This window comes from Typopeltis vanoorti, chromosome 15, assembly GCF_054136105.1.
Source record: "Typopeltis vanoorti isolate ZY-2024b chromosome 15, IOZ_Tvanoo_1.0, whole genome shotgun sequence".
Lineage (NCBI taxonomy): Eukaryota > Metazoa > Arthropoda > Arachnida > Uropygi > Thelyphonidae > Typopeltis > Typopeltis vanoorti.
In genome coordinates, this window is record NC_143563.1 from 5,023,462 (window position 1) to 5,271,023 (window position 247,562).

Consider the following 247,562-nt stretch of genomic DNA (forward strand, 5'->3'; position numbering starts at 1 on the left):
AAAAAAATGGCAGTATGGGATTTTCCCTCATCAACTGCTCTTGTCACTTTATTATAAAACAAAATCGTATTACTAAAGCAAGAGCACCCCTTAACAAATCCATGTTGATTCTCTCAGATAACATTACCCTCATATACCTAATGCTGTATATAGTCTCTCGCTAATTTGTCCAAGACCTTAACAACTACTGATGACACACAAACTTGCCTATAATTAGACACTTCCATTCTGCTATTGTCCTTATGGAGCGGCATTATCTTACCTTCCTTCCATTCCCTGGGTACCTTCCCTGCAGCCAGACTTTTATTGAAAAGCCAGGTCAATGGAGCTATCAGTTCTTTAGCACATTCTCTCAAAACCCATTATGAAATATCATCCAGTCCTATAGCTTTACTGGTATCCAGAGTACTCAGTATTTGCAACACAATCTCCTCTTGCACCTCTAAACCCTGAACCTATCCCTCTAGCAGTATTCCAGGATGAAATACTCCAGTAAAGTGCTCATTGAACAACTCCACTATGTCCTATGCATCAGTCACTCTATTCCCATTTTTATCCCACAATGTCATTTTTCCACAATCATTTCTCTGCCTACTGCCCACATAGCTTAAAAAATTCCCTAAGATTTTCTTTGTATCCTAGTGCCAATCTCCTCTCATATTCCAGTTTTGCCTTCCTCACCATTCTGGTCACTCTCTTGGCCTGCCTCTTATATTCTTCTTGTATCTGTCCTCCACCCTTCTTCTTATATTTCTTCCATAATCTCTTTTTCAACTGCAGTTCCTGTTTGATATCGATCGTCATCCTCTTTACACCAAATTATGTCCGCTTCTTCACCCGCGGAATACAGCTTACTATTGCTGCTAACAAATATTCTTTAACAATTTCCCAAGCACTAATGATATCCTGGCCTTGTAATTCTGGCCTCCATGGAACTGCTCCTAGTTGTTACCTAAGACTATTATAATCACCCGCATTCTAATTCCATATACGTTCCCCTTTTCTTTGATACACATGATCACTCTCTCCAACTGGTGTGAGAGATGTTATCTCACTTATTATCAGCTCTTCTGATGCTATGACCAAATTCAAAACTCTTGAACCTCTTTTTCCCTCTATTACATGCTGCCGAAGACATTTGACCAAATCTGTGCACAATAATCCATATGATGCATGATCAAGGCCTTATACAATGGCATCGTAACCTCTCTATTTCTACATGTCAGGGTCCCCCACATCATTGCCATTATCCAATGTGATGTCTTCATATCTTCTGGAATGTGGCCCCTGATTTTCAGGTTTTTGTTCACCATCAATCCTAGATCTCTCATCTCCTCTACTTCCTTTAAAGTTTCCCATCAAGTGTGTACTTTGCAACATTGAATTGACAGTTCCACATACCTTCCCATTCATGCAATCTCTTCAAGTCGTCCTGTAAGGCCATAACATCTGCTTGACTCAGAATTGCTCTCCCCAGTTTTGCATCATCTGCAAACGGCCGCATGTCACTAACTAGTTAAACCCATTACCAATATCATTAACATACAAAATTGAACAATAATAGTCCCAAAACTGACTCCTCCAGTTCACCACTTGTGACCTTACTCTTTCAGGATACTGCATCCCCATATACAACTTTCTGATACGTATTCTATCTGACAGCCAGTGACTGATCCAACTCAGAAGTCTGTTATCCAATTCAATCATTTCAATTTATTTAATAGCTTGTTGTGTGGCAGTCTATCAAAAGCTTTTGCAAAAAAAAATCCAAGTACACTACTGTATATGCATGTTCCCTGTCCAAGGTATTTTGTCACCTTGGACAGGGAATTGTTATAGTACATATGTAAGTCAGTAAAATATGATCTGCCTTTAACAAACCAATGCTGATAACCACAGAAATGGGTTGCTGTTATTAACCCATTTCTGTATCCTACTTCTCTCCAGTACCTTCACTACAACTCCAGATTTACAGATTGGCCGGTAATTTGAAACTACGGCCTTATCACTATCTTTATGGAGTGGAAAAATTTTACTCTTGTTCCAAGGAAGTGAAAGTGTGCTGTTGTAAGACTCTTATTAAAATAATCATGGAAACTGGTAAGAGCATGGAATAAATTGCCTAAGTGGGTGATGAGAGAGAGAGAGAGAGTGCAGATGGGTTTAAGAAATAGTATGATAGATTTCCCATGCTAAGTATTATTACTCCATTGAAGTTCAGAATAACATTAAAATAATCTTCATATCAGTGATATTATACATAGTTTAATAGGGAGATGTTCAGTTATTTGTTGGTGTTATGTGGGAGTTGATAATTGCAATGTCAGTTCATTGTAGCTAAAATAAGGTTCTCCACTTTCTTTAGAATTTAGGAATGTAGGGCTGCATACTGTATTGAGTAATGGTTCTGTTGGAAAAAATGGAGGAAGTAACTAAGATATTTCAAACGTAATGAAGATAACCCAATGCTTTGCTGATATTGTAAGGAGGATAGAGATGAAGCAGTATCAAGATCCTGGAAAGCTGGTTATAGAGGGAGAGAGAGAGGTTGAAACAATGTAACTCACAGTGTAGTAAATAGACAGAAAAGATAAATATGAGTCTTTTAAGCTAGTGAGTGAGTTTTACTGTATTAATACAGAGGGGATTATACATGAAGTGGAGGAACAGGAGAATGAAATATTGCTATCCCTCAAAGATTTTGTATGACTGTGTTCCAGGGAATGAGAAGAAAATTTTTATCAGGAAATGTATGGCCAGTGTGTTGTAAATGCAAAAAAGTGTACATCAGTTTTAGGTATAATGTGATAGTGTGATAGATAGGCTGCTGGCTGTCTGAAATACTGATAAGCATTTCAGCCAGCCACCAAGAGTTTGTTGACTTCATACAAATATGTTAATAATAATACCAAAATGTCCTGTATATCCAGATAGTTCTTATTTACCATTGTTGTTGCAGTTTTTAGATTGAAAATATTTCATAATATTTCATAAAATAAAATGTTTAGTTATGATTTTACAGGAAAATTCAGCAAACACTTTTTATGAAATACAATCCTGGTAATTTAGGACTTATCCCAACTACACATTTCTCAGCGCCTGTACATGAAATCAAGAAAGAGTTTAGAGAAGAAGCAGTACAGACTAAAAATGTAAGTGATAAAAATATACATGTGATTTTTAAAATAAAAAACAAAATTAAGAAAATAATTTAAATTTTAAATTCTGGTATATTTTTATGCACACCAGCATTTTCCAAACTTTATGTACTTGAGAAAATTTAAAAAATGGTCCCAAGATAGAGAATTTTTATGGCCTATCATATTATTATTATTATTATCATCATCATTCAGACCTCCATGGAGTCAAAAGACTCATCGTGGGAGGTCCTTTCTAAGAACCACAAGTCTATCAAGACTCATCGAGTGAGGTCCCTCCTGGGAAACCCAAAGTCTATCATACCACTCCTTAAATGCATCAATTGTTCTCGCTCTCACCACTCTATCAGGCAATGCATTCCATGGTTCAACCACCCTCCATGAAAGAAACCACTCCTAACCCTCTTTCTCACAGTTTCCTTTCGTAACTTCCAGCGATGGCCCCTTGTCATGACTCCTTCCTGCTGTTCAACCAAGCAAAAGAACTCCCCAGTGTCAACCCTGTAACCACCTCTCAACAGTTTAAAATTCTCAATCATATCACTTCTCCTTCGATCCACCAAACTCTGCAGTCCACACTTCCTCAACCAATCCTCATAACTAACATTGTACAGTCCTGACACCATCTTTGTTATCTGCCTTTGTACCCTTTCCACAGTTAATTTATCCCCTTCAAATCCTGGGGACCAGATCTGAGAACAATAGTCTAAGTGTGGTCTGATCAGAGTCTTATGCAACAGAATGATAACCCTTTTATCTCTGCAGGTCAGTGTCCTTCTCATTATTGCAGCAATCTTCTGTGTTACCTTCACTACCTTTGTAATATGTCCCCTAAATACAGGAACAAATATTTGTTACATTGATTTATTATTCATCTCTTAGAAGGTGATTAGTGGAGCATTATAGGGAATGTGTCATCCAAATGGCTTTTCATTTTAGAAAATATTCACAGTATTTCTGATCATTATTGGTAGTATTTCGCTTACTTTATTTACTACATGATTGATGGTGTTTGCGTTTTGAGTTTTATTATGTGTATATAGATTAAAAAGCATTTTTTACAAAAATTTATGCATACAAGAAAAAGGCCAGGGACTTTATATGATGCAGTATGTGCTCAATGTACACATCCCAGGTGTGAATCATTTGCAGGAAACAAAGAGTAGGGAAAGAGTGTGTGTCAGAAATGTTTCATGAGCAAGTGCAAGAAATATTGAAACTGGGAGAATGAAGTAATGAATATTAATAATGAAAGCTGTGAAAAAAAAGTGTTGTAGAGACTGTGGTTGAAGGAGTGAATGGTAGTGGATGAAATATGAATGAAAGTATTATTATTATTATTATTATTACGGGCAACTTTAAGGAGTCTATAGACTCATCGAGGGAGGCCCTAACATCATGTCAAGAACAACTATTCGACATTCACACAGTATCTATCATACCTCGCCTTGAACTCATTCACAGTCATGGCACACAACAGACTCTTGCAGCTTATTCCACTCATTCACCATTCTTCAAGTAAAAAAACCTAGCGCTCTAACACCCTTGCTAACCACACTCTTGCCCAGCTTCCATATATGGCCCATAGTCCTCCCACCAATCCTGTTCTCAAAAATATCTTCTGAATTAATCTTATAGAAACCCTTCATTAATTTGAATGTCTCAATCATATCACCCCTTTTTTGCCTATCAACCAATTTCTGCAACCCACAAATCTTCAATCGGTTCTCATAAGGTTCATTCCATAAACCTGAAAAATGGGACAAAAACAGTGCCTGCACTAGTACAGTCAACTTCATAAACCTTTATGTACTTGACATGTGAGAAGTTCTGTGCTTGCCAGGGATCAAACCTGGGACCTTCCCCGTGTTATGCAGATGTGATAACCACTACACCACCACAAGCACACCAAAATGGTTTAAGATACTGTAGATAACAAAAAGGCAGTACATAGAGAAGCAGCATGCTTACACAGAGTCCTATCCAGGACAAAATGTGAGCTCAAATAATTAGAGAAACCCTTGGTGTGTAGCACTCCAGTAAAGAGTATGAATAAAGAAATAAATAGGAATAAGGAGAGGATATACCTGATAAGAATATAATGAAAGAATATGTTTCCCATGTGTGATGATCAAGAATGTTAGTGAAGCTGTTGGTTTTGCAGAAGGAGAAGTAAAAGAGTTGATAGTTTTGGTAGGCATGAACGATCTGAAAAATGCTTTGAGAGAAGATATGAACGATCAGTAACTAGACATTGTATGAAATGTGTGGTTAGATGTAATGATTTAAAAATGTACCATTAATGCAAGATACTTCACATGGCAGATGAAACTGTATCAGTAAATTGAAGGAACTGTCACCTGCTTTGGCTGCTTCACAGAATATTCTGAAAGTCAACTTTTCATCTGGCTATGTTTCCTTGATATATTCGCAGTCTAGTCTGACTCTGAAACAGAATCTAGTTTTTGGATATACCTGATAAGAATAAACTCCTAACAACTGCATCAAGTTCACTTTTGAATATGAATCTGACAACAGTCTTTCTTCCTGGACAAGTTAACAATCCATAACTCTATAGGCAATGTTAAATTTTCCATCTACGGGAAGCCTTCCTTCACTGGCAAGTATCTCCACCCAGCTTCACATCATTATCATGTAAATTTATCTATTTGACTTCCTACCATTCCAACTTTGCATATGCTTTTCTCTATTTAACTATTTAATTTACCATCTTCACTAATAATTGTGCCTAAACATAAAATTTTTCATTTCCAGATTAAAACAAATTATTAGACAACCAATCAGGTTGTCACAAAAAGTCAAGAAAGATTTAAAACTCAACAAGATGAGAAAAATAAGCTGAGTGAGATAAGGAAAGATATCAAAGAATAATAAGAAGAAGAAAAGTCAATTAGAATGTTATAAAAAAAAGTAATCTGACCCAGTGATTTGCTCATTAAATTTGTACCTGACAATGGAATCACTATTTTAAGCTTCCTGGAAATGAAAATTAAGGAATGCAATTGAGATGCAGAAAAAAAATAAAAATAAAAGAGATTGTTGTGTTCATAGGAACAAATGATTTAAGTAGTGATAAATAAGGTTTGAGAATGGATATGAAAGTTTTGTAGGAAGAGGTGAGAAAGAGAGTGAGAGGAATATTGAGAGAGAGAAAATCATCAGGCTTCACAACCTGATGCACAGGCTGTGAAGAAGAAATGGCTGTGAGTTTTTGGATGTGTGGAGAGCTTGTTAGCAGAAGGGACATATAAGAGGGATGTCCACACTTGAACGGATTTGGCATCAGGAGCCTAGAGAAATTATTTATTGGAGTGAAACCTGATTCAGAGAAACTAGATCGTCACAGCAGGAACGATGAAAAAAATTCATCTAAGATATGCAAACATGATAATGATATGAATATCAATATGCATGATTATATTGTCTGAGGTGGAGGAAATACGAGATCTTGGGGTGACAGTAGATAACGATTTGAAATTTAGGGGACACATTGTCAAAATTGTGAAGACAACACAAGAACTTCTGGAAATGATGTGGAGGACATGGACTTTTGGAAGTAAGGAGATTCTAAGGCTTTGATTAGGGCACACATGGACTACTGTGTCCAGATTTGGTCACCTGGTTTTCAAAAGGATGAAGAGATGTCGGAATGGATCCAGAGGTGACTAAGGCAGTTTCTGACCTATGGAATATCAAATATGAGGAAAGATTGAGAAGATGCAATTTATTATTATTATTATTACATAACCCCTCTAGGGAGTCCAAATACTTATCGAGGGAGGGCACCTGCTCTATTTACAGAGTCTAGTGGATAGGAGGAAGAAGGGAGATATGATAGAGACCTACAAGTTAATAAGAGGTTGTTATAGAATCAATGTTGGAGAGGTTGCAGAAAAAAGTGGGAGATCAGGGGAGAACCAGAGATCATCTCTGGAAATTGCATAAAGAGGGTGTGAGTAGGGGAGTGAGAAGTAGGTTTTTTGCATGCAGAGTTGCGAATGATTGGGATGCCTTGCCTGAGAGTGTCATCACTCCAATCCAGTGCACTAGTCAAATATCCAACCCCATCTGCTCTAGTTTTACTATTAGCTTACCATGTAGTAATCCATTAAATGCCTTTGCAAAATATCAGAATACTACCGTGTATCCATCTCCTTCATTCAATGAAGCCATCATTTTATTATAATAAGTAAGTGAATTACTAAACATGACCTCCCTTTAGCAAATCCATGCTGTCCATCCCCATAGTACCACTGTATCAACCCAATACTGGATTCTGGTTCTCACCAGCCTCTTCAACACTTTAACCACAACAACTGACTCACAGATAAGCATATATGTCTTGATGCTTGAGTTCTGTCACCTCCCTTATGAAGTGGTACAATCTTGCCTTCATTACACTCCTTTGGAACTAGATGTTCTGCTATTTTTTATTTTATTTTTATTTTTATTTTACAAATGCATTTGACAGGGTCCCACATGATAAGCTGATATTTGAGTTGCAGTACATGGGTTTGGATGTCAGGTTGAAATGGATTCAGAATTGGCTATCTGATAGATATCAGAGAGTTGTGTATTATGGTGTGGCATTAAGGAAGCAGAAGGTTCTTGAATTCTTGAAGTTTGGGATACATCGATTGGAGGCTGCATACTCTGCTGGAGGAACTGCACTAGAAGAAGTGGTGGAGGCAAGTGATCTGGGGATGATGATTGTTAGAAACCTGAAATTCAGGGAACATATTGCAAAAGTGGTTAAGGTAACCCAGAGGATTGTTGCAATACTGAGATAATTCTACCCTTCAGAGATAAAAGAGTTATCATCCCATTGTATAAAACCTAGATCAGACCATACCTAAAGTAATTGTGCTCGAAGTTGTAATCCAGGATTTGAAGGGATATATTAACCATGGATAGAGTGTGAGTGCAGAGGCAGATTACAAAGATGTATCAGGACTCTACAATGTTAGTTATGAAGATAGGCTGAGGGAATGTGGACTGCAGAGTTTAGTAGAGAGCAGAAGGAGAGGTGATATGATTGAGACTTTTAAACTGTTGAGAGGTCGTTACAGGGTTGACACTGGGGAGTTCTTTCATTTGGTGAAACAGCGGAAGAAATGCGGACAAGGGACCATCCCTGCAAGTTACAAATTAGTGAGCTAAAGTGTAAGGAGTAGTTTCTTTGCATGGAGGGTAGTTGAATCATGGAATGCATTGGCAGATAGAGTGGGAAAAGAGAGAGAGCAGATGAACAGTGATTGGGTTCAGGAAGTGGTATGGCAGACTTTTCTAGGATGGGCCTCCCACAATAAATCTTGACTCCAGAAGAGAACATGACTGGAGAGGACACTTGCTCAGTTTCTTTTTTAGGAGATGTCATGTCTGTGTTCCTCAAGCCGTAGTGAAATAGATTTATCTGTCTGACCAAAATAAGGTCTACCACAGTTGCACACAACTTTATAAACACCTGGAAAATGTAGCTGATTATGCTTTGGTTTTGGGTGGCTCAGAAAGGAACAAAGCTTTAGTAGAGTGGTATAGTTGGTTTTTATGTTGAATTTCTTCAAAATTCTACATTTTCCAGGTGTTTATAAAGTTGTGTGTGACTGTGGTAGACCTTATTTCGGTCAGACAGATAAATCTTGAGGAACACAGAAGTGACATCACCTACAAAAGAACCCGAGTGAGCGCCCTGTCCAGTCATGTTCTCTTCTCCGCCAACTCTAATCTTGAAGAGTGTCAACACTAAATCGATTGGGATCACACGACCAATTTGTATATATGCAATGATGAGTTTGAAAGACGAATTGTAGAATCTAAAGAAATAGTCCTGGATCCTTCACACATGAACAGCAATCTAAGTTACAATTTGCCTGATTCCCATAGCACAGTAATCCAATACTGGCACTCTAAAATCAGCTATCACTCAACATCAACTTACGCTAATAATGCCACGTGGTCTCTAATTCAAATATGACTGTTACTATTCTTCTAACTCTTTTGTGTTAAACCGAAAAGCCCATTTTTTTACCGTATTAGTTTTTGTAAGTTTTTAGTTATTTCTTACTCAACTGAAGAAGTCAGAACTCCGATGACACTAGTTGTAATTCATTAAAGTTTTTTATTATACTCCTCGGGTTCTAGTCAGTATAATTATTAATTCTAAATGTATACATCCCGAGTCAACTCTAGTAACAACATATATATATATATACATACTGTATATATATGTAAAAAAGATTACTGTATATATATATATATATATATATATATATATACATACAGTAATGATGAAGAGCATAATACCAATGATAGAAAATCAACACAACTTATGTCTGAGGCAGGGAAGTCTGCAGTAGTTAGGTGCAATTTTCAGTACTTAAGGGTAGACACATAAGTTCATAAGTGGCTGTTATAAGATTACGGTTGAATAAGTTTTTCATAAAATGGTGGGAAACAGGGGGGGGGACAACAGGTTATAGAGGTTATTCCTGGAGCTGTATAAGAAGGTGATCGGAGTGAGCAGCAGGTTTTTTCGCATTGAGAGTTCTTAATGATTGTAATGCATTGCCTGAGAATGTGGTGTCTACAAAAAAAATTTAATCTATTGAAGACATGTATGACAAAGGGACCTCAATGTGCCTTTGACTCCATGGAGGTGAAATAATAATAATAATTCTGGAAAGAGGAGATAGTGTATGGGAACAAATAGAGCATGTCTGTTTAATTTCTGAGGGATAACTATCTTAAGCAGCACATGATAGAAGCAACTAGAGGCTTTAATGTTTTGGATTTGGTGATAACTTCACAAGATGTTGGTGTTGACACTGCTGCCAGTTGGTGAGAGTAATCATGAGGTACTTGTTTGGGAAGTGATGAAACAAGAAAAGGTCACTGCCAAAAATGGATACATGTGGAAGTATAAAGCAGGTGATTATAGGAAGCTCTGTAGTCAGTTAGCATCAGTAAATTGGGTAGATGAGCTGAGCAGAAAAGATGTTGAAAATGCATAGAATGCATTTTCAACTCATAAGGCAGTATCTAGCAAAAGCAATATGACTGCATAATGAGGGTTAAGCAAGTAAATAGAGTAGGAGTGAAATGGATAAACAGCAAAATCAATCAAGCTGTGCTGGAAAAGAAAATGTTATGTAGGAAATACAAGACAGTTGATGGTGATCAGATCCATGAAGAGTATAAGGTGCAGGCTAGGAAGGTGACGAGCATGGTAAAGAAAGAAAAGGTGCAGTATGAGAGGAGATTGGCTGGTCAGGCCAAGGTTAACTTGAGGGAATTTTTCTGCTACATGGCAAGCAAGAAGAAGAAGAATTATGGCAGACTAACATTGGTGAATAGTCATGGAAGCAGACTAACAACTGCAAAAGACATAGTGGAATTATTGAATGAGCACTTTATCAGCATATACCATACTGGTATAAATTATCCGGTACAATATATAGAAGAGAGGCAAGTATTAGGAGAATTGGAAGTGAAAGAAGTGTATCAGATGTTGGTTGGGTTAGATTGAATATGGCTGTAGGAATGGATGACATATCACCACGTATGCTTAAGGAATGTGCACCACAGTTGGCTATGCCCTTGATCTGTTTATTTAATGAAAGTCTTGCAGTGGGTAGGGTTCCACTCCACAAGCATGGTTCTAAAACAGAAGTCTCCAACTATAGGCCAGTCTGCATAACTGCAGTTGTGGCCAAGGTGTTGGAGAGATTGATAAGGAATAGAATACAGAATTGGGTTGATGGACATGGCATTCTTTATGAAGGTCAGCATGGATTTGTAAAGGATAGGTCCTGTTTCAGTAATTTACTTGCATTTTATGATAAGGTGATAGATTACCACATGATAAGTTGGTATACCAGCTGCAGAGGATACAAATAGACAGTATATTTGTTAGAAGGATCAGAGATTGGCTCTGAAGGATACCAGCATGTTGTGTATTATGGAGCAGTGTCTCAAAAAAGAAGGGTAACCAGTAGTGTGCCCCAGGGTTCTGTTGTTGGGTCCCTGCTATTTAACTTGTTTGTAAATGATATATCATATGGACTGACTGTGATCTTCAGTTATTTGCTGATGATGCAAAGTTGGGAAGAATTATAAGTAGCATTGCTGATGCTGAATCCCTTCAGGAAGATTTAAATACACTTTTTACTTGGACAAAAGAATGGGGTTGAAGTTTTAATAGCAATAAGTGCAAGGCGTTGCATTTTGGAGTGCAGAAATATAAGGCTGTGTACTATATTGGTGGTGCTGTACCACAGGAAGTGGATGAGAGTAGAGATTTGGGAGTGATGGGTGACAGCAGACTGAAGTTTAGAGGGCATATTGCTAGTGTTGCAAAGGTTGCACATCATAGTGCTGCTATGATAAGAAGTACTGTAACATGCAAGGATAAGGAAGTGGTTGTGCCACTGTATAAGGCACTGGTCAGACCACACTTGGACTATTGTGCTCAGATCTGGTCACCTGGTTTTCAATGTGATGTGGAGACATTGGAGAGGGTCCAGAGACGAGTGACAAAAACAATATCAGGAGTTTGGAATGCTGTCTATGGAGAGAGAAAAAACAAAGTTAGTTGTCTGTCATTCTGCTTATATCCCTAGTTTGATATACAGCAATGAAACATGGGCACTGACAAATCAACATCCGAGACAAATACAACAGTGTAAGTGCACTATTTAATGTGACTAACAAATGAAACTAAAAAAAAAAAAAGATAAGAAGAAATAATAAGAAATAAGATACCAGACAAAAAATTGATATGCTTGACTCAGATGGTCCTGCACACCTCATATAAGATAATTATTATTATTATTATTATTTGCCACCTCCAGGGAGTCCAAGGACTCATCAAGGGAGAGCACTTACTCCACAACTCTCTGTCTCCACCACTCAATCCACCAACTGACCACAACCACACCAATACCATCTACCGCCGACCACCACCACTGGTATTTAGACAGACAATGACAAACATCCATGCCTGTGCCAGGATTCGAACCTGCAGCCTTTTGGCTGGAGAGTGGATACGCTAACCACTTGGCCAGCCAGGCTAGCAACATGAACAGAAGACCACATAAACCTAGTAAACAAGTTGGATAGGCACTATTTCCAGAAGTTGGCCACTAATAAAATGATAGATTAGCATGAAGAAAAATCCAAAAAGAAGGGGAATGGAGTTCAAACAGGCTAAGAAAATTACACAGGATATAACAGTTTGGTAAGCTTTCTGCAAAATTTCTTCATCTCTAGGTAGAAGAGGATCTCACTAAGTAAGTAACTAGTGAAAATAAAAAGTGTATGTGATAATAATGTAATGCACAAGGTCTTTGATAGACATTAGCAAGACATGAACTAAATATTTGACTTCATATACTAGCAATTTTACATAAATGATTTGTTTTTCTCCCTTAGGAAAAAAATCCTCTTGATTTTGGAGAAACCAGAACAGCTTTGTTTGACAAAACAATTGCTACTGTTTTAAGAGACTGTGAAGTATTGAGCAAATTGAAAAATGCTACATTAAATGAATCTAAATAATATTTAAATGTACAGCAATGGATACTTTGTCAGATAATTACTGTAAAAGTGATACATACCTGGATACATAAAATTCATCTATATTAGATTTTCTCAATATTAAAAGGAATGTAGTTTTATGAATAAATAAAAAATTTATTGTTAAATAATATGAATATTACAACAATGTTTAATTCACTTGTTGCATTTGAATAGAGTTAAGAAATTATTTAACTCTCCTAAGCTGAACATTATATTTCCTGTATTCAGCTAATAAAACAACTTTGAAAAGTTGTTGTTGTTTTTTTAAATAAATGTTACTTGTAATAAATTCAAAAACAAATTGCTGTGTTTGTTCAGAAGTGTCAGAAAAAGAGAAGGAATGAAACTTTGCATTGATTCAGTTGATTGACTGAAAATTGGATACAGGCAGTGATGCAAGGAGAAAGTAGAGGTTTTGAGATATTATAGAGTGAGATGTGCAGGATGAAATATTTAATCATGTGTTGCTTGCATATGTAAAGAGCATTAACATGGAAATGTGTAATCAAATTATGATAATATAGATCTGGATGAAGAGATGACATTCTAGAAATAAAGAAAATTAATTTCTTGAGGTTTTTGAGAGACTACTGTAGGATAAATTAAAGATGCCAAGAAATTATATTCTTGTTTAATCTTTTATCCAAGTATAAGCAAAACAAGTTGCACATAAAGTATCCTGGCTAATGACTTCTTTCACCTTTTCACTACTTGTATATGGAAAATATATGATTTCTGCATTACTTCAGACTTGGTATCTTCAGGTCTGGCTTCCACTGATAAGACCTCAGTAAAGGTAGAAACTAGTCTGGGTAGTGGCCCTTCCAATAATGCATACATTATACACACCCAAAAGATGTGTGTTTTGCATTATGGAATACTAAGGCACTTTTGGGGATCCTTTAACTTCTAGAGAGCACATCCCCTAGGTGGTGCATAGGGGAGACCACCAGATATGGTTGGATGGTCCAAATATATTGAATGAGGACTTGTGATCCAACAGGACCATAAGGGGCAATCATCTCAATTGTAAGGGAAGTGGCACTTCCATGGTCCCCTAGCTAGATCAATCTCTACTTTGAGGAAGATCCACTCACTTTAATCTTTCCTATAAGGCCTTGCTAGTCACCTCTTCTTATTTTATGACCATTATGCTATTAGAGTAATCGAGGGCTATAGGATCTTTGCATTTTTGTCCTATATCTTTGTCTCCTCTAAAATCTACTCTTTCGCTCCTATGTGTTGAAATTTGGAAGAAGGCAAGTTCAGAAACTTGAGTTAGCAGTCCTACACTGGACTATCCATTGGCAAGCTAGTAACATGACAGGGAAAACAGTAATTTGCTTCTAAGTTAACAGAGAAAAGTATATGAAATGAATCTATGGAAAATGACCCTGGAAAGGAAAAGGTAAAACGAAAATGGAAATATCAAAATATAATACATATAGCAAACTGAAAAATAAGAGGAATAGCATATATATATATATATATATATTTTTTTTTTTTTCACATTTGACATTCGTAGATACCGTATGGTCACTGCCGTACCTCACATGGCTTTGTGACAATGATGTCTTCTGCTAGAATAAGTGGTAGGGTCGCAGATTCCCTTTCCACACAAAGTTTGTAGGACAATCACAAACATCCATGCCCATGGCAGGATTCGAACCCGCAGCCTCTTGGATGGAGAGCGGACAAGCTAACCACTCGGCCAACGAGGCTGGCAAAACTATATGACAAAGATGAGATTCGAACCCACGTGGGGAAACTCCAATGGATTAGCAGTCCATTGCCTTAACCACTCGCCCACCTCATCAACACACAACAATATCATATAAAGAAATAAAATTAGATCAAATATTAAATGAAAGAAATTAAAAGGAACCATGAGAACTGAAAATTTTAATGTAATATATAGCAGAGTTGACAGAGACCAAAGAGCACAAGCAGGTCTTATGATTTGGATTCATAATTCCCTTTCAAAACAGTTAAAATATTATAAATTATGGAATGAACGAATAATAGAAGCTAGAATAAAAATAGATAGAGGTTATTTAACAATAATTGGTTTATATGCCCCACAAGAAGGAAGATCTATATCTATATGCCTAAAATATGCTCCTTCTGATTCTCTCCCAAGCTCTTCAAGGAAGACTAAGGGTTTGTCAGATAAGTGGTGATGTGATGACAGTAAAAAGAAAACACGATCGAAATCTGATGCCAAAGTACAAAAAAAAGACTCATGCCGGCTCGGACATCACCCAGTCAAACAAGGTCCATGTCCCCAATTGAGTAATCAGGGTTGGATCGAAAAATCAGTTACTGAAAACAAAGACAAAAAAATCAACCTCAGGCCTGTAAAGGATGGAATGTCCGTACACTCTGGACAGTTGTAAAATTTCAGTTGCTTCAAGAAGAATTGAAGAAATACAGATGTGATATATTGTATTTCAGAAATGAGATGGACATTATCAGGAGAATCAAATGATGGAAGAGTTCTCTGGTCAGAAAATGAAAGTAAGCATGAGGCAAGCATAGGTTTTCTGCTAAGTAACAAGGCCTGTCAGGGGCAATGTTAGGATACAAACCAGTTAGTGAAAGAATAATGGTTGCAAGAATCAGTGCCCAACCATTTAATATCACAACCATTCAAATATATGCACCCACTGCAGAGAGTGCAGATGAAAACATTGAGAGATTTTACAGGGATCTACAACTAGTAATTCATGAGCTGCCGAAGCAGGATATACTTCATCATTGGAGGAGACTGGAATGCAAAGATTGGCAAAAATAACCACAGGATGGGAAAAGGTTATGGAGAATATTTGGATATGGAGAAAGAAATGGACGTGGAGAGATGCTTCTGGAATTTGCCATGGATAACAGCTTGATTTGCAATACCAAATTCCAACAAAAAGTTGTCGTAAATGGACGTGGCGCTCCTTTGATGGCAAACACAGGAATATGATTGACCTGATATTAATAGACCAAAAATGGAGAGCCTCAGTTCAACAGTGCAGATCATTCCAAGGAGCTGATATTGATTTGGACCACAGCTTAGTGATTGCAAATATAAGACTATAAATTAAACAGAAGTACAAAGGAAAGTTCCAGAAAGCTAGAGACATCTCAAAACTAAATGAAGACAGGCTAAGAACAGCATATCAGAACATATCGGAAACTAAGCTTAAGACCCCCAAGTGAAAAACAAAATATAAATACAAGAGCAGAACGACTAACTACAGTGCTAAAAAAAAAGCAGTAGAGGAAGTAATTCCAGAATGAGAAAAGATCAACAAGAAATGGATAACTCAGGAAACCTTAATATTGGTACAAGAGAAAAGAGAACTGAAACTTAAAAGAGATAATTCAGAAGCAGCAGATGAGTTATACCATCAAAAATGCAATGAAGTACAGAAAGCAGCAAGATCTGATAAAGCCAAATGGTTGGAGGACCAGTGCAAAGATATTGAACAGTCCTGTGGAGAACACAAAACTAGAGAGGTCTACAAACTTATAAGAAATGTCAATAGGAAGTGGCAAACAAGATCAGTAGCAGTCAAAGATTAAAATGGTAAAGATTGATGGACAAGACAGAAATCATACACAGATGGACAAGATATTGTAGCAAACTATATAAAAAATCAACTTAATGATACTGCAACAGAAGTAATCAAAGAACTAAAAGCAATCTCTCCACCAGCAGAGATCTTCGAAAATGACATCTTGGAAGAGGAGGTGAATAAGGCTATTAACATCTCAAGAATAATAAGAGTCCTGGAAATGACAACATAATAGGCAAGATGGAGAGAATCAGTTGCAAAAGAAATACATAAGCTATGTAATGAAATATGGAGAATAGGGTATGCTCCTGAAGAAAGGAAAAAATCGGTCTTGGTTGTTCTTCATAAGAAAGGCAGTGCTTTAGAATGCACTAATTACAGAACTATTGCATTAATGAGTCATCTTGGCAAAGTGCTGATGAAAATACTAACAGAACGCCTGAAGGGGCATATGGAGGCACATCTTCTGGATGAGCAAGCCGGATTTCGACAAGATTGAAGTACAGTGCAACAAATACTCGCACTAAGAATAATAGCAGAGAAAGCTCAACGAAAGAACAAAAAGATATATTGCTGTTTTGTGGACTTCCAAAAAGCATTTGATAATATTGACCAAAATATAACATGGGCTGTCTTGGAATCCTATGGTGTGGACAATAAATGGATCTGCCTGCTGAAAGATATAAACAGCCAAGCACAAGCAAAAATCAGAATAGCAGGTGAGACTGGAGATTGGTTTGCCACTAGTCAAGGCACAAGGCAAGGGGACCCAATATTACCAATCATCTTCATCACACATCTGGGAAGAACACTAGATAAGATTAAAGAAGAAGGTGGAGGCATTTCAATAAATGGCATGAGAACAAACTACCTCTGCTCTGCAGATGACATCGTCCTGATTGAAGAAGATGCAGCAAGGCTGGAACAGACATTGCAAACACTATACACAGAAGGGAAAAGATATGGACTAAATGTCAACTTTGAAAAAACTAAAACAATGATATTCGGACAACAGGAGTTACTGAACAGAGTTACGATAGACAGATTTAAACTGGAAAATGTGGAACACTTCACATATCTTGGATGCCGCATGACGCATGACTTGGACCCCAAAAAAGAGATAAAAATTAGAATAGCCAGAGCAACAATATTTTAAAAGCCATGGACAAAATATGGAAGAGCCGAGCTATAAAGATGCAAACTAAACTGTGCAATGTAGAAACCTGTATCTTTAGCAGCATGCTCTATGGATGTGAGGCCTGGGTACTCCTGAGAGAATCTGAAAGGAGGATATTGGCATTTGAGAGGAAGTGCTATAGAAAGATCTTGAGAATAAGCTGGATACAGAAAGTGAACAATGAGGAAATCTATAAACGAATACAACCAAAAGAAAACCTGATCCAGAAAATAATCAAAAGGAAACTACGTCTATTTCGCCATATATGTAGAATGAATGATGAGAGAAAATTAAAAACCTTGCTGTTTGGAATGATTGAAGGAAAGAACAAAAGAGGAAGACCAAACAGAGAACGGGGCGATGACATCGTCAAATGGTGCGGAAACTCTATACACAAATTGAGTCATCTTGCACGAAACAGAATGCAATGGAAGAATCGTATCAAGATGGGAGCAGACACCTATGGGCATTGGACTCATGGTTGTTGATGATGATGATGAAGAAGGAAGAGCAGATGAAAATATAGAATTTTACAATCGATTATAAAATATTATTATTATTAATAACATCTGACCTCCATGGGAGGTACACACTGCTACACACAGTGTTCATCCAACTGTGATTTAAACTGATTCAATATGTCTACATTCACAACACACTCAAGCAATGCATTTTACTCACCAACCACTCTCCATGCAAAGAACCTACTCATCATTCCTCTGCTCACATCCTCCTTATACAGTTTCTAGCAATGGCCTTTTGTTCTAACTCCCCCCCCCCCATTCCAACCTGATAACAATCCCCTCAGTAGCTTATGTCTTAACCATATCCCCCACCCCACCCCTCTTCCTCCTATTCACAAGGCTCTGCAACTTATATTCTTTCAATCTGTCCTCATACTTCACATTCCAAAGACCACTGACCACCTTTGTGAATCCTATCTGGACCATTTCCAACATATCCTCATCACCATGAAAACCCAAAGACCAAATCTGTCCACAATAATCCATGAGTACTAATGAAGGCCTTCTATAATGACATCATAACCTCTCTATTTCTCCATGTCAGGGTCCTTCGCATCATTATCATTATCCTATGTGACATCTTCACACCTTGTGCAATGTGACTCAGAATTTCAGGTCCTTGTCCACCATCATTCCTAGATCTCTCATTTCCTCTACTTCCTTTAAAGTTTCCCCACCAAGTTTATAATTTGCATCCCATCATTGTTTACCAAATCTCAAAACATTACACATTGCAACATTGAACTGATAATCCACTTACTTGCCCATTCATGCAATCAATTCAAATTCTCTTGTAAGGCCATAACATCCCTTGACTCTGTATTCCTCTCCCCAGTTTTGCATCATCTGTAAACAGCTGCATATCACTAGTTAAACCCATCCCAATATTATTAACATACAAATTGAACAACAATGGCCCCCAAAATTATGGCCAATGTGTGTTTTTGTGCTGTGAATATATTTTAAAATCAACAATTTGGAATAAATATTGTTTTCAGAACCTAGCTAACTAGTTCCAAGATGCCCCATTCTGAAAAGTAAGTTAATCTTTTTTGTTTAACATGAACATATCATGTGATATTTATAATTTCAATGGCCAGTGATCGTATATTTGGTAAGCGTAATTCTAATAATGAATAGTTTTTTTTTTTTTTTCATAAGAATTATCATAGTGTACATACATTAGAGTATTACCATGGGATACATTAATGACTTTTCATGTCTAATTGTGTGTGGTTGAGTTAATTATTCAGAAAAGCCTAAACGCTGCTGCCACCAGACTCTACTGTACTCTAAGAATTCCCATAGTCTTTTAACAGGAAAGAAATACCCCACACTGTATTGGAAAATTAGTACTGCCATCTATAGACAACCAAAGACAAAACATGACGACAATGATGGATATGTGTCACCCTGGGAAAATTTCAAGATGTCTTATCTCAAAAACATTGGCCACAATTCCATAGACAAATGCCTATGGAATTGTTGCTAATGCCAAAACAACACGTGATGTTTTGGCATTTTCTGGGGAACATGTCTCTGTGAGACATGTTCCCCAGAAATTTCCAAACACATAATGTCACGATTTCTTATCTCTAAACATAACCCACAATGCTTTATGCGAACCCAACACACCACGTGATGTCCCTGCCAGAAGAGGGGCCCAGCGAAATTCCAAACATTCCAAAATTTATCTTATCACTCTCCATCACCCATAATGCCATACGCAAACCATTTACTTATCTACAACTCATAACAATACACATCCAAGACACTGACGTCGCTTCCCCCATTCAGCCTACCCCTATTTTGTTCATAGTATCCCACCAATCACGACACGAATCCTTATCCACTAATAATATCTTCCTTTTGCATTCAAAACAATAACGTCACTTATTAACAACTAACAGTTATGTCACTTAATATAAAAAATACGTCATTTATCTACATCTAATAATAACAAACATTCACATCACGATTCCTTATCTTATCTTGATCTGGTTAAAAGTGTCCCACCAATCACGACACGAATCCTTATCAACTAATATATCTCCCTTTTCCATTCAAAACAATAACATGACTTATTTACAACTAACAAATGATGTCACTTATTTACATCTGAAAACAACACACACCCATGACACGATTCCTTATCTTATCTAGATCTGGTCAGAGTGCCCCACCAATCACAACATGAATCCTTATCTCTACCATCACCCATAATTCCATATGTAAACCAAATCACATGAATCGAAACCATTGACAGTTATACCCCCAGGGAAATTCCAAACATTCCAAACTCATGACTTCGCACACACACAATGACGTCATCAACTCAACAAACAATCACATCATGATTCCTTATCTTATCTTGATCTGGTTCATAGCACCTACCCTACTACTCATATACATCATAGTAAATAATATTTAAAATATATATATAGTGGTTTATCCTGATGGATATAGTTTGTTATATTTATTTGATTTTATGGAATTGCTTTTCACAATTCTATATTTCTACAAATCATCATGGTTTACATGCAAGTTCTTTTCTGTTTTCCATTTGACAAATTTTTTAAAATCATTTTATATTTAAGACTGAATTATTATTACATTTTTAACACATTTTGTTTTTTCAATACTTATTTTATAATTACATAAAGATAGTTATATAGCAATAATTATTTTCTTAGTTACATTCACTTTTGTACATTTATTCCATTTGCTTTACTATTATTAATAACATAAGTTGTTAAATCATTTTAGCATACTGTTGTGTAATTGCACATTAGGAGTTCCTGAAGTTACCTTACAGAAATCGTATTTGTAAATGATTTGATGATTCTTTTTAGAGATAGTCTCTCCCCCCCCCCCTAGATGATTGAGTTGGTTAATTTGATGTGAAGGAAACTCCTGAGGACTCCATTTCTATAAAATAAAAAAAAATAAATAAATCAGCTAATGCCTTTTATTCCCTTATAGGGAGTAGGCAAGGCCATTATACTTTATCTAGCTTTTGGAGACTGAGTGGGCAATTCAATATCCACTGGTAGCCAATCAGAGATAGCTGGCCCATGTCTGTCACTAATTATAGCAGCCACAGATGAAGAGGCTGGCAAACAAGTGCTGCCATCTCTTGGTACTTAACCCTAACAAGATGGTGTAACAATCCCCACATTACCCCAACCAACAAGCAGCATCATCTCCAATGGAGCAAAGAGCATGTAGGATGCAAACTGGAAGCATGGAAAGCTGTGCTATAGAGCGACAATTCACGATCCATCCTCTACTAAGCAGATGGATGGTTGAGTGTGTGGCAGATTCCCCATAACATCTCTTACCAGAGAGTAACTCCAACTATGAAATTCGGATGTCACGGTGTGGTATGGTAGTGTTTTTCCTTAGTTTGGCCTCCGAGTTGTGTGTGTTGTGAGGTAATAACATTCTGGACAATGCAATGTTACATACTTTGTTGTGTTTCTACAGAAATAATCATGGTCTTTTTCAGCAAGATAATGCACCATGTCAAAAGGCTGCTGCAACCGTATGGTTTGAAGACATGAACGTTACTACCCTTAACGGGATTCCACAGAGCTCTGATCTCAACCCTATTGAACACCTCTGAGATGAACTGGAGCGTCAGATGAAGTCAAGGAACATCATCCCCACAACAGTCCAGGACATCTTTACATGCATACAGGAAATATTGTCCAATATCACTGTATGCTTGTGGAACGTATGTCCAATAGGACTGCTGCAGTCATCAAAGCATAAGAACGTCCTATATCTTATTAAAGTGAGTGCAATGGCCGTGGGTTCCTTCACACTATCAGAAACTGTACATTCCTCACACTGGTGTCCGTTGACTTCTTTCCAAGCTGTGTATGTATGTATGTATGTATATGTATATATATATATATATATATATATAATACTCCTGGGTTTCGACAGTGGTGTTAGCTTTTGCCAGCCTTGTTAGCTGAGTGGTTAACATATTTGATTTGAAGCAATTTGAAGATTGAGTGGTGGAGACAGAGAGCTGTAGAATAAGTGCCCTCCCTTGATTGGTCTTTGGACTCCTTGGAGGTGTCATAATAAGAATAATAATGTATTATTGGTTTAATTATATAGTCTTAGTGGAAGTGGAAGGGGTGTTGGCATCCTCTGCAGTAAGTTCTACAAGAACTGACCTAGGTTTGATTCTAGTCACCGGCTGGAGGAAATTTTTCTAAGCTTTCCTTTGACTGGCTCTAGAGTTAATCAATCGCTTGCATGTGCAAGCCTGTTTTTCCTGCCAAAACCCTGGATTTTTTTTTGTCCCATAAAGACTAGAAAATCGACTGTAGTCCACACATATTAAAAATAATTTATTAAGTTTTAGGATCTCCAGATGGGAGGGGCACTTGTTATCTGTCTCTTAACAGGATGATGCTTAAAATTAATGATAGATTGGACCATCGATCTCTGATTAGCCAACAATATAGATTATACTGTCCCCTCCATCTCATAAGAAAGAGCTATCATGGCTCTGCCTTCTCCATATAAGGTAAAAAGTGTTAGCCGATGTTTTTTATTGTAATTTTTCATTCCATTTGGTTTTGTTAATTTACTTATTTATTGCTTCTTCAATGCAGATATTGAACAGTATTGGAGAAAGAATATGCCCTTGTCTTACAAGGGCGTATTCTTTCTTTAAGTATACTTTAAATATTCTTTAAGTATACTCGCTGGTTTTTATTTCTTCTATTTCTGCTAGTATAGATTAACTGTACACATTCCATCTCTCCAAATTACATGTATTTTTTAAGTATTTCAGACATTTGGTTCCAGTCAATAATATCAAAGGCTATTTGTGGGCCAGGAAAGTCTGACAGAGTATATTTATTCCTTTTCAAATATTATTTTTATAATTGTTCTAAGAGCAACAAAAATCTTTGGAAAAGAATTTGGCAAGGCAGCTAATGACTGCAAAAGGATTTGCAGTCATTAGCTACCTTGATGATTCCATTCTTATAATGGTTCTGTCTTCCTTCTGTGGTTATCTTTCTGCTCTTTACAATTTGTGTAGTGTCAGAAAGAGTTATGGAATATACTATTTTATACGGAATAACTGCTATTTTGAATAATAATTGGCAGTGTTTCATAAATTTTAGGGTTTCATTATTTTTTTTTGAGAACGAAGTGTGTCTGAGTGATTCTTGGTAAATTCTATCAGAATTATTAATCTAAGTTGCCATTTTAAATATCATCCAATGCCAGTTAGGAGGTCAACTACGAGGGCGTCGACTGGTGCTACTGGGCAAAAGTCAAGTAGCATTGGCGACATAGACTTTTCAAAACTGATTCGATGTCCTGAGTGCGATATGTATGCATGGCAGAATGAAAGAGATGTCTTTGTGGGGAGGGAGAGAATGAGCGAAAGACGAGAGAAAATATGGATTTGTCGTAAGTGCGATATGATTGTACCGCGATACACAGAATGCGAAACTGATTCAAAAGATAGACAGTGTACATGAAACGAAATGAAAGATAGAGAGAGACTGACAGAGTGCAGGAATGTGGAAGTGAAAGTTACGAGAAACCGAAATGAAACGAAAGCAAGAGAAACTGAGGGAGTAAATGAATACAAAGATGTGGAGGTGAAAGTTGGTGATAAGGGTGTGAAAGAAAGTATGAATGAGGAAAAGGAATTAAAGCGTGACCGAATGAGAGGTAGCAACAGAGAGAGTGAAGTTGTCGGAATGCAAGATTTAATAAAACAGATATTGAAATGAAAAATGAAATGAAGAATATGTTGAGTGACATCAGGCATCTAGTGGAAATTAATGAAAGTATTAAAGAAATCAGATTGAAAGAACAAAAAGTAAAAGAAGTGACAAATGATTCCAGGACAGCAGTATATCTAGACTCCATAATTAGAGGGCTAATTACTGATAGAGTCCATAAGGTCTTCTATCCGGATGGGAGAATCAGTACGATAATTAAGGTGTTGTACATGAGGAAGAAACGAGCGAGAGAGTTAGTGGTGATTGTAGGGACGAATGATCTAACTGGACATAAGAAGGGTGTGAATTCAAATATCAGGAGACTATTGAGAAGAGTGAAAGATAACAGCGTAGTAGGAAAGGTCGGCAGCATGTTACCCAGGTATGATGATGATGAATTGCGACAGAGAGCAAATTCATGAATGGTGTGTTGGCGGAGCTATGTGAGAAGAAGGGAGTGGAGTTTGTGGATGTATGGCGTGAGTTTGAGGGAAGAATGAAATTATACAGGCATGATGGATTGCATTTAAATGGCTTTGGAGTGAGTGTGCTGGAGAATGTATAGTGTGTGGAAGTACAGTTTGCGATGCGTGCCAGAGATTGGAAGGAAGAGATGGAGAGAAAATCAGGAGAGTGGTAGTCTCCTGATTTTCTTGTCAGCTGTCAATCACACTGATGTGTGATTGACAGCTGACAAGAACAGCGTTCAGTATATGAGTAACGAAAAGTAAAAAAAGACGGTGTTCGGAGAGAAAATTAGAACACAAGCCAGCAGATATTTAGATCCGGGGGAAATTGAGTTTTTTTTTTATGTGACAGTCGGAGGAAAATTAAAATAGTTTATTTAAGTTAAGAGATATTACATCCCATATTGTTTCTTAGCCGAATAAGAAACTCAAAGAGTTTCTTGCCGAATATAGAACCTATATAAAGTTCCTATTGAGGCCTTTGGCTCTTCATATAATTAGAAAATTAATAGTATATTCTGAAAAAGGAATCGTGGAACTATGAAGTTTAAAGTGGAATAAGTATTGATAAATAAAAGGGAAATATTGCTATAGGCGTTTTAAAAGGAATATTGGAGGAAACGCTAATTGGAAGATTTATAGTAGATTCCGAAAAGGGAATCGTAGAACTGTGAATTTTTTTAAAGTGGAAGAGTTAAGTCTGTCAATAAGCATTAGTACATTCTAATGGAATGTACGAGAAAACTCTGATTAGGAAGTTTCATCTGTATTAAGGACGCCGAATCTAACTGTTATTTCTACTAAAAAGAAGGCAGAATTAAGTCAGGAAGAAGTGCTACATAAGTGATGAGAAAGGATCGTATGAAAATGAAGAATAAAGTCATATATCTTCGGAAAAGGGCCTTGACACAGAGAGAGAGAGAAACTGGCTATGAACATTTTGTCATTGTGCAAACAAAGTGTTTAGTCTAGTCTTAAGTGTAAGTTTATTTTTAAAAGGCCTTGGATCCAATTAAATTTGTAGTTATGTAATATTTGTTTGAAGTGTATATATATTATTTTTGTTATATTAAATGTGTTCGTTTTGTATTTTGGTCTTGAGTCAGTGATTATTTGGATTCTGAAAGAAATAGTAAAAAAAAATATGATACTTTATAAGGGACAACATGGTTTTGTGAAGGGTGGGTCTTGCCTAAGTAATTTGCTTACTTTCTATAATAAAGTAACAGTGGAGTTGGATAAAGGAAATCCTTACTCAGTGATACAGCTTGACTTTCCAAAGGCTTTTGACAGGATTCTACATGGAACTCTGTTACATAAACTAGAGCAAATGGGTTTAGATCCAAAGATGGTGATTTGGATTAAAGGATGGCTGGTAGACAGATATCAAAAAGTTTACGGAGGAGCTGAGTCCAGGAAAAGGCAAGTGACTAGCGGTGTACCCCAGGGCTCAGTTCCTGGTCCTCTGTTGTTTAATTTGTACATCAATGATATTGGAAATACCTTGAATGGAAATATTCACTTGTTTGCTGATGATGCAAAATTGGGAAGAGCGATAATCAATTCAAATGATGTGGATATTTTACAGGATGACTTAAATAGGCTGACGGTATGGACTGAGGTAAATGGCTGTCAGTTCAACGTGGCTAAGTGTAAGGTGATGCACTTCGGGAGGATGACATCGCATGCTGTTTACTATATTAACAGAACTGAACTGCAGGAAGTTGATGAGACAAGAGACTTGGGAGTTATTATGGACAGAGAACTTAAGTTTAAAGGGCATATTGCAAAGATTGCCAAAACAACACATCAAATTACCTGGTTGTTGAGGAACACTTAAGTTCTCTGTCCATAATAACTCCCAAGTCTCTTGTAAGAACACTAACAAGCAGGGATAGGGAAGTTATTGTTCCACTCTATAAGGCATTAATAAGGTCGCATTTGGACTATTGTGCACAGATCTGGTTGCCAGGATTTCTTGGTGATGCGGAAGTGGTGGAGAGGATTCAGAGGTGGGTTACAAAGATTGTTGCAGGTCTGTGGGATGTTCCCTATGAGGATAGATTGATGATCTGTGGGCTCCAAAAACTAGCTGATAGACGTAGGAGAGGAGATATGATAGAGGTATTTAAATTGTTAAAGGGATTTTACAGGATTCATACTGATGATATTCTTAAGACCAGTGCAGGATGTGAGAGAACGAGGGGCCACCCCTGGAGATTGTGTAAGAGTGTGGTTAACAAGGGTGTTAGGACTAGATTTTTTACTTGGAGGGTTGTGAATGGGTGGAATGCTTTGCCTGAGGTGGTTGTAAATGCTTCAACTGTGAATGAATTTAAGGAGAGGTATGACAAGTATTGTGTAAATAATGGTTAGTGTGTCAATGTCGGGTCTCCCGCGATGAGTCTTTTGACTCCATGGAGACACCGTTAAAATAATAATAATAAAAGGAGGGCATTGCACCAATCGGCGTGAACCCTTGTGCATATATGGGTACACACGGAATTAAAAAAAAATAATCGTTAGAAAAAGAGATTAAATAAATTAAATAAAAATCCTATATTTAAACAATGGCGCAGCCGGTAGGATTAATAATATGATAATCTCCTCTATTAACAAATTAAACCTAAAATCCATTTACCTTTTTTTGTACTGTGCAAGCCATGAGAAAGCTAGTCAATTACTAGCGAAACCGGTAGGCAACATTATACGAATTAAATATCTATAGTCAGTTTATAAATGTCTTATATTTTTTAACATTTTCCAACCAAAAATATGTATAAGTTAAAGATGAAATTGGTTCATTGATTGAATTTATTCGCCCCCAGATCATTGGAATAAGTGAAATTGGTTCAAATGAAGATGATATCAAAATGGGAATAGAAATGGAAGGGTACAGTATTTTTCGTGAGGATAGAAAGGGCAGGAAGGGAGGGGGAGTGCTGCTGATGATAGCAGGGGAATTAAGTCCACATAAGGTAGACATGAAAGAGGGAAATAGTGGCAATGGTTATGAGGCAGTGTGGTGTAACGTGGAGGTTGAGAGGAAGACATATTTAGTTGGATGTTGCTATAGGCCTGGGAATGTGGAAGGTTGTGATGAAGAAATGTATAAACAACTTGGATTAGTTAACAAATGAAGGGTAATTATTATGGGTGATTTTAATTATGGCGGTATAGATTGGAATGAAGAGATAGCATTTAGGAATAAGGAAAGTGAATTTCTCAAGTTCTTGAGAGATAATTATCTCAGGCAACACGTAAAGGAAGGCACAGGAGAATCAATAGTTATAGATCTGATCATTTCATCAAAAGATGTAATTATTAGAGGGGGTTTTACATTTTCTTCCAGTTGGTGAAAGTGATCATGTAGTAATCACCTGTGTTGTGGCTAGTCATGTGCAGGCGTTTGCAAGGAAAAGATAATATATGGAATTATAAGGCTGGTGATTATGACAAGCTTATGAGACAACTTGGAGCTGTCTCCTAAGTTTGTCATAAACATCAATGTGCAACTTTATTCCGAAGGCCAAAAGATTCAATAAGGTAGGCGTAAAATGGATGAATGTGGAGCTTAAATTATAATCTGGAAAAAGAAGGTACTTTGGAAGAAGTTAAAGATGCATAATGGTAATCAGTCACATGAAGAATATAAAGAACAAGTCATGAAGTGACCCAGTTAGTAAGGAAAACAAAAGTAGAGTATGAGCAGAAATCGGCAAATCAAACTTAGAAAAACCCTAGAGAGTTTTTTAGATGTGTGGCAAGTAGAAGGAAGAATGATCATGGAAAGATGAAGTTAAGGAATGAAGGTCGTAGAATGGTAACTGCTACAGAAGACATTGTTATGGTATTCAGTGATCAATTTATAAGTGTCTTTCATCCTGATCAGGGTGAAATCAGGAGAAACGTAAGTGTAGAGGACATAGGAGAGAGGATAGCTTAACTGTGAGTGAGCAGGAGGTATTTTAGGAAATAAATAACCTTGATGTTAAAAAGCGATAAGATTTGATGAGATATCACCACACATCTTAAGGAATCTTCCAGCTTTGCAATAGCACAGGTCCCAAGAGAGTGGAAGGAGGGTGAAATTGTTCCACTGCATAAAGGCAGTGATAAGGTTGTAGCTTGAATTTATAGGCCAGTCTGTATATCTGGAGTTGTGCTGAAGGTCCTGGAGAGATTGGTGAAAAAAGGATACAGAAATTGGTTGATAACAGCAGTATTCTCTGTGGTTATCAGCATTTGTTTCTTAAGGGGAGATTATGTTTCACTAACTTACTTATGTAAAGAAGGTGACAAATACCTTGGATAGAGGAGATGCATTTAGAGTGGAGTACTTGGATTTTGCAAAGGCTTTTGATAGACTGCCACACAACAAGCTGTTAAATAAATTGAAATAGATGGGATTGGATAACAGACTTATGTGTTTGATCAGTGACTAGCTGTAAGATAGGTATCAGAAAGTTGTATATGGAGGTGCAGTATCCCAAAAGAGAAATGTCACCAGTCATGTGCCACAGGAGTTAGTTTTGGGGCCATTGTTGTTCAATTTGTATGTTAATGATATTGGATCAGGTTTGACTAGTGATATCCAGCTGTTTGCGGATGATACAAAACTGGGAAGAGCAATGCACAGTCAGGCTGATGTTAATGCCTTACAAGAGGACTTGAATAGATTACATGAATGAGTAGGTAAGTAGAACTGTCAGTTCCACTTACTCTAGAAGCCTGTGTCTAGACGCCATTTCGGCATCCAAGTCCATATTTTCCTACCTTTATACCATTACTGTGATCACTTGTAGGTATGTATGGTGACATTATTATTATATTGCTTGGGTTTGCTTCTGGTTTTATCATTATCATTCATTTAGCATATTTTGCTCATTTCAGTACTCTTCTTACCCATTCATTGTTAGGACTATTGAGACTCAATTTTATTTATCACATCACCACAATAAATGAATCTACGTATAATCACCACTCCAAAAGTCTCCTGCTCCACACTCTCACATCTCAGTAATTCCTAGTATGGCTTATTTTAATAATCCATTTCTCTGTTTAGATTTCCTAACTTTTTTGTAAAAGAGTCCTCGCATTTCATGTTCATTAATATTATTGCCCGAAATAGTATGTTCTTTGGTCGATTTTATTGTAAAAGAAGTAACTTACAACGCTAATACAGTGCACTCCAGAATTAATAATAAATATAAAGAAATAAAAACAATAATTTGATAAAGGTTTCACTGATCAGGCCAGTGAAACTTTATCAGATGCACTAATAAAAGGCGAATATACGAACGTTTGGCAGCGCCTATGTCTTTTGAGTATTGCATGCCAATACTCAATATATTGTATTCTAGCGAGCTCTCAGGTCAACTTACGAAACTTTCATATATTCTACAAACATTCGGCTTTGAAATAATGTTGGATCTAGTATCCACTTGTATATGTAATAATTTATTGTAACTGCAGTGTTGCAAATATGCCATTATAATTACATATGAATAAATTTTATTTATAAATACATAATTTTTTATAAATACATATATGTAAAAAACTAACATTTAGTATTTAATGTGAAATGCCTTACAGTATATAACATAATGCATATGCATGTATGAAGTCTCTGTGTATACCCTTGTGGAAAAATAGCATGGGATGTGGAACTATACCAGAGACATTTGGCAGATAAAATTCACATGAGGTTTGCGACATATGAGGTTCATAATGTGAATAAATGCGTCATACAACTCTTCGACGAAACAGAAGACAGAAGTCTATACCTAGTCAGTATATTCCTGAAAACATTGATAACCAAAGATATAACTGCAGTAGAAGAAGCACATAATAAATCATAATACAAATAAACAGTTGTCATTAATATATAGGCTGAACACACGTACCGTTTTCAACGGGACAGTATCGTTTTTTTTTTTTTCTTATTTTCCGGCCGTCCCGTCGTTTTAATAAAAATGTCAATTTTGTCCCGTTTTTAATAGAAACTATAAATATACTTTAATATTGGTCAATCATAAATTATTATTCATAACCTATAATCGTTTGTGGATCAGTGGACCCTCTTAAAATCTATAATTGTGAGGCAGATGGATACATGGAATAAAGAAAACATTCCTGTACAGATTTTTTTCTGAAATGAGCGAAAAACGTCTAGACGTTCAAGACGTTTGTAATATTGCAGAGTTTCTTCTTTGATTTCCAGGAAGTACAGCACCTGTTGAGAGAACATTTTCTGTTATGAACAGTATGTGGTCATAGGAGAAATCTAGATTAAGTGTCGAGACAATGAGGGCTATGTTAGTTGTAAGGCAAAATTGTGTCATGGAGTGTGAGAAGTTTTATAAGCTGCTGAAAAACCAAAATTTGATGCATAAGATCACTTCATCAGAGAAATATTCAGGGTACGATCGTGGTGAAATACAGTCCCCCTCTACGTCAACCTAAATTTTTGTATGGGTTCTGACACTTAAGAATAATGGTAATCTCAATATGTTTATGTAATAAAACTTTTTTATCGACTTACTTTTTCATGAATACAGAATATTACTAACAAAATCCCCGTCCCGTTTTTGCATTCCCAGAGTACCGTTTTTGTCTCAAGGAAATATGGTCAGCCTAATAATATATGTTATATAGTCATTAATATGTAATGTAATTCATGACTATGAGAAGTAATTTCACAAAACTAAATAGTTGTAAGAAATAGTGATAATCTTCAGGCTAAAAGCATCAGTATATATTGTAAATATTATTTAATCTATTGTGATGTATATATTTATTCTTTGTTTAATAAAATAGTCCCTGTAGAAAAATCCCGAGTAAAAATAAAAATCAGATAACGCCTTTTATTCCCTTATAGCTAGTATGCAAGTCACTTTTAGCTCTATTTAACATTTAGAGACTGAGTGGGCAGTTCAATTTCCACTGGTACCCAATCAGAAATAGCTAGCCCAAGGCTAGCACTAATTTAATCGGCGTGCACTAAAGAGATTGGTAACAAGAGCCTCCATCTCGTGGTCCCTAACCACAACACAATATTTTTAATGTTAGAAATAGTAGGTCCTGCAGTCAATTTTGTTGAGTTTACAGGACAAAAAACCTGCATTTCCAGAAGAAAAACCCAGCGTGTCAGAGATCGACGCACTCGGAAATAGGTCGAAAAAGAGGGTTAGAAAATATTTCTCTAGTCAGGGAGTAGATTTGAACTCAAGTCTTCATTCGTGCGGTCAAGCACAGTAGAGTGCAAATGTTACTTACACTGACCTATACAGGCTATCGTAGCAAGAACAACAACAACAATATTATATTTGCATTCATAGTGCAATGTAACAAAGAAAGACCTCCCTTCTTCTTCTTCTTCTGCAGCTTTTCCCACTTAAGTAGGGTCGCTGTTTTTGGTGAGTCTCCTCCACAACCTCCTGTCTTGGGCTGTAGCCACATCCAAGTTCTTCATCCTTAAGTCCTCCACCATCTCCCTCCATCCTTCTTTGGTCATCCACACTTCCTCTTCTCCTGCACATCCATCTGCATGACCTTTCTTCCCACATACTCTTCCTCCCTTCGCATCACATGACCAAACCATCTCAACTCCTTTGCTCCTAAGTTTGTAACTTTCACTGTTCGCCTTACATAGTCATTTCTCAGGTGATCCTTTCTGGTCACACCGCACATCCACCTAAGCATTTTCATCTCTGCTACCTCCATCCTGCTGATGTTATTTTTCCTCAGGGCCACAGCTTCCATAGCATATGTCATAGCAGGTCTCACTACTGTCCTGTAGATTTTGCCTTTAAGATTGATCGGTACCCTCTTATCGCATAGCACTCCAGCGATCTCTCTCCAGTTCCTCCATCCTGATTGTATCCTGCATCCCACTTCCTTCTCAGCCTCGCCATCCTCTTTCATTGTTGAACCTAAGTATCTAAAGTCACTGACCTTCCTGATGACATTTCCTTCCAGTTCTAGATCTCTCTCCTGGCTGCCATCCACTTTGCAACACATATACTCTTACCTCTTACCTCTACACATATAGTCTTACCTCTGCTCAGTGTCATACCTCTCTCTTCCAGTACTTTCCTCTAACTTTCCAGTTTAGCTGCCACTTCTTCTCTCGATTCTGCACACAGCACGATGTCATCTGCATACAACATAGTCCAAGGCGCTTTTTCTCTCATCTCCTCCATCACCACCTCCATCACAATATTAAACAGGAACGGACTTAATGCTAACCCTTGATGCAAGCCAACTGTCACTGGAAAACGTTCTCTCTCCCAGGCAGGTTCGAACACTTGTATTCACATTTCTGTACATCTCGTGCACCAACCTGACATATTTCTCCGGTACCTTCTTCTCCCTCAAACATCGCGAGACTTCTTGCCTTGGCACTCTATCATAAGCTTTCTCCAGATCAATAAAATCCAAGTGTAGCTCCCGCTGCTTCTCTCGAAACTTTCCATCATCTGTCGTAACCCAAAGACAGCATCTGTCATCGATCGACCACGCATGAAGCCAAATTGCTCCTTTGCAATTTCCACCTCCTTCCTCAGTCTTCCATCAAGAACCCTCTCTAGGATCTTGATTGTGTGGGACATCAACTTTATTCCTCTGTAATTCTTAGTCTTGGGCATTCCCTCTACTCTTGTAGATGGGGAAAAGAGTACTTTCCCTCCATTCCTCAGGTATATTTCCCTATTGACAAACTTTTATTAACAGGTCCTACAGCAGGTCAATTCCCTCTTCCCCTAGTGCCTTCCATGCCTCCACTGGGATCCTGTCAGGGCCTACTGATTTTCCATTCTTCATCCTCTTTACAGCTTCCTTCACTTCCACTTTACTAATTTTCTGCACCATCCCCTCATTAGGCTCCCCATCTGCTCTGTGAGTCCTTGCATTTTCTTCATTCAAATGCCCTTCAAAGTATATTCTCCATCTCTTTCTTATATCCACATCCTTCCTTAATACCCTTCCTCCAGAGTCTTTGATCTACCTCACACGTACGATGTCCTTTGATGCCTTATTTCTACATTTTGCCAATCGATAAATCTTTCTCTGTCCTTCCTTTGTTTCTAATTGATCATAAAGGTCTTGATACGCCATGGCCTTCACCTGTGCAACAACTCTTTTGGCTTCTCGCCTTTTCTCTCTGTACTCCTCTCTGTCCTCTTCCACTCTTGACTCGTCCCACTTCTGCTTTGCCTTCCTCTTAGCTGTCACTGCATCTTTTACATTATCATTCCAACACCAACCCTCCTTCTGCTCTCTAATATTTCCGGGAGTTTCACCAAGCACCTCACCTGCACAACTTAGAATTACTTTGGAATTATGTCTCCATCCGTCTTGTACACTTTCTAGTCCATCCGAAATCCTCTCTAACACTTTCTCCCTAAAACGGTTCCTCACACCATCTTCTTTTAAGCGAAAGCACTTAATTTTCTTCCTCTCATGCTTCCAAAGGTTCCTATCTTCGACATTATTTTAAAGTCTGCGCACAGCAGCCGGTGTTGTTGCGCCACCTGATCTGTTGGGATTACCTTACAATTTGTTACTGCCTTAAGATGTCTTTTTCTAGTCAAAATGTAGTCAATCTATGAACTATTTTTGCCACATCTGAATGTTATCAAATGCTCTTCCCTCGTGCAGAAAAAGGAGTTCACAATTGCAGATCAAACGGTACTGCAAAGTCCAAAATCCTCTCTCCTTGGTTCATCATATCCACTCCATGGCCATCATGCACGGATAAATGGCAACGGTTGACGTCAGGAAGGGCATCCGGTCATAAAACGTCACTGCCAGCTCTAGCTATGGTCCCAAAGAAAGACCATTCTACATTAATTTCTTCTTTGCACTTCGACTGCTTCCGTTAGTCAATCTTTTTCACAGTCAACTAGGTTTATGCAGAAGCGTGAACTTTCACGACCTTAGAACTCACACTGTTACAGACAATATACAAGTGGGATTTAGGCCTACGAAATGGTGGCAGTTGTTTGCTGTTCTACATGGGTGTTGTTATATGTGGTATTGTGCAGACGTCTGTTAATTCTCTGATGCTAGATTAGTAGAAGAGACCATTATTTGATGCTTATCGAATTTTTAGGAACAGTTTTAGTCTTTTCATCAACTTTCATAGAGCATGTATTCTTTTCTCTATCATTCTCCCCCCCCCCGCAGTAGACCACGAAAGTAGGTTTTATCCAGACACTAAGCAGTTTACCCATAACTGAACTTTTTTTGAGTCGATCATGCAAGCTCATACGATTTCACATGAGAGTCTCTATAAGGGTTAGAATTATGAGCTGTCTTCCATACTGTTATCACGCGTATGTTATTTATAGATGGGTAATAGAAATATATGCAACTGTGATCCACAATTAAGATGAAAGCTGGAGACTGGATAGCTACCAATTCTCAAAATTTAGGACTAAAGGAGTTTGCTTTCTCCTTTTGGAAAATGAAAAGGCGATAGAGGTTTTGTTGTTGTTGTTGTGATGGTGGTAGTTGTAATAATAATAATTATTATTATTCTTGTTGTTGTTATTTATTTATTTTTATTTTTATTTTTATTTTATTATAGAGCCTACGTAGCTCAGTGGATGTGGCGTTTGCACACCACGGCGCTTGGCGGCACGAAGGAAGACTTGATTTCGAGTCAAGTCGGCGACTAGAGGAAATTTTTCTAAGTCTTTTTTTGACCGGTTCCCGAGTTAGTCGATCTCTGGCACGGGCAAGGGGTTTTTTCCTCCCGGAACCTCGGGTATTTCGTCCCGTAAACTCAAGAAAATCGACCGTAGAACCCACATTATTTCAGACATTAAATATATTGTGTTAGGGTTAGGGACCACGAGATGGTGGCACATTTGAGCCGTCTCTCTTCACTGTGTACCGCTTAATTAGTGTTCAATCTCCACTGGTACCCTATCCCTTATAGGGTACCAGTGGAGATTGAACTGCCCACTTAGTCTCCAAAAGTTAGATAGGGCTAAATGGCCTCACCTACTCCCCGTATAATCAGCGTTAGCTGATTTTTTTTTATTTTTATTATTAGCTCAGTGCAAGTGGCGTTTGCACTGCTCAGCTCCAGACCACCTGAAGAAAGAACATCGTGAAGTCGATTCTAGTCGCCGAATAGAATAACTTTTTCTAAGCCTTTTTTCGACTGGTTAAAGAGTTAGTCGATCGCTGGCAAAGGGTACTTTTCTCCTGGAAATTCGGGTTTTTCGTCCCATAAACTCAAGAAATCGATCGATGAAGCCACACTATTTTAGACATTAAAATATGTGTTAGGATTAGGTAACACGAGATGGCAGCACTTGTTAGCTGCCTTTTCACTGTATGCCACTTAAATTAGTGACTGCCTTGGACCCGCTATCTCTGATTGGCTACCATTGGAGATTGAAGTACCCACTCAGCATACAAAAATTAGACAGGACTAATACTGTGTCGCCTACTACTCCCTATACAGGAATCAATGGCATTAGCTGATTTCTTCTGCTTCTTCTTCTTCTTCTTATTATTATTATTAATGTCTAAAGCTGTAATAGTTTTAGCATCCCAAGTGCATTTGTATCTTTCAGTTTCCTTTAGCTAAATCCATCTTTACCTCCTTGCTTAACCTGTAAACTTAAATATCCTAAATATTAAATATCTTAGATATATTAAGTACTATGTATCATACATTAAGTACTACATATCGTAAATAAAAAAAGCTTTAGTGTTATTTTTAGCTAAATTATAGGCCTGTGTAGCTCAGTAGAGGTGATGCTTGCATCCTTTGCTCTTGGTCGCTCAAAGGTAGGCTTAAGTTAAAATCTAGTTGCCGATTGCAGGAACTTTTTCTAAGCCTTTCTTCGACCGGTTCCCGAGTTAGTCGATCTCTGGCACGGCAAGCTGGTTTTTCCTCCTGGGAACTCGGGTTTTTCATCCCTTAAACGCAAGAAAATCTACCTTAGTACGCACACTATATTTCAGACAGTAACATATCTTGTTAGGGTTAGGTACCAAGAGATGGCAGCACTTGTTTGCCAGCCTCTTCATCTGTGGCAGGAGCCTGTGTAGCTCAGTGGATGTGGAGTTTGCCAACCACGGCGCTTGGCCGCACGAAGGAAGACTTGGTTTCGAGTCTAGTCGGCGACTAGAGGAAATTTTTCTAAGCCTTTTTTCTACCGGTTCCCGAGTTAGTTAGTCGATCTCTGGCATGGGCAAGCAGGTTTTTCCTCCCGAAAACTCGGGTTTTTCGTCCTGTAAACTCAAGAAAATCGACCGTAGAACCCACATTATTTGAGACATTAAATATATTGTGTTAGGGTTAGGGACCACGAGATGGCGGCATATTTGAGTCGTCTCTCTTCACTGAGTACCACTTAATTAGTGATAGCCTTGGGCCATCTATCTCTGATTGGTACCAGTGGAGATTAAGCTGCCCACTCAGTCTCCAAAAGTTAGATAGAGCTAAATGGCCTCGCCTACTCCCCGTATACGGGAATAAAAAGGCGTTATCTGATTTTTTTTTTCATCTGTGGCTGCTATAATTAGGGATAGACATGAGCCAGCTATAACTAATTGGCTACCGTTGGAGATTGAACTGCCCACTCCTTCTCCAAAAGCTAGAGAGGGTATGAAGGCCTCGCCTACTCCCTATAAGGAAATAAAACGCGTTAGCTGATTTATATATATATATATAATAAAATGTTTTTCATAAAATACAGTAACAAATTTAAAATTATAGATAGGTACATAATTTTAAATTCAGATATGCATTGAGTATTTCTCATATTTTATTTTATAGTTAGGCCCAAAAATAATAATAAGAAGAAATACACAGCACCACTATCACTCGATCTGTAACTTTATAAAACTTTTGAGATCTTGAAATCATAAATACAATTAAGAATGCCGTTATTCTTTGATTTGTGCAATGGATTTGTGAATTACCTAATTCCAAAGTTTTTGGTTGCGTAACAGAGAAAACAATTCGCTGTGCACAACGATAAGTGAAAATAGTACTTTGAATTCTCTTCAGTAGTAAAATTGTTAATGCAATGTTTACGTTTTGTTACTATAGCAACAATCCATCCGGCGAGGTTTGACTTGACCTGCCGGTTGGATACGCTATCTAAATTGCTTTTCTCAGTTAAAACCAATAGTTAGCATCAGTTTGGTCAGCAGTGTATTTAGAAAACTACCTTCGGTAAGTGATATGTATATTAACTGGGTAAGGGAATGGAATGGAATGGAGAACATTACAAATCTCATACTGTTTGAGGTGCGCATAACAATAATTGCAGCTCATATTTGGTTTTTTTTATTATGACACCCCCCCGCAGGAAACACAATTATAAAAAGAGTCATTTCGATAATAAAGTACTATATTGGATGCGCGTATTTACATGTACTATTTCACTGCATGAACGCGGTAAAAGTGTGTCTATGACCGCAGAATCAACTGCGAGTGTATTATGTTTCTAATTTGCATATGTTCTGCTGCCAATTTCGCTAAACATTAAGTTGGTAAATAATTATAAAGTTTCCTCATTTGTTAGCTAAAAAAAGTGATAAAAATACTGATTAATTACAAAAAATAATTAAAAAGTGAACCTAGGATATCAGTTTTACAGTAGCAAAAATTATCACCTCCATATCATACCTTCAGCTGAAGCTCTTATAAAGATTGCTTGCATCCTACAGGGAAGTCACACCAATGTTTGTTTAGCCAAAAAGCAAATTTTCACATCCTTGAAGTACTGTGAGTGTTCTTATGGAGACAGTATAAAGTGAGATACAATAATCAGTTAGGTGACGATTTTAAAGCAATGAGCATGCATGAAACGTCATACATTTGCCACTCTGGTGAGAAAGATCCAAGGGAAATTCTGTTGATATTGTAGTTAGTGTGAGAATGATTATGGTAGAATGATATTCGTTATTGGAAACGGCAGTCAACTACTGTGGAGGATACTGATAAGGAATTGCATTCAAAACTTGAGTAAGGATGGAACAATGATTGTAGGGACTATAAATCAGTGAGCAGGGTATATACAGACTCTTAAGTAAACTCAATTAAAAAAAAAAAAGCAGTATATAAACATAGTAAATAGTTTTTTTTTATAGTACTCTGTTTTTAGTAAAATTTTAGTAAAAGTTTATAGTTGAAAGTTTAATTATTATTAGAGTTTAATTATACATAAATTCTGTTATAAGGGCATTTTTGTGTAGTCCATAAATGCATTATACAAAGTTCCAAATGAACCATTGTTTATGCATATTGTTAACTGACAAAGCACTCTTGCAGCTATCTCTTGCAACTTATTCACTCTAAACAAAAAATCCTTGCAATCTTATCAACCACACTCTTACACAAACCACAGGGGTAACCTTTTGTTCTTTCCATATTTGCAACATATTGAAAAATTTTGTTCTATCAGTCTTATAAAATTCTTTCGGTAATAATTTATGTTATTGATCTGTTCCCTCTTCCATTCTTTCAAACTGCCTTTCTTAAATAGTCATTTTCACAAAGTGTTCTCCAACAGCTACAATCATCAGCTCTTCAAGATATATAAGAGGGTGAGTAGTGGTTTCTTTGCATGGAGGGTAGTTGAACCATGGAATGCATTGCCTGATAGAGTGGTGAGAGCGGTCAATGAGTTTAAGGAATGGTATGATAGACTTTGTGTTTCCTATGTTACAGATACCAAGCAATTTTAAACCTGGTTTTACTCCATAAGGGTAAATATTAAGATTAGTGATCAGAGCTCGCTCCACCTTTACCACGAGTTGCCTTGGTCTTGCACTACCTGTAGGATCAGCTAGTCTTGCATAAATTGCAGGCGCAAACTTGACATTTTTGTCTGTTTGCTTACTTGGGAAAAATGGAGTAAAACCAGGTTTAAAATTGCTTGGTATCTGTAACATAACTATACCCAAGTTAAAAATACTTTCTACATTTGTGTTTCCTAGAAGGGACCTTCCCCGATGAGCCTTGATAGACTTTGTGTTTCATAGGAAGGACCTCCCACGATGAGTCTTTTGACTCCATGGAGGCCTGAACATGGAGGCCTGAATAATAATACTATCAATAGTCCTCTGTCCTTTAAATCTTGCTTACATATAGCACACCAATGTGTGAGTGTAGTGAGTTTTTCATATGAGTTTTTCCCCTGTATGCTTAAACATTCAGATCATGCTGTCATGTCTACATGTCGTGTCTCAGCTTCATTTGTCATTATATTTCTAATACATCTGTTGCAAACAAAAAAATAATAAATAAATAAATAAAGTTCTAAAGCATTGCTGCTAATATATTAAACAAAAATGGATACACTACTGATCCTTTATGATACCACCAATTTTTACATTCATTCCTGATGTCTTAACTAGTGTGTCTGTCTCATTGTAAATTAGTATCCCATTGATCCTGCAAATATACTTTTAAATATTATCTGAGTTATGTTGGTCAGAATTATCAACATAACCCTGATAGAAATACTATAGTATTATATGATTGTTATTTTTATTTTTCAGTATCATTTAGATTGCAATGGCTAAAAAGAAGAAAGGAGGGAAAGGAGGAAAAGGAGGGAAGAAAAAGAAGGAGCCAACAGAAGATGATAATAGAATTTCTGAGCTTGAAAGGGAAACATTCAAAATAACAGTTGATGACCTTGAAGGTAAACTTGCAAGGTATGTTCTTAACTTGTTTTCCTGCAACATTTTGTAGCAAATCATTAGCTTTAATGATTTGCTACAAAATGTTCTAGCAAATCTACAAAATATATATACTACAAATATTATATATATATATATATATATATATATATATATATATATATATATATATATATATATATATATATATATATCATCATCATCATCATCATCAAATTCCTGCCATGTACCCTCAAGGGGTGTACAGGATATGACAGTACTACATGAAAAAATTACATCATTACTAACTTCCTATCTACAATTTTCCTCCAAATCAGTCTGTTACTTGTCAAGACTCCAACATTATCAGATCTTATATTTCTATCGTCTAAGGCACTTTGTACCGTATCAATCCACCTATATCTTGGTCTTCCTCTGGGTCGTTTTCCTGCCAACCTGGCAGAGAACACTTGTTTTGCTAATCTTTCCTCTCCCATTCTATTTAAGTGACCATACCATCTGAGATTAGCTCTGCTAACGCATTCCTGGATGCTGACAATGTCAAGTTCTTTCCTAATATCCTCATTTTTAATATGATATTGCCATTGATGCCATCTGTTCACGCCTCTAATCTTTCTCAGGACTCTCATATCTGCGGTCTCTAGTCTTTGGTCAAGTGTTTTACTTCTGACCCAGCTCTCAGATCCATAAGTTAAAATTGGTTTGAACACAGTCTTGTATACAGCTAATTTAGTGTTCCGACTAATTTCTTTCTTATTCCATATGAATTTATTCAATTGACTTCCCACGATACCAGCTTTGCTGATTCTGTTGTCTATTTCTATATTTAGTTTACCATCTTCAGTAAAAATTGTGCCTAAGTAGCTGAAATGTTTTACTTGTTCCACAGGTTCTCCATTCACAACACAGTTGACATTTTCAATGATTCTGCCTATTTTCATTGTCTTTGTCTTTTTATTGCTGACCTTCATACCATATCTATTACAACAGCTATTCAAGTTAGTCAGAGAATCTTGCAGACTTGTAGCGGATTTATTTACAAGTATAACATCATCCGCATAAAGCAAAGAGCTGACATTAACATCTCCAATTTTGATATCATGTTTAATACCACTTTCCTTCATAATGTGATCCATATAGATAATGAATAACAGAGGGGATAATGTACATCCTTGTCTCACACCAGATTTAACATTAAACCATCTTCCTGTACTTCCTTCAATTCTAACTGCTGACTCCCAACTCAAATAAAGACTAAGTATTGCTTGATATAATGCCCCATTGACACCATATAACTGCAGCGTATTGAATAGCTTCTCTCTTGGCACCTTGTCATATGCCTTTTCCAAATCGACAAAACTTAAATACAGATCTTTGTTATATTCCCATGCTTTCTCGACTATTTGTCGTAAAGTGAAGATCTGATCCTGACAGCCTCTATTTGGCCTGAATCCAGCTTGTTCTTCACCAAGCTTTTCTTCCACAATTCTTCTCAACCGTTTCTCAAGTATACTTGCATAGATCTTGCCAGGAACACTCAGTAGGGAAATACCTCTGTAATTCTCACATTCAGTTTTATTTCCCTTTTTATATATGGGTACTATGAGAGCTCTACTCCAATCATCGGGAATTCGTCCCTCTGTCCAGGCTTTCTGAACTATGCAGTGCAGCCACTGTAAGACTCTTATACCACCATACTTCAACATTTCTGGTCGAATATCATCTACTCCTGCTGCCTTTCCACATTTCAAGCCTTTGATGGCTTTTTCTACTTCAAGTATGGATATGTATTCCTGACTGCATGCCTGGTCAGTGTTTTTTATCACTGTGCTGTATTCACTGCTTGTTTCATTTAGCAGTTTTTCAAAGTAATTACTCCATACTTCAAGGATATCTTTTTCTCCTGTTTTCATTTCACCTTTATCATCTCTAATTCCTTTTACAGCACTCTTTCCTCCATTCCTAAGCTTCTTCAACAACCTCCAGAATATTTTGCCACCTTCTTGATATTTATTTTCTATATTCTTGCCAAAGTCCTCCCATGACTTTTGTTTAGCTAGTTTTACACACTGTTTAGCTTTCTTACATTTGTCTCTGTATTCTGTAAGAGTAAAAGCTGACTTATTTGCCAGGAACTTTTGATATGCTTTCTTCTTTTATATTATAGTTATATATATTATAGTTATATATATATAGTTATATAGTTATATATATATATATAACTACAAAATATATATATCATGAAATTTCATTTGCAATTCAGAACTCATAATTAAGTACAAGTGAGAGATAGTGAGAACAGACCTAGCTATTAATTAAGTGTGTCAAGCATTGTTTATCATATTTTTCCCCTTTGGATGTTGTGAGGTATATGATTTGATAAACAGTTAGTCTGTTTTGTTCATTCACACATACTTTTATATGCAGTAAAGGAGTATGTATTATACAAACGGATAGTATAAAATATTTCATGACGGTTTTGAATATTATTTTCAAAAATTATTAAAATTATCAAAACTCTCAAAGTGTTTATGATAATTATTTTCCCATAAAAAGGATTGTTTAATCCCTTTTTTTTATGGGAAAAGGACTCTCAAAATCAGTTCCTCAGATTTCAAAAAGATAGGATAAGGTTTTTTTGGATCTTTAAAATTGCACAGCAAAATGCAGTCAGCAGTTCATTCTACAAATCTAATGATTTGTAGCAAATCATTAGCTTTAATGATTTGCTACAAAATGTTCTAGCAAATCTACAAAATATATATACTACAAATATTATATATATATATAACTACAAAATATATATATCATGAAATTTCATTTGCAATTCAGAACTCATAATTAAGTAGAAGTGAGAGATAGTGAGAACAGACCTAGCTATTGGTTAAGTGTGTCAAGCATTGTTTATCATATTTTTCCCCTTTGGATGTTGTGAGGTATATGATTTGATAAACAGTTAGTCTGTTTTGTTCATTCACACATACTTTTATATGCAGTAAAGGAGTATGTATTATACAAACGGATAGTATAAAATATTTCATGACGGTTTTGAATATTATTTTCAAAAATTATTAAAATTATCAAAACTCTCAAAGTGTTTATGATAATTATTTTCCCATAAAAAGGATTGTTTAATCCCTTTTTTTTATGGGAAAAGGACTCTCAAAATCAGTTCCTCAGATTTCAAAAGGATAGGATAAGGTTTTTTTGGATCTTTAAAATTGCACAGCAAAATGCAGTCAGCAGTTCTGTTTTATATCTGGGTTATGTAATGTATATATGTAAGTAAACCACATATGATGTTTGGATAAAATCTCCCCAAACCAAGTTTTTTCTTCTATCTTATTAAGTGAGTATGATGCCCTTTGATTGGAGAGACTCCTGGGTTTAAATCCTTAGGAACTGAGGAATATTTATAAAGGCTTTTCAACTGAAGGTTGAGTTAGCCAGTTTCATATGGAGATGGCAGGGTTTGAGCTTCTGAAACTTGGGTTTTTTCCACTGGCTAGAGAATACACTTTGACAGATATAGCATGCATTATGTTAGCTGTTAACATGATGTAGATACAGGAATAGAATGTGAAGGGTTTAGTATTTTCAGGGAAGACAGAGAAGATAGGATCGGGGGGAAGAAGGAGTACTGCTGATGATGATGGATGAACTGCAGCCAAAAAGAATAGGAAATAGGCAGGAGGGTGGCTGTTCGTTTAAAGTAGTCTGGTGTGAAATTAAGGCCAGAAAATATATAGTTGGTTGTTGCTATAGGCCAGGGAGTTCCATGGATTATCTGAAAGACATACATCGGCAAATTAGTGCAATGGGTACAGATTGAGTGATTATTATGGGGGACTTCAACTATGGAGATATAGACTGGAAGAAAGAAAGATCACATGATAGGAAGGAATGGAATTTATACACCTACTGAAGGATAATTACTTGAGGTGGCATGGACTATGGGTGTGAGAGTATTGGACTTGGTCATACGATCAGGAGAGCTGCCCAAAACCAATGTGAATACGTTGCCACTGATTGGTGAAAGTAACCATGCAATCTTGACTTGGGAGATTGTACAACATGAGGAATGTTCTGTCAAGAAGGGTATATATGTTGAATTAAAAGGCAGGTAATTATGATAAGCTTAAGAAAAAGCTTAAATCTGTGCAATGGCCTAAAGCACTGCAGGGTAAAGATGTTACTAGTGCATGGGAGATAGTTAAGGGTCATCTACAGGAAGCAATAATAAATTGTTTACCTTAGTCATACAGTTTAATAGAAGCAGAATTTAATAGATTGCAGAAGAAGAAAATGCTGTGGGTGGTATTTAAGGAGAATGGTGACCAGCAAACTCATGAACAGTACAAGGCTCAGGTAAGGAAGGCAAAATCAGATTATAAGAAGAATCTAGCCGAGCAGGCCAAAGGAAATCCCAAAAAGTTCTTTCATTATGTTGTAAGTAAGAGGAAGAATGATATTCAAGATTAACCATAATGAGTGATGATGGTTATGAAGTGACAGAAGCAGATAAAATAATCGAGTTACTAAGTAACCTTCTTAGGATATTAAAGAATCTCAATGTAAATACGACTGTGGGATTAGATGGGATATTAGCTCAGGTTTTGCAAGAATGTGCAAGTGAACTGGCAGTGCCTCTGACTAGGTTCTTTAATTTAAGTGTCAGCTCTGATAGAATTCCAAGGGAGTGGAAAGAGGGCAAATATTTCCCTTGAATAAGGGAGGGTTTAAGACTGCAGTAACAAATCATCGATCAATCAGTATCTCAGTTGTGGTGGTAAAATTATTATTATTTAACACCTCCAGAGAGTCCAAGGACTCATCGAAAGAGGGCACCTGCTCCACAACTCCGTGTGCACCATTCAATCACCAACTGACCGCAACTAACCAATGCCATCTACCGCTGACCACCACTGGTATTTCCACAGACAATCACAAACATCCAACATCCATGCCCTCGGTGGGATTCGAACCCGCAGCCTTTTGGCTGGAGAGCGGATATGCTATCCACTCGGCCAACCAGGCTTTATAAAAACCTGGACAAAGATTGTCAATTTTTCACCACCATATTCTTTTCTGACTTGATAGCAATATAAATAAATTACACAAAAAACTGCTGCAATTCGCCGAAATTATTCGTTAATTTGTTGAAACTGACCGAACCCAAGTAACATTTCTTATAATTTTTTAAGCGAGATATGCAGGCGCAGTCAGTGCAGTTTGTAATCTTGAAAAATACACTTTACATACGTTGAAGGAAACATTTATAGTATTTAATCACTGTGCAATAAACATAGGAAGTAGGCAATAGAAGAAGTAAAGTGAAAAAATTATCTCTGTCCAGAAAACAAAACACAAGCTGTTGAAAACAATTCCATATGATACTTAACAATCTAAGCCAATAACAAGATATTTAACTATGTCAGTAATCTACTGTACTGGAAAAATTGGTTAAAAGAGAATTCAAGAATGGGTGGATAAAAATATGATAATGTATGAAGGGCAGTATGGCTTTGTGAAGGATTGGTCATGCCTTAGTAATTTACTATCTTTTTATTATAAAGTAACAATAGAGTTGGATAAATGAAATGGCTATATGGTGATTCTGTTGGATTTTACAAAGGGCCTTTGACAGAATACCACATGGAACTATGCAAATTAGAGCAAATGGGGATGGATATGACACTGGTTAAGTGGATAAAAGTGTGGTTGCTGGACAGATATTAAGAAGTGTATGGATTGCAGAACAAGGCAAAAACTGGTGTAGGTGTGCCACAAGTTCAGTGCTGGGACCATTGCTGTTTAATTTGTTCATAAATTATATAGGAAATAACTTGAAAGGAAATATTCAGTTGTTTGCTGATTATGCAAAATTAGGTAGAGTAATTAATCAAAGCATATGTAGAACTTGCAGAACAACTTAAATAGGCTGTTAGTATGGGCATAAGTTAATGGATGTCAATTTAATGTCAGAATGTAAAGTTATGGATTTTGGGATTAACAGATTACAAACTGTATATCACGTCGATGGCACTGTACTTCACTAAATAGAGGAAGCTGGAGATTTAGGGGTGGTGGTAGGCAGAGTTAAAGTTTAGAGGACATGTTGCTAATGTAGCTCATAAGATTACTTGGTTATTGAAAAACACATTAACAAGTAGAGATAAGGAAGTTATTTCCCTTTATAAGGTCTTGATACATCCACATCTGGATTACTGTGCTCAAGTCGAGGGCGCTAAAGTCACCAGAGAACGTGGTGGGGAATTTGAGCTGTCCTAAAAAAAAGTGCTTTTTTAATTGGTGAATAGTCTGTTTTTCTACGTTTTTGTAGTAGAAATCTACCTCTGAATTCAAGTGTCCATCAGTGGTTGTTTTAGAAGTTAGTTGTCGGCGCTATATTGTGTATTTTGGTTACTGAGAAGACGACGTCAGAATCGGAAGCATAACAGTGGAAGACAAGATGAAGAAACATAAGTTTTCATTATTAGTTTTATTTCTTTATTTAGTGTTATTTTATTTATACTTAGTACACTTAAATGTTTTGTTTGTAATCATTTGTACTTTTACTTATATAATTATATGCCCTTATACCTATTTATTCTCGTAGAAAGGCTTAGACTTATACATATTTAGCTGCGACACTATTTTGAATAATGGTGGCAACAGCAGTTACGAAAGCAAATGGCGTATCACCAAGTCCTCCCCCATTTAAGGACTTTATTTTGCGAGATATCGCATGGGATTTTGTAGCATGCGGGACTTGTGGAATGTATGCGTCCCGGCGGTTGTATATGTGGCTGGTGAGAGAAGGGGGAATATACATGTGTGCAAAATGCAGGCAATGGGAGGAACTTGGTGAATTAGAAAATACTATAACTGACCTATTTTTAAATAACGAAACCTGTGGTGAATTCATCACTAAACAACACATACTAACCACAGTAATGACTATTTAATTCGTAAATATTTCATCCCAAGTATCTTGGGACATCATCAGTACAGTAGTTCAGACAAAAAAGTTCAAGCAGTTCATTGCTGTGGTTGGTATGTGTGTTTTTTAGTTATAACTGACCTAGTTGAGATTATAACTGACCTCGTTGAGTCAGAGATGGGAGATTCTCTAAGTAGAGAGAGAGATGAGTGGTATGATAGAGGGCAAGAGAAATATGAATAAAATAATGAGAGTGTGGAGTAAGGAAAGGTTGAATGATAGTGAAGTATTTGGAGATGATCTAAATTGGGAGGATGAATGGCAAATGAGAGTGGCTGACTTGCAAAGAGAGATAAATGAGCTTAAAGAGCGGGTGGAATGTTTAGGGAATGAGATGAGAAGGGTGAAAGAAAAGATTAGGTGAATGGAAGAGACAAATGCAAGGCGAATCAGAGTAGAAGTGAGAGAGAGTTATGGCAATGATAGAAGACAGAATAGGAACAGTATAAGAGAGGGAATGAGAGAGAGTTATGGGAATGATAGAAGAGGAGAGAATGGGAACAGTATAAGAGAGGGAATGAGAGAGAGAGAGTTATGGGAATGATAGAAGACAGAATAGGAATAGTATAAGAGGGAATGAGAGAGAGAGAGTTATGGGAATGCTAGAAGAGGAGAGAATGGGAACAGTAGAAGAGAGGGAATGAGAGAGAGTTATGGGAATGTTAGAAGAGGAGAGAATAGGAACAGTAGAAGAGAGGGAATGAGAGAAGAGGAGAGCATGGAAACAGTAGGCGAGAAGGAATGCAAGTGAGCACTGGAACCAGGGATAGAGCAATGTCAGGAAGGCAGGTAAGTAGGGAACACAGAGAGAAAGTGTTAGAGGAGAGAGAGTGAGGGATGCATATGAGAAATCGAGGAACAGGGTGGTGAAGGGTGTAATGTATGGGGACTCAATGATCCGTGGTGTTCAAGATAGGATGTGTGAGGAGTGTTTGCCTGGAGGAACGATAGAAAGTCTGGTTATGGCAATTAAGAGGGGGTGGATGAGATGATTGTGATGGTAGGAACAAATGACTTGACAGGTAATGTAAATTGGGCAGCAAAAGATATGAGATTCTTGCTTGAAGTTGTGCAAAAGAAGACACAGAGAGGAAAGATAGTGTGTGTGTTGCCTAGATATGATAGTGAAGAGCTGAGCAGAAGAGTAGTAATATTGAATAACATAATAGCTAGAATGTGTCAGAAGAGAGGATTGGAATATGTGGATGCTTGGAGGGTGTTTGAGGACAGAGAGGAATTGTACGCAAGAGAAAACATGCATTTGAATGAGGATGGATATAAGCATATGGAGAGATTGCTGTTCTGAACGTGTTGGTGCATCCCATGGTGGATGGTAGCAGGGGTGGCCTCTTGTGGGAATGGGAGAAGGGGGATGACATCAGGTAATGCTGAGCCCAGTAGAGTCTAGAGGGGATAATGCTGGGTATAGAAACAATGGCATTTTTATGCTTTACACCAATGCCAGGAGTATCTGGAATAAAGGAGAGGAATTGATGGCGTTGATAGCATCTGCCTGGCCAAAGATTATTGGGATCATTGAGACGTGGTTGACAGAAGAGGATATAATAACAAGAATAGAAGTAGCAGGGTACAGCATTTTTCTTCAGAATAGGAATGGAAAGTGTGGTGGTATAGTACTGCTTATGGTAAGTGATGACTTATGTCCTCTAACAGTGGAGGCTTTGGAAGGCAGTACCACTAAGGATTTTGAAAGCATATGGTGTGAGGGAGAGGTGGGCAGAACAGGATATTTAGTTGGGTGTTGCTACAGATAAAGGGGCACAGAGGGATAGGGACTAGGAGATGTTTAGACAGTTGACCTTGGCAAGAACTTGCCAAGAATGATTGTTATGGGAGATTTAACTACAGCAGTATAAATTGGGGAGATGCATGCAGTAATAAGAGAATGGAATTTCTAGAATTCTTGAGGGACAAATGTCTTAGGCAATATGTAATAGAGGGAACAAGAGGTTCAAGAGTTTTGGATTTGGTCATAGCATCAGAAGAGTTGATAATAACTGAGATGACATCTCTCCCACCAGTTAGAGAGAGTGACCATGTGGTTTTGACTTGGAAGATGAATAGACATGCAGGAGTATCAAAGATAGGAACGTATGTTGAATTATAAAGCTGGCGATTATAATAGTCTTAGACATCAACTTGGGGTAGTTTCATGGAGGGAGGAATTGGATGGATGGGATATCATTAGTGCTTGGAAAATTGTGAAGGAATATCTGTTAGCAGCAATAGTAAGCTGTATTCACGAGTGAGGAAGATAAGACAATTTGGAGTAAAGTGGATGGTAAACAATATTAAACAGGCATGTGAAAAAGAGGCTATGGAAGAGATATCAGGAGACAAGTGAAGAGCAGATGTTTGAAGAATATAAGATGTATATACAGGCCAGGAGAGTGACTAGTATGGTAAGGAAGGCGAAACTGGAATATGAGAAGAGATTGGCCCTGAGATACAAAGAAAATCCTAGTGAATTTTTTAGCTATGTGTCCAGTAGGAGGAGAAATGACTGTGGAAGATTGACATCATGGGATAAAAAAGGGAATAGAATGACTGATGCAAAGGACATAGTGGAATTGTTCAATGAACACTTTATTGGAGTATTTCATCCTGGAGGAGTAAATTTTAATACTAGAGGGATAGAGCAGGTTTGAGGTTTAGAAGTGCAGGAGGAGCGTGTGTACCAGATGCTGAGTACTCTGGATGTCAGTAAAGCCGTGGGACTGGATGGTATTTCACCACGAGTTTTGAGACAATGTGCTAAAGAACTGACAGCTCCTTTGACCGTGCTTTTCAATGAAAGTCTGGCTATGGGAAAGGTGCCCAGGGAAAGGAAGGAATGTAAGATATTGCCATTGCATAAGGGTGGTAGCAGACTGGAAGTGTCTAATCATACTCCAGTTTGTGTGTCATCAGTAGTTGTTAAGATCTTGGAGAAATCAGTGCGGGACATTATACAACATTTTTCAGATAAGGGTAATGTTATCTGTGAGAGTCAACATGGATTTGTGAAGGGGTGCTCTTGTTTTAGTAATATGCTAGCCTTTTATAATAAAGTTACAATAGTAATAGATAAGGGAAAGGCATATACTGACTTTCTTGGATTTAGCAAAGGCATTTGAGAGGGTGTCACATGATAAGCTGATATTTAAGTTGCAGCACATGGGTCTGGATGTCAGGTTGGTCAACTGGATTCAGGATTGGCTGTCTGATAGGTATCAGAGAGTTGTGTATGGTGGAGCAGTTTCAAAGAAACAGAGGGTTACAAGTTGGAGTCCCACAGGACTCAGTACTGGGACGTATACTGTTTAACCTTTATATCAATAACATTGTCAGTGGATTGCAAGGGGATAGTCAGTTTTTGCAGGTGATGTGAAGCTGGGAAAGGTTATTAGTAATAGTGCAGATGTGGTAGCCCTGCAAGAGGATTTGAATAAGCTAGACAGATGGGCAAATGAATGGTGGTGTCGGTTTAATGCAGCGAAATGTAAGGTTTGAGGTTTGGGACACATCGATGGGACACTGCATACGAGGAGTTATACTGGAGGAAGTAGGGTAGACAAGTGATCTATTGTTGAAGATTGATAGAAACCTGAAATTTAGGAGACATATTGCATAGGTGGCGAAGGTAACACAGAGGATTGCTGCAATAATGAGAAGGATGCTGATCTGCAGAGATAAAAGAGTTATCATTCCGTTGTATAAGACCACACTTTGACTATTGTTCGCAGATTTGGTCCCCAGGATTTGAAGGGGATAAATTAACTGTGGAATGAGTACAAAGGCTGATAACAAAGATGGTTTCAGGACTGTACAATGTTAGTTATGAGGATCGGCTGAGGGAATGTGGACTGCAGAGTTTGGTGGATAGAAGGAGAGGTGATATGTTTCAGACTTTTAAGCTGTTGAGAGGTGGTTACAGGGTTGACACTGGGGAGATCTTTCGCTTGGTTGAACAATGTGAAGGAGTGATGACAAGGGGCCATCTTGGAAGTTATGAAAGGAAACTTTGAGCAAGAGGGTGAGGAGCGGTTTCTTTGCATGGAGGGTGGTTGAACCATGGAATGCATTGCCTGATAGTCTGGTGAGATTGAGAATTGTCAATGAATTTAAGGAGTGGTATGATAGAATTGTGTGTTTCTTAGGAAGGACCTCCCACGATGAGTCTTCTGACTCCATGGAGGCCTGAATAGTAATAAAGTCTGGTCTCCTTAGTTTCTTGGGGATGTGGAAGTGGTGGAGAAGATTTGGAGGCGAGTAACCAAAATGGAGAGTAATCTGTGGAATGTTCCCTATGAGGATAGGGAAATTAGGACTATGGAGATTTCTTTAGCTTGAAGGAACTAGAACAAGATTAAGTAAGGGAGAGTTTTTGGTGAATGATGAAATAATAATTAGTATGGGTGTGATTGGGAGCCAACAGAATGAAAGCATAAGATGTCTAGAAGAAGTAAGATGTCGTGAAAGTGGGGGAGTAGGTAAGAGAATGTTGAGTGGAAAGTAATGAAACTGGGAGAGTCATGCTGAATAGCATAGAAAATGAGGTAGTGAGTGACGCTTGTTTGGATTTGAATGAAGTTATGAGTGGTACAATATATGGTGATTCTATGATTAAGGGTGTGGAGAGTGGTATGCCTGAGGAGTGATTGGCTGGTGGAACAGTAGAGAGAGAGAGAGGCTTTAGCAATAAAGAGAGGGGTATGATGTAGAACAGATGATAGTTATAGTGGTACAAATGACCTGAGTGGCAGTATTAATCGGGTTGCAAAAGATTTAAGAACATTGTTAGATATCATGAAGAAAAAAAGTGTCAAAGGGAGTATTGTGTGTGCTGCCTCGTTTTGACAATTATGAGTTAAGTAGACGAGCGATGATAATGAATGATATGACTGCAAGAATGTGCAAAAAAAAAAAAAAGTCTGGAATTTGTTGATGTCTGGAGTGTGTTTGAAGGCAAAAGAGCTATATGCAAGAGATGAGTTGCATCTGAACATGGAAGGTCATAAGCTATTGAAGAAGTTACTGTTTTCTGAACAAGTTGAAGTAATTGGGCAGGGAAACTAAAATTGAAAAGGTTGAGCGTAAGAGGGAGAAACTTATGCAGTGAATGTATATTTGTTGATCCTTATTCACAGAATAAATTGCAGAGAATAGAGTCGATAAAAAATCGTCATGGAACTACTGAAATTAGTGACATATATATCAGTTTTAAAGCGGGTACAAGAACTAAAGGGAATCTGAAATTTTTGTACTAATGCAAGAAGCATTCGAAATAAGAGAGAAGAATTTTTGGCATTAGTCAGTGCAATCTCACCAAAAGTTGTAGGCATTAGTGAAACTTGGCTGTCAGCAGAAGATGTGGTTACTGGAATTGAATGTGATGGGTACAGTATTTTCAGGGGGGGGGATAGAGAAGATAGAATGGTGGAAGAGTATTGTTAATGATAGCTGATGAGTTGCAGCCAAAGAAAGTATTATATCAAGAGGATAGACATGTGAATGATAGTTCACTTGAGGCAGTCTGGTGTGAAATAGTGACCAACGCAACCAAATACACAGTTGGTTGCTGCTATAGGCCAGGAGGTATTGGGGGTGATATTGAATTCATGCATCAGCAAATGAGTGCACAGTTAGTGATTATTATGGGGGATTTTAATTATGGTGATATCAGTTGGAAAAGAGGAAATATCATGTGGCAAAAAGGAAATGGAATTCATACACCTTCTAAGTGACAATTACTTTAAATAGCACATAACTGAAGGGACTATTGGTGTGAGAGTGTTGGACCTGGTCATTAATTTAGAGGACATATGCATAAGTAAGGTGTCCTCATTACCTCTAATAGGTGAGAGCAATCATGTGGTATTGTCTTGGGAGGTTGCAAAATTTGTGGAGGTTTGGAGTGAGCTTACAGCCATCCCATGGTAAAACATGTTGCAGGGGAAAGATGTTAGCAGTGCATGGGATAAAATCAGCGGGTATCTGAGGAAGGCAATATCAGAATGTATTCCTATGATCAGGAAGACAAACAAGGTAGGCATTAGATGGACGAGTAGTAGTATCAGGCTTGATTTGCAAAAAAAGAAAATGGTATGGAGAATTTACAAGGAGAAAGGCAATCAGTACACCTGTGAATAGTACAAGTCTCAAGCTAGAAAGGTTACCAGCATAGTGAGAAAAGCTAAATCAGATTCTGAGAAGATCTTAGCCAAGGAGATGAAGGGTAATCCCAAAGAATTCTTCCACTATATGGCAAGTAAAAGGAAGAATGACTTCGGAAGGATAACCTTAGTGGGTGTTGATGGTATTGAGGTAACCAATTCAGATGTAATAGTAGTTACTGAGTGATCACTTTTCAGAAGTCTATCAATGAAGTGAGGATATCTCTGTACCTGTAGCGATAACTGATGTGAGAATTGAAGTTAATAAATCAGAGATACTTAGTATATTGCAGAATTTAAATGCAAACACTGCTGTTGGTTTAGATGGAATATCAGCTCTGGTGTTGTGTGAATGTGCAAAGGAATTGTCAATGCCTCTTGCTTGGTTATTTAACTTAAGTTTGAACTCTGGTATAGTCCCTAGGGAGTGGAAGGAAGGCAAAGTAGTTCCTTTGTATAAAGGTGGCTCTAGGACTGTAGTAGTTAATTACAGACCAATCACCATCTCGGGTGTGGTGGTAAAAGTATTGGAAAAGTTGGTTAAAGACAAAATTCAAGAATGGGTGGATCAGAATGTCATACTCTATAAGGGCCAACATGGTTTTGTTAAAGGTCGATTCTGACCTTTAACAAAAGCAATTTATTAGCTTTTTATAATAGAATGACATGTGAGTTGGACAAAGGAAATGGCTACACAGTTGTACTTCTGAATTTTGCTAAGGCTTTTGACAGAATACCCAATGGAATACTGTTGTGCAAATTGGAGCAGATGGGGATGGATACTAAACTGGTGATATGGATAAGAGAATGGCTCAGGGAGAGATACCAGGAAGTGGTGTATGGAGGAGCAGAGTCCTGGATGAAGCAGGTGACCAGTGGTGTGCCTCAGGGCTCTGTGCTTGGGACGTTATTGTTTAATTTGTACATAAATGATATAGGAAATGGCTTGAAGGGAGATATTCAGTTGTTTGCTGATGATGTAAAGTTGGGTAGTGCAATAAAAAATCGAGCTGATGTTGAGAGTTTGCAGGATGATTTAAATAAGCTGGTAAAAGGTAATGGATGTCAGTTAAATGTGGAAAAGTGTAAAGTTATGCATTTTGGGATTAAAAGATTACTAGCTGTGGACTACATTTATGGAACGGTAGTCCAAGAGATTGATGAGGCTAGGGATTTGGGGGTGTTGGTGGATAGGATGATGACGTTCAGAGGACACATTGCTAAGTTGTCCGAGATTGCACATAGGATTACTTGGTTATTGAAGAACACACTAACATCCAGAGATAAAGAGGCTATTATTCCCCTTTATAAGGCATTGATACTTCCACATTTGGATTACTGTGCTCAAGTCTGGTCACCTGGATTGCTTGGAGATGAGGAGGTTGTGGAGAGGGTTCAGAGAAAAGTGACTATGTTGGTGAGTGATGTAAAAAAAAGCTCCCTACATTGATAGATTGAGAGCTTGTGGATTGCAGAGGTTGGATGATAGGCAGAGAAGAGGGGATATGATAGAAACATTTAAATTACTAAAAGGTTTTTAGCCAACCTACTAGCCGAGTGGTTAGCGTATCCGCTCTCTAGCCAAAAGGCTGTAGGTTCGAATCCTGCCGTGGGCATGGATGTTTGTGATTGTCTTTGGAAATACTAGTGGTGATGGTGGTCAGCAGTAGATGGTATTGGTGTAATTGCAGTCAGTTGGTGGATTGAGCAGCGGAGGCAGTCGAGTAGGTGTCTTCCCTGAATGAGTCTTTGGACTCCCTGAAGGTGTCTAATAATAAAATAAAATAAGATTGATGCAGGGGAAATATCTCAGCTGTGTGATAGTGATGGAAGAACAAGAGATCATCCCTGGAAATTAAGAAAAAGTGTGGTTAACAAGGGTGTGAGAACGAGGTTTTTCGCCTGGAGGGTGGTGAATGATTGATATGCATTGCCTGACTCAGTTGTGAGTTCTTCATCTGTAAATTAATTCAAGAAGAGATACGATAGATATTGTTTTGATAGTTTGGGTCTCCTGTGATGAGTCCACGGACTCCATGGAGATATCCATAACAACAATAATAATAAAGATAGGTTGAGGGTGTGTAGATTGCATAAGTTGGTTGACAGGAGAAAAACAGGGGATGTGATAGAAACATTTAAGTTGCTTAAAGGGTTTTATAGGATATTTTAAAGGTTGGAGACATACAGCATATGTCTGGCCTATGAATGAGCCATGGGTTAGATAAACTGGAAATCTGTTAAACAAAATAGTCTTTTCATGTATATTATTTCTGGAAAACTCCCATGTTACTCCTCTTAATAAACTATTATAATTACGGCTATTTTGCCTGTTTCAGTTTAGGAGTGCCCCTGTTTAAATGTCATTGGCTATTTACTCCAATTATTATTATTATTAGGGCATTGTAGATGTAAATTTACCAAAAAGCATATGTAGCATAAGGAAGAGAAATTTATACATACCTTTTTCTGGGTGTTGCGGCTTTCTTCTTTCTTCAATGTCTGAAAACTACTGAGTGTGTGGAGGGGGGGGGGGGTAGGCAATATTTGGGAGAATTAAATTAGAAAAACCCGGGTTTTTTCAGTAATATATATATAAACATATATATTATATTGTTATATAGGGTGGGGAGAGGTGAAAGGGTTGATTTTTTATATAGGGAAGGGGCTCAATAAACAATACCTTTTCCCCTTTCCCCTCCCTATATAAAAAATCAACCCTTTCACCTCTCCCCACCCTATAATAACAATATAATATATATTACTGAAAAAAACCTGGGTTTTTCTAATTTAATTCTCCCAAATATTGCCTATCCCCCCCCTCCACACACTCAGTAGTTTTCGGACATCGCAGAAAGAAGAAAAGCCGCAACACCCAGAAAAAGGTATGTGCAAATTTCTCTTCCTTATGCTACATATGCTTTTTGGTAAATTTACATCTACAATGCCCTAATAATCCATGAGTAAATAGCCAATGACATTTAAACAGGGGCACTCCTAAACTGAAGCAGGCAAAATAGCCGTAATTATAATAGTCTTTTCATTCCATTTCAGCCTTCAGTTGGGACATGATTATCTGGCACCACATTCCCAATTAGGAACATGATATTGTCCATTCTTTGTCAAAGTCTCCTTTCCCTTCTCTAGTAATGCATTCCACTCATCTTGCTTAATATACTAGTACTCACCACATGACTAACCTGCCCTTGTAATAGACATCCCTAATATTACTCGATTAATCATTCTCTGGACCTTCTTGACCATTCCTTCATATTTCTCTCCTACCTCCTAACCCCATGCAATCAAATCTGTACATATTTATTCAGATAATGGGCCATACATAGGTTTTTTTCTCCTTCTGCTCTTTTACTGAATGGATATCCCATTCATTCATAACTTATCAGTATTTTGCACTTCTCAGTTCTGAAATCTTGCGATGCACAATAAACAATACCTCAGAAATATCTATAATCATCTCTATTCGGTCTCATGTTTCCGTTTCGCCTGTTTCAGTCTCGTGCATCTCTTTCTTGGTCTTCTGATTCTTCTTTTTCCACTTATTTTGTATCTGTATAACATTTTTGGTAGTCTGCTGTTGTCCATTCGATTAAATGTTCTAGCCATTTTTGTTTATACTGTCTTATGTAGTAATTAATTGGTTTTATTTTCAGGGATTCCAAGATTTCTTCATTTGTTTTTGTGGTCCCACTTGGTATAGCCAGCTGTTTTTCTGAGGAACTTCATTTCTGCTGTTTGAATTCTTTTTTCATCTTTCCCTTTTTATGGCCCATGTTTTGCGTCTGTATAGTAGAGTTGGTTTTGACAAGATATATAGTCTGATTCTAGTGTGTTTTTGTACTAGGGATGGCTTAAATATATTATTTATTGAACAGAGTACTATGTTTAATTTTAAGAGCATGGTTGATGAATTATTTAAACCTTAGCTCACTGACACTATACTACAGTTTTACAACCTTTAATAGGTAGAATAAACATGAACCATTATAGATCTCACCATTCAAAACACAGGGGAACAGCATAAGAAAGATTGATGCTCCAACTTAATGGCATTTGTGTGTAGATAAAAAGAATGACCTGGGATCAAGGGAAAACAGCTGGATTTGAAGAATGTTCTAAGATGAATAAGGAGAAAAAGAAACAGCTCGAGTTAAGCATGGAGAAGTTGCATCTAATAAGTGGTATCAGTGGAACTTGCTATAGATCCAGGAATGAACTGCTATGTTTGTATACAAATGCTAGAAATGGAAATACAAATGGAAAATGAAATGGTTGCATTAATTGAGTGTGTTCACCCAAGAATTGTTGGAATAAGTGAGACATGGTTGAATGAGGATGACATTCTGACAGGAATAGCAATGGAAGGGTATGATGTGTTTTGTGAAGATAGAAAGGGTAAAAAAAGTACCCCCCCCCAAAGCGGCAGACTTGGCGACAGGTCGGTTGGGAGTGGTACTAACAAGTATTCGCATCTAAGTAACACGCAGACCCTGCATAGGAAGTGGAAATAACGTGTGGTGAAAGAAAGGGTAAAAGAGGAGGAGGAGTGCTATTAATGATAGAATAAGAGTTATATCCATAAAAGATAGAGATGCAAGAGGGAAATAGTTTTGATGCAGTATGGTATGAGATAGAAGTGAATAGAATGAAATACTTAGTCGGATGTTGTTATAGATTTGGTAATGGTAGTGACCATGAAATATATAATCAAATTAGCCAAGCAAATAAGAAAAGAATGACCATTATGGGCAATTTTAATTATGCCAGTATAGACTGGGATGACGAGTTGGTAACTGAAAGTAAAGAAAATGAGTTTCTTGAGCTTTTGAGGGACATCTACCTCAGGCAGTATGTCACAGACAGCATACAAGAATTGAGGTTCTTGGATTTGATCATCCTATCACAGGATTTTATGATAAATGAGGTGTCAAAACTTCCTCCATTTGGTGAGAGTGACTCCATTTGGAATTTAGACATTTAGAATGTCTAAATGTATTCCAAGGGTGAGAAAGTTAAATAAGGTAGATATGAAATGGATGAATGAAGACATTAAGCTTGTGATACAGAGGAAAAAGACATTCAACCAGCATAAGATAAGTGGTAATAATCAAATTTCATGAGGATGACAAAGAACAAGCAAGGAGGGTGACTTGGTTGGTAAGGGTAGTAAAAGTTCTGTATGAGCAGCAGTTGGCTAATGAAGCCAGAGAGAATCCTAGGTAGTTCTTTCAGAATGTAGCCAGCAAAAAATAAAATAAAATAAAAGAATGATTAAGGAAGGATGACATTGATTGGAGAAAATGGTATAAGAACAACTGCTGTGGAAGATATAGTGGAGATACTTAATAAGCAGTTCATAAAGGTCTTTCATTCTTGTGAATTCACCATCATGGAGAGTTTGAGAACAGTCGATGACGAGGAGGAGAGACTGACTGTAAGTAAGCAAGAGGTATGTGAGGAATTGAGCAAACTTGATGTTAATAAGGCTATGGGACTTGATAATATATTATTATTATTATTAAACAAGACCTCATGGAGTCAAAGACTCATCTAGGAGGTCCTTTTATCTCACACACATCTCATCATACCGTGTCTTAAACATATTCAAACTCCTTGCAGACACCACACTCTCAGGCAAGGCATTCCAATCACTCACAACTCTGCACGAAAAAACCTGCCTCTCACTCCCCTACTCACATCCTCTTTATACAGTTTCCAGGGATAACCTCTGGTTCTCCCCTGATCTCCCACTATTCTCTGTAGAACTTCTCCACCATTGATTCTATAGCAACCCCTTACCAACTTGTAGGTCTCTATCATATCTCCCCTCTTCCTTCTCTTCACTAGACTCTGCAAATTACATCTTTTCAATCTTTCCTCATACTCGACATTCCAGAGGTCAGAAACTACCTTCGTCAGTCGCCTTTGAACCCTTTCCAACATCTCTTCATCCTTCTGAAAACCAGGTGACCAAATCTGGGCACAATAGTCCATGTGTGGCCTAATCAAAGCCTTATACAATGGAACAAGAATCTCCCTACTTCTACACATCAGTGTCCTCTGCATCATTCCCAGAAGTCTTCAAAATACATATCACCATGTATTTTGATGGAATATGCCAAGGAGTTTGCATCTGCCTTGACATATATTTTAATATGAGTGTTGCACTGGGTCAAGTTCAAAAAAGAGTGGAAGGAGGGTACGATTGTTTAACTTCATAAGGGAGGTGATAGAACTCAAGTATCAAATTACAGGCCTATCTGTGTGTCAGATGTTGTGAGTAAGGTGTTGGAGTGGCTGGTGAGAACCATGATCCAGAACTGGGTTGACAACAATGCAATTAATCTTCATTTAACTGTAGTTTGACCTTCAGACCTACCATATATGTGGCACGAATAAAGAGAATGAGTGCCTCTTACTTCTGTCCTGTCAAATAAGTTTATTATTATTATACTTTTGCTAATCTGCTGATGCTTGGATGCTTAAATCCACATCTTTCTCTGCACATTTAGTATCTAGCAGCAACCAACTATATTTTTTTCCTGTTGACTCACCACATGAATTCCTTCTGCTTAGCTTTTGTTTGTTGAAACTTTTTACTGTCATCATTCCTGTAATAATATTTGGCCAAGTTGAAGTGACCAATGTCAGTTCAACTTGGCCAAATAGACTCTCCATCCTTATGATGCTTCTGGAATTCATGACATTCAGATTGAAGACCCAAGAAACTTCATTCGTCATTGCTTGATCATTCCTGTTCTCATACTCATTTGCCCTGTCACTGCCTGGACACATGCTTCCCTGTAGACCCCTTTCCAAATGTCTTCAATTATTCTCCTTTTGCCATTCCAACCTTTTAAAGTGAACAGTGTCTCCTCTATACATCCGACTCAAATGTAATCTATCAGTCGTACAAATTTTTACATCAATCACGCCAGACATCTACAAAGTGTACTCCATTCCTCCTGCACAATCTTCACATCGACTCATTTGGGATCATGGCCCTTCTTCAGTTCACTTTTATTCCGCTATGGCTGTAAACTCACACTCTCCACTGCTGTATCCGAACTGCCAGCCAAAAGGCTATGGGTTTGAATCCCTCCATGGGCATGGACGTTTGGGATTGTTTGCGAAAATACTAGTAATGGTGGTGGTAGACGTCAGTGTAGTTGCGGTTTGTTGTAATTTGTGGATTGAGTGGTGGGGACAGAGTTGTAGAGTAGGTGCCCTCCCTCGATGATTCTTTGGACTTCCTGGAGGTGTGACGTAATAATAATAATCTTTATCTTTGCATTTCAAAAGCATAATCTCATTACATTCTCACCAAGGATGATAGTCTTCATGAAAGCACCTTACAGCTTTCTCTTTATTCCCTTGTTTTTTTTATTCTTTCATACATTCTTTCATTGTTTTCTTTGCTGTACCATATGTGACATGTTTCTCCAGTTACTTAAACTCACTTTCTGTCCTGTGGAAGAAGCATGCCATTTCTCTCATCACTGGCTACTTGTTATTTGTGTTACCATCCACACTTCTATCATGCTCTCATCCATATTTCATTTACTATCACCCTCTCCCATGACTATATTCTCTGTGACATCCTCACTTTCACATCTTTCATGAGTAAGATGTATTGCTTCACTCTCCTGCTTTTTACACAACTGACACTTCTGGCACTCATTTCCAAACAATTCTGATGCAGTTTCTCATCACTTTTGCTTTCCATCCACAGACCACTCACTCTTGTGTGAACACACATACACAAATACTTCTTGTACGAAATTCAGCATATTGAAGTCTTTAACACGTTCGTTGCCAAGCTGAAAATCGGAATTTCGTGTGGTGGCCAAATTTAGAAACTTGATAGCGATGTCGACGCGATAACGCGTGATCGGCCAACCGGTGAGAACTCGCATCACACGATATCGCGTGATTGGCAATGAACGTGTTGGTAATGGTATCCTGGCTGCCATTGTTCTAGTTTACATTGGTGGCATACGACTCACCACAGTTATAAAACATTCATGTAAAAAAATTCACAAAGCAAATTCCTAAACTCAATAATGATCAGTTCATTGGTCGCTTACCTGCATGTATACAGTGTGTGCCTAGCTCTATTGACAACTGAAAATAGCCCTTTTCTGAATTCAGCTTTTTCCTATTGGCATTTTGCTGAAGCTGAAATCTGATGTTTGAGGCAGATATTTGAGGCCAGTTTGGTTTTTTTGAGCAGATAGCATTTCCCTCCTCAACCTAAAAGAGTTTGTGTTCATATCCCACTGCATCATGGTTATTTGCAAATAACCATGACATATGCCATTCCCACTTTGCAAGTTTTTGCTTTACAAGTACTACCTATTGTATAATGAAACCTGTGGAGCATTCATGACTAAACATCAGTGCCGTAACAAGCATCTGTGGCAAGTGTCTAACTTGCACCTCCTCAACCCAAAAATGATAAAAATTTTGAAAAATTTAAATGTAACAAGTTAAATTTTACTAAATGCAATATGTTAAATACTTGCTATTAACCCCATCAAAATGAGTTGCCTGTAAATCATCCAATTATGTATATGTATAAATAAATAATCTATTAAATAAGAACAAATTTTTATTCATATTCAAAGACAAATTAATTAAAAAAATACATGACATAGGTATAATATAAAATAATACAATAAAAACATAAATAAGTTCAGCATATTTTATAAAGAATTTTTCTAGCTTTTTCATTTGCAAACAAATCTATTATATTGTCATAATTTAATGTTTTTGCAATATCTTTTTCAATTGATATTATAGACATATTTGTCAATTTCTCTTGTCCAAGAGAAGAATGAAGGTACAATTTTCAATTTGCTAAACGAACATTCACAACCTGTTGTTACAGGCATTGTTATGAAAATCCTTAATGCTATGTCTAGATTTGGATACATGTTTTGTAATGAGAGCTCGTAATTTTTTTGCAAGGTTTGAAAAGCATCCGTATCGCCTAAATTTTCAAAAACTTCCATGGCTTGATATTTGAAACTCTCAATTTCATACAAATTCTGGAGCATCAAAGTTGCTATTATATTTCAATGCCAGGTCAGCTGCGCATCGTTCGAGATCATCTAGCTTCATAATTTTTAAAGTGTGTCCATTTAAAAAACTGAAGTCGTTTGCAACCTCTTGTAAAGCAGTAAATCTATCATTGAGTTGTATGAGTATTAGATCTAAAACTTCACACATTTCTTTTTTAGTAATGCAGTTTCATTCATGGCAAACAAATCATCAGTAGTTTTCTCACCAGGCATATTTTTTATTTTGCACCATCTCTTTTCTGGAATGCAAGTTTCAATATTTATTGTTTCGGCTACACTTTTTGCCGAATTGTAAAGCAAATCGAAAAAATCATTTTGGTACTGTTTGAGCTTTTATCATTTTCGCAGTATCTTCGACTGTGTTTTTTTTTTTTCTTGTAAAAGTAAATTTACTTTATGTTTCCTAATATTGTATCCCAAAATATTAATAGTGCAACAAAATTAAATTTTGTTAATAATTTTAACAACATTCGAGCATTTGTTACAGAGTCTACTGTAACTTGTCTTTATCCATAACACATTTCATTAAGAAGTTGTATTATTAAAGGCATTTGATTTCGTAAGGCTTTTACCTCATTAGCTTTTGGGGACCACCTCGTGTCACTTAAACTTTTAAGATGAACAGATAATTTTTCCTTTAAAAGATCCCATCTACTAGTAGAATTTACAAAAAAGTTAAACAATTGTTGAATTGTTCCAAAACATGATTTCATTTGAACAGATGTTTATGCAGCATGAACGCCTATTAAATTAAGGCTGTGAGCAGTGCATGGAACAAATCTCGCCATATTGTTTAAACGTAATATCCTGGCTTGTACCCCTTTGTATTTACCCGCCATATTCACTCCATTATCCTCTTATATTTCTGTCTTATATGACTGTCCTCTTATATTTCTAATATTTAACCCGTCTGATATTAACTTTTTTTCGATGTCATTCACAAGTGCTTCGCCAGTTTTTGCATGTGTCGCAATAAAATCTATGAAGATTTCTTCAATGCTACATTTATTCGTGTTAGGATCAATGTTAACATAGCACAAAATTTGGGTTATCGAGAAGTGTCAGGTGTGCAATCAAATAAAATAGAAAAATATTTTGCTTTTTTGAATATTTGAAATAATATGCTATCTAATTTTAGAAGCAACTATATTAATTATATCATTTTGTATTATAGGAGAGAAATAATTAACTTGATTTTTCTTATGACTTTCAATATGTTGCACAGTAATAGGATTGTAATGACTAATTAATTCTATCGTGTACAAAAATTTTCCACATTCGGGATGACCAATTTTTTCACAAGTTCCTCTCAAAGCATCATTATTTTTTATGCAGTGCAGAATGGCATCCAAAATAACTTTTAAAATATGCATCCACTTTTCTTTTTCTTTTAAAATTGCTTCTTGTAATTGATCGTCTATAAAACCACCTTTCTTAATTTTTGATTCGAAAGTTTTCCATTCAACGTAATTTTTTTGTATGATATAATGAATTTTCATGATGTGGTAACATAGGATTCAAATGCTGCCAGTCCTGAAACCCCGCAGTGGTCCATCCATTCTGATTTTTTCCAAAAAGAATACATGGAAAACAGAACAGTGCATCTTTTTGCTTACAATATATCAACCAATTTCTGAGTACTTTTTCTCCGTTTGACATGGTTTTTACAAACCATTTTTTATCAAAATGCCGATTTTCTGTATCAGGATAAACACTTATATTATCGCACAACTCGGGTCCATGTTGAACAAATATTTATATGTTACTATTGGTTATGTGCCATGTTGTGGGATTATTAAAATCTATTATTTTTGCATTATCAATATTTTCTAAATTAACGTCCACTATATAATTATCATTATTACATTGCTTCTTAATTTCCTGGTTTTGATATTCAATTGTACTTTTCTCTTCTGTTTCAATTTCACATAAAACATAACTACTTGTAGAAGGTAGATTTAATTTAGTTGTTAAGCTTGAATGAACTAGAGGTGGATCATCTGTTCGTAATTCCTGTTTGTCACTATCATCATTTTTGGAATCGCCACAAATGGTTGTTACGTCAGTATCAGTGGCTGATGCGGGGGAATCGTTGGTATTGGTGGACGAGGATGTAGAAGCTGCTCCAATGGCTGGTGCTGAAATTTTTAGAACTTTTTTGGTGCTGGTTCTGTTGAAAACTTGTTCTCTCTGGTGTCTAACAGATAAGCTTAGGCGTTGATGGTTATTCATGACTTATTTTTCACGGTATTAACAACACCACAAACACTTTTATCAACAAGGATGTTTTATTAATGCTAATATTTCGCTGATTTTCAACTCAGCATCATCAGAGCACAACACACATGTACTGGTGTCTTTCGTTAAAATTCCAAATCTCCTTATATCGTTTGTTGCTTTCTTTGCTTGCTCTTCCTTTTCTCTTTTCCTTTTGAGAAAAGCAGCTCCTGATAACTCTTTCTCTTTCAAATTACTGATCTAAATGACAATAAATTTCGCATTGATAAATTATTCTTTTTCTAATAATTATTAATTTTGAGTTAATTAATTTATTATTTTTAAGGGAGCGGTCCAACCCGGGTGGCACTTCACGTTTAAGAAATCTTGCTATACTGTCTATAGAACAGCAACTGAGTGATGAAATAGACTTCGCCAAGGTCATCATTGATTCTGCTAACAGAAAAGCAAGAAAAATATAACATTTTAGAATGTTGGAATTAAAGTTTTACTTCAAAAATAAGCACAGTGTTTTAATTTATTTCCCTATACGTCATTTTTGACTTTTTGCAGTATTTTTGGTATGTATTGAGAGGGGTGGCAAACTCAGGAACCGCTCTGGGCACAAAAACTCTAGCTACACCACTGGGCCTCAAAAATTTCAATGTATGATCTCTTTGAAAAGGTTTCTGGATTACCTAACCATAGCTTATCTATGGGGGCTAATGTATAATAGGTTTGCAAATTTTCATATGCGGAATGCACATAACATAAAGAAGAGAAAATTCTTCTTATATCCTCAGCCTTTTTCATTGTTTCATCTGCCATCTCTCTCCATTTCAACTTTACACTGTAACATTGAACTGGATCATTCTCATTTGCCATATACCTGATTTACTAATTGAATTAATTCAACTAATTAAAACTAAGCCAATCAAAGATATCTCTTTCTCTCACCATTTAGAATATCTGCATAACATTTTTTCACATTTAAGATTATGATTTTCATTTCTTTCTTTCTCTATATTTAACAATCATTAACTTATTTGTAGACGTCAAGAGCTATGTGATACATATGGAAATTCTAGTGAACATTACAAAGATCTTTATGAAAAGGAAGTTAGTGATAAAGAAGATATTGTTGAATTTCTAAAAAGAGCACTGCAAGAACGTGCCCTCGAGATAGCAGAGTTGCAAGATAAATTGATTGGCTTACAGCATGCTCATGATATTGAAAAGGAGAACTACGAAAAACAGTTAGCTGACTTACAACAAGCTTTACAGGAAACAAAAGACAGTCTTACAGCAGAAAACATGATGTTAAGTAAGTTGCTTTTATCTTTTGTTATTTATTGGAGCAATGCATTCACAGGTATAAGACATTTACATATACCAGCTTGAATTACAAAGTAATTAATTCAAATATGCATTCATTATTTATCATCATCCAGTTCCTGACATGTACATTGAGGGAATGTATAGGATATTATGATAGTACTACATGAAAAGGTTACATCATTACTAACTTCCTATTGACAATGTTCCTCAAAATTAATCTTTTATATATGAAGACTACAATATTATCAGATCATATATTTCTCTCTTCTAAGACATTTTTTTTTGTATCCATCTACTTACATCTTGGTCTTTCTCTGGGTCTTTATCCAGCCATTCTGGCAGAGAACACGTTGCAGTAACCTTTTACTAACCTTTCATCTACCATTCTCTTTAAATGACCATACCACCTGAGATTAGCTCAGCTAACACATTTCTGAATACTAATAAAGTCAAGATATTTCCTAATATCCTAATTTTCAATATGATACTACCATTGATGCCACCTATTCACTTCCCTAGTCTCCAGTCTTTGATCAAGTATTTTATTTCTAACCTACCTCTGAGATCCATAAGTCAAAAATGGTGTGAACTCTGCCTTGTATATAGCTAGTTTAGTGTTTTGACTAATTTCTCTCTTATTCAATATAAATTTATTCAGGTGACTTCCTACCAGTTTTTTCTAATTCTACCATATATTTCCACATTAATTTTCCCACCTTCACTAAAATTACAAATAAATATCTGAGATGTTTTACTTATTCATTAGGTTCTCCATTCAGAATGCAGACCATGTTTTCAATTTTTCTGCCATTTTCATTGCCTTTGTATTTTTAAAGCTGATTTTCATACCAATTTTAACACATTGGTTATTTAATTTAGTCTGGAAATCCTGTAGACTTGTACTGGATTTATTTAGAAGTATCACATTATCTGCATAAAGTAAACAGCTGAGATTAATATCTCCAATTTTGATATCAGATTTAATACCACTTTCCTTCATAATGTGATCGACATAGATGATGAAAAATTATTATTATTAACATCTGACCTCATTGGAGTCAATGACTCATTGTGGGAGGTATGCACTATCACACACAAAGCTTATCCAATCATGTCTTAAACTGATTCAATGTGTTTATATTCACTAGACACTCAGGCAACACATTCCACTCGCCAGCCACTCACCATGCAAAAAAACCTTCTCCTAATTCCTCTGCTCACACCCTCTTTATGCAGTTTCCAGAGATGGCCTCTTGTTCTATCCCGCATTTCCCATACTATGAAAAATTTCTTCCATGTCAATGTGATAACAACCCCTGAGTAACTTATATGTCTCAATCATATCCCTGCTCCCCCAACTTCTCTTCCTATTCAGGAGGTTTTGCAATTTACATTCTTTAAATCTATTTTCATGCTTCACATTCCAAAGACCACTGACTGCCTCTGTGAATCTTTTCTTGACCTTTTTAACATATCCTCATAACCATGAAAATCATGACTAAATCTGTGCACAATAATCCATATGAAGCATTATCAAGGCCTTGTACAACTCTCGCCATCTGGAGGAAAGTGCAAAACTGCACTCACAATTGCATCCTCTGATGAAATGAGCAGATCTAAAACTCTTGATCCTCGTGTGCCCTCCCTTACATTCTGCCTGAGATAGTTGTCTCTGAAGAACTGAAGAAATTCATTTTCCTTATTACTAAATTCTATCTTTTCATTCCTATCTATTCTCCATAATTAAAACCACCAATAATAATAATCACCCTTCCCTTGTTCACTAACCAGAGTTGCTTATAATTTCTTCATCACTACCCCACACATTCCTAGCCTATAGCAGCATCTGACTAAATATCTCTTCCAGTCAACCTCTACCTCACACCATACCGACTTAAAACCATTAATTGACACTATTAACATCTCTCATCTCCACTTTGTATAGACATAATTCACCTTCTATTATCAATAGCACCTTCTGCCTTCCCTTCTTCTCCTTTCTATCCTCATGAAAAACATCATACCCTTCTGGTTCTATTTCCCATCAGGATATCATCCTTATCCCCCATGTTTTACTTGTTCCAACAATTTTTGAAGAAGTTAGAAAAACTCAATCAATGAAACTATTTCATCTCTCTTATTTCACAATAATAAACACAGCACTTCACTTTTAGGTCTATAACCAGTCCTGCTGATGCCGCTTATAGGTTGTGATTTCCCTACACCTAACCATTCCCAGTTGCCTTTTATTACTACTTAGCTTTATTACTACTTAGCTTATCTATCTCTTCAGACTCAACTACATCTGGTACATTCCAGGCCATCCCATTCCCATTTGACCATCTTCATGCACACATTCACTACTTTTTCCAAATCCACTCCATATACCGTGTTTCCCTGTCCATCTTGCATTCTCGTTCTATCATTATCACTCACTTTACTACTATTGTTATTTACAATAACTTCAGTCTCACTCTCAGAATTCTGCTCTCCTGATATCTTGCTTTACCTCTTACTTATTCTTCTCTCTTCCTCATATCACTCATCCTCATCGCAGCAATAGTCTCCTTCTAACTGACCACACCAAATCCATTTAAATGCATCCTGTCACTTTTGTTCATTTCCATCTTTCCTTCAAATGCATCCCACACATTTATAAACTCCACTCCTTCTCTTCATACAGCTCTGGCAACATACCACTTATGATCTCTGCTTTTTGTCTCAACTCATTACTATCATATCTAGTTAATGCACCAACCACCTTCAGAACACACTGCTATCATTCACTCACCTCAACAATCTGCTGATATCCATTCTTACATGCTCTTTATGTCCAAACACTTATTCCAACAACCACCACCATCTCCCTTTCTTGTCTGCTTCCTTTATCTAACACATCAATTATGCTAATTCTCCCTCCTGGAAAACACACCTTAGGGAGTCTCATTTATCACACCTCTAATAATGGAATCTCCATATATCATATTCTTGAGTTATTCGTCACATTTTTTCTGCTTTCCTTTATTCTAATCTTTTGTACTCATCCATTCTTATCCACCAAACTTCTCATCTCACTACGCCTATTTTTCGTTTCGCTTCTCATTCTGATCAACTCATTTTTCAAGTTTTGTATCCTGGCAATTTGATTACCTATCAGTCTATCATTCGCTTCTTTTGTTTCCTCATTCTGACGTTCCTGATAACTCATAGTCCAACAGAATTTCACACTTTTGACATATCCATGCTCTCTTTCTCTCTCTCTCTCCCCCCCTCATCTCCTGTTCAGTCTCTCTATTAGCAACACACTCTTCACATTCTGCCATGTATTTATGTTATATTCATGACAATGTACCATCCCTGAAAAGTCCAGGCTATTAATTACATTTGATTTTTGCACTGCCTGATTTCCCAATATCATTTGTGATGCACCTAATTTAACATCAAAAACATCTTCCTGTACCTTCTTCAATTATAACTACTGAATACAGCTCAAATATAGACTAAGTATTACTATATAATGCCCCATTTATACCATATAACTGTAGCATGTTGAACAGCTTTTCTTTTTGCAACTTATCATATCCCTTTGCCATATCTAGGAAACTTAAATGCAGATCCTTGTTATATTCCAATGACTTCTCCACAATTTATATTAAAGTGAAAATTTGATCCTGGCAACTTCTATTTGGATTGAATCCAGCTTGGTATTCTCCAAGCTTCCTTTCCACAATTTTTTTTGTTGTTCTTAGTTATGCTTGCATAAATCTTACCAGGAACACTCAGTAGAGAAATTCCTCTGTAATTCTAATATCCAGTTTTACTTCTTTTTTTGTAGATGAGCACTATGAGAGCTCTATTCCAATCATCTGGAATTCCATATTCTGACCTTCCATATTCAACCAGAAATGCTCAAATATCTCCATATTTGAGCATTTCTGGTTGAATATCATCTCCAGCTGCCTTTCCACATTTCAGGTTTTTGAAGGCTTTTTTCCTACCTTAAGTATTGATATATATTCCTGATTGCATTTCTTTTGAGTGTTTTTTACCTCTCTTCTGTCACTGCTTATTTCATTTAGCAGTCTTTCAAAGTAATTAATCTAGACATCTAGAATATCTTTATCTTCAGTTTTCATGTCACTTTAATCATCATTGATTCCTTTTACAGTATATTGGATTTACCCCTGTGACGTTCATAAGATATGCTTTCTTCTTTTCCTTTACTGCCTCTTTAACTTCCTGAGTTCATCTTGGAGTTCTGATTTTTCTCTCCATGCTGACAACTGGCTTTGCTACTGAATATCCAAGGTTTGGTTTTCAAAATCTTTCATTTTTTCTTGAGTAATTATTTATTTGAGTCTACAGTTGACCTCATTTCAGTCTACACTTCATCTTGGAAAACTGCTCAATTTTGATTTGTTTTAAAACTTTCCTAGACACTCTTCTCTTTAATAAGAAAATCAATATTATCCTGCCCAGAGCTAAATGGTGATCACTTTCAAAACCTCTGTATATGCTTGTGTCCTGAACCAGTAGGAAAACATTGCTATCAACATTGGAATAGTCAATTTCTTATTTTTTTGCATGGTGGAACATGGTGTTAGTAATAACCAGTATCCTGAACAGGAATTCAGCAGGTGCTTGTATTAGCTTTGCTCTTTTCTCCAAATTTTTGCAAAACATTTCCAGATATTTGGTGATCATTTCATACTCTGCTTTAGATCTCCAACGAGGACCAACTGTTCTTTTTTCATTATCTGGCTGACTTCCCTGATCCTTCAAAAACTTCTTCCACTTTTTCCTTAGTGGGAGTTTCTGTGCGACCTTAGGCACAAATAAATCTCATTGTCCAGTTTCCAATTCTGATATTTGCAACATCATTCTACTTAATATTGCCTATCATTCAAGAAGAATAACTTCACATTTAGTGTTGAATAAATACTATAGCTACTGCCTTCTTTTATCTGAATATGACATCTTATATTTGTTGCTTAGAAAGATCTTAACCTGTTTTCTCTTCGTAGTTTTGATAATACCTATTATGTCTGTCTGTCTGCTACTTCTTCTGCTAATTTAATTTCTTCTCCATTGATGCATCTCAGGTTGATGATGTCAACCTTGACCTCTGCTGATGATGAGTTGGGATATCTTCATCAATTTGTTCCAGTTGCTTGCTTTTTGCTGTTCATCCCAATTCCCTGATGAAAATAGCGAGGGAGGGCTTTGTAAAACTGGGCAGTACCCTGTAGGCATGAAATTTTGTCATATTATACCATCATTTCACTTTATGATTTAACCAATAATAATAATACAATTTGGTCGTCTAAATACCAGATTGCCAGCCCATCCTCATTCGTTCAGTATCCAGGTATTTTCCTAATAGGATATTAGGGCAGGAGCTCTGGTTGGTTCTCCACATTCTTTAAAACACCATGCGGAGGTCTCTTTTTGTTATCCAACTTTGACCTTTAAGCATCCCTTGCATGTTTTAAATTGATTCATATCCAACTCAAACATAACATCTGTTCACTTTCCAATTATAAATGAGGTGTCAAATCTTCCACCAATTGGTGAGAGTGACCATGAGGTGATTACCTGGTTTGTTGCCAGCAGTGTGAGGACCTCTGTAAGAAAAGGATATATGTGGAACTACAAGGGGGGGGGGAGTGATTATGAACAGCTCACGAGACAGCTTGTGGGTGAAGCATGGAATGAGGAGTTAGCTGGAAAAGAGATCAATGCAGCTTGGGGGATTTTCAAAAACTGTCTAGTAGATGCAATGTCTAAATGTATTCCAAGGGTGGGAAGGTTAAATAAGGTAGGTGTGAGATGGATGAATAAAGAGATTAAGCATGTGATACAGAGAAAAAAGGCATTGTGGAGGCAGCATAAGAGAAGTGGAAATAACCAATTCCATGAGGTCTACAAAGACGAGGCAAGGAGGGTGAATTGGTTGGTGTGGATAGCAAAAGAGAAGTATGAACAGCAGTTAGCTAATAAAGCCATAAATCATTCTAAGGAGGTCTTTCGATATCTAGCCAGTAAAAGAAAGAATGATTATGGAAGGATGACATTGATTGGAGAAAATGGTATAAAGACAGCTGTTGAGGAAAGTGTGGTGGAGATAATTAATGAGCAGTTCATAAAGGTCCTTCAATCTTGTGAATGTGACTTCATGGAGAGATTGAGAGCAGTTGATAATGGGGAAGACAGACTGACTGTAAGTGAGCAAGAGGTGTATGGGGAGTTGAGTAAATTAGATGTTAATAAGGCTGTGGGACTTGATAATATATCACCACGTATACTGAAGGAATGTGCCAGGGAGTTGACACCTGCCTTGACATATTTTTTTAATACGAGTCTTGCACTCAGTTAAGTTCCTAAGGAGTGGAAAGAGGACAAGATTGTGCCACTTCATAAAGGAGGTGATCGAACTCAAGCATCAAACTATAGGCCTATCAGTGTGTCAGGTGGTGTGGTTAAGTTTTTGGAGAAGCTTGTGAGAACTACGATCCAGAGTTGAGTTGACTACAATGGTATAATCTTTGATGGACAGCATGGATTTGCTAAAGGGAGTCATGTTTTAGTAATCTACTTGCTTATTATAATAAAGTGACTGCTTCCTTGGACAGAGGAGAAGGATACGCAGTAATATACTTGGATTTCACAAAGGCTTTTGATAGAGTACCTCATGATAAGTAAACGGTCAAACTAGAGCATATGGGGTTAGATATTAGACTAGTGCATTGGTTTGGAGACTGGCTATCTGATAGGTATCAAGAAGTTGTTTATGGGGGAGCGATATCCAGGAAAAGGAAAGTTACAAGTATAGTGCCTCAGGGGTCTGTTTTAGGGTCATTACTGTTTAACTTGTATATTAATGATATTGGTGAAGATTTGGATGGAGATATTCAGTTGTTTGCAGATGATGCAAAGTTGGGACGAATCATGAAGAGTAGTGAAGATGTTGTGGCCTTACAAGAAGACTGGAATAAATTGAGTGATTGGGCACGGAACTGGGGATGTGAGTTAAATGTTGCAAAATGTAAGGTTTTAAAATTTGGAAAACAAAGATGGGATGCAGAATTTTTGCTTGGCTAGGATATATTCTGTTATCCAACTTGGTGAGGATATATTGTTGGAGGTGGAGGAAATAAGAGATCTGGGGATGATAGTGGATAAGGATCTGAAATTTAGGGGACACATAGCCAAAATTGTGAAGACAACACAAAGGCTTCTTGGAATGATGCAGAGGACACTGACGTGTAGAAGTTGGGAGATTCTTGTTCCGTTGTATAAGACTTTGATTAGGCCACACATAACCATTGTGCCCAGATTTGGTCACCTGGTTTTCAGAAGGATGAAAAGATGTTGGAAAGGGTCCAAAGGCAAAGAGTTCGGAAACTTACTGAAGTAGTTTCTGACCTCTGGAATGTCGAGTATGAGGAAAGATTGAGAAGATGTAATTTGCAGAGTTTGGTTGACAGGAGGAAGAGGGGGAGATATGATAGAGACCTACAAGTTGGTAAGGGGTTGTTATAGGATTAATGCTAGAGAAGTTCTACATAAAATAGGGGGAGAACCTGAGGTCATCCCTGGAAACTGTATAAAGAGGCTGTGAGTAGGGGAATGAGACGCAGGTTTTTTTCATGCAGAGTTGTGAATGATTGGAATGCTTTGCCTGAGTGTGTGGTACCTTCAAGGAGTTTGAGTGTGTTTAAGACACAGTATGATGAGCTATGTGTGTGATAAAAGGACTTCCCAGATGAGTCTTTGACTCCATGAGGTCTTGGGGTAATAATAATAATGAAATGGAATATAGAACTGAAAGAGATCAAATAATAAATATGTAAAATGAAATAAAAAAACTGTCACCATTATCAGTGTGATATGCATTTTTATTATCAAAACAATATTAACAAAACAAACAAAAAAAAGAACAGCAACAAAAAAAACAGGCTTTACCAGCATAAAGCTTATTTTTTTCCATTTGAGCACTGTGATTTGCTAGTTAAGAGTGAATATTGCTCCCAGCAAAATCTTGTAAGTGAAATATTTTCCTAATAAGTATTTTCTTATGCAATTATAGGTGGTAAGCTTGCTATGTTAGAAGAATTTAGGTTACAGAAAGAAAATTTGCTGAGGAAAATGGCAGATCTAGAAAAAGAACTAGCTAGTCAGCAGCAAATATACAGAGAACAGGTCCATGATATTGAACAGAAAGCACTTTTAGATAATGAAAAGTATGTATGTATTATTTTTATATGTAATATCTTTAATATTGTATTGTTCTAAAGCTGAAAATTGTTTAGAGAAAGGTTTTCTGGAAAACTTGAACTAAGTGGGCTGAATGTGTTTTACAGTAAACCCTGACTCTAAGCAATTTTCAGCTTTTATTGGCTACTATCCATACTGGTTTGTTCTAATTTATATGTATAGTTACATAACTAAAAAATTTCTTTGTGTGAACATGTTGCTCTCTAGCTTAATTGAATTTAATTTTGATTTTGTAACCTAATAGATAATAACAGGACTCTAGCTTTGATGTAGTATATGGTGTCGGTTGTTCATCACTCCATAACACAGCTTTTCAAGCTTCCACTTTCCACTTTCCAGTTGACCTGGGATGGCCCAATTTGTCAGCAATTTGCTGAACAGATAGGGCTGCAACATGGTATCCTATCATTATGTCTCTTTCAAACTCCATCAGTTCCCTTCTCACAGCCATTTCACCCATACACAGTTGCACTGACTTGGGAGCATCATATTCCTCCTATTTATACCAGCTACATACACGTGACTCGTTACATGACATGATGCACCTTGACCATCGGGGTTTCTGCTGACTTCTTTCAAAGCAGTGCACATTTTCTAATGCTATTAACAGATCTAACACATTCAGATTCATGGTACCCTCAATAACATGATTTTTCATGGAATTATCCTTTAGCAACTATATAATTTCACTTTCATCTTTCCATTGCCTCTTTCTTCCCTCTGGTCTTTATGTTCCTATAGTTGAAGTCTCCCATAATTGTGCTAATCTGCTTATGCCTGGCATATTCCTGTGGATCCCCTGGTCTTCAGCAGCAACAATCAACAATATTTTGTCCAGTTGGCCACTATATCATACCTGATATCCTCAAATGAATTATCTCTCTAGACATGAAATTCTAATTGTATTGTTTAGTTGGTTGGGAGTAGCTATTATCAGCAATATCCCCACCTCCTGTCCTATTCTCTCTATCCTCCCTGAAAATACAATACCCATTATATTCTGACCCTGTAACTATATCATTTTCTGTTAAGCCTGACCAATTATACTGTATTACTGTATATGGATTGAACCTGATGATAACACTTCGGAAGGTTTCCTGATCAGCAAGCACATAATCTTGATACTGCTCTGCTAGGGCATGTGTGAATGGAGCATGAGTTGTAATATATATTCTATCTTTCGATGACATATAAGTTGTCACCTTGGATTATATGTGCTATTCATCATATTTTTTTGATATAATATCATTCATTAAAAGTTGTAAAGCTGTGGAAGAAGGAGACTAAGGGTTATCTGGAAACTCTGTCCAGGAGACTAAACATTATTGTAATTGTAATTTCTTTCAAGCCTTTTCTTTCCTCCACTAAATAGTGTGGTGATCTCACACTAGTTATAGTAACTCTTCAGACAACAGAAAACCATGAAACGATACAAATTTAAAAAAGAAAAAAAATAATAATAAATATCTTCTATATCCATTTTTTAATGCAAATCTTACTTGCAGAAGGTTGTAAACGTATGGTATATTAGTAGTAGTTTTTGTCATGGCAATAGGGATTAGATAATCTAAAATCTAACTGAACGTGGAACTTTTTCAACTAGACATTCAATAACGAAGGGTGATCTCACACTGAAAGGTGGAATTTATCATACCTAAAGATATTCACAAATATCCATGTCCATTTAAATATAAAGAGCTAATAAGCTTCATTTCAGCAATGAAAACATTACTCCATGAACTAATCCATGTCCATATTTGGATTTGAGCTTGTTGGTTGGAAAGTACTATGCTATTCAGTCATCCAACCAGGCTGTCATGTGCTGCTGATATCAAAATAAATGATATACACCACAGTTTGTTTTCAGTCATACAAACCTGATATTCCTATTTCCAATAGAACATTACTTAGCAGCCACCATGCCTAATGCATATCTCAAACTTTGTGGCAAAAAGAACTTCTTACTTAAGCAAGTAGTTCTTTTTGCCACAAAGGGACCACTTAAGTATTCTTGCTCATGGGCATACTATAGAATACAAATTTGTGATTCTTTTCCTATTTCCTTGCCACATTCTTTAAAATCTATGTGCTTCTCATCTCTACTCCACATCCTGCAAATTACTATAAAATTCTCTGACTGTTTTCTTAAGAGCATGCGAGGATCAAGAGTTCTAGATCTCATCATTTCATCGGAGGATGTAATTGTTAGAGGGGTTTCACATTTTCCTCCAGTTGGTGAAAGTGATCATGAAGTAATCACCTGTGTTGTGGCTAATCATATGCAGACCTTTGTGAGGAAAAGATATATGTGAAATTATCAGGCTGGTGATTATGACAAGCTTAGGAGTCAGCTTGGAGCTATAATGTGGAACGAGGAGGTGAGTGGTAAGGAAATAAATGCAGCATGAGAACTGACAAAGAAATACATAATAGCATCAATATATAACTGTATTCCGAAGGCCAAAATGTTGAATAAGGTAGGTGTAAAATGGATGAATGTGGAGCTTAAATACGAAATCTGGAAAAAGAAGGCACTTTGGAGGAAGTACAAGATGAATAATGATAATAATCAGTCACATGAAGAGTAAAAATAACAAGCCAGGAGAATAACTCAGTTAGTAAGGAAAAAAAAAGTAGAGTATGAGCAGAAATTGGCAAATCAGGCTAAGAAAAATCTTAGAGAGTTTTTTTTAGATATGTGGCAAGTAGAAGGAAGAATGATCATGGAAAGATGAAGTTAAGGGATGAAAGTGGTAGAATAGTAACTGCTGCAGAAGACATTGGTGACGTATTCAGTGATCAATTTATAAGGGTATTTCATCTTGATCAGGGTGGAATCATGAGGAACTTAAGTGTAGAGGACATAGGAGGGGATGGCTTAATTAGGAGTGAGCAAGAGTTATTTGAGGAAATAAATAAACTTGATGTCATATAAGACAATAGGATTTGATAACATATCATTATGCATCTTAAAGGAATCCTCCAGAGAATTGGTAGTAGCATTGACATGCTTGTTTAATAAGAGTCTTACAACAGCATAAGTTCCAAGGGAATGGAAGGAGGGTAAAATTGTTCCACTGCATAAAGGTGGTGGTGATAAGGCTGTAGTTTCAAATTTTAGGCCAGTCTGTATATCTGGAGTTGCAGTGAAGGTCATGGAGAGATTAGTGAGAAGTAGGATACAGAAACGGGTTGATAACAGCAGTATTCTGTGTGGTTATCAGCATGGGTTTGTTAAGGGGAGATCATGTTTCACTAACTTACTTATGTACTATAATAAAATGACAAATACCTTGTACAGGGAAGACTTAGATTATGCAAAGGCTTTTGATGGATTGCCACATGATAAGCTCTTAAATAAATCGAAACAGATGGGATTGGATAACAGACTTCTGTGTTTGATCAGTGGCTGGCTGTCAGATAGGTATCAGAAAGAAAGAAAATATGGGGAGTGCAGTATCCCGAAAGAGAAAGGTAACTAGTGGTGTGCTGCAGGGATCAGTTTTGGGACCATTGTTGTTCAATTTGTATGTTAATGATATTGGGTTGGGTTTAACTATTGATATTCAGCTGTTTGCAGATGATGCAAAACTGGGGAGAGCAATGCAGAGTCAAGCAGATCTTATTGCCTTACAAGAGGACTTGAATAGATTGCATGATTGGGCAGGTAAGTGGAATTGTCAGTTCAATGTTGCAAAGCGTAAGATTTTGTGATTTGGTAAGCAATGATGGGATACAAAGTATACTCTTGGTGGGGAAACTCTAATGGAAGTAGAGGAGATGAGAGATCCAGGAGTGATGGTGGACAAGGACCTGAAATTTAGGGGCCACATTGCACAAGTGGTGAGGACATCACATCAGATAATGATAATGATGCGAAGGACATTGACATGCAGAAATAGAGATCTTGCCTCATATGGATTATTGTGCTCAGATTTTTTCGCCGGGTTTTCATGGTGAAGACAATATGTTTGAAAGGGTCCAGAAAAGATTCACAAAAGGAATGTTGGTAGCTTGCTCCACCTTTGCTAATAGTTGCCCGGTGTTGTACTACCTACCCCGGTAAGGTAGTACAACACCATATTCAGTCTTGTAGATATTTTCAGGCACAAACTTTGTTTGCTCACACTTCGATAAAGGATTAAAGTAAATTTATTATAGTTTAACCAAGTGAAAAATAAACTTTCAACATCTTTCTCTAAATCCAGAGTAATTTAATAAAAAAAGGTGGCACACCGTTTGGCAACTCCGATAGGTAAAGATGACTTCGCTATTGCTTCTGCCTGGTATCTCCAACTCTGGGCCTGGCTCCCACTAAAGAGACCTCAATAAAGGTTGAAACTAGTCTGGGTAGTGGCCAATTCCTTAATCCCTTAACATTAGACATATCTGCAAGGAGATGTGTTTTGCATTATGGGAGATACTGGGATAGGAGTGTTGGTAGTTTGCTCCACCTTTGCTACGGGATGCCCAGTGTTGTACTACCTACCCCGGTAAGGTAGTACAACACCATATTCAGTCCTGAAGATATTTTCAGGCGCAAAGTGTGAGCAAACAATTAAATTATATTTAATTGTTTGCTCACACTTGGATAAAGGATTAAACTAAATTATTATATCTACATAGTAGACATTTAGAATTGGAATATAACACTTCTGGTCTACAATTATGCAAAGTGCTGCTGGAACAAATAGCTTACTGCCCATTGATGAAGAGGATTTCTATATCAAACAGTAATTCAGCATTGGAATCCCTCACTGAAAACCCTCGTCTTCCATAACCCTTTACAGGATGAATTGTCAGTCGAGCAAATTTCACCTTTTTGCCTTTTTGCATGGTCATGCAACCTTCATCGCAACCTGAAATCACTTTTCCCAAACCCATGTGAAATGTAAAAGGTTGCTGACCAGGATCTTTGGTGCTCCAGAATTTTCTAGGTGGATTGGTCATGATTCCTGTACAATTTACAGTAATCACATCGCCTGGGTTTGGCCTATTACCACAAACAGGTTTCAGCACTAACTTGCATGACCCAGCCCAGTTGGCTAAGTGGTTAGCATAATCCATTCTCGAGCCAAAAGGCCATGGGTTTGAATCCTGCTGTGAGCATGGATGTTTGTGATTGTCTGTGAAAAGACTCAATCCACTAATATGCAACAAATTTGTGAATTTGTTGCACATTAGTGGATTGAGTGGTGGAGAGAGAGAGAGAGCTTTAGAGTAGGTGCCCTCCCTCGATGAGTCTTTGAACTCCCTGGAGGTGTTGCATAATAATAATATACTTGAGCATTTCTGGTCAAATATCATTTACTCCTGCTACCTTTCACATTTCAGGCCTTTGCGGGCTTACTTCAAGTATGGATATGTATTCCTGACTGCATCCCTGTTGAGTGTTTTTTACCACTGTGCTTGTTTCATTTAGCAATTTTTCAAAGTAATTACTCCATACGTCAAGGATATGTTTTTCTCTAGTTTTCTTATCACCTTTATCATCTCTAATTCCTTTTACAGCACTCTTTCTCCAATTCTGACTTCCTCAACAACCAGAATATCTTGCCACCTTCTTGATATTTATTTTCTGTGTTCTTACCAAGTCTTCTCATGACTTTTATTTAGCTAGTTTTACACAGTGTTTAGCTTTCTTACATTTGTCTCTGTATTCTCTAAGAATACAGAGACAAATGTAAGAAAGCAAGCTGACTTATTTGCCAGGAACTTTCAATATGCTTTCTTCTTTTCCTTCATTGCCTCTTTAACTTCCTCTGTCTACCATTGAGTTCTGATTTTTCTATCGTTGCAAACAACCTCACCACATGCTTTTCTGGCTGAATCAATCAGTGTTTTCTTCAGGGCTTGCTACTGAATCTCCGAGGTTTAGTTCCTATTCTCAAACTCTTTTATTTTTTCTTGAATACTGTTTGTGTATTTTAGTCTACAGTTCACATATGACAGCTTCTCAAATTTTATTCACTTTAAAACTTTCTCACATGTTCTTCTTTTCAATATGAAATTCAATTTTATTCTGCTCAAGACTTGTAGCTGCTGTAGCACAGTTGGAAGAATAGCGGAATATTGTGCCCTTTCATTGGAAAAGACCTGGGTTCCATTCTCGTTGTGACGAGAGGAATCTTTACGTGTGCTTTTTCTATAGAAGGTGAGTTAGCCGATCTCATACGATGGTAGCAGGGTTTTTTCTCCCGGAAACTCGGGTTTTTCATCCAGTGTACAGACAAATTGGCATTCAGAACACATGCAATTTAGAGATAAAAAATACTGTTATTGGTGATGATGGGTGATAGATGATGTTGATGATAGTTGGAGAATTAAGTAGTATTGGAGGGGATGAGATGTATTTAGCGAAGTAGAGTAGTGTGCCTTCCCATGATGAGTCCTTGGTCTCCTTAGAGGTGTCCAGTAATAATAATAATAATCAATGGTGATCACTTCCAATTTCAAATCCTCTATACATCTGGTGTCCTGCACCAGGGATAAAATATCACTATCAACAATAGCATAGTCAATGAGACTTTTCTTATTCCTTGCCTCTTTTCTCTATGTGAATTTGTGCACATTTTTATGTTGGAACATGGTGTTAGTAATAACCAGTCCATGTCCTGAGCAGAAATCCAACAGGCATTTGCCATTATTATTAGCTTTGCTCTTTTCTCCAATTTTCCCAAAATATTTCTGTATGTCTGACAATCATTTGCTACTCTGCTATTTAGATCCCTCAACAAGGTTCTGTCTTTAACCCAAATGCTCAAGTTTGGAGGTATAAAAGTCTTTCAGTGGCTGCACTGCATAGTTCAGAAGGATGAATTTTGGATGATTGGAGTAGAACTCTCATAGTACCCATATATAAAAAGGGAAATAAAACTGAATATGAGAATTACAGAGGTATTTCTTTACTGAGTGTTATTGGTAAGATATATGCAAGTATACTTGAGAAACAATTGAGAAGGATTGTGGAAGAAAAGCTTGGTGAAGAACAAAGTGGATTCAGGCGAAATAGTGGCTGTCAGGATTAGATTTTCACTTTACAACAAATAGCGGAGAAATCATGTAATATAATAATATATTAATATAATATAATTCTCTCTTATATTGTTATTAAGAGAGAATATAACAAAGATCTGTATTTAAGTTTTGTAGATCTGGAAAAGGCACATGAGAAGGTGAAAAGAGAGGAGCTATTCAAAACACTACAGTTATATGGTGTCCATAAGGCATTATATCAAGCAATACTTAGTCATTATTTGAGTTGCAAGTCAGCAGTTAGAATTGAAGGAAGTACAGGAAGATGGTTTAATGTTAAATCTGGTGTCAGACAAGAATGTACATTATCCCCTCTGTTATTCATTATTTATATGAAGGAAAGTGGTATTAAACGTGATATCAAAATTGGATATGTTAATCTCAGTTCTTTGCTTTATGTGGATGATGTTATACTTCCAAATAAATCTGCTAGAAGTCTGCAAGATTTCTGACTAAATTGAATAACTGTGGTAATAGATATGGTATGAAGGTTAGCACGACAAAGATAATGAAAATACGCAGACGCATTGAAAATATCAACTGCATTTTGAATGGAGAACCTATAACATTTCAGCTACTTTGGCATGATTTTTAGTGAAGATGGTAAATTAAATATGGAAATCAACAAAGCTGGTATGGTATTAGGTCAACTGAATAAATTTATATGGAATAAGAGAGAAATTAGTCAAAACACTAAATTAGCTATATACAAGGCAGTGTTGAAACCAGTTTTAACTTATGCATCTGAGAGCTGGGTCAGAAGTAAAACACTTGACCAAAGACTAGAGACCGCAGATATGAGAGTCCTGAGAAAGATTAGAGGCATGAACAGATGGCATGAATGGCAATATCATATTAAACACGAGGATATTAGGAAAGAACTTGACATCGTTAGCATCCATGAATGTGTTAGCAGAGCTAATCTCAGGTGGTGTGGACACTTAAACAGAATGGGAGAGGAAAGATTAGCAAAACAAGTGTTCTCTGCCAGGTTAGCAGGAAAAAGACTCAGAGGAAGACCAAGATTTTGGTGGATTGATATGGTAAAAAGTGCCATAGAAGATAGAAATATAAGATCTGATAATATTGAAGTCTTGACAGGTAACATTGTAGATAGGAAGTTAGTAATGATGTAAATTTTTCATGTAATACTATCATATCCTGTACATCCCTTGAGGGTACATGGCAGGAATTTGTTGATGATAAAAAAGCCGCTTTTATGTTGTATTTGCAGAGCAACGAAGCCACTTGGTCCATGACATTTTCGTAAATCAGCGTTGATTGCATTCTTGAAATCTTGTTTAAATAATGGAGTTGCAGGTGATGTATCAAGAATTTTTCTGATCATGGGTTCAGAACCATTAAGTGTGATGTTCTGTTTCAGATAGTGCAGTTCTTCATTCCTTTTAATTGGTGTACTTGATATATTGTAATGCCCTGTCTCGTAAAATTTTAATTATGTCTATCTTCTGCAATGGATAGTGGTGAGAAGTAGCATTTAAAAATCTTCCACGTTGTGGTCGATTTTCTGTATATGGAGAAGGATAACCTTTTTTCCTCTTCATTTACTTTGACCAGGATATCAAGGAAAGTGTGTTGCTCTAGTTCAATAGAGAATTTTATATTGGTATAGAAGTTGTACAGATAATCTTTGAAAGCAATCAGCTTATCCACCGTTTCCAAGCAAATGACGAATATATTGTCGACGTAACGTAGCCAAACTTTAGGTTTTTAACTCGTTAGTTTCAATGTCTTTCATAAGCAGGTTGGCTAGGACTGGAAAAAGGGGGGGGGAACCCATGGTAAGTCCTTTTTGTTCCCAATATATTAAAACAATTAAAACCTGAGAAGTTATTGTCTGGTTTAAGTGGTTTATTTTTAATAAACTCCTTTCATTACAATGTGTTCTCAATACCAAAAACTGCCTACAGAACTAGGCTGGCTGTTGATATCCTATCTGGATCAGTTTCTTTTTACTTGGCTAACCAATTTGTCTAAACATTTTGCAGTGTTGTCCTCTTCATTCCCAGATTTTAAAAACATCCTGTTAAATAACTTCCCATATTTTTCTCATTTTATCAACCTCAGACAGTTTAAGTCATTACATGTATTATTATGTGTCCTTTCTAGATGAGTCTTTGGACTCCAGGGAGTCCAAAGACTCATCTAGAAAGGACACTCTCTGTCTTCACCACTCAATCCACCAACTACAATGAACCACAACTACACCAATGGCATCTACTGCCCACCAACACCACTAGTATTTTCACAGACAATCACAAACATCCATGCCCACAGCGGGATTCAAACCTGCAGCCTTTTGGCTGGAGAACAGATATGCTAACCACTTGGCCAACCAGGCTGGGTGATTAGTGTATTGTCTTCCAGATATTGCCTTCTCTTTCCTCCATACTGAAAGAGAAGGGGAATACCTGAGGTGGTGTTCTGTCTATATATTGTTGTTATTATTGTTTTCTCGGGCATCTTCTTGGGGTTAAAACTCATTGAGGAAGCCCACACTAACCATTATTCACATAATACTTATCATACCTACTTGAACTCATTCACTAATAAAAAATGCTCACACCCACCACTAGGAACCCATTCCACCCATTCATCACTCTCACACAATTTCCAGTGGTGGAAAAAAAAAAGTGTTTGGTGTCAATCCTATAAACCCCTTTTTAATAATTTAGAGTTGGTGAGATGAATAAGAGGATGGTTGATGGAGAGATATCAGAGAATAGTTTATTCATGAGTATAGTCCAGAAGAAAGCCTGTGACTAGTTGCGATGCTACAGAGCTCTTTTCTTAGGCCACTACTGATTAATTTGTTGATATAGGAAAGAATCTGAAAGTATCTGTTCAGTTGTTTGCCATTGATGCAAAGTTGGGTAAAGCAATAGTTAATAAAGATGATGCTAAAACTTTGCATGATGATTTGGATAGGCTGGCAATCTGGGCAAAGAAGAATGGATGTGGCAAAGTGTAACATAATAGCAAAAGTGGCTAAAGCAGCTCACTAGATTACTTGGTTACCGAAGAATACTTGACGAGCAGAGACAAGCAGGTTATTATTCCTCTTTATCGAGCCTTCATAACTCCCCTTGACTGCTGCATACAGATCTGGGCACCAGAGTTTCACAATGAGGAAGAGGTGGAGAGGCAAGTGACCAAGATGGTAGTAGATCTATGGAATGAACATTATGAGAACAGGTTGAAGATATGTGGGTTACAGAAACTGGTTGGCAGATGGAAAAGGATGATATGATTGAGACATACAAATTACTGAAGGGTTTTTACAAGATTAATTCAGAGGAAATTTTTCAGAATAGTGGTGGGAGAACTAGAGGCCATTCATTGGAAACTGAATAAGAGTGTAGTTAGCATGGGTGTTAGAATTAGGTATTTTGCTTGGAGAATGGTGAATGAGTGGAATAGATTGCCAGTCTGTTGTGGGTGCCATAACTGTGAATGAATTCAAAGCAAAGTATAATAGATGCTATGCAAATGTTAGATAGTGTTTACATAATGTTTAGGGTCTCCCTTGATGAATCTAAAGACTCCATGCAGTAGTCTGTAATAATAACTTATATGTTTCTATTATGTCCCCCCTATTTTGCCTGTTGACTAATCTTTGAAGCCCAAAACCTTCAATCTGTCCTCACTCACTTCTGGATCTTCTATACTACCTCCATGGAATACCTGCAACCAGATCTGCTGGCAGCAGTCCACACTTATTAAAGCCTTATAAAAGGGGAATAATAACATTCCTAACCCTGCTTGTCAGTGTCTTTATCAACAACCAGATAAGCTGATATGCTGTTTTGGTTACATTTGCAATATGAACTTCAAACTTCCAGTCCAAAATCATCTTCAAATCTCTGGTCTCATCAGTTTCTTGCAGTTCACTTACATCAGTGTAGTACACAGCATGTAAGTGCATGACCTTTTACTTGGCCATTCTTTCTTTCTCTCCCTTATCATAATCACTCTCCTTTTCTCAGTCTTAATCCACCTTCCTCTTTGTCATCCATTCACAACTTGTTTCTCATATTTCTTAGTTTCACTTGCTTTCTTATTCATATTTATTTCATTCTCTGTTTGTGCATTTTCTCTCTCACCTAACACCACTCATTACAAATGTTCAGTAACCCTTTCCAGTGCTCCCTCTTTCTTTATCATGCTTGTCTTTCTACATCATGCTTTATTTACTTCAGTTATTTTCATATTATTTTCTTAATTTCTTACATTGTTCAGTCATCATCAGAGAAGAAGATTGCTGAAAACTAAATGATACTTATTATCTTTCACTTGTTTGATTATACTATAATACAATTGATAGATGATAATTATTATACGAGGTTTGTTTGAAAAGTTTGCTAAATTTCTAATAGATGGCGACACAATTCGTTCATTCATATCATCTTTTTCATGACCCCTGGTAAAATTTTAGCCATGTGTGATGCATAGCTCTTGTTTGGCAAACATTTAAAATGACCACGTTCACATATTTCATAAAAATGGAGAAAAACAAGTTTTGTGCAATGATAAAACTTTTATTTGAAGAATTGGGTGGCCATACAGATCAAAGCCCAGTTAGATGCTGTTCATGGGAACTCTACACCAGCATTAAAGACTATTTATTTTTGGATAAATGAGTTTAAGCCTGGTCATAAGTCCATCGAAGCGTGCTCTGGATGCCCGACTGAGGTAAAGGTCACTATGAAGGAAATGATTGCTGAGATTGTAGGCATCTCAACTGAACAGATGTATCCTGCACGAAAAATTGCACATGAAAAAGCTGTGTGTGCACAATGAGTGCTGCAATTGTTGACTGTCGATCAAAAATGCATGTGAAAAGACATTTTAATGCAGTGTTTGGCAATGTTTAATTGCCATTCGCAGGATTTTTTGCATCAGTTTGTGACTGTAGATGAAACTTGGATCCACCACTACACATCTGAGTCCAAGCAGCAATCAAAACAGTGGACAATGCCCAGTGAAAGAGCACCAAAAAAAAGCTAAGACCATTTTGTCAGCTGGGAAGGTGATGGCCACTGTTTTTTGGGATTCCCAAGGAATTATCATGATAGCCTATTCAGAAAAGGATAAGAAAATAGCAGGAGTCTATTATACGTCGTTGTTGGACTATTTAAAAGAAGAACTGAAAAAAAACGGCTAAGATTGGCACACAAAAAAAGTGCTCTTTCACCAAGACAATGCACCGTCCCACACATCAGCCATCGCAATGGCAAAATTGTACAAATTGAGGTTCGAATTCATTCCACATCCATCTCCGGACTTGGCCCTGTGTAACTTCTTCTTATTCCCAAACTTAAAAATTTGGCTCGGTGGGAAAAAATTTTCTTTTTGAACGAGGATGTCATCAAAGCTGTCAATGACTATTTTACACAATTTGACAAATCCTACTTTTTAGATGAGATGAAAAAAATTGGAAACTTGCTGGACTAAATGTGTAGACCTCAATGGAGACTATGTTGAGAAATAAAGGTGATTTTTTCCAAAAATGTGTTTAACTTATTTTTTTACCAAACTTTTCAAACATGTTCTTATCAAACATGCTTATTTATGTAGCAAATTAAATAAAACTATAACTTATTCCAAATAATAAAGAAAAAAATCAGTATAATGTTCTATTGTTTAAAAATCTTATAATCATTAATGATATGTTGAGATTCAGGTATAAATTAATTTGTTGACTTAAAGATGTTTATTGTTGTTATGAAATAAAATTAATTTATATGTGAGATGCTACCCAAAAGTTTGGGGAATTTGACCATAAAAATATTACTTTCCCTAACTCTTAGTTTCCATCCTCACCTTTGAAGTAGTTCCCTCGGGCATGTGTACAGTGATTCCAGAAGTTTTTCCATGATTCCATGCATCCCTGGAAGTCCTCAAGGGCGACTGTGCTGAGCACACTACCACAATTCTGCCTGGATCTCAGTTGTGTCAAAATGACACCCTTTCTGGAAATTCCTTGCTGGAATTTCATATTTGAGAACAGGAAAAAGTTGCATGGAGCAAAGTCAGACAAATGGGGATCAATGGGGAATGATTGTCATGTTTTGTTGAACAATGACTGATGTGTGGGCATATGTGTTGTCCTAGTTCAGAACCCAGTTGTTGTTCTTCCACGTGTCTTGGCATTTGTGCCTAATGCTCTCCTTAGCCACTTGGAATGCTAGTAAGATATGGCTTATTATATTAGAGAAAAATTTAATAATTAGGCCACTTTCATTGTATTTGCCTTAGTCTTAAATATTAGTTTGACTGGGGCAGGGGGGGGGAATTCTTTGTGTACAATGCCTTAGATATCAAAAAAAAATCAACATTGACTTGACATTGCTGCAAACATGACATGCTTTTTTTGGCCACAGTGAATTTGGCAAGTTTCAAACGTTTCTTTAACCATCTGGTGGGAGTGGTCAGCTTGCCTGCTGTTGGCATACTGATTCACAAAAGCGTATGGCTCGCTCTTTATGGTGGTGGAAAGCCAGTTTACTCATGCTATTCAAATTCCTCGAACTTTTTGGTAGCACCTTGTAAATGTCAGTAGTTGCAACTGATCTAAAAGATATTGCATATTCTTTTATAATCAATTACATACTATGTAATTGATTATTGCTAATTATATTCAATTTTTATATAATAAGGCTAAAGAAAGAAATGATAGAGAGGGTAGAGTATGTGGCAGCAGAATTCCGCAAGGCTTCGGATAACCAGCTATCTCACTCAATTAGAGAAACCATTAGCCAGTCTGTGAAAGTTAATCTGCAGCTGAAGAAAACATCTGAGACAACATTACAGTTAACAGAAGCCAATACTAAATTAAAGGATTCTGAATTAAAACTGAAACAGCAACTCCAAATTCGAGAAGCCATTGAAAAAGAATTATCCACTAAAGTACAGAGCCAGAAAAAGGTATGTTAGTAAGAGATGTGTTATTATATTAGCGAAAAACTTAATAATTGGGCCACTTTCATTGTATTTGCTTTAGTCTTAAATATTAGCACATTCAAGACCAATATAGAATAGGTAGAATTAGGACAGATAGCTGATGGATCAGCAATCAAATATTGTAAAATCTTGAATAAAAGAAGTTTTTGTAATAAAATACCTTTTATGCAGATTTTATAAGTATGCTAAGTTCCACTAAAATACTTGTGTATTAATGGAAAAACTTGGTGTTAATTGAAATAGAAATAATGTTTTTTTTTGAAATTGTTGAATATTGTTAATGTCAAAAGTTTTGTATAAGAACAAAGGAAATTGCATATAAGGTAAATTGTGTCTAAGTATACCTCTAGTCAACTAAAATTCCAGACAGATTAAGGGATTAAGTCATGACCTGCGGCCACTGCAAATGTGAAGGTCAACATTACACGGGGGTTTCCCGTCTAAATGCACCGATTGACGAGAGTGACGGGTGCAGAACATCAGGGTACCCAGGGGAGGGACTATGATGTAAGAAAAACGAAGGTCATCAAAACTATATAAATAGGAGTTTGCTGCGTCGAGAGAGAACTTGCTTGGTTTAATCTGTTCCTGGGAGTTTGAGTACATTCTGGAGTGGAGTTTCTGTTCATGGGGCAGGAAGTCACATGGAGTTCTGACTCATGATGGTATCAAGGTCACCGTAAGCCAAGGAGTTTAGAAGAAAGCACGATGCTCATTAACGGCAGCTGAGCTTCACTCGAATCATGGGTGTTGATTCGTTATCCTATTCGGAGACTTATATTCACGGAGCAAAGGCCAGATGAACAATGCAACTAAAGCACATCGTATTAGGAGGAACCAGATGCTGAACTTCCAAACCATAGGAATTAAATTGTCCGCTGATAACAAGAAAGAAATCTTGCAAATTACGAAAAGGATGTTCAAGTACAGTGACAAGGTCTAACGGGAACAAGAAGAGATATTCAGCTATAGAGGACCAGACTTCATGAAAAGGATGAACTTTCCATTATTTAGTCAGAAAGAAGCTTAGATTGTGACGGCATTTTGAATTGATGGAATTGTTTTAAAATTAGAGTTGCAGGACTTTAGGCCTTGAGCTGACAATCGAATTAATTTACTCTATATAAGAGAAAGCCTAGCTGAATTGTATAGTGAATCTACTTGTATTTATTTGTTGTAGTCATTCCTTAAGGCTGAATTTTTATATGTTGACAATCTGATTATATGTAAAGTTAAGAAAGCGGGAGGGGGGGTAAAATTCTAGACAAGTAGTCCTGCCAAGATTGAGATGATTGTGGGAAATGAACGTTTAACTTATATTGGAGTATCTCCCTCCTGTTAGATATAGCTTGCATATTAGATTTAAGTCAAATTAATTTGTGTATTTGTTGCTTAGTGATGAATAAATTGTTTTCTTGTCAAAATAACTTGCCTGAAGTCCAATGCACTACTCATAAAATCGAACCTATCTATCTTGAAGTAGATCTTGCCATGACTGCAGAGTAAAATATATATATAATTTGGTATAAAGATAAGTTGAAAAGGAAGGAGCTGTGCGTTATACTGGGTGTTCTATTCTTCGGAGGGAGATACTCCTCTTATTCTAGAATTTTGGTGGTGCAGCTGACTTTCAAACAAATTTTCCAAAATTTAATTTAGAATAAACACCAGTAAATCAGACAAAGAGATTGGCTCCAGCCCGAAGCAGTTTCTTTGTTCTTCACGTCTTGCACACCTGAGCCTTACTATTTGCAGCCACAAGATAGAGGTAACATAACTGACGATAAGTCAGAAGTATAGTAAAAGTTAAGAAAAGTTTCAAACGAGAAAGCATAGAATTTTACAAAGGCGCAGCCGAACAAGAATTAATTAATAGATTTTAACAATAAAACATAGATTTTAACAATATGCTAATGAGAGTTCATCTCTATAATGACACCTTGACAGTTAATAAGGGCAGCAAGAACTTAAACTCAACCATAGTATGATGCAGATCATGGTTCTTGAAAAGTCTAATTAGAGAAGGTCCTGAGAAACAAGTGTACTATAATGGAGAAATATTTGATGGGGGATCGGCAGATTTTGAGTATCTGGGTTCAATTAATGTGAAGAATTGTTTTTCAGAAGAAGAAGGAGATTAAAAATGGCTAGAACAATAGTCAGAAATTAACTCAATGCATGGATGAGGATTCTTAATGCAGCTGTCTGTTTTTTTTTTTTTTTTTTCATTAGCTATTTATGGATGAGAAACTTGGATAGCTGTCATGGATGTCTGATAGAACAGCTTGGATAGCTCTTATAGATGTCTAATAGGATAGCTCTTATAGATGTCTAATAGGATAGCTCTTGTGGTTGTTGTTTGATAGGAAAAGATAGCTGTTTTTGTAGGAGACTATTGAGGATCTCATACACCGAAAGGCAGAAAAATGGATAGGTCTTAGAAAAGAGCAGTAGAACTTTAAGCTATATTAAGAGCACTGGCAGAAGAAAACTGAAATATTTTGGACACATAGAAAGATCAGAAGATGGGCTTATCAAACTGAACTGAATTCCAGTTTGCATAAATTGTCCTCTTTGTCCATCAGCTATCATTTATACAGTATGGTGCAAAAAAAAAAAAAAGAAGTACTGAATTTCAACACCCATTTACTCCATAACAGGATGTTATGGAGTAAATAAGTGTTGAAATTAGTTAATATATTATTATATTATTAGTTAATAATATAGTAATTAATTAATTATTATATTATATTATAATATAATAATTAGTTAATATATTATTATATTAACTATAATAATATATTATATTATTGTAGTTATTCGGTACTTTTTTTTTGCACCATGCTGTAGTACATATCTCCCCATAGTAAGTGAGTATACAAGTAGCACTTCAACTAAGAAATGCTACTGGTGTACTTATAAAGCATCATTTCATAATGACAATGTTTAGTTTTGACAACATCAAAAGTGACTTTTTTTGAGTGTTTTATAAACTGCTTTGACACTTTTTATGACAGAATTTGAATTGTGAGAAAAACATTTATTCAAATATTTGACTGCAGCAAATCCTTGAATCCCCACTGTTTGGTCCAAACGTTTTTTTACTAAATCAACCTGCCCTTTTCATACGCTCCCTCTATTGCTCTCCAAACTCCAGCAACCACTCTGACCTCTTCAACTTTCTCTCTTTAAAGCTCGACTTTCTGCAGTCTAAATACCAATACTGAGTCATCCTTCTTGGGGACTTCAATGTCTACAACTGATATTAGCTCCCCTTCTCCAGTTTCACTGATCAAGCAGGCAAGGCTGCCGAGGTGTTCATCGTCATCAGTGACTTATTTAAGATCATCAATCTTCCTACCACAATACCAGACCAACCTCCTTCAATTTGCCAACACACTTGACCTCTTCCTAACAAGCTCCCCTTCCAGGTATACTGTGGTTGTCAGTCCTCCTCTTGGAAATTCAAAGCACAACCTCATACAAGTCTCTTTTGCCATAGAATAACCTTCCCCCACTAGTTCACAGTCTCATGTCCTTTGGCACTACAAGGGTGGCACTGGAGACCTCCGTGACTTCTATTCCTCCTCCCCATGGTCTGACTACTGCTTCAGTTCTTCCGATTCAAACACCTGCTCAGACCGAATAACAGAAATTATCCTCACAGGAATGAAGGCTTTCATCCCTTATTTCACTCCCAGTTCTCAGCCAGCAACCAAGCCTTGGTTCTCAAAAAAAGTGTGCCAATGATGTAAAAGAAAAATACTTCTGCGTACCACAATTGGCTAAAGACCAAAACTCCAGCTGTCTTCACTATGCCTATACTGCAGCTCACAACAGTTGCAAAAGAATCATCACCAAGTCAGGCTTTGAAAGGGAATGCTACAAATGTCACTCCTTCTGGTCCCTTGCCAAGGCCATTGGGTGTTCTGCCTACCCAGGTTTCCATCACTCTTGCATCCCAGTGGTACTGTAGTCACCTCACCAAAAGACAATGCCAACTTACTGACATCACTCTTTTCTAATTCCTGCATTGATGAACTTGGCAAAGTTCCCTCCACTTCACAAAGAATGGTTCCCTTCATGTCTCTCATAGTCTTCTGACAAAAAGAAATCTGAAGAATCCTTAATAACCTGAACATAAACAAGGCATCTGATCCTGAGGGTATCCCACCTATTATTTAAAAAAATTGTATCCCCAGAACTAACATCAATTCTGTTAGTTCTGGGGGTACAATTTTATAACCACACAATACTCAATCTATCCTATTCAACTGGTACAAGGCTGGTCTGAAAAGTTCTCTGCCTTGACCATAGATGGCAACACTATCGGCACAATTTTTTTTTCTAAGTTGGTACATCTGTCATAAGCATCTATGTGAAATTGCAAGTCATTTTATCAAGTAGTTTGTTTTATACATCAGTCTGAAGCAAAAGTATCATCTGTATCCCTTGAAATGTATAAAATTGAGTATTGTGTGGTTATAAAATTCTTTGTAAGAGAAGGTTTAATGCCAAAAGAAATTCATTCGAAGTTCATAAAAGTTTATGGGCACTCTTCTCCTTCATTTTTGACAATTAAGAAATAGGCTGCTGAGTTTAAATGTGGCCATACCAGCCTTAAAGATGATCAATGTGAAGGATGTCCAAAAAGTGTAACAACACCAGAAATCATTGATCAAGTGCACGATATGGTATTGGATGACCGCAAGTCAAAGTGCATGAAATTGCTGAGACTATAGGCCTTTCAAAAGAATGGTAGGATATATTTTGCATGAAGAATTGCAAATGAAAAAGCTTTGTGCAAGATGGGTGCCGCTTGCTCACAGCAGATCAAAAATGCACTTGCATGAAAATCTCTGAACAGCGCTTTAACAAGAATAAAACTGATTTTGTGCATCAATTTATTATTATGGATAAGACTTGGATTCACCATTACATATAAAATTCTTTGTAAGAGAAGGTTTAATGCCAAAAGAAATTCATTCGAAGTTCATAAAAGTTCATAAAAGTACCAGAATCCAAACAGCAGTCAAAACAGTGGACAGAAGCCGGGTTGTTCAGCGCCAAAGAAGACAAAGTCGGTTCCATCAGCAGGAAAGGTCACGGCATCAGTGTTTTGGGATGCTAAAGATATTTTGTTTATTAATTATCTTGAAAAGGGTAAAACAATAACTGGGGAATATTATTCCAATCTTTTAACCAGACTAGACAAAAAAATTCGTGAGAAAATACCTGGTTTGGAGAAGGAAAAATCATCTTTCATCAGGACAATGCACCTGCCCACAAAGTTGTTTTGCAATTGGAAAATTAAGGCATCTGCATTATGAATTGTTGGAACATCCACCCTATTCCCCAGATTTGGCCCCTCTGACTTCTATCTCTTCCCAAAACTAAAACTCTTCCTTGCTGACCAGCGTTTTTCTTCAAATCAAGAGTTGATTGCAGCTGTAGAAGGTATTTTGCAGATCTTACTGAGAACCACTACAGGGATGGGATAATGGTGCTGGAGCATTGCTGGAATAAATGTATTAGTCTTAAGGGAGATTATGTTGAAAAATAAAAATAATTTTTAAATTATAAATTTGTTTTTTCATTGTTAGGCCAAGAACTTTTCAGACCATCCTTGTACTACCCTACAACATGGAAATAGGTCCACATCCAGCGCATCCTGAAGAAAGGTGATAAAAGTCAATCAACCTATGAACTACTGCCGAATTACTCTCAATTCTGTTCTCTCAAAAATTATGGAGAAGTTCATCAACAGCCAACTCTTGAACCATCTAGAGACATATCAACTAATCAGTGACTAGCAGTATGAATTCTACCAATTATGATCTACAACTAATATTCTTGCTTTCACCACCCACCTATGGACTCGGACCATGGTGAAATTTGGAGAAACTCATGTGGTTGCCCTCGACATTTCAAAGGCAGTTGATTGAGTGTGGCACAGGGGCCTACTAACCAGACTGCCATTCTGTGGTCTGCCTTCCTCACTCTGCAACTGAATTGCCAACTTTCTCACTGGTCACTCACTTCATGTCATGGTGGACAATTTACTCTCCTCAGATATTCCTACCAATGCAAGAGTTCCCCAGGTACTCCTGCATTGGTAGGAGTACCTGGGGTACTCCATAGCTTTACTGATGACAGTACACTCCATTCCTCCTTTACATTTGACAAACCCTGTAGTGCTGAAGTATTAAAATCCTCAAGATTTCCCACTACCAGGGACCTGAACTCAGATCTCCTAGCTATATCCAAGTGGGGTCACAACCGTATTTCAACTAGCTTCTGCAGCTGCCAAAAAAAAAGTGGTGAACTTTTTTTGCACAAGACACTACTTCACACCTTCACAGATGCTGACTTTATACAAAGTCCAAATCTGTTCGGCCATGGAATATTGTTCCCATATTTGGGATGTGCACTAAAATCCTCTCTAAGATTGCTTGATTCTATTCAGAAAAGAGCAGTCCAGCTAATTAATGGCTCCTACAAAATCATTAAAACAAGAGCCACTACTAACCAACACCCTTTTACAAGTCCATCTTGAAACCCACTGCACCAACTTCACTGCCTCCTCTTTCATTCCATCTACTTCTGTCCTTTGGAACAGTCACCTCCCCACTCTGCCTTTTCCACAGATTTCAACCCTCGGCTGTTCAAGCAAAATATGAACAGACTTCTCCTCTCTTCTATTTCTCTTCCCCACACACAACACTAATGTGCTATAGGTCTTGTAACCTTTCGTGTGTAAATCAGATATATAAAAAAAAATTATTCAAATAGCATAATGGCGTGGCTGATATATGAATTTTGAATCACAGCTGAGCAATATGTAAACTACTTTATAAATAGTAGTAGAGAAGCATGCCTAAGTAGTGTACTCATATGGACATCATGTGTCGGTTGGTTGGAAAGCTACTGGATTAGATCTCATCTGGGAGCATTTTTTAAGACTTTTCAGCTGAAGGCAAGTTAGCCAATCTTGTATGCAAGTGATAATGCGATCTGAATTGTTGGGGAAGAGAGAAGAAAATAAGAGAAGACTTGAAGAGAGAATACTTTTTTTTGACATAACATGAATAAGATTGGAATGAGATGAGCCATGACAAAATGACCCTTGCATTTGTGGCAAAAGCAAATTTGATAGATAAAAGGTCTTATGTATGTCTGATGGAGTGCAGTTATATGGATTTGGACTCAGGTTTCCTCTCCCCTGCAGAATATACTAACTAGCTGGAGACGCTATCAATTGACAGACATCGTATTTAGCCTTTTGACTTTAGTTGCTTTAGGAGTTTCTCAACCTTTCTAAGCCCAAGGACCAGTAAAATGCTTAAAACAATTCTGCAGACCACTAAGTTACAGAGGCATAGTTGGGGGGGGGGGGAATCCACCACTGGCGGCACCTTTTTTGGCATTTATGAAATCTTGCCTTACTGTGTCTATAAAACAGCAACTGAGTGATGAAATAGACTTCGACAATGTGATCGATTTTGTGAACAGAAAAGCAAGAAAAATAACATTTCAGAATGTTGGAATTAAAGTTTTACTTCAAAAATAAACATAGTGTTTTTAATTAGTGGTTGAGACAGTTGTACGTGTCCTCCCGCGATTAGTCTTCGGACTCCGGAATAATAATAATAATAATAATTAAATCCCTATACGTCGTTTTGACTTTTTGTAATTTTTTTTAAAAAACCTATGTAGGAATTGCCAACATTTCGGAAAAACTGTGCCATATTATAACATTATAAATCTAAAAGCATGTTTTGAAAGATATTACAACACAATTAATTAAACTGGAAGTAAATGATTAAATGTGTATCATCATCATTGAATAAAGTTTTAATATTTATTAAACAAATAAATAAAATGATATAATTATGTTACTACATAATTATAATTTCTTAAAAGTTATTCAGAAAATGTTTCAAAATTCCATTTCAGATTTTTGAGGTGGTCACAAACCCTTTCCACAAACTCAGAATGAACAAAAATATTATTCTCCACTAAAAAGGATTCCAATGTTGGAAAAGGTGCAAATTGTCTGTCTTTTACATAATTAATCCATAAAACAAGTTTTTTCTTGAATGCCTTTTGTTGTAGGCATCAAGAACAGTTAAAAATTTTCCCTGAAGGGAGAGATTTATGTTAAAAAACCTAAGACCTCCAGGAAGAACTATCCCTGATATCCACCAACCTTACCATGAATAGATTTTCTCAAAGACTCGTCCACAAAATACTTTTCTCTGAACCCCGACAAAGACAACAAGATGATGTACGTTATATTTCTACCATCATCATTCCATACTTAGGGACAGTTTCCAATAAGATTGCTAGACTCCTTAGACCACATAAAATAAGAGTGGCCTTTAAACCCACAGAAACGATTAGACAATTCTTAAGATCTCCAAAAAATAGCCATCCTTTCTCCAAATATGCTGGAGTTTATAACATACCCTGCTTGTGTGGCTTGAATTACATCGGCCAAACTTCAAGGAGCCTTGAAATTAGGCAAAAAGAACACATAGGTGATGTTAAAAAAAATGAGAAGAAAAATCGGGGTTAGCTTTTCATTTCTCAAGAACGAACCATACCATAGAGTGGGATAGAAGCACAATTCCTTATATGGAAGAGGACTTCCGCTCTCGAATTTTTAAGGAGGCCACAACAGTTGCTCGCTGTATACAAAACCTTAACAGGAACCAAGGACTAATCTTGCCCATAATCTGGAAAGCCCTTATCAGATCCTTCAACTCGCCAGAACTGAATTATAGTGCCAACTATAGAACATTCCTAAATAACAACAAATGATATCATCCACGCTCTATGAATGTATTATACGCACTCTGTTCTTTGTTTAATATAATTGGAATCGGTTGATTATAGTTTGTAACAGTTTTTTACTTTTTAGTGCCTTACATCAGTTATGTACCCTGAAGATGCCAACAGACTTAGTTGGTGAAACTAGTTGGTATAACTTAGTTGTTTATTATATGCACTTGATCAATATAATCCCATTAAAAGTCTTTCCAGGGAGAGATTTAGTTCATTTAATTTCGAAAAAATGTCTGAAAGATAGGATAGTATTGATAATAATGCTTCGTCAACAAGGAGTGATGCAAAATCAGAATTACATTCATTTACAAATAATAAAACTTCGTGCCTTAATTGAAATACCTTGTTAGTACTTTGTCCCTGGAAAGCCAGCAAATTTCAGAATGAAGCAAAAGTTGTGTATATTCACTGCCCATTTCATCGCAGAGTACTGAAAATAATCTGTTATTTAATGATCGAGTTTTAATAAAATTAACTATCTTGACAGTGTTGTATAGCACAGTTTTAAATTCTTATGCCATTCCTTTGGAGGCTAACACTTCCCTGTGTATGAAACAATGCACCCAATTCATATCTGGATAGAAACAACCCCAATTATGCCTGCCTCTAAGAGCGCGAGCTCCATCTAAACAGAAGCCTATACATTTTTCCCACTGAATCCGTTTGTGTATTATGTAATTATTGAGAGTGTGAAATATTTCTTCTCCAATTGTTCAGGATGGCAAAGTTCTACAAAACAGAATATCATCATGAATGTTATTATCATGCTCATATCTTATGTAACATATTAACTGCGCATCATTTGTAACATCAGTAGTCTTGTCTATTTGTAACGCATAATAAGGACTCTTCTTAACTCTTTCGATTAAGTGAGATTCTATGTCACCTGCCATATCATTAATTCTGCGACTGACAGTGTCATTTGAAGGAGGAATCAAATCAACATCTTTTAGTAACTTGTTGCCAAACATAGTTTTTACTACATCTTTTATAGCTGGAAGTAGTAAATTTTCCCCGATAGAATGAGGTTTCCCTGTTTTTGCTATGCGCAAACTTAAGAGATAGGATACTTTCAGTGCTTTGCTATTAATGGAACCCTTGGCTGAAATTATATCTTTCCTATGATTTAATGTTTCTAAGCATTGCTGAAAAAATTCAATTGGCTTATTTTTCATCACAATGTTTAGTTTCTAAATGTCGTCGGAGTTTCACAGGTTTCATGCACTCGTTCGACAACACTTCATAACACAAAACACATTGAGGTTTCTGTTCACTTTCATCTCCACACCAAGTAAACCCAAATTCCAAATATGAACTGTTATATTTCCTACTGTATTTTTTCTTTGAACTACTTGTTCTTCTACTTCAATAGTATCAGATTTACTCACTGTTACAACACGTGTATAGGGTTAGCATTACCTGTTTCATTTGCTCTTCTTTTCAAAGTCCTAGTTCTAAGCCACTTTTCCATTATTAAAAAAACGTTTCTGAAAAATATATAAATACTGGGGATAACTCACAACACACTTTGTTCAAGTATCACTTAGCACTTCTGAAGATATACTGAGCCTTGGTTGAAGGAAACCTTCAATAATAAAATTCAATACACAACAAGCAATTGGTTGAAATGTGGATAACACATGTTCACTTCAAATCTGACGAAACAACAAGGGAAGGCGGAAGCATTAAAACTATATGTTTTTCACTTTACCCCTCTTTTATTATTCATCATTCTGCAGCTACAAATTTAGCAGCAGAATGACAAATAATAAAAGGGGGGTGAAGTGAAAAACAATATAGTTTTATTGCTTCCACCTTTGAACATTCTGACGCTATTTGTTGGTTTTTTTTAAGGTTCCATTTGATTTCAATAATTTTTACTTATTCAATTTTAATTTATTTTGTCTGGATAATTAAAAAAAATAAATTTATTTAATTAATTTAAGTCTGTCTGCATCGTCGCAGACCACAGGTTGAAAAACACTGCTTTATGATAATCCTAAAATAACTGCAACAACAATAGCCAAGAGAATATTCCAGGGATGGTCATTTCATTATAGTTGAATAAAAAATGAGGAGAATCAGAAGAAGTAGAATAATGCAATTTAATGTGTCATACTATTTGTTTCCTTCCTTATTATCAGGGCACATGGAGAAAAGTTGGCTTACATAAAATCTCTGTAAAAAAAAAAAAAAGATTTAATGTTGGTTTTAATTAATATTGTGCACTTTTTGTTAGATTCTTGGTTTCATAATGGATAGAGTAAAGTTCAGAGGACACATTGTAAAAGTTGGAAAAATAGCTCAAAGAATTGGTTGAATGTTGAAGAACACATTGATAAGTAAAGAGAGGGAGGGAGCATATTATCCCTCTTCATAAGGCTATGATTCAATTGCATCTTGACTACTATGCAAATTTTGCTACCTGGGTTTCTTGGGAATAAGGAGGTAGTGGAGAGGATTCAGAAATGAGCACCTAAGCTAGTGACTGTGGAATGCTCCTTACGTTATGTAGACTGCAGGTTTGTGAGTGGTAGAGTTTAGTTGAAAGGTTGAGGTTAGGGAAAACGATAGAAACTTATAAGTTACTCAGGGGATCCTATAAGATTGACAGAAAATAAATTTTTCAATACATGAAGAGTGGGGGTGGAGAGAATGAGGGTCACCCCTGGAAGTTATGTACAAGTGTGGTTAGTAAGGGTGTGCAGATTAGGTTCTTTCATTGGAAAATGCTAAATGAGTGGAATGGCTTGCCAGAGGTAGTTGTGAGTGCCCAACGGTGAATAAATTTAAGGAGAGGTATGATAGGTATTATATAAAAAAAATAGTTAATGTGGGTCTCCTGTGATGAGTCTTTTGATTCTTTGGTGATAACTGTATAATAATAGTTTAATTTATTATATAATTTTAGTTTGGTGCATACAGTGTTTAACTTTGTGTGTATTTTTATAAGTTTATTTTCATATAGTGTTATAGTGTCACTCATTGTTACCAAAACAAACAAAGATAAACAATGCAGTATGTGCAATGTATTTGCTATTGAAAGTGAGTAGTTTTTGGATGATATGTGAAAAAGATGAGTGTCAGAAGTGTGCACATCAAATCAGACAGTGCAATGTGATGAATGTGAAATAGGTGCAAAAATGTGAGCACTGCATAGAAGGAAGAGAGGAATACACAAATAAATGAAAAGAAACAAAGGATAAAGTGTAATTCACAGAAGAAAAGTAACATGAAAGAATGAAAAACGAGGAGAATCACAAGATGGCATTAATGAGTGAAACAGTGCACATACACTGCTTGGAAAGAAGTCAAAGGACACCCCTAATGGACAAGGTGCATCATTCCATGTAACAAATCGTGCGCTTATAGCCAGTATAAGTATAAGTTGGAGAAATATGATGCTCCCAAGTCAGTGCAAATGTGTTCAGGTGAAATGGCTGTGAGAAGGGAACTGACAGAGTTTGAAAGAGTGTTATGATAAGATGCTATGTTGCAGGCCTATTATTGACAAATTGGGCCATCCCAGCTCAGTAATTAGTGATACCATACTGAGATGGAAGTGCAGGGAGTCAAGAGTCAACTGCAAGTGCTACTTATAGTGGACAATGTACCACACTCACCAAATGTGATTGTAGGGTGCAATGTATGCAGAGTTCCAGACATCAACTTGAACACAAATCTGCACAAAAACATTCAGAACCAAGACTCACAAAAATGGGTTTCCATGATAGGACCACAATATGCAATCCTCACATTACCTGAACCAACATGCAGCATCATCTTCAATGGTGAAAGAGCATGTACAGTGGGAGGAGGAAAGCTTGGAAAGGTGTGTTATGTAGCGATGAATCTGCTAGACCCTCTACCAGACAGATGGATAGTGTGATGGATACCCAATGAATGCCTCTTACCAGAGTGTATAACCCCAACTATAAAATTTATAGTTAGCGTTATACACTGTGTTAGTGTGATGGTATGGTCCTGTTTAACCTGGTTTCACCTCAGATCATGAGCATTGAACTCTAAGAGGTATCTGACCATTGTGGACAATGTAATGCTTCCTACTTTGTGTTATTTCTGCAGAACTGATCATTGTCTCTTTCAGGAAGACAATGCACCATGTCATAAGCCAGCTGTAACTGCATTGGTTTGTTTACATGAATGTTACTGCACTTGACTGCCTCCACAGAGCTCTGATCTCAACCTTATTGAACATCTGTGGGATGAACTGGAGCTATGGGTGAGGTCAAGGGACATCTGTCCCACAACAGTCCAGGACCTTATTACAAGTCTACAGGAAAAATGGTCCAAAATTCCCATTGATCGCTATCATATGCTGTTAGGATGTGTACCCCCCCTTAGGATTGCTGCAATCATCACACCAAAAAAAAGACTTCCTACATCTTATTAAGGTGAATGTCTCCTACCAGAGTGCATAACCCTATGCACCTTGCGAACAAACAGCACTATGTCTGTTTCTTCCTCACACTGTGGTATCCATTGACTTCTCTTTCCAAGCATTGTATGTAGAGAGAGAGAGAGAGAAGACTTTCATAGGACGAAATACATCATTTGGAGAAGCGTCTGGAAAGTGGTTTGGCAGGGAAAAGTAAGAAAGGAGAGGTAAGGGAGAAGAGTATTAATGAGTGAAAACGGTAAAGTAAGAAAACTGTTGTATGGTGATTCCTTGATTAGAGATGTGTTTGAAGAGTGAGTGGGGTGACAAAACTGTGCTTTCCTGTGCAAAGATTACAGATATTAGCAATGCAGTGTTAGTTTCCAAAAAAAAAAAAAGAAGAAGAGCAAGAACAAATAATTTAAAAGACAAAAAAAAAGTATGGAATGCAAGAGGATATAAAAGAGTTAGTCCCACCCTCAAAAAGTGTTTGTGTCTGAGAGAGAGAGAGAAGTTTGTGAAACTTCTCTAAAAGCTTATATGCTATTGTATGCTGGTAATACTTCCTACATCTTATTAAGATGGACGGTTGTGGCAGATGCCTGGTTGTTGTAGAATGTTGAATGCAGTTTCCCAGTGCACCCAAAGTGGGGAGGGAGGAATATTGTATACATGTGTACCACTGCCAGAGCAGGAACAAATGTGAGAAGTTTTTGTTATTAGTTAGTTTGAACTGGCCAAAACTTATATACATTATTGACACTTAGTTGACAGAGGAAGATACTGTCACAAGGATATTTTATTTTCAGGGAGGAAAAAGAGAACAGGACTGGAGGGGAAAGGAGTATTATTAACAGAACAACTGCAACCAGCAAAAAGTAGAAGTTGGGAGAGGCAGAGCATTTGAAGCTATTTGATGCTAGATAAAAACAAGTAGAACTAAATATATAGTTAATTGCTGATATAGTCCAAGGATAGAAAATGAAGCTGGTGACATGGATAACAGGGTGGTTGATGGACAGATATTAAAGAGTAGAGCAGAGTTTTTATACTATCAGATCCATAACGTGCTTGAGTGCTAATATATCATAAGCTTACAGTTTTTACATAATAAAAATATTTCAGTTGTTTCAGTACATAATTTGTCTTCACATAATAAAAATATTTCAGTTGTTTCAGTACACAATTTTTAGTGAAGATGATAATTTAACTTGGAAATAGATAATAAAAGACAAACAGATATGTGTTGGAAAATGAGTTGAATAAATTTACCTGGAATGAGTGAGAGAGAGAGAGAGAGAGAGAAAGTATACAATATACTAATAAAAGCACATTTAACTTATGAATTTGAGGATTTGGGTTAGAAATAAAATAGTTCATCAAAGAGTGGAGACCACAAATATAAACATGCTAAAAAAAATTAGCGGATTAAATAGATAGCATTAGTTATACAATCATATTAAAAACAAAGATATTAGAAAAGATCCCGAACATTGTTAGTATCCATGAATATGTCTGAATATAGCTAATCTAAAGTGTTGGGTAACTTATTAAAAACAATACGTAAGTCCACAGTAATAACTTTAATTAATAAATAAGGAAGATATTTCGTACTAAAACTAATAGCACATCTTCAGTGTTACAAACAGATAGGAATGGAATACAAGTAACGAACATTCGGTGCATCACCTATTAAAATACAATGTTGTTGCGAGCTAGGAAATGAAAGAAATTAATAAATAATTAATATTTAAGATAATTAGTTTTTTAATGATTACGTAAAATAAAAGTCTCCCAGATCTTCGAGAGAGAGAGAGAGAGAGAGGCAATCATTTCGATTTAAATTCGATCGGTGTTAAAAAGCTTCACAATTTTCTTTAAAGAGGCGTTCATATTTGAACCTGCATCTATGAGAATCACTTTATCCCACTGGATATTATGGGTAGTGGTAATACTGTGTTGTGCTAGACCAGACTTCTGAGGTTTGTTGTAATCAATATAATATTGATGTTCTTTAATTCTTTTTTCCACAGCCAGTTTGTCCAAAATAAGAAACATCGCATTCACAACGAATTTGGTAAATGCCAGCCAAAGACAGAGATGACAGTTTATCTTTTGTAGAAGGCAATAAGGAAGAAAAAACAACAACAAAAAAAAGAAAGTTGGGTAACTACTTGAATAGGATGGGAGAGGAAAGGTTAGTAAAACAGGTGTGTGATGTCAGGGTTGCAGGAACATGACCCACAGAAAGACCAAGATCTAGATGGATTGATACAATTAATTCTTCTTATTATTATTATTCAGACCTCCATGGAGTCAAAAGACTCATCGCGGGAGGTCCTTCCTAGGAAACACAAAGTCTATCAAGACTCATCGCGAGAGGTCCCTCCTAGGAAACACAAAGTCTATCATACCACTCCTTAAACTCATTGACCATTCTCGCTCACACCACTCTATCAAGCAATGCATTCAACCACCCTCCATGCAAAGAAACCACTCCTCATCCTCTTGCTCACAGTTTCCTTTCATAACTTCCAGGGATGACTCCTTGTCATCACTCCTTCCTGCTGTTCAACCAAGTGAAAGAACTCCCCAGCGTCAACCCTGTAACCACCTCTCAACAGTTTAAAAGTCTTGATCATATCACCTCTCCTTCTTCTATTTACCAAACTCTGCAGCCCACATTCCCTCAGCCGATCCTCATAACTAACATTGTACAGTCCTGAAACCATCTTTGTTATCCACCTCTGTACCCTTTCCACAGTTAATTATCCCTTCAAATCCTGGGGACCAAATCTGAGAACAATAGTCTAAGTGTGGTTTGATCAGGGTCTTATATAACAGAATCATAACTCTTTTATCTCTGCAGGTCAGCATCCTTCTCATTATTGCAACAATCCTCTGTGTTACCTTCACCACCTTTGCAATATATCCCCTAAATTTCAGGTTTCTATCAATCATCAACCCCAGAGCTCTTGTCTCCCCTACTTCCTCCACTATGCAGCGTCCCATCGATGTGTCCCAAACCTCAAGATCTTGCATTTTGCTGCATTAAACTGATCCCCATTCATTTGCCCATCTGACTAGCTTATTCAAATCATCCTGCAGGGCTACCTCATCTGTACTGTTACTAATAACCCTTCCCAGCTTCACATCATCTGCAAACAACTGAATATCCCTCTGTAATACACTGACATTGTCAGTGTATTGCAGAAACTTATCCAAAGGTTAAACAATATAGATCCCGGTACTGAGCCCTGTGAGACCCTACTTGTAACCCTCTGCCTCCTTGAAACTGCTCCACCATACACAACTCTCTGATACCTATCGGACAGCCAATGCTGAATCCAGTTGACCAACCTGACATCCAAACCCATGTGCGCAACTTAAATATCAGCTTATCATGTGGCACCCTGTCAAATGCCTTCGTTAAATCCAAGGAAATGGCAGTATATGCCTTCCCCTCATCTACTGCTCTTGTAACTTTATTATAAAAGGCTAGCATATTACTAAAACAAGAGTTCCCCTTCACAAATCCATGTTGACTCTCACAGATAACATTATCCTCATCTGCCAAATGCTGTATATGGTCCCTCACTAATTTCTCAAGATCTTAATAACTACTGATGACACACAAACTGCTCTATAATTAGACACTTCCAGTCTGCTTCTGCCCTTATGCAATGGCACTATCTTACCTTCCTTCCATTCCCTGGGCACCTTTCCCGTAGTCAGACTTTCATTGAAAAGCCAGGTCAAAGGAGCTGTCAGTTCTTTAACACATTCTCTCAAAATTCGTGGTTAAATACCATGCAGTCCCACAACTTTATTGACATCCAGAGTACTCAGTATTATGAATACACTCTCCTCCTGCACCTCTAAACCTCGAACCTGCCCTATCCCTCTAGTATTAAAATTTACTTCTACAGGATGAAGTACTCCAATAAAGTGTTCATTGAAGAATTCCATTATGTCCTCTGCATCAGTCACTTTATTCCCATTTTTATCCCACAATGTCATTTTTCCATAATCATTTCTCCTCCCACTGGCCACATAGCTAAAAAATTCCCTAGGATTTTCTTTGGACCTTAGGGCCAATCTCCTCTCATATTCCAGTTTCGTCTTCCTTACCATACTAGTCACTCTTCTGTCTTGTGTCTTATACTCTTCATGCATCTTCTCTTAACCGATCTCCTTATATCTCTTCATAGCGTCTTTTTTGCATGCAGTTCCTTTTTAATATTGTTTGTCATCCACTTTACTCCAAATTATGCCATCTTCTTCACTTGTGGAATACAGTTTACTATTGCTGCTAACAAATTGCTAACTATTGTTGCTAATAATGCCTTAAAAGATTGAAATGTAAAGATCTGACAGTATTGGAGACCTGACCAACAATAAATTAATTTTGAAGAAAGTTGTTGTTGGGATTCTAGCAGTAATGTAAACTTATCCAAGTGTAAGCAAACAAAGTTTGATAGTGGCCGTTCCCATTTTCCTGGCATTGTACATGTCGTAAGGATATGTGAAGTGCATTATGGGATACTAAGGCAGTTGATGTGATGACATTAGCCTCTATATACAAGTAGCCCAGTCACGAAGTGACTTCACATGCAAACTTTGTTTGCTTACACTTGGATAAAGAATGAAACCAAGAATATAACTTCCCGGCATCTTTAATTTATAGTATAACCAAATGGAAAAACCTTCAACAAAATGTAAACTTAATTATGTAGACTATGAAACATGAGGCACAAGAAAAGGTTTATTGAAAAGCAATGGATATTTCACACTGAAAAAAAAAAAGGTAAATATTACTGTTGAATGAACAAGCAAAAATACTATCTTAAACTTGTCTTTGGGCGTTTTCATTTTACACTGATGATGTACTGTCTTTTTTGGTATGAAATATCTCTTGTTTGAAACAGATGGGATTAGATAACAGACTAGTGTGTTGGATACTGATTGGCTGTCAGATAGGAATAAGTAGGTTATGGAGGAGTAGTATCCCAAAAGAGGAAAATCACTAATGGAGTGCCACAGGGATCTCTTTTGGGATGATTATTGTTTAACTCGGACATTAATAACATTGAGACTGCTTGAACTGGAGATGTGCAGCTGTTTGTTGATGATGCAAAGTTGGGAAGAGGAGTGACCAGGACCGGCTGGTAGCGTGTGTGTGCGTGAAGTGTGCAATATACCCAGTCGCCACAGAAGAAAAGGCGCCTAAAAGATGTCAAAAAATATGAGATAAGAGTTTAAATGAACAACGAATGGTACATATAATTATGAATGTATATCGTCTTCTGTTCGGGCCCCTTCAGATCTTCCCGGAAACGAACAAATAAATTATGAAATTGTATCCTGGACCCGATTATATCACTGTAATTTTTTATTAAAATTTACGAAAATATACCTAAAATAGTTCTTTATTTTTTGATGTATCATAAATTAACTTATGATTAATTGTTGAGTTCCGTGTAAAACAATTTGTATAAGCAGCACTAATCCATGGGGAACATTATACTGTAAAGCGGTTTTCATTTGTTTTTCATTTCCTGTTCGTTTTATTCACACTTTATTCAAAAAAACTTTTTTGGAAAGGCACCGAACATTAATCGCACACACAAGAAAAAGACTAGGCAGCGGCGCTGGGTATGACTATAAGTAGAGCAAAATGTTGTGGCCTTGCAGGAGTATTTCAATAGACAATGTTGATTTGAGCTGTCAGTTTAATGTTGTAATGTACAAGGTATTTGAATTTGTTAGGCAAGGTTGAGATACAAAGTTTACAATTAATGGTGATGGTCCTTTCTTTTATTGTTACATGGATTCAGCATTCATTTTAGTAATTATGGACTTTACAACCGTGTTATAAATAACTCTTTTAAGATCCCAACATTTTGATCTTCATATTAAGATCATCATCTGGAGCATATACAAATATACAGGACAAGCTAAGTTACATTACATATAGTAAGCTAGAGAAACAATGAATTGATCACAAGTTATTCTACTGGCATGACCTCTAGTGAAAAAAAAAATTATAAACTACATCAAGCTAAATTCTATTTCTGATAACATGAATAAACATTCTTTCTTACAGATAGTTTTCTTTCAGTAACAATGATGTCCTGCTTTTAGCAATACAATTGTTATTTTTGATTTAGGATCCTAGATTTTCTACAGTCCTGTTTATAGTTGTTCTTAGAGAGGAAGATTCTGTGGGTCGAATATATGCCTTCCATATGTTTGGGATTTTTAGACCATCATTATTGTACAGATTGGGGTGGTTAATAATAATCGCCGGCTTCCTTAAATTTGTGTTCATACCATGTTTTGGTGTGATGTAGACAACTAGTGCTTTTCCAGTCAATTCTGTGTAAGGTGTTCGGGGCATGATCCTAAAGGCCAGTTTCACCATAATTATTATATTTGATGTGTTGTTTATGTTCTTTTTGTATGATAGGAATTGTGTGTCCTGTTTCTCCTATATATGGTATGTTACAAGTGTAATAAATATGGTATACTCCAGGGTGGGCCAGTGAAGGGAGTGGGTCTTTGGATGAGTTGAGTAAGCTTTTTAATTTGCAGGAGGTTTAAAGGTAGCTTTGAGGTTGTATTTTTGTAGTATTCTGTTTGTTTTATCTGATGTCCCTTTAATGTAAGGAATGGTTATAGTTTTATTGTAGTCTGATTTGTCTTTGTTTTTTATTGAGGTGTTGTAGAGAATTTTGTTAATAGTGTTTTGGCTGTGCCCATTTTTTTGAAAAGTATTGCTGATAACTTTAAATTCATTTTTCAGTGTCTGTTCACTGGAGCAGATCTTCAGAGCCCTGTTTTTTACAGTATTAATGACACCTAGTTTTTGTGTTGGGTGGTGGTGGTAGGAGTTTATGTATATATATTGGCCAGTATGTGTCGGTTTCCGGTAAACCATGAAGGAAAGATTGCCAGAAGGAAGACTTGTAACAAGTGTATCTAGAGATGGAAGTGTGTTCTGTTTTTCAATCTCAATTGTGAACTGTATGCGTTTGTGTTGTTTGTTTAGGTGGCTAAGGAATGTGTCTAGTGTCTTGCGGCCATGGGACCTGATCGCGAAAGCATTGTCAACTCATGTAAGCCATATTTTGGGTTTTAAAGGACAGGAACTTAGAGCAAGTTGCTCAAAATGTTTCATATAAAAGTTAGTAATGGGGGGGGGGAATAATGGCAAGCCCATGGCTGTGCCTTCTTTTTGTAGGTAGAAAGCGTTTTGCCATACAAAATAGCCTGAATGCAATACATGTGGAAAGAGTGCCGTGATATCTGGAGGGAATTTGTTTTGTAAAAGAAGGATTGTGTCATTGATTCGGACATTCTTAAAGAGGGCAGAAACATCAAACTGACTAATAAATCATCTTTTTCTAATGTAATTTTTCGGATGATGTTTATGAAGTGTGTGTGTTTTTTGATATAGGAGGGGGAATGACCTACCAACTCCTTTAGTGTTGCCGCTAATTTTTTGGCTAAGATAATTCGGGCTATCGATCCCATCAACTATAGACCGGAGTGGTGTGTTTTCTTTATGAATTTTCGGTAGCCTGTAAATTCTTGTGGGAATGAGCATAGTGCGGAAATAGTTTTTTAACCATACCTTCGGGCCATGTGGTAATTGACTTAAGTAGTTTCTCTGTTTTCTTTTTTATTCTATTGGTTCAATTGTAGTTAATGAGTTGGTATGTGTTATTGTCCAAGACTAGCAGATTCATTTTTTCTACATAAGTGGTTCGGTTTAAAATAACGGTGGCACTTCCTTTATTGGCTCTAGTTATTAAGATGTTCGGATTTGACTTTAATGATTTTACTGCTGTTAATTCGTGTTTTGTTAAATTGCTTGTTATTGTTTTGTTATGATTTAAAATGTTGATGGTTTCTAAACGTATTTTGTCACATACTGGCACATACTGGCCAATATATACACATAAACTCCTACAACCACCCAACACAAAAACTAGATGTCATTAATACAGGGCTCTGAAGATCTGCTCCAGTGAACAGGCACTGAAAGACGAATTTAAAGTTATCAGCAGTACTTTTCAAAAAAATGGGTACAGCCAAAACACTATTAACAAAATTCTCTACAAGACCTCTGTTGGATTCTGAATATATAGAGATTTAAGTAATTATTATTTGCTTCAGAATCCAACATGATCTTCCATCACATAAGCTAAACTTGTAATTATTTAATGTAAATAACTTATTTTATAATTTAATATTCATATAACTACTTAATTTTGTCTAATATCTAATTATTTAATCAAAGATATATGTATTAATAGTGATAAGACTGTATTAAATATTATTAAGTTATTTTAATTATTACTATGTTAATATTATAAGAACTTGTAATTGATAATTTAACTGCGCATTATTTGAAATGTAAATATTCTCTATTTATTCCTGTTTGTAAAGTTTAACGTTATGTAATAGCTCAATTTTATTATATTTTGTTTTTGTTGTCATGAAAACATATGTAAGTGAGCGAGCATGTTTTGGAACACCATGTGAGGTTTATTGAAAAGAGTTTATTATTATTATTATTCAGGCCTCCAAGGAGTCAAAAGACTCATCGAGGGAGGTCCTTCCTAAGACATAAAGTCTGTCAAGACTCATCGAGGGGAGGTCCCCCCCCCCCCCCCCGAGAAACACAAAGTTTATCATTATTATTATTATTATTATTATTAAACAAGACCTCATGGAGTCAAAGACTCATCTAGGAGGTCCTTTTATCTCACACACATCTCATCATATCGGGTCTTAAACACATTCAAACTCCTTGCAGACACCACACTCTCAGGCAAGGCATTCCAATCATTCACAACTCTGCACGAAAAAAACCTGCCTCTCACTCCCCTACTCACACCCTCTTTATACAGTTTCCAGGGATGACCTCTGGTTCTCCCCTGATCTCCCACTATTCACTGTAGAACTTCTCCACCATTGATCCTATAACAACCCCTTACCAACTTGTAGGTCTCTATCATATCTCCCCTCTTCCTTCTCTCCACTAGACTCTGCAAATTACATCTTTTCAATCTTTCCTCATACTTGACATTCCAGAGGTCAAAAACAACCTTAGTCAGTCGCCTTTGGACCCTTTCCAACATCTCTTCATCCTTCTGAAAACCAGGTGACCAGATCTTGGCACAATAGTTCATGTGTGGCCTAATCAAAGCCTTATACAATGGAACAAGAATCTCCCTACTTCTACACGTCAGTGTCTTCCTCATCATTCCCAGAAGTCTTTGTGTTGTCTTCACAATTTTGGCGATGTGTCCCCTAAATTTTAGATCCTTATCCACTATCACTCCCAGATCTCTTATTTCCTCTACTTCCAACAATATATTCTCACCAAGCATAAATTCTGCATCCCATCTTTGTTTTCCAAATTTTAAAACCTTACATTTTGCAACATTGAACTCACATCCCCATTTGCTTGCCCAATCACTAAATTTATTCAAGTCTTCTTGCAAGGCCACAACATCTTCACTACTCTTTATGGTTCGTCCCAACTTTGCATCATCTGCAAACAACTGAATATCTCCATCCAAATCTTCGCCAATATCATTAATATACAACTTAAATAGTAATGGCCCTAAAACAGATCCCTGAGGCACTCCACTAGTGACTTTCCTTTTCCTGGATATTGCACCTCCATACACAACTTGTTGATACCTATCAGATAGCCAGTCTCCAATCCAATGCACTAATCTAATATCCAATCCCATCTGCTCTAGTTTGACTGTCAACTTATCATGAGGTACTTTATCAAAAGCTTTTGCGAAATCCAAGTATATTACTGTGTATCCTTCTCCTCTGTCCAAGGAAGCAGTCACTTTATTGTAATAAGTAAGTAGATTACTAAAACACGCCCTCCCTTTAGCAAATCCATGCTGTCCATCAAAGATTATACCATTGTTGTCAACCCAACTCTGGATCCTAGTTCTCACAAGCTTCTCCAACAACTTAACCACAATACCTGACACACAGATAGGCCTATAGTTTGATGCTTGAGTTCGATCACCTCCTTTATGAAGTGGCACAATCTTGCAATCCTTCCACTCTTTAGGGACTTGACCAAGTGCAAGACTCGTATTAAAAAATATGTCAAGGCAGGTGTCAACTCTCTGGCACATTCCTTCAGAATACGCGGTGGATATATTATCAAGTCCCACAGCCTTATTTACATCTAGTTTACTCAACTCCCCAAACACCTCTTGCTCACTTACAGTCAGTCTCTCCTCCCCATCATCAACTGCTCTTAATCTCTCCATGAAGTCACATTCACAAGATTGAAAGATCTTTATGAACTGCTCATTAAGTATCTCCACCACACATTCTGCAACAGCTGTCTTTATACCATTTCCTCCAATCAATGTCATCCTTCCATAATCATTCTTTCTTTTGCTGGCTACATATCGAAAGAACTCCCTAGGATTCTTTTTAGCTTCATTAGCTAACTGCTGTTCATACCTCTCTTTAGCTACTCTCACCAACCAAGTCACTCTCCTTGCCTGGTCTTTGTAGAACTCATGAAATTGGTTACTTCCACTTCTCTTATGCTGCCTCCACAATGCCCTTTTTCTCTGTATTGCATGCTTAATCTCTTTATTCATCCATCTCGCACCTAACTTATTTAACCTTCTCACCCGTGGTATACATTTAGACATTGCATCCACTAAATATTTTTTGAAAATCCCCCCAAGCTGCATTGATCTCTTTTCCAGCTAACTCCTCATTCCATGCTACACCTGCAAGCTGTCTCCTGAGCTCTTCATAATCACCCCCCTTGTAGTTCCACATAAACCCTTTTTTTCACAGGGGTCCTTGCACTGCTGGCAACCACCCAAGTAATCACCTCATGGTCACTTTCACCAATTGGTGGATGATTTGATACCTCATTGATAATTACATCCTCCGATGAGATGACCAAATCCAAGACCCTTAATCCTCGTGTGCCCTCTGTTACATACTGTCTGAGGTAGTTATCCCTCAAAAACTCAGAAACTCATTTTCTTTACTTCCAGTTGCTATCTCTTCATTCCAGTCTATATTGCCATAATTAAAATCACCCATAATGATCACCCTTTTCTTATTTGCTTGGCTGATTTGACTATACATTTCACTATCACCACCATCCACATTACCAGGTCTATAACAACATCCCACCAAGTATTTGATTCTATTCACCTCTGTCTCACACCATACTGCCTCAAAACCACTGGCCCCATTTCCCTCTTGCATCTCTACCTTGTATGGACATAACTCTTTCTCTATCATCAATAGCACTCCCCCTCCCTTTTTACCCCTTCTATCATCACGAAACACATCATACCTTTCCATCTCTATTCCTGTCAGGATGTCATCCTCATCTAACCATGTCTCACTTATTCCGACAATCTCTGGGTGCACAGACGCAATTAGTGCAACCATTTCATCTGCCTTGTTTCTTATACTTCTAGCATTGGTATACAAACACAACAACTCATTTCTGGATCTACAGCTAGTTCCACTGATACCACTCACTCGATGTGATCTCTCCATGCTGGAGTGGGGCCATTTCCCTTTCTGCCTCTTCATTTTAGAACCCTTTGCAATTCCATCTGTTTCCTTTTGATCCCTGATCATCCCATTACTTTCCTGCCTACACATTCTCTCACCTCCTCTTGGAGCATCCACCTTTCTCATGCTGTGTATCCCTGTCCACCCTGAGCCTCCCCGTTTCCCTGCTCCTCTTGCACACCCATTCTCTCATTTTCTATACTCATTCCACTCACTTCCACATTCATTTCCACTCCTTCAATCTCTCCTGTCTTACTCTCCTACTCTTCCACATCGCTCCCCTCTCGATCTGATTCATTCTCTCTATTCACTTCTCTACCTTCCAGCAGCAGTCTCTCCACTCTTTCATACCACTCTTTAAACTCACTGACCGTTCTCGCTCCCACCACTCCATCAGGCAATGCATTCCCTGGCTCAACCACCCTCCACACAAAGAAACCACTCCTTACCCTCTTGCTCGCAGTTTCCTTTCGTAACTTCCAGGGATGGCCTCTTGTCATCACTCCTTCCCGCTGATCAACCAAGCGAAAGAACTCCCAGTGTCAACCCTGTAACCACCTCTCAACAGTTTATAAAGTCTCAATCATATCACCTCTTCTTCTTCTATCCACCAAACCCTGCAGTCCACATTCTCTCAGCCGATCCTCATAACTATCCTTGTACAGTCCTGAAACCATCTTTGTCATCCGTCTTTGTATCCTTTCCACAGTTAATTATCCCCTTCAAATCCTGGGGACCAAATCTGAGAACAATAGTCCAAGTGTGGTCTGATCAGAGACTTATACAACGGAATGATAACCCTCTTATCTCTGCAGGTCAGTGTCCTTCTCATAATTGCAGCAATCCTCTGTGTTACCTTCACCACCTTTGCAATATGTCCCCTAAACTTCAGGTTTCTATCAATCATCAACCCCAGATCTCTTGTCTCCGACTGCTTCCTACAGTATAACTCCTCCCATAGAGAATGCAGCATCCATCGATGTTTCTCAAACCTCAAGACCTTACATTTTGCCGCTTTAAACTGACATCCCCATTCATTTGCCCATCTATCTAGCTTTTTTAAATCCTCTTGCAGGGCTACCACATCTGCACTATTACTAATAATCCTTCCCAGCTTCGCATCATCCGCAAACAACTGAATATCCTCCCCCTGCAATCCACTGGCTATGTCATTGATATAAAGGTTAAACAATATAGGTCCTAGTACTGAGCCCTGTGGGACCCCACTTGTAACCCTCTGCCTCCTGGAAACTGCTCCACCATACACAACTCTCTGATACCTATCAGACAGCCAATCCTGAATCCAGTTGACCAATCTGACATCCAGACCCATGTGCTGCAACTTAAATATCAGCTTATCATGTGGCATCCTGTCAAATGCCTTCGCCAAGTCTAAGAAAATTGCACTATATGCCTTTCCCTCATCTAATAAAGATTTAATTTATAAAGAAATCACGAGAAGAATTTAGGCGGGAAGAATGGATGTAAAAAGGAAAGAACGCTGAAATTATTTATTAGAGATTTATAAGAGAGAGAGTGGCATTAGGTTGGAATCGGAGCATTCGGATATCACAGTACGTTAATAACGAGTCGGCAAGTCACTCAAGCAGCTAAATAAAGTCTATTAGTCAAGAGGTGGTTAGCTAATAAATTGTAGAATAACAATTATAACTATGGAAGACAGCTGAGTGACTACTAAATAGACTAGCAATACTTGAGTTGAGATTTAATTTCAGGGCTGACCTGTCAAGGACACACAGAATTTTGAAATAAAGCATGGAGTTACTAAAGAAAAGTAGAGCTGTAAAGTTGAAGTTTACCGATAGCTGTGTTTAGAATTGTAGTGTCTAAAGAATTAATTGAATGCCGGAAGAGTGAACAACTGCACATATAAAACCTCAAGTTAAGGAATTATTGTGTATTGCCTTAATTCATAAGTGATCAGTAGTACTTCATGCAAGAACGTTTGTTTATGTGTACTGTGACCGATGATTAATTCAGTTGTTGCTTAGAAGATTTATTTTAACGAGTGCCGTTTACTGTTTAAAGTGTTAACAGTTATAAAAAGTGTTTGCACATAAGTAGATGAAGAAAGAAGATTATCGGTAAGAATATTCCAACTATTAATATCCCTATGCAGAGATGTGAGTGTGTTTCATCCTAGAATTTCCTTATGTTAACGATAACAATTGTGAAGATTAACTGAAGTGTAAATTTAAAAGTGTTTGCTTGTAAGGAGGTGTTACTGCGATTTTATTGTAATTGGAACTTAAGGAACTGTGAGAAGGACTGTATTAGAGATAACAGATTTACCATTGTATGAGTTGAATGATTGAATTTATCTAAGGAGTTAAAATGTGTGTGATATCTTAATTACTGAATTGAAGTTAACTGTAAAATTTGTGATTTTAAAATTAAACGTTTGTTTTTGTTAATGAAAAGTTGTACTTTGCCTGAATCTCTTTTACTGCACCATTCATAAAATATTCGAACCAAAGCGAGTGAATTAAGTTAGTTAAATATACTCGGCCAGTATATATTTTAAGAAGAAATAGTTGAAAGTTGATTTTTCTTCAATTCTTGAACTAATTCAGATATAGAGTGGTGCAGTCTTTAATTTTCTTTAAATTTTCTCTATATCTGAATTAGAAACCAACTAACAACTTATTATTTTGTTTAAGAACAGCATAGTGACTAATATGTCGGATCCAAGGTACAAATTGAGCTGAAGTAGGATCCAACACCTCAATAAAAAACAAAGACAAACCAGACTACAATAAAACTATAACCATTCCTTACATTAAAGGGACATCAGATAAAATAAACAGAATACTAGAAAAATACAACCTCAAAGCCACCTTTAAACCTGCAAAATTAGAAAGCTTACTCAACTTATCCAAAGACCTACTCCCTCCGCTGGCCCAACCCGGAGTATACCGTATTTATTGCACTTGTAACATACCACATATAGGAGAAACAGGATGCACAATTCCTATCAGATAAAAAGAACATAAACGACACATCAAATATAATAATTATGGTGAAGCTGGCCTTTCGGATCGTGCCCTGAACACCTTACATAGAATTGACTGGAAAAGCACTAGGTGTCTACATCACACCAAAACATGGTATGAATGCAAATTTAAGGAAGCCTGTGAGATTATTACCAACCGCCCTAATATGAACAATAATGATGGTCTAAAAATCCCAAACTTAAGGAAAGCATATATTCAACTCACGGAACCATCCTCTCTAAGAACAATTATAAACAGGACTGTAGAAAATCCAGGATCCTAAATCATAAATAACAATTGTATTGCTAAAAGCAGGACATCATTGTTACTGAAAGAAAACTATCTCTAAGAAAGAATGTTTATTCATGTTTTCAGAAATAGAATTTAGCTTGATGTAGTTTATAATTTTTTTTTTTTTTTTTTCACTAGAGGTCATGCCAGTAGAATAACTTGTGATGAATTCATTGTTTCTCTGGTTTACTGTATATAATGTAATTTAGCTTGTCCTGTATATTTGTATACAGGACAAGCCATCTTAATATGAAGAGATCAAAACATCGGGATATTAAAAGAGTTATTTATAACATGGTTGTAAAGTCCATAATTTCTAAAATGAAGGGTAGTGATGGTAGACAGAGACTTGAAGTTTAGGGATCACATTGCTAAATTTGCAATAACATCACAATGGATTATGGCAGTAATAAGGAGGACATTGACATGCAGAAGCAAAGAGGTTATGGTTTCCTTGTATAAAGCTTTGATCAGGCTGCATGTGGACTGCTGTGTGCAGATTTAGTCACCTAGTTTTTAAGGAGAAAAGGATGTATTGGAAAAGGTCTAGAGAAGCTTCAAAAAATCAATGTATAAAGTCTTATCTTATTGAAAAACTGATTTTTGTATAAGTTGTATAAGGAAGGCACAAGCACAGGAGTGAGAAACAGGTTCTGTGCATGGAGAGAGAGATTGGTGAGTGAAGTATATCACCTGAAAGTGGTGAGTGCAGAAATTGAGAAATTGTGAATGAGTTTAAGGCACACTTTGATGATTTTTTGCATGAGAGAATATGAATCTTCTACGACAAGTCCTTTGACCCCATGGAAGTCAGATATGTTACTAATAATAATTTGTTTTATTATCTATATGTTTTACAGATAAGCTTAGGTGTTGATGGTTATTCATGTCTTATTTTTTACGGTATTAACACCACACACACTTTTATCACAAAGATGTTTTATTAACGCTTATATTTCACTGATTTTCAAATCGGCATCATCAGAGCACAACACACTTGTTTCAGACATAATTGGTTAGTTTCGATGTCACCTCCTTATTTACCAGTGTACCACTTATAGACACTTTTGATTTAATCAAGTCTAAATTTCCCCCTGATATTTTTGAATTATTTCAGTTTACCATGAATGCAGGTTACTTTACATGGGGAGGAAATTCTACAAACAGATTAATGGTACTGCTATGGGTTCCCCCCCACCTCTCTCCCCATTTTTACATGGAACACTTTGAAAACAAAGTACTTACCACAGCTACATACAAGCCACAAGTGTGGTTACGCTATGTAGATAATGTGTTTGCCATCTGGCCCCATGGACAAGACACTTTGGATGCTTTTGTCACCTACCTAAACAGCCAACACCCCAAAATTCACTTCACAGTAGAAAAAGAATCAAATAACTGTTTACCATTTCTTAACACATTAGTCACCCGCATTTCAGATGGATCACTATCTTTTTCTATTTACAGAAAGCCTACACACACACAGGAAGATACCTACATAAACAATCACATCATCATCCAGTCCAACAGTACGGCATTTTAAAAACATTTGCACACAGAGCCAGAGCCATTTGTTCTGATGATACAGCTCTGACCACTGAACTCCATTACCTGCACCATACGTTCTTAGCCAATGGCTACAATCCCTACAAAATAGATAAAATACTACATACGCCCATTACTCTGCCCTCCCCTAATACACAAGAATACAACATGACCATTTCTATTCCCTATATCAGAGGTACATCGGAAAAAGATAGCCGAAGTATTGTTGAAACATGGCCTTCGCACCACTTTCAAACCTCATGTCAAGCTGCAACTCTGATCCGCTCGCCTAAGGATAAACTTCACCCTTTAGCACACCCAGGAGTATATGAAGTTCCTTGTGACTGTGACTTGGCCTATTATGGGCAAACAGGAAGATCAGTGAACCTCTGCCTGGAAGAACATGAAAGATACATTCGCTACTATTACTATGGCAAGTTGGGACTGACAGATCACGCTTTGGACACTCCTTCACACAGGATTAGATGGAGGAAAACGAATGTGCTATTTAGGAGTTGTTATAGATCTGAAAGATTATTTTTTGAGTCAGCAATGGCTTTGAAGAATTCTCCCAACCTTAACAAATATGGTTGCATTAATTTGCCAAAAATTTGGGGAGACAGTTATCCTAAGAAAAACTCCTGAATAGCTGCTTTTTTTTTTTTTCCCATTAGAGGACTCCAAAAATAGGACTTTAGATCTTTTGTCTTTTGCAATTATATTGTTTCACTCACTCACTCACTGTCGTGTATACAAGTGTGTTGTGCTCTGATGATGCCAAGTTGAAAATCAACGAAATATAAGTGTTAATAAAACATCTTTGTGATAAAAGGGTGTGTGGTGTTGTTAATACCGTGAAAAATAAGTCATGAATATCTATATGTCTTATAATCTTTCACTATGTTATAGATTCTAGTTATGCCATGGTATCCTGTACACATCTGAGGTGCATACTGTATGAAGACTTGATGATGACATTCTATCCCTATAACTTTTTCCTCTGTCAACTAATAAGCCTCACTCATGCTTATAATTTTTTATCTGGTTGAATTCAACAATATCAAAAACTTCTCAGCTCTATTATTAATGCTTCTGGGATTTGCTCACTCCTTCACTTGATGGAGTGAGCAAATACCAGAAGCATATAAGGTCAGAAACTTAACTCCAAATCCCTATAAGTGCAATCTATCTATCAGTCATACATTAGCCCTTTTATTCATTAAATTTACTTTTAGCACAATGCAAGGACTTTTTTTTTCTTGTCATGGCCCATCTCATTTCACTCTTATTTGTGTTGTGTCAAGACCTATAGTCTTTTCTCTTCCAGTCTTCTTTTATTTCCTTCTCCCTTCCCCACCAATTCAGATGCAAAATTGGTGTGCAAGTGTTTGTGGGTGGGTGGGTGGATTCGATGACTATATACTGTATAAATTTGTTCCAATTGGTATGTATTGTATGTTTTATATCTCTACATTAAAATAAAGAAAATAAATCGAGATTACAAATAAAGGAATAGCGGTAAGCATAGTATAGTGCATCCTTGTGCTCATTCATGGTTGTTAAATTTGAAATCATTCATGTCTGCAAAACTACAACTCTTCTGCTTTCTCTTTGCATTCTATACCCTAGTACTGAGCCCTGTGGGTCCCACAGGGCTCAGTACTAGGACATATGTTGTTTAACCTTTTTATCAATGACATTGCCAGCAGATTGCAGGGGAATATTCAGTTGTTTGCAGATGATGCAAAGCTGGGAAGGATTATTAGTAATAGTGCAGATGTGGTAGCTCTGCAAGAGGATTTGAATAAGCTGGATAGAGGGGCAAATGAATGGGGGTTTATCGGTTTAATGCAGCAAAATGTAAGGTCTTGAGGTTTGGGAAACATCGATGGGATGCTGCATACTCTATGGAAGGAGTTATACTGGAGGAAGTAGGAGAAACAAGAGATCTGGGATTGATGATTGATAGAAACCTGAAATTTAGGGGACATATTGCAAAGGTGGTGAAGGTAACACAGAGGATTGCTGCATTTATGAGAAGGACACTGACCTGCAGAGATAAGAGGGTTATCATTCCATTGTATAAGTCTCTGATCAGACCACACTTGGATTGTTGTTCTCAGATTTGGTCCCCAGTATTTGAAGGGGATAAATTAACTGTGGAAAAGAAATTAACTGTGGAAAAGATACAAAGATGGTCTCAGGACTGTACAAGGATAGTTATGAGAATCGGCTGAGGGAATGTGGACTGCAGAGTTTGGCGGATAGAAGAAGGAGAGGTGATATGATTGAGACTTTTAAACTGTTGAGAGGTGGTTACAGGGTTGACACTGGGGAGTTCTTTCGCTTGGTTGAACAGCGGGAAGGAGTGATGACAAGAGGCCATCCCTGGAAGTTACGAAAGGAAACTGTGAGCAAGAGAGTGAAGAGTGGTTTCTTTGCATGGAGGGTGGTTGACCCGTGGAATGCATTGCCTGATAGAGTGGTTGACCCGTGGAATGCATTGCCTGATAGAGTGGTGAGGGCGAGAACGGTCAATGAGTTTAAGGAGTGGTATGATAGACTTTGTGTTTCTTAGGGGGAAACCTCCCCTCGATGAGTCTTGACAGACTTTATGTTCTTAGGAAGGACCTCCCACGATGAGTCATTTGATTCCATGGAGGCCTGAATAATAATAATAATAATATACTACATTGGCTATCATTTTTAATATTTGCACCAGAAAAATGGACTCTGATGCTGAGATAATTTAGATTGTATTATATTTTCATTGAGTGATTTAAATGTTGTTTAAATGGAAATGATGTACATTTCTTTATTATTGAAAATTTTATTAAAAATTTTATTATTACTGTATTAGGTTATTAAGCTGCTGCAAGATAAATGTGAAAAACAGGATAATATGCTTAATTCAATGGACAGTTTACAGATAGCTCATGACAAGTTACTGGAGCGTGTGGCTCAGCAGAAACAAGAGGTAGAATATGACATTACTTTAATGTAAATATGAAATTTACATGTAAGGGGATTCTTTTTTAACATAATGAATACTTTTGTATTTAATATATAAGCTCACATCATTTTAAATGTATATGTGTATGGGTGCATTTGAGGAATTTGGAACGCATACGACAACAACATTTATTGCTAGTGTGCTGCATAAATTTGTTCCATTAATATACTTGTATGTTTCATGTCTTTGAATTCCAAGAAAGAAAGAAATCTGGGTTACAAATAAAGGAATAACAGGAAGTGTAATGTAGTGTATATGCTTCCCTGCACACTTCATACATTAAAGGGCTAATTCCCCTAAATGTGTTAAGGTGCATGGTCTGTCACAGTAAGGTAACGTAGCTTTATATAAACACATAAACCTGGGAATACATACTATTTGCAGACTGTCTGCAAGCTGCATGTATTCTCAGGTTTATTTATCTATTTTGCAGAATGAAATGCCCTGCTACTTATATATGACTAACTAAAACACTGTTAATTAAAAAGACCTTATAAGAGATTCTTTGTATTAGCAGTGAAAATTGAATTCAGGTCTTACTAACCAAAGAGAATTATTAAAAACTAAACTATAAATGCATGCTCTTTTTTTAATTTAAACTAATATTAAAAACTAATCTAAAGTAGCTTTCCTTCCTAAACTCAAAGTTAGGAATATTAGTAGCTGAACCCATTTTCAAATAAGATTGATTTCACATTAAAACATTTTCTTCAAATATAATTATTTTGTATTTAATTCATTGTAAAATCACAATGAACATAATTTGCACATGAAGAGGAAGTGTATTTATTATTATTTTATTGGTTATTATTATGGATTTCCATGCAGTCAAAGACACGCTGCAGGAGATCCACATTAACCATTATTCACACAATGCCTATCATATCTCTCCTTAAACTTATTTGCTGCCAAGACAATCACTTGTTGAAAATTTATTTATCACTAGGTTAGACTATAATAGATTTAGTTTAATCCTTTATCCCAGTGAGAGCAAACAAAGTTTGCGCCTGAAAATATCTTCAGGACTAAATATAGTGTTGTACTATCTTATCCAGTAAGTAGTGCAACACCAAGGCAACTCGTGGCAAAGGTGGAGCAAGCTACCAGGCACTTCTAACCCAGTATCTCCCATAATGCAAAACACATTTCCTATGTGGATATGTATACTGTTATGCATTAAAGGGATTGGCCATCTACCCAGACTAGTTTCGACCTTTATTGAGGTCTCTTCAGTGGGAGCCAGGCCCAGAGCTGGAGATACCAGGCAGAAGCAGTAGCAAGTCATCTGTGCCTATGGGAGTTGCCAAAAGGTTTATCACCTTTTTTAAAAATTACTCTGGATTTAGAGAAAGATGTTGAAAATTTATTTATCACTAGGTTAGACTATAATAGATTTAGTTTAATCCTTTATCCCAGTGAGAGCAAACAAAGTTTGCGCCTGAAAATATCTTCAGGACTAAATATAGTGTTGTACTATCTTATCCAGTAAGTAGTGCAACACCTTCCTAATGATAACCTTTTCTTCACTCTATATAGAAAACCCACTTGCACAGGCAGATATAGTCACAAACTTTCCCACTACCCTCCCCCCCTCTCAACAATATAGCATTATTAAAACTAACCAATATAGCCTATAATCTTTGTTCCAGTGGAACCTCTCTTTCAATCGAACTCGACCACATACACCTTCCTTTCTAGTGGCTACAGTGACTCTACAGAATTAAAAAAATAATCAGTTCCTCCCCCATTCTTCGGCCATCACTTCAGAAGGATTTCAGAAATGTCATCACCATCCTCTATATTCAGGGCACATCAGAAAAACTAGTCAGGTCTTTAAAAAAGTACAACCTCTACACAGCTTTTAAGACCCACCAGAAACTTGCTACCCTTATTCGTTCTACCAAAGATCAGCTGCCTCCTCTCTCTCAGCACCTGGACTATATATAAAGTACCCTGTTCCTGCTAGTTGGCTTACTTTAGACAGACTGGTAAATCAGCAACTATCCGTTTAGAAGAACACAAATTGTGCATCTGCAATCAGAACTATGGTCAATTTGGTCCTGCAGACCATGTATTGAATACACCCACAGGATCTCCTGGAAGAATCCACATATTGACCTATAGAGGGCACACCACCTAGATATGACTTTAGAGTCATCCATGTGTTTCATTTAGTATTGTGTTGTTTTTGTGTGTGTTACAAGTGTTCTTTGTAATCCCCGAAAATGTCTCAGTGACTAAGATGAAATATTGGAAACATTAAAATTAGTTTTTAACCCTTTCCCAGTGCTGTATATATTCCATTAAACCTCCAACATGAAGGCTATGGCTTCAAATTATAAGCCAATCTGTAGATCTGAAGTTATGACAAAGATACTGGAGAGATTGGTGAGAAGTAGGATACAGTAATCCAATTCCTTATGCAGCCTGAACAAAGCCTTGTACAATGAAATCAAAACATCCTTATTTCTACATGTTGGTATTCTCTGCATCATTCCCATAATCTGCTGTGTTTCCCTCACAATTTTTCAAGTCTCAACATTAAACTGACATTCTCCTCACATCACTCATTCAGACAGTCTATTTAGGTTCTCTTGCAAAGCTACATCTGCTCAACTTCTCATAAAGCTCCCTAACTTTGCATCATCTGCAAACAACTGTATATCACCATATATCACCCTTTCCAATGTCATTTACATACGAATTAAACAACAATGGCCCCAAAACAGACTTGGAATATCACTCTCCCATACATAGCCTACTGATACTTATCAGACAGCCAATCTCCAGTTCCAACACACTAATCCACTATCTGCTCAAATTTAATTACTATTTGTCATGTGGCAATCTATCGAAAGCCTTTGCAAAATCTAAATATACTACTATCTGCATCCTCCACCCCCTTGTCCAATATATTCATCGCCTTGTTATAATAAATAAGCAGATTGCTAAAGAATTCTACTGTCAACCCAGTTCTGAATCCTTGTCCTCACTAGCTTCTCCAACATCTTGACCACAACTCCAGACAAGTAGATTGGCCTAAAATTCAAAGACTTAGTCTTATCACCCCCCCTTTAGGAAGCAGAACAATTTTACACTCTTTCCACTCCTTTGGAATTTGGGCAATCTAAGACTCATGTTAAAAATGTAAATTAAAACTGTCGTTAACTTCCTGGAACATTCCTTCAAGACATGCAGTGATCACCATCAAGTCCCATATTCCTTATATACCTTCTGCACATTGGTTCCTCCCCCATTCCCACTACTCTCAATTTCTGCATTATGTTACAATCACAAGGATGGAATACTTTAATGAACTGCTCATTAAATACCTCTACTATATCCTCCTCAGTGTTTTTCATTCTCCCATTATCATTGACCAATAACAACCTCCCATAATCATTCTTCCTTCTACTGGCCACATATCAAAAACACTCCCAAGGTTTTCTTTTAGCATCATTTGATAACGGCTGCTCATACCCTACTTTTGCTACCCTTACTAAGTGAGTCACCTTCCTTGCTTGCTCTTTGTACATCCATTTTACACCTACTTTATTTAATCTCTTGACCTTTGGAATACACCTAGTCATTGCCTCTGCCAGATACTTCCTGAGCAGAGACCAAGGATTAACTTCCTTCCCATGCAATTCCTTATTCCATGATATCGCTGCAAGCCACCTTCTGAGCTCGTCATAATCACCTGCCCTATATTATTATTATTAACTCATTGTGGGAGGTACACACTATCGCACACAATGCCCATCCAATCGTGCCTTAAACTGATTAAATACAAATCACAACATGCTCAGGCAGTATATTCTACTCACTAACCACTCTCCATACAAAAGAACCTGCTCCTCACTCCTATATTTCCACATATAACCTTTTCTCACAAAAGTCCTGATATGGCTGGCAACTACTAAAGTGATCACTTCATGGTCACTTTTACCAACTGAATGAAGATGTGACACTTTATTTACAACAATATCTTCTAATGAGATAATCCAATTTAAGACCCTTGATCTACTTGTGGTCTCTGTTACATACTGCTTAAGGTAGTTATCTCTTAAAAACCCCAGAAAATTCATCCTTTTTGGTTCCTGATCTCACTAAATTGTCACAGCAGCTATTTCTCTCTAGGCAGATTAGCACTGCTATGTTAAAAACATAAATAACATCTAAGAATTAGCAGTAGTATTATTCCAGACTCCCATGGAGTCACAAGACTCATCATGAGAGTCCAAAATATTTTGACCATTAATAGGTCATGATCATTTGGCCTTTTTAATGGCTTTTATTTGTTGTGTTTTTGTGTATGACATATGGTTGTATATTATCAAATGTGAAAACAGTACAAGCTGTAAAAGTTTTTTTTTGAAACTGATGTGTCTCTTTAATATACAGCCACTATGCCAAATATTATTCCTTTGTAATTTAAAAAGGAAAATTTTAAATGCATGTTTTTATATATAATTTTGCACAAATTTTATTTTTGATGCGAGTTATTTCTTCCAGATAATGGAGAATGAAGACAAAATTCAACAACTTATGGAAGAAAAAATGGAAACACAGAAATTGGTAGAGTTAATGCAGAAAAATACAAAAAGACAGAATGATTTGAACTCACAGTTCATGGGTATAATTAAGACATCAGAGGAAGTAATAAAGAAAGAAATATTGGTAATTATTTATTGCTATTATATATTATTATTATAGTCAGACTTCCATGAAGCTATAAGACTGATGGCCTACTGATTGTCATAATCATACCTTATTGAGAAATACTTTATGACATTAATTATTTTTATATAAATAACCAGATTTATTGTAGTAAATGAAAAAACCAAGTTTGCTATTATAATATTTAGTATCTTCATCAAATTTGCTGGTTAACATAAAATGTAAAGAATGTACAATGACGCATTCAAAAATCATTAACAATTATCCTTTCTTTTAGTTAACAATTACCATTAACAATTATAAATAACTTCTTCAATTCATATAATTCAAAAATAAAATTTGATGAAATTAGAATGAAATAATAAATTGATATTTTTAACTATTTAGTTCAACAAAAATAATCAGAAGGTGGTATATTTCTATCAGTCTATCATAAACCCATCTACACAAGTTATCATCATGCCAAATCCGCACTGAATATGCACTTCATACTGAACCTACAAAAAACTTACTGTTATTAATGCTCTCAAGAATAGCATTTGCTTCTTAAAAGATGACAATAAAAAGAAGGATGAGCTTGGACATCTTATACAATCAGTTTATTATTAACACTAGACCTGAACTTCAGATCTTTGTCAGCCACTACTCCAAGGGTTCTTATCTCCTCAAATTCCTCCAAATTTCCCACCAAGTGTATACATTGCATGTGATTGTTGCCTACAAAATTTCAGAACCTTTCACCTTGCAACATTAAAATTGACATTTCCATACTGTTGTTCCATACTGTTGCCCACTCATACAATCCATTCAAGTTCTCCTGTAAGGCCACAACATCTGCTTGATTCCTCATTGCTTTCCCCAGTTTTGTATCATCTGCAAACAATTGCATATTCCAATTAAACCTATCCCAATATCATTAATATGCAAATTAAATAACAATGGTCTCAAAACAGACCACTTTGGCACCCCACTAGTAACATTCCTCTTTTGAGATAGTGTCCTCCATACACAACTTGCTGATACATATCTGACAGCCAGTTACTGATCGAATTCATTAATCTGTTATCTAATCCCATCTGCTTCAGTTTAGTGATCATCTTGTGATGTAGCAATCTATCAAAAAAGCCTTTGCAAAATCTAAGTAGACCACTGTATATCATTACCCTTGTCCAATACATTTGTTACCTGGTTATAGTACATAAGCAAGTTGTTAAAAGAAGACTTCACTTTAACAAACCCATGCTGACAAACACAAAGAATCCCACTGTTATTAACCCACTTTTGTATTCTATCTCTCTCACCAACCTCTCCGGTACCTTAACTACAACTCCAGATATACAGATCAGTCTATAATTTGTTGCCTTAGCCTTATCACCACCTTAGTGAAATGGAATAATTTTTTCCTCCTTCTACTCCTTTGGGACTGGTGCTGTTGCCAGACTCTTGTTGAACAGATAAGCCAAGGCTTATGCTAACTCCTCAGAACATTTCCTTAAGGTCATAAGTCATGAAATACTATTGCCTTATTGACAGCTAGCTTACTTAACTCCTCATGTACCTCTTGCTTCAGCATTAAGTCTTTTCTCATTTCATTCTCTACACTTGAGCTTCTGATTTCACACTGAGTTACTCTCCTGGCCTGCTCTTTATACAAAAATGCAAGTTTATGCAAAAATGCAACTGATTATTACCATTATTCATCTTGTGCTGCCTCCAAATTGCCTTCTTCTTCCAGATTTCAGGCTTAGTCCCCTCATCCATCCATTTTACACCTACTTTATTCAGCCTTTTTATAATCAGAATACATTCACAGATTGATGTTGTTATGTATTTCTTTGTTAGTTTCCAAACAAAGAACCTTTCTCTTGTTCACTATCCCAAGTTGCTTATATGTTTCTCATCATCACCCTACACATTCGCTGGCCTATAACAACATCCAACTAAATATCTCTTGATGCCAAACTCCACATTGCACCAAACTGTGTCAGAACCATTACCAATATTATGCCTACATAGACCTTACATAGGCATAATTTTCCTGCTGTCATAAGCAGCACTCCCCCCCCCCCCCATCCTTTCTGTCCTCATGAAAAACACTGTACCCTTACAATTCTATTCCCATTAGGATATCTTCATTCAACTGTTTCTCTTATTCCTATGATTTTGGAGCAAATAAACTCAATCAGTGAAACAATTGCATCTTGCTTATCATCATTATTATTATTTATTATTACAGGCAACTCCAAGGAGTCCTTAGACCCATCAAGGGAGGCCCTAAACAACATGTCAAGAACTCCTTAGACCCATCAAGGGAGGCCCTAAACAACATGTCAAGAACTATCCAACATTTGCACAGTGTCTATCCTACTTTCCTTTGAACTCATTAGCAGTCATGGCACTTGCAACAGACTCTGGCAATCTATTCCACTCATTCACCACTCTCCAAGCAAAAAAAAAAAATAAATAAAATAAAAAATCTAGTTCTAACACCCATGCTAACTACTACACTCTTACTCAGTTTCCAAGGATGTCCCCCTAGATCTCCCACCACCAGGCCTGTTCTGAAAAATTTCCTTTGAATTAATCATGTAAAAACCCTTCAGTAATTTGTATGTCACAATCATATTTGCCTTTTCCACCTATCAACCAGTTTCTGTAACCCACAAATCTTCAACCTGTCATAAGGTTCATTCCATAGACCTGCTACCATCTTGGTCACACACCTATGGATCCTCTCCTTCTCCTTATCACGAAGAAACCCTGGCACCCAGATCTGTGTGCAGTAATCAAGATGTGTCTTATCAAGGCTCAATAAAGAGGAACAATAATGTGTTTGTCTCTGCTCATTAACATATTCTTTGGTAATCAAGTGATCTGATGAGTTGCTTTAGCCACTCTTGCTATGTGTCCCCTCAACTTTATCTCCCTATCCACTAACACTCCCAAGTCTCTGGCTTCATCAATTTCCTGAAGTACAATGTAGTATACAACTGTAATGAACTACTCTCTGATGGTAATCTTTTCATCCCAAAATACATAACCTTGCCACATTAAACTAACATTCATTCACATTGCCCAATCTGCCAATCTATCCAAATCATCCTGCAATATTTTGACATCATCTGTATTAACTATTGCTCTACCCAACTTGGCATCATCTCAGTTCATTAATGATACAAGAAAGGATCTGAGAGGAACTGAACAGTTCCTCTCAGATCCTTTCTTGTATCATTAATGAACAGATTAAACAGTAGCGGTCCAAGAACAGAATCCTGTGGCACACCACTAGTCACAGGGCTTCTTTTGGACTCTACCCCTGAATGAACTACTCTCTGATATGTCTCCATCAACCATCCTCCTATCCATCTCACCAACCCTATATCCATCCCCATATGCTGCAGTTTACTGATTAGAATTTCATGTGATATCCTGTCAAAGGCCTTTGCAAAGTCCAGCAGTATTACTGTAAACCCAGCTGAGTTGAATAAAGGTAATGGATAATGAGATACTGTATAGGGGGACAGCATGGTTTTATAAAACGTGAGCAGATCACTGAGGCATGACCTACCCTTTACAAAACCATGCTACCCCCCATTGGATAACCTAGAGCTGAGACTAAAAGTAAACAAAAGGGCACTGACAATTCTCTCACTGCTTCATGTAAAACTCTAGCTGGTATACCATCCACTCACACAGCTGTATTCACATTAAGGTCGTGTAATATACTATGCACCTCCATTTCATTTACCTCAGTTTCCATATAATTTTTGTATAATTCCCTTCTTCTTCATGTAGCTTCCTCAGTGAGAGGGTGCAGCACCATTCCAGTTCTCTCTGTTGGTGGTTTTCCTTTTTGTTTCTGCATAGCCATGTGATCTCATCCATGATCTTATATCTTCAAGCCATGTCCTTCGTTTTTTGCCTTTTGATCCGTTTCCCATAATTTTTCCTTCTAAAACTGTTAGTACCCTCTGTCCTGCTGAACCCCTCAGTACATGTCCTGTCATCTTTCTCTGGATCATTTCTCTGGAAATGATCCAGAGAAAGATGAGAGATTTCCAGGGAGATCTCTGTGTTCTTTCTTTTTAGGACATCTTTATTTGTCACATGTTCTGTCCATGAGATTTTCAGAGCTCTCCTATAACAAAGGATGTCCCCCTAGATCTCCCACCACCAGGCCTGTTCTGAAAAATTTCCTTTGAATTAATCATGTAAAAACCCTTCAGTAATTTGTATGTCACAATCATATTTGCCTTTTCCACCTATCAACCAGTTTCTGTAACCCACAAATCTTCAACCTGTCATAAGGTTCATTCCATAGACCTGCTACCATCTTGGTCACACACCTATGGATCCTCTCCTTCTCCTTATCACGAAGAAACCCTGGCACCCAGATCTGTGTGCAGTAATCAAGATGTGTCTTATCAAGGCTCAATAAAGAGGAACAATAATGTGTTTGTCTCTGCTCATTAACATATTCTTTGGTAATCAAGTGATCTGATGAGTTGCTTTAGCCACTCTTGCTATGTGTCCCCTCAACTTTATCTCCCTATCCACTAACACTCCCAAGTCTCTGGCTTCATCAATTTCCTGAAGTACAATGTAGTATACAACTGTAATGAACTACTCTCTGATGGTAATCTTTTCATCCCAAAATACATAACCTTGCCACATTAAACTAACATTCATTCACATTGCCCAATCTGCCAATCTATCCAAATCATCCTGCAATATTTTGACATCATCTGTATTAACTATTGCTCTACCCAACTTGGCATCATCTCAGTTCATTAATGATACAAGAAAGGATCTGAGAGGAACTGAACAGTTCCTCTCAGATCCTTTCTTGTATCATTAATGAACAGATTAAACAGTAGCGGTCCAAGAACAGAATCCTGTGGCACACCACTAGTCACAGGGCTTCTTTTGGACTCTACCCCTGAATGAACTACTCTCTGATATGTCTCCATCAACCATCCTCCTATCCATCTCACCAACCCTATATCCATCCCCATATGCTGCAGTTTACTGATTAGAATTTCATGTGATATCCTGTCAAAGGCCTTTGCAAAGTCCAGCAGTATTACTGTAAACCCAGCTGAGTTGAATAAAGGTAATGGATAATGAGATACTGTATAGGGGGACAGCATGGTTTTATAAAACGTGAGCAGATCACTGAGGCATGACCTACCCTTTACAAAACCATGCTACCCCCCATTGGATAACCTAGAGCTGAGACTAAAAGTAAACAAAAGGGCACTGACAATTCTCTCACTGCTTCATGTAAAACTCTAGCTGGTATACCATCCACTCACACAGCTGTATTCACATTAAGGTCGTGTAATATACTATGCACCTCCATTTCATTTACCTCAGTTTCCATATAATTTTTGTATAATTCCCTTCTTCTTCATGTAGCTTCCTCAGTGAGAGGGTGCAGCACCATTCCAGTTCTCTCTGTTGGTGGTTTTCCTTTTTGTTTCTGCATAGCCATGTGATCTCATCCATGATCTTATATCTTCAAGCCATGTCCTTCGTTTTTTGCCTTTTGATCCGTTTCCCATAATTTTTCCTTCTAAAACTGTTAGTACCCTCTGTCCTGCTGAACCCCTCAGTACATGTCCTGTCATCTTTCTCTGGATCATTTCTCTGGAAATGATCCAGAGAAAGATGAGAGATTTCCAGGGAGATCTCTGTGTTCTTTCTTTTTAGGACATCTTTATTTGTCACATGTTCTGTCCATGAGATTTTCAGAGCTCTCCTATAACATCACATTTCAAAGGCCAGTATCTGTTGTCTTACTCTCTTCTTGAATATCCAGGTCTCACTTCCATATGTGAAAACTGACCACACTAATGTTGTTATCATTCTTTTCTTTTTCTCGATACCCACAGAACTTCTGAGCAGATCTGTATTTTTCAAGAAGGCATCTTTAGCTATAGCTGTTCTTATTTTTATTTCTTTATCTTGCTTTCCATCTGCAGTAATGTAGGTGCCTAAATATTGGTATTCTGTTGTATTTTCAATTTTCATATTGTTTATGAATATATCTGGATCAGATCTTTTTTCTTTTGAGATTTTGATAAATTTGATTTTTTTTTTGCATTTACAGCAATCCCTCAATTAGTGGCCTAATGCGTTCTTTAAAACAGGTGCATCAATCGAAAATGAACTAATCAAATATAATAATCCATTGAGAAAAGTATAATTCATTCCTCAAATTTCTTTTTTGAACCTTAATTTTTTATAAAAGAATTAGGGTATGTCTCAGAGCCTAGTTAAAGGAAACCATGAAAGACAATAAAACATATTCAGAATATAAATTTTATTATTTTACTTCTTAACAAAGAATTGAGCTAACGTAGTTTGGCGGACATTTTGTTTCTTTTTTTCATACAACCGATGAAATGGCCCTATTGCCTCCTCTACTCTTCTGCAAATTTTACTGCTTCTCTCTTCATCAGGGTCAGCCTCTAAGCAATGCTGCTTAAAAACTTCGATTGTATGAAAAATATTTTCAAATTGTTTCTGTTAAATAATAAAGTAACGTAAAAACCACAATGAAATCTTTAATTAGTAAAAGGACAAATATTTCGTACTAAAATTAATAGTACATCTTCAGTGTCTGTAACAGTAATAGGAATGGAATACAGGCAAACGTTTGGTGGATCACCTATTAAAATACAATTGTTACCATGTGCTAGGAAATAATAGAAATAACAAATTTAATCTATTAAGATAAATAGTTTTTTACATAAGATAAAAGTCTCCCAGATCTTTGAGAGAGACATACAGTCATTTTTATTTAAATTCGGTCGGTGTAAGATAGTTTCACTACTTTCTTTGAATGGGCGTTCATATTTGAATCTGCATCTATGGAGGAGAACTGCTTTATCCCACTGGACACTGAGTAGAGTCAATACTGTGCTGGGCCAGACCAGACTTCAGAGGTTTGTTATAATCAATATAATATTGATGTTCTTTTATTCTTTTTTCCAAAGAACGGCCAGTTTGCCCAAAATAAGAGACATTGCATTCACAAGGTATTTGGTAAACGCCAGTCAAAGATAGAGAAGACAGTTTATCCTTTGTAGAAGGTAATAAAGAAGAAATTATGTTGATAGGAATATATGTTGGAATCAGTTGATACTTTTTCAGAATTCTACCTATAGGTTCTGAGATAAATGGAATGTATGGAATAGGAACTCTGCAGACTGTTGAAGAAACTGTAGGTATTGGAACATAAGAGTCAAGTATCTGTTGGATTTGATTGGAGTTGTAATCATTTGATTCCATTAACTTTTTAGTGATGGAAAGTTCTTGTTGTAAGATTATTGGAGAAGAGCAACCTTTATGTGCTCTATGAATTAGAGATTTAAGAATGCCAATTTTTTGAGACATGTGGTGTGCAGACTTTTGGTGAATGTATCTGCCAGTAAAAGTGGGGTTTTGAAAGATGCTTGTAGATAAGGTACCAGAGGACGTTCTAGTAAGGAGGATGTCCAAAAATGGTAAAGTACCAGAGTTTTCTTTTTCCATAGCGAATTGGATGCGTGGGTGAAGGTTATTTATCCGTTGTAGAAAAGTGGAAATTTCATCTTCAGTGTGTGGCCAAACAGCAAAAACATCATCGACGTAAAGGTACCAAAGAGATGGTTGAGGATGAATGGATGAGAACATAGTATCTTCGAATTGTTTCAAATAGTAGTTTGCCAAAGGCGGAGACAGAGGGCTACCCATGGCAGTACCTTCAATTTATTTGTGGATTTTGTTTTTCCAACTGAAATAACCTGAATGGATGACATATTCGAATATCTTTGAGATATCTGAAGGGTAATCTTCATATAATGAATTAACTGTGTCGGTTAATGGGATATTGGTGAACAGAGAAATGATGTCAAAACTGACTAATATTCAGAATCTGTAATTTTTATATCTTTGCTTTGTTCAAGAAAATCTGTCGAGTTTTTTATATAGGATCAGGAATGACCAGTGAGAGCACTTAAGGAACGTGATAATACTTTTGCAATACAATAAGTTGGAGAGTCAATGCAATTTACGATAGGTCGTACAGGACATCTTCTTTATGGATTTTTGGGAGGCCATAAAGATGAGGAGTTCTTCCAAAGTAGGTGCATATTTTATCCATGTAGTTCGGATCCCAACTTATAATCTCATCAAGTAATTTATTTAGCTGTTTAATTTGTGAATTAGTAGGATTACGTGTGATATCTTGGTAGGTCATGGTGTCTTCTAATAGGCTGGATACTCTTGTCTCATAGTCAGTCTTATATCGCACATTCGCAAGGTATTTGGTAAATGCCAGCCAAAGATAGAGAAGACGGTTTATCTTTTGTCGAAGGTAATAAAGAAGAAATTTTGTTGATAAGAATATACGTTGAAATCAGTTGATACTTTTTCAGAATTCTACCTATAGATTCTGAGATACCTGGAAAGTACGGAATAGGAATTCTGCAGACTGTTGAAGAAACTGTAGGTGTTGAAACATAAGAATCAAGTATCTATTGGATTTGATTGGAGTTGTAATCATTTGATTACATTAACTTTTTAATGATAGAAAGTTCTTGTTGTAAGATTATTGTAGAAGAGCAAACTTTATGTGCTCTATGAATTAGACCGACTATGAGACAAAAGTATCCAGCCTATTAGAAGACACCATGCCCTACCAAGAGATCACACGTAATCCTACTAATTCACAAATTAAACAGCTAAATGAATTACTTGATGAGGTTATAAGTTGGGATCCGAACTACGTGGATAAAATATGCACCTACTTTGGAAGAACTCCTCATCTTTATGGACTCCCAAAAATCCATAAAGAAGGCTGTCCTGTACGACCTATCGTAAATTGAATTGACTCTCCAACTTATCATATTGCAAAAGTATTATCACATTCCTTAAGTGCTCTCACTGGTCATTCCTGATCCTATATAAAAAACTCGACAGATTTTCTTGAACAAAGCAAAGATATAAAAATTACAGATTCTGAATATTAGTCAGTTTTGACATCATTTCTCTGTTCACCAATATCCCATTAACCGACACAGTTAATTCATTATATGAAGATTACCCTTCAGATATCTCAAAGATATTCGAATATGTCATCCATTCAGGTTATTTCAGTTGGAAAAACAAAATCCACAAATAAATTGAAGGTACTGCCATGGGTAGCCCTCTGTCTCCGCCTTTGGCAAACTACTATTTGAAACAATTCGAAGATACTATGTTCTCATCCATTCATCCTCAACCATCTCTTTGGTACCTTTACGTCGATGATGTTTTTGCTGTTTGGCCACACACTGAAGATGAAATTTCCACTTTTCTACAACGGATAAATAACCTTCACCCACGCATCCAATTCGCTATGGAAAAAGAAAACTCTGGTACTTTACCATTTTTGGACATCCTCCTTACTAGAACGTCCTCTGGTACCTTATCTACAAGCATCTTTCAAAACCCCACTTTTACTGGCAGATACATTCACCAAAAGTCTGCACACCACATGTCTCAAAAAATTGGCATTCTTAAATCTCTAATTCATAGAGCACATAAAGGTTGCTCTTCTCCAATAATCTTACAACAAGAACTTTCCATCACTAAAAAGTTAATGGAATCAAATGATTACAACTCCAATCAAATCCAACAGATACTTGACTCTTATGTTCCAATACCTACAGTTTCTTCAACAGTCTGCAGAGTTCCTATTCCATACATTCCATTTATCTCAGAACCTATAGGTAGAATTCTGAAAAAGTATCAACTGATTCCAACATATATTCCTATCAACATAATTTCTTCTTTATTACCTTCTACAAAGGATAAACTGTCTTCTCTATCTTTGACTGGCGTTTACCAAATACCTTGTGAATGCAATGTCTCTTATTTTGGGCAAACTGGCCGTTCTTTGGAAAAAAGAATAAAAGAACATCAATATTATATTGATTATAACAAACCTCTGAAGTCTGGTCTGGTGCAGCACAGTATTGACTCTACTCATAGTGTCCAGTGGGATAAAGCAGTTCTCCTCCATAGATGCAGATTCAAATATGAACGCCCATTCAAAGAAAGTAGTGAAACTATCTTACACCGACCGAATTTAAATAAAAATGACTGTATGTCTCTCTCAAAGATCTGGGAGACTTTTATCTTATGTAAAAAACTATTTATCTTAATAGATTAAATTTGTTATTTCTATTATTTCCTAGCACATGGTAACAATTGTATTTTAATAGGTGATCCACCAAACGTTTGCCTGTATTCCATTCCTATTACTATTACAGACACTGAAGATGTTCTATTAATTTTAGTATGAAATATCTGTCCTTTTACTTATTAAAGATTTCACTGTGATTTTTACATGTTACTTTATTATTTAATTACTATGCCACAGGTTCCACTAAAAATGAAATTGTTTCTGTGAAGTCTCTTTTGGCTGACTATCAGTGGTTAAATTTTCTTTATATTCTTTGGAATCTTCCCGCTGTGCATCCAAATTTAGCAGGTCGGAATCACTCAATTCTTCAGAATGAGATTTAATTAATTCTTGGACATTATCATTTTAAAGTTGCCACTTTAAAAACTACAATGATCATAAAAGAGAAGTTAATTTTCTGACATCTAATAATAAACAACGTTCATTATTACATGTCAGTCAAAAACTTTGTCAAATGCTTTTTCAAAGCATTTGACAAAGTTAAAAGAAACATATTATTTAACATATTAAAAGAAAGACAAATACCAAATAATATCCTAAAAGCTATCACAAGTACAGGGTGTTCGGGATAAATTTGACAGTTTCGTAAGGAAAAAGAAAATCTTCTTTGTATCTATTAAATTTAATGAATTGACAAAAAAACATTACAGGCAGAGTTAATTACAATACTATCAACAAGATTTACTCAAAATAACCACCATTAGCATCGATCACAGCTTCAATTCTGCTTCGGAACTTTGAACAAGCTGATGCTACAGTCTCCCTGGGAAGGGCCGCAAAAACTGTTTTAATTTTATCCATTAACTGGGCTTTTGTATTACTGGAAGTGCGATTGGTGTCTTTTTCAACTGCGCCCCATACAAAATAATCCATGGGGTTAAGGTCTGGGGAGTTTGGAGGCCAAACATTTGGACTGGTGAAGTCGTAGAAATTTTCAGACAACCATTTTTGACTTTTCCCAGAGGTGTGGCAAGGGGCCGAATCCTGCTGCCATACATACGGCCTACCATTGGCTACCCTTGTTATCCAGGGCTTGACTACAGTTAGCAACTCCACGAACAAAGCCCGAATTCCAATGCCAGGGTTCTTCAACACCTGTTCCTGCAGATTTGCGAGGAATTCTGCTGTACGAACGCAATCAGATCATCTGCTAGGGATCTTTCTTCTTGCTACATCCTCGTAGTCACCATTGCAAGTCTCTAGTTCATGCCTGATTGTTTTTACTGTATTCAGGGAGCATTGGGCAGCAGTCGTAATATCCTTATTTTGATGGCGGGCACGAATCATCATGATACAAGTTATTCTCTTCCATGATTCAGGTGGGTTCCAGCTATCCATCCTTTCTGACATCTTGTATATGAATGAAGAAGGGTCCAAACTTTTAAATGAAGAGAAGTGTGTGTTAATACATGTAACTTACGGAAAAATATAATTAATTATAAATATGTCAAATTTATCCCGAACACCCTGTATATATGAAAATAATCAAATACAAATAAGATTAAATCACGAGCTATCATATACAAGAGAGATAAACCAAGGGGTCCGACATTGATGTCCCCTCTCAGCAACTCTTTTTAATATCTACTTAAATGAAATAATAATAAAATGGAGTAAAAATTTACACCAAGGAATTAAACTTTCACCTACAGTTAACTTAAACACTCTCCTCTTTGCAGACGACCAAATAATAATTACAAATTCTGAAGATAACTTACAGAAAGCTATTTTAAATCTAAATGAGATATCCAAAGATTATGGTATGATAATATATCAACAGAAAAATCAAAAACTATGGCCTTTAAAGGACAAGATCCAGCAAGAACTAAAATAGTAATAGATAACAAGATCTTAGAACAGGCGAATTCATTTAACTACCTAGGATGTATGATCACATATGAAAATGAAAAAGATATAAACGTAAAAATTGCAAAATATTTAAAAATAACAGGCGTAATTAACTCTATATTTAAACCAAACCTAGTTCAAAAACAAACCAGACTAAAAGTATACGATACATTAGCCTTACCGGTCTTAATGTATGGAAGTGAAATCTGGATAATAAAACAAAAAGGCAAACAAAGATTAACAACAGCAGAAATGAAGTTTATGAGAAAAACTGCAAAGTATACCCTATTTGATCACAAAAGAAACGAAGATATTATGAAAGAATTAAACCAAAAACCAGTAATAGAAAAAATTAAAAAATATAAACATAAATGGATGGAACACGTTCAAAGAATGAAAACAGAAAGATTACCAAAACAAGCCTTAAAGTACAAGCCATTAGGAAAAAGAAAACCAGGACGTCCTCTTAAACGATTCAACGGTTTCTTGTTATAGGCAACTGAGAGGCAGCTACGAACGGGAGATAATCCGATTAACCTTTCTCTTCAGCGTGAGGGTTTATCACACCTTCTAATGGACATGACAGTCAAATTGCACTTCTTATCCAGGTTCTTTAAACAGGTGGGCTGAATCTTATCCAGATTTAGTTGGACGTCTATAGACGTCCCAGCCGGTAGGAAGGTTAATATAACTTTGTAAAATGTTTTAAATCGGTAACTAAATTATTTCAGCCCACCTGTTTAAAGAACCTGGATAAGAAGTGCAATTTGACTGTCATGTCCATTAGAAGGTGTGATAAACCCTCACGCTGAAGAGAAAGGTTAATCGGATTATCTCCCGTTCGTAGCTGCCTCTCAGTTGCCTATAACAAGAAACCGACTGGTGAATGATTTTTTAAAATAGTTTGCCAAAAAACGTATAGATATAAAATTTTTAAAATCTGTAACATTTATTTTGAAGATGTATATAGGCACACTAATCGAATTTTAGAGGCACACTAATTGAATTTGGGTATAAAAAAAAATGACGCAGTAGGTTCAGTCATTTGATTAATTGATTTCGGTTTTCTGCTATTAGAATGGTATCATCAGCATATCTGAGATTGTTGTATTTTATATCATTGATACTAATTGCTATTTTTTGTTTTTCAATCTTTTTCATCACTGTCTCACTATAGATATTAAATAGATTTGGTGAAAGATACAACCTTGTCTAAATCCTCTTTTTATTTTCACTACAGAAGCCTCAGAGTTAAACAGCTGCATTTTCTGTTTGTAAATCATTTTTATAATCTTAAGTACATGATCTTCTATATCTAATTTATCTAATATATTGAACATTTTATTATGTTTTACCCAATCAAAGACCTTCTGAAAATCTATGAAGCATATGTAAATGTTCCTTTTTCTTTCAAGTGTACTTTCTATTAGTATTTTTTAGTTCCAGGATAGCATTAATGGTTCCAATTCCTCTTCTGAAGCCTTTCTGTTGTTCGTCTCTTTCAATTTGCTTGTTAACAATGGTTAAAATAATTTTAGATGCATGGGATATTGGGCTAAAAGTTCTGTAATCCTCACAATTTTGTGCATTATTTTTTTTTGGAATTGGTATGCTGATTGATGTTGTAAAAACTTCAGGTAATTCTATTGTTTTATAGATGTCCTGAATGGATTCCACTAAATAGTTGTTATTATTGCCAGTCAAAGCTTTCAGCAACTCAGCTGGGATATTATCACACCCAGGGGATTTATTATTAGGAAGATTCTTAATTACATGTTCTATCTCCTTTCTTGTCGGTAGAGTGGTATCTGTTGTTACGTTTAACTTAATGTGTCGTGAATCATCTATCACGGTGTTTCTCAAACTTTTTTCGACTACAGGAGACTTCACAAATCCTGAAATTTTCACGGAACACCTTTGGTTATTTTGTAATAACATGTAATGTATAAATTAATAATTAATTGGTAATTTAGCTGATTTTTATTAATAATCAATAATTGATAATTATTAATTATTAATTAATTAAACATCAATTAAACCATCATTAAATTAATTTGTGCTGCCAAATTAATTTTAAAATGACAAATTCCAGAACTTCTCGCAGAACACCTATTCACCTTCCGCGGAACACTGTTCCGGGAAACACCGGTTAAGAACCGCTGATCTATCATGTTACCATTATCATCATCATAGAGATCTGATAAGTACTCCATTCATCTTCCATTTATCTTTTCCTTATCAATGATTATGTTTCCATCTTTGTCCTTGATGTTATTAAATTGTGTACGTTTTGCTTTTCCATTCAGTTCTTTCACTTTCAGGAATGCTTCTCTGGTTTCGTTCCCATTTTGTAATTCTTCTGTCTCAGTGCACTGCCTATTTATCCAGTTTTCTTTTTCCATATTATTTCTGGTACCGTACTCCTGGCATTCGTAAATAAACACAACAGTTCACATTTAGGTCTGTAATCAGTCCTATTCAAGCAACTTGTTATCCTTAATGGTTATTCATAAAAAAAGGAAACTTTTAAGAAATGAGTATTCACCACATTCAACTACAGATATAAGATACTGAAACTCTATCTGCTCAGTGGAATTTCTGCTTGTGTAGTCACTCTATTATTTATATTTTGGACTGCAAGAAATTATAAGATTAGGGAAGATGGACAGAAGCAATAGCAGCATTTCTCATTCTTATGAGAAAAATGAAAACTCGTACTATCTACAAATGGGAGTGGAATAAAACTACAATGCCATTCTTGCAAGAAAATTTCTTATTGTATCATATTAAAGAATCTAATGAACTATTCACTTGTGGAATTTTAAATCAGAATAATGAATTAGTTTTGCATGGTGTTGGAAATTGTGTATGAAATTTTGTAATATTTCAGAGCTCAATTATGCTAACAGTTATGAAAAATTAATACGAGCAAGTCGATGGCTTACATGACATTTGCAGTATAGCATGAGTAGTTTATATATTTATTGGTATTCCCTCAATGGAATCACTGTAGGGGGCAGAAATATTAATAACCTAAGATATGCAGATGACACAGTTCTTCTAGCTGAAAACAAATATGACCTCAAAACTTATGGATGAAACCCTCAAGTATAGCGAACAGTATGGCCTCAGTTTCAACTTTAAAAAGACAAAAATCATGATAATTTCAAGAGAAAAGAAAATACCAAAAATATGCATCAATATAAAAGGAAATAAATTAGAACAGGTGCAAAAATACATATACCTTGGACACTTGATCACAGAGAATGGCAAAACAGGAGATGAAATTAGAAAAAGGATTGAAATTGCAAGGTCAACTTTCAACAGTATGAAAAATCTACTAACATCTAGAGAATTAAATCTGAAAACAAGACTAAGAATCTCCAAATGCTACATATGGTGTACATTATTATATGGAATAGAGACATGGACACTCTCCAATCTAAGTGTGAAAAAACTGGAGACCTTTGAAATGTGGATGCTGTGAAGAATTATGAGAATATCATGGAAAGACAACAAGACATATGAAGAGGTACTAGAGATGGCAGGTATAAACAGGAGCCTGATGAAAGAAATTAAAAAGAGAAAAGTCAGATATTTTGGACATATTCTGAGACATAACTGCCTCAACAAGTTACTTCTCGAAGGAACTGTTGAGGGAAAGATAAAGAGAGGAAGACAAAGACTGGAATGGATGAAAAATATAGAAGATTGGACCTATCTCTCATATGAGGAATGTAGCAGAGAGGCGCAGAATAGGACATGGTGGAGACACATGGTAGTCAATCTCCTGGAGGGAGAAGACACCTGCCAGGACAGGATCTTCTTTGCATTTTATATTAACCAACAAGCCTCTCGTAAAGCTACTATATGCAGTGTCGGCTCACTATAAAAAACTTAACAATTGTAGAAGTAGGCTGTCATAGCAGATAGTTTGACAACCTAATTGTAGAAGTAGGTTGTCATAGCAGATAGTTTGCTGTAGTGTTATTTTCTTTAGCATCATTTGTATGGACATTTGTTAAGATTCTCAGTAGTTTATTATATAGTGCTTTGTTATGTTGGTTTTTGCTATGGTTAGAGTGAGTTGATGGTATTTAGGTAATGAAACTTATATTCTTTTAATTTTTGTTTATTATGACAGTGAACCCAGTTGTTTATATAAAAATATCAAACCTAAAACTCATTCACTATCTCTGCTTCCACCATACCTTATAGCAATGCACTCTAATCATTCCCCCCCCCCTTGTTCCCATTCATGCAGTCGCTGAATAATCTTCTTTGCATTATTAATATTATTCAGTTCCCTCATCAACTCAAATGTTTCTGTCATATCACCTCTTCTCCTCCTATCCACTAAGCTTCCTGGTTATATTCCTTCACCGGCCTGGTTGGCCAAATGGATAGTATATCCGCTCTTTCCAGCCAAAAGGCTGTGGGTTCAAATCCCCTGTGGGCATGGGTGTTTGTGATTGTCTGTGGAAATAATAGTTGTTGTTGACAGTAGATGCCGTTGGTGTAGTTGTGGTCAGTTGGTGATTGAATGGTGGAGATGGAGTTGTAGAGCAAGTGCCCTCACTTGATGAGTCCTTAAACTCCCCAGAGGTGTCAAATAATAATAATAATAATCTAGCCAGTTATATTCCTTTAATCTAGCTAATATTCCACATCACTGATATTCCTTCTTTTTTTTTTTTTTTAATGCAGACACATGAGTACTGTGGTAAAAGTTTTTTTTCACTTGGTTATAAATTAAAATAAAGATGACAAGAAATTATATTCTTGTTTAATCCTTTATATTAAGTTTATTACTTAATTATTTATCCTGACAGTTTGCACGTGAAAGATCTTCATGTTGAAAGTTTATTTTTCACTTGGTTAGACTATAATAAATTTAGCTTAATCCTTTATCCAAGTGTGAGCAAACAAAGTTTGTGCCTGAAAATATCTTCAGGACTGGGGTAAGGTAGTACAACACCGGGAAACTCATAGCAAAGGTGGACCAAGCTAACATCTCTCCTATCTCAGTATCTCCCATAATGCAAAACACATCTCCTTGCGCATATGTATAATGTTATGCATTAAGGGAAGGGCCACTACCCAGATTAGTTTCGACCTTTATTGAGGTCTCTTCAGTGGGAGCAAGGCCCAGAGGTGGAGATACCAGGCAGAAGCAATGGCAGGTCATCTTTACCTATAGGAGTTGCCAAACGGTGTGCCACCTTTTTATTAAATTACTCTGGATTTAGAGAAAGATGTTGAAAGTTTATTTTTCACTTGGTTAGACTATAATAAATTTAGTTTAATCCTTTATCCAAGTGTGAGCAAACAAAGTTTGCACCTGAAAATATCTTCAGGATTGGGATAAGGTAGTACAACACCTTACCTTCCATGTTAAAACACCCAGTCATGCTTTCATGGGGAAAGTCACACTTTCCCCCTGAATATTGTCAAAATTAAACAACATGGAGTGATATGCAGACTTTCTGTTTTCAAGAGTGGGCCTCCCGCAGTAAGACTTGTGACTCTATGGAAACCTGAATCATAATAATGATGATAATAATAATAATAATAGAAGTGTAAACTGACACTGGTAGATGTTACTGGTCTTGTTTGGCTGAGTTGTGAGCATCCATTCTTTAACAGACAGGCTGTAGGTTTGAATCCCATCGTGTACATGGATATTTTGTGAATGTCTTTAAGTCAGATAAATTTTATTACCTGCTCTGCAAGACAGTGTAATAAATTTTATTACCTGCTCTGCAAGACAGTGTAATAAATTTTATTACACTGCCTTGCTTATTGGAAGTCTGAATTGGTTGAAAAGTTCTATGTTTGGTATTTAAAAGCAGGGGTTCCAGATTATTAAACTCTTAGCTCACCTGTGCCACTGATGTACTATAAGCGAACAGTTTTTTTTTTAATCACATTAAAAAAAGCCCTTTTTTCCATCTAATTTTTTAATGCGATCAAAGTTTTCAACCCGACAACTTTAATTGATCTTCATCAATTAAAGTTGATGAAGTTCAATTCTCTGTTTCCAAGATGACCATATCTGTTCACAGTAGATGTCTAGATATCACTATAAAAACCTTATAAAGAAGGATAATAACCTCTCTCTCTTGTTGGTGCTTTGATCTTCTTCACATCCAAGTTATGCTTTGAGCTATTTTATCCATTTTTGTAACATATATTCTGAACTTCATATTTCATGTCTGCTATTACCCTCGAATTTTCAATGATTTATGTGCTGTATATTTCTGTATGCTAATATATCCTTGAATTTGTTTAGAGTGTCACTTTTTCTTAATAAAGCTAGTATTAGACATGTTAATAATCCATATTCTATCATTTATGCAATTTTTCACATAAATCCAGTGACTAAAGAAGTTTAATCTGTAAACATGAAAATTTGCAGTCTTGAAACTCCATAAAGATCTAGAATAATTCTGATATCGTATATATAGTAGATATTTGCAAATAAGCTATCTATTTTTTCCTTTTTCAAAAGATATTTGTTATAAGTTGGACTCATTATAATTATCTGACCTCCATGGAGTCAGATACACATCATGAAAGTAATGTATTAAAAAAAGGGTGGCACACCATTTGGCAACTCCTATAGATGGAGATGGCCTGCTAATGCTTCTGCCTGGTATCTCCACTTGGGCCTGGCTCCCATTGAAGAGACCTTAATAAAGGTCGAAACTAGTCTGGGTTGTGGCCCTTCCCTTAATGCATAACATTAGACATATCCGCAAGGAGATGTGTTTTGCATTATAGGAGATACTGAGATAGGAGTGTTGGTAGCTTGCTCCACCTTTGTAATGAGTTGTCCTAGTGTTGTACCACCCTACCCCATTCCTGAAGATACTTTCAGGCGCAAACCTTGTTTGCTCACACTTGGATAAAGGATTAAACTAAATTTATTATAAAGATGGGATGCAGAAGTCATGCTTGGTGAGGATATATTGTTGGAAGAAATAAGAGATCTGTGGGTGATAGTGGATAAAGATCTGAAATTTAGAGGACACATAGCCAAAATTGTGAAGACAACACAAAGGCTTCTGAGAATGATGCTGAGGACATTGACGTGTAGAAGTATGGAGATTCTTATCATTGTATAAGGCTTTGATTAGGCCACACATGGACTATTGTGCCCAGATTTGGTCACCTCGTTTTCAGAAGGATGAAGAGATGTTGGAAAGGGTCCAAAGGCGATTGACTAAGGTAGTTTCTGACCTCTGGAATGTCGAGTATGAGGAAAGATTGAGAAGATGCAACTTGCAGAGTCTGGTGGACAGGAGAAAGAGGGGGAGATATGATAGAGACCTACAAGTTATTAAGGGGTTGTTATAGGATTAATGCTGGAGAGGTTCTACAGAAAATAGTGGGAGATCGGGGGAGAACCAGAGGTCATCCCTTGAAACTGTATAAAGAGGGAGTGAGAGGCAGGTTTTTTTTTGTGCAGAGTTGTGAATGATTGGAATGCCTTGCCTGAGAGTGTGGTGTCTGCAAGGAGATAGATCTTTTGAATGTGTTCAGGCACGGTATGATGAGCTGTGTGTGTAATAAAGGGACCTCCCAGATGAGTCTTTGACTACATGAGGTCTTGGGGTAATAATAATAAAATCCAAGTACACGACTGTATATGCATCTCCCCTGCTCAAGGTATTTGTCACCTTGTTATAGTACATAAGTAAGTTGCATACTTACAAGTCCTTGTTGGCCGAGTGGTTAGCGTATCCACTTTTCAGCCAAAAGGCTGTGGGTTTGAATCCCACTGTGGGCATGGATGTTTGTGATTGTCAGTGAAAATACTAGTGGTGGTGGACAGTAGATGGAGTTGGTGTAGAATGATGGTAGTTGTGGTGCCATTGTTGGCGGAATGAGTGGTGAAGATGGAGAGTTTTCGAGTAGGTGCCCTCCCTCGATGAGTCTTTGGACTTCTTGGAGGTGTCACTTAATAATAATAAAAAGTTAGTAAAACATGAAGAAAATGTGAATTCATGTGAAATCATTTGCCTCTATATACAAATACTCCAGTAGTGAAGTTACTTACTTGCAAACTCTGTCTGCTTACAATTCAGTAAAGGATGAAACCAAGAATATAATTTTTTGGCATCTTTAATTTATAGTATAACCACATGGAAAAAAAAACTTTTAACACCAGTCTCTCTCTCTCTCTCTCTCTCTCTCTCTCTCTCTCTCTCTCTCTCGTACCTTCTTCAGATATACAGATTGGCCTATAATTTGTGGCTACAGCTTTATCACCACCTTTATGCAGTGGAAAAATTTTACCTTCTTTCCACTCTCTTGAAACCTGTGCTGTTGTAAGACTTATTAAACAGGCAGTTATTTCTTTACTGCTCAACTCCTTATTCCATGCTATTGCTGGAAGTTGTCTCCTAAGCTTGTCATAATCACCAGCCTTGTACTTCTACATATATCCTTTCCCCACAGAAGTCTGCATATGGCTAGCCACAACCCACATGATCACTCTCACCAGACTGGAGAAGAGTGCAAACCTCACTCACAATTACATTGTGATGAAATGATCAGATCTAAAACTCTTGATCCTCACATGCCCTCCTCTACATGCTGCCTGAGATAGTTATCTCTCAAGAACTCAAGAAATCCATTTCCCTTATTCCCGAATACTATCTCTTCTTTCCAATCTATGTCATCATCATCATGCCTATTAAGGATTTATGCCTAGAGGGGCCTGTTCCAACCTTAGAAGTCATCGTTGAATTTTTTTCACTTTCATATGTAATCATACATGGTAGGTAGTTAAATGAATTCACCTGTTCTAAAATCTTGTTATCTATTACTATTTTAGTTGTTACTGGATCTTGTCCTTTAAAGACTATCTTTTTTTTTTATTTTTCTATTGTATATACTAGATATTAAAGATTATAGAATGAAATTATCATTCCATAATCTTTGGCTATCTCATTTAAATTTAAAATACCTTTCTGTAAGTTATCTTCAGAATTTGTAATTATTATTTGGTCATTGGTAAAAAAGAGAGTGTTTAAGTTCACAGTAGGAGAAAGTTTAATACCTTGGTGGAAATTTTTATTCCATTTTATTATTATTTCATTTAGATAAATATTAAAAAGAGTTGCTAAAAGAGGACATCTCTGTCGGACTCCTTGCTTTATATATCTCTCATATATGATAGCTCATGATTTAATCTTATTTGTATTTGATTATTTTTATATATACTTATGATAGCTTTTAGAATATTATTTGGTATTTTTATTTCTTTTAGTATGTTAAATAAAATGCTTCTTTTAACTTTGTCAAATGCTTTTTCAAAGTCAATAAATGTAATATATATTTCTAAATTGTATTCTCTTCTTTTCAATATTATTAATTTTAGGAAGAAGGCCAGGTCTATACATGATCATCCTTTCCTAAATCCATTCTGTACTTCTAAAACAAAGTTTTCAGAATATTTTATTAGTTTGTTATTTAAAATTCTGCTATATATTTTGTTACAGGAATTTAGTTATACTTATACCTCTATAGTTTTTAGGGTCATCTCTACTACCTGTTTTAAAGATAGGGATCACAATTGTGTTTTTCCATTCTACTGGAGGGGGGGGGGTTACTAGTTGATAGATTTTATTTAAAAATAATAGGAGTCTCTCTCTCTCTTTAAACCTTATTCCTGCATATTTATATAATTCTGAATCTAACTTATCTTCTCCAGGTGATTTTCTGTTTCTTGTTTCGTTTAGGCTGATTTATTATTATTATTATTATTATTATTATTATTTAGGTCTCCATGGAGTCAAGAGACTCATCGTGGGAGGTTCTTCCTAGGAAACACAGTGTACCATACCACTCCGTGAACTCATTGACTGTTCTTGCTCTCACCACTCTATCATGCAATGCATTCCACGGTTCAACCATCCTCTACACAAAGAAATCAGTCCTCACACTCTCTTGCTCACAGCTTCCTTTCATAACTTCCAGGGATGGCCCCTTGTCATTGCTTTTTCCCACTGTTCCACCAGGTGAAAGAACACTCCAGTGTCCATGCTATAACTGCCTCTGAACAATTTAAAAGTTTCAATCATATCACCTCTCCTTCTTCTATTCACCAAAGTCTGTGTCCACATTCCTTCAGCCAATTATTATTATTATTGTTATTATTACTTGACACCTCCAGGGAATCCAAAGACTCATCGAGGGAGGGCATCTACTCTACAACTCTATCTCCACCATCCACAATCCACCAACTACAATGAACCACAACCACACCAATGCCATCTACCACCCACCACTACCACTAGTATTCACCCCATGGTGGGATTATCATAACTAACATTGTACAGTCCTGAAACTATCTTTGTTATCCACCTCTCTACCCTTTCCACAGTTAATTTATCCCCTTCAAATCCTGGGGACCAAATTTGAGAACAATAGTCTAAGTGTGGTCTGATCAGGGTCTTATACAACGAAATGATCTTCTGTCTCTGCAGGTCAGTGTCCTTCTCAGTATTGCAGCAATCGTCTGGGTTACTTTCACCACCTTTGCAATATGTCCTCTAAATTTCAGGTTTCCATCAATCATCACCCCCAGATGTCTTGTCTTCCCTGTTTCCTCCAGTACAGCTCCTCCAATTGAGTATGCAGTCTCCCATCGATGTATATTTGGGATATCACATCGATATCTCAAACTTCAAAACTTTACATTTTACTGCATTAAACCAGTACCCCTAATCATTTGCCCATGTGTCTAGTTTATTCAAATCCTCTTGCAAGGCTGCCACATCTGCATTATTACTAATAACCCTTCCCAGCATCACATCATGTGCAAACAACTGAATATCCCCTTGCAATCCATTGACAGTGTCATTGATATAAAAGTTAAACAATACAGGTCCTAGTACTGAGCCCTGTGGAACCCTACTTGTAACTTTCTGCTTCCTTGATATTGCTCCACCATACAAAACTCTCTGATATCTATCAGACAGCCAATTCTGAATCCAGTTGACTAACACAACGTTTAAATCCATATGTGCTATAACTTAAATATCAGCTTATCATGTGGCATCCTGTCAAATGCCTTTGCAAAATCCAAAATAAAGCAGTATATGCCTTTCCCTCATCACCTGCTCTTGTCACTTTATTATAAAGGGCAATCATATTACTAAAGCAAGAGCGTCCCTAACAAATCCATGTTGATTCACACAGATAACATTACCCTCATCTGCCCAACGCTGTATATGGTCCCTCACTAATTTCTCCAAGATTTTAGCAACTACTGATGAAACACTAGCTGGCCTATAGTTAGACACATCCAGTCTGCTACCACCCTTATCTAATGGCATTATATTACCTTCCTTCCATTCCTTGGGATACCTTTCCCATAGCCAGACTTTCATTGAAAAGCCATGTCAATGGAGTTGTCAGTTCTTTTGCACATTCTCTCAAAACCCATAGTAAAATACCATCCAGTCCCATAGCTTTACTGACATCCATGATACTCAGTATTTGGAACACACTCTCCACCCCTCTAAAATTTGAAACTGCCTATCCCTCTAGTATTAAAACTTGCTTCTCCAGGATGAAATACTCCAATAAAGTGTTCATTGAATAACTCCACCATGTCCTCTGCATCAATCACTCTGTTCCCATTTTTATCCCACAGTGTCATTCTTCCACAATCATTTCTCCTCCTACTGGCCAATAGCTAAAAAATTCCCTAGGATTGTCTTTGGATCTTATGCCAATCTCTTCTCATATTCCAGTTTTGCCTTCCTTACGATACTAGTCACTCTCCTGGCCTGAGTCTTATATTCTTCATGCATCTGCTCTCTACCCCTCTCCTTATATCTCTTCCATAATCTCTTTTTCACCTGCAGTTCCTCTTTGATATTGTTTGTCATCCACTTTACACCAATTTGTGTTCTCTTCTTCACTTGTGGAATACAGCTTACTATTGCTGCTAACAAATATTCCTTCACAATTTCCTAAGCACTAATAATATCTTGCCCTTCCAATTCCTCCCTCCATGGAACTGCCCCAAGTTGATATCTAAGACTATTATAATCGCCCACCTTATAATTTCACATGCATTCCCTTTTGTTTGATACTCTTGCATGTCTGTTCATCTTCCAAGTCAAAACCACATGGTCACTCTCTCCAATTAGGGGGAAGAGATGTCATCTCAGTTATTATCAACTCTTCTGATGCTATAACCAAATTCAAAACTCTTGAATCTCTTGTTCCCTCTGTTACATGTTGCCTAAGACATTAGCCCCTCAAGAATTCTAGAAATTCCATTCCCTTATTACTACATGCATTTCCCTCTTCCCAGTTTATGCTGCTGTATTTAAAATCTCTCATAACAATCATTCTTCTTGCACTTGATAAGCTCAACTGCCTAAACATCTCCTGCTCCCAACCCTCTGTACTCCTTGGCTTGTAGCAACACCCCACAAAATATCGTGTCTTACCCATCTCTACTTTATCCCATATGCTTTCAAAACGAATGCTGTCACCACCTTCCAAAGCCTCCACTCTTAGAGGACATAAGTCATCTCTTATCATAAGTAGTACTCCATCACCATGTTTTCCCTTCCTATCCTGCTGAAAAATGCTATACCCTGCTACTTTTATTCCTGTTATTATATCATCTGCCATCAACCATGTCTCCGAGATTTCAATAATCTTTGGCCAGGCTGATGCCACCAGCGACACACCAATTCATCTTCTTTATTCCAGATACTCCTGGCATTAGTATAAAGCATAAAAATGTCATTGCTTCTATACCTATCATTATCTCCTCCAGACTCCACTGGACTCAGTGTTACTTAACATCATCATCCTCCCCCCCCCCCCCCCCCAAGCACCCATTCCTTCAAGAAGCCACCCCTGCTGCCATCCACTCTACAACTTCTAGTTTCCCTGCATTGACACACCGGCTCATTCAGAAAACAGCAATCTCTCCAGATATCTATGTCCTTCCTCATTCAAAATAAGTGGTCTCTCACATACAGTTCCTTCCTGTCTTCAAATGCCCTCCAAGCATCCACATATTCCAGTTCTCTTCTGACACATTCTGGCTATTATGCTATTCATTATTACTGCTCAGTTCATCATTATCATACCTGGGTAATACACACACTGTCTTTCCTCTCTGCAATTTGTTTTGTACAACCTCAAGCATGAATCTTAGATATCTCACCACCTGATTTACACTGCCTCTCAAGTCATTCGTACCCACCATCACAATCATTTCATCCATCCTTTCACCCCACTTAATAATTTTCTAAATTTCTAATTCTTCTTTAGTTATTTCCTTTTCATTTCCATTAAATGTTTGCCAGTTATCTTTTTTAAAATATTTATCTGTCCACAATTCTGTATAGAAATTTAGAAATTCTTCTAATTTCAATTCGGTGTTTAATTTTATGTTTTCTTTAGTATCTGTACTTAAGTGTTTCAAAATCTTATATACATTGGGTCTTATTTTATATAAATCATGTTCTAAATTAGAAACAAATTTGTTCCATGATTCTCTGTCTTTTTCTGACATCTCTTTTAGCTGTGGCTCTTATTCTTTTATATTCTATTTCATCTTCTAATCTTCTACTGCTTAATCATTTATGATAGGATTCTTTTTTCATTTTTATTATTTCTTTGATTGTATGGAGGGTGGTGAATGAGTGGAATGCATTGCCTGACTGAGTTGCGAGTTCTTCTTCTGTAAATCAATTCAAGAAGAGATATGATAGATATTGTTTTGATAGTTTGGTCTCCTGCGATGAGTCTACTGACTCCATAGAGATACCAGTAATAATAATAATCATTCCATATCTTCAGTTTTTTTTTTTTTCTTTTATTGAATTTTTTGGTCTTTCCAAAGCTTTCATTTGCTGCTGTATTTAGTATCATTTTTATATTAAGCCATTCTATTTCTATTTCTTTATTTTGTTTTATTTTATCTAAATATTGGTTAATTCTTTGTTTATATAGCCATTGTATATTTGTGTCATTTAATAATCTAGTTTTATAAACAAATGTTTTAAAGTTTCTTTCTGTTCTTGTTATTTGTAGCCATTTTGGTAGTAATCTTAATTTTATTTTAATGAGGAAGTGGTCACTACTTATTTCATATCCTCTGTGAACTCATCCCCATACATACATTTACAATTACTTCAACATCCACTCTACCTATGCATGTCTCCCTATCCACCTGGGCTTCCTCCCCAGTTTTCCTGTTCTTCTTGCATTCCCATTCTCTCTTCATCTCTCACACTACTGCTGTTTAAACTGCCAAGCATCTCCATCTCTTCATTACCACTCTCCTGATCTTTTGCTTCATGTCTTCTGGTCTCTTGCTTGCATCACACTTTGCACTTCCATCTAGCAACAATTTCTCTAGTGCACTCACTCCAAAGCCATTAAAATACAATCCATCACACCTGTATAATTCCTCATAAATCGGCAACACACTGACTCTTCTTCCCACTATACTGTTATCTTTCACTCTTCTCAATAATCTCATGATATTTGCCCTTCCAGTTCCTGATGTTCACTTAAATCATTTGTCTCCACAACTAATTCTTTTGCTCATTTCCTCTTCATTCCAAAGCAATAATTATCTTGCTAATTCTTCCTCCTAGATAGCAGCCTGTATAGGCTCTCTCATTAGTTAATCCTAAGAATGGAATCTCCATACACTGAGTCTATTTTCATATCACTTGTCACCTCGTTTACCCTTTTTTGTTTCATGACTTATTTTTTAACGGTATTAACAACACCGAACAATTTTATCAAAGAGATATTTTATTAACTGCTTATATTTCACTGAATTTCAACTCAGCATCATCAGAGCACAACACACTTGTACACGCAACAGTGAGTGAGTGAAACAATACAACTGCAATGGACTAAAGATCTAAAGTCCAATTTTTTGGTGTCCTCTAACAGGAAAAAAATAAACAGCTATGTGGGAGTTTTTCTTAGGATAACAGTCTCCCAAATTTTTAGCAAATTAATGCACCCATATTTGTTAAGGTTGGGAGAATTTTTCAAAGCCATTTGCTGACTCAAAAAATAATCTTTCAGATCTGTAACGACTCCTAAAGGAGTCCTTTAGGAGTCGTTACAGATCTGAAAGATTATTTTTTGCACTGCTTTGAAGAATTCTCCCAACCTTAACAAATATGGTTTGCATTAATTTGCCAAAAATTTGGGAGACTATTATCCTAGCTGTTTTTTTTTTCCATTAGAGAACGCTAAAAAATAGGACTTTAGATCGTTTGTCCATTGGAATTGTATGTTTCGCTCACTCACTGTCGTGTGTACAAGTGTGCTGTGTTCTGATGATGATGCTGAGTTGAAATTCAGCAAAATATAAGCAGTTAATAAAACATCTCTTTGATAAAATTGTTTGGTGTTGTTAATACCATTAAAAAAAAATAAGTCATGAATAACCATCAACACCTAAGCTTAACTTTTTTTGTTTCATTCTATTCTTTTGCACACTTTCATTAATTTCCACTGAACATCTAATATTGCTTCACATATTCCTCATTTCATTTTTCATTTTCAATAACTGTTTCATCAAATTTTGCATTCCGACCATTTCACTCTCTGTCACTCCTGTAGTCTCGATACCACTTGTTCTGCTACACCTTACTTCTGTTTCCTCATTCATACTTCCTTTTGCTCCCTTATTCCTAACTTTTGCTTGTACATTCTTGTGTTCTTTCACTCCCTCAATTTTACTAGCATTCATTCCATTTCTTTCATTTATGTCATCTTTCATTTTTCAGTCTATTTCACATTCATTATCTTGTGGTCTAATAATGTATCCACTTTTCTACAAATCCATGCTTTCTCTTGTGTCCCTTTCAGTCTCTTCACAAACACATCTCTTACATTCCACCATGCATGCATACATATTACACCCACGACATTGAACCATTTTCGAAACGTCTATGTCATTAATGCCACTTGATTTTTACTCACTCACCTAGTTGCACTGGTTGACCTCATTACTACCACAATTGTGTTCTGTTTAAAGAAGGCAATTTCATTTAAGAAATTATGCCAAAAATCACACAGACACACTAAGTTATCAAAAATAAACAGTACAACACTAAAATTGAAGCAATATTGCCAATTATTACTCAAAATAGCACATCTTTTCCTGAGCTCTTTGCTAACACTACATGCCCTACAGCCCTATAATGGATGTGAATACACTTGAGGGTTTAACTTGAATGTCTTGAATGCACAATGTTTGGAAATGGTGACCATCTTTCTGCTTAGCCATAGACAGCTCACCTATTTGCTCATTGGCAGTTAATAATATCTTTAACTGGAATATATATTGATTTTAATTGACCAGTGATTTATAAACATACAACACCAACAAGTTTCGGCAACGGACCTGTTTGGCTTCTTCAGGACTTCTAACGGTAAGAGTAAACTTAAAGTGGCTAGTACAGAGAAATTGTTGGAGTAACACTATTCCATAAATTAAAAATTGAAACAGAATATAACATTATATGCATGCTCCATGCATTACATGCATGGAGCATGCATATAATGTTAAGTAATGTTATGAAATTAATCGCTATTGGGTGAGCATGCTCTGTAGTTTTAAGTGAAATGAAATTCTGGTAAACTGAGCAATCTTATTAAGGTTTTCCATATGTCAGCTATTATCATTCCCTGGTTTCTGTTCAGATTTCCTCCAGAATGGAGGACACTACTACGACATCCTTAAAATTTTACAATGTTCTGGAGGAAATCTGAACAGAAACCAGGGAATGATAATAGCTGACATATGGAAAACGAAAACCTCCAGAACATTGTAGAAATTTCAAGGATGTCGTAGTAGTCCTCCATTCTGGAGGAAATCTGAACAGAAACCAGGGAATGATAATAGCTGACATAAGGACAACCTCAATAAGATTGCTCAGTTTACCAGAATTTCATTTTGCTCAAAACTACAGAGCGTGCTCACCCAACAGTGGCTAATACAACATGCTCCATGTGTGTAATGTTATGTTCTGTTTCAATTTTTAATTTATACAGTAGCGTTACTCCAATTTCTCTGTACTAGCCACTTTGAGTTTACTCTTACCATTAGAAGCCAAACAGCTCCGTTGCTGAAACTTGTTGCCGTTGTATGTTTATAAATCACTGGTCAATTAAATTAATATATATTTCAGTTTAAATTATCTAATTGAGTGACCAAATATAGCTTAACAGTTAATAATATCTTTAAAGCATTATGCTATATCTGATAGTGCTTCTGCAATGCAGCTCTCTTATTTACTTCATTTGGAGAGGCCTGGGTTCTAATCCTATTTAAAATGTGAAGAATCTTTATTAGAGCTTTTGAACTGATAGTGAATTAGCTAGTTTGATGCAGCAGGTAATAAACTGGCATTTCCAAGGTAGCAAGGTTTCATCTGAAAAAAATATGCAGACCTGCCAGAGAATAAATACAAGTAACATATTAGATTAATCTCATAGTTTCAATTTCTTCAACTATAATTCCAACAAATCTAACCCACTATCACATCCATGTTAGTTAACAACAAATTACCTTATGTTACAGGTTCTGATATTTTTTTTATATTTCAGACTTGTCTCTGATTATTAATTGAAACAATCATTAATTTAGTCTTCTAGAATCTCTGAAGATGAAGAAGAATATCACCAGGATAGAGCAAAACTTCTTCAGCAGATATTATCTTTGTTGGATGCTGCTGGAAAATTTGAAGATGAGATGATGCTCATACCTGTCTTTGAGGATGAGGGGTAATTAGTTTTAATAATAGGCTTAACCTGATTGTGATAATTTTTGTTTATACAATATCAAAGATTCAATTTTAGAATTCATGAAATTTGATACTTTGCTAGATAAGATAGTGTGCATATTTGTTTACTTATTATTATTATTATCCAAGCCTCCACGGAATCAAAAGACTCATCGTGGGAGGTCATTTTTAGGAAACACAAAGTTTATCATACCACTCCTTGAACCCATTGACCATTCCCACTCTCTCAGGCAATGCATTCCAAGGTTCAACCACCCTCCATGTAAAGAAACCACTCCTCACCCTCTTGCGCACAGCCTCCTTTCATAACTTCCAGGGATGGCCCTTGTCATCGCTCCTTCCTGCCATTCCACCAAGTGAAAGAACTCTCCAGTGTCTACCCTGTAACTGCCTCTTAACAGTTTAAAAGTCTCGATCATATCACCTCTCTTCTTCTATCCACCAAACTCTGCAGTCCACATTCCCTCAGTTGATTCTCGTAACTGACAGCAGAGTAGTAAATGATTACCAAATATGTATAAATGTTTGTGGTAAATTGGAAAAGAGAACAAAGCTAATAATAATGGTAAGTACCTATTGGACTCCAGTTCAGGACACTGGCTAGTCATTACTAATGCAATGTTCCAGCATAAACACTTAAAGAGAAGATGCAAGAATACAAAGACAGGATGAAAAGTAATCCTGTTTTTTAATTAAAAAGAGAGAGAGAGACTACCTCAGATAAGTGGATTAAATTTCAAAGGCAGTAGTGGTATGATAAACTTTGTGTTTCCTAAAAACGACCTCCCACAATGAGTCTTTTGACTCCATGGAGGCCTGGATGATAATAATAAATGTTTGCTTATGAATGTAAACCTACATACCCTACTATATATAGTACATTAGTACTATGGATGGGATAAGGGTTTGATAATTTGGTCCTCCTACTCTGGAGACTAACATGGAATTTGTTCAAGCTACTTCAGCTTTAATAAGCAGGGCTGTTTTCTCATACCAAGTAATGAAATTTGGCTGCAATCTAAAAACAATCGAATATTCGTGTCCACAGTGGGAATTGAACCCACAGTTGGAGAGCAAATATATATCCACTTTGGCAGTAGAGGCCTATAAGAAATATGGACAACTAACTGAAGCTTCTGACCTGTTGTCCAGTTTTCATCTTTTTCTGGATAGTTGCTGAATAAAACAGTAGGCTGGAAATTAGCCAACTTAATCATGATGGAGAAAAATACTGGAAAGATGGAGAAAAGTACTGGAAGAGAGAGGTATGAGACTGAGCAGAAGTAAGACAGAGTATATGTGTTGCGCAGTGGGCGGTGGCCAGGAGACAGACCTGGAGCTGGAAGGAAATGTCATCAGGAAGGTGAGAGACTTTAGATACTTAGGTTCGACAGTGGAAGAAGATGGAGGAGGTGAGAAGGAAGTGGGATGCAGGATACAAGCAGGTTGGAGGAACTGGAGGGAGATGGCTGGAGTGTTATGTGATAAGAGGGTGCCGATCAATCTGAAAGGCAAAATTTATAGGACAGTAGTGAGGCCAGCTATGACATATGCTATAGAAACTGTAGCCCTGAGGAAAAATAACATTAGCAGGATGGAAGTAGCAGAGATGAGAATGCTTAGGTGGATGTGCGGTGTGACCAGAAAGGATCATCTGAGAAATGACTATGTCAGGGGAACAGTGAAAGTTACGAACTTAGGAGCGAAAATACAGGAGGCAAGGTTGAGATGGTTTGGTCATGTGATGAGGAGGGAGGACGAATATGTGGGAAGAAGGGTCATGCAGATGGATGTGCAAGGAAGGCGGAAGCGTGGGCGGCCAAAGAAGAGATGGAGGGAGCTGGTAGAAGAGGACTTGAAGATGAAGAACTTGGATGTGGTGACAGCCCAAGACAGGAAGGTATGGAGGAGACTCATAATAAACAGTGACCCCACTTAAGTGGGAGAAGCTGCAGAAGAAGAAGAAGAAGAAGAAGAATCACTTAAACTATGTATGCATTATGATGGCAACATAGTCATCATGCAGTTGTGGCAAATTCAGCTTCTGGAATAATCTCAAACCTATATAGAATTAAAATACCATGTTCAGTTTCTTTTCACACTGATGAAGAAAGAAATTGTTATTAGTGTGAAAAGTATCAATAAAAAAACAGATAGCAATAGCAGAGCCTTATATACTTATATATATATATATATAAGAAGAGAAAAATAAACAAAAAACAAACAAGTGAAGTAAGTGAAATCCTTCTAAATAATAAATATAAGATGATTTGGTTGGACTCAGGATTGGGATACTGCAATAACTATAATATTAAATGCTAAACGTTTTATGGAAGTACATTTCAGATTGACACATTAGTCTTATAAAAGGTTTTATTAAGGAAGCAGGGGAATTGATTAGGTCTTGTTGTACAGTAGAGTGGAAAATGAATCTAATACTAGACTAATCTAATCTCTTAATAATAATAATAAAGACTAACAGAAATGCTTTGGGTAAATTTGAAGAATGCTCATGCCAATATACTGGTGTCTGCTAAATTTCTTCTCAGGCCATGGACTACTCATGACAGCATGCTCCATCCTAAAAATGTACATAAATTCATTTTGAAAGAATACACACAAAATGGAAAAATTGATTACATTATTGATAATAATGACATCTTCAGACCAAACAAAGATACAAAGGTTTACAGCAGATTTCAAGTAGAAGTGGTGAACAAGATAAAATTGAATATTAAGTTAAAAAGAAAAATGTGCACTAAAGCTGCAAAAAAAAAGTCAAAGCTGATCAGCTCTCTGATGTTATTATCATTTCCTGATATATACCCATTATAAATAGGATATAATAGTGCTACACAATTAAGTTTCAGTAATTACTGTCTTTCTGTCAGCTTACTTCCAAATTAACCTGCTCTTTGCCAAGCTTCCAATATCATTAGTTTTTGCATTTTGGTTTTCTAAGAGTGAATTTTTAATACTCTCTTCTGTTTTTTTATTTTATTTTATTATTTTTTTATGCCTTGGTAACAAACACACCTGTTTTGTTAATCTTTCACCCCCCCCCACCATGCTGTTTAATTGACCATACAATCTCAAATTAGTTCTCACACATTTCTGAATGCCAATAATGCCAACTTCTTTACCAATGTGTTCATTTTTAATATGATTCTGCCAGTGATGTCATCTGCTTATCCATTCCTTAATTTTACTCTGAATTATCACACCTGTGATTGTCTATTAACAGACTGTTTTACATCTTAAGATTGGCTTTTGGGAACAATGTACTTCTCATTTTTAACTGTTATTCTGTTTTATAAAGCATTCAGTTATACTGACATTAGTTATGAGATATGACTATTAATTCTGTAGCTGTAATAAAAGTTTTAATGTAAGTTGTTTTTCCTTTTTGTTATTATTATAAATATCTGACCACCATGCAGTCAGAGATGAATTGTGGGAGGTACACACTATCACATACAAAGCTCATCCGACTGTGCCCTAAACTAATTCAATGTGTCTACATTCACTACACACTCAGGCAACACATTCCACTTGTCATGCAAAGAACCTCTCCTTACTCCTCTGCTCATACCTTACTTATATAGTTTGCAGGGATGGTCTCTTTTTCTACCCCACCTTTTCCATTCTATGAAAATTTCTTCCATGTCAACGTGATAACAACCCTGAATAACTTATGTATCAATCATATCCCCCCCCCACACACACACACACTTCTCCTCCTATTCTTCAAGAGATTTTGTAATTTACATTCTTTAAATCAGTCTTCATACTTCACATTCCAAAGACCACGGACAAACTTTGTGAATCTTTTTGGACCCTTTTTAACATATCCTTGTAACCATTAAAATCCTCACCAAATCTGTGCACCGTAATCCATATGAAGCTTATCAAGGCCATATACAATGGAATCGTAACCTCTTTATTTCTGCACATCATTGTCCTCTGCATCATTGCTATTATCCATTGTTTAGGCTTCACAACTTGTGTAATGTGGCTCCTGAATTTCAGTTCCTTGTCCACTACCACTCCCAGATCTCTCATTTCCTCTGCCTCCTTTTAAGTTTCCCCACCAAGTGTATACTTTGCATCCCATCATTACTTAACAAATTTTAGAACCTTATACTTTGCAACATTGAACTGACGGTTTTCCCATTTACCTTCTTGACTCTGCATTACTCTACAATTTTGCATTATCTGCAAACAGCTGTATATCACCAGTTAAACCTGGCTTAACATCATTAATATGAAAATTCAACAACAATTGACCCAATACAGGTCTCTATGGCACACTACTAGTGACTCTCCTCCTTCAGGACACTTCTCCCACCATATAGAACTTTCTGATACCTATCTGACAATTAGTCATTGATCCAACTCACTATTCTGTTATCCATTCTCATTTTGTTCTTTATTTAACAGCTTATCATGTGGAAGTTTATGAAAATATATGAAACTCATATATGAAAATATGACTTCTGCATTACATAACCTTAGTATCACCTCTGGGTCTGGCTATTATCCACTGATGAGGCCTCAATAAAGGTCTAAACTGATATGGGTAGTGATCCTTCCTAATGCATAGCATTATACATGTCCATAAGGATATGTGCTTTGCATTATGGGATACTAAGGCAAGTGATGTGAAGTCATTAGCTTCTATACACGAGTTGCCCCAGTCCTGAATATACTTCAGGCGCAAACTTGGTTTGCTTAAACTTGGATAAAGGATTAAACCATGAATATAATTTCTTGGTACCTTAGCTTATCATGTGGTAATCTACCAAAAGCCTTTGCAAATTCCAAGTATACCACTGTATATACATCTCTCTTGTCCAATACATTTGTTACCTGTTATAAGACATAAGCACGTTGGTAAAACACAACATCCCTTTAACACACCAATACTGAAAACCACAGAGAATACTGCTGTTATCAACCCATTTCTGTATCCATGTTCTCACCAATCTCTCCACTACCTTAACTACAACTCCAGATATACAGATTAGCCTATAATTTGTAGCCACAGCCTTATCACCACCTTTATGCAATGGAACAATTTTACCTTCTTTCCACTCTCTTGAAACATATGCTATTGTGAGACTTATTAAACAGGCATGCCACTGCCAATTCCCTGGAATATTCCCTTAAGACATGGTGATATCATAAATAGGATTTGATTATTATGGCCAAATAAACCAAATTCATTTCTCAATAAAATTAATTATAATTGGAATGAAAGATTTTGTCCTCCATTCCACTTAACTCAAAATTCCTGCTAATATCAAGTCTTGGTAGTCCATCTGGTCTGTTCCAATGCAGTCAATGAAAAATAATTCAGCACACCACAATTGCCTTGAGACCAAACCCTCATTATTCATACAAAGAGCAGTTTTTTGCAGTTCACAACTACAAAATAAATAAAATAAATCTAATCCAATTTTGAAAAGAACAAACTTGCCATAAACACATCTCATGTTTTAATGGCAATTGTGCCATCTGATACCTAACCAAGATAATAAGACACTACTGCACATTAACCATTCTCACATCCAAATTGCACCACCATAACCTCACCCAAGGACACCTACTGACATCATTCTTTTCTTCCAGTTCCTGCAGTGATGACCATGGTAAAATATTCCACACTCTACCAAGAACTACTCACTCCATGATACTTATAGAAGGAAATCACAAGAATCCGAATAACTTGAACATGATCGAGGCATCTATTTTTTTTCACCAATACAGTTAATAACATTGTTCTATGGTTCATATTTACTGTTTATTATATTTTTTTTCTTCTTAACCCAGAAAAGCCACTATCATATGTGCCAAAACTAGTCAGTTTAACTATCAATATTATCAGAACCTATTAAACGGCAGTGTTAGTTATCATTTCTCACAGTTTTTTTGTTTGAAAAATCTACATACTCATCATGAATAATTAATTATTTCATATTACCCTTCTAGAAAGAAAATATCAAACATTTAATTATTCATTTTTGATATTTGCTGAGCATGAGAATTTGCTATACTCTCAGGATCTAGAGGCAATCATTTTCATTTAAATTAGGATGCTTTAATTTAGCCTCAGAATGCTCCATGAACATATTTTCATATTTAAAACTGCTCCTATGAATTAAGCAAGTTGTAATTCAAGGATTCTGTTCTCTTATCTGTGTTGAATTTTCTACATACACGGGGCCAAAATTTTTATCATGCTTATTAAGTGCATACATTGAGCAATTCATTTTTAAAATACAATTCATTTACTCAAAAAAGATCACGAACTTTGACATCTTCTCTGTTTCTCTCTTTATAAACACCCCTTTAGCTGAAACTACTCATTTGTTATTAAATCACGTGGTGAAGATATTGGAATATGTTATATAGTCAGGTTACCTCAGCTGGAAAAATAAGTTCTATAAACAGATTGAAGGCATGCCTTGGGAGATTCCTCTGTCTCCTCCTTTGATTGGTTACTGGATAAACAGTCTGGAGGATACTTTGTTTTCTATCATTCATCCTAAACTTTGCTTTTAGGTCTGTTATGCAGACAATATATTTGTTATCAGGTCTCATTCTGAAAGTGAACTATTTTCTTATAAGAAATCAACATCTTCATCCATGAATTCACTTCTCTATGGTAAAGAGAATTCTGGGAGAACAGACATCCTACTTACCTATACAGCCTCTGGTACCTTGTCTTCCAATGTTTAGTGTAAACCAGCTTTCACTGACAGATGTATATACCAAAGTTCTGTTCATCATGCCTACCAGAAAATGATTTGGTAAAACTTTAGTTAACAGAGCATTTATTATCTTCATCTTTGTAGCAAAAGCTTCTCTCAGTTAAATCCTTAATGCAATCAGATAGCTATAACCTTTGATATAGGGAACAATTATGGACTGGTGATGCAAATATATAACTTTTTCATCAAGAACAAGATAGGAAATGGCCTGCAATGGAGGATTTACATCCTCATAGGCAAACCACCTTTCCAGCAAGTCTCACTTAATACTGACATAGAGGCATTTGTCATTTATCTCTAAGAGAAAGATCTTGTATTATAGATGCTTCACAATAATTCCATACTTTGGTTGCCACATCTGTTCTCTTAATGAAGAATTTAAATAACCTTGATGCTCTTTAGGGTAGTGTACAAACTGTCATTATAGGCAGAATTGTGCAGTGCACACTTAACAACCCTTCCTAAACACTAGCAGTAGCATCTTCTACATGCCTACATGAAAATTCACTGCTGTTGACCTAACAGTTTGTTCACTATCCCTCTTCACGCTGTTTAAATGGGAGGTAAAGATAACATCTATTGAAGCAATCATTTTCTCTTGACATCCACTCTCTTACGTAGCAACCATGTATTCCATCAAACATATAATGCAAAATACATTGTGCTAAACTGGAATAATGCTCATCCTTGTTGCAGAATTTGAACTGCACCAATCAGCTTCTCTTCTATTAATGAAGCAGTGAATCATACTACAAAGTGTATAATACAAGGCACCACAACTGCAGTCCTATAGAGTCAGTTTACTTTTTCCCCAAACATGGTGGAATTGGGAATGTTCAGCAATAGCAGCCAAGAAAGCATAAACAAAGCTTGGGGCAGGGAGAGGGGGGGGTAACTTCTGCAGATATCCCACCACACAAAATTTAATTGCCTTTCAACCATACTCACACCTAAGCATGATACATATGCCATTGCAGCCAAAGTGACTTATGGATCCAATTCACATCATCTGTGACCAGATCAACAAACACCAAAGAGGTCTGGGACAAAATCCAGAAAATGAAGAGCAGGCCCTACCTTTTCCTTCCATCTTGGAACAGAATGGATGCATAGTTGCTTACCAAAAATCAGTTTTTGATAAAATTCCCAATTCCTAATACATTTTTATATTCCCAATACAAAAATCTATTTGCTTTTCACCTCTCTGATTTTTAACACCAAAGTCCATACCTCCCATGCTACATTCTTCAGCCATCATTTGTACATCTATGACATTTCAGTCCCCTTAGAGTATTACAATGTCTTCGGTTGGTATACCTCCAAAGGCGTTATCTACTTTATTATTATTATTGCACCCTCCATGGAGTCAGCAGACTCATCATGGGAGGTTCATTCAACTGACAACATATTTATCATCCGAATATTAAAATCCTTAACACTCCTTGCATTAACAACAATTCTGGTAATGCATTCCATTCACTGACAATTCTCCATGCAAAAAAATTTACTCATCTCTCGTCACCACATTCCTACATAACTTCCAGGGATGGCCTCTGGTTTTTCCCCTCTCATCATATCACCTCTTTCCCCACCAAACTCTGCAATTCACATTTCTTTAACCTCTCTCTCTCCATAGCCAGCATTCTAAAGTCCTGATATTGTCTTAGTCACTAATCTCTGGACCCTCCCCAATGTTTACAAATCACACTGAAAACCAATCGATACAAAATTAATAATGGAAAAAACTCACGTACAAAGATTATTTAATAGTATAATTTTCACCTGTGTGTCACAGGCATCTTCAGTACATTAAGCTCAAATTAAACAATAACTGACACTTCCAAAAAGCGCCACCTAAGTAGCTGGTGTAAGATAACTAAAAAGGTCAATAACTTTCCTTAAAAAAAATAAATAAATAAATAAAATAAAATAAAAATAAATAAAAATAAAAAATAACTCATTCAGGCCATTATATCCATTCAGAATCTCATCACCATCCCAGTCAAAAGGCAGGAACTATTAAAACACTGGTTCATCGGGCCCACTCCTTTTGTTCTTCAAACGATCTTTTACAGAAAGAACTACAATATATAACTTCTTCCTTTCTATCTAATGGTTATAAGAATTGCTTCATTAAAAGAACTTTGAGTAGTTTTAATATGTCTTCCTCTTCAAACACAGAAGAAATAACGCGCATTACTATCCCTTATGTACAAGGCATCAGTGAATGTATAGCAAAAGGTTTAAAACCACTGAATATTTTTGTTGCCTTTTGACCATTTAGAAAAATCTCCACCTTTCTCACTTCTCCTAAGGACAAGCTTCCACATCTTAATCATCCAGGTGTCTACCAGATTCCGTGCTCTTGTGGATTATCTTATTTCGGACAAATGGGAAGATCTGCCTCTATTCGGCTAGAAGAACACCAATCTTATATTGAATACTTTAAACCTGAAAAGTCAGGACTTGCAGAACATGCCATCTTCACCAGACACAGAGTTCATTTGAGAAAGACAAAAGTTCTTCACAAAAGTCAGTTTCTCATGGAACGCCTTTATAAAGAAACATGTGAAACTCTACTTCATTCTCCTAACTTAAACAGATCCGACGGCTTACGTCTATCCCCTTTATGGGAGATAGTACTTTACAAATCAGCTCATCTTTCCTAACTTTTTATTGTATTGATTATTATTTTATTTTTTTTTATTTCATTTTATTTATTTATTTATTTTTTTTTTTAAGGAAAGTTATTGACCTTTTTAATTATCTTACACCAGCTATTTAGGTGGCGCTTTTTGGAATTGTCAGTTATTGTTTAATTTGAGCTTAATGAAATGAGCTTACTGAAGATGCCTGTGACACACAGGCGAAAATTATACTATTAAATAATCTTTGTACATGAGTTTTTTCCATTATTAATTTTGTATCGATATGTCTACTCACGGTGTACCTCTTTTAAAACTTACACTGAAAACCATACCAAATTTGAGCACAATAATCCAAGTGTGGTCAGACCAGTGCTTTAAACAGTGGCACAACCACATCCTTATCCCTGCATGTTTGAGTACTTCTTATCATAACAGCACTACAATGTGCAGTATTTGTAACACTTGCAATATGCCCTCTTAACTTCAGTCTACTGTCAGTCATCACTCCTAAATCACAAATCTCATGTACTTCCTGTAGTACGGCATCATCACTGTAGTACACGGCCTTATATTTCTGCACTCCAAAATGCAACATCTTGCACTTATCAATATGAAAACTACAACCCCACTCCTTTGTCCAAGTCAAAAGTCTATTCAAGTAGTCCGTGACGGAATTAACATCAGCCTACAACTGTATATCCCACTAATTTCACATGATATATCATTCACAAACTAGTTAAACAGCATGGGCCCCAAGAACAGAACTAGTTACTGTGCTCTTTTGAGACACTGCTCCATCTAACCAATACACTATCTGTTCCCATCCTCTGCAGCTTGTATACCAACTTATCATGTGGTAATCTATTAAACACTTTTGCAAAGTCCAAGAATATCACTCTATATGATTTTCCTTTATCTAACACACTTGTCACCTTATCATAAAATGCAAGTAAATTGCTAAAATAGGACCTACCTTTTACAAATCCATGCTGACCATCATAAAGAATGCAATGTCCATCTACCCAATCCTGTATTCTATTCCTAACCCATTTCTCCAATGTCTTGACCAAAATCATTATACAGTCTGGTCTATAAATTAAGGGCATAAAATTTCTTTATTATTTTACAGACAGTATGCGAAACTCTGAGATCAAAAACTACGATCTAAGAGTTTCATGCTGAAGAACTATCGGCGAATCCAAGTGTAAGTGAACACCTGGCAGACCCGTTTCTACATTTTGCGGGGCCCCTGAAAGTTAGTAACATTTATGGAAATTTTAAATGGATGAATATCTTGTTAATTAATTAAATCACATATGAAAAATATTTATGCACATAAATAAACAAGTATGCTCTTTAGCATCAATTTAAGTAAAGGGAAAAAATTAATTAGAAAATAAATGTTTGTATGTACGTGATATATTATTTTATTATGTAAGTACACGTTATCATATAAATACGCCAGAACAATGATTTATTTAATAATATAAATAATAATATAAAAATATAAAAAAATATCCATTTTTACTATAAAGAATGAAATATATGTATAACAACTTATAAGATTTTAAAAAAATCTTAATATCTTAATTTATTAAATCTTAATAAAATCTTAATTGAAGCCTTTGGCTCTTCATATGTCTAATAATCTATTAATATATTTAATTTTATTTAGCCTAATGCGCTTATCAATAAAATCATTTATAATGCTATCAAAATTCAGATTTTTTTGCAGTTTCATGCCTCTATAGATATTATTGCTAGGGATGACAAATGTTCTTGAGACAGAAGATCGCAAATAGGTTTTTATTACGGTAATTTTAATTTGGAAAATGACCTTTCTGCTGATGTGACCATAACTGGACGTCAATAATATTTTAAATATCGTAGTAATATTTGGATAAATATCCGACAAATTATTTGCAATTATGAATTTTAAAATATTAATGGGTGCATCTTTTGGAACAATATTTCTAAAAATAATTAATTCATTGTAAAATTCAGATTCATCAATATCTGTATTTAATTTTTGATACAGTTGTTTGCAGCAAAATTTTAATTCATTTTCTGTCATTTTTCTTATTAATTTCATATCATAAAGAAATCCAAATGATTTTTTGTGAATTTCATTTCATACATTTCAAATCTTTTTTTGACAGATTGTAGAGCAGTATCTAAAATTACAAAAAAGAAATTTATCCTAAAATTATCTTTATCACCTATGTGTGATTCATCAAGTGTTTCATAATCAATACTTGACAATACTTTTCTTCGACGCACTCTACTTTCTTTAAATTTAATTTCTGTTTCTAATAGATTTGAGAGTTCTTTAGCAATCTCAAAACAGCTATCAAATCCTGATATTCTCTGCTCTTCAAAGTACTGCACTAACTCTTTAATATGCTTAGTTGCTACGTCTATGGAAATTTTTGCGTTTTGTAATACTTTACTTACTAAATTAACTTTTGACAAAAGCTCATACCAAATTACAAGGCTTAGTATAAACTCAAATGAATCTATTTGTTCATATATTGAAACCACTTCTACTTTGATAGTATTATCTGATGCAGTTTTAAATAATTCTTTTAGTGCATTTAAAAATTCTGGAATTTGAAAATGTATACAGCTCTGATGCTATTCTACATTACCATCTTGTATCACATAACGGTTTTGGAGTTAATTGTTTAACAAATTTCTTTAATACGTCCCAACATGAAGTTGAGGCAGCAAATAATGTATATATTTTTTGTATAACATTAAAAAAATTTATTGCTATAATTGATGATTTTGCAACATTCCCTAAAATCAAATTTAAATTATGACAGGTGCAAGGAGTATAAAATGCCTTTTCGTTTTCATTTAAAATCTAAGCACGGACTCCCTTATATACTCCTTTCGTATTCGCTCCGTTATCATACCCTTGCCCTCTACAATCTGACAATTTAAGATTTAATTTATTCAAAAGTGATTTTATATTTTCATATATACCTTTTATCAGTAGTGTCATTAGTTGTTAAAAAGGTCAAAAAGTGTTCACGAATTTCAATATCTGCTTCAAATATATGTAAAAATCTGAAAATTACTGAAATTTGGTCCTGATGACTAACATTAGGAGTACAATTGAGAATTATTGAATAGTACTTTGTCTGTCATATCATATTTACAATATTTTGTTGAATTTTGATTCCCATATCAAATTAATTAATTCATTTTGCACAAAGGGTGATAGATACGAATTTTGTTTCTTACCTATAATTTTTTTTTTCCGAACATTGCATTGAATGATCTTTTAAAAGTGGATCAAATTCTGCAATTAATTCTATGATTCTAAAAAAATTACCATTATGGGCCGTGTACAGAGTATCAAAATTACCTCTAAAAGCTGAATTATGTTTGGATAAATAAAGAATTGCTGCTACTATTTGTATTAAAACATTTCTTAACCATTCTGCTTCAAATTTTATGACATTTTGATTTGCCTGATCAATTGTATTGAGATTTTTTAAATTATGTTCAATTTGTGTCCATGAATACATGCATTTCATGTGCACTGGACTTCGTTCGTGCGACTTGAATCTTTCACTTACATGTCACCAGAAAAGCCACTATTAGATAAAAAATTAGCATCAGAAGAAAATAATTTGCAACAAAAACAAAAAATAGAGTTGGAAGAGTTTTGAATATATAAGCCATCTTCTGTTTTGCTTCTCTCTGTTTGCAATTTTCCTAACATAGTACGCTGTGGAAAAACACCTCTTGTTATCACCTTTTGGAAAATCATTTTCAGTTGGAGGAGACAGTGGACCACGTTGTAGAATTTGCGTTAGTGTTGCGTTGTTTAAAATTTTGGGCCATGTTGCTGGATCATCAATAGTAAATAGTTCACTTTCCTCTGGTGTCTCAGTTTTAGGATCTTCAATACTCATTGTTTGACCAAACACTCATGTTCTCCACTTCCTTTGAGTATTTCAGAACTCTCATTATTAATTAATGTTGAAGCCGAAGAACTGTTTGTAGTTATTTCAGAACTCCCGCTATCAACTAATATATCGGAACAAATATGAGTTCAACTTCATAAATTTAAACAGTGAATTTCTTTGACGTTCCTCAGCCACTTCTTTTTCTTGTTTTCGCTTTCGTTTTTCATGCCGACTTGGGTATTTTCTTCCATAATAATCTCTCTCACAACTAGTTATACTCTAGAATTAAATACGATAGATTTAATTATAAAATAAGTTAATAAATTAAAATAAAATTACTTACTTGATAAATAAAATAGATAATATTAGAAAATAAATAAATGTAATATAGATTGAAAACTGCTATTGAAGAAAAATTCTGATGTCGGATAACCTAAAACCAGTTTACAAAATATATTTTTTAAGATGTTTTGCAAGTAATGTCACATAAAAAAATTGCCATGACAGTACGTGTCATGGCAATTTTCATAAAATTGTTCATAAAATGTTCGTGAAATCATAAACTAAAATCAAGAAACTCCTTAAAATTATTAAAAACACCTGTTTTAAAATGCACTTTTCCCTATTTAACACTATCTTGTATGATATTGTTATATATCTTAGAGTAGTTTCAAATACTACCGCTCTAACGCAACGATCTTATTTCGCTTACTATAACAACAATATCATGTTGGAGGTTTAATGGATTTTTTACAGCACTCAAAAAGAATTAAAATAGAATTTAATACTTCCTATATTTCGTCCTAGTCACTAGGACATCTACGGGGATTACAAAAACAATTAATGTAACATATACACAAATAACAAACAATACGAAGCCCAACCACGTGGGTGACACTAAAGTCCTATCTAGGTAGAGCGCCCTCTAAGGGCAGTAGTAGGTGGCCTGGAATGTAAGGTGGGAACTCAGGTGATGAGTGTTTCCCAAATCTTTAGAAGCTTAATGCAACCGTATTTATTGAGATTTGGTTGGTTTTTGAGAGCTGCTGCTGCTTCTAAGAAAAGTCTCTCTTTCTTGAATTTGCTGTGGTGGAGCATGGTGGTTTTCTTCCATGATACCCTGTGGGTGGTGTTCAAAACATGGTCAGCCAAGCCTGAATGGCCATAGTTGTGTTTGAAGATGTAAGACTTGTGTTCCTCTAGACGGATGAATGCTGATCTGCCTGTCTGTCCAAAGTATGCCAGCTTACAGGAACAGGGTACTTTGTAAACTCCAGGCAGAGAGAGAGGAGGGAGCTGATCTTTCGTAGAACGGATAAGGGTAGCAAGTTTGCGGTGGGGCTTATATGCTGTGTGTAGGTTGTACTGTTTTAGTATCTTGGCTATTTTTTCGGATATGCCACGGATGTAGGGTATGGTGATGGCATTTTTAAATTCTTGTTGACGAGAAGGATGGGGAATGGGGGAGGAGTTGATTATTTTTTTGATACTGTGATCGCTGTAGCCATTGGAGAGGAATGTGCTGTGTATGTGGTTAAGCTCAGTAGTGAGGGCGGTTCCACTGGAACAAAGATTGTGGGCTCTCTTGGTAAGAGTTTTAATAATGCCATATTGTTGAGAGGGGTGGTGGTGGGAGAGTTTGTGAATGCAGCAGCAGCTCTCAAAAACCAACCAAATCTCAATAAATACGGTTGCATTAAGCTTCTGAAGATTTGGGAAACACTCATCACCAGAGTTCCCACCTTACATTCCAGGCCACCTACTATTGCCCTTAGATGGCGCTCTACCTACATAGGACTTTAGTGTCACCCACATGGTTGGGCTTAGTATTGTTTGTTATTTGTGTATATGTTACATTAATTGTTTTTGTAATCCCCGTAGATGTCCTAGTGACTAGGACAAAATATAGGAAGTATTAAATTCTATTTTAATTCTTTTTGAGTGTTGTAAAAAATACATTAAACCTCCAACATGATGTCCTCACAGCACTTAAGCCTCTACACATGCATGACAACAATAGTTGGTTGTAAAATTATATACATATATTTTTCTATATAATAATATTTTTTATATAATAATTACAATATTAATTTATATAATAATTTTATAAAATTAATTGATTTCTTTTTTCAATTTTTTGTGCTTTGCTGAGCCCTGTGCCACCGCACAGTTCGCACACCCATGAATACTTCCCTGACACCTGGTAGTACAACACCAAGGCAACTCGAAGCAAAGGTGGAGCAAGCTCCCTCATTATCCTTGATATTTTCTCATAATGTAAAACACAGTTCCTAGGAGATGTAATACTGCATAGGAGATGTAATAAAATAATAAGGGATTTTTATCCCCTTAATTTAATTAACTTTGCCAGAAAAAATTACTATTTGGCTTTTTATCTTTGTTATAAGTCTGGTCTATAATTGGAAACTGCTGTCCTAGAACCATTCTTGAGGAGTGGTACTATTTTGCCTTCTACATTACCCACTGCAGGACTTTCATTAAATAACTATGTCAAGCATAGCCAATTGTGCTGATTCTTTCACTTCCAGTTCTCCTAATACTTGCCTACCTTTGGTATATTGCACTGCATCATTTACACCAGTATGACACACGCGGATAAAGCGCTTGATAATCTAACACTGTTAATCTGCTGCCATGACTATCCACTTACATACAGTAGACTCTTGACTATCCAGCCTCCGTACTATCCGGAGCCCGGATTTTATCATGAAGAATTATAATAATAATACAGTAATTCTCCTTGATAAAATGAGGAATACGTACTGTAATTTGCTTTGCCATGGCGTTGCAAGCGGGCGTCTGCTACAATCCTCCTACATGCCATGTGCATAACACAAGTTGAGACATGCAAAGTGCAGATTTCCCCACTTTGTCAGTTGTGTATCGGATGTCCACAAGTGCGGAATATGTTTGCCACTGTTCCTGGTTACATTAGTAAATTGTTGTTTGGTGTGCTTCGTTGTTTTTTTATTAAAGATTACGAAATGGGTGATAACGAAAAAAGGTTGCGACTATGAAGGAGAAATTATGTGCTATAAAGCGACTAGACTCTGGGGTAACGGCAAAAACTATTGCTTCGGAGGTAGGAGTCGGGAAAAGTACAGTTGGAGACTGGAAGAAAAATCGAGCAGAAATTGAAAAGTGGTGTGCTGCCAAGCTAGTGGAAGTGGAATGAAAGTAACAAAAACGATGCTGAAAGATAAGCATAAAGAAGTTGGGGAAGCTTTATTTTTGTGGCATAAATACTTAAGAGGAAAAGGCTTGCCTGTTACTGGGCCGATATTGCAGGAAAAAGCATTGCAATTTAAGCAACAAATAGATGTAGAAGGAGAAGATTCAGAATTTAATGCCAGTGATGGATGGTTATATCGGTGAAAAAAAAGATTCAGTATTCGCCAGATTACCATAAGTGGGGAGGCTTTATCTACTGATAAAGAGGCTGTACCTTTGTTCAAAGACTATCTTTTTAACCTTATTGAAAAGGAGGGAATTTCTGGGGAGCAGTTGTACAACTGCGATGAGACCTATTTAAATTATAAGATGCTCCCTACAAAAATGCTTGCATCAAAAAAAGAAGCCACTGCACCAGGATACAAGAAAAGCAAGGAACGAGTCACCATCTTGGCTTGGAGTAATGCAACCGGCAACCACAATCTCAGGCTTACGTTAATAGGAAAATCAAAGAAACAGAGCTTTTAAAACACTGAAAAATCAGGAATTGCTACCCCTGTATTAAACACATAAAAAAAAAGCATGGATGAATTCAGAAATCTTTAAAACCTGGTTCCAAAATGAATTCATACCGACTGTAGAAAAACATTCGAAAGACAACAATTTGCCGAGAAAAGCTGTGCTACTTCTTGACAACGCACCTTCGCATCCTGCCAATGACGAACTCACAGATGAAGACATCAAAACTTTATTTTTACCACCCAATGTGACTGCTGTTTGTCAGCTGATGGACCAGGGCATCCTTGAAATGCTGAAGAAAAAGTATCGTCAGCGTCTTCTCAGTTTGTTGATATCAGTGATTGATAATAATGAGGACTGCGTAACCACTCTGAAAAAGATTGACATGCTAGATGTCATAAGGTGGTTAGCCGAAGCATGGGAAGAGAATCGAAACATATCACTTGTAAAGTCTTGGAAAATTCTTTTGAACCATGAAGGTGGACATTTCAACCTTGAACCCATGTGTGAAACTGAAGTGGAAGATGAAAATGATAAACTTGTTTCGTTGCTCAAAAATGTACCGAGCTGTGACGATGTCAATGCAGAGGACATTACAGAATGGATGTCAAATGACGAAGTTGATGAAATAACTGACAATGATATTGTGGAAATGGTGACACGGGGGAAGAAGAAGAGGAGGAGGAGACATCTTTAGATGACAGGAAAAATCTCATCCCACATTCGGAAGGGTTCAAGACGATTGAGGCAGCGCTGCAGTACATTAGTGCAGCAGGAGGAAGCGACGTCAGCTGATATCATCTGCTTGCATAAGTGGAGGGACATTGCGTTGCGGAAGAGGACTAAAAGAGTGAAGCATCTATCAAGAACTTTTTCAAAAACTAAAAACTGTAAGTTTTCACTCTTTCATCTTAGGCCTACCTTTTCACATTTGTGTGATAAGGTAGGGCTAGAACTCTGGCCTCTCTGGCTTTTGTGTTATCCAGTCTGCCCTTCCACCACATTAGGCTAGATAGTCGAGTATATAGTGGAAAAATTCTCTTGATCAGATGTTTTCCAGAAGCATACATCTGAAAAAAAAATGTAATTAACAGTGGTTTTGCATTAATCCTTAATATCATAACTCTGTTGCTGATAAAAAATTATGCCAAGTACAGCTTTTGCTGTGTTGCTACCAACCATCTTAGCTGCTCCAGTGTCATTAGATTATTACAAACCATAAAAGTAAATGGTATTATTCAGCTTGGTCACATAATGTCCTGACAATGGGTTTCTGCAAGGCCTAAAATGTTTAATCTTTAAAGGATAATTTCTTCCTGTAGTAGATGTAATATTATTTCCTGTGTGCAAGAGGCCACAAAAATTTCAGGTTCTTATTCTTAATATTTGCCTAAAAGACTAATTGTTTCTAGATAGATTTGGTATTGGATTGAGAGATTGATCAGTTTGGTTAATATCATATTTTTCAACAGTTGACTTGAATTGGGAATGTGCATTCCTTTTTCCTCCATGCACAGACATGCCAGGCTGGTGGCTGCCTCTCTCCCAATATTTAGAAGACACCATGCATTTAGGTTCTCACTGGAAATTACTAGAATAAAGTTGATCATTTCAATCCTCCCCATGCGTGTATCCATTATGGAAGCCATTCCGCTCAACTAGGGGCTCTGGCTTCCATTGAAACTGATTGATCTGGTGCCCTCTATTGGGCTAAGGGCACTTTTTAAAGGTGGCCCACAACTTGCAATATCATGTTGTTATAGGTACTTGAAGAATTTTATAGGAATGTTGCCACACAAACACACTCCACCTTATCTTGGTAGCACTGCTGTTGCTTGTCTGTGGCTGCTTATTTAACTGGTGACTCAGCTTTATTCATACTATCCACTGTATCTAATGGATTTTGCCCTGATAAGGATGCACCTGGTAGCATACAGCTCTGCTCCTAAATCATTATTCATTTCTTGTGTCTACATGTTTCTATCAATCCAGTGAACAACACTAATAATTTTATTATTAGTGTTGTTCACTAATAATAAAATTAGAAAGCAGGGGGTGATATGTTTACTTCTTAACTATACAAGATGTGGTGCTCACCCACAACTGGGAGAATATATTTAGACAAGTGATGAACTTATGGGGCATTATTCTTAAATACAAACTCTCCTTAGTTTTTTTTGGTTGTTTGTTTTTTTTATCTAGTAAAATTATTTCAAAATGTTTTTTTTTAGGTCTCAGGAAGATGAATTCATGGAATATAATCCTGGCAATTTAGGATTGATCCAACCTGCACAGTTTTCAGAGCCTCTGAGGCAGAAGAAAAAAAAGTCCAAAGAAGAAATAGTGCAAGATGAAAAGGTTAGTGACAAAATCTGTTTCATTTTTAAATAAAGAAGTAAGAAGAAATCAAAAATCTTCAGGTTGCATGGGGACTACAAACATGCTTTGCAGGTGCAGAAATGTTAAAATTTACAATTTCATATATGAATGAGTCAATTTTGGCTACTTTGGGAGGTTACAGCAGAGGTGTTTTTGAGTAAAATACTTCATATGAGCATGGCTCTGGTAGAAAATAGTTACATCTAGTAACAAATTTAAATCCCTTATTCATTGGGCCTGAATTCAAAATTTATCAAAGTTACAAAGACCTCTATAAGGTCTTTTCAACTGAAGGTGAGTTTCATGGAGGGAGGAACTGGAAGGCCAGTAATTACAATTTCTCACGCACTAAATATCATTACTGCGTGGGAAATTGTGAAAGAATATTTCTTAGCATCAATGGTAAGTTGTATACTACAAGTGAAGAAGAGGACAATTTGGAGTAAAGTGGATGACAAACAATATTAAGCAAGAATTGCATGTGAAAAAGAGGCTATGGAAGAGATATAAGGAGACAGGTGAAGAGAAGATGCATGAAGAATATAAGACACAGGCCAGAAAAATGACTAGTATGGTAAGGAAGGCGAAACTGGAATATGAGAGGAGATTGACCCTAAGATCCAAAGAAAATCCTAGGGAATTTTTTAACTATGTGGCCAGTAGGAGGAGAAATGACTGTGGAAGAATGATATTGTGGGATAAAAATGGGAATAGAGTGACTGATGCAGAGGACATAGTGGAATTGTTCAGTGAACACTTTATTGGAGTATTTCATCCTGGAGGAGTCAATTTTAATACTAGAGGGATAGGGCAGGTTCAAGGTTTAGAGGTACAGGAGAAGAGTGTTTCAAATACTGAGTACTCTGGATGTCAGTAAAGCTGTGGGACTGGATGGTATTTCACCACGAGTTTTGAGAGAATGTGCTAGGGAACTGAACAAGTGCCTTTGACCAGGCTTTTCAATGAAAGTCTGGCTGCAGGAATGGTGCCCATGGAATGGAAGGAAGGAAGGTAAGATAGTGCCATTGCATAAGGGTGGTAGCAAACTGGAAGTATCTAATTATAGGCTAGTTTGCATGTCATCAGTAGTTAAGATCTTGGAGAAAGTAGTGAGGGACCATATACATCATTGGGCAGATGAGGGTGGTGTTATCCGTGAAAGTTAACATGGATTTGTGAAGGGGTGCTCTTGTTTTAGCAATATGCTAGCCTTTTATAATAAAGTTACAAGAGCATTAGATGAGGGAAAGGCATATACTGCCATTTTCTTAGACTGAGTGAAAGTATTTGAAAGAATATCAGCTTATTATGTGCCACATAATAAGCTGATATTCAAGTTTCAGCACAAGGGTCTGGATGTCAGATTGGTCAACTGGATTCAGGATTGGCTGTCAGATAGCCATCAGAGAGTTGTGTATGATGGGACAGTTTCAAGGATGCAGTGGGTTACAAGTGGGGTCCCACAGGGCTCAGTACTGGTACCTATATTATTTAATCTTTATATCAATGACATTGTCAGTGGATTGCTGGGAAGGATTATTAGTAATAGTGCAGATGTGGTAGCCCAGCAAGAGGATTTGAATAATCTAGATAGATGGGCAAATGAATGGGGGTCAGTTTAATGCAGCAAAATGTAAGGTCTTGAGGGTTGGAAAACATGGGTCTGGATGTCAGATTGTTAGCTGTCAGATAGGTATCAGAGAGTTGTGTATGGTGGGACAGTTTCAAGGATGCAGACGATTACAGGTGGGGTCCCACAGGGCTCAGTACTGGGACCTATATTGTTTAACCTTTATATCAATGACATTGTCAGTGGATTGCAAGGGGATATTCAATTGTTTGCAGATGATGCGAAGTTGGGAAGGCTTATTAGTAATAGTGCAGATGTGGTTGCCCTGCAAGAGGATTTGAATAAGCTAGATAGATGGGCAAATGAATGGGGATGTCGGTTTAATGCAGCAAAATGTAAGGTCTTGAGGTTTGGGAAACATCGAAGGGATGCTGCATGCTCTATGGGAGGAGTTATACTGGAGGAAGTAGGGGAGACGATATCTGCGGTTGATGATTGATAGAAACCTGAAATTTAGGAGACATATTGCAAAGTTGGTGAAGGTAATACAGAGGATTGCTGCAATAATGAGAAGGACACTGACCTGCAGAGATAAGAGTTATCATTCCATTGTATAAGGTCTCTGATCAGACCACACTTAGGCTATTGTTCTCAGATTGGTCCCCAGGATTTGAAGGGGATAAATTAACTGTGGAAAGGGTACAAAGGCGGATAACAAAGATGGTTTCAGGACTCTACCATGTTAGTTATGAGGATCAGCTGAGGGAATGTGGGCTGCAGAGTTTGGCAGATAGAAGAAGGAGAGGTAATATGATTGAGACTTTAAAACTGTTGAGAGGTGATTACAGGGTTGACACTGGGGGAATTCTTTCGCTTGGTTGAACAGTGGGGGAAGGAGTGATGACAAGAAGCCATCCCTGGAAGTTGTGAAAGGAAACTGTTTGCAAGAGGGTGAGGAGTGGTTTCTTTGCATGGAGGGTGGTTGAACCATTGAATGCATTGCCTGATGGAGTGGTGAGAGCGAGAACGATCAATGAGTTTAAGGAGCGGTATGATAGACTTTGTGTTTCTCAGGGGGACCTCCCCTTGATGAGTCTTGATAAGCTTTGTGTTTCTTAGGAAGGACCTCCCATGATGAGTCTTTTAACCGACTACATCCAGTCTCACGTTGTTGGCGATGTGGTTAGGCAGGTTGCGAATTCCACGCTCTATTTGGATCATCCAAATAGAGCGTGGAATTCGCAACCTGATAGAGCGTGGAATTCGCAACCTGCCTAACCACATCGCCACCCCCCACCCCCCCCCCCCCCCACCCCCCCCCCCCCCCACCCCCCCCCCCCCCCACCCCCCCCCCCCCCCACCCCCCCCCCCCCCCACCCCCCCCCCCCCCCACCCCCCCCCCCCCCCACCCCCCCCCCCCCCCACCCCCCCCCCCCCCCACCCCCCCCCCCCCCCACCCCCCCCCCCCCCCACCCCCCCCCCCCCCCACCCCCCCCCCCCCCCACCCCCCCCCCCCCCCACCCCCCCCCCCCCCCACCCCCCCCCCCCCCCACCCCCCCCCCCCCCCACCCCCCCCCCCCCCCACCCCCCCCCCCCCCCACCCCCCCCCCCCCCCACCCCCCCCCCCCCCCACCCCCCCCCCCCCCCACCCCCCCCCCCCCCCACCCCCCCCCCCCCCCACCCCCCCCCCCCCCCACCCCCCCCCCCCCCCACCCCCCCCCCCCCCCACCCCCCCCCCCCCCCACCCCCCCCCCCCCCCACCCCCCCCCCCCCCCACCCCCCCCCCCCCATAGTTCCACTGCATAAAGGTGGTTCCAAGACCGCTGTTGTAAATTACCGACCGATTAGCATATCAGGAATCATTGTCAAGGTCTTAGAGAAATTAGTCAAGAAAAGAATACAGGATTGGATAGATGAAAATGGGATATTGTATGGGGGACAACATGGTTTTGTGAAGGGTAGATCATGCCTCAGTAACTTGCTCACGTTTTATAACACAGTGACAGCTGAACTGGATAGGGGTAATGGGTTTACAGTGATACTACTGGACCTTGCCAAGGCCTTTAACAGGATACCACATGGAACCCTGATTAGTAAACTGGAGCAGATGGGGATAGATATAGGGTTGGTAAGATGGATAGGAGGGTGGTTGAAGGAGAGATACCAGAGAGTGGTTTATTCAGGAGTTTTTGAGTCAAAAAGACGTCTTGTGACTAGTGGAGTGCCGCAGGGCTCTGTTCTCGGACCACTGCTTTTCAATTTGTTCATCAATAATATTGGAAAGGATTTGAGAGGAAGTGTTCACTTGTTTGCTGATGATGCAAAGTTGGGTAGAGCAATTGTGAGTGCACAGGATGTCAAAATTTTGCAGGATGATTTGGAGAGTTTGGAGGACTGGGCTAGGAAAAATGGATGTCAGTTTAATGTTGCAAAGTGTAAGGTTATGCACTTTGGGGGTGAAAAGAATAGCAGCAGTATATCGCATAGGTGGAACCGTACTCCAGGAGATTGATGAGGCCAGGGATTTGGGAGTGCTGGTGGATAGGGAGTTGAAGTTTAGGGGGCACATTGCAAAAGTAACTAAAACAGCTCACCAAATCACTTGGCTTATGAAAAATACTTTAACATGCAGAGAGAAGCAAGTTGTTGTTCCTCTGTATCGAGCCTTGATAAGACCCCATCTGGACTTCTGTGCCCAGTTATGGGCACCAGGATTTCTTCGTGATGGGGAGGAAGTGGAGAGGGTCCAGAGACGAGTGACCAAGATGATAGTAGGTCTGTAGAATGAACCTTATGAGAATAGGTTGAGGATTTGTGGGTTGCAGAAATTGGACGATAGGCGAAGGAGGGGTGATATGAGTGAGACATTCAAATTACTGAAGGGTTTTTATAAGATTGATCCAGAAGATATTTTTGAAAATATTACTGGTGGTGGGAGGACTAGGGGCCATGCATGGAAGCTGGGCAAGAGCGTGGTTGACAAGGGTGTTAGAGCTAGGTTTTTTGCTTGGAGAGTGGTGAATGAGTGGAATAACCTCCAGAGTCTGTTGTGGGTGCTGCGACCGTGAATGAGTTCAAGGCAAGATATGATAGATACTGTGTGAATGTTGAATAGTTGTTCTAGACATGACGTTAGGGCCTCCCTCGATGAGTCTGTCGACTCCTTGGAGTTTCCCGGAACAATAATAATAATAAAAAAGATAAATGCACACTTGTATCATATTCCCCAAAAACAAAGAAATTTGTTTTGTTAGCATCAAGTTTGCATAACAATGATGGCATCGATACAGAGAATGGAGCTTTATACAAACCTGAAATTCTGACTACCTATAACCATACAAAAGGAGGAGTAGATGTTGTTGATTAATTGTGTTCAACATACAATTTTGCTAGATCAACAAGATGGCCTGTGGAAGTTTTTTACTCTTGCATCAACATTGCTGGAATTAATTCGCAAGTTATTTACCATGCGAATAATATCGACAAAAAAATTGCGACGTAAATTTCTGCAAGATCTTAGATTCTTTCTACTACAACCACATTTGCAAGAAAGGGTATCAATTCAAAGTTTGCCAAGAAATATAAAACTAAGACTCACAGAAATTTGTGGATCACTAGAGAACAGAATTGAGAACGAAACTGCAGTTGCACATCCAGAAAAAGGAAGATGCTATTATTGTGATAGAAAAAAACTGTGCATATAAATATTATCATAAAGAGATGTTACAAATTTATGTGTCTTGAACATGCTATGATCATATGCAATGAATGTGTAGGACTTAAGTAAAAGAATGTTAATCCAGTTCTACACATTTATTGCACATGTAGCATATGCAGTGCTATTTCTAAGACATTTAATTATTTTTTTTTATTTTGTTTTCTCTTACAAATATGTTGTAATTTGAATAAATAAACTTTTTTCTACAACATGCTTATTTATTATTATTCAAAACACCTTCAATTTTGTTAAAAATGAGTGTGGAATGACAGTCTGTGCACGACCCGTGATGCCAAGAATTTTCACGTGACCTCTGAAGGGTTAACAGTCCTCTGTGACAGACACAGTCAAAGGCCTTAAATTTATATGAAGGATGACCACTTGGGACTCACTAAACTTTTCCATGGTATATGTCCAGATGTGGGTGAGACATAAGTAAGTAGATCACCTGTTGACTGACAGTGACAGAACTGTTGAAAGTTTATTTTTCACTTGGTTAGACTATAATAAATTTAGTTTAATCCTTTATCCAAGTGTGAGCAAACAAAGTTTGCGCCTGAAAGTATCTTCAGGACTGAGGTAAAGTATTACAATACCGGGCAACTCGTTGCAAAGGTGGAGCAAGCTAACATCACTCCTATCTCCCATAATGCAAAACACATTTCCTTGCAGATATGTATAATGTTATGCATTAAGGGAAGGGCCACCACCCAAACTAGTTTCGACCTTTATTGAGGTCTCTTCAGTGGGAGCCAGGCCCAAGTGGAAATGTACTTACTACCTTACTCCAGTCCTGAAGATACTTTCAGGTGCAAACTTTGTTTGCTCACACTTGGATAAATGATTAAACTAAATTTATTATAGTCTAACCAAGTGAAAAATAAACTTTCAACATCTTTCTCTAAATCCAGAGTAATTTAATAAAAAGGTGGCACACCATTTTGCAACTCCTATAGGTAGAGATGACCTTGCTAATGCTTCTGCCTGGTATTTCCACTTGGGCCTGGCTCCCACTGAAGAGACATCAATAAAGGTCGAAACTAGTCTGGCTAGTGGCCCCTCCCTTAATGCATAACGTTATACATATCTGCAAGGAGATGTGTTTTGCATTATGGGAGATACTGAGATAGGTATTTGGATATTGGTGGTCATTTATTAGCTGAGAGTCTTCAAGTTTTTTTGGTATCCAATTTGAGCAAAATTCTCTTGACCTCTTTTTGGTGGAAGGATACACTGGGCGTTGAGTATAGAGTCTGTGGGATGGTTGGGCGGATATTTACCAAAATCAGAGGTACAATAATTGGAGTAGGAGAAGTAAGAAGCCAGGAGATTGGCTCTTTCTGCAGATAATGATGAAACAGGGCCATCAGGATGCAATGGTAATGGGAGCGGTTTTGGGCAGAAGTTGCAACTAATGGATTTGTCTATAGACCACAATGTATGGCTGTCATGCGGGCAGGATAAAAGTTTCCTCCTTTAGCTCTATCAAAGTCATTTTTTTGACATGTGATAGTTTTCATGTACTGCTTTGGTACACCTTTGGAAGAATCAAATCTTAGGGGACTGGAATTTAGAGTGGAATGTGATAATTCCACTGTATGAAATGAAATAATTCTTATTCGCATGGAAACATGCCGATAAGAATTATTTCAGTGATACGTTCAGCACATAAGTTTTGGTGAGACTGCTGGAAGCAATAATCAGTCCAAGGAAATGTGGCAAAGTAGTTGAACAGATCACCCGACTTGGCTTTCTTGTAATGCCATACAGTGCGTGGATTCAAGTGATTGTGTTTATGTTGTTTCCATAATAGAAGAGTTAGCACAAAATTGTGGTCTGAGCATTAACAGTGTACTTTGATGGGTCACTAGTGAGAAAGAGGTCCAAGGTCTTTGGAAAGTGGTTGAGGTTGTCTGATATTTGGGTAAGCCTGTGTACTGTTTGTATAAGGTCATTGATGATGGCAAATGACTCAGCCTCTCTACCTGCTTGAGCTATGTAATTAGAGTAGAAGAGCCAGATAGTGTGATGAACATTAAAGTCTCCAAGAAAAATGACTGCAGTGTAGATAAGTTGAAGAATATTGCCTTTTAAGGAAAGGAAATCAAAACGTTCAGAATGGTTTGTGGCATTAGAGGAGCAGTAGTGACAGCAAATGAATTTGATCGAATGGGATACAGAGATTTTAATTCAGATAAGATCAAATCAGGAAATTCCTGATAGATTGGGAGTTTGGAGTTAAAAGTAATGCTTTGGGGGGTGCTTAAGGGTCAAAGCTGTATAACTGAGAGGAGACCTCTACTTAGCCTTTAAAGGAATGCAGAGAACTGACAAGGGCTTCTGATCTAATGTCCAATCCTCACCTTCTCGTAGTGCACCCTGTTGGGTATCTACCTGGATACTGAACGAACGAGGATGGGCTGGCAATTTGGGATTTAGAAAAACCAAATTGTATTGTTATTGGCTTAAACCAATATACAAATTAATGGTACAACATGACAAAATTTCGTGCCGGCTGGGGCGTCACCTGGTTACACAAGGCTCCTGTTGTTTTTGCAGGGAACTAGGGCAAACAGCAGAAAGTCAGCTACTGAACAAATCTGAAAACACACCCCAACTGAACATCAGCAAAGATCGGTATTATCAACATAAGAAGCCTGAATGGCAAAGAAATGGAGCTAGCTGTGGAATTAGATAAGTACCAGATAAACATAATAGGAGTGACTGAAACAAAAAAGACAAAAACTGGTGAGATCTTTCTGAGCAATAAATACAAGATGTTATATTCAGGCAATGACAATCAAGGAAAAGAAGGAGTAGCCATAGTATTCAACACAAAATTGACCTTTCTGTGGAAGTGGCGCTAGCGTCGCCGTAGCACGTGGCGGTGAATTTGAGCTGTGCAGAAGAAAGTGATTTTTAATCGGTGAATAGTCCGCTTTTTTCCCCGTTTTTCTACGTTTTTGAGTGCTAAATTGTTTCTCTGAATCCGAGTGTACTTCAGTGGTTGTTTTTTGGAAGTTAGTTGCTGTCGCGATATAATATATTTTGGTACCGTCGGAATCGAACGCGTAACGGTGGAAGACAAAACGAAGCTAAGTTACTGTATTTAGTTATATTTCATTTTATTTAATTATATTTAGTACTTAAATGTTCTGATGTTTGTACTTTTTTTTCCTCTTATTTATTAATTGAATAATTATTAAAGATTACGCTACTCGGCATTAAGGAATGATGGTGGATTCAGCAGCAGTCGCAAGTGGCGTAACGCCAAGTCCTCCGCCATTTAAGAACTCAATTATTAGCAATATCATAAGACACTTTATGGCATGCAGTACTTGCGGCATGTATGCGTCTCGGGAATTACATATGTGGCTTGTTAAAGAGAGTGGAGAGCGTATGTGCGCAAAATGCAGGCAGTTGGAGGAAATAAGTACATTAGATATATCGATATCCGACTTCGTTGCTCCAGGAACGGGGAATGAATGTAGGAAGACAAGTAGTGTGATAGGAGAGAATGAGAAAATAATAGTTGATAGTGTGGAAGGTGTGAGTGACTGTGAAAATTTAGGAGATTGTTTTGTTTGGGAGAGTGAATTTAGATTAAGAGTGACTGACCTGCAGAGGGAGATAGATGAGTTGAAAGAGGAGGTGGAATGTCTTGTGAATGAGAGCAGAAGTATGAAAGATAAGATTAGGAGAATGGAAGAGATAAATGCAAGGCGAATCAGAGTAGGAGAGAGAGAGAATTTAGGGAGTATGAGTGAGAGGTATGGGGGTGCTAGAAGAGGGGAGCATGGAAACAGTAGGAGAGATGGAAGTGCTAGAAGAGGAGAGAATGGAAACAGTAGGAGAGATGGAATGAGAGAGGGGTATGGGAATGCTAGAAGTGGAGAAAATGGAAACAGTAGGAGAGAGGGAATGAGAGAGATGTATGGGAGTGCGAGAAGAGGAGAGAACGGAAACAGTAGAAGAGAGAGGTATGGGAATGAAAGAAGAGGAGAGAATGGAAACAATAGGAGCGAGGGAATGGGAAGTGGTGTAATGTATGGCGACTCAATGATCCGTGGTGTTCAAGTCAGGATGTGTGAGGAGTGTTTGCCAGGAGGAACAATAGAAAGGGTGGCTATGGCAATTAAGAGAGGTGAAAGGGTGGATGAGATGATTGTGATGGTAGGAACGAATGACTTGAGTGGTAATGTAAGTCGGGCAGCGAGAGATATGAGATTTTTGCTTGAGACTGTACGGAAGAAGGTAGAGAGAGGAAAAATAGTGTGTGTGTGTTGCCTAGGTATGATAATGATGAGCTGAGCAGAAGAACGGTGATATGGAATGGCATAATAGCGAGAATGTGTGACAAGAGAGGACTGGTATATGTGGATGCTTGGAGTGTGTTTGAGGAAAGAGAGGAATTGTATGCAAGAGACCGTTTATATTTGAATGAGGAAGGACGTAGGCATCTGGAGAGATTGCTGTTCTGAACGAGTCAGTGTGTCCCAGGGAGGATGATAGCAGGGGTGGCCTCTTGTGGGAATGGATACTTGGGAGAAGGGAGACAATGTCAGGTAACACTGAGCCCAGTGGAGTCTCGAAGGGATAATGCTGGGTATAGAAACAATGGCATTTATATGCTTTATACTAATGCCAGGAGTATCCGGAATAAGGGAGAGGAATTGGTGGCGCAGATAGCATCAGCCTGGCCGAAAATTATTGCAATCACTGAGACGTGGTTGACAGAAGGGGATATAACAAAAGGAATAGAAGTCGCTGGGTATAGCATTTTTCGTCAGGATAGGAGGGGATAGCGTGGTGGTGGGGTACTGCTTATGATAAGTGATGACCTATGTCCTCTAAGAGTGGAGAATTTGGAAGGAAGTGAGACAAATGATTTTGAGTGCGTATGGTGTGAGGTAGAGGTAGGCAAGACAGGATATTTAGTGGGGTGTTGCTACACACCCAGGAGCACAGAGGATGGGGACCAGGAGATGTTTAGGCAGCTAAGTTTGGCAAGTGCAAGAAGAATGATTGTTATGGGAGATTTTAACTTCAGTAGTATAAATTGGAGAGAGGAAGATGCATGTAGCAATAGGGGAATGGAATTTCTAGAATTCTTGAGGGACAAATGTCTTATGCAACATGTAACAGAGGGAACAAGAGGTTCAAAAGTTTTGAATTTATTTATAACATCAGAAGAGTTGATAATAACTGAGTTGACGTCTCTCCCAACAGTTGGAGAGAGTGACCATATGGTGTTGACTTGGAAAACGAATAGACACGCAGGAGTATCAAAGAGACGGGAACTTATGTGGAATTATAAGGCAGGTGATTATAATAGTCTTAGACGTCAACTTCGGGAAGTTTCATGGAGGGAGGAATTGAAAGCCCGGGATATCACTAGTGCATGGGAAATTGTGAAAGAATATTTGTTATCAGCAATGGTAAGTTGTATACCACGAGTGAAGAAGAGGACGCAATTTGGAGTAAAGTGGATGACAAACAATATTAAACAGGAATTGCATGCGAAAAAGAGGCTATGGAAGAGATATAAGGAGACAGGTGAAGAGATGTATGAGGAATATAAGACACAGGCCAGAAGAGTGACTAATGTGGTAAGGAAAGCGAAACTGGAATATGAGAGGAGATTGGCCCTATGATCCAAAGAAAATCCTAGGGAATTTTTTAGCTATGTGGCCAGTAGGAGGAGAAATGACTGTGGAAGAATGATATTGTGGGATAAAAATGGGTATAGAGTGACTGATGCAGAGGACATAGTGGAATTGTTCAATGAACACTTTATTGGAGTATTTCATCCTAGAGGAGTCAGTTTTAATGCTAGAGGGATAGGACTGATTCGAGGTCTGGAGGTACAGGAGGAGAGTGTGTTTCAGATATTGAGTACTCTGGATGTCAGTAAAGCTGTGGGACTGGATGGTATTTCACCACGAGTTTTGAGAGAATGTGCTAGGGAATTGACAGCGCCTTTAACGTGGCTTTTCGCTGAAAGTCTGGCTTTGGCAAAGGTACCCAGGGAATAGAAGAAAGGTAAGATAGTGCCATTGCATAAGGGTGGTAACAGACTGGAAGTGTCTAATTATAGGCCAGTCTGTGTGTCATCAGTAGTTGTAAAGATCTTGGAGAAAGTAGTGAGCGACCGTATACAGCATTGGGCAGATGAGGGTAATGTTATCTGTGAGAATCAACATGGATTTGTGAAAGGATGCTCTTGTTTTAGCAATATGCTAGCCTTTTATAATAAAGTTACAAGAACATTAGATGAGGGAAAGGCTTATACTGCAATTTTCTTAGACTTGGCGAAGGCATTTGATAGGGTGCCACGTGATAAGCTGATATTTAAGTTGCAGCACATGGGTCTGAATGTCAGATTGGTCAACTGGATTCAGGATTGGATGTCTGATAGGTATCAGAGAGTTGTGTATGGTGGAGCAGTTTCCAGGAGGCAGAGGGTTACAAGTGGGGTCCCACAGGGCTCAGTACTAGGACCTATATTGTTTAATCTTTATATCAATGACATTGCCAGTGGATTGCAGGGGGATATACAGTTGTTTGCGGATGATGCGAAGCTGGGAAGGATTATTAGTAATAGTGCAGATGTGGTAGCCCTGCAAGAGGATTTAAATAAGCTAGATAGATGGGCAAATGAATGGGGGGTGTCAGAGTAATGCAGCAAAATGTAAGGTCTTGAGGTTTGGGAAACATCGATGGGATGCTTCATACTCTATGGGAGGAGTTATACTGGAGGAAGTAGGGGAGACAAGAGCTCTGGGGTTGATGATTGATAGAAACCTGAAATTTAGGGGATATATTGCAAAGGTGGTGAAGGTAACACAGAGGATTGCTGCTATTATGAGAAGGACACTGACCTGCAGAGATATGAGGATTATCATTCCATTGTATAAGTCTCTGATCAGACCACACTTGGACTATTGTTCTCAGATTTGGTCCCCAGGATTTGAAGGGGATAAATTAACTGTGGAAAGGATACAAAGACGGATGACAAAGATGGTTTCAGACCTGTACAAGTATAGTTATGAGGATCGGCTGAGAGAATGTGGACTACTGAGTTTGGTGGATAGAAGAAGGAGAGGTGATATGATCGAGACTTTTAAACTGTTGAGAGGTGGTTACAGGGTTGACACTGCGGAGTTCTTTCACTTGGTTGAACAGCAGGAAGGAGTGATGACAAGAGGCCATCCCTGGAAGTTACGTAAGGAAACTGTGAGCAAGAGGGTAAGGAGTGGTTTCTTTGTGTGGAGGGTGGTTGAGCCGTGGAATGCATTGCCTGATGGAGTGGTGGGAGCGAGAACGGTCAGTGCGTTTAAAGAATGGTATGATAGACTTTGTGTTTCTCAGGGGGGGGCATCCCCTCGATGAGTCTTGACAGACTTTATGTCTTAGGAAGGACCTCCCTCAAAGAGTCTTTTGACTCCTTGGAGGCCTGAATAATAATAATAATAATAATAATAAAATAAGAGGCTAATCTTCTTGAATGGCAGGCAGTCTAAAGTAGAGCGAAGCAGGAAAATATCGCAATTGGGAACTGGACAATGAGACTTATTTGTGCCTATGGTACCACAGAACGTTCTACTAAGGTAGAAGTCGAGGAATGATTTGATTCTTTAGAAAAAGCAACTGACACAATGAAAAAGGAAAAGTTGGTTCTTGTTAGGGATCTAAATAGCAGAGTAGGAAATGATTGTCAGACATACAAAAATATTTTGGAATAATTTGGAGAAAAGATCAAAGCTGATAATAATGGCAAATACCTGTTGGATTTCTGCTCAGGACATGGACTGGTTATTACTAACACCGTGTTCCAACATAAAAATGTGCACAAATTCACATGGAGAGAAGAGGCAAGGAATAAGAAATATGTTATTGTTGATAGTGATGTTTTTCTCCCTGGTGCAGAACACCGAGTGTACAGAGGATTTGAAATTGGAAGTGATCACTATTTCGTCTTGAGCAGGATAAAATTGAATTTCATATTGAAAAGAATAACATGTAAGAAAGTTTTAAACTGAATAAAAGTTGAGCAGCTCTCAGACGTGAACTGTAGACTAAAATATACAAAGATTTATTGAAGAAAAAATTAAAGCGTTTGAGAACAGGAATCAAACCTTGGAAATTCAGTGGCAAACTCTGAAGAAAACATTGATTGATTCTGCCAGAGAGGCATGTGGTGAGGTTGTCTGCAAGGATAAAAAAAATCAGAACTCACTGGTGGACACAAGAAGTTAAAGATGCAGTGAAGGAAAAGAAGAAAACATATCAAAAGTTCCTGTCAAATAAGTCAGCTTGTGCTCTTAGAGAATATAGAGACAAATGCAAGAATGCTAAACACTGTGTAAAACTAGCTAAACAAAAGTCATGGGAGGACTTCGGCAAGAATATAGAAAATAAATATCAAGAAGGTGGCAAAATATCCAGGAGGTTGTTGAAGAAGCTTAGGAATGGAAGAAAGAGTGCTGTAAAAGGAGTTACAGATGATAAAGGTGACATGAAAATGGGAGAAAAAGATATCCTTGAAGTATGGAGTAATTACTTTGAAAAACTGCTAAATGAAACAAGCAGTGATGACAGCACAGTGATAAAAAACACTGACCAGGCATGCAGTCAGGAATACATATCCATACCCATACTTGAAGTAGAAAAAGCCATCAAAGGATTGAAATGTGGAAAGGCAGCAGGAGTAGATGATATTCGACCATAAATGCTGAAGTATGGTGGTATAAAAGTCTTACAGTGGCTGCACTACATAGTTCAAAAGGCCCTCACAGAGGGATAAATTCCCGATGACTGGAGTAGCGCTCTCATAGTACCCATATATAATAAGAGAAATAAAACTGAATATGAGAATTATAGAGGTATTTCCCTACTGAGTGTTCTTTTTGGCAAGATTTATGCAAGTATTATTATTATTATTATTATTATTATTATTATTATTATTATTATTATTAGATACCTCCAGGGAGTCCAAAGACTCATCGAGGGAGAGTGTGCCAACAGCATCGAACGATTGGCCACCTCTTCCAACTACTAAGTATACTTGAGAAACGGTTGAGAAGAATTGTGGAAGAAAAGCTTGGTGAAGAACAAGCTGGATTCAGGCCAAATAGAGGCTGTCACGATCAGATCTTCACTTTAAGACAAATTGTTGAGAAAGCATGGGAATATAACAAAGATTTGTATTTAAGTTTTGTCAATCTGGAAAAGGCATATGACAGTGTGCCAAGAGAGAAGCTATTCAATACGCTATAGTTATATGGTGTCAATGAGAAATTATATCAAGCAATACTTAGTCTTTAGTTGGATTGTAAGTCAGCAGTTAGAATTGTAGGTAGTACAGGAAGATGGTTTAATGTTAAATCTGGTGTGACACAAGGATGTACATTATCCCCTCTGTTATTTATTATCTATATGGATCACATTATGAAGGAAAGTGGTATTAAACATGATATCAGAATTGGAGATGTTAATGTCAGCTCTTTGCTTTATGTGGACGATGTTATACTTCTAAATAAATCTGCTACAGTTTGCAAGATTCCCTGACTAAATTGAATAACTGTTCTAATAGATATGGTATGATGTTCATAACACAGCTGACGTTTTCAACGTCAGCTGTGTTGTGAACGGAGAACTTGTGAAACAAGTAAAATATTTCAGCTACTTAGGCACGATTTTTAGTGAAGATAGTAAATTAAATATGGAAATAGACAACAGAATCAACAAAGCTGGTATGGTAGGAAGTCAATTGAATAAATTCATATGGAATAAGAAAGAAATTAGTCAGGAGACTAAATTAGCTGTATACAAGACATTGTTCAAACCTGTTTTAACTTATGGATCTGAGAGCTGGGTCAGAAGTAAAACACTTGACCAAAGACTAGAGACCGCAGATATGAGAGTCCTGAGAAAGATTAGAGGCGTGAACAGATGGCATCAATTGCAATATCATATTAAAAACGAGGATATTAGGAAAGAACTTGACATTGTCAGCATCCAGGAATGCGTTAGCAGAGCTAGTCTTAGGTGGTATGGTCACTTAAACAGAATGCGAGAAAGATTAGCAAAACAAGTGTTCTCTGCCAGGTTGGCAGGAAAACGATCTAGAGGAAGACCAAGATATAGGTGGATTGATACAGTACAAAGTGTCTTAGATGCTAGAAATATAAGATCTGATAATGTTGGAGTCTTGACAAGTAACAGACTGATTTGGAGCAAAATTGTAGATAGGAAGTTAGTAATGATGTAAATTTTTCATATAGTACTATCATATCCTGTACACCCCTTGAGGGTACATGTCAGGAATTTGATGATGATGAAGTAATCCTTTGAGCAATAAAAAGAAAAGCCTAATTTTTGGAGGCAGAGGAGACAATATTTGTAATATATATATGCCATGGTAGAGAGATTTGAGGTTAGTATAATCCCAAGAAGATAAATCTCATCATGCATGCACATGGTCTATATTTGAATTGTTAATCAGTAGTTAGAGTTGGTGATATGATGATACCTCTTTCAATTTTAACAAGGATGCACATTATCTCCACTGTTATTCATCATCTATATGGATCACATTATGAATAAAACTGGCATTAGGACTGATGTTAAAATTGGAGATATTTGATTCAACTCTACTTTATGTAGATGATGCTATATTATCAGATAAATCCAGTACAAGTCTGCAGGACTCCCTAATAAAATTGAGTAACTTCTGTAATAAATTTGGCATGAAAATCAGCAATAAAAAAAGACACTGAAAATTAGAAACATCAATTGCATCCTGAATGGAGAACCTATAGAACAAGTAAAACATTTCAGCTAATTAGGCATAAATTTCAGTCAAGATGGCATAATTTGCCATCTTGACTGAAATTTATGCCTAATTAGCCTAATATGGAAATAGACAAACAGAAGAATTAGCAATGCTAGTGGTATAAATATGGATGGATCTGAGTGCTAGGTTAGAAAAAAAGAAAAAACACTTGACCAAATACTTGAGACAATAGATATGACATTTCTGAAAAAGATCGGGAGAGAGAATAGATGACATGTGGAAGAATTATATTAAAAATGAGGATATTAGGAAGGAACTTGATATTGTTAGCATTCAGGAATTTGTGAGTTGAGCTAATCTCTGGTGGTATGGTTACTTAAATAAAATGGGAGAGGAACGGTTAGTAAAACCAGTGTTTTTTTTATTTTATTTTTTGGCCAGGATAGATGGCAAAAAAAACATGAGATGGACTGATACAGCAAGAAATGCCTTGCAAGACGGAAATATAAGATCTGAGAATAGTGGAGTCCTCCTGACTAATAACAGATTAATTTAGAGAAAAATCTTTGATAGGAAATTAGTAATGATGTAACTTTGTCATGTTGTGCTGTATTGCTCCATATCAGAACATTGCATTCTGATAATTGATGGGTCAAATAATTGAAGTACAATTACATGTTCTACCAGAAGTCAATTGACATGCAAAGGTTGGTTAATTGAAGGGTCGTTTTTTTTTGAAGACTGCTAAATGGTAAATTACTGTATGTAGTCTATATTTAAGTCAGCAGTTAGAATTGGAAGTACATGAAGATGGTTTGATGTAAAATCAGATGGGATAAGGATAAGACAAAGGTGTACCATCACCCATCTTGTCTTATTTATCATCTGTATGGCTTATATTATCAATGTAGCTGGCATTAAATCTGATATCAAAATTAAAGATGTTAATCTTTAATTTTGCTGGCCTAGTTGGCTGAGTGGTTAGCATATCCACTCTCCAGCTAAAAGGCTGCAGGTTCAAATCCTGCCATGGACATGGATGTTTGTGATTATCTGTGAAAATACTAGTGGTGTTGGTCAGCGGTAGATGATGATGAAAGTAGTTGCGTTTGGTGAAGACAGAGAGTTGTAGAGTAGGTGCCCTCCCTCGATGAGTCTTTGGACTCTCTAGAGGTGTTATGTAATAATAATAATAATAATCTCAGCTCTTTATTTTATACACACAATATAAATAAATTTATGTCATATATATAAAGTTATATGGAAGAAGGGAGAAATTAGTCAAAATATTAAACTTTTTCATGCCATACTATCATAATATCCTATACACCCCAGAGGATACTTCATTATTATTATTATTATTTGGTAACCTCCATGGAGTCAACAGACTCATTGTATGAAGCCCACTCATCTAGCAACATGTCTGTCGTAATGAACTTTGAAGTTATTTACACTACTTGCGCTCGCAATGCATTCCACTCACATTCTTCCCATCTTAACACCCACTCTTTTTATAATTTCTTCTATATTAATGTGATAAAATTCCTTAACTAGCTTGAAGGTCTCTGTCATATCTCCTCTTTTCCTCCTTATCTGCCAATCTCTGTAATCCACATTCTTTCAACCACTCTTCATAACCAACACTCCATAGTCCTGATATCACTTTAGTTATTCATCTTTGGACCCTCTCTAGTGTTTCCACATCACAATGAAAATTAGCTGACCAAATATGAGCACAATAGTCCATATGTGGTCTGACCAGTGCCTTATATAGAGACTTCACTGCCTTCTTATCCCTACTTGTCAATGTACTTTTTATCATAGCAGCAATATGATGTGCAGTCTTTGAAGCACGTGTGATGTGTCTCTTGTGATACACATGAGAAATTTAACGATGATGATGTTAAATATGGGCTGTATTGCTCCACATAATGTTCCATTTACAGAGCACTATATATTCTATATTTAAGTCAGTAGTTAGAATTGAAGAAAGTACATGAAGATGGTTTTGTATTTTTGAGTGTTCAAACCAATTTTAACTTGTTCATTATGTAGAAGTTATGAAGACAAAACATGTTGGAGGAATTATTTTTCTTAAAACTAAGAAAAAATAACACTTAATGTTTTTGAGTTATATATCAAAGTCATCATTAGGGAATACATATATATATGCAGGCAAATAGACAGACACACACACACACACACACTAAAACATATATATATATATATATATATATATACCAAATCATAAGTTCATTATTATTATTGTTACGTGACACCTCCAGGGAGTCCAAGGACACATCGTGGGAGGGCACACTACTCTAATTCGCTAAATACATCTCATCCTGTCCACTACTACTTAATTATATGACTACGGCACTACTATCATCAGCACCATCTATTGCCCATCATCACCAACAACAGTATTTTTTGTCTGTAAATTGCGTGTGTTCTGAAGGCCGATTTGTCTGTATGCAGGATGAAAAACCTGAGTTTTCAAGAGAAAAAACCCTGCTGCCACCATATGAGATCAGCTAACTCACCTTCAACTGAAAAAGCCCATATAAGGATTCCCCATGACAAGAATCAAACCCAGGTCTTTTCCAATCAAAGGGCACAATGTTCCACTATTCTTCTAATTGCACTACAGTGACTTAATTGCACCACAGTTTAGCAAGCTATAGCAAAACTGTTTTGTTAGCTGTTTACTCTAGCCTACTTCTGATGAGAGAAAAGAAGAATTTAAAATGAATAAATAAAATTAATAATATATATATATATATATATATATATATATATATATATATATATATAAAGTTTTTATAAAAATATATAAATAAAAATAACATACATTGAAAGTGGAACTACATCAGCTATTATCAAAAATCCCCTAGCCCTGCTATTTTTTGATTTTGTTTCTTGTCTATTGATCAGGTTTTTTTATTTTCAGAATTTTTTATATTTTGATTTCATGTTCTTTGTTCTGTACTTGAATGCTAATGTGGGTTGTAGGTGAGTCTTCCAGACTTTTTCAACTGGTCCATCATTCTTGTAGGAAACTGAGTTTGTGAATCAGCATCTCACAGGCTTCTTTGAATTTTCTTTCATACAAAGTTTTAGTTCAGTATAAGGACTGGGAACATTTCCAATCAATTCTACGACATGTTTGAAGTCTTGTTTGGGATTTGTGCACTCTCTTTCCCTTGGGACACTGGATTTTGTAACTCCTGGGTAGGCAAGATGGGGAATGTAATCTTTTGAATTAGCTAAGTAGGCGTTTTAATTCTGTGGGTGGTTTGAATGTCACTTTTATATTGTATTTATATGGTGCTCTATTTTTGCGGTATTCTCCTAATGTAATGGCTATAACATTATTCTAATCTGTTTTTAACTTCGGTAGTTGTAAAGGATCCTGTTAGTTGTTATGTTGTAACCATTCTTTATAAAGGTTTTGCTTATGATTTCATGCTCATTCTGCAGAGTCTGCTTCTCAGACCAAATTGTTAAGGCTCTGTGTTTGAGAGTCCTAATGATCCCTAATTTTTGTGTTGAATGTGTGTGTGTATTGATTTATAAAGTAGAGTATGAAAGAAAGACAGCCTGTTATGGGATGCTGTGTGAACAAATGTCCACAAAAGGAAGACTGTTAATGTTTTCAGTCCCTGTAATGAATTGAAAGCATTCATTTTATTTGGTAAGGTGGAATAAATAGGAATTTATTGAAAGTTTTGCAACCATGAAGTCAAATGGCAAATGTATCTTCACTATATCTGATGAAGTAACTTTTATAAAGTCTTCCATATAAAAGTTAGCTGTTGGGGGAGGGGGTGGGAGTAGTGAGCCCATGGCCATACCTTCCTTTTTTTTTTGTAGGTAGAAATTATTTTGCCACACGAAATAACCAGAGTGAATTTTGTTTACTAAATCTGACTAATAAATCTTCATTGTTAAGTGCGACATCCTTAATTTTGTTTATGAAGCTGTTGTGTATTTTTTTTTATAGGAAGGGAATTGACCTACCAACTCCTTCAGCATTGATTTTAATATCTTACCTAATTAGCATTGTTGATTCCTTCAACTATTGATCACAGTGATGCTTTAGTTTTGTGTAATTTTGGAAGACCATAAATCCTAGGAGCATAGGCATAATAAGTACACACTAACTAGGCAGGCAATTACTTCACTCCAAAACCTAATGTGATTATGTCTAATAATGAACCTCATGCTGCATCGACTGTTGCACAGAATAATCTAAGCTGTGTTCTGGGGTTATGTTCAAGATGTATATTACAATCGGCAATACAGAGCAGTGTTACACTGAATGAAAGTTATGGAAGATGCAGATTAACCTCAGAGATGAACTTTACATAGGTGCATCAAAGATCTGAAGGAGCTGCAGATGAATTCTCATGACTTTGTCTGTAGAGACATGGAGAGGTACAGAATTGACTGAAATGACCAGATGAAATGGAGGTTATTTTAAAAGGACAGGATAACGAGCTACATGTTCTCAGGGGAGAGAGATTCAAACTACTATGTGGTAAATGTGGTATTTCATGCAAAATTCATTCTTAATTACAAATTCATAAATGATAGGATAGTTTTTATTAGCCTTAAGGCTCATCCTACTAATGTATCAATCATCATAGTTTATGCACCCACATGGATAGGCGTAATATGATCGTGTCTTATTTTTAACATTAAAAATAACGTGAAGAGATTTGTTTTTGGACTGATGTGCTCTTCATTCTAGGAGACTTCAGTACAAAAGTGGGTAAAAATATGACAGTAAGACTTGGGTGTGCTAGGTTTTGGTATGAGAGAATATAATACCCATGGTGAAAAACTGTTAGAATTTTCCCATGCTTACAGATTAGTAATAACTAATTCTTGCTTCCAGAAGCACCCCACAATAGACCTATACTTGACATCAAACATTGATAGGACCAGACAGATTGATTACATCCTGGCATTGCAGCAGTGGAAGACAAGCATCTTTTGATGTGCATACTTATCCAGGAGCAAACTCTGGTGCAGACAATCAGTAGTAAGAGCCAAAATAAGACTAAGACTTAAACTTTCCAAGACAGTTCCATTTTACCAGACCAGATGCCAGAGTAATCCCCAGAGGGTTCACAGAAGAAACATCAAACTTAACATTGCTAAGCGTAAGTCATTTGGTCATAGAAAATGGAGCACAGTTATCATATTGGAAGAACTGTAATTCAGGAAATGGTGGAAGCAAGGGATCTTGGTGGAACTAAAGTTCAGGAGTCACATTGCAATAGTTGTAAAGGTTACCCAAAAGGTTGTTGCCTTATTGGGAAGAACTCTGACAAGTAGAGATAAGGAGGTGATAGCTACACTGTATAAGGCACTAATCAGGCCACATTTCAATATCTGAGACATAAGTTGGCAAAAGGACCATATCAGATAGACAGGGGAATTGTTGCACAAGGTAATGGATGAAAGGAGAGTGAGAAGTTATCCCGAAACTATCATGTGACACGTGAATAAGGAAGTGAAAAGGAGATTTTTTCCAATTTTTTCCATGGTAAGAGTTAAATGAATGGAATGTATTGCCAGCATGGGTGGTGAATGCTCCAGTGTCAAATATTTTTAAAGTCAAGGTATATTGGGTGTTATGGTCTGTTATGTTTGGCCTCCTGCAGTGAGTCTTCTGACTCCATGGAAGACTGGAAAATAATAATATTCTTATTATGTGAGTTGATGTTAGTATTATTATTTGTGACACCTCCAAGGAGTCCGAAGATTCAAAGAGGACCCACTACTACACAGAACCTCTACTGACATTTACTACCTCTACTATATCCTATCTAATCTCACGGCTATATTTGCATCGACAATATCTGCAATATCCTAAGTACTTCTAAACCATTGACCTCTATTTTCATAGCAATATCTTCACTTGGATAATAGCCCTTTGCGGAGTGATCACTCAATAACTCAACTATTTTCACTGCTTCTTTCCACCTCACTACCACCAGCACTCTGAAGTTATTCTTCCATTTTTTCTTTCCACAGGAAAAAAAAAAAAAAATTATTATTTGTCACCTCCAGGGAGTCCAAAGACTCGTCGAGGGAGGGCATAAAAAAACCTTTTGGGGATTTCCATTGGCTTGTCTGATTAATTTCTTCTCAATTTAATTTATTATTATTATTATTATTCAAGCCTCCATGGAGTCAAGAGACTCATCCCGAGAGGTCCTTCCTAGGAAACACAAAGTCTATCATACCACTCCTTGAACTCATTGACTGTTCTTGCTCTCGTGCCACTATCGCACAGTGCATGCAATGGTTCCACCACCCTCCATGCAAAGAAACCACTCCTCAACCTCTTGCTCTCAGCTTCCTTTCGTACTGTCCAGGGATGACCCCCTTGTCATTGCTCCTTCCCACTGTTCCACCAAGTGAAAGAACTCCCCAGTGTCCATGCTATAATTGCCTCTCAACAATTTAAAAGTCTCAATCATATCACCTCTCCTTCTTCTATTCACCAAACTCTGCATCCACATTCCTTCAGCCAATCCTCATAACTAACATTGTACAGTCCTGAAACCATCTTTGTTATCCACCTCTCTACCCTTATCACAGTTAATTTATCCTCTTCAAATCCTGGGGACCAAATTTGAGAACAATAGTCTAAGTGTGGTCTGATCAGGGTCTTATACAATGAAATGATAACTCTTCTTTCTCTGCAGATCAGTGTCCTCAGTATTGCAGCAATATGCCCCCTGAATTTCAATTTTCTATCGATCATCACCCTCAGATTTCTTGTCTCCCCTACTTCCAGTACAGGTCCTCCAATCGAGCGTGCAGCCTCTCATCGATGTATACTAAACTTCAAGACTTCATATTTTGCTGCATTAAACTGATACTCCTGTTCATTTGCCTATCTATCTGTCTAGTTTATTCAAATCCTCTTGCAGGGCCACCACATTTGTACTATTACTAATAACTCTTCCCAGCTTCACATCTGAATATCCCCTTGCAATCCATTTCAAGAGTAATAGCCAGAAAAATAAAATATCGCAGAGTTAAATAGAGTCTGGGAAGAATAATAGTAATAATACACTGCTGCTTCTCTATTCAAATTCCAGGAGTATCAGGAATAAAAGGAATGAATTGTAGTTTATAACCTCAGTTTGTCCAAAGAATGTTGTGATCATTGAAATGTGGTTGACAAGAGAATGTCCTGACAGGAATAGAAAGGAAGGAAGATTAAATGTAGTGGTGGAATATTACTTATAATAAGTGATGAGTTGTGTCCATTTGGATTGGATAATTTAGAGGGAAATGGTATTACATGAGTGACATCAAAAATGGATGAAATTACCAAACAGTCAAACTTTTAGCACAAAACAGAAGACCGTTACTAACAGCCCATGCTACCCACCAACCAATCAATAGGTTAAGGAGAGAAGATATTATATGAAATAATGCATAGCCTAGTATCAGATTGCTCACTGTTGCTCCTACTCACTAAAGTGAGTCCTATTTCTACACTATGACTTTACCTTTATTATCCATTTCTATCTTCTGCAGCTTGTACACTAACTTGTGATGTTAATAACATATTAAATGCCTTTGCAAAGTCCAAGATTATCACTATGCATGAACATCCCTTATCCAACATATTTGTCACATTTTCATAAAATACAAACAGATTACTAAAAAAAGACTTATCTTTAACAAACTCATGCTGACCATCATAAAGATAAAGAATCATACAGGACTGAGTGGAAGGGCACATCATATGTGCCCTTCCACTCAGTCCTGTATTCTATTCCTAATCAATCTTTCCAATACCATGTATACAACTGCATATATACAGCCTATCTCTAAATGAAAACTTCTATCCTAGAACTATGCTTGTGGAGTGGATCTCTTTTGTCTTCTTTTCATATGAAATATGAAAAGAAGACAAAAGAATTTTGGAATGTGGTGCCACATTCCAAAATACCTCCTTAGGAACCTTTCCCAATGCAATATTTTCATTAAATAACCAGGTCAAGGGCATAGTTAACACTTTTCCATGTCCTCAAAAACATGGAGATTATTATTATTAATGTCTGACCTCCATGGAGTCATTTCAATGAATCTGCATTCACAGCACACTCAGGCAATGCATTTCAATCACCAACAATTCTCCATTGCAAAGAATCTTCTCCCCCACTCCTTTGTTCACACCCTCCTTATGCAGTTTCCAGGGATAACCTCTTGTTCTACCCCTTTCACATTCTATGAAAAATTTCTTCCATGTTAACCTGGTAACAACCCCTGACCAACTTCTGTCTTCATACTCCACATTCCAAAATACCACCTTTGTGAATCCTCTCTGGATACTTTCTAAACATATCCTTGTCACAATGAAAACCAGATGACCAAATATCTATGCACAATAATCCATATGAGGCCTTATCAGGGTCGTATACAATGAAATCATAACCTCTTTATTTCTGCACGTCAAGGACCAGCATCATTGCCATTTTCCGATGTGATGACTTCACAGACCACTCCCAGATCACTCATCTCTTCTACCTCCTTCAGAGTTTCCAAGTGTATAGTTTGCATTCCATTGTTGCTTACTAAGTTTCAAAAACTTATACCTTCCAACATTGAACTACACTCTCTATCCAAAAAGAAACTGAACTTTTCAAAAATATAATAAACTAGTAGCACCACCTGTTGTATCTTTTTGTTGTCGAAAGCAGCAACCTTCATTAGTGTTGTGTCAATTGTTTATGACATTTGTTTCATTAGAAGCCGAATTATAGTGCCAAGAGTGACAGTGTTTTGATAAACGATCGAAAAATGAGTTTCAGAGAGCTGCGATTGACTTTTGTGTTAAACTTGGTAAAAGTTTTACCATAACACATCAAATGCTTCAAAATGCATACAGTGATGAATGCTTATCCATACTCAAGTTTATGAGTGGTTTAAACGATTTCAAAGTGATCGTGAGACCACTCCCAGAATTTTGCTTTACCTACCATGCTGGTAATTTCTTTTGCCTGTATTTTGTGTCCATGAGCTGATCTCCTTATATATATACACACACACACACACACCCTCCAAAGCATTTTCTTTCTTTTTTGCAACTCCTGCACTGCCTATCTATTGCATTACTTCAGACTGCCACCAGAGCTTGTTATAATCACTAACATTCATACAGTTCCACATAATGCTGCTTGTTAACTGAAAATTCTACAGCAATCTCTAAAGTCAAGATTCATGGTTTTATTTTGAGGCAATGTTGACTACATTGGTTATGAGTAAATTTCTAATTCTATGACCAGATCCAGCCCTGCCAAACATGAGTTCCAACCATGTGGTCTTTCCTCCTTCCAGTCTATGTCCCCATAGTTGAAGCCTCCCATAATATTTACTCAACATGATGTTGCACACTGTGGACAGACTAATGGAATGTAGCAATCCACAAGCCCCCAGTCAGTCATCACAGCAACCTCTCTCTCGTTCACTTAGTCAAGTAAAAGTATGGTCAGAATGCAAATGAAAAAAAAAAAAATTGCTGGTGGGAGTGGAGTGTTTCTTCACTGATTATATACAAGAAGAGAGGTATGGTGGGTGTTACGTGAGTCAGGAGAACCTTGCTCTGTGATGCCTTGGGCTCCATAAAAGTGTCTGATTGCCATCAACAAAACTAATGAGTTCTGTCAGAAAGCATAAGTGTAGTGTTTCAGATTGGAAATGGCAGCAGTCATTTTTTTAAAAATTGAACTGAGCCCACTTACATATATTTGCAACATGCGTGCATGCAATGCTGTGCTGTGGCTAGGAGGCACCCTTGTGCAGAACGTTTTCAGTGCCCCCATAAAATAGTTTCCATGAAACATTTTTGCGAAAAATTTTACTTTTTTAAAAGTACAAAGCAGTTTATACACATACATAAAAATAAATTTTATTTAACAATAGTAGAACAATAAGGAATTTTTAATAATAAAAATTTTAAAAAATATTTATTTCACTAATATATAAATACAACAGTATATGTGTGTGTGTGTGTGTGTGTATATATATATATATATATACACATATATATATAAACAAAAATTACTTTAATTTAATATAAAAAGAAATATTACATAACAAAGATAATTTGGAGATATGCTTTTAACTATATAACAATTAGGACAAATGTAGATTTATTTTACATATTTATCCCTCTTGCTTTAACCGCCACAAAATTTTTAATAATATCTTTAATGTCTAATGGATCCATGATATTATTTTCAATTGATATAATTGATAAATCCGTTAGACGCTCTCCAGACATTGTTGACTGCAAATAATTTTTTATTAGTTTCAGTTTTGAAAAACTTCTTTCACCTGATGCTACGGATATTGGTAATGATAAATAAATACACGTCACAATCGCAGTATTCAGAAACGTGTCGGTTAATTTATTTTCGTATATATAATTAAAAACATCCTGAGGAGCCGACTCTTTTTTAATAAAACATTGCAAAATTTTTAATTCCTCATATAAAGTCTTCTTCTTCCTAACATGGAATTTAGGCCAAGGGGCCTGTTCCTGGCTCATGCCATCTCTTTCTTGGTCTTCCGATTCTTCTTTTTCCACTTATTTTGTATCTATAATATTTTTGGTAGTCTGCTGTTGTCCATTCGATTTAAATGTTGTAGCCATTTTTGTTTATACTGTCTTATGTAGTAATTAATTGGCTTTATTTTCTGGGATTGTAAGATTTCTTCATTTGTTTTGAGGTCCCACTTGGTATATCCAGCTGTTTTTCTGAGGAACTTCATTTCTGCTGTTTGAATTCGTTTTTCATCTTTCCTTTTCATGGTCCATGTTTCGCTTCCGTAATAGTACAGTTGGTTTTGACAAGACATTGTATAGTCTGATTCTGGTGTATTTTTGTACTAGGGATGGCTTAAATATATTATTTATTATGCCATTTATTTTGACAAAGTTTGATATTTTAGTGTCTATGTCTTTTTCTTCTTCGTATGATAGATCACATCTTGTTCTAGTATTTTATTATATATCACTATTTTACTTCTTATTGGGTTTTCTCCTTTGAATGCCATTATTTTTGTTTTTTATTATATTGCTTTGAGATATCATTTAATGATTTTAATGATCTTTGTAAGTCATATGTTTTTTTTTGCTAATACTATTTGATCATCTGCAAATAGTAGTGTATCTATCTTCATTTGCAGGGTCATTTGTATACCAAATGGGTTATGCTGTTTCCAGATTGTCAATATTTCATTTATATATATATATATATATATATATATATATATATATATATATATATATTGAAAAGCAGAGGTGAGCGGGTACGTCCTTGTCGTACTCCTCTTGACATATCTTTCCATTCTGAGATGTGTTCTAATTTAACTGCTATTTTATTTCCTGTATATATTTCTTGAATAGATTGTAAAAGTTGGTTTGGTATGTTTAAATCGGTTAATATTTTAAACAATTTTTGTCTACTAATTTTGTCAAAGGCTTTTTCATAATCCATAAAGGCCACGTGTGTTTCTTTTTGTAATTATCTTCTCTTTTCTATTAATAATTTTAAAGTAAAAATTGGATCTATTCAGGATCGGCCTTTTCGGAAACCATTTTGTTCTTCTAGTAATGTGTCTTCTACAATGCTGCTTAGTTTCTCTTAATATTCCTGCATATATTTTATATCCTGCATTCAGCAGGCTAATTCCCCTATAATTATTTCAATTGTCTTTATTTCCTTTTTTTATAGATTGGGATAACCAGTGCTTTTTTCCAAGAGTTAGGGGTTTTTCCAGACATCCAAACCATATTAAAAAATTTCAGAAGTCTTTCATTAAATTTTTCACCTGCATTTTTGTATAGTTCTATATTTATATTGTCTTCTCCTGGTGTTTTCCTATTTTTCATCTTCTTTATTATATTTTTCAGTTCTAACATTGTGATATTTTCTATTAGGTCATTCTTTGTCTTATAAAATTTTATTTCATTGTTTTCGTCTGTCCAGAGATTTTGGAAATAGGTCACCCATTTTTCTAAATGTATTGTTTGTATTTTTATGTTTTCTTTTATTTCTTTATTCATGAATTTTATTACTTTATAGGTTTTGTGTTGTGGCTTAAATAAATCCTTTTCTAGTTCTGTTACGAAATTGTTTCATCTTTCTCTCTGTTTTTCCTTACTTCTCGTTTTGCAATTGCACTATTTCTTTTATACTCTATTTCTGCTTGTATTGTTTTGGAATTTAGCCATTTCTGGTAACTGTCCTTTTTGGTTTTTATTATATTTTCTATTTCTTTGTTCCAGTCTCGTAGTCCTCTTTTTCTAATCCATTTGTGCTTTATTCCTAAGGTTTCTATTGCTGCTTTTGTGCGAATTTCTTTCAAAATTTTCCATTCCTCTTCTATGTCATTTGATTCATGTGTGGTTTCTGTTTTTAGTTTGTGCATTTTTGATATTGTTGTCTAACTTGAGGATCCTGTAATGAAGAAATTTTGTAGCTTGGCTGGTAGGAATTTTCAATTCTATGTGTTTTTAGCCACTTTGGTTTAAATCGAATTTGTGCTGATACCATATAATGATCAGAGTTTAATTCAAAGCCTCCATATGCTCTTACGTCTAAAATTAACTCCGCTAATTTAAAATTTGTGATAACGTAGTCAATTACTGATTTGTATCCTCTGGCTGACCAAGTATATTTATGTATTTCCTTGTGTTTAAACATTGAATTCATTATTCTCATATTATTATAAATGACAAAATCGGACAATCTACGACCATTTTGATTACATGTATCTTCGCCAAATTTACCTATGTTTGTTTTGTATTTTTTGTTTCCTATTCTGGCATTTAAATCTCCTGTTAGCAGTAAATAGTCAGTTTTGTTTGTTTTATCTATGGCATCCTGTAATTCTTTATAAAATATATTATTGTTTTCTTCTTTTCCCTCTTCTGGTGCATATGCACCAATTATTGTTATGTGGCCTCTTAATGTCTTGAGTCTAATTTCTATTAGTCTTTCATTCAAATAGTTGTAATATACAATATTGTTCTTTAGGGATTTATGTACCATAATCATTATACCTGCTTTTGTTCTTTCTTCTTTTTTTTACCCCACTGTAGATTTGTATATAGTTGTTTGTTTCTTTTGTACCTTTTTGTTTTTTCTTTGTTTCTGTTACTATACATATCTTTATGTTAGCTTGGTTTAGTTGTTTATCAAGTTCTTCTTCTTTGTGTGCAATGCTTCTCACATTCCATGTTGCAATCTTCATTATGTGTTCCTTTTTCCAATTTCGTTTACCGTTTCCTGGGTTGTGGTCTTTTCCCTGACAGTCCGTCCGGCTTTTCTTTGCAGGGCAGGTTACTAACGCTGGGTAAGTCCAGTGGTAGGGCTGCTATCTAACGCCTCTGGACAGGCAGATCTAACAGCATTTACTCTGTTAGGGTGTTAAGGTTATACCGCCCATACTCGGTCGCCAGTGCCTCGTTTCTACTTTTAGAACAGGATGGACCACGGGAAGGTGAGGTTGATATTTGAGTGGGAGAGGCTATGTATTGCGCTTCACCACCCCTTCCACCCCCCTCAAATAAAGTCATACCATCAATATCGCGATTGTCAGAATCTTGATTGTCGCTCAGTTCTAAGTGCAAATATTTGCAATGTTTCATTAAACCTTCGTCGCTCCAATCTTTTAATTTGGTAATGTCTCTTATAACTTTAAAGTCCTCGCTATGTTGTTTTAAGAGTATGAATCTTTCCATGACTGAAGTTATTGTCGTGTCTAAAATCGCGACTAAAAAATTTATTTTAAACTTTTGTTTAGGATCATTCGTTGTCTCATCTGATGCTTCGTAACCAAAGATTTTTGTTTTTGTTATTTTGAGAATGTCTTGAAAAATAGGATCAATATTAAGATCGTTTACTACTTCTTTTGCAGTTCTAATAATATTTTCAAAATATTGGTCTGTTCGGCGAGTATTTAATTCTTGTATAACATAATCAAGATTTTCTGTAATTTTTCCTATATCAAATGTCGGATTCTGCATTATTTTGCTTGCAACATTTATGAGGTTTAAGATTTCGTACCAAACATAAACAGAGCAAATAAATTTAAACGAATAAATCTTTGAAATTAAGTTGTCTTCCTGAACTCTAGAATCGATATTCGATATCTTTAGTTTCATGTTCTGTAATATCAAAAAGAGCTTGATAAATTTCCTTAATATTATTTTTAAGTGGCTTTATTGCTTCTACTCTACTTTCCCACCTAGTAGCAGAAAGTGGTTTTAAATTTAAAACATGAATTTAATATAGCCCAACGCTTCACAGATATTGAAAAATAATTATATAATTCCTGTATTACCCCCAAAAAATTTGCAGTTTCACAGGATATCTTAGCTGCATCATTAACTACCAAATTTAATTAATGAGCAGCACACGGAATAAAAAAAGCCGTTGAATTTATTTCAAGGATATTTGAACTGTTATCATAAGCTTGGATTGAAAATCCAAAAAATGTTCATAAATTTCTGCTATATTTGTATCTTTATTTTGATTAACAAATCTAAGAACAACAGGTAATGGTTCTGTGTGGCTTATATCCGGAGTAGTGTTAAGAATTAATGAATAATATTTCGCCTCTTTAACCATTTCTAATTTTTTTGTTTTTGTTTTATAGCTTCAGAAATTATACGGATGATTTCATTTTGTATTTTATCACCTAAATAATGAGCCATATTCATTTTTTTGGTTGCAATGCAAGTTTTCTGCCATTATCGAATCAAATTTAGCGACAGTTTCTACTAATTAAAAAAAAAAATTGCCTTTATCATTTTCGAAAAGTTTTTGTGAAGAATCTCTAAAAGCTATACACTGTCTTAATAAATATTGTATTGTGTAGATTAACCTTCTATAACAGATTGCCAATATTTTTTCTCAGTTTCGTATAATCTTTGTTGTGTGCAATCAATAGTGCATTTCTTAATCAACGACATTTTAAGTTCGCTGTATTTTGAACAGTTTTTAATGTGCGCGGAACTTGTCTCGTGTATTTTTAGTATTTGACTCAAATATTGCCAATCGTTACAACCGTATTCATTAGTAAGTTGGGAATTTTGACTACCAAATATTTTGCAATGATAACAGAAAACCGAATTTCGTCATTTTGAATAAACTAAATAACTTCGTGAAAGTTTTTTCTCAATTTGCTAAAGTTCGATAATAGTATGAATCGGAAAACTTGCTGCCAGATTCATCTTTGGGAAATTCTTTATTAACTACTTGACGCGGGCAGTCCCCAACGAAACAATCTCTAACTTTAGTAGTTATATGATTTGGCCAAGTATTTGGATCATTAACATCAAAATTTAAGGTAAAATTTGAAGTTTCTGCTTTCGCTGAATCGGAATCCAATATTTCTTCTGCTGCAACTTCTGTAGACAATCCAGTCAGGCCAGTTTCATTTCCGCATGTAATATTTGTTTCTTCATAGTTGTCCTCTCTTTTTTTTTTTTTTTTTTCTGTAGTAGAGCTACACGGAATATTTGCTTCGTCAGAACTTTCTGTTCTTCGTTTTTTATGTGGTCCTGAAGTTAAACATTTATCCAGTGATCCGGCCAATTTATGTTCCAGTTGTTCTCGTTGCAATTGTCTTTTCCTGTTTTGTGCACCAGATACCTTCTTAGGTTCTTTTTTCCGACGTCTAGGGTTAACATACTTGGTTAGACTTTTAAATAAGAAGAGCGGTAAAAGTTGTTCGCCAAAATAAATAATTTCTGAAATTTCCCCTTAAACTTATTTTTTAAGGTGAATGGCCCAAAACTGACTATTTTTTTTATTACAGAATTTGATATTCCAGATGTTCTGAATAATAAATATGCTAACATTTTTTTTTTTTTGAAAATTAACATTTAGAGATATTAGCCACTGAGTAATTTCTCAGTGATATATATTTGATTTTTTTACATTCTGGTAATTGTTTAATAATTAAGAAATTTCTTGAATATTAAAATTATTTATTAAAGAAATTAGTAAAAGGACGCCAACCCTTCCAACCAGAACAAGAAGAAATATATAAATAAATCTCTTATTGAAAATTATTTATTTTCTAGACGTCTACCAAACATAACATAAAAATCTTTCGTTTTCAAAATAAGATAACTAAATTGAAACAGTTTAACTGAGTTTCAAACTTAGCAAAAATATAATAGACGTACTTATTTTACGTGAATAATAATACAAATGCAAAAAAAAAAAAAAAAAAATTACTAAACAATATGTTTTATAAAATAAATATATTTTATAAAACAAAAGGCAACTGCAGTAACACTAACGCACAAAATGAAATGATGCAAAATACATCAAAAAAAGTATCAAGAAAGGGCCAATTGCAGTATGTGTAAACAAACTTAGATCATCTAAAGAGTTTTATTGCTCATAAGTAACCTGTATTTATTAATTAAAGTCGAGCCGCGTCATCCTGATGCCCCGATAAGAACGGCGATATTCTACCTCGCATATATACGTGATTTTTAGCTATGGTCCCTCATCAGCGACCCGTATATATACGGGATAATCGGTTAAGGGGTTACGAAGAAAATAATAGGTAAATTGATAAAAAAAAAAAAATGAAAATTATTCAACTATACAACAAAAATAACAGTCATTTACAATTTATTTTTTTAAGAAAATGTTATAAATGTTTTTCGTGAAAACTAGAGGTTCAATTAAACTCAAAATTTATTTTGTCTGGTAAATTTTACCAACCTTTTTATTTTAAAGTCTCGCTGTCGAGCTTTCTGTCTGTAGATGGCAGTGTAACTAAATCGTACTTACCGGGTGCGAAATTTAAGGATGTAAGTGCCTGTGTAGCTCAGTGGATGTGGCGTTTGCATACCACCGCGCTAGGCCGCACGAAGGAAGTCTTGGTTTCGAGTCTAGTCGGCGACTAGAGGAAATTTTTCTAAGCCTTTTTTCGACCGGTTCCCGAGTTAGTCGATCTCTGGCACGGGCAAGCAGGTTTTTCCTCCCGGAAACTCGGGTTTTTCGTCCTGTAAATTCAAGAAAATCGACCGTAGAACCCACATTATTTCAGACATTAAATATATTGTGTTAGGGTTAGAGACCACGAGATGGCGGCACATTTGAGCCGTCTCTCTTCACTGCGTACCGCTTAATTAGTGATAGCCTTGGGCCATCTGTCTCTGATTGGGTACCAGTGGAGATTGAACTGCCCACTCAGTCTCCAAAAGTTAGATAGGGCTAAATGGCCTCGCCTACTCCCGTATATACGGGAATAAAAAGGCGTTAGCTGATTTTTTTTTTTTTTTAAGTGCGAGTATTAGAGTGCAAAAACAGAGGGTGAAAGAATTAATAATTGTGGCAGGTACGAATGAATTGAAAGGTGATAAATTTTTTATGAGAGAGGACTTGAAAGTATTGTTAAAGGTAGCGAAAGAAAAGAGTGACAGAGTTAGAATGGTTAGTCTGTTGCCGCGGTATGACAGAGAGGAGTTTAGGAGGAGGGCCATAATCGCAAATGACATTATGCGTAGGTTATGCAGACGGTGTGGTGTGGAATGAGTTTGAAGGGCGAAAGGACTTATACAAGATGGATGGCCTGCATTTGAATGGACTTGGTGTGCGGAGACTGGAAAGAGTGTTGCTGAATGAAGTGAAAATGGATGTGCAAAACCAGGGAAACTAAAACTACCAAGGAGGGGGGGGGGGAATGGATACGCAGACATCAGTGAGACAGATGAGTGTAAGAATATATATAATGTACCCGAGCCAGCACTAAGGACAAAAAATGGGAATGGGTCATTTAGAATAACGTATCAATATAGGGGTGGGACTAAGGGATCACTGCATTTCATGTATACTAATGCCAGGAGTATTAGGAACAAGAAGGAAGAATTTTTGGCCTTGATTGGCTCTTCCTGGCCTCAGGTTATTGGCATTAGTGAAACATGGCTGACGGAAGAAGTTATAGTTAGTGGGATAGAATGTGTAGGTTATAGTGTGTTTAGGAGGGACAGAGAGAATAAAATGGGGGGAGGGGTATTATTGATGATAGCTGATGAACTGCAGCCAAGGAGATTTGAAGTTGTATCGCAGGATAGTGAAAGGAGCTCGTTTGAGGCTATTTGGTGTGAGATTGAGACTGGTAGAATAAAATATACAGTTGGGTGCTGCTATAGACCAGGTGATGGAATAGATGGTGGGGATAGTATGCATAGGCAAATTGATGAAATGAGTGGAAGGAGGGTAATTATTATGGGGGATTTCAACTATGGTAACATTGATTGGAAGGAGGAGAGGACACATGTGAGGAAGGAAAAGGATTTTATTCAATTATTAAGGGATAACTATCTGAGACAGCATGTAATTGAAAATACTAGGGGTGTGAGAGTGCTTGACCTGGTAATAGTATCTGAGAATTTGACTGTAATGAATATGACCATGTTGCTACATTCCATACCTTTAGCCACCTGGGAGGTGGCTAAAGGTGTGGAATTTTCGATTAAGACAGGGTATATGTGGAATTACCGTGCTGGCAAGTATGAGGAGATTGCTTATCTCCTCCTACTGATCCAAACTTAGGAGATTGCTTGGATCAGTGCCATGGCATGTACAACTGCAAGGGCTGGACGTCGATAGAGCATGGGAAGTGGTCAAGGAGCATTTACAGGAGGCAATGGCTGATTGTATACCTAGGGGCCGAATAGTAAAACAAGTAGGGGTTAAATGGATGAATAACACCATTAAGCTTCAGCTGCAAAAAAAAAGAAACAACTGTGGAGTGTGGTAAAAAAAGCAAAAGCGGATTATGAAAGGAAACTAGCTTTGCAAGCAAAAGAGAATCCAAAACAGTTCTTTCAATATGATGCAAGCAAGAAAAAACTGTACACAGCAAAATGATTTTAAGGAATGACGATGGTAAGGAGGTCACTAAATCAGTCGATATAGTGGAGTTACTGAGCGCGCACTTTGCAAAAGCATATCATCCAGGTGGTGACATTGAAAAAGTGAAGGAACCATTAGTTTATACGGGAATAGTGATGAATGAAGTGGAGGTGACTAGTTTATTACAGAACCTTAATGTGAACACATCTGTGGGATTGGATGGTATACCGGCACGGGTCTTGCGTGAAGCGGCTAAAGAATTATCAATGCCCTTGACCATGTTGTTTAATCCGAGTCTCAGGTCTGGCTTAGTCCCGAAGGTGTGGAAAGAGGGGAAAATAGTTTCACTGCATAAAGGAGGATCCAAGACAACGGTTGCAAATTACCGACCGATCACCATATCAGGAGTCGTTGTCAAGGTCTTAGAGAAAGTAGTCAAGGGAAAAATACAGGAATGGATTGATGAAAACGAGATACTGTACAGGGGACAGCATGGCTTTGTGAAGGGTAGATCATGCTTCAGTAACTTGCTCAAGTTTTATAACAAGGTGATGGCTGAACTGGATAAGGGAAATGGTTTTACAGTGATACTGCTGGACCTGGCAAAGGCGTTTGACAGGATACCACATGGAATACTAATCCGTAAACTACAACATATGGGAATGAATATAGGGTTGGTGAGATGGATAGGTGGTTGGTTGATGGAGAGATATCAAAGAGTAGTTTATTCAGGAGTAGAGTCCAAAAGACGGCCTGTGACTAGTGGTGTGCCACAGGGTTCTGTTCTTGGACCACTGCTGTTTAATCTGTTCATTAACGATATAGGGAAGGATCTAAGTGGAACAATCCATTTGTTCGCTGATGATGCAAAGTTGGGTAGGGCAATAGTGAATGCAGAAGATGTCAAAGTCATGCAGGATGACTTAGATAGATTGGAGTTCTGGGCTAAGGAGAATGGATGTCAATTTAATGTGACAAAATGTAAGGTTATGCATTTTGGGGTGAAAAGATTAGCAGCAGTATACCACATTAATGGAACTGTACTCCAAGAGATTGATGAGGCCAGGGACTTGGGAGTGTTGGTGGATAAGGAGATGAAGTTTAGGGGGCACACTGGAAAAGTAGCTAAATCAGCTCATCAACTCACTTGGTTGTTGAAAAATACCTTGAAGAGCAGAGACAAGCAAGTTATTGTACCTCTGTACCGAGCCTTGATAAGACCTCATCTCGATTACTGTGCCCAGATTTGGTCACCTCGGTTCCTTCTTGATGGGGAGGAGGTGGAGAGGATCCAGAGGCGAGTGACTAAAATGATAACAGGTCTATGGAATGAACCATATGAGAACAGGTTGAAGATTTGTGGGTTGCAGAAACTAGTTGATAGGCGGAGGAGGGGAGATATGATTGAGGCATTCAAATTGCTAAAGGGATTCTATAGGATTAATTCAGAGGATATTTTTGAGATTAGGACTGGTGGTGGGAGAACTAGGGAACACCTATGGAAGCTGGGCAAGAGTGTGGTTAGCAGGGGTGTTAGAGCTGGGTTCTTTACTTTTAGAGTGATAAATGAGTGGAATAAGCTGCCAGAGTCTGTTGTGGGTGCTATGACGGTGAACGAGTTCAAGACAAGGTATGATAGATACTGTGAGAATGTAATCGCATAGTTGTGTGGACATGATGTTTAGGGCCTCCCTCGATGAGTCTAAGGACTCCTGTAGTCGCCCGAAATAATAATAATAATTTCTGTCGAAAAAAAATCAATTATGTTGCTTTCTTACCTTCCAAATTTGCAGAACAATGTCACTGTTTCAGTCACAATCACACACCCACAAGGGGCAAAGCACAACATAAGAATGCATTCACGGTCTGTCTTAAACAAAAATATAATAAACAATCGAGAATTTATACAATTTTCGCTGAGTCCATGCTTACTCTGAAATAAAATCTGTGGTAATATTGATAACGTTTCAATTCAAACAAATTATAATAAAACTGATGATGTTTTAAGTTAAAAAATATTGTTAGATTATTAGCAATTCATAATAATTTGACTGATTTTGAATTTCATTTTTGTTGCATTAATTATAATTTATAATTGTGTAATTTACATAGTACGATGTAATTCAAGAATAAGAAAATTTATATATATATATATATATATATATATATATATATTATTATTATTATTTCCCGTGATGAAATGCCACCCCCTCATCTTCAAGCGCCCTTGTGCTGGGTACAATCTTCACTACCGCACTACATGACCCTGTGTGCATGCACGCACACAGTAATACATGGTATATTAATTCATTCACGTAGTTTCACATTCATATAGAATGAAATGCGGAACTAAAGTTCTATTAATGTTGCCAAATTAGTTGAAGCTAACGAATTGAAATTAATTAATAATATACATTTGGAAGTTTCTCAGTATAATATTATTTATCAGTAAAATTTAGTACTGTGTTCATTTTAAACTAGCAAGAAATTACATAAAAATGACGGTTTGGATATCCCTTTTAGGAAGAAGATCATTTGGATTTTGCAGTACATAGAACAGAATCATTTAATCAGGCAACAGCTAATGTTTTAAGAGATTGTGAAATGATGAGCAAACTTGAAAACTATATAGTAAAGTGAACCTTTATTGTGCACAAATGTATATTAAACTGTTTGCTTCAAGAGATTTATGATTCAGAAAAACATCTCACATAATATATGCAGTATATGTACTTATGTAAATAAAGTCATGCTTATTCAATTTAGAAAAAAGAATTTCGTTCTGTTAGATTTTGTTATTTAACTCTAAATAAAGTTAAAATTTCTTGATATTTTATTTACTGTGCCTTATTAAAAAAATTCATTATTTTTATTAGAATTGATTTATGAAGTCTGCTATATTAATTTAATTGCTTTGTGTTGTTTCTTTTGTTGGTCATTATTAGAATTGACTTGAACTATGTATATTGCATAATTATTATAATGAACCAATAACATAGTAACAAACTTATACTCTTCTGATTGGCCAAAGAGATCATGTATTCAATATTTAACTTGCAGGCTGTGGATTCATTTCCCACTGTGGGCATAGATATTCGTGAATTGCTTTAGTTAGTAGATGAACTATATTATCCAGCTCAAGATCACCCATCTGCTTAATGGAGTCCTGAAATTCCATGGAAAAGTTCCACGAGCAGTTTTTTCAATTATCTAAGCTTTAGCATACTCACAGTTGAGTGGGGATTGAGTTGGACTGTTTTTGAATTACAGCCAGAGCACTTAAGGCTATGAGGCCAGTGTATTATGTCAGTAAAGTGCATATGTTTTCTGTTCAGTTGGCCTACTCTCTCTCTCTCTTTTTTTTTATGTTGGACTCACATACAAGAGGTTGGGTAGTCAATCTATAGTACTTTTCACAGAACAGTGTGGATCTAGACTGGAAAGTCGAAAAATATTCCAAAGGAAGGCAATGGTAAACCACCTCGGTACCTTGCCAAGAACATTCTATGAACATACCAAAAATGAGAAAGAATGATATGGTGCTGGATGGTAAAACCCCCTCCCCCCGGGCCTAAAGGCATGCAACTGGGGAAGAACAGAGGGCTTCAACAAGTAGAACTAGTTTTTATGATGTGTCAAGGTCAAACCCGGAAGGAAGCTTGGTCACAGATGTTTCTGGTTGGAAAAGGGAGGCTCCCTGTTTCACAAGAAACCACAACATTGAAACTTGAAATGTTAGAAGTGTGAACCAAGGTAAGCTGGAAATAATAAAGATGGAAATGGAGCACAAGAAGCTGGATATATTGGGAATAAGTGAACTTAGAGACAGGAATGGGCCATTTTCAGTCAAGGGACTATATGGTGTATTGCTCAGGAGATGAGACAAGTGGTAAAAATAGAGTATCTTTCTTACTCAGGTAAAGATGGCTAGGTATGTATTAGTTTGTAATCCAGTGAGTGACAATCATTTCTCTTAGTCAGTGAACATCCAATGAATATGACCATCATACAGGTTTATGCACCCACTACAGAGGCATCAGAAGAAGACATTGAAGAATTTTAAGGCAAGTTGCAAGAAGTGATAGATGCAACACCAAAGCGAGATTTATGGCTAGTTATCGGATATTGGAATGCAAAAGTGAGAGGAACAAGGAATAACAGGTCATTTTGGTCTAGGTATTCGTAATAACACTGCAGGGAAGAGACTAGTTGAGTTTAGTGCAGAAAATTGTTTGTTTCTTGAAACACCTGCTTTAAACAGCACAAACAGAGATTGCACACATGGATATCACCTGATGGACAATACAGAAATCAAATTCACTGTATACTTGGACATAGACAATGGAGAAGTGCGATTCAGTCTGTCAAGACTTTTCCAGGTGTAGGCTGTGGAACAGACCATGAATTATTAGTGACTAAAATACATGTGAAATTACAAAAACTGAAAACATCACAAATGTCGATCAGATATGATTTTGGAAACACTCGCTGAATAAATATAATATTAGTATACAGAACAGATTCAACACACTCAATTTGTGTGAAAGAGAACCAGATGAACTATGGGAAGAGATTAAAGATATAATTAAAACAGAAGCAAAGAAGAATATTTCAACAGTTTGTTAGAAGAAGTTTAAATGGCTGTCAGAAGATGCCATCAAAACTGCTCAGGAAAGGAGAAAAATGGGAATTTTTGAGGAAGTACGGCATTTGAATGCAGAGTTTCAACGATAATCCAGAAGAGACAAGGGAAAATACTGTAACCAGAAATGCCAACAAATAGAAGACCAAAACAGGAAAGGAAAAACAGATCTTTTCAAAAAAAATCAGGGAACTGACAGAGAAGTTTAGTGCCAAGGTGATAATTTTGAAAAGTAAACACATAGGATATCTTACAGGAGTACAGACATCAAAGAAAGATGAAAAGAGTATACAGAAGCCCTTTACAGAAAGGACTCCAAAATTACTGAGAAATTTGAACAGCAGGATTATACACAGGAGCCAGTTCCACTGGAGAGTGGGGTGAGGTGGGCCCTGCAACAGCCATCCAGTAAGAAAGCACCAGGAGGGGATGGAATACCTATTGAACTGCTCAAAACCCTGGGAGATGAGGCAGTTAAAATTTAACAGCTCTATGTCAGCAAATTTGGATCATAACTGCATGGCCTAGGAAATGGAAAAAATCAATTTATATACCTTTATTGAAGAAAGGCGATGCAAGAGCGCAAAAATTAGAGAACTATAGCACTGATTTCTCATGCAAGTAAAGTCTTACTTAAGATCATTCAGAAAAGATTGGAACCATTGATGAAGAGAGAAATGCCAGATGAAAAGGCAGAGGAACAAGAGATCAGATCACCAATGTGAGATGGATAATAGAAATAGCACAAGAATATCAAAAGAATGTCTACCTTTGTTTCCTTGACTATAGCAAGGCTTTTGAGTCTGTAGATCATGTGTTAAGAACAATGGTAGTACCAGAGCATTTCATTATCCTTCTGAGGATAATGAAATGCTCTGGTACTCCCATAGATGCATTTGAATTATGGGTTTGGAGACGCTTACTAAGAATACCATGGACTGCAAAGCAAACCAATAAATCAGTGATAGACAGAATAAAGTCAGATTGCTCCCTCGAAGCTATGATCATCAAGCAAAAATTGTCTTATTATATGAGCAAATGACAGTCTGGAGAAGATGATGCTTGCTAAAGTTGATGGAAGTAGGAGACGAGGAAGACGAATAATTAGATAGGTGGATGGAGTTAAAGAAGCAACTGGAATGAGCTTGGAAATTCTGAAAGATATGGTCAGGGACAGATCTGAATGGAGAATGTATGTTCATAGAATCTCCAGGAGTCGAAAATGACTCGATGGAACATAAAAACAACGTGTTCATCTGAAACAGCATCAACAATAATGTGATGAGAAATCTGAGCTTATTCGATGAGTAAAAACCCTCTTACAAGATTTAATTGATTTACTTCTCTTAACAAAGTGTATACCATTGTATCTTATCCAGCAGAGCACCATATTCATTGTGAAGACTTCAAAATTTTCAAAATGAATATTCATATTCATTTTGAAAATTATTTGCGAACAACAATGACCCAAGAAAGATTGGTTGATCTAGCAACTTTAGCGATAGAGGCGGACACCGCTTATAATTTAAATTTAGAGGAGCTTAAAAACAGTTTTATTGCGCGATATCCCCGTAGCGCAAACATTTAATTACGATTATTATTTAATTGTTTTGCATTAATGTTTCTCTTGTAATAAAAACAAAACAACAATTGGAGATTTTCTTATATTTTTGTCTTATAACCCATCAGGGGTGATATTTAATTCTTTGCCTCAGAGCGCGATCTAATCTGATGACGGGTCTTTTCACATCTATCTTATCCTAGCATAAACATATTACATCCTTCTCTTTGTCTCTTCCACTCATGGCGGGTGGAAGAGACAAAGTTGAGGTTGAGTTCCTCAAAGACGAATTCTTGCCATTTCTTTCCTTCTGCTCTCTTTTTACGAAGTTCTGTTATGGAGGTTAAGTGGGTGCTTTCTTTAATGCTGTCAATCCTGTCCTTCAATTCTACAATTTAATAATATGTTTGGTAGCTCTTCTGGGTTCATTCTTGAAACATGTCCAAACCTGCTTAGTTGGCTCTTATTTAGTGCTGTAATTATTATTTCTTTAAAGTTAAGTTCTTCTCTGACTTTTTCATTTGTTTTTCTTTCTGACCAGCTTGTTCTATTGATTTTTCTTAGACATTTCATTTCAAAATCATTAAGTCTATCCATTTCTTTCTTTCTTAAGATCCAGCATTCTGAGCCATAGAATACTGTGGGAATTATCATTGTTTTATGTATCTTTAATTGTTCCATTTTTTTTTTTTTTAGTCTGCCCATTATTCTCTTCTCTTCTTAAGTATTCTGCAATTGAGCAGGTTCTTCTCTTAGTAGCAAAAACTTTCCTTCACTCTCTTTTGTTCTGAGCCTTCTCTTTCAAGGTTGTGTACCTCTCTCCATTCAGCATGTCATCTAGCATGGTTTTTCTTACTCTTCCTCTGGATCTTTTCCCGTCTATTTTTCCTTCGATAGCATCTCTGATGATTCCATTTCCTCTCAGAATATGTCCGATCCAGTTTCCCTTTCTTCTTTTTATCCTCTTTAACAGACTTCTTTTACTCTTTTTAGGAGACCTCTTCATTAGTTATTTTATCTGCCCATTTGATTTTTTCCATCCTTATCCAAATCCACATCTGAAAGCTTTCCAAAATCTTAATTTCTTCTTTCTTTAATGTCCAAGTTTCAGCTGCATAGAGGACGACACTCCATATATAACATTTTATTAGTCTTTTCTTTAGGTTCCGGTCCATTTTACTTCTGAATAAATTCCATTTTCCATTAAAGGCATCTCTTTCCATCACTATTCTATTGTGCCACTGTTCTATGCTTTTATGTCACTCTTACATCTTCCATCACTGCTAATCACCCTTCGTAAATATTTAAATGTCTTTACTTGATTCAATTTTTCCCCATTTATTCTGATATCCATACTTTCCTCTTTCCTTGCTATTTTCATTACCTTTGCTTTTCTTATGTTAATTTTCATTCCATAATCGATACAGGAGTCCAGTAATCTGTTCAACAGATGTTGTAGTCCTGTTTCAATATTTGATAATAATGCCTTGTCATCTGCGTATCTTATTGCAAATATCTGTCTACCTCCAATCTTTATTCCTTCTGAATTCTCCAGTGCTTCTTTTAACATTGCTTCGGAATACATGTTAAACAAAACTGGTGACAGAGAACAGCCTTGTCTTACTCCTCATCCAATGATACCTGGTTCTGTTGTAACATATATGTCTTTCATCATAGCAGTTATTTTCTATACCGCTAGCTCGAACTCCATTTCGCTTTTGATTTATACCTCTTGCTTTTTTGTCCATTTCGCTTTTGATTTATACCTCTTGCTTTTTTGTTCTGTCATAATTTTCCATTTCTTCACATTGTTTTTTAAGCCAATCTTCTCTTCTTTCTGGTTCCCTTCTCAATTTGTCATTCAGAGTTCTGTATTGTATTTTCCCTTCTGGGGTGTCTTTATTTTTCTATTTTCTTTCTTTCTTTCATTAGAGAAATCATCTCATTAGTTATCCAAGGTTTTCTTATCCTTTTAGCTCTTACATATCCAATTTCTTCTTTTGCAATCTTCTTTATTTCCTCTTTAACTTGTTCCTATTTCTTTTCTGGATCTTCAGTTTTGACAAAACTTGTTTCCTCTAATTCTTTCTCCAATCTATTTCCAAATTCCTGGGTATATATTTTAATTTCTCTAAGTTCCATTTTTTCCCTTTTGATAGCTTCTTTTATCTTCTTTAGTTTCACATTTATTTCTATGAATAGTAGGTTGTGGTTCAGAGTAAATATCAGCTCCAGGATGCATACATGCATTTTTTATACTATTCTTGTATCTTTGCTTTATTATAATATAATCAATTTGATACTTTTCCGTATCTCTGGGTTTTTCCATGTGTATAGTCTTCTCTTAGTTATACAAATTAAGTTGTTATGTATATATAAACTCATGTATATATAATCTCATATACCTTATGTATATATAAACGTAAGCCTATGTTAGTTTATCATGCGCAAAATCCAAAATCTAACATTATTGAAGAAATCAGCACAATTGGAAAAGAACTTGATTTAATGAAGTGGATAATGAAGATGTGAGAAACTTGCCCGATTTCCATTCAGAACAGTTAAGCGAGAATGACCTCCTTCAACTAGAAGAACAGCATGCATATGAAGAAGATAAGGTGTGCGAACAAGAAGCTAACTGCAAAAGAACTTGGGCTAGTTCTTTTGAGTATGCTAAGGAAATTTTGTTTGATAGTGATCCTGATATGGAAAGAACCTTCGAAGCCCCGAAATCTTGATAAAGCGATCACCAGCTATCGCAAATTGCATGATAAGACGAAAAAGTCGAGCACAATTCAAATATCTTTACTTAATTGTTTTGTAAAAAGTAGCTCAGTCAAATGTTTAGACATTAAATAAAAATTTAAGCAATTGATTTTTACTAACTTTGATGATTTTATCCTGCAATATAACTCATACTGTAATTTTTCACAAATTTACACTAATCGATGGATGAAATAATTATTTCTATTGTTTGGTGTATTCGTTTAACGCGATTTCGTTTAGCGCGCATTAATTGATGGATTAATTAATCGCGTTAAGCGAGATTTTCCTGAATTTAATTTTTATTTATTTTAATTGTTTTGTTGTTGTGAACTGCAGTATAGGTTCTTTGTATCATGCTGAAGTTTTGGTCTCAACGCATTGTTTTTTCATTGACTGCCTTGGAGAAATTAGACTCGATACTAGCAGGAATTTTGAGTTGGCTGGAATGAAGGACAAAGTTATCATCATTATCAAATTCTTGACATATACCCTAAGGGGTGTACAGGATCTTATGTTAGTACTACATAAAAAGTTACATCATTACCAAAAACAATTCCCCCCCCCAGATTAGCCTGTTATCTATCAACATTCCAATGTTATCAGCCTTTATAAATCTGTCTGCTAAGGCACTTTTTACTGTATCAATCCATCTACATTTTGGTCTTCTTCTGGATCTTTTTTCCTACCATCTTGGCAAAGAGCACTTGTTTAGCTAATCTTTCTTCTCCCATTCTGTTTAAGTGCCATACCACCTGAGATCAGCTCTGCTAACCTAGTCTCTATTTGAGTTGTAACTCTGCAGTTAGAATTGAAGCAGGTACAGGAAGATGGTTTTTCAATTTTCTCAATTTTGATATCAGGCTTAATACCACTTTCCTTCATAATGTGATCCATGTGATGATGGTGATTTAACTATTCAGTCGTTATTCATTCATGTCCGACTTGGTGACTTTGTAGGCAGGTGTTCTCCGTGCTGTCTTGTAAAGCACTGCTTCTTTCGGCTGTTTGATGTTCATGTTGGTATCAGCTTGAATGGTGTTGAGCATTATTTGTTGGTCCCTTCTTCTGGTTCCACTGATCATTCAATGCGCCCTAACTGAATGTTATTCCTATTATCGTTTAAAACTACTGTACTGATGATGTCCTAAGATACTTAGGATGAAATATTTACAAATAAATAATTTTCACTGTGGTTAATACGTGTGTTTCTTTTAATTAGTGATGTCGTTGGTTTTATTAACTGCTGTACTTCTTTATTTGTCACCTCGGCTGTCCATGGTATTTGTAACAATTTCCTCCATCATCACATTTTAAATGCATCAATTTTTTTCTGTCAGCCGTTTTTATCGTCCAGCTCTCAATCCTACATCATTATGGGAAAGACTATAGCTCTGACTGGTCTACTTTTGGTACTTAGAGCAATGTCTTTGCTTTTCCAGATCTTATTCATGTTGACCATTTCTGTACAGCCCAGAGTGATCTTACACTTTATTCCATGGAGGGATCTGCCACCATGATCAATTTTTGAACCAAGAAGAGGAAACAGATTCCTGAACAGATTCAATTTCTTCTTCATTGATTTTAAACTTCACTTCTCCACTAGCTGTTATTGTCATGATCTTTGTTTTCTTTATGTTAAGGTGCAGCCCCATTTCTTCACTTTCTTGAAGAAATGGTCTTCTCTTTCTGCCAATAAGGTTGTCTCATCTGCATACCTCAAGTTATTTATATTCTCCTATCTTAACTCCAATATTGGATGAGTCCTTGTTTAATTTCCTCATGATCACTTCAGCATAGAGGTAGAAAAGAAATGGGGGGGACAAAATACATCTCTACTTACATCCTTGCTGATTTTGAACCAATCTGTGTCACCATAAAGCTTTCGCACTGTTGCTTCCTGATCAATATACAGCGATCTGATAAGTTTGATCAGGTGAGATGGGACACCAAAGTCATGCAGAGCCAAAGTCAAAAGCTTTTCTATAAGCAATGAAGCATATGTACAGGCTTTCTGGTGTTCATGGCTCTTTTCAATAATCTATCTGATGTTGGCAATATGATTTCTAGCGTCTCTCCCTTTCCTGAAACCAGCTTTGACATCAGGTAGCTCCTGATTGATGACCTGCTGTAGCCACTATTGAATGATCTTCAGTAGGATCTTGCTTACATGAGAAATCAGTACTATTATGCGATAATTGGAGCAATCTCTGGCATTACCTTTCTTTGGTAATGGGATGAATATTGATTCTTGCTCAGTCCTTAGGCCAATTGCAAGTGGACCATATCTCCTGGCACAAAGTTGTGATAATGTTGATTGGCTGATTTTAGGAGTTCTGCAGGTATCCTATCAATACCTGAGGCTTTCTTGTTTGGCATTTTTCGCATAGTCCAAGCTACTTCTCCCTCCAAAATGTTTGGTTCTCTGTCCGTAAGGCCATTTTCGTTGTCAGTTGGGTTGGGCTCTTCTGTCTATTCTTTCCACCTGTTCTTGATTTTTTGTGGTTACTCAGTTCATTTCCATTGCAGTCCCTGACTATTCCTTGTTGTGCAGAGAAACTGGATAGCATCATCTTCACTTCAGCAAACAGTTCTGGTATCTCCCATTCTGTTTCCTTCTTCTTCTAGATGTTGGCATGGTTTTTTTATCTGTCTTTCCTTGTCCTTCCTGGCTTCACATTGTAAAGCTGCATTCAGCCTTTTGATTTTATCCTTGTCTCTTCTAGCTTTGACCACCACTCTTTGCTGATCAGCTATTTTGATGTTGTCAGATAGTCATTTGTTTCTCTTCTCTGCTACTAATGGCTCTGCAAAAAGTTAAGCACGTTTGAGCGCGATTAGTAGTTGGAAGGAGTTCAATCGTTCGATGCTGTTGGCACACTCTCCCTCGATGAGTCTTTGGACTCCCTAGAAGTGTCGCATAATAATAATAATAATAATAATAATATGTTTCTCAGCAATTTCAATGATATATCTCTAATCTGATGCTATTGTTCCTCTGTGTCTTTTCCATCAAGGCTGATGGAAAAGACACTGAGTACTCCAGCTGCCTTTGTGCAATTCAGGTTTGTGATAGATTTTTCTACTTCAAATACATGTGTATTCCAGATGGTATTCCTGTTGAGTGTTTTCTACCACCATGCTGTCACCGCTTGTTTCATTTAGCAGTTTTTCAAAGTAATTACTCCATATATCAAGGGAATCTTTTTATGCAGTTTTCGTGTCACCTTTATCATCTCTAATTCCTTTTACAGCACTCTTTCCTCCATTTCTGAGCTTTTTCAACAGCCTCCAGAATATCTTGCCACCTTCTTGATATTTATTTTCTATGTTCTTACCAAAAACTTCCCTTGACTTTTGTTTAGCTAATTTTGCACTATGCTTTGTTTTCTTACATTTTTCTCTGTATTCTTTAAAAGCACAAGCTGACTTACTTGACAGGATATTTCGATATGCTTTCTTCTTTTCTTTGACTGTCTCTTTAACTTCCTGAGTCCACCATGGAGTTCTGATCTATCCTTGCAGATTACCTCACCACTGAATCTCCAAAGTCTGGTTCTTGCTTTCAAACTCTTTCAGTTTTTCTTGAATAATGTTTGTGTATTTGAGTCTATAGTTCACACCTGATAGATGTTCAACTTTGATTTGTTTCAACACTTTCTTACATGTTATTCTTTTCAATATCAAGTTCAGTTTTATCCTGCTCAACACTAAATGGTGATCACATCCTATATCAAATCCTTTGTATACTCTTGTGTTCTGAACCAGTGTGGAAACATCACTGTCGACAATAACCTAATGAGTGAGGCGTTTCTTATTTCTTGCTTCTTCTCTCCATGTGAATTTGTGCTCATTTTTATGTTGGAACATGATGTTAGTAATAAATGGTTCATGTCCTAAGCAGACATTCAACAGCTGTTTGCCATTTTTATTAGCTTTACTCTTTTCTCCAAAATTTCCCAGAAACATTGTTTTATGTCTGGTAATCATTTTCTACTCTGCTCTTTAGATCCCCAACAAAGACCAACTTTTCCTTTTTCATTGTGTCAGTTGCTTTTTCTAAAGCCTCAAAAAATTCCTCCACTTCTACCTTAGTAGAACCTTCTGTGGGACCATAGGCACAAATAAGTCTCATTGTCCAGTTCCCCATTCTGATATTTGCCCACATCTCTACCTGAATGCATAGAACGAGAGTGGAAAGATCATGAGTGTGCTACCAAGATTTGATAGCGATGAATTAAATATAAGAGCAATTATAGTAAATGGATTGATGTCAAGTTTATTATTATTATTATTATTATTATTATTATTATTATTATTATTATTATTATTATTATTATTATTATTATTATTATCTAAGACCTCCAGGGAGTCAAGGACTCATCGAGGGAGGCTGTAAATTACCCAACCCATCTATCATACCTATGCACTTACTACCCCTAAGGGCCAATTATTCCACTCACTCACTGCTCTCTGGGAGAAAAACCTAACTGTTTCCCCTTTTTTGACTGATAACAACCATGAATGCTCCATATAACGAAAACTTTCATCAGTTGAAATGCTATAACACCCATTTAAAAGTTTATAGACCTCTATCATATCACCCCCCCTTTCTCCTGTTAACCAGAGTCTGCAATCCACATACTCGCAATCTGTCCTCATAATCTAAATCCCATATCCGGATATAATCTTTGTAACTCTTCTTTGAACCATTTCCACAGCTTCTTTATCCCCTTGAAACCCGGGAGACTAAATCTGTGCACATTAATCCAAGTGGGGTCTTATCAAAGCCTTATAAAGAGTCCAAATTACTTCCTTATCCTTACATGTCAAGGCTCGCTTCAACATAGCAATTATCCTCTGAGTTGTATTTGCAACTTTTGCTATGTGACCTTTGAACTTTAAATTCATATCCATCAATACACCAAGATCCCTCGCCTCTTCAGTTTCTTGTAGCATAATCCCGCTAATATAATATGCCGCTGGAACTCTAATCACGCCAAAGTGCATAACTTTACACTTACTAACATGACAGCCATTTTCGTTAGCCCAGATTTCCAGTCTATTCAAATCATTTTGTAATTTCTTAATATCAGTAACATCCCTGATTGCCCTGCCTATCTTCGCATCATCAGCAAACAATTGCAAATCTGATGCAGACCCTGCTTGATGTGATTAATGTATAGATTGGACAATAATTGCCCAAGGACTGAACCCTGAGGTACACCACTGGTTACCTTAAATCTGGCAGATTCACACCCACTGTATACCACTTTTTGATATCTGTCTATCGACCATCCCCTGATTCAAGTCAATAGATTATGTTCCAGTCCCATATTCTCTAGTTTATACAACAGCCTATTGTGTGGTATCCTATCAAATGCCTTAGAAAAATCCAACATTATCATAGTGTATCCATTCCCTTTATCCAACTCGGGCGTAACATTGTTATAAAACATGAGCAAATTGCTAAAACATGACCTTCCTTTAGTAAACCCATGTTGTTCCCTGCATAGTATAGAATGCTTGTCTGACCATTTCTGTATGCGAGTCCTTACCAGCTTCTCTAAAACCTTCACTATCACACCAGAGATACTAATAGGTCGGTAGTTAGACACATCAGTTTTTGCACCATCCTTGTGCAATGGAACTATCATACATGCCTTTCATTCCTGTGGTATCATTCCTGAGCTGAAACTCAAGTTATACAAATGTGTGAAAGGCCTAGCCAATTCAGCTGAACATTTCAACTAATGCAAGAGCTCTTCAACCTCATTTTCATGAACCTGTAACTCTTCATCCAACGTAGCAGTAGCACTATACACCATGCTGCATACATCTAGTTGATATATCTTAGCAAAGTGAGCACTCATTAACGGATAATCTCCTTAGCTTCCGACACTCGTGTACCATCTGCTTTCAATAAAGTTATTCTTCCACATTCATTCTTTCTTTTGCTTGCGACATAACGATAAATTTCTTTTGGATTGCCTTTAGCTTGCATGGCCAATTACTTTTCATACTCCGTTTTAGCTTTTCTCACAATACTCGTTACTTTTCTGGCCTGAGCTTTATATATTTCATAACTCCTCTCACTCTTATTCTCACGATATTCTTTCCACATCAACTTCTTCTTGTGGATCTCTAGTTTAATAAGGCTGCACATCCATTTCACTCCCAACTTATTTATTCTTCAAACACTAGGGATAGATTCAGATACCGCCTCATTCAAGCACTTTTTCAAAGATTCCCATTCATTGCTGACATTTTTTCCATTCAGTAACTGATACCATGGGACTAAAGATAGTATTCTTCTAAGTTGATCATAATTTCCAGCTTTGTGATGCAGCATGTAGCCTGATTTAATAGGAGCTTCAATACAAGTAGATACTTCCCAAGAAAGAACAGCATGATCACTGTCACCAATTGGTGGTAAAATAGCCATATTCTTGACAGAGATCCCTTCAGATGCTATGAACAAATCCAACACTCTTTGACCTCGAGTTCCTTCTTTCACATGCTACTTGAGAAAGTTATCTCGCAACAATTCAATAAATTCCTGTTCTTTCTATCATGGGATTTCTCTTCTACTCAATCAATGTTTGGAAAATTAAAGTCACCCATAATGATCATTCGCTTGGTATCCATAAGGTTAAATTGGCGATGCATTTCTTCGTCCCGTAAAACTGAGCTGCCAGGTCTGTAGAAGCACCCCACCATATATTTCATTCTGTTAACCCCCACTTCACACCAAATAGACTCAAACTCATCGCTACATGGAACATTGTTACCATCATTGTTTTCTTGCATTTCTACCCTAACTGGACTTAAGTCATCTAATATCATTAGTAGCACTCCTCCTCCTCTCCTGTCTCTTCTGTCATTCCTAAAAATAGTATATCCGTTACACCGGATCCCACTTACCATATCTGATTCTGATAGCCAGGTTTCACTAATGCCAACAATCTTAAGCCACATCGTATTCAAGAAAGCAACAAACTCAACCCCTTTGTTTCTAATGCTCCTAGCATTTGTGTATAGACATAATAAATTACGACCTAGCCTATTCTTATCATTAGATATGCAATGTATTTGGTCTTGTTCTAGAATTTTCTCTTTTCCCTCCCCAGACATACTTAAAAGATCCGAACCCAAAGCATATTTTTCCACTCCTTCGCCACATACATAACCATGTTCAAAGGCATTCATATCTTTATCACGTTTGTATATCATAGCTGAACTTTCACGCACATTTTTTCCATTTCTCCCTTGATGAACTAGTTTCCCTGACTCTCTGCATTAAGTCTCATACCAAGAAGTAATTTCTCCAGGCTTCTGATGGCAAATGAATTGAAGTGCAGGCCATCTTTCTTATACAAATCTTTTCTGCCATCAAACACACCCCACACGTCTAGAAACTCATCCATATCTTCTACATAGCCTGCGCGTGAAATCAATTGCTATGATCGCCCTCCTTCTTAACTCAGTACTGTCATATCTAGGCAGTAATCCTACAATTTTTACTCTTTCACATATCTTTCTCGTTTCCTTCAAACAGCCCTTTCATATCTTCTCTCATACTATGTTTGTCACCACTTAAATTATTCGTACCTACCAACACTACCATTTCTTTTACATTTCGTTTTTGGTTTTCAATTACGTTTGTCATATTTTTAATTTTCGTTCGCGGGAAAGTAGAAGTAATTTGCGCTTACCGAGCTGAGTGGAATACCTTGCCTGAGTGTGTTGTGAATGTGGACACATTGAATCAGTTTAAGACGAGGTCGGATAAGCATTGTATGCAATAGTGAGTACCTCCCACGATGAGTCTCTGACTCCATGGAGGTCAGGTGTTGATAATAATAACAAAAATAATATTGTTTGTCATTCACGATTATCCTCATATTCAGTGGCAGATTACCCAATAGGCGCACTAAGTGCGCGCCTAGAGACTCGTCGTCTTGAGGGGGCTCAAAAATTATATATCAAAAAGATAACATGCCTCTAAAAATTTAGTGAACGTTTATATTTATTATTTATTTATTTTCTAATGTATTTTTAGATAGCTAATATTTATTTTCTATTTTATTTTTTATTGCATATAGGAAAAAAGTCAGAACATATTAAAATGAAAAGACGATTTGAATCTGGAGCAGAAAAAACACTTTTACATAAAGGGCCTTATAACAAAATTGCGCCTTGGGCCTCAAAGGAACATAATCCGCTACTGCTCATATTTAGTGTTGATTACTAAAATGATTACTGACTAGTTTCGACGCAGATACTTGTGGCTTCATCTGAGTTAACATCGAAGATACAATAAAAGGCTAACATCAATTAAAACATTACTAAAATACAGAGCATGCAGTAACCATTACAATATATAATGGGTTCGAAACATAAGGACGAACACTATTTCTGAAGATTACAATCGCAAATTCAGATGAATCAGCTTGTAATTTGTATAACTAGCGATTTCGAAAAGAAATCAAGGACACATTCTAAATTTCGAATCGCGCTCAAAGGGATTACGTGATAGCACTCAACAGGATTAAAGGCTGCTCTAAGCGAACCGTGTTTGAAGAAACCTCTTTTCGTGAAGGAATAAAGTTACAAACTTGGATGTCTTGTAATGTCTCAAAGGCATCACCTCGATGATTTCACACTGAAAGAATTTTTGGAAAGCTTTAAGAAGGCGATAGAATTACTAATATTGCCAGAGAGTTTGAAATATCACATAGCAGTGTCTCCAGGCTCTGGACTGCATTTGAAACCAATGGAATGTGTTCCAGACGCTTGCTAAAAGGTTGTCTTTGCTCTACCAAGGAGGAGGAAGACAGATTTTTATTTGACAACAAAACATCGCCACACCACAAGAGGTCAGCTTATAAGTCGGCTCCATTCAGGCGCAGGTACACGGATATCTCGACAAACTGTGGCAAGATGTCTGCGACAAGTTCAAATCTATACTCCCGAAAACCTGTAATTTTCGTCCCTTTATCCGTAGCTCATCGTCGACCACGTTTTCAGTAGTGATGTTGTATCCATAAAAATAATTGAACAAGACACTAATGGGGTGATGTACGCTTTACAGATAAGAGTCGTTGTAGTCTTTCGTCCGATTCTAGACGACACTTCATTTGACGTGAAAGTGGTTGTGAGAATATTCGTGAAAGAGATAATTACGAAGGTGCTGGAGTCATGGTGTGGGGAGGCATTATGCTTAATGGACACACCGATCTACAAGTTCTAGGGGAAGAGGGACTATGACTGGTGAACAATGTTGCAACGAGTTGTTTAACATCATGTTCGATTGTTTCGTGGTGTTATAGGTTAAGAATTCATTTTTATGGATGGCAATGCCACGCCACATCGTACACGAGCAGTGGAGATACTTCTGGAGATCGAGGATATTAATGAAATCTAGTAGCCAGCATGCTCTTCAGATCTCAACCCTATAGAACACGTTTGGGTCTGGACGCAACATTGCTGCTCGAAATTCTCCTCCAGAAAACAAACATGGCCTTATCCTTGCTCTGAGAAGAAGTAGGCCAGTTTTCCTGAAGAACTCCTGAATCACTTGGTACTCAGCATAGGACTACATTGTGAGAGTTGCATCGTAGTTTGGGGTGGACATATTCCATACTGAAATGTCTCTCCGCATTCTAAGCACTGTATTTAATTTCTTAACTTGGTTAAGGAATTAAATACAGTTAAGGAATTAACTAAGGACATAGTTAAGGAAGTAACTACGTTAAGTAGTTACTTCCTTAACTACTGCCTTTGGAAATTGGTAACTTTTGCTAAAAACGTATTGCAATTTAAATTGTACGAAAATTATAACTCGCTTTTTGTGTGATATAATTTATTAGTATGCTGGAAATAACTTTTTATCCACATTTGTCTGTAGCCATGAAAATGTTTTCATATATACATGTTAAAATGTAGTTCGTTCTAAGCTTTTTGGACAACCAGTGTTGTGTTGAACACAACACTGTGGAACAAATGAATTGGCACAGGTTGGTTATTCTTGAGTGATGTGCAAGACATCTGGCTGGGCTGAATAGTTAGTCTTTTGTACAGAAAAATCTAATCAGTGATTTCCAAATATCACATAATCGTTTCATGTTTCTATTGAATGTGTCTTGCGAACGGACGATAGATTATTATTATTATTTTTAATGCAGATCTTTTACTCTATTGTAATCGTCATTTACACATCTAGTATCTGGGACGACCATGTCGAATGGGATAGGCAATTTGGAATGTAAAGATGGTTGCATGCCTAAGGGGATGCTATAGTTTCTATATTGTAATGCCACAAGTATCAGGAGTAAGATGGAGGAATTTCTGGCATTGATTAGTGCAACCTCACAAAACGCTGTAGGCATTAGTGAGACGGGGATATCAGGAAGAAGCAATGATATACTGTATACCCCAAATCAGGAGGGAAAATCCAGTAGGTGTTAAAGGGAAATAATGGTAAGCATGAGCTGAAAAAAAAAAAAAAAAATCTTGCGGAAGGTATATAAGGAAAAAGATGACCAGCAAATTCATAAACAATACAAGGATCAGGCAAAAACGTGACCAGCATGGCGAGGTAGGCAAAATCAGATTATGAAAATAAATTAACCAAGCAGGTCAAAGGAAATCCCAAATAGTTCTTTCGTTCTGTGTCACGTAGGAGGAAGAATGACTATGGAAGATTAACCTTAATGGGTGAAGATAGTAGAGGTGACAGAGGCAGAGGATATTGAGCTTCTCAGTGACTGATATGAGAACAAAGGTTGATGAAATTGAGGTACTTGGAATATTGCAGAATCTGAATGCAAATACGACAGTGGGATCGGATGGGTATGCTGGCTAGTGTTTTACTGGAATGGGCAGGGACTGGCAATGCCTTTGATTACTAATCTCTGAAGTCTCAACTCAGGCAGAGTCGCAAGAGATTGGATGGAGGGCAAAATAAATTCCTTACGTAAAGGAGGATCCAAGTCTGTGGTAGGAAATTACAGACCAATCAGTATTTCAGGAGTAGTATTAAAAGTACTCAAAAAGTCAAAACGAGAATTCAGAATTGAGTGGATAAGAACATGATAATTTATAAGAGGCATTATGACTTTGTGAAGGAGGGTAGTGCCTTAGTAATCTACTAACTTTATATAATACAGTGACGGTTGAATTGGATAGAGGGAATGGCTACAAGATAATATTGTTGGATTTTGAAAAAGCATTTGTCAGGATACCACATCAAACTTTGTTATGAAAATTGCAACAAATGGAGATGGATATGAAATTGGTGATTATGGATAAAAAGGAGTGAATAAGCTGACAGTATGGGCAGAACATAATGGATGACAATTTAATGTGAAAAAATCGTGAAAATTCTATTCCAAGAAATTGATGAAGCCAGAAATTTGGGGGTAGTGGTATTAACCACAAGATGAAAGGTATCTTCAGTGATAGTTGTCAACAAAGCCAAGATAGTGATATATCTTTCAAGAAAGCACCATAAGGATGGTTCGTTCTTATGAAGAGTAATGGATGAATGGAATATGCTGCTTGTGCGGCTTGGGAAGGAGCTGACATTGAAAGAATTCAAGTATGTCATGTATTGTTATGTGTAGAATGAAAGGACCCTCATGTGAACAGACTAAAGTGATCCGATCCAATTATGCAACGATTGACAATATTTTTACATACATTTTCATTAAATTCAACATTGTCACAAGTGAAGACATCTGTGACACTAAAGATCACTAGAGGTTCAATTCTTGTTGCTGAAGGAAGGATTTTTTTAGCTAGACTTTCTTTTCTTTTAGTATTAAAGCTTTTATAAACGTTTTGATACTACCCTATATACTCTGCTGGTATCTGCTACTCTATTATAAATTATATATATATATATGATTAATTATTGACTCAGTTTAAATACATATTCTGAAAAGAGTTGAATGACTTAAACCGAGAGTTAGGTAAAAGGGGGTTTAATAGTAAAACACGACTAGTTTCGGCTTATAACAGCCTTCATCAGGTGACATTATAAAAGAAAAAACACTAAACACTGAAGGTTAAAAAACTAGAACAACATACATAATTAGTCTCTATACATAATTAGTATGAAAACGTTGTAGTTGTATTTAAAGCTGTTCTTGCGTTTGTTGCATTGTTAGGAGAGTGCGTGCTTGCAGCATCATGTGAACGCCAGTACATGATTACAGTTCTGGGAGGTTGTAGCTCAAGTTATTATTTAGATGTTCAGGGTTGAGGATGATTTCCCTAGATTCTACGATTTTTCTCTCCAATTCATCATGGCAATGAAAGATGCTAGTAGATCTTTCCCAGCAGACTGTATGACTTGGGTTTCATCATTAGGATTAGCCGAGAAAAGGATATGACTTGATAAGGCACTGGCTCGCTGTCTCTTGTAAGCAATGTGCCTCATGTGTTCCTCCATGCGTACTTCAATAGATTTGTCTGTCTGGCCAAAATAAGGAATATCACAATTACACCAAATTTTGTACACACCAGGAAATTTAAGATGATGATGACATGGTTTTGGGTGGCTTATTAAGGAGCGGATTTTTGGAAGTGGAGTGAACAAAGTTCTGATATTGTATTTTTTTAGAACCTTGGATCTGTTGGTATGTGTAGGCTTTTTATACATCGAAATTTTAAGTTTACCAGAAGAGCGGGTCAGTTTCACATCTAGGAAAGGCAGGGAACTATCAGTTTCAAGCTCTGCTGTGAACTTTATACTTGGATGTCGACTATTGAGATGTTCCAGGAAATCCATTAGGGAATCATGTCCATGGCTCCAAATGAGGAAAACGTCATCCACATAACGTTTCCAAACTTCATGTGTTAAAGTAAAGGAAGAGATAGCCTTGGCTTCAAAATCCTCCAAGTAAATATTTGCAAGAACAGGGGATAAAGGATTACCCATCGCCAAACCATGATTCTGCTTGTATATAGTATCTTGGAATCTAAAGTAACTGGACTTGATGCAATGGGTAAGTAAGGCCAACATTTTTTTTTTTTTTTGATAACTTGTCCTTGAGCAATGTTATGACTTCGTCTGTTGGGATATTAGTGAACAAGGAAATTACGTCGAAGCTAGCCATGATTTCATTTTCATTAACTGTCACATCCTTAATGTATGAAACAAAGTTCGTTGTGTTATTGATAAAGGATGAGGACTTGCCTGAAAAACATTTGAGGTATTTTGCAAGATGTTTAGAAAGTTTGTACGTAGAAGAATCAATACCTTCCACAATGGGACGTAGTGGGATGTTTTCGGTATCGATTTTTGGAACTCCATACATGCGTGGAATAAGAGGATGGAGAGAGCGTAGAGACAGGTGAACGTTTCGAGATAGTTCAGTGGTAGTTTTCAATAAGTTTTTGTTACGATTTTGAAGTTCTAGAGTTGGATCTCTCTCAAGTATTGAGAGAGAGAGAGAGAGAGAGAGAGAGATCCTATTCTTATTCCACGCATATATATGGAGTTCCAAAAATCCATAAGGAAAACATCTCACTAAAAAAAAGTTCTCCTTTTTTTCTTTCCTTTTTTTTTTTTTTTTTTTTTTTTGTAGATTGTAGAGTGGTACACAAGTAGAGTGAGCTGCATTCCGTGTTTGATATTAGGAAAGCAACTTGGAAATCTCCTTTAAAAAACTGAAATATTCGAAATATAAAACATAATTTGATTATTTTTATTTTATGGTTTATGTTACAGAAAGAGAAATGCATCTTGAAAAATTTCATTAAATAAAAATAAGGGACTTTTTGAATCCTTTAAAAGTATACACACTGTTTAATTTGTGAAGCCCTGTTATTTTGACATGTGATGCCTAAAAGTCGACTGTGCATTCCAAGTTGTGAGTCTATCGGCTGACGCACGAAAATCGAGTAAAATTTTGAATTGGACTTTGAGGAAAATTATTTCTACAATTACAGATATTACTTACTATATACATATAAATATTATCCATAATTATTTGGTATTAATTAATGAATAAAAGAAAATAATTTTTAAAAAAATATTAAAAGTTACATATGTTTTATCGGGATAAAATTGTTCCATGGTTTATTATTATTATTATTATACATACATACATACATATATATATCCTGTTTTGTACAGCCTATCATAGAAACGTTGTACCCTATGGATAATGCAGACTTCTAGGACAGTGCTTCCTAAACTTATGAATGTAAAGGCCCCTTTGGAAAAATTAAAATATTTCTCGCCCCCATCGAAAAAAAATCGTAATACAGATATATATTATTATAATATTTATTATATTTATATTCAATATAAAACATACACAGCGAATATTGACAAAATCAAATGAAAATATTACATTTTTAGCATCTTACATACACATTGGAGATGGCACACTTTAGTCTTAAGAACATTTTAAATTTGTTTTCATTATTTCACGGCCCCCCTCAACAAAACTGAGGGCCCCCGAGGGGTCGCGGCTCACAGTTTAGGAAGCACTATTCTAGGGGAATCATGCCACTGTCTAAATAGCCAATCTGAACGGTAAAATCTCCTGACCTGAATTCTGTCAGAAAGAATTGGGATGGAGAGTGCAAGAATCCTGAGTCACACACAAAAGATCAGACACAATATTGAGTTAAATATTTTTTAATAAGTTAAAGAGTGGTTGGGAATCCTTCTAGGTGAGTTCCCCTCCAGGTTGTGGATTCGAATTCCACGTTAGCGTAGATATGTGTGAATATTTTTTAATAATTGACGATTTTCCTCACCTGGTGTGTGAAATCATCGTCCTGATTATTAGTAGATTCCTATAAGTTGAAAACTCTACCATGTTCGGTTATTGAACAAGGTATCCGGAACTCCTCTCCCAACCAGCACACTAAAATATACGGTAGACTTATAATCTATTGTGAATGAGATTTAAAAGGATTCAAATCCAAAGGACAATACGCCATTCATTTCGTCCTCTCTCTCTCTCTCTCTCGCGCGCGCGCGCGCGCGCGTGAGCGTGCGGCACACACACCCACGCTCACGCTCGCAGTACTTTACAAATAGGTAAATATATTGCATACGCATTCCTTTGCTATTCTGAAAGCGTTTTGATTTTCGAAAGGTTACTGAGTCCTGTTGTAATTTTAATACAAAATAAGAATTCGCTTAACGGACGCCTAAAATTAGCTAACGATGAAATAAGATTGTAAAAAATCTTCGTAAATGATGCTAACATGAATTAAAGTGCAGCTATATTTACTCAGTAATAAAAAGCATTAGGTTGCAATATCCAAACACCCACTCCGTTTTTATTTGCTGCCCTTCGGTGTGCAACAGAGTGGGGACTTTCATCTCAGCAACAGCCATTGCTACAATTTCTGAGAATATCTCGTTGTTTACAAATATTGGGAATTATTTTTAATAACATTTGCTTCTGAGAACTAAAAAACCACACCCGTTCGTTTAAGTGCATTCTTTAGCAGGCAAATTTCGAAATGGGTCGCCGATGCCCCTTTGTCGTTGGTGCTTTCATTATTCCAAAAGGAAACTTCAACAACCGAGTGCTTGTCCATTGCCTATATAATTATCTCTTTCTGCGGAGTAGCTTCTGTTTCCTTTTCTTCGAATTAAGACTATCCACGATTGATATTTTTCACGTAAGAGATTCTTTAATGAGCGTCAGAAGCACCAGAATGGGCTGAATGTTTGTTAAGGAGCAGGTTTCGCTTCTAAGACAAAAAAGAATAATTACTTATCAGTAATTTTTTTTTTACATTTGCTTTTCGTAGAATCGTCTGAGGAAACTGAGCCTCCCCGGGGCCTAAAGCTATTGCTCCAAATCTTCACTCGGAGAGAAATTCAGTTTAAATGTTGGCCTTTAGAAACTTACTACGAGTGAGAAATATTCACTTCAATGAACTTCTGATTTGGAAACCTCAAACTCAAAAGCTATAACTGAATATACTCGTATTTGGTAGTGAATTATAGTGTGTAAATTATAATTACCATTATACTTATATGTATATATAATTATGTAATAAATATTTGTTTATGTTTATTGCTAGACAACAATTATTATTTTAAAATAGTTACCTCATTTAGTGCTGTTTTTAAGGATATTTACGCCCAGCAAAGATTTTTACCAGAATTAAAGTTCAATTTTCTAGGTAGTACGGCTCCTCTGATGCTTGCGACTGCGCACAAACGTTTTAATCAATTATCACAGATTGTACGTCTTAATTAAAAGAAAAAAAAAGTTATTATTGAACACGTAAAAAAAATATTCATTTCAGCGACTCAGTTCGGGTAGAGTTGGCAAGTGAGCTAGAAGTCGAAAATAAGCTTTATTATGTGAGTAAAATGTTTTTTTTTCGCTCAATAATTTACTTGGTTTATGCATCCATTTGTCTTCTCTCTTTACCTAGTTCCAAAATGGCGTCTGGTTATGTTTGCAATGATGGTATCGACAAGGACGTAAAAAAAAAAAAAAAAAAAAAAAAAAGATGCATCTTCAACTGTTGATCACTTGTCCACTGCAATGTGACTTTTGTCCAACTTGTCCATAGCGAAAAAGTAACTAACCATACATGCACTAAAATGCATTAAATAGGAAGACGATATTGGAAATGAAAACACAGGTGGTGGGGCTTGGCAGTCACCAATTGCTCATATGGAAATAGAAAATTGCCTAAAGTTTGCTGTTAAGATTTCCATTTAATGCAATAATAAACAAGCAAAGTTTCTATCCTGATTTTTATGCGAATTCTATATACAAAGCTCCAGGACTGAGGTAGCAAATTACAGACCAATCAGTATATCGGGAGTAGTGGTTAAGGTTCTGGAGAAATTGATAAAAATTAGAATTCAGGACTGGGTGGACAGAAATATGATACTTTATAAGGGGCAACATGGTTTTGCGAAGAGTAGATCTTGCCTTAGCAATTTGCTCACTTTCTATAATGAAGTAACAACGAGTTGGATAAAGGAAATCCTTATTCAATGATCCTACTGGACTTTGCAAAAGCATTTGACAAGATTCCACATGGAACTCTGTTGCATAAATTGGAGCAAATGGTATGGATCCGAGACTAGTGATTTGGATTAGAGGGTGGCTAGTGGATAGATATCAAAGAGTGGTTGATGGTGGAGCGCAGTCCAGTAGAAGGCAGGTGACTAGTGGTGTGCCTCAGGGCTCAGTGCTTGGTCCTCTGTTATTTAATTTGTACATCAATGATATTGGGAATAGTTTGAAAGGAGGTATCCACTTGTTTGCTGATGATGCAAAACTGGGAAGAGCGATAGTTGATTCAGATGATGTGGATATCTTACAGGATGACTTAAAAATGCTGGTGGTTTCGGATAAACTAAATGGCTGCCAGTTTAATGTGGCCAAGTGTAAGGTGATGTACTTCGGAAGGATGAGATCACATGCTGCTTACTATATTGATGGAACTGAAGTGCAGGAGGTTGATGAGTTTAGGGACTTGGTAGTTATTGTGGACAGAGAACTTATGTTTCGAGGGCATATTGCAAAGGTTGCCAAAACTTCACATCAGATTACATGGTTATTGAGGAATACACTGACAAGCAGGGATGAGGAAGTGATTGTCCCACTTTATAAAGCATTAATAAGACCTCATTTGGACTATTGTGCACAGATCTGGTCACCTGGATTTCTTGGTGATGTGGAAATGGTGGAGCGGATTCAGAGGCGGGTTACGAAAATTGTTGCAGGCCTGTGGAATGTCGCCTACGAGGATAGATTGGAGGGCTGTGGGCTTCAAAAACTAGTTGATAGACTTATGAGAGGATATATGATAGAGGCATATAAATTCTTAAAAGGGTTTTATAGGATTGATACTGATAACCTTTTTAAAGACCAGTGAAGGAAGGGAGAGAACGAGGGGTTATCTCTAGAGATTGTGTAAGAGTGTGGTTAATGTTAGGACTAGGTTTTTTGCTTGGTGATGGGTGGAATGCGTTGCCAGAGGTGGTTGTGAATGCTTCATCTGTGAATGAGTTTAAGGGGAAGTATTACAGGTATTGTGTGAATAACGGTTAGTATGTCAATGTTGGGTCTCACGCGATGAGTCTTTTGACTCCATGGAGGCATCTTACATAATAATAATAATAATAATAATAATAATAATAATAATAATAATAATAATAATAATAATAAAGCTATCGTATCATTTTAGTACTCTGGGTGAACTAAGGGCGCTAAATAATATAAGTATCCTTCCGAAAACATGATACTTTTTCACGCCACTTCCAATGAGCAGGACTGTGGTATCTCACAGGATTGTAATATACGACTACTACGTGAAGACTTTCACGTAGTAGTCGAAAGTTGCTTCGGGGGCCGCATCCGGCTCCCGAAGCAATTTTACACGGCCCGCGAATACATTTCAATTATGTATTTGTTGTAAATATGGTGCTTATAGTTTTAGAGACATAGAGATATGGACTGAGCTTATGCGCACATAAGCTCAGTCCATATCTACAATTTACAATCAGTAAATTTAGTTCGCCAGCCGACAGTTGGTGGCGCTTCAGCATTCTGGTGTTTCCGATGCACAGCTGCGCAGTTCATATTGCAATATAGATGGAGACAAACTAACGTACGGCTTATAAAACCTGTTTATTTGTGCTTGTTATTAGATCTACATTATATCAATACCTATCGTTTAGAATTGTGCATAACTTTTGAGTGTTGCTTTCATACGAAAATTCATCTTGTTGAATTAAAATTGTAAATAAAATTATAATAGTGATTTTAATTAAGAGATTAAACTGCAAGCCATGTCTTTAACAAAGAGTAAAAGAAAAGTGGACGAAGAAGGACGTGTTTTTGTGGTGTTGTGCGCAATAAAATTCTATGTTTTATTTGTAATAAGGGAATATCAGTTCCAAAAGAATACAATTTACGTCCCCATTACGAAACGAATCATGAAGAAAAATTTGAAATGTTGGAAGGCAAATTGAGGAAAGAAAAGTTACAGTTTCTGAAATCTGGCTTACAACGACAACAAAAAATTTTTACTGAAGCAAATAAATCCAGTGAAGCAACAGCTCACGCAAGTTTTGCTCTTGCGCACATCATCGCAAAACGATCAAAACCATTTACTGATGGCGAATTCCTTAAAGATTGTTTTTGATTAAGTCTGCTGAACTTCTTTGTCCTAACAAAACAATTATTTAAAAATATTAGTTTGTCAGCCAACACGGTAACGGAACGTATGAACGAAATCGCTAGTGATTTACGATATCAGTGAAAAGAAAAAAGTATAGATTTTGCAGCATTCTCAATAGCAGTTGATGAGAGTACTGACTTCACAGTTATAGCACAACTTGCCGTTTTCGTGCGAGGTGTTACTGATGAATTTGAAGTAATTGAGGAATTATTGGAAATAATTCCTATGAAAGGAAAAACTGGTGCACAGGATATTTTTCTGAAATGAAAACTGTAATAGATAAATGTAAATTAAGTTGGGATAAAATGGTTGGATTTGCAAGTGATGGTGCAGCTGCTATGGTTGGTAAAAAAAAAAAATGGAGTAGCGGTAAAATTAAGAAATATAATGAAAGAAGAAAAATTTCAGAATAAATTTTGCACTATACATTGCATTATTCATCAAGAAGCACTTTGTGCCAAAAGTTTGCAGATGGATAATGTTATGGAAACAGTAACTAAAACAGTAAACTTTATCCGTGGACGAACTCTGAATCATCGAGAATTTGTTGCATTGCTTGAAGAAGTTGAAAGTGAGTACGGAGAAATGATTTATTATAACGAGGTGAGGTGGTTAAGTCGAGGAGCTGAATTAAAACGGTTTTTTGATTTAATAAATAAAATCAAAATTTTCGTGACGCAAAACAATAAAACCATCGACGAGCTACGTAATGATACATGGATAACAGATTTCGCATTTCTTGTTGGTTTTAAATATTCTCAATTTAAATTTAAATATTTTCAATAAAGAGCTGCAAGGAAAGAATAAACTTATCACTGACATGTATGCTTGTATTAAAGCTTTTAAAGTTAAATTGCAATTATGGGAAACACAACTGGAATCAAACAATTTCGTACATTTCCTACATCTTAAATCCTGCCCTATTATTTCAAATGAAAAATCTCAAGAATATGCAAGAAAAAGAGCATTATTACGACAAGAATTTGAAGAAAGATTTAAAGATTTTAATGATTTGGAGTGAGATTTTACATTATTTCATTACCATTAAAAACGAACGTGAATAACGCACCAAAAATCTACAAATGTGATATAAATCTTATTCAAAGATTTGAAGATGCAGATTTGATTAACTTTTATTCGTACTTGTCAAAAGATAAATACCCTCAGTTACGAATTTTTGCAATAAGAATAATCGCTTGGTTTGGGAGTACATTTATATGTGAACAGTTTTTTCGCAGTTGAAAATTAATAAGTCTAAGAAAAGAACCCGATTGACCGATGAGCATCTACAATCCGTGATGAAGATAGTTTCTAGTAATTTTTCTCCAAGGCTCCAAACTTTATCAGAATCGAAACGCCATCAAGTGCCAAGTTGCAGTAAGAAATAACGACGTTTATAATTATTTACGTACAAACATATGTATTTTTTCTGTATGTGTCGAAGAAAATTTAATAAATAAAAGAAAGAGAATAGGTTGTCATTATTTATTCTCAAGTTATAAAGATTATAAAAGGGTTTCATAATTATAAAGGTTATAAAGGGGGGTATCCATACATTAGGGATAAGTACGATTCAAAAAAAAAAATATATATATATATATATATATATATATATATATATGTGTGTATTGTTCGACCTAGTAATTGCATCTTAGAATTTGACTATAATGAATATAACCAAGTTGCAACCAATTGTGAGTGATCATAAGGTGGGAGGTGGCTAAATGTGTGATATTTTCAATTAAGACAGGGTACATGTGGAATTACCGGGCTGGTAAGTATGGCAAGCTCAGGAGATTGCTTAGATCAGTGCCATGGCATGTAAAACTGCAAGGGCTGGATGTTGATAGTGCATGGGAAGTGATTAAAGAGCATTTGGGGGAGATAATGGTTGACTGCATATCTAGAGTCCGGAGAGTAAATTAAGTGGGAGTTAAATGGATGAATAACACCATTAAGCTTGAACTGCAAAAAAAGAAACAATTGTGGATGAAATTTAAGGGGAAAGGTGACCTGCATTCACACGTACAGTACAAAGCATAAGCCAGGACGATAACCAGTGTGGTAAGAAAAGCAAAAGCAGATTACGAAAGGAAATTAGCAACGCAAGCTAAAGAGAATCCCAAACAGTTCTTTCGATATGCTGCAAGTAAAAGAACAAATGCATACGGTGGAATGATTTTAAGGAATGCGATGTTAGGGAGGTAATTGAATCATTTGAAATAGTAGAATTCCTAAGCGAACATTTTGCAAGAGTCTATCATTCAGGCGGTGATATTGCAGGAATGAGGGAACAAATGGCTTATACAGGAATTGAAGTGAATGAAATGGTGGTGAATAGTATATATTACAGAACCTTAATGTGAATACATCTGTAGGATTAAATGGTATTCCAGCTTGAGTATTATATGAAGCGACAAAGGAATTGTCAGTAACCTTGACCATATTGTTTAATTTAAGTCTCAGATCTGGGCTAGTCTGGAGCGGGTGGAAAGAGGGGGAAATAGTTCGATTGCATAAATGAGGCTCCAAGACTGCTGTTGCAAATTACCGATCGATCAACATATCAGGAGTTGTTGTCAAGGTTTTGGAGAAAGTAGTCAAGAGCAAAATACAGGATAGATGAAAATAGGATACTGTATGGAGGTCAGCATGGTTTTGTGAAGGGTAGATCATGCCACAGTAACTTGCTCACAATTTATAATACAGTGTGACGGTTGAACTGGAAAAGGGTAATGGGTTTACAGTGATACTGGTGGACTTTGACAGGATACCACATAGAATTATAACCAGTAAACTGCAGCAAATGGGAATGGATATAGGGTTGGTGAGATGGATAGGAGGGTGGTTGATGGAGAGATATCAGAGAGTAGTTTACTCAGGAGTAGAGTTCAAAAGAAGACTTGTGACTAGTGGTGTGCCACATGGTTCTGTTTTTGGATCACTGCTATTTAATTTGTCCATTAACGATATAGGAAAGGATCTGAGAGGAAGAGTTCATTTATTTGCTGATGATGCAAAGTTGGGTAGAGCAATAATGAATGCACAGGATGTCAAAATTTTGCAGGATGATTTGGATGGATTGGAAGATTGGGCTGAGGAGAATGGTGTCAGCTTAATGCAGCAAAGTGTTAGGTTATGCATTTTGGGGTAAAAAGATTAGCAGCAGTATACCACATTGGTGGAACTGTACTCCAGGAGATTTACGATGCCAGAGATTTGGGAGCGTTGGTGGATAGGGAGTTGAAGTTTAGGGGGTACATAGCAAAAGTGACTAAATCAGCTCATCTGATCACTTGGTTACTGAAGACGAGCAGAGATAAGCAAGTTATTGTTCCTCTGCATCGAGCCTTGATAAAACCCCATCTTGACTACTGTGCCCAGATCTGGGCCCCTGTGTTTCTTCTCGATGGGGAGGCGGTAGAGAGGATTCAGAGGCGAGTGACCAAGATGATAACTCGTCTATGGAATGAACCTTACTAGAACACGTTGAAGATCTGTGGGTTACAGAAATTGGTTGATAGGTGGAAAAGGGATGATATGATTGAGATATTCAAATTACTGAAGGGTTTTTACAAGCATAATTCAGAGGAAATTTTTCAAAAGAGGTCTGGTGGTGGGAGGATTAGGGGCCATTCATGGAAACTGGGAAAGAGTATGGTTAGCAAGGGTGTTAGAGCTAGGTTTTTTACTTGGAGAGTGGTGAATGAGTGGAATAAGCTGCCAGAGTCTGTTGTGGGTGCCATGACTGTGAATGAGTTCAAGGCAAGGTATGATAGATACTGTGTGAATGTCGGATAGTTGTTCTTGACATGATGTTAGGGCATCCCTCGATGAGTCTAAGGACTCCTTGGAGTTGCCCGTAATAGTAATAATAATAATAATGAAATGCAACAGTCATCTTTCCATTAATGGAAGACATTAAGGCATGCATTGGTGTAGAAATTTAAGAGCCTCAGTGTTGCAGCGATAGATCTGATGCCTGTTATTAAGAATAGAACCCTTGATATTTAACTAAACAAACAGATTGGCACAAAATGCATTTCATTAAACAGTGTTTTTTTCGACAGGCATTGTAAATCAATATATCTTAAAATCTTTGATTTTCTTATGCTTTGTGATTTTAATGTGAATTCCCACTTCATGCTTGTAATGCATTTTCATGCCGTCAGTAAGCAGAGACGCTAACTGGCCAGTCAACCCATCAGTGTGATTCCATGTTTGACTATCGATCTTTAAAAGGGTATTGTATTCTATAGTTGTGGCCAGTAAAAAGATAAGTTCGTAAGAGGCTTTGGAAGTTCGTATGAATGGGAAATTCAACAACAGCAAAATCTTCCAACCAACACAACGTCAATCACTGTTCAAACATTGCTTGTCCCCTTTTTTGTATATTTGCGCAAATGCTTTGTCCCTCTTGATTTAGTACTTAAAGTGTTTCATATTTTTTGGATGTTATAGAAATTAATAAGAAAAATGAGAACGTGTTCACCAATTAAGGAAAAAAAAAAGAATGTCATCGTTCAAAAGTTAATGGACTGTTCTGACAGGCAAGGCAACCAGTTTATTGACAGTGGCAGTTAATCTCTAATAACGAAAACGATACGAAATAAATGCAAATTCAGTCTGAGATTTTTTGGAACTCTTTCAAGAGGTTGAGTAATCTACGTGTTTCGCTGGCTGTGGGGGGAAAGAGTGCGAAATAAACAGGAAACAAGACACAATGAAGAAAGAATTAGTTTTGTGTCTCCTTACAAGCGAAATAGAGAGAAGGCAAAAACCAGTTTTTCTCAGACAGAATTAAAAATGACTTCCTGCTTTTTTGAGCTGATTACTTTTTCTTAATCCCACATAAAGAAAACAAGGCCAACCGAAATGCGTATCGTCTTGGGGATTAAACATGACGTACGTCCACAGTTTGGAATGTCTCCGGGCTCCAAGAGTGGCTACAACTTAAAAAGAGATAAAAAGTGCGTGAGAGACAAGCTAAACACTAATTAGAGGTTTACGTGTCGGGCTATCCTCTTCTCATCATAGCTCAAGAGGAGTGGGGAAGAAAATACTATTCTTCTCCCCTCCCCCTCCTTCACCTTGCTTCTACCATCATGAACAATGTCTGTCTGAAATTTCTCCAAATCAATTCGTTTGGCGAATGCACACCATTTATGAAACGAAACCACAAGCAAATTTCCTCACTTTATGCTGGATTATTAGTTGACTGCGTGTTGACTGATAATATAAAAAGTAGAATAACAAATTCTATTTTCTAATTAGAATTTCCACCTAGGAAAATAGAATCAAAAATAATATTTAAACAAATAAGATGAATGAGTACAATGAATACAACCCTCCAACTCTTCAAAAACCACGTTAACAGATTCCTGTTAACGTGTTTTTTGAATAGTTGGAGGATTGTATTCATTGTACTCATTCGTCTTATTTATTTAGATAATATTTTTAATTCTAATCAGCGAAATATCACTATACATACCTGCTCCGTATGCATCCTGCTTACATCACCTGAAAACTTTCTTCCACATTAACCTGTTAACAATCCTTTACTAACTTAAATGTCTCAATCACAATCCATCCCTTCTTTCTATTCACAAGGCTTTGCAAACTGCATTTCGTCAATCCGTCGTGATATCCCAAAGATCAGTTACAACGTTAGTCCGTCTTCTCTAGACGCTCTCCATTATATCTGCATCACTAGGAAAAACCAAGGGACCAAAGCCGTACACACAGTAATATGAGGCCTGATCAAGGCCTTATACAATAGAACCAGAACCTCTTTATTTCTACAAGTTAAGATCCTCCGAATCATCGCCATAATGTGATGTGATGTCTTCATAACTTGTGCAATGTGACCACTGAATTTCATATCCTTGTCTAGCACCACTCCATGGTCTCTTATCTCCTCAACTTTCTCCAAAATTTCCCCACTAAGTGTATATTTTGCACAGCGTTGTTGCCTACCAAATTTCTGAACCTTACACTTTGCAACATTGAATTGATAGTTCCATATCGTTTTGCGCAATCATAGAATCTCTTTAAAGTCCTGTAAGGCCACCACAATATCTATTGGATTTCTCATCACTCTCCCAATTTTGTATCATCTTCAAACAGTTATATATCACCAGTTAAACCTATTCCATATCATGAATATCCAAATTAAATAACAATGGTAAAATAGACCACTGTGGCACACCACCAGTGACATTCCTCTTTAGAGATAGTGGCCTCTAGACAAAATTATTGATAGCTGTCTGATAGTCAGTCACCTATCTAACTCATTAATCTGTCATCCTATCCTATCTTATCTGTTCCAGTGTAGTAATCAACTTGTGGTGTGGCAATATATGAAAAGTATTTGCAAAATCTAAGTACACCACTGTATATGCATCACCCATGTCCAATACATTTGTTACCTGGTTATAGTACATAAGCAAGTTGTTAAAACAAGACTTCCCTTTAACAAACCCATGCTGACAAACACGAAGAATCCCACTGTTATTAACTCACTTTTGTATTCAATCTCTCACCAACCTCTCCAATATCTTAACTACAACTCCAGATATACAGATCGGCCTTAATTTGTTGCCTTAACCTTTATGCAGTGGAACAATTTTTCCTTCCTTCTACTCCTTTTGGACTTTTGCTTCTCAATAAGAGCAAGACTCTTGTTAAACAGTTAAGCCAAGGCTTATGCTAACTACTAGGAACATTTCCTTAAGACGCATGTTGATATGTATTATCAACATACGTCTTAAGGAACATCTAGCTTACTTAAATCCTCATATACCTCTTGTTTACTCACCGTTAAGTCTTCTCTCATATCATTTTCTACCTGAACTTCTCATTTCACGTTGAGGATGAAGCGTGGGGATAATCCACGTAACGTCTTTTCATTTCGTCATGGGAGTAGGATGAAGATAATCTTTCATGGAGTTTTTTTTAATTGGTAAACACTTAATTCCGATCGTCACCATCGACCCAATTGAGCACATCTCTGAAAATACATGAAGGTTTTATGTGTGTCTGTTGATTCGTATTGCTATTTCGGGATGCTCTGGTTTCACTCAACCATCTGACATTAGCGCCACTGGAATTTTTAACGAGATAATTAAAAATATTGTTTTCATTCGATTGAGAAAAATATTATGATACACGCCACAAACGTTCTGATTTGTACGGTATATAATTCAATAGGTTTCACAGGAGGATAGGCACTTTTTCTATTGAATTTATTCTAAGACATCAAATGCTCAAATTGAGCGTCCAGTTGCCACACACGTTAATTTTCTTTCTCTCTCTCTCTCTCTCTCTCTCTCTCTCTCTGTGTGTGTGTGTGTGTGTGTGTGTGTGTGTGTGTGTGTGTGTGTGTGTGTGTGTGTGTGTGTGTGTGTGTGTGTGTGTGTGTGTGTGTGTGTGTGTGTGTGTGTGTGAAGATAGCTGCCAAATATTGCACAGGATGGAGAGAATATTCTTGCCACATTCACATCGGATGGTATTTCTTTTTTAATCCACCCAGTGTTCAAGGACGATTTGGGGACACAACTGATCTGATGTATCCCCACATCAGATCACTTGTGTCCCAAAAAACAATTTACTTCAAGATGTTTTCCGCGGTCTTCTGGTATGACTTTAGCTTGAGGAATGCCTTCTGTGAAATTCCTAGCTACCGTTTTCCACGGGCATCTATCACTATATAATATCACTTTTTCCTGAGATGCCAAGTCATTTCTCTCCTGGTCACATGGTCATAGAATTAGTAAACGGAAGTGCGATAAATGCATTGCACTAATACGATTCTTGTCAATGATGGCATAACTAAACTCGATGTCGTTGCTAAGACAGGCAAAAGTCTGGAATCTAAAATCTTAATTGCATTACAATTAAGAACCAAAAAAAAAAAATAAAAGGCATGTGAAAGAAATTTTTAACGATCAATAATACGGTTTTAATTGTATTGCTGACTGAGGGCTTAAATGAGAGTGGAATGCGTAGCTAGAGAGGTGGCATAAGGGTGAATCGATTCAAGAAATAATAGTATGATGGGCATCGTGTGAGCATCTTCATGGGCTTTTAGGACTCACGCAAGAGGCTTACTGTGACCCAGAAGATATTTGTTCTACTATTATACGTGTGGAGTTCAAAATCGAGGAATTCTGGAAATGTTTTCACTAATGACAATCCTCAGCCGCTGAAAATAAATAACAATCATCATCATCATCATCAAATTCCTGACATGTACCCTCAAGGGGTGTACAGGATATGATAGTACTTCATGAAATATTTACATCATTACTAACTTCCTATCTACAATTTTCCTCCAAATCATTCAGAGAACACTTGTTTTGCTAATCTTTCCTCGCCCATTTATGTTTAAGTGACCATACCACCTGAGATTACTCTGCTAACGCATTCCTGGATGCCGACATCTTTCCTAATATCCTCGTTTTTAATATGATATTGCCTTTGATGCCATCTGTTCACGCCTCTAATCTTTCTCAGGACTCTCATATCTGCGGTCTCTAGTCTTTGGTCAAGTGTTTTACTTCTGACCCAGCTCTCACATCCATAAGTTAAAAATGGTTTGAACACTGTCTTATATACAGCTAATTTAGTGTTCCGACTAATTTCTCTCTTATTCCATATGAATTTATTCAGTTGACTTCCTACCATACCTGCTTTGTTGATTCTGTAGTCTCTATTTCCATATTTAATTTACCATCTTCACTAAAAATCGTGCCTAAGTAGATGAAACATTTTACTTGTTCCACAGGTTCCCAGTTCACAACACAGTTGACATTTTCAACAATTCTGCCTATTTTCATTGTCTTTGTCTTTTTAATACTGATCTTCATACCATATCTATTACAACAGCTATTCAATTTAGTCAGAGAATCTTGCAGACTTGTAGCGGATTTATTTAGAATTATAACATCGTCCGCATAAAGCAAAGAGCTGACATTAACGTCTCCAATTCTGATATCATGTTTAATACCACTTTCCTTCATAATGTGATCCATATAGATAATGAATAACAGAGGGGATAATGTACATCCTTGTGTCACACCAGATTTAACATTAAACCATCTTCCTGTACATCCTTCAATTCTAACTGCTGACTTACAACTCAAATAAAGACTAAGTATTGCTTGATATGCCCCATTGACACCATATAACTGCAGCGTATTGAATAGCTTCTCTCTTGGCACCTTGTCATATGCCTTTTCCAGATCAACAAAACTTAAATACAGATCGTTATTATATTCCCATGCTTTCTCGACTATTTGTCGTAAAGTGAAGATCTGATCCTGACAGCCTCTATTTGGTCTGAATCCATCTTGTTCTTCACCAAGCTTTTCTTCCACAATTCTTCTCAACCGGTTCTCAAGTATACTTGCATAGATCTTACCAGAAACATTCAGTAGAGAAATACCTCTGTAATTCTCACATTCAGTTTTATTTCCCTTTTTATATATGAGCACTATTAGAGTTCTACTCCAATCATCGGGAATTCGTCCCTCTGTCCAGATCTTCTGAACTATGCAGTGCAGCCACCGTAAGACTTTTATACCACCATACTT

At 36.7% G+C, this 247,562-nt stretch overlaps 1 protein-coding gene across 1 annotated transcript; it reads left to right on the top strand.

The window, feature by feature from the left end:
- The first annotated feature begins 2,401 nt into the window (after positions 1–2,401).
- Positions 2,402–212,570, top strand: LOC150098320 (cilia- and flagella-associated protein 157-like). Its single transcript, XM_090405148.1, has 12 exons — positions 2,402–2,448; positions 3,023–3,152; positions 12,609–12,689; positions 39,799–39,947; positions 65,482–65,753; positions 73,857–74,010; positions 87,760–88,027; positions 120,624–120,740; positions 125,292–125,456; positions 155,207–155,343; positions 174,647–174,773; positions 212,333–212,570. The coding sequence occupies exons 1-12, from the start codon at positions 2,402–2,404 to the stop codon at positions 212,447–212,449; spliced, it is 1,764 nt and encodes a 587-aa protein (XP_090261274.1). The 3' UTR covers positions 212,450–212,570.
- Positions 212,571–247,562: the final 34,992 nt, after the last annotated feature.

What these genes read in the sequence shown, in the direction of transcription:
- LOC150098320 (XM_090405148.1), top strand. Translation starts at nt 2,402, where the DNA reads ATGGTTCTGTTGGAAAAAATGGAGGAAGTAACTAAGATATTTCAAAC. An exon ending in GTAACTAAGATATTTCAAAC is followed by an intron (nt 2,449 to 3,022) that starts GTAATGAAGATA and finishes ATGATTTTACAG; the next exon opens with GAAAATTCAGCAAACACTTT. An exon ending in CTGTTTTAAGAGACTGTGAA is followed by an intron (nt 12,690 to 39,798) that starts GTATTGAGCAAA and finishes AGTATCATTTAG; the next exon opens with ATTGCAATGGCTAAAAAGAA.